The following is a 235,200-nucleotide window of genomic DNA, read 5'->3' on the forward strand; positions in this document are numbered from 1 at the left end:
AAATCCCAGCCAGCACTAAGTTAGTCTACATGGGGTCTCACACCCTGGGCCGCAAATCTGTTGGTTCTTAGATTTGGGATAAAGGACCCCATTGCCACGTCTCAGAAAAAAAATTCACAAGGATTACTATCACTGCAGCCTACAGGATAAATGTGTTTTTAATTAAATACCTTAAACAAATCATACATTTAAGAGCATAGCCGTGACCTTGATACAGTATTGCCTGTGTGTGTGTGTATATACATATATATATACACACATCTTTATTACATATATATTACATGTATACTTATATATAATATACAATTTTACATATGTAGAAATAGAAATGTAATACATGTATATAATAAAGATGGGCTACCAGAAGCTCTGACTTTGAAAAACACAGCTCTGTGGTTTTGTTTTTACTAAAATCTATGTTCCTTTGTAGAGCACCTCCTAATGATGGAATTGAGTGACAAGCTATGTAGATGCACGGTTTTGAATTTTCACGTACTCTTCTCAACTCGCATAGTGCCCGGTGAGCAGACAGCATTCATTCAGCAATTGTTGACCTATATTTCACTCAACAAGAGATACTTTGCCTGTTTTTCTCTTCTCTAATAATTTTCACTTAGAATCTACCTGTAACAGGAAACCAGAATGTAGTGGAATGTACTGTCCCAGCGGGACCACGTGGTTCAGGCTGCAGGTTGCCTGGAGCCGCTGGCAGGTGGGAGCGGCAGCAGCTGGTGGGGCAGATCCGCAGCTCTGCTAGGAGACGAGAGACAATGCTCTCGTGGGAACCCCAGCGCTGCGCGGCAGGTTTGAAATGATGCACAATCCCTGTCTCCCGCCGCTCGCCCCACCCAGCATAGACACGGTGCATGGGGGCACACAAGCACCCTGCCCTGCTGCCGAGAGGGCCCCACACCCAAACATGTACTGAATCAACATCGATAGAAGGGGTCTTCCCTTGAGCTACCCGCTCTACTGGTCACTGGGGACACGGAGACGAAGGAGACCCCATACCTGTGCTCACAGACTTGCAGGCCAGGGCAGGAGTAGGGGAATATAGGCACTGAATGATGACATAGTTGCACAACAAGGGTGCCCAGAGGTGCCGGGTCACCCAGGAATCCATGGAGAGCCATCCCCAGGAGATGCCTCCTCATCCCTGATGGAGGCTCCTCAAGAGGCCTCTCTGGCCAGGGCCTTTGCTTACATGTCTGAGAAACATCATCTCTTCCATCCAGTCCAGAGCTGATGCTTCCTCCTCAGCAACGCTTCCCTCGGGGCACCCGCAAGCTACACCTCTCCCTTTGGTCCTCCCTGCCCCACCATCCTAATAAGGACCTGGGGAGAAGGGATTCGTCATCCTCCCTGCAATCCTCTGACCCAGGAGGTCGACTTGGGAGCCCCCCTACCGGCTACCTCCAGCCCACAGGGCCCAGATGAGGGCGCTGACGCTTAGAGACGCCAAAAGGCTCTCCCGAGATTCAGACGAAACCGGGCCGGCCTGGACCAGATCTCCAGTCTCTCATCCTTCATTCACTCACTCAGCAACCATGTCGGTGCGGGCCAGGGGCCAGGAGCTGTATCAGGCACATTTGGCCCTGGGCCTGCCCCACCCGCCCCGGAACTAAGATTTTAGAGAAGGAAGGTGGAGATGGAGAATCAGACAAACTAGGAAATGAAGTTGGAGGAAGGCAATGGAAGGGGGTGACGGGACAGGCAGCAGGTGGGGGGTCTTTTAGGTGGCAGGCAAGGAGAGGGGTGAGTGAGGAGGCCGTACCCGCTCAGAGGCCAGCCCCGTGGAACGAGTGACAAGCACAGCCAGGGTCCTCACATCCCTCCAGGGCCAGCTCAGTGACCTCGGGTGTTCACAACAAGTGGACTTGAATGATACGTTGTGCTCCAAATACAGTGAAAAACACACAAAGCCAGCGCGGTTCCCACAGCCCACGTTACAACGGATTCTGCTCAGTCACAGCATCGCAGCTCCTCTGGGGTCGTGGTTTATAGAATTAACCCACCTATGTTAACTCAAATAAATCAAATATGGACACTTGACACCTAAAAAGAAGGACATTAAAAAAAAAAAAAGAATCTCCCTTCCTTCCTAGAGTTCTGTTTGAGAGAATGATAATCTTGTTTAGAAAAGATAGTCTCCCAGAGCAGTAAATTTATGGAAAATCTCCATTGAGAAAGAATTTAAATGGAGGCTGTGAGAAATCGTTTTTCAAAAAGAAGAAACACGAGTTTCTCCCTCAGGCCACGGGATGTTTCCGAAGGGACCCTCCAGGGGCCTGGGTCAGAGGCTATTAGGTGAAATGAATCCCCCGGGAGCCGCTGTAATCCCATCAAAGGAAGAGAGTGGGAAGGAATGGGCTGGACTCCCTCCTCCCAGGTCCAGGAAGGAAGTTGTTTGCTCAAAATGCAAACAAGGTTCCACTCCGGGAAGGATTAAGCAAGACTCCATTAACCTAAAGCTCGCTCTCGCCCGCCAGCAGCTGCTCTGTTCCTTCCAGAAAGACTGGCAATGCCTCTGAGAAAATCTCCTTCAGGGACATCCCCAACTTCATGAGTTCTTCCTGATTGCTTTCTTTGAAAAAATGAACTAATTACCACAGGAGAGGACCCGTTGCCTTCCACTCCGCCAGCCCTTAAGAGGGGCCGAGACCCAGGTTTCCCTCGCCTGCGACAATCAATACCACAGAAAACAGGTTACAGAAGTCAGCCAGGAAGCACGTGCTGCCGGCTGCTGGCTGCTCTGCTTCTCTTTTAAGCCCAATAAAACAATTCACTTTTACATCTCAATTTCCACTGCTGAGAGCTTGTTTCTGGAAGCAGTGCCCTGGGAGGCAAGGACTCTGTTAGAGAGAAGTAAATCCACGCAGGGAGGTGGAGGTGGGGTGGGGACGGCCCCAGGCAGGGCCGCGGTCACCCGCGGGGACTCAGGGCTTTGTGGCGAACGCACTGGCCAGGAGGCGGCCATCTAAGAGGGCAGACAGTCAGGCGCAGCTGTGGCTGCCATCCTTCAGGGCAGAGAAGAAAGAAGTCCTTACAAAGATCACTGTCTGAGATGGACGAAGCGAACAATGAAAACGGAGCACACCGCGATGCCAGGCGTTCTGAGCACACGCTGTTTTCAGGTTAATTCTGCGTGAGGTCTATAAAATCCCAACTACTGACTTCGGGGTGGGCCGCCAGCACTTTCTGTCCACAAGTGCCAGTGGGACTTGGCCAGGGTGGGGACGAACCTCGGCTGTGCCGTTTGGGCAGAGTGAAGTCGGTGAGTCCCAGGAGGCCTGAGCTCTGGCGGGCTGGGTGATGGGCAGGCCGTGCCCTGGAAAGAACCTGGCCGCCCACGGTGAAGACAGAGGGGGTTGGCCACAGCCTCCAGAGCGCCCCCAGGAGCTGCAGTAAAAACGAAGCTCAGGAAGATGGAGGGAGAGGCAGACGGGACCGGGAGGGCCACCCTGGCCAGGGCACAGTGGTGGGGACTCAAGGGCAGGGGGCAGGAGGAAGCAGGGCTGAGGTCAGGGGAGGTGGGGCTGGGATTGCTCTGAGAGTGGGCGAGGAGGGGGTCGTGGGGCCTGGGGCAGGGAGGGCAGGGTGAGGGCAGGACAGCAGCAGGTGCCACACGGGAGCCGCAGGTGGACAACGGGAGGCATGAGGCAGCTCTGAGACATTTGCCTTGAAGACGGGGCCGGGAGGAGCTTACAGGTGCTGTGAGGAGCAGTAGACTGGGAGAGGTGGAGGTTTGGGAAAGGGGAGGCAGGTCGGAGACATGCGGGTCTGTCTGGGATATGAAGGGTGGCTTGTCTTTCCAAGACTCCTCCGACCAGACTTTCCAAAGAGCTTTTTACAATTCCCACTTAGAGTTGGGAGTTTTTCCAGAGGAAGGAGAGGTGACAAGCCTCCGCTTTGGTGGGGATTCCAGGAATGTGCAGGAAGCCAGGGTGAAGCTGTGTCCAGCAGCAGAGGCCACAGAGGAAGGCACCGGGCTGCCTGGGAGAGGGAGACAGGACGCCTCACACTTCACCCTCCCCTCTCTTCAGCTGGGAGAAGATGGATCCCCAAACGGGAGAGGGCAGGACACACTGCGTAGAGAGGCAAGAGCTGAGATCCAAGAGGAGCACGTCCTCTGGACCAGGGCGGGTCTGCGGGCCCACAGGGAAGGGACCCTCCAAGCAGAGGGCCCACCAGGGGGGAAGGAGAGAGAACCTGGAAGGAGAGCCCGTGCATAGATGCTAATTCCTGGTAGGACGTTAGAACTGCTCATTCAAGGTGCATCTAAGTAATATTCTCTTGTTAGTTACCAACATTCCAGCTGCTTTTGAGGAGGAATACGTGAGGAATATGTCCCTGTTCAGAGGGGACATAGTTTTAGGGAAAGCAAATCATTTCATTGATGCAACCTTAACTTAATCAACTTACTCTATGCAAGAAGGATCCAGTCAGGAACCCTTGACCTGTCATGGAGGGAGGGAATGAGAGTGCCCAAGAGATGCAAATAAAATGATGAGGGTGTGCAGCAAAGAGGCCTCAGAGGAAGGAGGTGGCATATATCAGGGCTACACCCTGTCGAAGAATTAAGAGCTCAGGTTGTAATGGGTAGCTGGGTGAGGCTGGGGGGAGAATGAGGGATTTCCAACAGAATCTACAAGGACATAATAGGCACAGATTTTTAAAAGGATTTCAGCAAAAATCGACTGTGTGGTGACACCCGTTAATGGTGGGGGACTGTCATCAGCTGGGTGTCCATAGTGACAGGTGACCTTCCGCATCGTGGGGGTGTGACATTAATCTAGCTGCTCAGTGGCTGTTGCCAACATGAGGCCCATTGGTCTTCTTGGGACACAAGTTTGCATTTCCTCCAGGCTACATTCACGAGGTGATGGGGTCCTACTGCAGGGGGCCGTGTTCTCTGGATAGGGATGACAGTGAGGAGGACCACTCCACTGCTGGCCCTCCCTTCCTCCATCCCGAGAGCAGTGGTCCAGGGGGAGGATGCACAGACTGTTTATCTGTCACGCGGAGTGGAAGGGCAGGCAGCACCGGCGCTGCTAGGTTTGGGGTCGCTCAGCATTTCTTGAACAACTGTCTCTTTGATTTCCACATCCCAGCTGCTCCTGTCAGTCACCTGGACAAGAGGGGCCTCAGGGAGACTAGAAATCAGGGGAACCAAGCTCGCCCACGGATATGGCAGACAGATGTGGTCCCAGAGCACTTAGAATAGGTGAGCCCCACTCTCCCTCTTGGCACACGCTCCCTCACCCTCCACTTGAGGTCTGCTCCTTCCAGTCCTGTGGGGGAGAGGCCCCCGGCCTGCACACAGCTGGCCCCCTCCTGCTCAGGCTACTGGCAAAGATGGCTTGAAAATGAACAAAGAATCCAACTTAAAAAAAAATAATACAAGCATCCCCCAAAATGCTAAGTCAGCATTTACCAATGTCTGCTTCATGGTCCGTGTAGGTGTGTCACACACACAGGTTCACACTGAAGACTCTAATGTCAAATAAATTGGAGAAAGGGTCAGTTTAGCTGAATGGGCAGATTTCTTTGCTGTCTGATTTCTTGGAAGCTTTAGTTGGCGAATGCGCCGGTGACTCTGCAGGGGGCATGGGGAAGCAAAGCCCTATTGAAGGAGCATCTCTGAGGACAAGGCATCTCTGAAAACACCGAGGGGACATCCAAGTGAAGGCAGGTGGGCTTCTGCTCCCCCATATGTCTCATATGCTGCAACGGTCCCTCCACCGGGGCAGACCCAGGCCCAGAGGCCGTGAGCCCTGCTGAGAGCCCAGGACCAGGCAGCGCTCGGTCTCCGCCGGTCGGGCACTCCCGGATGAGCGGAGCCCGCTCCGGCCACGCACACGCGGGCTTACGCTGCCATCTAGTGGTGTCGCATTGAAACGACTCCGTTGATGCTACCGCGGAGTCCTGGGCCTCGCGGAGCTGTCTACTGCCCCCATAATGAAGCCCATAGAGACTACCACTTGCTTATGCTCCAGATTTCTAAAGACAAATATAATACCTTAACTCTAATATAAAGCGAAACTAGAAGGACTTTATTTAAAATATAGTGGGTATTTCAACGACTCGCCAGAAGCACAATTTCCAAGTTGCCCGCTAGGAGGCAGTAACACCCCCACTGAGAACGACTCATCTAGAGCAGAGGCCAGGTGGTAAATACTCAGGCTTCGCGGCCACAGGCTGTCTGTCACCACTGCTCAACCCTGCCGGGAACTGGACAGCAGCTGTAGACAGTGCATAAGCGCACGGGCATGGCTGGGCTCCAATGACACTCCGTTCACAAAAGCAGGCACCCGGCTGGATTTGGCCCACAGGACGTGGTCTGTGAGCCCTGGTCTAGAGCAGTCCCTCCAGCTTACAGATATGGAGAGGAGATGGGAGGAGGGGGCGGCAGAGAGTGGCCAAGGCAGGAAATGAGGTCCTGACCAAGTGAGAGCAAGGCCAAATCTCCTGACCACCTGGCACCTTCCCTTGGGTCCTCAGGCTGTCCCTCGGTGGGTCACTCCTCAGCTGAGGGGTGGGGGGGGAGGAAAGTGGTGGGTAATGAGGGGTGGGAGGGTGCAAAGAGAAGATCTACACTCAGCCTTGACACCTCCGGTTCCCTCAGTCCCCCTCCATCTCGCCCCAACACTCATTCATTCATTCATTCATTCAAGCCTTTGTTGAGCAGGGACCCTGCGTCTGCCTCACCCCACAGCCTTCCCACCTGGCGGAGCCAAGCCTCCCAAGGGCACAACCAGTCATCTCAGGAATGAGCACAGCAAGAAAGTAAGCCCTCCCAGCCCCCTAACAGGCCTCGCAGGGCAGCTCTGTGTCTTTCTTGCTTGTCTCTCTGTCTCCCCAGGGCATCGCTGCCTTCTTCTTTATGTCCACAGGACGGTGCAGCCGTGGGCATTCAGCACCATGGCCAGAGAGTGGAGCCTGATGGGGCCAGGCCCCTCCAGTCACACCACCAGGGGCCCCCTGGACCTTCCAGGCCTGGATGCTAGACCAGCACCTCCCAAACTCTCTGCAGTTAAGAACTAGTTTCATTTCTTCTTTCCAGCTCTTCACAGACTGATACTTCTGTAAAATACAATAAATGTGAAAGCCAGAACATGAAAATGAAGACATGTAAATATATTATTCAATTCAACAGACATAGATTTATTCTGTGAAGGGCTATGAAATGTATAAACTCTCCGTCTCTCTTCCTGCCTCATGGTGGATGGGGAACAAACAGCCTGTGGACCTGCAGCTGACGTGAGCTCGTGTCGGCTCTGGCTCTTTGCAAAGCCCCCCTCAGCATTAGCTCCAGCATCAGCCCAGCCAACTCTGGGGGCCACTGGGGTCTCGGTCCTGCCCCACTGGGGTTTGGGAGGCTCCCTGGAACCCAGGGCCCCAAGTCCTGGCCAAAGTGCTGTGGCTGTGGCCGTCCTTGCCATCCCAGTTACTGGCTGCTGCTCCTTCACCAGTGAGGAGCGTCCCCTCAGGAGTGGCCGTGGGGCATCATAGGGCCCCTGGCCCTGGGTCATGGGGACCCTCGCTCCGCTGGAACTCTCAGGAGACCCTGCATATGCATCCCTGGGTGAGCAAGGGCCCACGTTCAGGGCGGGGAAGGCTCCTGCCAGATGGGAGCTCATCGAGGATAAGGACTGAGCCTCTTTGGAGGGGCCAGGAGGCCAGAAGTTCCCAGCTCCCTGGTTCCTCACACCTTCCTAGTTTCTGGGGCCCAGAAAATCTCTGGAACCTGATTCCTGGAAAGAGAAGGCTGCAGGGGACCGGAAACATGGAGATGGGTCCTGCAGAGGCTGGGTCTGGCTGGGGCGAGGGTTTCCAAGGGGTTCCTTAGGGCCAGTGGAGGGGCACCTCCCACCAGCCTCTTGGGTTCGTGGAAATAGCAGACCAGGGTCCACAGGCCTGGGGTCCTTCTCCGCACCCTGGATTTAGACCCTGTCATGAGTCAGGAGGCTGAGGGGCTTCAACTCTGCGTCCCCTCACTGGCAGAGCCCCTCGGAAAGAGACGGCAGCCCCCTGTGGCGGCAGCATTCCTGGAATCCAAGAGCGTGTCTCGGCGGGTCTCTGAGGGGCCCCGGGTGAAGTCAGGCGAGGTTCCTGGGTCAGTGAGGGCGGACAGGGAGCCCTCCAGGGTTCAGGAGTGGGGAGAACAACGTAGAAGAGCAGGGGCAGGCCAGATCCAGGTCCAGGACCCCACGCTCAGCAAAGGGAAGAGCAGGGACCCGGGGTTTCAGAGAGATTAAGTGTCTTAGTCTGCTAGGGCTGCCATAACACAGTACCACAGACTGGGGTCTTAAAGCAACAGAAACTTATTGTCTCACAGTTCTGGAGGCCAGAAGTCCAGAATCAAGGTGATGGAGGGGCCACGTTCCCTCTGAAGGCTCTGGGGGAGGATCCTTCCTCAACTCTTCCAGCTCCTGGTGGCCCCAGGTCTTCCTTGGCTGCGGCCCCATCACTTCAATCTCTGCCTCGTTTCCACATGGCCGTCTTCTCCCTTCGTGTCTCTGTCTTCATACGGAATTCTCTGTGCATGTGTCTCTGTGTCCAAATTCCCCTCTTCTTATAAGGACACCAGTCACATTGGATTAAGGGCCTATCTTACTCCATACGACCTCATTTTAACTCAACTAACTACATCTGCAACGACCCTATTTCCAAATAAGTCACGTTCACAGGTAGCAGGATTAGGACTTCAGCATATCTTTCTGAGGGACACAGCCCAACCTATAGCAATGGGACTCTCACCTGGACTGCCCCGAGCAGAGCTGGGGTTCCATGGCCTCTGGCTCGTCTGCCCAACACCGTGGCCTGAGATGCGCAGCCAACTTGTGCGTCTCTGTTCCTAGATATAAAGGGTCTCTAGAAAAGCCTGCTATTTCTCATTATTATGGGCCAACTTTCAATAAAAAGCAAGTCAACAACATTGTGCTGAAGGCAAGAATCACATTTTGTTCACCTTTGTTTCTCCCCACAGTGCCTCACAGATACTGGGGGCCCCAGAAAAGCCAGTGGGCATGTGGTTCACCCCAAAGGCTCAGTGATTGTTTCTTAGGGAGAGCAATGGAGGGCTACCTGGGGTGGGAGTGATCCGAGGCTCTCCGTGGCTGGGCTTCCAGAAGAGTTTATCTGTTTTACTTATCCTTGTTTTGGCAAATGTTTCATGGCTCAAAGATGGTCCATTCTTCCACTGTGATGGAGCATCTGAAATGCAAAGCCTCTTATCTCCTATCTGTTCTTCATCCTTTGCTGACAAGAGTGGGAAAATTTTCAAGGCTTGTTGGAAGATTCGTGACATTTGCAGGTCTGGGAGGTGAGAATCAGTTGAGTTCCACTTAGGAAATCTAGCTCGTCTGCTGGGGCTGTTCAGAATAGCATTTTTTCACCTTTTAGAAAAGGATTTACAGAATCACCTTAGGACTGTACAAATGATTCCTGGAAAATACTAGAGACGTTTTGAGATTTCTGCGTGTAACATATTCACTGTTAATGTTATTCACAACATCCTTTTCATGGAAACAGATTAACGGGATCATTTGTGAGGTTTTGCCAAAGAAACTCTTCAGAAAACTAGGGAATGAAAAGCAGGTTTGTCATACAAAGATGGGACAACAGCATCTGGCCAGAATCATCCTGGCTTTTTGACCTTGAGTAGCTCAATTTTGACCTTTTGGACCTCAGTTTGCCCACCTGTCAAATGGAGGTAGTCATGGTACAGACTCACAGCTCTTGTGGTGTTTAGATGAGAAATGCAGAAAGATGCTTACAGGCATATGGAACAGTGATCTAAGCCACAGACTGGAGGAACAAAATCCGTGATCACGGCCGCCTTGGTGAGGGAGGAAGGGGAATGGCACCAGGGAGGGGTAGAGAGGGACTTCCATATGTTTAATAATATTTTATTTCTTTTATATGAAAAATATTAGATGGAATATAAACAGACTTTTAAAATAGCTTTATGAGATATCATTCACATTCCATGCTCACCCATTGAAAGTGTATGATTTAATGCTTTTTAGTGTATTCACAGATAAGTACAACTATCACCACAATTTTAGAACATTTTCATCACCTCAAAAAGAAACTCTGGACCCTTTAGGGATCACCCTGATCCTCCTGCTCCCCCTCCAGGCTCTAAGCAACCACTGATCTACTTTCTGTTTTTCCTGGTCTCTATTATGGACATTTCATATCAATGGTCTTATATAATACGTGGGTTTTGTTTCTGGCTTCTTTCACTGAGCATCACGTCTTTAAGGTCCATGCATGTTGTAGCATATGTCAATATTTCATTCTTTTTATGACTGAATAATATTCCAGTGTATGGATATGCCACATTTTGTTTACCCATTCATCATTTGACGGACGTTTGGATGGTTTCCACTTTTTGGCTACTGTGAATAATGCTGCCATGAACATTCATGTACAAGTTTTTATGTGGACATATGTTTTTAATTCTCTCCGGTAGATGCCTAATACTGGAATCACTGGGTCGTATGTAACTGTTTAATTGTTTGAGCAACTGCCAGACTTTTCCAGAGTGGCTGCACCATTTCACATTCCCACTAGCGGTGCAGGAGGGTTCTGATATTTCCACATCCTCAACAACACTTGCTTCCAGCCAGACTAGTGGGTGTGAAGTGGGATCTCATTGTGGTTTTGATTTATATTTCCCTGATGATTAATGACCTGGAGCAAAGAGTTTTACCATTTTAAATTCTGAGTGGTGGGAACATGGGTGTCCCGCACGTTATTCTCTGTATTTTCTGTATGCTTATATGTTGTCTAAAAATGTGTTGCCTACTACTTTGCTTAGCAAAGTGCTTATATACAGTGAGCCCTCAGAAAACGGGAACGATAGGTTACAGATGGCGGAGCTCGGGTCTGAGCAGCCCCCACGCCTGCCCCTGACAGCTCCACCTGCCTCCGCCCAGGGAGGACGGCACAGTTCTGCACTCAGCCTCCAGCCCCAGAGTCCCCTGGGCAGCTGTCCTCCCAGGACACAGGGTCACTCACTCGCAGTCCTCGTAGCAACGTCCCAGAAGTTGACTAGGACATCTTCAAACATGACCAGAGAGGGTTTTACAGTGCCCCGAGAGCTCCTGCCAGCCACATCTCTGCCCTCGCTCCCCGCGGGCCCCACGGCCTGCCCGATGCCATAGGCAGGTGAGGAAAGGGGACCTCTTGGTGGTCGGGCTAGGAATGAAGCCAGAGCGGCCTTCAGCAGTGGGGGGTCAGCATGATGGTCTTTCCATCTTCCTTGATCAGCCCCTCCTTGTGCCCTCAGCAATGCCACGCCACCCAGCCCCTCAGAGCCCGAGCCCCTCCTGGCCCTGTGTCAGATCCTCTGTCCTCACCTCCCTCCTTCCACAGAGACTCATCAGGAGTGAGTCAGCTGGGGGCTCACTGATTCACATGAGGGGCTCCTGTGGTCCTTCATTATCCCATATGATGATAACAATAGTCCTGCCATGACGTGTGTACTGGCCGTGGCCCAGGCCTCCCCATGGACGGTCTCACGTAAGCTCCAACAACGTTCTGAGCAAGCACTACTGTTACCACCCCCTTACAGGTGAGGAAATGGAGCCAGAGTGAGGGAAAACCACTCTGGGGCCTCTGGGGAGGGTGCTGGGGCCAGGATCAGGGGGCAGAGCCAGGGTCACACTCTGGGCCGCGGGCCCCAAGTCCCAGGTGGTTAACACCCCACTCTACTGCTCCCTGTACGTCACTGTCAAAACACTTTAAAAATGTTTCTTGTTCCTCTTATCTTTATTTCATTCTAGGAATATAAGGAACGCCCTTGATGCCACTGCCCAACTTTGGCGTGAGAACCTCAGCAATGCCCATCACCTCCCACCTGAGGCACCTCTGAGGGGATGGAGGTGAGAGGCAGCCGCTGCGCCCGAGACCCCCAAGAGCCTGCCACTTTGGAGCCCTGCTGCTCCATCTCACTCCAAGCAGGACATCCATGCTCACCCCGTGGGGAGATGTGTGGGGCCCTGGGGCTCCATCCATGGGCTTCTGGGAGGCACAGGGAAGGTTTTTACTCAGCCCTTTTCCAACCGTGTAAAGGCGACGTGTTACTCTTGGGGGAGATTGAGTGCACATCAGACCGGTCCGACGGGGAGAGTGTTCACCATCACTTGTCACCACACGTAGGAGGGGCGTGTGGGAGCTGCAGTTCCCTCCTGCCGGGCAGGCTGGACACCAGCTGTCACAGCCATGGACAGAGGTGCTAAATCCCGCCCACCAGCTCTGGCTCATACTTGGGTTGAACAGCATCAAAACATTGTTGTGTGGGTAAAATTGGGCAAATTGCGAACACTCTGAAGTGTGATTGGCAACTCTCCAGCCAACAGAAAGTCTTGGGCAAGGAAGCAGACTGTTCCTGGGAGTAGGTGTCCCCGGTGATACGGAGTGCATTTATCAATGGGCTTTTCCCAAGTCTCTGGTCTGCACGTTCCTGAGATGAGTTGCAGGAGCCACCATGAATGCTCTCATTCATAATTGTAGGCCAACAAGCTCTTGCCTGCAGAAAATTCCTCCCCCAGCCATCACCCTTGGCATTGTGGTCTCTTAAAAATTGTGGCTGTCTTTTCTCCTGTTTAGCTGATGGTGAGAAAGATAAGTCTCCTTTGAAAATTCCTGTTAGTTTCCCCTTCTTCACAGATTGAGTCCCAGGCAAGGACAAGCCCCATCCTTTGCCCTGCTCACGTGCTCGCAGCTCAGACACGTGATCTCTGAAAGGCCTTATCAGTCTTCTGCCTACTAGGGCAGACACTGCCCCCTGATCCTGCCCTGGGCTGGGTCCTCGGGGAGGGGTGAGAGTACAGCGGTGCATTCTAAGTGACGCAGGGCAGTGAGTGCCAACTCACAGGTGCAGGGTGTGTGCTGCTGACCCTCCGTCTACACGGGGCTTTCCTCTTCCTTCAGTGCTAGAATCTATCCTCACCTGGAGGAGACGTGCTCCCGAATCAGTCCATTTGGTGTCAGCGTGCCTGACCAGGCTAAACCAAATACTTTTACTCCCCCAAAGACCAGCAGTAAGATGATTATTAGGAACAAAGAATCTGCAGAATTGCCTTTTTTGGACCCTCGAGAAAGACCCAAATTGACCTAATCATCCATGTTTAGATCCGGAAGTGAGCCGAGGGATCGTGGTATGCCTCCCATCACATGAATGAGAAAACTGAGGCCCAAAGAGGAACGGTCACAGCTCAGGGTCCCACGGATGGTTAGTGGGAAGGCCAAGGCTGGAACCCAGTTCCCTCTCCTGGGCCTATCCACTTCTCCATGCTGCGGCCACACACAGGAAGGAGCAGTGACCTGGGTTGGCTCCCTGCCTGGTCCTCCCAGCTCGCTCAAGAGCCACCAGCCAATTCCCTGCTTTCCTTCACCCACACTACCTGGAGCTTCTCAGAAAACAGAGCTACCTTTGAGTCTTCCTTCTGCTCAAGTTCACCATGCCCTCCTTAAGTGAATGGGTCCCAAGAGCCTGTTGTAGTCACCTCGGGCTGCTATACCAAAATACCACAGGCTGGGAGGCTCAAATAGCAGACATTTATTTCTCACAGTTTGGGAGGCTGAGAAGTCCAAGATCAAGGTGCCTGCAGATTCGGTTCCTGGTGAGGTCCCGCTTCCTGGTTTGCAGACGGCCACCATCTCACAAGACCTCACATGGCCTTTCCTCAGTGAGCACTCATAGAGAGAGAGAGAGAGAGCTCTGATGTCTCATCATCTCTCATAAGGGCTGAAGGGGAAGAAGACTATCCTCTACCCACTCTGGGTCCTTTCTGGCTGGGCTACAAATTAAATTGACATGAGACTGAATAGCAGGAGAAAATCAAACAAAGCTTTATAACATGTATATGCGGGAGAAACGAGGGAAACCAAGATTCCTGACAAATGGCAGAGGTTTTCACCTTAAATAGCATATTCAGATAGACAAAGGAGGATGTTGGGGTAGTGGTTTGGGATTTCAGAGTGGAAGAAGACAATTCATGTGGAGATGGAAATGCAAATGTTTGTCAGACAACTCTTTACAGGGCCACCTATAGTGAATGTGGCTGGAGAGACAGAATTTTTGATAAGATGGGCTTGTTGGTGCCTTTCTTCTCACACCTATTTTACATTGTACTACAACTATCATATGGTAGTGACTCCTTCCTGGAATAGGCCTTCTATGTTAAATTCTTTAGGCAGTTTTGGAGGGGAAGGTCAAATGTCCTTCACAGAAAATAATCAAGGTAAACAGACATACTTTGAGGTGGCCAATTTTGATCTCCCACAGGGCACTAATCCCCTCAGGAGGGTTCCACCCACATGATCTCATTTAAATCTAATCACCTCCCAAAGGCCCCACTTCCAAATTCTATCACACTGGGGATTAGGCCTTCAACAGGAATTTTGGAGGGTCACAAACATTCAGCCCACCACAGAACCTTACCCAAAGAACGCAGGAAACTTCCAGGGTCGTCATGGAAGACACTACTTGCCACTAGGGTTGTAGCAAATAAATGTAGGAGGCCACTACAGCTGCAAATGCTACCAATAAACATCTGTAGCAGCTACAGCCAACATTTGTCTGACAATGACCAGTTTGAATGATCATTTCACCCTGGCGACACCTCTCGATGGTGGGGGTGGATTTTGTCTTATTGTTCTCCCAGTTTTACCATTGGAATCAAACTCAGCAAGCTTTGCAAGTCAAATTTTACCTTTTCTCTGTGATTCTGGCTACTACACCTAGACCCGAGGACCCCATTTCCTGTTCTCTGCCTTTTTAAAAAGAATACTGTTGGTTGTTGTTTCTGAATATAAAAGTAACACATTATAAGAAATAGGGGAGAGTGCAAGGAAAAATAAAACCCAGTACACCTCCCCATCCGCAGATATGCGTGCTAACAGTATAACTCCTGCCTTTTCACACAACTTTATATTGTACATATTTTCTTCCCAACTATCATTTTCAGTTGCCTCATTATGTGGATATAATCGCATTCTCCACATCTCCATTCCCCATAACTGTCATTCTCTGTAGAAATGGAGTAAGATGCAGTGGTCCGTTTCTGAGGTTTTATTAAGATGCAGATTCTCAGTTACATCTTGGAGACTGTCTTGGGATCTTAACCTTCTTTTTAAAAATATTATTCCAATAGAGTTCTGTGTTCTGGCATAACCAACACTGATTGAGAAACCTATCTCTAGTTGGAGACTATTTCTAGTCACTCTGGAAGACTGTATACCTATTTCACCATGTGGCCGTTACTCAAAACAGGATTAGGAATTGCCTTGGAAGCCCAAGGTGACATTCTCAATGGAGAAAATCTTCTTACTCTGCAGGTGGATTTATTTGGTTTTTGGAACCAGTCAATTCAGAGCAAAGATGGTGAATAAAAACAGTGACTGGGTTGTGAAATACTGCCTTGGGCAAAGCGCTCAAGTAAGGTCACTGCTTTGTTGTGTGGCTTGCAAACCAATTCAAAAAGCAGTTCTCAAAGAGAGGTTCAGACAGTCTTTCCTTCCCTCTTTACACCATGATGTCCTAGTCATCCTTTAAGACTCCATAAACACATCCCCTTCTCTACGAAGTCCTCACTGACTCATTCAGACAGGCAATTACTCCCTCCTCTGGGCCCTGCAGTATGTCATTCTTATTCTATGACCGTCCTTATCATCTTAGGTCTGCTTGTTCTGGTACTCAGCATAGTGCCCAGCCCAAGAAGGACACTCACCGTTTGTTTAAGCTTACAGAAATAAAAAGATGATAAGGACAGTCATAGAATAAGAATGCATGAGGCAAGGAAGCTTGGATGGGTGGTTTCTAAGTTCACATAAAGTTAGAATCAGCAAATTAGAAGTGGGGACAAGGCCTTCGACAGAGGAGTGTCTGAAGAGCAGTGAGAAATAAAACTGAGAGGAAAAACAAACAGCAGGTGAAGTACTGTAGACTGAGTGTTTGTCTCCCCCCAGAATTCACATGTTAAATCCTAACCCCCAATGGGATGGTATTTGGAGGTGGAGCCATGGGGAGGTGACTAGCTGTAAAGGTGGAGCCATCAAGAATGGGATTAGTGTCCTTATAAAAGAGACCCCAGAGAACTCGCTTGCCGCTTCCATCATGTGAGGACACACAAAGAAGATGGGCATTTATGAACCAGGAATGAGGCCCTCACCAGACACCAAATCTGCTGATGCCTTGATCTTGGACTTCCCAGCCTCCAGTTCTGTGAGAAATAAACGACTACTGTTTATAAGCCTCCTAATCTATGATGTTCTGTTATAGCAGCCTGGATGGACTGAGACAGGAAGAGAGCATTTACCTGGAAAGGAAAACCCAGAAACTGAAAAAATACAGAAACCTGAGACCATTTTGTGTAGAGGCAAATAGTCCAACTGGCACAATAGGCATTCCAGATGCCACCATCCTCAGCAGAGGGTAGACCTGAATGTTGCTAATGACATAAATAGTCATACCTGGATCGAGATGAAGGTGCAATTGAAACTCAACCCAGAGTTTTTTTTAAAGTCTTCTGCAGTTTGTGGAGTCAATAAAATTAGTCTCCCTCCTTTGTTATCTTCATTTCCCACATTTAAACATAGAAATAAAGAAAATCATGGATTACTTCAGCCTAAAACTAAACTCACAGAAGCCGGAGCCTTTGGAGAATATTCTAGAAACAGATTTCCTTCAAGACCAAATGGAAGTCTTGTGCTACAGGGTCTTTGGGTGACCCTCCCATCTGGAGTGTCTGCTACAACACAACCTGGCTTGTGATTTTAAAACCTAAAATCAGGTTTTACATTTTGTGCACAGCCTGCTTCTATACCACTTAACACACTTCCCATTAATTCAGGGCAAGTTCTCTAAGGTAAAGGAAATATGATTGCAAATATTTTACAAAAATGTGAATTTTTGTAAAAATATAATGGAGCCCTCAAAAAAATAAAAAGTTAATTCTAATTGATGGAGCAGGGTCTTGGGATGATAAACACACAGCGATGGTGGTACCATGCCATGGAGGTAAGCCCACCAGATGGCAGTGTGGGCCTCTGCAGACAATGCAGACCAGACCCACTGGCAATGTTGCTACTTGAAACTTCCTTGTTGAGGACTCGTGAGATGATGAGTTGATTTTCTGTAAATCAGTGAGCAACTATCCAGATACTTTATAATGGCGATATGAATTCCAAATCATCAAACTAACTTGAGTTCTTGGCTAGTCTCTGTGGATCACCTTTTGGAGAAGGAGCCTTTGCCCAAGTCTAGAAAGCACTGGGGAAATGGGTAGTAACAAGCTAAATAGAAGGTTGTCTTAAAGATCCAGAACCCTTCCAACTCTTGGCAATCAATCCTACATTGAAATCTAACCAATGGAAAAGCCAAAATCAGGTGCTTGGCACTTATTTAATAAATTTTATTTGGCTTACTTATTCCCAAATGGCAGAGTTTTGGTGGAGAATATCTACAGCAGCAGTTCTCAAAGAGAGGTCCCAGACTCCTGGGGGTTCCTGAGAATCCTTCAGGAGGTCTGCAAGGTCAAGACTATTTTCATTCCAATACTAAGATATTATTTGCCTTTTTTACTGGATTGATACTTGAACTGATGGTGGGAGAGCAATGGTGGGTAAAATTGCCTGCACCTTAACACAGAGGAAGGCATAGGCATCAAACTGTGTTAGACATCATTGTGTTCTTCACCACCACACACTTGCAGTGGGGAAAAGAAAAGCCAGTTTTAGTTAGCAACTCCTTTGATCAAAATAAAAAAGTGTACACAGCATGTTTGCTGCGTACTGAAGTACCATGATTGTCTCCAGGAAAAGCGCTGGTGTGAGTGGTTGAATTGTGAGCTAAACTAACTGCCTTTTTCGTGGAACTCCATTTTTATTTGAAAGAATGTCTGACAAACTATGGTTATTCAGTGCTGAGTACTTGGCAACATTTTCTCAAAAATGAATAAAGTGAGTCTGTCACTTCAAGGAAAACAACTGACAGTATTTGTTGCCAATGATTAAATGTGAGCTTTCAAGTGAAAGTTAGAATTCTGGAAAACTTGTATCTGCCATTCTGAGTTTACCAGCTTCCCAATATTTAAAGATTTTTCTGATGAGATTGGTGGCAATATTAACAAATGTGAATTTTCAATGTTTGTAATGAATGTGTCAACATTTGGAAGATCTGCATAAGTCAGTGAACTGGTATTTCTTAAGTGACCAATACTTGATGCTACAAAATCAAGCACAGGTAAAAGATCTATTCATGGTGCAAAAGAGACCAATACAATGTTTAAATGTAACAGAGAAGGAAAAATTCACTCATATAGTTTCAGATTCCACATTGCAACTGACCTTTAAGCAATGACCCCTTGTCAAGTTTTGGTGTAGTACCAAAGAAGAACACCCACGGTTATCAAAAAGGGCCATTGAAACACTCCTCGCTGTTCTAACTACAGCCCTACGTGAGGCTAGATTTCTTCAACCAAAGCAACTTATCATGACAGATGGAAGACAGAAGCACTCATGAGAAACCAGCTGTCTTCTGTTAAGCCAGATATTGAAGAGATTCACAAAAATATAAAAGAATGCCACTCTTCTCACCAAATTATTTTGTTTTAAAAAATATGTGTTTTTTATTAAAATATGTTATTTGTATTAGCATGTAATGGGTCTATTATTTTTATTTTTTAATAAATAAAAAAGAATTATTGTGAATACTTATCCATTTTAATTTCTACTATGGTAGATATCAGTAGAGTCTGCCCAAATAAACAAAAGCTCTTTAGGATCCTCAATCACCTTTAAGAGTGCTAAGGGGTCTTGAGACCTGCTGATCTATAGCCATGGAGCATCTTAAATGCCATCAATCTCTACAACCCTCTGAAAAAGTGATGCATCCTCTATCCTGCTATCCAAATTCTCTACAAGTTTTTATTTGATTGAGCAAGTCCATGATGGCCAAATTTTCGTGGAGGTGGCAAGTTAGACAATTTACATTAGGCAACACTGGACGTGGCAATTTTCCAGTCGGTTTGGCGTTAGTTGAGTTGGGTCAGAGCATAGCTATGAAAACCTTCCAAAGGAGCTGTGTTTACAGCAGGGTGTCAGACATCTGTGGGTTGGGATGCTCAGTAAAAATCCATAGAATTCCCAGATGGATGACCCTGGAGTTGCCTCAGCGGTATGCCACCGGCTCTTTGTCACTTATGTATTAATGAAAAATGAAGGAGGAGTCTGGAAGACAGAAGTTTTTTGTTCAAAGATGCCGCATTCTGAAACATGAAATGAATTTTTCACATCCTGTTGAGTATACCTGATTGTGATCATCATCCATTCATTGGCTTTTGTTAGGCAAATGCCGAAGAGAATGTTTCAACAATGCTATACGGCAAAGCAAGATCCCCGTATTATATACTTCGTGGAATAAAATCCTTCACAAAAATATAATTTTTTTTTTTTTCGAGTTTTACATTGGCCCAGCGTTTTATTTTTTTGGATCATTCGCATACATCAAAACAATCAATCAGTAACCTCCCAGATGATTCTATCATACAGGCAAGGTCGTGAGGCCCAGGGTGAGGGGTTGAATCTGCCCAAAGGAATCCCCTCATGAACATGGCCCCCAGAGCAGGCAGCCTCATCTTGATTTCCTAGTTTGAGGCCAGACTCATTAGAGGGAGCCTGCACCCAGATGCGCCAGCTGGAATGAACGCGTCCATCTCACCACTGCATCCCCTGCACCTGGCAGCTCCTGGCGTACAGTCAGACAGGAACAGGGACCCTATCAGGCCTTTGCTTCATCTTCAGTGTTCTCCCGCTGTAAGGAGGGTGGATGACTTAGCTGTGGAACAGCTTCCGATCATGAGCCTGAGCCTGTTCAGTTTCCGTCTCTGAGGGTGGACTCACAAGGGCCATTTTTCTGATGGGCACAGATTCCTGTGCTCTTCTCTGGCAATTCAGCTGGCACCACCCTACCAGAGCGACAGCAAGACCAAGTCTCTCCGCTCCTCATGGACAGCTCCCCCACCAGCTACATCCCACCTGTTTGCCTCCCTAGCAAGACAATGGACTCCTGGTTCGAGGAGGTGACCACACTCTTGGGATTTTTCCTTTTAAACTTGACTGCTCAGCATGCCCTCAGTGTGGCCCCGAGAAAATCACAATGAGAGGGACTCCAAGCACTATCTCCAGCTCAAGCTCAATCTGGGCTGTTCCGTGTGAAATATCAAGGTTGGAGTGGAAGAAAGACTGGGTTTCTTGGTCGCCGCAGCATGAGCACCTGAGGGTAGCTGGGTGATGCACCCTGGGAGAGAGAAGGCAAGTGTGGGCTCCTTGGGGGAGGGGATACATTCCTGGGGCTCAATCCCGGAGCAGGGCAGGCCCCAGGAGAATGGAGGCTTCACAGAGCCACCCCAGTCCTGGGGGCCACCCCCAAGGCCATCTGAAGTGGTCTCTGGGAAGGTCAGGCTGCATGGTTAGGCCGAGGCACATGAGCAGCTCCCATGCTGCCCCTGCGGGGAGAACGGCTCTCAGAGTTGTCAGTAACTCTGCTGCTGGTCAGGAGGTGCTGGGACCTGAGCGTAATGTGAGAGACAACAGTGTGGATCTTCAGAAATGCAGCCCGAGTGTCTACCCTGTGCCAGGTGCTCAGTGAGATTGTCACCTGCTGTGCCAAGTCAGAACACTCTTCCTGCCACGTGGTTCTCAGCGTCCGACTGTGTCACATGAACACAGTGAGTGCACAGTAGGTGTTTCCTGACCTCGTGAAAATGCGAGCCAACCACATATTCAAGAAACAAGCATGATCAGGACAAGACTCTCCTGAGTGAGTCAGGGGCGGACCTGACGAGAATGGCAGGCCAAGTGTTTTGGATTCACTGATGTCAGGGTCTGTGTGCCAGCAAGAGACCCCCGTCCCCACCAGAAATCATCATGGACTGGCAGCCTGTACGCCCGGCGGGTGCTCAGGGAACAGAAGACCGAGACCTAGGCTCCTGGGAACGGCTATCCACTGAGGGAGATAATGGTGGCCACCGTGTGATGAGAGTCCCTCCACCTTCTCAGGCCACACCTGCCACTCGGGCTCTGCACTGGCCTCCTCTACAGACCCCAATACATGCAGAAGGACAGAGCCTGAGTGTAAGAAGTCAGGACAGCCAGAGGACACGTCGGAGTGGCCCATGGTCACTGCATTCGGGGTGTCCTCACACAGTCACTGAAGTGACAGGAGCCCGGATCCTGCAAACAGACTTTTCGCAGGGAAAAAAAGGATAAATTATAGCAACGAAGCTAATGGTGTAAACAGTTTCTGTGTCTGTGGGCCTGCCGAGGTCACAGGGAACCAACAGAGCCAGCGGCAGAGGGAAGGCCCGATGGAAACAGCCCCTGAAACACCAAAGTGCCTCGAAACACTCTGCAGTGGGTTTTTTTTTTTTTTTAATTGATGTTTTAATGGTTTCTAACATTGTGAAATTTTGGGTTGTACATTTTTGTTTGTCCATCACCATATATATGACTCCCTTCACCCCTTGTGCCCACCCCCCACCCCCACTGCCCCTGGTAACCACAGTCCAGTTTTCTCTGTCCATGTGTTGGTTTATATTCCACATATGAGTGAAATCATACAGTGTTTGTCTTTCTCTTTCTGGCTTATTTCACGTAACATAATATGCTCCAGGCCCATCCATGTTGTTGCAAATGGGACGATTTTGTCTTTTTTTATGGCTGAGTAGTACTCCATTGTATATATATACCACATTTTCTTAATCCAATCATCAGTCGAGGGACACTTAGGTTGCTTCCACTTCTTGGCTATGGTGAATAATGCTGCAATGAACATAGGGGTGCATAAGCCTCTTTGGATTGTTGATTTCAGGTGCGTTGGATAGATTCCCAGTAGTGGGATGGCTGGATCATAGGGCATCTCTATTTTTAATTCTTTGAGGAATCTCCATACCGTTTTCCATAGAGGCTGCACCAATTTGCATTCCCACCAGCTGTGTATGAGGGTTCCTGTTTCTCCACATCCTCTCCAACATTTGTTGTTTTTTGTCTTGGTGATTATAGCCATTCTAACGGGTGTGAGGTGGTATCTTAGTGTTGTTTTGATTTGCATTTCCCTGATGATTAGTGATGTTGAGCATCTTTTTCATGTGCCTATTGGCCATCTGTATATCTTCCTTGGAGAAGTGTCTCTTCATTTCCTCTGCCCATTTTTGATCGGGTTGTTTGTTTTTTTGTTGTTCAGTTGTGTGAGTTCTTTATATATTATGGAGATCAACCCCTTGTCAGATGTATGTTTTGCAAATATTCTCTCCCAGCTGGTTGGTTGTCTGTTCATCTTGATTCTGGTTTCATTTGTCTTTAATCTGATAAAGTCCCACTTGTTTATTTTTTCTTTAGTTTCCCTAGTCTGGGTAGGCATGTCATCCAAAAAGATTCCTTTAAAACCCATGTCAAATAGTGTGTTGCCTATATTTTCTTCTATGAGTTTTATAGTTTCAGGTCTCACCTTCAGGTCTTTGATCCATTTTGAGTTAATTTTTGTGAATGGCGATAGCACATGGTCCACTTTCATTCTTTTGCATGTGGCTGTCCAGTTTTCCCAACACCATTTATTGAAGAGACTTTCCTTTCTCCATTGCATGTTCTTAGCACCTTTGTCGAAAATTAGCTGTCCGTATATGTGTGGTTTTATTTCTGGGCTTTCAATTCTGTTCCATTGATCTGTGTGTCTGTTTTTGTACCAGTACCATGCTGTTTTGATTACTATTGCTTTGTAGTATGTTTTGAAGTCAGGGATTGTGATGCCTCCTGCTTTGTTCTTTTTTTTTAGGATTTCTTTAGCTATTCGGGGTCTTTTGTTGCCCCATATAAATTTTAGTATTCTTTTTTCTATTTCTGTGAAGAATGTCATTGGGATTCTGATTGGGATTGCATTGAATCTGTAGATTGCTTTAGGTAATATAGACATTTTAACTATGTTTATTCTTCCAATCTACGTGCATGGGATATCTTTCCATTTCTTTATGTCATCATGGATTTCTTTCAATAATGTCTTGTAGTTCTCTTTGTATAGGTCCTTTACCTCCTTGGTAAGATTTATTCCTAGGTATTTTATGCTTTTTGATGTAATTGTAAATGGTATTATCTTTTTGAGCTCTCTTTCTGTTAGTTCATTATTAGCATATAGAAATGCAACTGATTTTTGTAGATTGATTTTGTACCCTGCAACTTTGCTGTAGTTGTTGATTGTTTCTAATAGTTTTCCAACAGATTCTTTAGGGTTTTCTATATATACAATCATGTCATCTGCAAATAGTGAGAGTTTCACTTCTTCGTTACCTATTTGGATTCCTTTTATTCCTTTTTCTTGCCTAATTGCTCTGGCCAAAACCTCCAGTACTATGTTGAACAGGAGTGGTGAGAGTGGGCAGCCCTGCCTCGTTCCTGTTCTCAGAGGAATGGCTTTCAGTCTTTCCCCGTTGAGTATGATGTTGGCTGTGGGTTTGTTATATATGGCCTTTATTATGTTGAGGTACTTTCCTTCTATTCCCATTTTATTGAGAGTTTTTATCATAAATGGATGTTGTATCTTGTCAAATGCCTTCTCTGTGTCTATTGAGATGATCATGTGGTTTTTATTCTTTGTTTTGTTGATGTGATGTATCACGTTGATTGATTTGCAGATGTTGAACCATCCCTGCGTCCCTGGTATAAATCCCACTTGATCATGGTGTATGATCTTTTTAATGTATTGTTGTATTCGGTTTGCCAATATTTTGTTGAGGATTTTTGCATCAATGTTCATCAGCGATATTGGCCTGTAATTTTCTTTCTTTGTATTGTCTTTGTCTGGTTTTGGTATCAGGGTGATGTTGGTCTCGTAGAATGATTTAGGAAGTGTTCCGTCTTCCTCTATTTTTTGGAATAGTTTGAGAAGGATGGGTATTAAATCTTCTTTGAATGTTTGGTAAAATTCACTGGAGAAGCCATCTGGTCCTGGACTTTTATTTTTTGGGAGGTTTTTGATTACTATTTCAATCTCTTTACTTGTTATTGGTCTATTCAGATTCTCCATTTCTTCTTGGTTCAATTTTGGGAGGTTGTATAAGTCTAAGAATTTATCCATTTCTTCTAGATTGTCCAACTTGTTGGCATATAATTTCTCATAGTATTCTCTTATAATCCTCTGTATTTCCATGGTATCTGTTGTAATTTCTCCTATTTCATTTCTAATTTTATTTACTTGAGCCTTTTCTCTTTTTTTTCTTAGTAAGCCTGGCTAAGGGTTTGTCGATTTTGTTTATCTTCTCGAAGAACCAACTCTTTGTTTCATTAATCCTTTCTACTGTTTTTTTGGTCTCAATTTCATTTATTTCTGCTCTGATTTTTATTATTTCTCTCCTTCTGCTGGCTTTGGGCTTTGTTTGTTCTTCTTTTTCTAGTTCTGTTAGGTGTAATTTAAGGTTGCCTATTAGGGCTTTTTCTTGTTTGTTAAGGTGGGCTTGTATCGCTATGAGTTTCCCTCTCAGGACCGCTTTTGCTGCATCCCATATGGTTTGATATGGCATATTATCATTTTCGTTTGTTTCCAGATAGCTTTTGATTTCTCCTTTAATTTCATCAATGATCCATTGGTTGTTCACTAGCATGTTGTTTAATCTCCACATTTTTGTCACTTTCCCAGTTTTTTTTTCATGGTTCATTTCCAGTTTCATAGCCTTATGGTCTGAAAAGATGTTTGTTATGATTTCAATCTTCTTAAATTTATTGAAGCTTGCTTTGTTTCCCAACATATGGTCTATCCTAGAGAATGTTCCATGCGCGCTTGAGAAGAATGTGTAGTCAGCTGTTTTTGGATGGAGTGCTCTGTATATGTCTACTAGGTCCATCTCGTCCAGTTTTTCATTTAAGTCTACTATTTCTTTATTGACTTTTTGTCTGGATGAGCTATCCATTGCTGTAAGTGGGGTGTTAAGATCCCCTACTATTATTGTGTTGTTGTTGATGTCTCCTTTTAGGTTTGTTAATAGTTGCTTTATGTACATTGGTGCTCCTATGTTGGGTGCATATATATTTATAAATGATATGTCTTCTTGATGGAGTGTCCCTTTTATCATTATATATTTCCCTTCTTTGTCTTTCTTAACCTGTTTTATCTTGAAGTCTACTTTGTCTGATATGAGTATGGCAACACCTGCTTTCTTTTGTTTGCCATTAGCTTGGAGTGTTGTCTTCCATCCTTTCACTCTGAGCCTGTGCTTGTCTTTAGTGCTAAGATGTGTTTCCTGAAGGCAGCATATTGTTGGGTCTTGCTTTTTAATCCATCCTGCCACTCTGTATCTTTTGATTGGAGAGTTCAATCCATTTACATTTAGGGTAATTATTGATATATGAGGGCTTAATGTTGCTGTTTTGTCACTTATTTTCTGGTTCTTTTGCATTTCCTTTGTTTCTTGTCCCATTTGTTTTGGACTGCCAATTCAGTTTGGTTGTTCTGTCTTATGACTCTTCTAGTTTTCTCTTTGTTTATCATATGTGGTTTTGTTTTGATTATTTGTTTAGTGGTTACCTTGAGGTTTGGGCAAAAAATCTTGTGTATGAGATAGTCCATTATCTGATGGCCTCCTATCTCCCTATACTAAGTCAATTCAGTCACTTTCCTCTTCCGCTTCTAAGTTGTTCTTGTTATACCTTATTCTATCTTGTGTTGTGGCTGTGTGTTTACAGTGATGAGGTTAAATTTATTTTTGGTGAATTTCTTCCTTTGATCTTTGAATTTAGTATTTAATTGGTAACTAACCTATTCTGGTAAAGATCTACTATTTTTCTGAGTTTGTCTACCTACTTTTCTCCTTGCTCCAAGCTTTGTGTTCCCTTTCTCTTCTTTTTTTCAGGCTTGAGGGCCTTCTTGAGTATTTCTTGTAGTGGGGGTCTTGTGGCCATGAACTCTCTTAGCTTTTGTTTATCTGGGAGAGTTACTGTTTCTCCATCATATTTGAAGGATATTTTTGCTGGATAGAGTGTTCTTGGCTGAAAGTTTTTGTCTTTCAGTATTTTGAATATATCATTCCAGTCTCTTCTAGCCTGTAAAGTTTCTGTTGAGAAATCCGCTGAGAGCCTGATGGGAGTTCCTTTGTACGTTATTTTTTGTTTTTGTCTAGCTGCCCTTAATATTGTTTCTTTGTCGTTGACCCTGGCTAGCCTTACCACTAGGTGTCGTGGTGAAGGCCTTTGTCTGTTAATATATATAGGTGTCCTGTTGGCTTCGCTTACTGGTATTTCCTGCTCCTTCCCCAGATTTGGGAAATTCTCAGCTATTATTTCCTTGAATAGGCTCTCTGTTCCTCTTTCCCTCTCCTCTCCCTCAGGAATACCTATAATTCTTATGTTACATTTTCTAATAGAGTCAGATATTTCTTGGAGTCTTTCTTCATTTCTTTTTAGTCTTAGTTCTCTCTCCTCTTCCATCTGGAGTATATCTGTATTCCTATCCTCTAAAGTACTAATTCTTTCCTCCATATTGTCAGCTCTGTTCTTTAAAGATTCCAGATTCTCCTTTATCTCCTCCATTGTGTTCTTCATCTCCATCAGCACTGATTGGTTTTTCTTTATGATTTCAATCTCTTTTGTGAAGAAACTCCTAATCTCATTGAATTGTTTGTCTGTGTTGTCTCATATTTCGTTGAGTGTTTTTATGATAGCTATTTTGAAATCTCTGTCATTTAGTTTATGGATTTCTGTGTCTTTGGGGTTGATTTCTGGGTGCTTGTCATTTTGTTTCCGGTCTGGTGATTTCATATATTTTTGCACTGTGGTTCCTGTGTTGGTTTTTTTTTTCCTCATCCTGGAAATCTCTGGTTGCAATTTCCACCTGCCGCCACTGTCTGGTGGTAAAGGGCTGTGTAGTCTAAGCCCCCTGCGCTCTGCCCCGGTTTTTCTGCTGCCATCCGCAGTTTTGTTTTGTTTTTTTTTTCCCGCTGCAATCCACGGGTCCAGTCGTTTGATCAGGTCTGCCGTGGATCGCTTGGTCTGGTCTGTCGCAGATCACTTGGTCTGGTCTGCCGCGGATCGCTAGGTCTAGTCTGGTCGGTTGAGCTCTCCCCACTTCCTCTGGGGGCCCGGCATGTTCGCTCTCAGATGTGCAGCAGTATGGATCCCTCCGCTCTAGCTTTTCACTGTCTGGGATTCCGTTGTTGGTCTGTGACTGTTCCTTTTGTTGTATCTTGTTGGGGGAAGAGTTCACGGGAAAGCTCACTCCGCCATGTTGCTGACGTCACCTCTCTGGACCACCTGTCCATCGAAGGCCTGTGTTTTATGGACTTTTTGACTTCCGCTAATGGCTGAGGGCAATTTTTAGAGGACAGCAGTGTGAATCCATGGCCACAGGAGGCAGGTGAAATCCTCCAGCGTGGCAGCTTCTCCAAGAGGCCAAGGGCACCAAAAATATAATTTTTATAGGAATATTTCCTGGAAAACACTTAGTATATGCATCCTGCATATTTGGAACTTTGATTTGTTCATATTTGGTGTTTACATAAATGTTTCTTTAAAAAATAAAGCCTATCAGCAAGGGTCTAACTGCTGTGAAGGAAGAAGCTCTCGCGGGCGCGAGCTTCTGAGGCGTTCGTGCCAAGCGGGCGGGTGGTTAGTGCTTAGACCCCTGCTGCAGCGGCAGGTCCTTCCACGTGCTTTTGGTGGCAACATGGAGCTGGAGGAGTTGGGGATCCGAGAGGAATGTGGCGTGTTCGGGTGCATCGTCTCAGGAGAGTGGCCCACACAGCTAGATGTGCTGCATGTGATCACTCTGGGACTCGTGGGGCTACAGCACCGGGGTCAGGAGAGTGCTGGTATTGCGACCAGTGATGGGAATTCAGTACCAACATTCAAAACACACAAGGGAATGGGTCTTGTAAATCACGTCTTTACTGAAGACAATTTGAAGAAATTATATATTTCAAATCTTGGAATTGGACACACGAGGTATGCCACTACAGGAAACTGTGAATTAGAAAATTGTCAGCCCTTTGTTGTTGAAACACTTCATGGGAAAATAGCTGTGGCACATAATGGCAAGTTGATAAATGCTGCTCAATTAAGGAAAACCTTCTGCGTCATGGTATTGGTCTGTCAACAAGTTCCGATAGTGAAATGATTACCCAGTTATTGGCATATACCCCTCCTCAGGAACAAGATGACACCCCAGACTGGGTAGCAAGGATTAAAAACTTAATGAAGGAAGCACCTACAGCATACTCCCTGCTTATAATGCACAGAGATGTTATTTATGCAGTACGAGATCCTTATGGAAATCGTCCTCTATGCATTGGTCGTCTTATTCCTATATCTGATATAAATGATAAAGAGAAAAAGTCTTCAGAAACTGAAGGATGGGTGGTGTCTTCAGAATCTTGTAGCTTTTTATCTATTGGTGCAAGATATTACCGTGAAGTCTTGCCTGGAGAAATTGTGGAAATATCCAAACATAAGGTCCAAACTCTTGATATTATACCAAGGGCTGAAGGAAACCCAATGGCTTTTTGTATTTTTGAATATGTTTATTTTGCAAGACCAGATAGTATATTTGAAAACCAAATGGTTTACACAGTAAGATACCGTTGTGGTCAGCAGCTGGCAATTGAAACACCTGTGGATGCAGATTTGGTTAGCACTGTTCCAGAATCTGCTACACCCGCTGCTCTTGGTCACGCAGGAAAGTGTGGACTTCCCTATATGGAGGTGCTGTGTAAAAACCGGTATGTAGGAAGAACCTTCATTCAGCCAAACATGAGGTTAAGACAACTTGGTGTTGCAAAAAAATTTGGAGTATTGTCAGACAACTTCAAAGGCAAAAGAATGATTCGATTGTGAGAGGCAATACTATCTCACCCATAATCAAATTGCTCAAAGAATCTGGTGCAAAAGAGGTACACATTCGAGTAGCTTCACCACCAATTAGATATCCATGCTTCATGGGAATAAACATACCAACAAAAGAAGAGCTTATTGCCAATAAACCAGAATTTGAGCATCTTGCAGAATATCTAGGAGCAAACAGCGTTGTATATCTGTCAGTAGAAGGACTGATTTCATCTGTACGAGAAGGGATAAAACTTAAAAAACAGAAAGAGAAAAAGCAAGATATTATCATTCAAGAAAATGGGAATGGTCATTGTACAAAGCAAGATATTATCATTCAAGAAAACGGGAATGGTCTGGGATGTTTTGAAAAGAATGGTCATTGTACAAAGCAGGATGTTATAATTCAAAAAATGGGAATGGTCTGGGATGTTTTGAAAAGAACGATCATTGTACAGCTTGTCTCACTGGAAAATATCCTGTGGAATTGGAATGGTAGCTAGTAGGGGTAGATTCGATGTTTCAAGATACAAAGTTGGTGAAGTTGTAGTGGGTACACCTTATCTATTTACTGTTACGCAGTCGATACAATGTAAAATGCCACATGCTTATGTTTACCTTATATTAAGTTTTAAGATTTTTTTCTGGAAAGGGTACCAAAGTGCTATGCTTTCTTTAATAATCCTAGATAAATATTTTGGTGTTATCTGGGAACTTGGATGATCCTTTCAGTTTTATTTAGTAGTTTAGTACTTTGAGGCTACCAGTTATGAGATTGTATACATTTAATTTCAGATCATCAACAGTAATGTAAAGAATATGTAAATTTCTGTTTTAGAGGGAATTGCTAGGTATTTAGGGAAAATTCTTCTTAGAGAATTTTGTGGAATGTTTCTTGAGAGTTATTGGAATTCAGTTATGGAATATTTTCATAATTGAACCTTGCTAATTGCATATGATACAATATTGGTATTCTTTTTTTTACACCAGCATCAACTAGTGTACCTTGTCAGGGTGGCATTTGCCAGGTCCATGCTTTAAAGAGTGTGCAAGAGGTTAGACTGAGATGGTGTGATGGAAATAGGACAAGTGAGTTAAATATAACATTTAATGCAAACCTTGAATCCACTATACCCCAAAGTTGTCGAGCCTCTAGAGTTCTGATTGTAGTTATGACCTTGGTTTCCCTGTCTAACTTTAGACAAATCTTTAAAAAGAAAAAAAGAAAACCTTTTTGTGCCTCACTTTTCCCCACCTGTGCAATGGGGTACTTATATTACTAAATTAAATAAGTAATAGGAATGTGGATGTGTCATACTTTTGGTGGTGGAAGCCATCATTTCACCCCTCAATTTTAAGATAGTGCATGATTATTAGCTGTTGAAATGTTGGCTGTTAGTCTGCAATTAAGATTTCATTATATGAAGGGAGACATACAGTTTAGCATTGCTTTGCCACCTGACTTTGAGATGCCCTAAGAATGATTGTAAAAACATGTCTGTGGAAAAAATTTTCCTACATTTGACTAGAAAGTATGATCCATACTACTTAGTGCCCTTATAGTACAAGCCCAGCAAGTAACCCAGTACATTTGAAGTAAAAAAATAAATTTTTAGATTCTAACAAAACTTCTACCCTTAATTTGATTATATGCTTTTTTAATGAACTGCTTGATCACTTGCAAGCGTATATACATATATGTGTACACACACATAAATATTGCAATTAAACGATCAAGTAGAGACACGGTAGGGGCCAATTTTGTTTAAGGGTCAAGGAGATCACTCTTTTGTACTTTGTTTTATTGGGATCTAATGAATTCGATTTTTTTGAATTTTTTTCTTGTAACATCTGAGATTTAAAATTTTAAGATGACTTGCCCCCAACCTCTGTTTATGTAAGATTTTTAAAATGTTAAGTGTTTTTGTGTTATTGTTACCATAATTTGATGTATATAGTATCCAAATCCATTTAGAAACTCAATATTTATTAATAACTGAAATCTTTTATCTTCATTTGGTATATAGTCTTGTGTGTTACATTACGGCAGGCCAAGATAAAATCTTGAGACAGCTCTTTCAGCGCACGTGCAGCAGGCAGCAGCAGGTCAGATAACCCTGTGGCAGTGACACAAGCAAACTGGCGTTTGAATAAAGCCATTTGAAAAAAAATAAATAAATAAAGCCTATGAAATTAAGAAACAAAAAGAACTAAATCTTCTTTTACCCTATTATTTATTTTGTTTTTCAAATGAGGAAGCAGATACAAGAAAGCCACGCTTACCTCACTGTCTTTGAGCTTCCCCTTCCTCCGTGTGAGTGGTGGGTTGAATTAGATCCTCTCTGAGGCCCACTGCAGTCCTTGCTTGAGGTCACAGCATTCAGAGTGGAGCTAAGGTCATGTCTTTCTCATGTCTTCCCAATTAGTTCAGGTTCTCCTTTGGGATGCTTCCACAGCACCCAGGAGTTCTGCTGCAAAAGCACCTCATCATGGTAGACTCAATATCTGTCTGTCCAGCTACACCATAAATTCCATGTCTATTGTGTGCATTGCTGGGTTCCCAGCTCCTGCCTTGTGTCTTAAATAGACTAGATGCTCCGTAAACATTTGTTCACTGAGTATTTGCTAAAACCTAAGTCTCTTAACACATAAGCATCTGCTCTCTGCACTACCCCGCCTGGCTTCAATAGAATACTTAATCCCCACTTACGATTGTGACGGAATTGTCCAGAAGAGGTTAGGCTATCTTGAGTACATAAAGATAACATGCAGTGTGTAGTGTCTGGTGAAAATGCTTAAATTTTTAATCAAAAGGTGAATGATTACTCTATGAAATACTTCGAGAATCCAGCAAACTCAGTTAGCCCCAAATGCTGCATGCCTGGGGAACGCACGATGGAGGCCAAGGTCTAATGCTTGGATGCCCACTTGAGACATTTTACAGCCCTTTTACATATGCACACGGTGTCACCGGGAGATTAAGGGCCCAGCCACGTGCTTCTCGGGAGACACGGGCAGAAGGTCCGTGCGGGAGTCTCTGCTCAGCCTCTCCCTGGCTGTGGTATGGTGGACACACCACTTCACCAGTCCAAGCCTCAGTCACTCATCTATAAACTGAGGTTAATTAGAAACCAACACATGCTTTTGACGTGAGGATTCAACGAAATCTCGCCTGTACAGCATTTAGGGGACGCACACCCTGAGAGACAGCGACGTTTATTGTGGTCACCACCGCCGGTAAAGGTGTGAGGAGCAGAACTCACCCGCCCTGTATTCTGGAAGACCCTCCATGCACCCCACCATTGCTAGGCACTGAATTAGAAAAGCAGAAACTCCCCTTCTGGAAGAGTGATTTACAAGTTGAACATTTGGTTGAAGTGGTGTGCTTCAACATAAGCAGACGAGTAGGGCAGTCCACAAAGGGTTAAGGTTAAAAATTAAAAATCTACTCTTCTTGGTAAGGAGTGGGAGGTGGGAGGTAGGAGGGGTATTCATTTTTTTAAGTAGTTTGTTTAAAACTAATAATCATAAAATACAATATACTTCCATCTAAATTTCTCTTTTTTACTAAACATGTAAACGTGTTGAAAATGAAACTTTCGTGGTCTGAAGCCTGTCGCAAATACAAGTTCATTTTTTTGTAACTAGGACGATATCTGAAGTTCTGATGCTGTAACTATGTCTCAGAGTCTTCGGTGGCCTGAGAAGACAGCGCAGGAGGAGCACGAGGAGCAGGGACAGACACTGCGGCGCCTTCAGTGCAGGCCTGCTCAGGGAGTTGAATGTTCCACAAACCTCTCACGCAGCTCAGCTCCTCCTTGAGCGCAGCTCTAATAAACCAGTGACCCTGGTCCCGGTGAGTAACCCGGGCCTCACTTCTATTTTAAGAAGCACAAAGTCCTCTGGTCAAGGGATCCTTTGCCTCCTCTGGGTGTGGGAGGGTCGGGTCGGGGAGACCCCACCCTCTCCAGCTCAGGTTAGCACCCAAGCCCGGCTAAGGATTTATTTGAAGCAAATGGGGTGCCTTTGCCTGAGCAAGACGCTCCTTTTTGGTCTTCATGAACGAGATCCACTGGACCCCCAAATGCAGTGAGATGTGGCCCTAAACCCTACGGGATATGCCAGGAAGGCCACACTTCCTGTCCAGGACAGAGCTCAAGGAGCAGGGACCTTTGGTCCTTTGTCCCTGTGCCCCACCCCAGCCTTTACCGTCAGCCTGATGCAAACAAGTGTTTGTGGAACTGAATCAAATACAGGTAAAAAGAACAAGGTCCTGGAGACCCACTTATAGTTCTGCTTTACCACTCGCCAGCTTTGGAGGCTTGGGCAAGTTTATTACCCTCCCTGGGTTTAAGGTTTTTGTTTGTTGCTTGCTCCTTTACAAAACAAAAGAATGAATGTGGCCTGCACTAGCTAAGGGGGCGATGTTGGTCTCAGTTTTACAGATTTTACTACAGTTTGTACATACTCACAGTTCCGAGAGGGAGGGGGATGACCATCAGTTATCAAGGGCCAGGAGTCCTTTACACACCTTATCACGGTTCATTCTCACAACCCTGAGAACCAAACCTTCTATTGTTATCCCATTTCACAGACGATTAGAATGAGGCTTACTGAGATTCAGATTAAGTAAACTTCTCCATCCGGGACAGCCTGATTCTATAGAACCTCCCTGCTCAATTGTACAGATTGTCATTTCTATTACTGATTATTTACTTTTTAGTCATGAGGAAACAGAAGCTCAGAGAGGGGGGGTGACTTTGCTGGCTTCTCACAGCAGGCTATAAGATGCTACAGCCGTCTACAAATGGAGCCTCCAACTGGGTCCCCATGTTCTCAGTGGTGGCAGTGTTTGGGGGTGAGGACAGGTAAGGAGGACTAGAGAGCAGACCACACCCCTAGGTGTTACGGAGGCATCAGCCCTCCATGCCCCTAGCTGAAGGACTTATCTGCCTGGGGACTCTGGAGGCTCTGGGTGCCGGGGTCAGGAGAGCCCAAGAGGGGCTCAGGGACCAAGGAGCCCGGCTTCTCTCCGAGACAGAATTTCAGAATCAGAAAGGCTCCTGACTCTGAGCCATCCTGTCCCCCACACGCCGTGCCTGCATCCTTGTCCGGGGTGTAGAAAGACATTGGATTAGGCAACTAAGAACCTGGCTTCAAGTCTGCACTCAGTGGCTGGTTTCAGTGAAACAGAAAGATGGGTGCCGGGCAGGTGCTGGGCAGGTGGAGGGAGAGCCTGCTCCAGAACTTTGCTGGGCGCCTGCCTGCACTTTGCAGAGTCTGCAGGTTCCCAGGGCTTCCAAGAGGCCGAGCAGCCTCAGAAGGCAGGAGGATGCTGATACATCTGCCTGTATGGCCACGTGTCACATACAGGGATACCAATACTGTATGGTCACGTGGGGCCGGCTGCAGGGTTGCTATTTAGACCCTGAGAAGGGTCATATCCAAGGAGACAACTTCTTCTGCCCTGCCTAATCCACAGGGTTTGGTGAGATGATCAAATAAAATTATAATGATGCTAGCAAAGCTCACCTGGCGGTTACCCCTGTGTCCCACTGTGCTTTGCAAACATCAGCTCAATGAGGCAAGCCCAATCCCTTTGACATTAGTATAAAGTATTAATTTCTCTAAAATTATCATCATAGACCCTGTGTTCTTATAAAACTGAAAGCACGATATTTTGTATGATTTATTTATTTTGCAAATATGGATGAACCTTGTCACCCAGGGACCACATGGGTTAATTAGGGAGTCATATCATGACCCCTGACACATTCTAACCCCACAGACTAATCTAGACCTTCAGAAGAGTGTTTCAGGTGGTTCCAGTACAACAAATGTAATGCACATTCATTAAGTAGTTTAGGAGAGCAAACTGCTATTCAATGGCGGTTTTTTCTTTGGAAAAACAAATCAGTTACCCTCATTGAACCACAACATTCACTAACAGGCCCATCTCACAGGCCAGGGCAGGGAGGCTGAGCTGGGCTCCTCAGCGCTGTCTCCGTCTGTGAGCAGTTGGCAAGTTTTTTGCTTCCTTAACAAGATTTCCTCTGCATACACACAAGTGCTTTCATTACCTTCCACTTGCAGATGTAATAAGGGAGCCATTCTCTTCATCTCCTGAATTGTGAAGAGTAGTTCCATTTACCTGATTCCTCTGTTTTAAATGGTTCCTTAAAGGCCATCTGTGGTATAAGGTTTAACATAGTTTGTCCCTTAAATAATCCAAGCTCTGCTCAGATGCTGAGATGATTGTATGTGGTCCTTGCATCTACAGCATCCTCTGCACTGACACGGGATGCCAGCGTCTGCCTGTTTAGCCATCATTTGTGTGGATTTGTTACCTGTGTCTGTTTCCTCTTCATTACTTGTCTACATTATCAAAACCTGATATAAAGTTCAAACCTTCAAAGAACATAAACATTTTTAGCTTCAAAGAATTTAGGAAACTTTCATTGTTGATAACTAGATTTTTAATACGTTCGAAGTTTCACAGTAAGTTAATTTGTTAGAGTAACCTTGACGTAGTAGGACTTTGGGGTGGGAGCTTGTAGAGAACTTTCCTTTCAAAGAATGAGCACAATTTTGTGACTAAATACCTGTTTTACATGGTATTTAGTGGCTACTTTTTAAAGTCTGTCTTGATTGCTCAACAGCTCTGTGGGGGCAGACCCCTGGGTTTGCACGGTGATAACTACATCGCAGGGATTCAAGATATGCTTCTTAAAGGAAAAATATTATTTCTAAGATAGATTGTTAAAAAATAATAAGGTCATTAATCCCTGAAAGCTTCATAAAGGATATATATCTTTCTGTCCAAAGACCTGCTGCTTTGTAAATTACACTAAAAGAATTCTGCTCCATTGGGCTTTGGTTCCATCAAGATGTGAAAAGTGATTATTTCAGAATCCTGTCAAAGTTCAACCTGTCTGACTTGTGGGATATTCAAGCCCAAAAGATCCTGAAAGTGATTTTCTGGGGGAATATCCTACTGGTAAAGTAGGTCTAATCCATTCTGGTGCCTTTTTAAATTCTCCTGGTTGCCCATTGTCTTCTCATGAGACCATGAACCAGTTTCACCCCCCTGTTCTTAGAGGACAACCCCACACCATGCTCTTCATCTGCCCTGGCCATGACTCTGGGAATCCTGCAAGCCACGGTGCTCACCCCATTTCTTTCTCAGCCTCTGGCTGGGCAGGATTCTGTCGATGGGTGATACACCCGTGTCTACACCATAGTGACAGAGCAGAAGGTTGGTTGGTGGGGTGGTTGTTAGAACTTGTTGCAATGTTACATTTCCATTTTGACTGAATTCACCACAATCCTTTTAAACCAAAAATACATTTAGCCTCCTTAGCATGTAGGCTGCAGGGCTATAATTTTTATCTTTCCTCGATATTCTCACTTCCTAATCTCTTACACACAAAACCTCACCTTAGAACCTCAAAAATGGGTTTGAGGGTCACATATCAGCACTTCTACCCCCCATTGGGTTTGAGCTATATCAGCAGCTAGGAGTCCAGAGGACCAGATCATTCACCCCAAAGTCTCACCTTCTGCCCCAACACCTGGTCCTGGAAAGATGAGTTCTGAATCCCTCTGTACCTGGAAGTCTTTGTTCACAGAGTGGAATAAAGATACCTGGTTCTTCCTGAGGAGAACGAGATCATAGGTGCTAAAGTGCTTTGAGCTTCTCAAAGGAAAGGTGTGCAACACAAACCTTTATTATTTCAGATGGTGAGACGGGGTCGGCAGGGTCCACGGGCTCATAATCACTCTACCGCTTTGAACGCTACATGGACTAGAGAGCTTTCCTTTCATCTTCCCCACCGTCGGGGGAGGAACCCTTGCCAAGGGCACATCATTTATGAAGAACGTAGGGTCATGAGATAGAAAAACTATCACAAAATGACAGTCCACCAGGACTGCCCTTTACCACCCTGCTTGTCAGACAAGCTGCCCAGTTACTGCTTGGGGAGCTGATGTACAATAGAGCAGACCTACTGACACAAGAGCGTGATACAGGACTCAGAATAAAATTCCATCCCTTGGAGCATGTTCCGTCAGCTTCCTCTGTTCCTGCTTCCGCTGGCGTCTGGACCTCTGGTAGAAAATGATGATGACCACAGTGACTATATTTAGAAGAATGATGAGCAGCAGGAGCCAAAAGGAGTATCCATAACTGTGCGATGTTCCTTTGTAAGCGGTTCTTGGATACAGTGGGTAAAGCACCTGGGCCAACTCTTCCGAGAGATGGTTGGATTGTATGTTCCCCACAAACAGCATCATGCTCACGAAAGTTAACAATGCTGAAAAGAAAATTAAGTTTAAAAATGATATGGTGATACGTTGCTAATGTCACTCTTTTTCTTTATCAAATATGTCCTCTATGGGCATTGACTGAATATCTACACTGGAGTTTACACTCTTTTAGGCATTAAGGAGAATGTAAAAGAAAGGTAAGACACAAGTAGGTGCCAGACACGAAACCTCAGACAGGGCAGGGCGGTGAATGACCAGGAGCAAACACTCTGGCCCAAATCCTTTCAGAAGTTGCTGTGCAACTGAAATATCATGTAGCCACTTCCTAGAGCAATGCATGTAGTAGGTGAGTGACTGAATGAATGATTGAACAGGAGAGTCAGTAGGGAAACTGTCTAGAGAGGACTGAAGGGATGAAAAAGACCAGAGAGGCTGAGGAAGAACAACAGCGCTTCAAACAGAAGAGGCAGCCTAAACAAAGACACATGATGGCCCATGAGCTTAGAGCTTCCAGGACTGTGAGAGAGAAGCCCAGCTGAGGCAGAGTGGTGCTGAGGGTCCCAAGCACTAGATACATGATGAGACCACCCTGGAGAGCCTCGAATGCCAGCTCAGGAGCTGGAATTTCATTCTACACACAATGGAGTATAGTGTTTAACCAGGAAGGATCTCCTTACTAAACACATTTTAGAAGAAAATTTTAAAATTTTTTTATCTTCCCTTTTTTTATTCTTCACAATGTCCTCCACTAGAGAACATTCCTAGGTATTGACTTTGGAAAGCCACCTGGGCCTAGTTAAACAACATACTTCTGGAATCAGAGAGAGCAGGGTTCCAGGGCTCCAGCCGTGTGGCCTCAGGTGACTCTCTGAACCTCATTCCTCCTCTTCCAAAGGGGTCAAGCTGGAGACAGGAAGGAGGTTGGTGGTTGCTTAGGGCTGGGAGTGGGGAGGGGCTGATAGCCAGAGGGCAAGGAGTTCCTATTTCAGGTGATGAAAATATTCCAGAACTGACTGTAGTGATGGTTGCACATATTTGTGAACATACTAAAAACCCTGGAATTGTACGCTTTAAATGCGTGAATTGTATGGTATGTAAATCACATCTCAATGAAGCTGTTTAAAAGGGAGGGGGAGGAGGACAAGGATCAGATGCTCCTGGACTCTTGATGTGGCAGGCGAGCCCACTAGCAAAGTCAGGGCCTGACCCTGCCGTCCGGGAATCCCCGGGACGGAAGTCCTTCGGGACACACGCGGGGTGACTCTTCGTCTGCTGGCATTTACCCAGCACTAGGCGGACATTTTGGTGACACACACGTCCTGGCTGTGACCCACACACAGGGAGCTTTTCCAAAAGGCCCCAATCAGAGGGCGTTTGTGTGAGGAGATGCTCTGTCCTTGACAGACGTTCATCCTCAACGTAATGGCTTTATTTCTCAATAATTTGTGCATATAAAAGCCCTTCCTCTGATGCTCTATGCCTCTCACACCCCTTAATTATCCTTCAGTATGCTCTTGTGAAGTTTCTTATAAAACTTCAGTCATAAAGGGGCAGGATGAAGACAGGGTTAAACTCTTTTTTCTGAAGTGGCACGCCCATGGCTTTCACTCGAATTGGGAGGGCCCCCGCGCAGACACAAATGCTGACCTAAGCCCCTTTCGGAAGGGGTTGCCTCTCACTGCCTGCTTCTCTGGCTTTCTGGGACAGAAGGGCTCACCGGGGGCTGGTGGAAGCCCCATGGCAGGAGGAGGAGCTCCCGAAGGCTCAGGACGCTGGCTTCCCGTCCTGGCCTGTCGCTATCAAACTGTGACTGTGACCTGCTGCGTCACTTTCTGCTCCCTGGGTTCCTTAGCCGAGGAACAAGCGTGTTGGAGCAGACAGTCTGCAAAGTTCTTTCCGGCTCCACCGTTGTCTCATCTACAATCATCTCCCCATGGTCACGGTCAGGCCTCTCCAGGCTGGTGTGGTACAAAGGGCAGGCTGGGTCCGAGGGCGCAGGAGCCGGGAGGTGACGCTGCTTTCTCCTCAAGGCAGAATTGCTCCTGTTCCTTCAGAAACAAGCTGGGAAACCCACTTCCTCTTCTCCCCTGCCGCCAAGGAGAGTGTGTTCAATCCCAGCCTGGAGAGGGGTCTGTGGTACTTGTCTCTGGCTTCAGGACCCGGGGAAGTCAGCCTGACCCCTGCTCTCCTGCCACGGCAACCCAAGGCAAGGATATGTCAATAGCATCTTTGTGCACAAAACCTTCCTGCAGGCCAAGGCTCTCACTAACTGAGTTTTCACTAAGTTCTCCAACCCTTGAGGCACCCATGAAGAAAATCAAGTGTCCCCAGAGGCAAACTCAGGGCAGAAGGCTGGTTTATCAGAGCATTGCGACCAAGAGGCGGTGAGGGCATTCAGAGGAGGCCACATGCAAAGCCAAACACTGAGCAAAGATCTTCCTCAGCCTATCAGAATCCAGATCTCTCTGTACACATCAATGTCTCAGATTGTTTTTCCACCCGCCTCACCACCTCTCTCTGGGTTAGAACTCGCCCCAAGCCAGGAAAGGAATGTGGCGTCAACTCTCCTTGTCAAACAGTTCTTTGTTGTTAGAAGTAGGTGGGGATTGGGGGGAACGCTGCCGGCCCTTCTTTCATGTTTTCCTCCACAAACATGCATCGGGCCTCCGCCCTGTGCAAAGTCAGCTTATACTCGATGGTGGAGGAAGAGAGACTGGGAGCTTCAGCCTTGCTGAAAACCGGGATGAAGGGATGGGCTTTGAACCCTGAAGGCTGTACACACAGCAATGTGGACAATTTTGTTCTGGACCCCACCTCTGGCCCTCCTCTCTGGTACCAGTGCCTGATTTTCCTCTCAGAACTCCCTCCCTCAGCTCCAAGGTGGGCAGGTGTCCTCAGCCAACAGGTGGGTCAATCAGTGAATTCAACGTTGCTGGCTGTGCGGATTGCTCCAGGGATGGGGAACGGCAATTCCAGTGAGATTCAGATTTAGGGAAAAAAGAAGACTTTTCTCCTGGGGTTGCTGCTATTGGCCATGAGCCAAGAATGGCTGGCCGTCATCTTGCCTTTAAGAGAACCAGCTGGCTGCTTAGTGATAGAGGGAACGCTGGGGGACATCTAGAGACGGAGCACCAGAGGGAAACAGAGTTCTGATGGCAGGGCTGAGACCCTGGATCCAGCTGTACCTGAGGCCACTGCTTCCCTTAGCTTCGTAATTATATGACCAAAATTAAAATAATCTATTTTTCACCCTGGCAATGAGTGCCAGTGAGTCTCACCTTTGGTTTGGTTGACTGAGGTGATGACAATCATAGAAACAGGCTGGGGGAAGGAACTCTGACATTCAGGTGAGGGCATCTGAGTTTGCAACCAAGTCCCTTAGCCTTCTGACAACTCAGCTCCACTGGGAGAAGGGAAGCAGGAATAGTCATCCCACAGGACTGTCTGCCTGGCCGGCAGGGGGCCTCCGTTAAATTGGAGGATTTGTTTGTTTTTCACCGCCAGGTAATAAAAGCAGAGAGAGAAAGGACAAGGCTAGTTGTGTGTGAATGTGGCCGAACCAGCCTGACCCCAGATCCTCAGAGCTGAGGTGTGAGTATGCAATGTGGCCATGCATGCAACTTTTCCTAGGACAGTCCCAGTTTCCACTTGTTGTCCTGGCTTAACGATTATGAATTGCACTTTTAGAAGCACCTCTGTTTGATTACTGAGTTGCATGGCTCACTCCCTCGTATCAGTGCTGTGCTGGGACTGGCTCACACATCTCCTCAACTATTAGCATGAAAACAGCCACAGTGGAAGTGTCTGCACCACTCGCATCAGCCAGTGCTACAGTCAGGGCTCCCCTCCCCCAAGAGCCTGTTGTTCGCGTTCTCCAGCACACCACTGCTGATAGTCGCGGCATAGGGACCCGGGGGCCTCCTCCAGCCGTCCGCACCAGCTAGCGTAAGGATGGCCTCTCCCAGAAGTTCAGGAGGAAGCTGCCCAGAGTCTCTCCTCCGAGGCTTCCTGATATCCAGAGTACCTTTCCTGTGCTTGAAAGTTTCTGGAGTGTGTTAAAACACAGTGCCTGGAACTCACGTGAAGCCACCTCCAGAGCTGTCCATTTGCAGGATGGGATTCAGGTCCTTTCTTGAGATGGGGTTTTCATGAAGGAGAGAGGGAAAGTGCAGGAGAAACCTGGGTGCCGAACAGGGGCTAAGAGGCACCCCACTTCAGCACGCCTCTGGGGCCCCATCAAAACCCACTGAGAGTCAACACCACTGTGACTCAAAGCTGTGATCCACTTCCCATCTGGGCTCCATCCCCACCCCAACACCTCGCCCAATAAACAAATGAAATAGCCTAGCTACACCACACAGCAACAGCGCGGGCCCACGGGTCACCCACAAGAAGGGCGTTGGCCCCAGATTCTCCTAAATGACATTCTTTGTGACTCTCTGTGGCACAGTGATAGAAAAGTGTCATGTTTGGTTTCAGCCCAAGTTGAATGTTGTTGAATGGAGGCAAGAAGGACAGTAAATAAGTGTGTGCACACGTGTGTATGTGTGTGCATGTGTGTGTGTACTTCTATACATCGCATGCAGCCTAACTTGGAGTTAAGCACAAGGCAGGAGCCCGGAAAATGTTCTGTTGATTGATGTGCGTTTGGTTTAACTCCCTACGGGAGATACTCAAAAGCAGAGACTGGTGTATGTCATATATTTTAACACTTTATGCTCCCCTCCTCACCTCACTCCTTGCCTCTCTCCAGTGCAGTTAAAACAGGATTTTATTTCCAAAGATGCTTAATAAGTGCTGTACATTTACAAAAATAAATCCCAGCCCCCAGCACACCACTAGGCACATGGTAGGTCCTCCTAATTTCCCAGGCTTGATTCTGGCTATGTGTGTTCGTGTGAGAGAGACAAGCAGAGAGAGAGACAAAGAGAACGTGCCTCTCGGCAGAGCGCAGTGATACTCACCACTGAGTCCGCTCCAGGTGTACACCCCCACTGGTCCCAAGAACGTCTGGTAGGGGTTGCTGATGCTGTTGTAGAGGGTAAACACACAGCTCAGCAGCGAAGTGAGCAAACTGAGAACCAGGAACAGCATAACCGCCAAATGCAGAGATTTTTGGGAAGAATTATTCAGTTGCCCTATAACTAAAACAGTGTTTGGTAAGTACATAGAACAAAACGCAAATACCAACTCTAGACCAGAGGGCTACTCCACACACATCCCTGCCTTCCTTCACATCCTACCCGCTTCGGTATTTGGGTTAGAAGTTGTCAGGAGGCATCTCACAGGCATGCAAGAACAGGAGGGAGCAGGAGCTCAGGACCCACATTCCCTACTCAGGCCGGCTGTTGAGTCTGAGGTTAAGTGAGTGTAACTGCATACCGCAGGTCACTGGATGTCTATCCCAGTGTTAAAGTCCGCTAGGAAAGAGCGTGCCCTCCTTAATGGGCTGCTGTAGGGCTGGACAACCTTCCCTGAGTACGTTCTGGCCTCAGATGCTTGCCAGTGGGCATTATCACAATTTCATTGGAGGCAGTGTCCCCTTTGGTCTGAGCACCAACTCTGCTTCCGCTTCGAGACACTTACAGGGTGGGGCACCCTGAAAACCTGTGACAATGAGGATCCGGTAAAGGTCAAGATCTCTGAGATGAGCCAGAGAGCAAGGGCTGGCCATTACAGAGGAGACCAGGAGGGGAGGGGCTAGCCGAGGTGACCAGGGAGGTGGGAGCCCAAGGCTGGCCCTGGGGGTAGGAAAATGACTTCTGTGCGTGCAAATCCAGGCATCTGTCCCAATTCCTGACTTCATTTTCCTGGAGCCAGAGAAGACCCCAATGCCCAAGTGGCTCGAATGCTGGAGGTGGCTCTTGGGTGAACCATCAGATTTCTTTGCAAGCTAAATTTCTCTGCATTCGAAGAGCATTTTAAAAAATTTACATGTTTCTTAAGTGCAGAGACGCTCCAGACATGGATATGCACTCCTGTAAAATGAAACACAGATGCCCTGGGCCATTAGCCATCAGTTCCTGCTTTGCCATCCTGTTTCCAACCACCACCAGCCATCCTCCCATGCACTGGTTTCCTCTACCCACTCCTTTGTTTACATCACAAAATGAACAGACACCAGAGGCCCGCTGTCCCCACACTTAACGTGTAACCCCAGCCATGCATCTATAAAACATCTCCAAGGCCTGCCAGTGTGTGTTAGGACCTTAGGAAATTGCCACCACATTAAATAAAGTGTTTACCGAGATGTTCTGTGCAAGGCACAACGATTTAAGGAAAAATTAATTCGGGAAAAAGATTTCAGGTCCATAGTAATATACGAACGAGGTCGTTGGGAATTGCAAGGTATGAGAACCACGATGGGGGTGGGTAAGAAAAAGTAAAAGGTTTCCTCTTTCCATTCCTGTTTCTCAGGCCCCAGGGAGAGAGAGGGGAGCCACTCACAACCTGACACTGGAGCAGCTTTAAGGAACAGAAACCAGAAAACCCCTGGAAGATTTCTGGCCAAGCCTCCTCCTGAACTGTGTCCTGGCAGCGAGGAGCCCTCTCTTCGCAAGGCAGCCCCTTGCATCCCTGTGGTGCCTTAATTCTTGCAAGGTCCTTCACTGTGTTGGCTCAAATCTGCGTCTCCACGACTTGGCCCAGGGGCCTCATGCTCCCTTCAGAGCAACACAGAGTCCTCTTGCTGTCTCCTCCCTGACAGCTTTCCCAAACATTTGAAGGGGATAAAACCCCAACATGATGAACCGCCACATCTCCTGAAAGTTCCTTGTAAGGTGCGGTTCCGAAGCTCCTGCCAGCCTGGTCCTCGCACCGCACACACTACCCCGACCCCAGAACCAGCCCAGCACTCCCGAAAAGATCTGAGACCACCTCTCCGGGGTCTATCCTCTCTCCATGTTTGAAGATCTAAATTCTATTAGTTCAGCTTCTTTTTTTTCTTAATCAGCAGTTCTCCACGAGGGGGACAAATTTCCTGTCACTGGACAGAACGCACATGGAAGAGATTTGGCCAGCAAGTCTGCCATCAGGCATCCCTAGATATCGGATCTTACGGTAAAGACCCTCGTGCATGAGACTCCGTCCTGATGGCCATGAGCTAGCAGGGTCCCTAGCTAGAGCAGGGGGTGTGGGGAGCGGCCCAGGGGCGAGGAGAGGCCCCTGGAATGGCAGCCAGAGGCGGCAGAAGGGGGAGTGAGGCCAGGAGCTCAGGGCTGAGGGGAGAGAGGAGTTGAGAGCACGCGGAAGAGAAAGGAGGAGGAAAGAAAACGTGTGGGAGAGAGGAACCTCAAGTCAGCATGGCCACACGTCCCTTGAAACCCGTGGGAAACCAGAGGGGCCGGGAGAGGGGCAGCAGCAGCTCAGGACAGGGAGACGATGACTTCACCGCCTCCGGCTGACACGGGCTGGGAGCAAAGTCCAACGCGCGTCTTCCAGTCTGCTCTTACCTAGCGGTGACTGGGCTGTTACACAACTTCTGTTAATGACGCGTAGACGCTGAATTCTCAGCACAGCCCTCCCTGTTGTGCACCCCAGGTAGGAACTCTAACAGGGCATTGGTTAAACTGAAAACGGAGTCCTGCCTGCCACCCCTTGTTGGTGGGGATGGGTGGGGTCCTATGAGCCGCCTGGCCTGCCCTCTGGGGGGCCGCCTGGCTGTGACTGTTCCAAAGGACCTGACCTCAGGCTGAGCCTCTTGCTTCTTTGTCTGGCTCACCACCGTGGAGATGCAGTGGTTGGGGGATTGTTTTGCTATCATTTAACACGCACCTCTTTTGAAACTAGTGGAGGAGAAAGAGTAGGAAAAACAACAAGTAAGACACACCTGTTCAGAGGTGCGGGTCAGATGCCGCACACGTTTCCAAACTTAGTCACCACTAGAAGAACTGCTTCCTGTTCCACCTCCCCCAGCCCCTCCCTGGGCACGAAAGAGAAACACAGGGTTGAATCAGAAGAGTGCGGGGACTGAATGAACTCTCTCCTCAGCCAGTAAGAAATAATTTGGCTGCTTAACTAGAAAATAGAGATTCAATGTGGGAAAAATGTGTGTCCAAGACGCCTGAAGAGCCCCGGAGAATGTTTCCCCTTTATACACTTATTAAAAGCTGTAAATGGATGTTCATTCACAAGTAGTGAACATGCTACTTTTTCAGAGTAAATTAGAAAGTGGTGATCGGGTTTAGCTTTGTTTCTGACTGTTGATAAGCTCTATTAGGGCCGGCCCCATGGCTTAGCGGTTAAGTGCGCGCACTCCGCTGCTGGCGGCCCGGGTTCAGATCCAGGGCGCGCACCGACGCACCGCTTCTCCAGCCATGCTGAGGCTGTGTCCCACATACAGCAACTAGGAGGATGTGCAGCTATGACATACAACTATCTACTGGGGCTTTGGGGGGGAGGAATAAATAAATAAAATCTTTAAAAAAAAAATATCTATTAGATGTATTTTTCAAAAGGCAGTCAATTTGGAGCCTACTGACTCATACTTTCTATGTATTAATGGGATGATTTATCTGAATTTTAACTGCTCTATTTTAAAATTATATTTCAGCATTCTGAATTCCCTGCCACACAGGCATGACAGCCGTTATCTCCCCTCCACCTCCTGGTTCAGCACTCAGACAATGAAAGCTGGAAATTCAGTGAAAGTTAGCAAGAATGAAATAACAGTAAACGTCCATGGCATCTGACAGCTGCTCTCTGCCTACAAAATTAGCAAATACATTCCGTTCTCTTTTCTTCCTTTTAGCAGCCAAGCGTTGGAATCAGGAAAGCCACCTCACAATTGGAACTAATTGTCAGATTCTGGGGGCCCCAGAAAAGAGGGCATCACTTCCGCAGCTGGGAGGCAAAATGTACTGGGGACACTGGGCAGTGTGCAGAAATGGGGTCATGTGGACATCTGGGCTCCCCACACAGAGATTTAACCCTTCAGGCACCACCTGCCATCTGTCCCTTCTAGCTCTGCTTTTCATAAGTCCTTGGGAATTGAGAGAGAGCCAGTGGCTTTGTGTGTGTATGAGGAGGGGTGAGCAGGAACTGCCTCCACCCTCTCCTCAAACACCTGGTCCCCAGGGAGCCTGACCTGGTGGACCTCAATCCTCAATCTGTGAACCACAGTAGATCCCTGGAAGAGCCCATTAAATCCATAGATCCCAGAGCGTGCCCTGGGAGCTCTCCCAGAATGTCCCAGCTGGTGTCCCCAGCCTCTGGGAAATTTATCCGTGTTATCTGGGGAGAAGAGTGTTAGGGGGAAATGCCTTTTCTGCCCCCTTATGTTCCACCTCCCGGTGTGGTCATGTCTCTGGGGGCAAATGACAATTCACTCCTCCCCAGGAAAATTATCTGACATGTAGTGGGTGGGGGAGGGTGGCTAAGAGAGGTAAGGAAGGGGTTTCTTGTAAATTCTGGAGAAATAAACCTCATTTGTCCTTCTCCTTGCAATTAAGTGATTTTTGCAGCAGATTTTCTTTCCTGATTATTTTTAGCTTGGGCTAATAGTACAATTTTGAGTTCCCTGAGAACAAACGGGGGTAGGTGGAGAAAAGACACTTGGGAGCAGTGAGGGGGAGACAGATTGGGGTGAAACTCCCCCTTGTTCTCCTCGAGACCTGCACACACCTTTGCCCTGCAATTGGTGCAGGGTGTTGGATTTAACTGACGGAGGTCTTTCTCTAGGAAGACTGGATGGTGAGGCCACCAAGACCAGGAGCTCTGTGCAGGTCCTCTCAGTATCCCAGCCCCTCACTCACATAGCAGCTGCTTAGGGGAGTTTTTCTGAACTGAAGTTAAATATCCAGAACTTTTGGAGTAGCTAAGGCAACATGCTCACTTGTGGACACAGAGGACCTGTCACTTGTCATCTGGATGTTGGACAGACTGGATGCCTCTAGATGAGGCTAGTAGATCTCCTGGTCAGCCTGAGCTGCCCAAGTCATCTAGTTACACACTGGAGAGTCTCCTTACCAGGTGTGACTGATTCTTTTCCCCACTAATTGACCTAGTGTTGGCTGAATTATTTTGGCACGTTGAAATCAGCCATTGTCACTTCATACCGCTCTTTCATTTCAAAATCTACAGCCAAAATCAACACAATGTGATAAATGCTATGCAGAAATAATAGCAGAGCTGTGCAATATTCAGTGTGACCTCATCCCAGCCAAGAGGCTGACACGGTTAACTTCTCAAGCGGAAAAGTCATCCCGTCACTGCTGGGCAGGAAAGTGGCATTTATACAGACTTTATTGTACTGCCAATGATTGGTTTCTGGTTTGAAATGAGCCCCGTGTGGTCATGAGAACCCGTAGGAGAGCAGCCACGACTCATTGTAATGCTGCGGTTCTGTTCTGCGGGGAAAGCATCCTTGGATCTGCAGCAGCTGAACGCCATGTAGATGTTCCAGCTACGTGACTTTTCCCCATCTAGGAGAACTGTTTACATGTGTTCCAAGTTCAACGGTTGCTAAAATCATCAGCAATGAAGACTCCCTAGGCCCTAAGGGGTCCTTAGCAGATGTCAACCAGGGCAACTGTGTACACCGGCTCTGATTGAGAGGTGCTTTGTCTTCTACAGCGCCCGGAGGCTGGGCAGTGGCTTGAGGAAGTTGGAATGTGGCTCTCCGGTAACAAAGAATTGAAGAGAGCCAGGGAAAGCAAATGCAAACATTCCCCTCCCTGTGCTCCCACATTGCTGCGGTGCCCACTTGGCCCTGCTGCTGTCAGGGCTGTCCTTAATATGGCTGTCCCTGCCGTCTCAACACACTGTGCTTACACTGTTCACACAGGGCTCTGACCTACCCTTGCCTCCTCTGAGCTCCCCTGGATGTAGGTAGTCAGGGCTCTCATTGAAGCCATTTGTCTCAAATTGGAACCAACTGGTTTCAAACACACACCGTACGAACATCAAAAAGTTCACAGGCTGTTATCTCATATTTAAAAACTTTTAAATGTGTCTGAATATTCAGGAACTAGTACAGTTTTCGGTTTTGAAAACGCCATTCACATAACTGAAAGTGTGACTGAATCTTTGAAAGTCTTAGTTTCCAGCTGCTGCAAAGCGAATATTCCTCATCTTCCTGAGAAGCTGAGGCTGGTACCGGAGGAGGTGTGTAACACTGCCGAAACACCGAGGGCAAGTTGCTTTTGCTAACTTCTCAAAGACAAATTTATAAGTTGGAAATATAACCATGTTGCTCTGGATTTAAAGAAATCATTTCATTAATAAAGTCACAAACTAGAACTGGAACTTAGAGCTAATGTCTAAGGTTCAAACTCCTACCATTACACATTGCACAAGGACTAAATACTACATTTGTATAAGGTAGAAAATGATGCATATTTATAAGTCAAGAGGTAATGACTACATAATACCTGATAATGCCTATATAATACCTGTATGCAACACTGTTCAAAACGAAGTCCATTTCAGGTGCTAAATAATTTACCAATGTTGCTTTTGAATTTAGAAAACATAATGGTATATATTCAAACTTCAGAAGTCAAATAAATAGCTAAATTCAACTTATCACTTTTCAATGAATTTTTATTTTCAATCCATTGAGAGTAGGGAAGTATTATGTAAGAAATCAGGAAAAAAACTAGGAATTCCTATAAAATATACAATTAATAGAATTAATGGAAATTTAATACTATGTCCAACGGCAATGAGATGTTTTGGAGGTAAGAATGCGAATTCCAATGAGTTAAAGAAATGAACTTGAGATATAGAAGAAGAAATTGACTGTATTTTGCACTTCATTTTTTTCTTGCATAGTTGACACTGATGAAGTTCTGGACAGAGGCTGTTGCTCCAACTAAAAATCCACAGTCAATACAGTTAAAAATGCTGTTCCTACTGGCTGTTGGATACCATACTGCTGCTATACATTTTTACTTAATTATTTCTTGTCAGTAAACTTGGTAGTACCATTTAAACACAGCCTCTGCTAGAATGATTCAGACTGTTGGGCTAATAGACACAACTAGAACTGAGGAACACAAGCTAAAACAATGGTGTGGTAAATTTTCAAAATTAAAAATATATGTTCATATCTACAGTCCCACTTAAAGCTAACAAAGAAATTATTTTTGAATGGTTATTTGACGTGTCAAATATAGAATGACATGAATCTTACCCAGTTAGTTCAATCTCATTATACTTAATGAAATAGGTTTGTCATTTACCTCCAAATTCTTTGCTTGGTTCTGCAAGTCCTTGATCCAGTTCTTGAAAACTGTTACCACGAAAGAGTCCGTAGGTAATAACGAGACTACCATTTGAAGAAGGCTCACTGATGGCAATGGTACTGCTCATCCATTCTCGAGTCCCAAGAACAGAGCAAATTACGATGAGAGATCCCAAGCTTGTGATAAAGCCAGATAAGAACATCAATATTTTCTTTATTGTAGGCATTTTCTCAGGAAAATAAAGGTCCTAAGGTAAAAAAACAAAGATCTTTTTATAATATTTTTGGACCTTATCATCAGGAGTCCAGTATTTAGAAATGGAGTCCAATACTTTGTAGGGAAATATAAAACCTCTCTCTTCTTAGGAAGGGTATGCTAATGAACATTGGACTATGAACATGGTCATAAAGATTTACAGTAGCTGAACTTTGGTCTGGAGTAAGAGGTTGCTATGGTTACAGCCAACCAGCAGGAACAAGGGGTAGGCATGGTCTTCCCAAGGACTTCCTCAATCACACAATTAGTTTATAACTCTGTCAAGTGCCTTGGAAGCAAGTTGAGCCTACCGTGTCAGGACAGGACTAGAATTCCTAAATAATGAGGGAGCAGAGGATCTCTGCCCCCAAAATGTTGCTGATTCTGACAGCCAACACTGTAGAGTCCCAACTGGTTCAGGAATTGCTTTACAGTTAATGACTTGACCCTAACTTCTGTTCCAAAAGGAAACCCTAAGGTGATTAAGCCTTTGCTAAAGGTACTGTGGAGTAGAAAGAGACAAGATTACACCTCCTTATTTTTAGACCTTATTAGAGAGGTGTGCCTTTCAAATGGGATCATATTTGCACATTATTTAAATGATAACTTGAAACATTTCATCTTTATTTCTCTTCAGTTCTCTGATGGAAGTGGTTCTGAACATTCTTGCATTAGGTCTTTATGCCTCCTCTCCATCCTTTCCGTGAGGTGGCTAATAGCTTATAAATGATCATTCCTGGCCCTCAGAGAAGCTCCCTCACTTGGCAAGCAGATCATTCCTCGAGGTAATAAGTAGATGTTCAAAACATGTTTTGCACTCTTCTTTTTATTGTATTCTTTGTCTGATTGTAAAGTGATATTGTATATGCACATTCACATCCTATACTTTTCTGGGGTAGCACCTAACTCATTTCTGGAAGGAGATGATTGTCTTTCCCACTAGAGTGACTGCACTTTTGCTCATCACTGGATCCTAGGGTCTGTCAAAGAGTCTGGCACAGAGCAGACGCTCAGCGTATATTGTTGAATGAGTTGTGGAGACGTATGCACAAATAATCCACTATTGTGGACATTCACGTTGTTTCAATCTTTAAATCATGATTGAAAAAGAACAATGCATGAACATCCTTCTACACAAACTTTGTCAGTATTTCTGAGTATTTCCTTGCTTGGATTTCTGGAAGTGAGTCAAAGCATGTGAACTTTTACTGAAGCTGGCGCTATGCTTTGCTGAGTTAATCGTTAGAAAAAGTTCTCCAATTTGACCACCTACCCTTCACAGAGTGAATGTGCGTGCTACTATATCTTCACAACATTGTTTGTTCTTAGGAAAACCAATTTTTTTTTTCTATTTAAGTCTACTTATTTTGACTACATTTTTAAGGGGTGGGAGAGTATTTCTGTAGTTATTTCCTTTTAACCCGTTTTCCAGTGTGAAAATAATTTTATATTGTGATACAAACATTATGTATGCTCATTAGAAAAAATATCAAATGGAACTAATAAAAATAAAGAAGAAAGTAAATACAATAAAAAATTCACCCTAGAAGAAATGATTTTGTTAAACTTGGGCAAAGACTTTTATACCCATATCTTTATGCCTGTACCCACATTTATATTAAAATTGAGTTCTACTCCACTTCTACTTTATAACCTGCTGTTAAAAATCTCAACAATTTCTCATGGAACTTCTTTCTGTCAATAAATCAGGTTTACCATCTTACAAGGTAACCATAATTGACTTATACATAACCTTTTTGGTGGACATTTTAGTTGTTTCCAGCTCTTTAATGCTGTACCCATGATGTGATGATGCTCCTAATTTTGTTAATCTTTCCAGATGTTTTTTAGGGGGATAAATTCTTACAAATAGAACTGTTGAGTCAAAAAATATGTGTGTGCCCACAGAAAGTTTGGGCCAATTTAAACACCTACCAACAGCACTCGTGTTCAAGTCTCATCTTCCTGCAGGCTCATCACCACATAATACTGTTAATACTGTTAATCTTTCACAGGCTTAGAGAGAAGAAATAGCTTGTTGGTATTTTTTTGTTTGAATCAGTGAAGGTTAACACATATTAATATATTTATTATCCATTGGTATTTTAATTTTCACAAGGTTTCTGTTCACAGTGTTGGTTCAATTATTATACAGAGATGCTCTTTTATATACGATTTTATGTACAATAAGGATATTAGCCTTCGTCAATTCCACACGTTGTATATATATCTATATATACATTCATTTTGTTGTTTGCATTTTACTTATACTTCCAGGTTTTTTTAAATATATTTGTAGTTTTTTCACTGACTCAAGTTAAAAATGTCTATATAGTCAAATATTTCAGTCTTATACTTTATGTTTTCTGGATTTGGTATCCCAACTCTAAAGTCATTGAGGATTTTTAGATATAAAAAGCAACTCAAGCTTGCTAAAAACAGAAAAGTGATACATTTTATAAGGAGACAGGGTTATCTCACAGTTTCTAAGGTGAGGATGATAATGAGAACTCCAGGTTACTAAAACTGGTAAATTCTATTTTGTTCTCTGCTCCTTTCCACATATCTGTTTCATTCTTCTGGGTTTATTTTTTAAATATTAAATTTTGTTTTTATAATTATTCTATTGCTGTCCTCACATTTATTTCGCTTTTCTTTTTCTAGTTTTCCGAGATAAATATTTCATTTCCTTAATTGTTTTGTTTTTGAATTAATAATGAAAGTATTTAAAACTATGAATTTCCCTCTACTATACCTTTGGCCAGGTCTCATAGGTTTTACACACAGTCTTTCGTACACTGTCATTTAATATCATGAATTGCAATTTTACTTCTTCCTTGTTGAGGGGTAAGTTTGTAAAATAATTATATGATAGTGTTGTTTCTATTTTTGTTGTTTATTTCTAATTTTCTACAATTTTTGTCAAAGAATGTGGTCTTACAGTCTTTGGATTTTATTGATATTTTCTTCATAGTCAATTTATATTCCATTTTTATAAATATTTGCAACATTTTATGTCACTCAAAGTTATTCCATTTTATGGACTTACCACCATTCATTTAACTATGTTCTATTTTGGATATTACTAATTTTTTTGCTCATATAAACTTGCCTGAATACAGATTGTTAATTATAGCCTTAGGATAAATTCCTACAGAAGAACTGCTGGTTCAGGCAGACATTTTTAGATTTTTGATACCAAATGCAAATTGGCCTTCAAATTGGCCTCTAATTCATAATCCCACCAGCAATGTGTGAGAAAGCTCTCTCTTCTGAAGTGGTGGAAAATGCTGGCCATTAAGTTTTTAAATTGTGACCATTTTTAGAGAGAACATTGCATTATATTACAATTCTATGATCTGCTTTAATGTCATTATAGTTTTGCCTTTTCTAGAATTTCATAGAAATGGTGTATTACAATATGTAGTCTTCTGTATCTGGCTTGTTTTGAGATTCATCTGGATACATCAAAATTTGTTTATCCATTCAGCAATTGACGGACATTTGGGTAGATTCAAGTTATTGGCTATTATGTCAATTTCTGAAAAAACAATGATAAGGAGAAAATCTTTAGAGCAACTAGAGAAGAAGATACATTATCTAAACTACTGATATAAGTAACAAAGCATGAACCTCAAAAAGATTTTGCTGTGTGGAAGAAACTAGAAATAAAAGAGTACATAGTATGATTCCATCTATATGAAGATCTAGATCAGGTGAACCTGTCTATGTAATAGACATCAGAGCAGTGGCTGCCTTTGGTGGGACTGGGGGATTTTATGGGAAGGGGCATGAGGGAGCTTTCTGGGGTGATAGAAATGTTCAATAATATCTTGATAGGGATATATGTATTTCCCTAGGTTATGTCTTTGTATTTATTCATTAAACTGTACACTTAGTATAATACATGTGTATTATTCATCAACGAAAAGTAATCAGAGAGAAAAAAAAAAGTCAAAACGCTTCAAGGACCTGGAGGAGGGCACAACTGTCTGTTCTGGGATAGGAGAGGAATCTTCCGGCAAAGGGTCTGTCCTCTCAATTTCACCGGCTACTAATTTAATACTTGGGCATAAGCTGGGAAAAGAGGAAGGAGAAGAATAGTTAGGTAATGTAAAAATAGAAAGTTCTGGACCCATTAGAGTTATTCATTCTGGCACATTCTAGAAGTCAGAATAGCCATCCTGAGTTTCCTCTTTGTGGGGACAGGTTCTAAAGACAGTCTTCACTTGCTTGCCCAGCCCTGCAGTCAACCTATCACCAAGCCCTTCTGATTTTATTTCCTAAAGTTGAGTAATTTTATGTTAATGTTTCTGTACAATGTTTGAATTCATTCAATGTTTGAACGATGTTTTTCATCTATTTTTTTTTTGCTTATCCTCCTAGGCAGCATTTGTGGCCTGAGTGTTTTAATTTCAATTGACATCTATTGAGCCCTTAAAGCATGATGAGTGTTATCTGGGTTTCCTTGGAGAAATCCAAAGGCCTGTCCTTGAGTAAAACGGAAGACAAGACACATAACTACAGTTAATATTAACAGTCCCAGGAAACATGCTTCCAGCTCTGCTTTAAAGGAAAGGAGCTGCATGGCCTGATGAAGAGGAGGAAGTGGGAGACAAGCAGGAGGATGGCCAGACCTAAGGTAGGGTGAAATAGAAACTGTATAAGAGGAAGCGTGGACTTAACAAGGGCTGTGTCCTGGGGTCCTAAAAGATGAGGGTGGGTAGACGTTCAGGACAGCTAGAGGCTGGGGTGGGGTGGGGGGGAGGTTGTCCTTGAAGCCTAGGATGAGAATAGGGGAACTGACTCTGACTTCGGTAGGGGCCTTGAGCCTAAGAGACGCAGAACGAAGATGGATAAGAAGGATCCAAAGACTTCTGTATGGGAATCAACACAACCCTGGCATCAATGCCTCTGACAACATGCTTTTGTGTGACAATGATGAATGTCTTTAGGTTTTAGAAGAAGTTGAGGGATATTACTTAGCTCCTGGAAGAATCGTTGGGGTCCAACAGAGAGGATATTATGGAGAGAGAAGAGCCATCTGCCCCTCATCATGTTACCAGGGCTGTTGACTTTCCAACAGCAGATGTCTGACAAAGGCAACTTGTTTCTCTCTTCTTACATCACAGTCTCTGCCTCCAGAGCTCTGCAGTGTTAACAAGCAAAACTGTGCTCATCAGAGCTTTGAAATGGTCGCCTACGTGTACACAAGCCTGGCTCTGTAGGCCATCACAGCAGGACAACTGACAGCTGGGTGATGTCACTGGGCTGCCTGTCCCCAGCCAACCTGGGCTGTTCCTTGAGAGCATGCTCAGCAGGGGGCCACCATTCCTGCTGGGCTCCAGGGCAACAAGGCTGCCCAGCACTGCTGCTGGGCCCCTCCTCCTCTGATCTGCCAGCCCACCTGCTTTTCCTGAACGCCTCCTGGCTCTCGGGGTTGTGTTAAGAGCTCGTGGTGGGGAGGTGATGGAGACAAGCGCAGCATGGACTGTCTTGGAGCCCGCAACCCTGAGGGCGGGGGCAGGGGAGGGCAGAATGGCTGACAGCAAACAAGCGAATACACCTTGTGAGAGAGTAGCAGAGAGGGGTGGTATGAGGCGATTTTCCAAAGGCAGTAAGAAGGTGCAGGCCTGATGCGAAGGGGGAGGACCCCCGGTGGGGAAGAGCTGGGTTCTGACACTGAGAGAAGGAGCTGAGGGCTGGAGCACAGCGAACGGGGCAAGGGACTCAGGGGCAGCTGAGACAGCAGGCAGAACCTCCCAAGAGTTTGGGTTTTATGCTGAATTGAGTCTCTTAAGCAGGGGACTGGCGTGACCTGGTTTCATTTGCAAGGGTCCCCCTGGATGGTGTGTGAAGTATGGGTTGTCTGGGAAAGAGTGAGTCTGAAGTTGGGGCACCATTGCAGTCACCGGAGAGATGAAGTCAGTGGAGAGGAGAGAAGGGGATACATTCGGGAGGCATTTTTGGAGCTAGACAGGAAGTGGACAAGGAGATGGATTAGAGGCGGGAGTAGAGGTAGAGATAGGGATGCCTCATGAGAAACTGTCTAAAGACAAGAGTTTGATCTAAGATGATGGAGACATCCAGAAGGAGCAGAGCTTGGAGGAGAGGTGTGGAGGAGCTGTGGTTTTTTTGTTTCCTGCATATGGATCGTGTTTAAAGCCCTAGGGCTGGACAGGATCCCCTAGGGACAGCGTGGGCAGGGCAGGGAGGGAAAGTTGAGCTCAGTTCTGCACTGGTTTCACTGCTCTTTACACCCTGTAGATGGGAAGTTGCACTCTGGATAGTTCTGTCAACCTATTGGTCTCAGCCAGTAGGTGCCCATTGGTTGGTCTCAGCCAGTAGGTGTCCATCGCTCTTCTGTCTTTGGGGTCTACAGCTCTGTCTGGAACAGGTCCTGAGTGCCCTAAGAGTTGTCTGCTGGTTGTGGAAGCAAGGAGGTGTAACATACCCTACCTGCTGCCATCTCACCATTGTCCATTCACTCACACCCCGTATGAGTCAGGTCCCACAGCAGGGATGCAATATCCCTCAGGCGGGCCAGGCCTTGGACCAACCCAGAAAGCACAGCAAAATGGTTCAGAACCAAGATGATGCAACATGTATCCTTTCTGCTCCTCTGATGGAATTTCCTTCATTCTGAAACCTCCCTGAATAGCTCACAGGAGATCACCTGGAAGGCAGGCCCCGAGAACAGCAGGTCCAGACCCTTCTTAGCGGGGGCTCTTCCTCCTGTGTGCAGTGTGTTTAACTTTTCGGATGTTGCCTTAACGACAAATTAAGCCCTTTTCCACCTCCACCAAGTGGCACCCTTATTCCCTTTACAGAGTAGGACACAGGCTCAGGAGATTCCACGCCTCTCCCTCCTCTGAACCAGAAGTGGTACGGGGGGTCCTGCGCGCCCCAGTACCAACTGCATGACGCAAAGCTCGTCCCCAGCCAGGCCAGTGCCTGGTGCCCAGGGCCAAGGCGGGGTAGGAACGGCCTTTCCTGCTTGTAAGGGTGCCTGTCACACCTTGACACCCTCCATGCGCGCCTGGGTCTGCGCAGTGGGTGCCCGGCCAGGGTTTCCCCGGAAGGGGCACCTGCCTGGGTAATCGGACGTCCAGGGTGGCTGGGTGCTCCCAGGGCTTCAGGCCACCCCTGCTGGGCGGGGCCGCAGCCCCAAGTGGGGCGGGTGCCCGGGGTGCGCTCCCCGAGTCGGACACCAGGCGTCGCCCCCGCTCCTCGCAGCGCCGGGCCCCCGCCCCCGCCGCGGAGCCGGAGCCTGAGCGCGAGCGGAGGAGGCGGCGGGACCCGGCCCGACAAATTTCCTGCTCGGCTGCGGGCAGCTGGCGGCGCCGGTGGGGGAGGCAGGAGGTGGCGCAAGCGGCGCCTGGACCCCGCGGCCTCCGCGCGTCCCCACGACCCTCCTTCCCGCCCGGCAGGGACAGCGAGGCGCCCCGGAGGGCGGCAGGCGGGCGTCCGGGAGATGCGGAGCCGCTGCGGAGGCGGGATCGGCGCCACCGGACCGGCCCCCCCGAGGTGAGCGGCTCGCGCGGGGTGCGGGCGGCTGCCGTGCGCCCCTCAGGTGGCCGTGCGCTGCGGGCGGCAGGAACAGGCCGGGGACGCCGCCTCGGCCGCCGCCGCGGGAGGGAGGGGCCGCGCCAGGGTGCCGGGTCAGCGAGCTGGGTCTCTGCCGGTCCGCGGCGCGCCCCGTGCCAGCGACTGGGGACCGTGCGACCCCAGGCATCAGCCCCCCGGAGCCCCAGCCCAACTTGGCGACCACATCGGCAGCTCTCGCGCTCCCTCTCGGTAAACGGACCAGCAGAGCGTGTGTGTCTGCTGGTGGCGACAGGGATGAGGTGTGTGAAAGCGGGCGAGACCGAGAGGAGGTGCCAATGGGTGTGTTGGGGGCTACGCGCACGCAGGGGTTGAAGCAGCATCCTTTTGAGAAAGTGACTCCGAGTTGCTCCAACTCCGGGAGGAGTGGGGCCGCCGCTCCGATGCTGCCCCGCGGGCCCGACGCCCTTGCCTTCCCAGGGAGGGGAGCCGAGAATGCTGCAGCTAGGGGGCTCAGAGATGCGGCGGCGGAGACCCGGGAAAGTGGGCAGGCCCTTGCTGACCGACGCCGGACTGCAGTGTCGGTGTGGGGTGGCCTGTCAGAGCTCCTGGGCCAGAGGTCAGCGCAGTGCCAAGCCTGCGGCTCCCTGGACCGTCTAGGGAAGGCCCCACAGCCCGTAAGATAGAGAGGCCGACCCAAGCCCTGAGTGCCTTGCTGGACTTGACCTAAATTCCTTCCTGGCATGGCAAGCCTTTCTAGAAAGGTTAAACAATTAGACTTGCAGAATTCTGATACGGATTGGTCTTGGATTAGGACCACTGGATCAGAGTTTCAGTCCAGGAAACTCAAGGCCAGAGGAATGTGGCTCTGTGCTTGTAGTTTAGAGCAGAAGCTGGTTGAGTCAAATGAAAACCGTAAAGGATGGTCACGTGTTTTAGAAGTCGCTGTGTGCACGTCCAGTCAGCTCTTGACCCCAGGTATCCCTTGACCCAGGGTGCCTGGAGGTCTTTGTGTCCCAAAGGTCGGTGAACTTCTGCTTCTGCAAAGTAAAGACCCATGCCTATTTCAGCTGTGTCTGGGCGGGGGGCTTGGGGGTGTCTTTCCAAAACCAGTGGTCTAAGCCAAAGGAGGACATGAAATGGTGGGGTGTGGATGGCCAAGGCTGGCTCCTGACCACCACGCTCACTTGCTTCCTGGGATGGGGCAGAGCTCTGTGTGTGAATAGGGTTGGGGTCTGGGCTCCTGCGCACAAGCTCTAGGCCTTCTGGGAGCAAAAGGCCAGGTGGTGACATGGAACAGGCCCGGGAGGTGGGGGCTGTGCTCTCAGTCAGAGGGGCCTGTACCTGGAGCAGCACCAGCCCTTCCCAGAAGTGGTGCTGCCTCTGACAGTGACTTCGGGCAGAAGTTTTTCTTCATTAGTGTTAGCGATGCCTGTGAATCAGCAACCCCCCACACCCCCCAAAAAAACCCAGACTTTCCGTGTGTCGACATGAGCTGGGAGCTAGATTTATGTCTGAGAAGGCGAGGTTGTTGGGTGCATTCGAATAGTTTTAGATTTAAAAACAAACCCCCTCGTCCCCCCAGCCAAATCAGTTGTGGGAAGGATGAGGGAATTACTGTGGCTGTGATGCTTCCTGGGACCTGGTGGAGGCATAGAGTGAGTGTGAAGCAGTGCGGTCAGGTCAGGTGCACAGAGACCACCTCTCCCTTCTGTGGAGGGACGCCTGGCCGAGGGAGATGTGCTCGCCAGGTCAGTTCCTCCACCAAAGCCTGCGGGAGGTCCCAGAGCTCCGTGTTGTAATGAGTGACCCTCTTCCCTCCAGGGATATGTGTATACAAATCATCAACCCCCGAGAGGGGCTGCAGCGGCCGTGGGGGTGAGGGTGGGGGATGCATCAGAGGGCATATTGAAGGTGGATGCGTGGGGAATCCACAGCCGTTGACAGTTGGTTAATAATGAAGCTGAAATAGGAATTTCAATTGGTCAAAATATACCTCTCCTCCAAACTATGCCTCCATTGGTCCACTTGGCTCTATCTCCATCGCCATCATCCCAATCCAAGTTACACCCTTTTGTCAAAATCCCCTCCCTCCAGATCAGAGGCACATTCCTAGCCCAGACCACTCCTCTGCAATTCTCAGGCTCAATTGCCCACTTGACATTTCTCTGGGATGTCCCCCAACTCAACATGCCCCAAATGAAACTTGTGATCCTCCCCACCCAGCCCAGCACTTTCCCAGTGTTTTCTTTGTCCAGCAAATCACGCCAGCCTCCACCCTGCTGTGGAAAGATATACTGAACTGCAGTTTCCCTGAGGTCGTTATTGTATCCTTAGCACCCAGCCAAGTACCTGACAGTAGGCTCTTGATGACTATCTTTGGATGGATGAACAAGTGACGAAGTGAAACATTTTAGCAGCGCCTCTGCTGGAGTAGATGAGTTTGTGTGTTCTTGCTGGATGTTAGTTGTGGTTGGTAGGCAACCACACATTTTTGTTGATGTAGATTGAACTGGATCAGGGAGAGATGAGAGAGGTCCATCTAGGGATTACATTGCCAGTTCTTCTGGAAGTGCTGAACATATTTGCCAAAATGACATTCTGAACAGAGAGACCCCAGATGACCCCCAGGGAGGCAACACCATGGAAGCTACCCTCCCTTCGTTTACTTGGTGTGTCTTTTTCATTTGCAATGTTTGAGTTACACTTACAGAGGTTCTGCTGTCAAAACAGGAACAAATGTATCCATGAGGATAAAGACAGACCTTCTTAATATGTGATTATCACTAGAAAAAAACTGTGTGTTCCAAGGTCATCTCTAATCCTTCTTTTGGTGTGCTATCTCATAGTAAACCAGTGGCTCCATACTCTGTGAAGGCACCCTCGTGCTTTCCAGATCCTTGGATGTGGAGCCTGCTCAGCCACCTGCTCTGAATCTCCTTCCCCTTTATCTCCATTTTAGGGACTCCTACCCATACCTCAGAGCCCACTTCAAATGTCTCAGTCTCTACAAAGCCTTCCTGACCCTTGTACCTGAGAAAAACCTCTCTTCCTTTTAGCTCGTAGAAGGTTACCCGTGCCTGTCCTAGAGCCCTTATCGGACTCTATTTTGATTCTAGTTGACTTGTTTATCTCCCCTACCAGGTCGTTAGTGCTTTCAGGGTGGAAGGTGTCTCTCTGGGAGCTTGGACTTTGGGTTCAGGTATGAATTCAAATCCCGGTTCTGGAGTGACCTTGGCTCAGTTATTCAAAATTCATGACTCAGTGTTCTCTTCTCTAGAATGGGAGTGATGACCTCTACTTCACACGGCTGTTTGGAGGGTGACAGATGATACATACAGAGTACAGGCGCATGGCTGGCACTCAGTAAATTGTGGTTATTATTCCCCGGAAACACCTGAGGCTGTGTTGCATCCATTAAGAACCAGCGAAGTTTGAATGAGGAAATGAACGAAGTCAGGGTCCATATTAATAGATAGATACCTTTTGTGTGTTATCCAAAGTGCTAGGTCAAATCAAAATGGTGTGACATGCTAGATAACTTTATTTTTTGCATGATAATTTGAACGAATATGTAAACTTTGCATGATTCAGTACTTTGATCTCATAGCTTTACCTGTGCTCCATGAACAAACCCATTCTTGAACACACGCCATTGACTCTTCAGTGTTAGAGTGGTCTTTGAGGCAGAAATGCAATTTTTATGCACGTTAACCTGGGCTCATGGATTGAATTAAACCAGGCTGTGTGTGAGACAACACACAAATGAGCCAAACCCAGCGCCAAGAAGTAGTGTGGTCTAGAACCAGGGTCAAGAGAATAGCTTCCAGGCTAGGACATAAAAGCTGTGAGGCTGAGGACTGCCACCAGAACTCTCAGAACTTCACTTTTCTTACCTCCAAAGAGAAAAGTGTGGCACCAGGACATCTGAGAACCCCTCCTAGCTCCAGTGTGCTGACTGATGGCCCCCCCGGCACGCTGGTCCAGGCAGTGCTGGTGACGCAGTGCACGGCTGAATCCATGGCTGGGCTGCCTCCCGTTCTCGGCTCAGCCCGTGGGCCACATCTGTCTCTGCTCTGGGTACCAGATCTATCTGGAGTAAGATTAGGCCACGGGTACATTTAGCATGCTGTTAATTTTAGATACTGACTCCAGACATACTAAAAGTTTTTTTTGGAGAGTTAACTTCTCATTGTGTGTCACTTGCATTTTTCCCCCAAAGCAGAGTGCTGAATGATATTCCAGATGGTTGGGGTTATAGATCAACCACATCGGAGGTAAAGGGGTTTCGTTGAGTTTTACTAATCCTCGAGCAGACACAGGTGCACGGTGGGGTTGGAGGGGGGCTTCTGCCGGATGTGGGCTGGGCGATCCCTAGTTTGGGGATTACCAAACTAGCTTCCTTTTCTTCTCTCGGTCTGGCTGCTGTTCCCTAAATCTCATTCGTCAAGGTCTGCCCCATCCAGGTGTTCTACTCATAGAGTTTTGATGTGGTTCACAGCCTCTTTGAACTCACACAACACCCGGCTCAGAGCCAGAAATGTGGGCCCCATGCCTTTCTTTCAACTACACAAATACTTCAAAGGAGTTGATTAAGCTTATGAAATAAAAAATTTTAACAGTATGTTTCAGAAAAACAAATAAACATATCCTTTTATATTGATTCCCAGTGAAATAGGAACCAAACAAATATTTTTAAAGGATGTGTATTTTAAAAAAAGTTTCAAATACAATCAAGAACATCCAATTAATATAGCCAGTTAATGTATATTGTATGAGATAACCAAAAGGGTGAAGAAGTCTTCTTTCTCCCTGAAACAAATATAAACTCCGTCAGGGGGTAGGGAAAAGTTCAAAGAAAAAGATCATCCTTGGTTGCGTGCTAAAAACCTAAAGTGTTTTGGGCAGGTGTTTTGATGTTCGTGTTTATTGGGTGAAGAATGAAGAATTGATAGGAAAACTTGTCTGGACCCCAGGCCTGGGTTCTGGCCACAGTAAAGTTGATCTGGCAGAAGGGCTCTTGCTGGAATGAGTGGTCGGCATTCAGTCCTGCTCCCCAGGCAGGTGCGTGGCTGCATCATCCTCCACGTGGATGGAGGGATGCTCGAGCGATGCCTAGAGCTCACAGGGCATCCAGTGCTTGTAAGTGAAGTGGAGGAGTGGAAGGAGGGAAGTGATGGACCTCAGTATGACCCGTCCAGGGAGAGTGGAAGAGGCCGCGTACAGAGGGCTCTCCCAGTGATGACCCCACTCTGTCTAAATACCAACAGCGAATCTAACCCACGGGGCTTTGTTTTTCAATAGGAGGTGCCCCACCCTGGGTCTCAGAGCACAGACTTTGGAGCAGAGGGACAGGGCTCAGATTGGGGCTGGTGACATTGAGGCTGTGGGCAAGGGACTGGCTCTCTCCCAGTGTGATCCCTACTCTTTCTAATGGGGACAATGACACTTCCCAAACAGGACTGTCGTGTGGATGGATAGAGGTGACGAGTCGAGTGCCCAGGCTAGTGCTCACCGAGGGTCACTGGTGTCGCTATCGCACCTGGGAACCTCGGGGTGGCTGGACTTGAATCAAAGGTTTGAGGTGGTCTGAGCTCTGGGTCTCCTCTGCCACACTTGCTCTGTCCTCCGGGCACGTCACTTATAATTTCCGTTCTATAAATGCAGACATAATTTTTGGGTATTAATGTCCTTCAATCTATTTGGTCGTTTCCAGCTGAATATTAGTCACCGATTTTTGTGCTAGGGAGCAAATTAGTTCCATTTTACTTCTCAACTGAGAGTTTTGAATGTCCTATGGCATAGCCACTTGATTACGTGTGTTATTCTAAGTGACCTTTATACTAAGACTTTTCATTTTGTCTCTCACTCCAAAGGACTTTGCGTTTTTCAGGCAGTGTCATTGTAGTAGGCCTTTCTCGGGCCTGTTCTGCTGGCTTTCGGCAGCCTTGGCCCTGAGTCCTTTGCCGAGATGTACCAGTGCTGTGGGAGTGTGGGGGCGCACCCTCTGGAGCAGAGCCGGCCAAGTGGAAGCCCCTGTCCCGGCAGGTTCCTCGTTAAACCCCGGGAGCTCTGGGCTTCCTTTCTTCTCCGGTTCACAAGGCCGCCCTCAAAGGTGGACGCCCACTTGCATGATTTGATGTCGTGGCCCTGGGGCCTCCCCCCACCTCACTCACCAGTCTGTTTGTCTGGATTCTTGTCAGCTTTTATTTTGTTGTTTGAAATATGGCATAGGTGGAAATCCATCTCTGAGAAGGGCTGTATCTTCAGTGGGAGCTCACGTTTGAGTCTGGTGTTGAATCACTTCCTGTTGGGGGTCTTGGGGTGCAGGAGGCAGAGGAGGAGAAGGGCTCAGAAGGGACTTTGAGGACACTCGTGGTCAGTTTTTCTCACGTCACAACTTTTCACAGGACTGGCCTGCTCTTAGCCGTTCTATACCAGTCCACTCATTACAAAACACACTTGCAGGGAAAGGCTGGGCTGTTTGTGAGGAGAGATCGGATGGGTCATGGAGACAAAGGAAATCCTCCTTACGGAATGTTCCGGCCCATTTTCCAGATGCCAGAAAGACCTGCTAGTGAATTAAGCTAAGAGACTGGTATTCAGCACAGAATTCTTCCTACAGGTGTGCACATTTCTTTCCAGATCTTTCCTGTGTTCAGTACACTTTCCCGTTGCTCTACATATGGAAGAGAAAGTAAGAGAGAGAGAAATAGAGACAGAAAGAGAGAGAGACTCTCAGATGCTAAGCTGTTATCTTCAATGGTTGTCATCTGAGGAGGCTCCCAATTCCCTTTCAGCCGGAACAGGAGCCCTGGGGCCTAGGCACCTGTGGGCAAGAGTTCAGGACCAGGGCGTGGCCTGGGACAATTTCAGAGAGCAAAGGGGTGGCATGTGCTCACTTACGTCAGGGCATGGAGCTAACATTCCGACCCAGACACTCTGGATCTCTGAAGACGAAGCTCTCTCACAGTTTCAGGGGGGTAAAAATCAGTGTGCATTAACAAAAAGCTGGAATATTTGTGTCCTTTTATTACATTCAAAGATTTACAGTAACTCAATCTGGGCTGACAAAATGTTGACTTAGGGCACTTGCCTTAATGACTGGCAGACATGTAAAGGCTCTTCTAAAAGAATAAAATATTTTAGCTTCTTAAATATGTAAAAATAAACCCCTCTACAGTCTTAGTTGCACTATGATGTTTGCTAATCAAAAAGAAACTTTTCGTTTGCACGATGTTTGAGATGTTTGAGATGACATTATTTCAAGTCATCTCAAGTCATTACATTGTTACCAGTAAAATTATTCCTTGTAATTAATACTTTTTTTCTGCATATGGTTTTTCTAGCTCTGAAAGTGGCCTGCAGCTGAACATTTAAGTACTGGACATAAAAATACTTTGAAACAGTAACCTCGTCCTTAATTTTGAAGTGTGGTTGACTCAGCATTCTTTCTTCTTCAGCTTGTGCCAGTGCTTTATTAAGAGCATCAGTAATTCAATAAATTACTTTTTGCCAATGTTGCGAACATCAGCTAAAGTTCAGTCATCTATTGGAGATGTTATCAGTCTGCCCATTTAAATTCCTTTGAGCAAGGTCCTGATTTTGGCTTAATGTAATATAGAAATGCAAGAGCCAGAAATTTAATAATTTTCACTGCGTTGTGCCAAGCGAGGCCTATTCTTAGCTAGCCAACAATATTCTTTCAAAGGATATTTCTTGGTTTTCATCAAATGTGGGTAGGACTTAAAAGAGTCTGTAAGATCCTTTAGAAGGGACAAATGGAAATGTTAAACATTTATTGAGTACTTACGGTATACTTGCACCCTGCTCAGCTCTGGAGTTACAAAAAGTCACAACACCTGTCCTATGTGTGTTCCATGTCCACGGGAGGGCAGAACTCGTCATTTCAAGGCCGGGTTAAATGTAACATCAGATGCAGAAGTGGGACAGAGCTGCCAGGATGGGCTTGTGAAGGGGGACCCTGGAAGGGCTTCCCCAAATAAAGCTGGCTTGGTTTTCGAGGATGTTTTCTTGGCAGCCAACAGGGCTAGAATATTCCAGACAGAGGGGCTTCCATGTGCTTGCCCAGCAGTGAAAAGTAGCATCACCTGTCTGGACAATAGCAGGTGCCTGAGTGGAGCTGGAACCCAGGGATGGAGAGGATGGGACAAGAGAGATGGAAAAGCTTGGGATTCTCCATACGCTTGTAAGGGTCTGGATTCTGTCTGATGGACCACCGGTTCTTCACTTGTTGGAGATCCCAGCCCCTTTTGAGATTCTAAGGAAGACTATGGATTCAGTCTGTAGAAAAATGCATGTGTGCACAGTTTTTTTTTAACAGTTTCAAGAGAATCTTGCCTGACCAAGGCCCCGCGGTTTTCAGCTCGAGAGACTGCAGGCATCAGGACCAGACACAGGATGAAGGGGTGGTGATGAGCCCAGACTGTTGGTTGAGTTTGAGATGCCTTCAGGGGAGCCAAGCAAACTTGTGGAATACAGGCTGTTGATTCTATAGGAGGGTGTGTCCCATGAGGCATGAAGAGAGTTTTTCATCATGAAACTGGTAGTCACACTGTTGGTGCCTCACCGTGCTAACTTTTTATCTTTCTTTTTATTAAGAATTTGGTTACAACGTACCTTGTTGGGGATTAGACAATATTCTTAATAAAATAACATGCAATAAATGTTAGCCATTTAATGATGCCTACAGTGATCAGAGAAGCTGGCTAGTAGGAATTGTGATGTCCCGTACTCTCATCTACAAAGCTAGTGGGAATGGTCTCGTGAAGCTTCACGTGGTCACCGTTGGCCTCTGACAGGTACAAACTGGGAGTCACCCTGCTCTCTCTCTCTGGCACCCATGACTCTTGCCTTGAAGAGCTTGGAGCACCACATTTTAAGTTTCCTTTTAAAATGGAGAAAATCCATATGGAAGCAATGACAGTTGCTGAAGGGGTGGAAAATAGTTGTCTGGGGAAGAGGCTGAAAGAGCCTCTTCTTGGTTGCTTATGCAAACCAAGTCTGAAGGATGGCTTAATTGTGGTTGGGCAGCCATGGTCAGGTCAGCATCCTGCCAGTTGTCCTCTTGGCAGAACAGGAGGAAAGATGCACAGTTACAGCAGGAGCGAAGGGGGGGTGCTGCCCCCGAGGAAGAGCCTCTGACTGGGTTGAGTGCCTTTGCCGATTTCTCAGGGAGCATGAAAGAGAGCCTTTCCTTGAGACTTCAGTGAACTGGTCCAACTGGGAAACGCATCTTTCATTCTAGGGGGAGGGGAGTTGTACTGGGGCCTCCTTGGGCTGTAAAATATCCTCGAAAGTCACAGTGATCAGAAGCAATGGCAAAGCCCCTAATTCCTTCGTTTTACAAATGGAGCCTGACCCAGGTCAGTGGCAGCAGAACAGTGACCAGGACTGACACGAGACAGCTCAATTCAGCTGTATTTTTGTGCTCAGGAAACTGAATTCACTGTATACCAAAGGGTCACCGCTTAAATTTATTATCATCAGATAAAAAAAGAAAACGCTTTTACTCATTTCTGATTGGTTTCTCAGTCACCTTCCTTGTATGTTTTAAGGTAACTAGAAATATGTTTTCTGTACGTGTCTTTCAGTTTACCAAAAACCAAAGCCAAATTCTACCTTTTCCCTTTATATGTTATGTCTCTGAGAACAATTTGATCTCCCTCCTCAGAATCAAGCATTTGATAGGTGACGAGCCTGAGACTTGCCCCTGGTCACACTGCCTGCTCCAGGGACAAATGTCCTGACCCAAATTGAGCATCTTTTTCCTGCTCTCACTGCCCCTCATCTTCCCTCTGGTATCTAACACGATGTTCATGTTTGGGGCCTCAGGAAATGGAGGCCCCTCATCTGCTTCCAAGACGTGAAAGCCTGGCTGATCTGTCTGCTCAGATGAAAGTGCCTTCCGACCCGGAGCAGGGCCTGAAAGTGAGAAGTTATCACCTCACTGCGGTGCATCCATCTTGTCTGCTTGGCCTGAGTCACGTGAGCCTATTCGTTTGGGCGTGGTTTCTGCCTGGCAAATTGCTTCCAAGAGGTATTTGAGAAGGCAGTCACATGTCTGTATGTCTGAGTGCAGCATGCTTTTGTTTAGCAAATGATTTGTTATTTGTTCTATTAAAATGCACACCCTGAATGGATGGGCAGTGCCGGGCAAAAATCAATGACGTCAATCCTGGTTGTTTTACTTTGCAATGGATTTTTTTTTTTTCGGTATAGAAGCGATTTTTAAGTATTTTAAAGAGATTACACTTTCTTTAGTGGCTTGGCATCTTGGAAATTGGAGCAGCCAAGCTCGGCGTGCTGTGTCCATTTTTAGCCCCGGCAGGCAGGGAGCATGGCCATGCTTCCCAGGGTGACTACTCTGAGCTGATGCTTAGAACGATGTTTGGTAGGAATTGCTTGACTGTGTGAATGTGATGGGCTTAATTGATGATAAGAACATGCACTGAAACATGTGAAGTGACTGGTATCTGGTAACCTGGGGCTCCACCCTGTCACCAAATGATACAAGATATTTATTAAGTCTCCATGAGAAGGGGCCCCCTGGGGCCCCACTGGAAAGGGGAGCCCCTGGAGCCTGCGGGGCCTGCCTTCTGCTCCTTGCGGCCTCTACTTTGAGTCTGGTCAAGGGTCCACTGTGCTTCCCACTCCCAGTCAGGGTACATGTCCCCAGAGAGATGGTGGGTGTGCAACTGCCCGTGGGGCCACCGCACTCTCCTCTGGTCACTGGTGCTGGTAGGTGGGGGGCCCGGAGATGGGCAGAGGGCAGCAAGCTCGACTGACTTAGCTCGAGCCCTCCAGGGTACCATCTGTGGGAATTTCTGCTCCAGAGTCTACACATGAGTCTAGAGCTAACCTCTTCTTCCACCGACTTCCCTGGTCTTCCCATGGGGCCTCAGTGCACAGGAAGGTGTCATGTTACCGTATATACTGGGAGGGGTGGAGCTCCATGTTATCAGGGATCAGGGATCAATGGAAACAGGATTCAATTTCTCCCAAGTTGATAAGGGGCCTCATTGATTTACGTAACTGAAGAGTGAAGAACAACTGGGTCCGGTGGTTCGACGTTGCCATCAAGGCCCTCCCTTCCTTTCTCCTTATCCCCGACAGTCTCTTCCCCACAGTGCCTCCAGCAGCCTCTCCTCCTGCCCTCCATGCAGAATAGAGCCTTTTCCAACCTAGACCCAGGAATGCATCTCCTTGGTGCTGATGAGCCAGACATGGGTGAGCTGCCTTCCCTTAGGAGACGCGGGGGCCACTCCTCCCAGAGAGGAGAATGGTTCTGAGAACCATCTGGGTCCAACAGGCCCAGCGTGGTTGCAGTTGCCCTCAGACCTGGCTGGGGCCGAGCCTGGGGTGCAGGTCTCAGAAAAAGATGATATGAACACCCGCAGTGTACACAGCAGGGGCATCCTTCCTTCCGTCTGTGCAGGTGCGGGACTGGGACAGACAGGATGAGCATCCTTGACCCCTTTTCTGTGACCTAATATCATTTTAAAAATTCAGACCTGATTGCCACCGAGTCCATGGACACACAAAGCCCATAGCAGAGCAGTCAGCTTTCTCTTTGCAAGGTCTTATTTTCAGGGGGGTTATGGCAGTAAATAAAATGACAGCTATGACACTAGTAACCGCTGGTGTTGTTGAGTGCTTGCTCTGTACCAGGTCTAGCCTGTGAACTCGCTTATGCGTACAGCGACAGCGTGAGGCGAGAATAGCCATAGGCTCATGCTGGAGAGGAGGAAACCGAGGCCTAGAGAGTGCAGTGCAGGGCTGGGATTTGGACCTAGATTGGGACCAGTAGTCCCCAAGGTGGAGGAAAGATGCCTGTGGGGCCAGGGGACAGAGGCCATGGGGCCCGCAGGGGAAGGGAAGAGGCCTGTCCACTGGACCAGGTTCCCTTGGGTGGAGGACGCCTGGGCTGCAGGGCAGGATCTCAGATTCAGAGACACTTGGGCCCCATCTCGGGGTCTGGGGTGTGGGTGATGGAGAGTTCTGAGGGGGGAAGTGCTGACCTGGAGGTCTGATAGGGGGTGGGGGGCAGGGCCTGGACCAGGAGAGGCTCTCAGTGCTCTCCTCCAGCGGGGCCCATACATCACTGTCACCGGGAGATGTTCCACCACACCCCTGTATGCAGCGAGCTTGGGGAGCTGCATTTTACAAAGCTTCCCAGGGAATTCCAACCTGTGGCCCAGGTGGAGAACTGGGGAACGTCTGGGGCTTTTGCAGGAGCCCAGGAATGAGGTCAGAACTTTCCACTGTGGGGAAGGGTTGGGGGGTGGCCCAGGAGGAATGGGCGGGCACCGTGGCTGACTAGGCAAGCAGAGAAGAGGCATCGATGCTGCACGGGGCAGACAACGGTGCTAGGCGGTACTGAGGGCTCTCGGGACCCAAATGGGGCCATCGGGAGGGAACCAGTCATGAGCCTTACCAGAGGGAGACTTCTGTCCTTGGCGAGTCTCCTTCCTGTGTGCTCTGCTGCCCTTTCAATTCCTGCTCCGGCCTTTTCTGTCCTAATGGAAAGCAGTCGGATAGACTGATCCATGACAAGGTGTTAGTGATTTAATGAGGGCCAGTTTCAAGGACTGCTTTTTAAAAGTTGACAGCTTGGGAAAGACGAGGCCTAAACCAAATAAACAAATAGCTGATGGCGGGATTTCTGGCAGCCGTGATGACGGAGATTACTCCCAGCAGCCCTGGGAGGAGGCACTCAGTCATTTACATCCATCCATTCATTCATTCAACAAGTATTCATGGGAGACCTACTGTGTGCTGAGGCTCCAATGGTGAATAAAATCCCTGGGTCCTGCCCTTTCATCCTTTTCCTTGGGCCTGGGCTTCCATGTCTGTCTGTCTGCTCCTGGGATACGCCTAAGAGGCCCGCCATGCTGAGCTCAGCCTGGCTCTATGTGGAGTGTGGTGAGGGGGTCTGGGGCATACCTCACGGGCTTCCCTGAGGTCCTCGTGTCATCCACATGGGACTGAGAGGGTCTTTGGTGCCCTCTTCCCTCCCTGTGGATCTGGAGCAGTGTGTATCATTAGGGTCCCTATTTCCACTTAGGTGTTTATGCCCCTCAGAACTACAGACTCCACACGTGATGAAACATGAGTGGGGCGGCACTTTTGCCAGACTTTCTCTTAAGGAGTTCCATCCATCTTATAGTAAATATGTATTCCACGACTCCATTCCTGACCTTAACACAGAAAGGAGATTGGACTCTAAGGCCCGGTGGGTGGGCAGCAGGGTCACCCACAGCGGCTCTGGTGGGACTTATCCCCTCCTGGCTCCCCTCCCTGCTCCCCTCCTGCCCCCGCTGCTCTCTCTTGTGTTTCCCATTCTCAGCTTCACCGCTAGGGCTTCTTTATCCAGAACTCCAAACCCCGCTGAGCTCACCCTCCTGCAGGCCCTTTACCTCCACTGGGGCCACTGAGGTTGGCGGAGTAAGGGCCCCTGCCCCAGACACCGGCCCCAGTGGCAGTGGCTGTGGCTCTGTCAGCAGCTGTGGCCGCCTCATGCCTCTGGCGGCCTTCCCACCCTGCCCTCCTGCCCAGGCCAGAGGCCTTGGGAGCTGGCACCTCACCCGTCAGAGTGGCTGGCATGCCATTCTTTCGAAATGAGTAATAGCAAAGCTGGTCCAAGAAATGTCCAGTGTTTTCTCCCTGTTGTTGCCCAGTCTCAAAGAGATGATCTGAATGCCTTATCATGGGAGGTGGGCCAGGGGGACGGCCTTCCTGGAATGGGGCACTGCCTCAGGGGCCTGCCAGGGAGATCCTGACTTAGGCCCAAGGAACCACAGGTATTGGGCTGAGTGCTACAAGTTTGGGAGGAGCTGAGCAACGGAATGATTTGTCTGTTGGCTCCTGATTTGAAAATCGTTTTGAATTAGCTTTAAGGGCTCCATGGAGAGTTTCTGCTTTGAGAAAAGTTCTCTCAAGATACCCTGGTGTTGGCGTCACATTCTTTCTTTAATGTAATGTCTAAACCAGGTGTATGTTACTTTTGGGTAACTCTGGCAGGATCTGGATGAATCTGGAATTTGGGGTTAACCTTCAGAAGGGGCACCCCCTCCTTTGCACTCATTTCCCACCACCTGATTTTCGGTTCCGTGGGAGCTGAGCCCCTTGAACGAGCCGTGCAGATCCGAGTGAAACTTGTGTGGATGCTGGGCTGTCTCGTCTGGTTGGAGGGGATGATTTCCCCGCAGAAGCCTTAAGCTGGAAAATGTCCATGATGAGTACAAGGTGCATTTGGGTGGAGGTTTAAATACTGTGTCAAGATGCATAAAAAATGAAATGAACCACGGTGTGAGGCAGACGACGTCTCTGGGAAACTGGGTGTCTGAACAAATTACAGGAAGATGTGAGAACAAAGTCTTAAGCGTTTTTATCGAGAGTTTGTGCTCTAAATGGGGAAGAGTTATCGGGTCACAGGCATGACTTTTTTCATCAGGAAGGGCAAGAGAAAGTGAGCGAGATGTTTTTGAGACATGAGATCAGGCAGGTGTGTGATCGCCAGTAGGCTTTCACCATCAGCCTACAGTTGGTAGGTGCCCCTCTGCACACCTTCCTTCCCTGTACTCAGGAATATTTGATGACCAAGCATTAAAAACTACAAGATTCACCAGGATAACCTGGGAAAAGGTTCAGTAGGGTCCCAGTGTGTTATAGAACATGGAAAAATTGGCACAGACCCACATAACTTGGTGCTTTCACCCATCTCTCCTAAAAACTCTCAATAATATATGATTTTAAAGTCTATTTTAAATAAATATATAAATGCTTAGTTATGGAGCATTTATACAACTGTAGCTGAGCTTGCTAGAAAGTAGCCGTTGTAATGAGTAAGCAAAGCAGGAAAACCTCGGACATCAGTGCCATCTCTATTCTAAGCAGAGGCATTCAGAGGCGCCCCTGGGATACTTGGAAATGCACATTCCCAGGCACTGAAGAAGCTGTTCCTATGAACTCTGCTAATGCAGTCTTGAGCATGGGCCTCAATTTTCTCAGCTCTAGAACAGAATTGGCAATTTTGTCCCATCTCACCTGTCTGAAGCCAGCATACCTGAAGGCTTGGCTGGAGCTGGAAGACCTGCTTCCATGGCTGCCAAGCTGATGTTGGCTGCGGGCAGGAGGCCTCAGTTTCTTGCCACGTGGACCCATCCACAGGACTACTGGAACGTCCTCGTAACCTGGCAGCTGGCTTCCCCCAAGAGCGTGATCTCAGAGAAAGCAGGTCAGAGCTGTAACATCTTTTAGGACCTAGCCCCGAAAGTCACACTGTTATGTCTGTGATATCCTATTGATCACACAGGTTAGCCCTATCCATGCGGAGAAGAATGACTAGCCCTTTCCAAAGAGTAGTTGTCAGTGAGAAATCTTCATTCTTTTATTATCCAGGTGTATTAGTGGTAGCTTTTAGCTGTACACCACTGAATCTGACTCTGGTTAACTTAGTGAGAAAAGGAACTTGACAGAAGGTTATTGGATAGTGCTGAGAATCAATGGAAAGCCTGGTGAACCAGGTTCAGAAAAGGGGCAGGAGAAAAGGCTGGCAGCCTGAACTACAGTCAAGGCCAGGCCACAGAAGCTTTTGGTAAGGTTGTGGCCTGTGGCTCATGGCTGCTGATGTTGCTGGGCACTACTGCCACTGCACCCTTGAAACTGTGGCCTCTTTGAATAGTTCTCAGGCATCCCTGGATCTACCACTCACCCTGAAGAGTCGCAGTCTTGGGTAGCATTGACTGTTGGAGCCTATGTCACCTCCCTGCCAGCTCTGACTGCAGGTGCATGGGGGGGGGTCCCGTAGGGGGCATCCTGCACTGGAAGGTGGAGCCCTCTGAACCTCCGGGGTTCATGTGAGGGGGATGCCAAAAAGTAGGAAGAGAGTTTAGCTGCTGAGGGCAGCCCCCAGACAGCAGACCTTCACTGTACCTGGTTTGCGCTGAGCTCAAGGGTTATTTTTGTCTCCAAGTATGGCTGGTATTACAATACGAATATATTCCTGAAAAGTTATGTTAATTTGAATCGTGGTTTATATACACTGGCTAAGCTTAATACCTTTTAGAAGTCTGCAGATAATCCTTTTGGAAAACAGCTAATCCTTTTAGAGAACAAATAATCTCTTCTTAACCATTTCCTTTTGAGATCGAGACTCTATGTGTTGCATTTTCTCAAGGCAGCGTATCCAGTGTTTAGGTTTCCTTTTGCTCATAGTGAGGAAGTGTTACAGCTTTATAGATAACTGTGTGAAAAAAAACACCGAGGTTTTTTTTTTCATTTTTCTTTCTCCGTTGTAACTGATTGTCTTCTGGAAGGAAGTGTGGGCTATTAAAATTTTTAAAGCGCTTGTATTTATTTTATCTTACCTGCAAGGCTGTTTTGAGAGCGTATTTAAGCACTAAGAATGGGAGCATTTGAATGAGTGAAGAAACAGGCAGTTTTGGTTGTTATACCTGGTAAGTCACATTTGGAAAATTCACCTTTAATATTAATTTTTTTCTTCTGTGAGAGGCTTTCACATTACAGGAGAAATATTTTGTTCAGTTTCCTAGAGTTGCTTTCCCGTTTCCTGGATAAGAGAGTGCAGGGAGCTGAGGCTACAAGCTGGGCAGGTGCCTGGTCAGGATGGGCATGGTGAGCAAAATAAGAGACTTCGACTCTGCTCCACGTGGTCCGGTGACAGGTTCTCTGTGTCCGGAACAGTCCTGGTGGCCAGGGGAGCAGGAGAATCAGCAGAGGAGGAAGTAGAACAGGCAAGGAGACCAGTCAGGAGGCTGCTGTCATAATCCAGTAAAGAGACTGAGAGAGAGAGAGAGAGAGAGGGAAACAGACAGAGAGACAGCGACAGAGACAGAGACTGAGAGCTTAATGACAGCTGCTGTTCAGGTGCCTCCAAGGCTCAGGTGTGTTCATGCCTCTTGTCTCTTTTTACCCACAGTGTAACTGTAACAGGCCGCTGCACTGGAGTGGCCTCCGCCGTGGGCTAGGTTCTCACACACCTTTAGGGAGGTGGCGTTTTGGAGACCTGGAGTGTATTCATATCTCATGAAGTCTAATTCGGCTACGTTTTTCTCCAGCGTTGGAACCCATAGGCATCGTTGGTTGACACTAGATGAAGTGCTGGCTTGCATTTTCAGGCACCGTGTTACTCAAAACACATTCCTTTAAATACTAGAATCATACTCATTGTGGCAAGATGCCTCCCTCTGAGAAGACACAGGAGAAGATAGTGGATTCACTTAGTGTGGCTGAATTTTAGGTTTACTGTGTGTAAGATGTCAGCCCATTCTGTGGTTGGCAAAACTGAGGATCAGAGAAGTCAAATGAGATGTGCAGGGCCGTGTGTCTGGAAGGCGGCAGAGCTGGGATCAAGCCCAGGTCTGTTTGCTTCCCAAAGAAGGGCGTTCTGCCGGACCTGAACGCCAGATTGCCCCGAGGAGGAAGAAGCAGGTTGGAGGGGCTGCCACCTGGGAATCTAGGCAGCTTGTTTGTGCCTCCGCTGTAATTCCAGACCATGATTCTGAGATGGTCACGTCTCTGAATAAAATATGTGGCTAAAGAAAATATAGTAAGTAACATTTTCGTGTGCATTATTTTAGTCATTTATATCAGAACATAGGTGATTCTGAGTCCACGGTGGGGCATAAAGTAAATCATGAATCACTTTCCTGAGTTGATTTTACTTTTTAGAGAGAATAATAATTCCTGTTTACCTGGTGCATTTTAATGCATTTATTATTACTGTTATTATTATTATATAACTATTATTATTTAAAGCTCTATGGTTTATTCCTTTTAAAAGGCTTTTTCAATATTTTATATTGTTTTTAGGTATAAAACACAGAAATTCCATCATGTTTTGGCTAAGAAGTTGACGCACTCTACAAAAACTATTAGAATATTCCTAGATACAGTAACCCTGCATTGCTTTTTTCTCAAGATTCCTCAATTGCATTAGTGGGTACCCTTCAGATTTATAGTTAAAGCAAAACTTCAACGAAGCTTAATTTGGGGAAGTCACACACCTTCCGACATCCACGTTTGCTGGTTTTCACTTATTTGTCCAACCTATCTCACGAAGCATCTGAACAAACTTTAAAATTCTTTTAATTTAACAAAGAAACCATCCTCTGAGCTGCTCCTCATTTGTTTATCCAGTTGTCTTCTGTGCACGTGCTTCCTGGCCTGCTCCCTCCTTCAGTAAATTGTGTTTGTTATTGACAGGTCTGTGTTTGTTTCCTTAGAGCCTGGAATATCTGAGCAGGAAGGAAATGGGAGAAAACTTAATGCAGATATGGCAGTTCTTTACTCTTGTTCAATGCACACACAATCATTGGTTTGCACTGATTCTACCCATCCTTCTTTTGGAAGTTTCCCAGTGTTGATCCATGTCCTTTGTTTCCGTGTCTTGAGTGGTTTTTCTCTGTGCACCTAGAACCGTTTCTTCTGGGCATGTGACAGATTTGCTGTGCTGGGTGAGGCTAGCCTGCTTGTCTGATCCTGACTCCATCTGCAGGGCTGACTGAGTAAGTAGTACAAACTAGTAAAAATCCTGTTCCCGGTGCAGACTCAGAAGTGCGTCCTGGAAATGTGTCTCTACTTCAAAATAGCATTTTGGAAAGCACAGTACTTGGTAGATTGGGCTGCATCTAATGATGTCACATTAGAAAAAAAATCATAGCATTTGTTTTCAGATTGTCCTTCTTGCAGCTCAACTTTTGTAGCTGAACAGAACACTGAGAGCTGTGTCAGAGGTCAAGGTCACCGTAAATTGGCTTTCACACTGGAAAAGGAAAATGAGCTGTACAGCCTCGCAAAGCGACACATCTGTTAAATACAGAGATTGTTGTGAATAGATTTATGCCTTCAATTTGTTTGCAGTTGTCAAAACCTCATTAATTGTAAGCCCAAATGACACTGCTTGCTGTTTCAAATCACTTTTAAATTATACATATTCTGCTTAATCTTAAAAGCAAAATTAAACCTTGGATTGGTATCCATTTCAAGTTACAACATTAAGCCGTTGTGTTTGGGGGGAAGGCATTTAATATGCATTGTAAAATGAAATTAGCAGGTACTTTGCATTCATGGTGGCCTATGGAATTGGGTTCTGTCAACTGTGATTTTTCAGGTTAATTTCTTCTATGATGTATGCTGTGTAAATAATAAAGTTATAAATCCCTTTATGTGTTTAAATTATAAATCCTGATAGTAATGCAATAAAGTATTTTAAGTCAATTCCTCAGAGTATGAGTTGCGTGGCAGATAGGTAAAATTGATTTTTTTTTAGAAATCAGCAAAGATAAGATATTTTATTTGCTTAACAAATACAGGAGTTTGTCAAGTCCCTCCCTGGGTCAGGTGCTAGGGAGACAAATGTCTGGAAACCATGGTCACTGCCCTCTAGAATCGGCTCATCTAAATGACCTTTCCAAAGGCTTCCCTGGACACGTGTCCCCTAAGGCTGTCTGCCAGCTGTGGTCAGAGGATTTGAGAGCTGTAGCCAGTAGCTGGCGTCCCTGAGAAGGTGCAAGGAATGTCAACATTGCACCCTGTTTTGGCCACAGGGACTCTTTTCTCCATAACTTTCCTGAATGTGTTGGTCTGGACTCTGAGATTCATAACCAGGGGTCTCTTGAGAGTTGGCGGATAGAATACAGAGAGTCTGTAAATTTAGATGGGGAAAAGGTTGACACTTATTTCCAAATAATTGGCTTCTGTTGTAATCCTATTATCCCTCATACTTTAAAAAAAAAATTTATGGTGGGAACAATATTTTAAAAATTTTTGAGAATTTATTTTTTAATTTACACACAGTAAAGTCACTCTTTTTGGTGCACAGCTCCACAAGTTTCGACAAATACATACAGTTGTGTAACCAACACCACAATCGAGACGCACAAGTTTTTTTACCTCTCCAAAGAAAAATTCTCTCGTATTGCATCTTTAGAATCAGATCCTCCAACCCCACACCTAACTCCTGGCAACCTCTGATCTGTTCTCCATCCCTGTAATTTTGCCTCTTCTAGAATGTCATATAAATGGAATCATGCAATATGTAGCCTTCTGATTCTGGCTTCTTTCACTTAGCATTGGAATTTAAGAATCATTCTTGTTGTGGCATGTGTCACTAGTTCATTCCATTTTATTGTGGAGTTGTGTTCCATTGTGTGGATGTCTCACTAGGTGTTTAACCATTCCCCAGTTGGGGGGCATTGGGTTGTTTCCAGTTTGGGACACTTGTGAATAAAATGGCTATAACATGTGCATACAGGTTTCTGTGTGAATCTAGGTTTTCATTTCACTTGGATAAGTAAGCAGGATGGGATTGCTGGATTGCATATTATGTATGTTTAACTTTATAAGAAACTTCAAAACTCTTTCCGTCGTGAGTGTACCATTTGCTTTCCCACCAATAGTGTATGAGCATTACAGTTGCTTTGCATCCTTGCCAACATTTGATAGTGTCAGTTTTTTTCCTTTTTTAATTTTTGCTCTTCTTATGGGTGAGTAGTGGTATCTCATTGTAGTTTTAATTTGTGTTTCCTTAATGACTAATGGTGTTGAGCATTTTTCCCTGTGCTTATTTGCCAACTGTACATCTTCTTTGGTAGTGTCTGTTCAAATCTTTTGTCCATTTTAAAAATTGAGGTTTTAGTCCTATATATTTTATTTTGTGCAGTTAAAAGCATTATTCTGAGAATAAGCTTCACTAGCTGGCCGAAGGCATCCGTGTTACCGGAAAGGTTCAGACCCCTTGGGAGACACACTAGGCTTTAAAATGTCTTTATTCTTTACATTTTTGCACTTTCCTGTGGCACATCTATTTTGCTGAAAGACTGCCACACACCCTTTGCAAGGCAGTAGCTTGCCTGTGATAGAACATACCCCTGCCCGCTCATTCCTTCTTTCTGTTCTGTGTACAGAAAACGGGATTTCAGAACATCCCCTTCAAGTGCGGGCGGGATCCCTAGGCCTCCTTCCTTTTCAGTGAGCAGTAAGGCATTTCTTTTACTTTTATTTATGAAAGTCTTTGGCCCTCTTTGATTCTTTATCCAAATGGAAGGAATCCTAAGTTGTGGGAAAAATGTGAACCAGCATAATCCCAGAGAATGGTCCTATTCCACCTTAGAATTTGGAGCTCTCCTTAATGCAGGATAAAAGTATGCGTGTGTGTTTTATCCTGTTTGTGGTTATCTCCACAACACTGTGGATTGACATATTTTTCTCCCTTGATCTCTGTTTTTTCATCACAGCTCCCCAATGGAACTCATCTCCTCGCAAAAATGCTTTTTATCTAGTTGAGATATTTTAAAAAAGTCTCTTGTAGGCTCTTTTAAGTGGGCAGCTAAATGTTGACTTGGTCATAACTGAATCTTGAGTCAGATTTCAATGCAGTCTTCAATGGCTAACATTTTTAGGAACCATATGCTTATTTATGATCAATACATCACTTTTGTTTTGTAGTTCTTCTATAAAGGAATATAAGGAAGATATAAGGCACAGAAATGTTGTGCTATAGTATTTTATTTTAATTCAACAAAAGGTCTTAGGATTCTCCTCTTCCCCATCAGCAAGAAAAAAAATTGAAAAAGCAAAGTAAATGCCATGTGTATATTGAAAATTAATGTTTGGCACACACACAAAAAATTATGCCGCAGTGGAGAACTCTGCCATGTGTTAATTATTGCTTTAGAATGAGCTTTAGTGATAAATAGATGCCCTCGGTTTTATATTTGGCACACTTAGCATATGCAAATGTATGTTAAGTGCTCATGGTTTGGGGAAGAAGAGATGTAAAAAAGGATTCTTACCTTCCAGTGGTGTTCAGTCCCCCTGGGAGAATGAAGATGTCCAGGGATGAAAAACAAGAACACTTACGAAGAAGCGCCACGTGGAGCCCATTTCAGGTCTTGTGACTTTCATGCAGGCATATCCTTGCAGCTTCAGTGTTCTGGTGTCACTTCTACCCTGCTTTTCTTGTAGGCTATAAGGAAAGGAGAGTGGGAAAAGGGCGCTTTTGCTCATTTGCACACGTGTGTCTCCATGGCCACACTCCTGCTCAGCTGAACCAGTTTCCTGTTGCTGCTGTGACAAATGACCACACAATACCCCTTTCTTGTCCCACAGTTTCTGGGGGTCAGAAGTCTGGGCACAGAATGGCTCAGCGGGTTCTCTGCTTAGAGTCTCATGGGATGAAATCAGTGTATCGGCAGGGCTGTGCTCCCTGCTGGAGGCTCTGGGATGAATCCCCTTCCAAGGTCGCTCAGGTGAGGACCCTGTTTCCATGCCAGCTGTCGGCTGGGGGTGGTCCTCAGGGTCTAGGCTGCCCCCGTTCCTTGGCTCCTGGCCCGCTTCTTCCGTGTTCAGGGCCAGCAGTGGTGGGGGGAGTCCCTCTCACGCTTCACATATCTCTGCCCTCTCCTTCTGCCACGTCTCTCTCACTCTTCTGTGATTACCTGAGCCCACCCCGATAATCCAGGGTAACCTCCCTATTTTAAGTCAGCTGATTAGTAACCTTAATTCCATCTGCAGACTCCCTTCACAGCAGCACCTAGCTTAGTGTTGGTGGAGGAAGCTGAGGGGTGGGAATCTTGGGGGATATTTTTAGAATTGTGCCTACCACACCCTACACACACACATTAACAGCAAAATAATAAAATTCAAGGTGTTCCTGAGTGCCTGTTTGCAGCAAAGGGATTTGTTTCCATTTCCCAGACAATATGTGCTGGGATGATTCTGTGATATTTACACATTTGGTGTTTATGCCTCACGGACTCCATTATACATATCTTTAGGAATACTCTTTACATAAATTAAGATGATTTGTCTCTTTCCTGAAAACATAGCAACATGCCACACATTCTGGATGAAAATGAGAAATTGTTTACAGCATGGGCCAAATTAAACTCTGGGAGAATAGTGGTGTATGATAGATGAAAACGTGCTCAAATGTATGGCGTATTTTAAGTTTCCTAGGAATTTTCTTGCAAGCATAATCACAAATTAATATCAAAAAGCTATTTAATTATAATATAATATCAAGAATGTATCTAAGGTTACCTGGCATTTAATGGAGAAAGTAATCCTAAACATGCATCATTATTTTCCTCCATGGGGTTGCCCAGGGCGACCTCAATCACCTAGAAAGACGGATCTACCCCATGTGGCAGAGCAGAGGGGCTTGGGGTTAGGTTTGGATCCCATTTTATCTCTCCAGTCCCCTATCCCTCTAGGCTGGGCCATTTTTGGCAAGTCCTGTGGTCTCAAGCCTCAATGTTCCTATCATGGGAATGATCATCTTGACTGCAGGATTTAATAAAGTAATGTCTAAGAAAACAATTTTTCACTTAGGAAGAGCTAGACTCCTGCTTGTTAAACAACATACAGACACACACATACACACACACCACACACACGCACACACAGAAGGAGAGAGAGAAAACCCTAGTGATGGTAACTCATTCAGCTTTCTCGCACTTGGTCTGAAACATTCTGGGACCATTACAGAGTAGATGAGGTTTCTGAGATGAAAGTTCTTTGCAGGGATAATCTTGGAATCAAAAGCAAAAGAAAAAGGTTCAACTTCCTTTTCTTCTTCGCACCATACATGGGCTCGTCGAGGGTGCCGAGCGCTGGCCACGCCTGCAGACCCCCTGTCAGCTCACTGGTGCTCACTTTATTGCTTCACCGTTGAGAGCCGGAGTGTGGATGTTGTAGTTAAGACGATGTTCCTGTCCTTTAACGTGTTAGAATATTTATTTGATTTGGAGAGAGAGTTGCACACATTTGCCTTTTGGGACATGTCTTTGAAATCCACCCTTCAGGAAACAAGATGCTATCTGCAAATTGAGCTTGGCTTCATCTCCAAACTGGAAAACCTAATTTACTTCGTGGCTGGCTTGGCGGTGGTTTAAATTTCCCTGAATGGTGCATTCTGCCCCAAGGATAAGCACAACTTTAGGAAATGATGGGCTCCCTGGACGCTGGACCTTTGTCACCTCCCTGGCTCAGACCTGGTTTAGGAAACTCGGGGGCCGATGTGGCCCAGCTTGAACGAGACCTCCTCGGTCCCGTGTTCCCTTTCATGGTGAAGGAAGAGAAACTCATCCCCACCCCACTGGCCCAGTGCTCTGCTGAGGGTTTGGAGCACTGGGGAGCAGGGGCCTGCCTTTTCCCGCTCTGCATCTCGGATGCCTGATGGGTCTGCCACAGGAGGGGCTCAGCACACGTGTGCGGGAACTGCTGGCCTAGCTGTAGGGTGGTGGCCCGTCCATGAGACACATCCTCTGGAGTTGGGTGTCCTTGAGGCTCCACATCCTGGAGGCAGCACTGGCTGGGAGCCCTCCTCCTTTAGACCTGGAAGGAGAAGACTGCTCTGTCCTTCTGCGGCAGCACTGAGCATGGGACCCCACTTCCAGCACCCGTCCTGAACGGGAATTTCCGGCCCATCCTGCACTGGCCCCACTCTGCCCTCCCCATCGCCACCGCTGCCTCTACATACCTCTGTGGCATTTGCCAACCCTCTAATTAGTGGGTGTGCCCATCTGTGTCTGCCCTCCTCTCCTCCCGTTTCCATGGAGAGGCTGGCAGCGAGGACACATGACTGCCAGTGCCGTCCTCCCCCCCTCCCGCCAGCAGCCCCTCTGGGTGCTGTCGGGTGTGGGGTTCCTCCCTGCTCCTCCCCTTCCCAGGTGGCTGAGGTTTCCTGCTCCCATGGTGCAAAGGTGGTCCTGCTCACAGGCGGCTTGCAGCTTGGCGATGAGGAAGGCAGAGCTTTTGTAACAAACGTCAACCCAGCGGGCATCTCAGGCTCTGGGCTAGTGAGGTATATGAGATCATCTCAGGCCAGCCCACTTCCCAGGCTCGAGTCCCTGTCCCAGGGGGCACCCCTGGCCTTCCCCCTTGTCCTTCCTCCTGGCATGTCCGGACGCAGCCGGCCGCTCTGTGGGCAGCTATTTGTGACACAGGCCCTTCTGGCCTGAGCTGGCATCTGGGCCCTGCAGCTCCATTCACTGCTCCCAGTTCTGCCCCAGGGGAGCCCCCGTTCTCTAGGCAGGACCCTGTCTCCACCACGGGCATTTTATAGAGCACTCTGGCCTGGAGATGCTTCCAGCCCCCTAGCTGGAGGCACCAGGGGGCTGCAGTTGGCCACAGCTAGGCCAAGAGTTCCCACAGGGTCTGCTAAGAACCCAGACAGTAACAGGGACCTCCCCTACGGTCCTCGCTGAGGTAGAAGGTCCTGGAAGGAGCTCCTGGTGTCTGTCATTTAGACTAAGCCCCAAACCGCAAGATTCCTTACTTCGGCCATGAGGCAAATAAATATAGAGTTTTCCATGTCTAACTTCAAGACCTTCTTCCCTCTGCCCCGTCCCAGTCACCTTCCCCCTTGAGGTGCAGGTGGCAGTGGCCTGAGTCTTGGGTTTGCAGCCTCTGGGACAGACTCACCTGGCATGAGTGCATGGGGGACACGCTGTTCCCGCAGCTCCCCAGGCGGCAGCCCAACCCTTCACGTCTCGTTGAACACAAGACACCTTTTATTTCGTACTTAAATTTGAAAATTACTGTCTATTTATAAGGTCTCCTAGGGGTTGATGTCATCTTTTAAATGGTGAGAGAACTGTTTTCTATCTTATACCTAAAAAGATAAAAATTAGGAACCTCACTGATCATGGCATGGTAGAGCAATCCTATGGTGAAGTTTGTATCAAGACTGTTTCATAAATGGGTGTGGCTTTGGGGTTTATCTTTTAAATAAAAACGTAATTTGAAACTCAACATTATTTGATGTTTATAGTATTTAATTAATAATGGCTTGTTTATGTGTGTATATATATGTGTGTGTGTATATATGTCTGGATTTGCCTGGATCTGTAATCCTCCTGAGGAGTTGATTCTGAAACCCAGGCTGGTGGGTGTTGTAACCCCCGGAACTGCTTATCCCAGCTCACTGAATGCTTAGAACTGTTCCCCCGGCTGATTTTCTAGCTGTCAATTAGGTGAGAAGTTCTAATTCCAATTCAGCTGAAAGATGACCAAGTGTTTGTTGTTGTCATCCTTTAAAAGACATAAGTAATGATTCTTGGTACAATGGAGGCAACATGTCTAAGAATTTTTGGGGGTATTGAGATCTGAGATTCATCATCCCTATGTTTGTATACTTCTCCCTCCCGTAGGCAATTACATTCTCCTGCAGACATAACTGCCATTTTTATTCCTGAAAATGCTTGGAAAACAAACAAAATGCAAAAGCAAAGGTGCTGATTCTAGTGACCTGACTGCAGAATGTTTCTTAATGGATTAAGCTTTTAAATATGTGACTTAAGTTATATTTACTCACATGACGATGCCTTTTTTAAAATCTGCATTTTTCTCCACCTCAGGAAGAAATAAAAGGCACCTCCTCATGAATCGTTTGATTAGAATTCCTCTCCAGCACCCTGTACAGTTCACTCACATCGGAATTGTTGAAAATCAGGTGATTCACAACTTCACACTTGTCCCAATTAAACTGTGAGTGTAATTTATAATTAGAATCCTGGACATTCAGAGCTGAAATGAGGTTCTAGCAATTGCCCAAACCAGGGATGGCTTTTTGCGGATGAGGAAACACAGGCCCCAGGGTCGTTGCTCATCCGGGTAGAATCAATATCAGTAGGGAAGGAAGGGGGAGTTCCTTGCCTAAGCTTTTTTTAATAAGGTACTTGTAGGTTTGTGTGTGTGTGTGTGTGCACACCGTGGCTCTTACCCAGACGTATTAATAAAGATGTACGAATAATATTCAAGTAGATAATACTATCTCATACTTTCTTTTAAGAAAAGCTTTCATTTCCCTCTATTTCAGAATAGCAGCCTCGCAGGCTGTGTTGCTGGTTTACAAGTCAGGAGACCCGTACTCTCGCTGTGTCCTGCCATGACTGGTTGTGTGCAATGTTGCTTCCGTGTTGGGGACCCAATTTCTTCACTGTGAAGGGAATTGATGAAAAAAAAATCTCTAAATGAGATAATAGTTGTGAACCAGCCAGCATAGCAGCCCCTTAATTAGGGGGTGTGTACCATCAAGCTGGAATACCTTTAGTTCTAATCACGGAGCACTGCTCAGTCATGACTGTAATTGTTGGTTAAATAGACATGTTTTTGAAAGTAAGTTTATATTTTCTTTAACACAAAATACTTTTAGAATTGATATTACTTTTTATTGTATATATTTAGAGTGCACAACATGATGTGATACACATGTACATTATGAAATAATTACCATAATCAAACTAATTAACACCTCTATCACCTCACATAGTTACCTTTTGTGTGTATGTGGTGAGAACATTTAAAATCTGCTCTCTTAGCAACTTTCAAGCGTACAATACGGTATTATTAACTATAATCGCCATGCTGTACATCGCATCTCCAGAACTTATTCATCTTATGACTGGAAGTTTGTACCCTTTGACCAACATCTCCTCATTTCCCCCACCCCCCAGCACCTGGCAACCTCCATTCTACTCTCCACTTTGTGAGTTCGACATTTTTAGATTCCACATAGAAATGAAATCATATAGTATTTGTTTTTCTGTGTCTGGCTTATTTCACTTAGCACAGTGTCCTCCAGTTTCATCCATGTTGTTGCAAATAGAGGATTTCCTTCTTTTTTAAGGCAGAATAATATTCCATGATGTGTATATGTACATGTATATGTGTGTGTGTGTGTGTGTGTATATATATATCTCTAATCTTCTTTATCTGTTCATCCATTGACAGACATTTAGGTTGTTTCCATATTTTGGCTGTTGTGAGTAATGCTACAGCAAACATAGGGGTGCAGATATCTCTCTGAGATACTGATTTCATTTCCTTTGGATATATACCCAGAAGTAGGATTACTGGATTGACTTTTGTTTTTTATAGTTTTAAGATATATTTCACACAATATTACTTCTTAGTATTCTTTTTTGGTACTGTTGAGAGTGTATAAGATGATAAAATTAGTGTCATTGCTACTGGAACTATTTGGAATTGGTAAAATAGAAACTGAGCCAGTCACCTTTATTGAAGGCAATATCTCCATCCTCAGGCCCAAAATCTCTTCGCTCCGACCCTGCCTGGACCTGAAAATCCCAGGGTGCTCTCCGTTGGAGTGAACTAGAATGCTGTGTTATTACATCTTCCAGGAAGAACTCCAGGAACCCAACATGTAAAAGTCAGCTACTACGGAGAAATGTTTCCCTCCCTTTGAACAAAATTTTATGAATGCCTTTCCTAACAAAGGCTGTGAACTAATCCCCATCATTCATTGTATTTAAATAGCATAACATTCCAGTGACATGCCTTTCTAGATGTTTCAGCAAGTGAAATCATTTGTTTGTGGTTCACGTTATAGCTTTTTCAGTAAAATATGACTTGAGAGCTTTTTCCTCTTACTAACAAAAGAGAATCATTCCATCAATTAAAGAATTTTTCTTGGGATCCTTTTTTTATTCCTTCATCATTCTTTATTTTTAGAAACTTCCTGTTCTCCTATAGCAAATATCCAGTACATGTTAAGTTTTGTCTTTGGAAGATGAGTGCAGAGTCTCACATTTTAGACCTTATTATTCCAGAACAAACAAGCCAGAGGCCCAAACACAGGGTGCTTTGTTATCATTAGCAAATGTGGCACACATTTTTGAAGGGCCCATGGGGTGCAGGTCCCTATAGCTCTGTGCGTGGGGGTGGGGGGATACATGGAGAGAGAAAGCATGGCCTGGACCTCACTGGGATCCACTGCAGCGGGGGTGGCAGTTCAGATACATAAAAAGTGCAAGAGCCACTCAGGGAGATGTATTCCACACAGCCGGGGGGCCGAGGCTGCTGGGGAGGGCTTCCAAGGCAAGTGAGCCCCAAGCTGAGCCTAGTGGGGGCAGGGCCCAGACAGAAGAGATGGCCCCCAAAGGAGAGGCAAGTGGAAGCAGTTCTGGTCTATCCTATATATCCATCCCTAGAACATCTTTCTGAAAACCCCACCCTGACTTTGGTGCTTCCTTGATTAAACGTCTCGGAAGCTCCTTGGCATCTTCTTGCAGGAACCCCATCTGCTTAATCTAGAGAATAAAGCCCTTACCAGAACCCTGCCGATGCTTCCCATCCCGCTGTCACCCAGGTGCGCTCTGGCTCACGCCCCTCCTGATGAACTGCACCTGCTCACTGTGCTATTCCTGTAGTCTGGGGGGCCCCCACTCCATGCACCCCTCATCCAAGTCTTTTCTCAAGTATTGCCTCCTGCCTTCCTCCAAGAATCTCTCAGGGATTTCTTCCCTCTCTCACAGGGGCAGAGCCCTCCTGCTTCCTGTGCACCTAGGACGTTCCTTCCTTCACTGGGTGTTACTGCAGCTCCAGCTGTGGGCCAGGTGTGGTTCTCGGCGCCAGGCATGTTGCCGTGCCCCGCATGGACATCTAGGGTTGGGAGACAGAATAAACAAGTGCACAGGCCTCTTGTCTGTCGTGGCACCTGTGCCACAGTGTGTGATCCCCAATTCACTTTTTCGTGTCCCCCAGAGGCTATGAGCTTCTCCCCTGCGCCCTTGGTGCCTGGCAGCCCCTGGCACTCGGAAGGGCCCAGCACGTGCTTGGGGAATGGACAAACGAGGGGCTTCCCACACGGGCCCGAGCAGAGCAGAACATGGAGCCAGGAGGAGGCACTGAGCTGGCAGAGCCTGGGCTCTGTCCCAAGGCTCTCTCGGAACGGAGAGCAACGTGCTAGCGAAGCACAGGTGGGGCCGAGGGGAACGAGCAGGGAGGCAGTGCTCATGGAAGGAGGAGCCCCGCGGAGTCTGAGAGGTCAAGGTCAGCGCCACTGAAAAGGCAGGGCTTGCACTAGGCTGCAGAGGGCGCTCTCCAAATGCTAAAATCAAGAACTACAGATTAAACTTTCCTTCCAGCTACAACCCTCTGCCTCCTTCTTCCCTGTCCCAGGATTCCTGGACAGCCGCCACTTAGCAGTCCTGGGAACAGCACATTTACTGAGTGTCCATTCTGTTCTGTGCAGTGGCACAGCAGACCCAGGAGGGGTCACAAAGCCACATGCCAGGCAGGTGTGGTCCATGGACCAGGAGAGCCAGGCCTGCCTGAGCTGGGAGGAGCAGCACCTGCCCCGGCCACAGGGGGCGCCCCTGCTCAGGGTCAGCCCACGTGGAAGCACAGAGGGCAGCCCCAGAGGCACATCTTCTGATTTTTCAAGAGAAGTTGGGCATCTAGATCTCATTGTGAAATGCTACAATTTGAAAATGTGGACAACTGAATAAAATATTGTTTTTATATGCCACATATTTGTGGCGTATCACATCAGGTGAGCTCACAGGATATGTTTCCTGTCTGCATTTGGTCTCTGGACAGTTAGCTCTGCATCCCGATTGATGCATTCTTGGCTCATTTCTTTACTTTCAGATATCCACTCCCCTGCCCTCTCCACAATACGACTCCCCCTCCTCCATCTCGCTAAAACTACGTGAGCCAAGTCCCCATGGGAACACTTGAAGGCTCTGCCTTTGTGTCTAGGCTCCCTTGGTTCTCGGACAGAGGCCCTGTAGCCCTTACCTAGAGCCAGGTGAGTTGCAGAGTGGGGAACAGGTAAGGCTGTGGGTGCAGCCTGGCCCTCCCTCTAGGCCGAGTACAGAGCCCCGACGAGAATGTGGACACAGAGTGATCTCATCAGCACAGCCTAGACTGTGTCGCCAGTGCAGAAAAAGGCAAAGAAAACGGGCAAAATGTTGACGCTTATCCGCGAAGCTGAGTGTCTTCTTATAATATCTCACAGGGAAAAAATAGGTCAGCACCGCCCCAGATGCAGGCCAGTTCTCCTGCAGTCCACTCAGCAGCGTGTGGAAGTGCCGCTTGACGTGCCAGAAAGCCTGAGGTCACCGTGTCAGAAGCAATGAGAATGAGTGGAAGTGAAAAGAGAGCCTTAAGTTCCAGGAAGATATTTTAAGCAAAGGGGACGGAGGATCTTGCCCCATCTGCTAGCGGTCAGAGGCTGTACAAATCGTTAGGAGTGGAAGACTGTTGAGGAAATGAGTCGTCAGGGGTTTGGGTGCTATGTATCTGCCTGTCTAAAATGAAACTTTGCAAAATGACATTTTTCTTTAAATTGTACAACGTCGTTGATTTAAAGAAGCAAATCAACTCACAAACTTATGCCTTTAATAGGTCAGTTTGATCAAATTCAATTTGATCCTTTGTCTTTAGTGCTAAAAACCAAATCATACAAAATGTCCATCAACGGATGAATGGGTGAACAAGATGTGGTTTACACATAAAATGGAGTGTTATTCCACCTTAAAAAGGAATGCGGTTCTGACACATGCTACAACACGGATGAACCTGGAGGACATTTGTGCTGAGTGAGATAAGCCAGTCACAAATTCACAGAGATAGAAAGTAGAATGGAGGCCACCAGGGGTGGGGGGAGGGGAGGCCACCAGAGGTGGGGGGAGGGGGGAATGGAGAGTTGTTTAATGGGGACAGAGTTTCAGTTTGGGAAGATGAAAAAGTTCTGGAAATGATGGCAGTGATGGCTGCACGATGTGAATGTACTTAATGCCGCTGACCTGTACACAAAAAGGGTTGAAATGGTAAATTTTGTGTTAAGTATATTTTACCACAATTTAAAAAAATCCTACAAAAACAGGAACCTGAGGGCTGCATCTGAGATCACATCTTGAACTCAGAACTAATTTTTATCACACGGGCCAGGATTCCTGAGCGACTTTCATATTTTTATCTCTTCGGCCTAACAGAAACCCCGACAATTTCTTCGTGATTTTATCCTTCTGTTGTTAACTCTGCCAGGCATCACCACATCCTGTCCTAATAAAAACAACAAGATTCTTTAAACCTGAGAGAGGTCATCTAAGGAAACCATCCCTATACATCTAGTTCAGAGCAAAATGTGCTCGTGTCTATGTCAACTGTTTATAAATTTATGTTTTTCTGAATACTGCAGTGGTATGTGTTCATCAGTAAAAATCTGGACTTATAAAGATGATTTAAATTTTTTCCCTTGACGGTTTGTGAGGAACCCCCACCCTTGCCTGACTGCCAGTCTCTGCTCCCCTGTAACCTCTGTATTGAGGAATAATACACGCTAGTCCTTTCTTAGCGGCTCTCTCCCACTAGTCTGAAGGGCCTTGGGGATTCCTCAGGGGTTCTGTTGATTCCTGAAGTTCCCTATCAGGTCTCCCACATGGCAGGGGGGTGGGAGCAGCCTCCTGCCCACCTCAGAATCCCTGATTGGAGGAAGCACAGTGAAGGCCCCCTACACGAGGCAGCGCTGGGCTCACATGAGGACCCACCCGCCAAGGCCCCAAGCCCCAAAGTCTTGCTGCCTGGAATGCTCTGGGGGCCTCTCAGGCGGAGAGGTGTCCCTGATTTCATTTTCTCTGGCAAAGGGAACTGGAGGACTTGGTGCCACTTTATTCTGCAGTTGGTCAGCACTTCCCACACGGATTTTCTCTGTCCTCCCTTGACTCTGTGCTCCCCCGCCCTCACATCCACCAGTCCCAGAACGGAGCTGGGGAGGCCTGCTGCTCAGCAGCTAGGTAGGCAGGCTGGCAGTGACCATGCCCAGAGCTGGGCCTACCTGCTGGGGTGGGCAGTGTTGACTGGAGGGTGTCTGTGGGGGTGGATCGCTGACCTGGCTGCAGACTTCGGGGAAGGAGGAGGACGTGGTTACCATCGTTACTGGGCTGAGGAATCTAATAAGAAGCAATGGGACTGTCCCAGGAAATTGGGGAACTCAGCACTGTGGAAACTAAGAGCAGGTGAAGGTGTTCCCATTGGGGAAATATGTCAGCCAGTGGCCAGGGTGGAGGGCAGCAGCAAATCAGGGCCGTGCCGCCAGAAGGGCTGAGGTCCAGGGTAAGTTACTGCACAGAGGGCCCAATGAGGATCCAGGGACCAGACTAGGATATTAAAACAGGACTGGCGATTAAGAGTAAGACTATAGCTATGATGTCATAATGACACATGACGGTCAGGGCCAGATGAGCAGCTCTGGGAGGTATGCAGTAAGTATTGCTTGGATGAGTGGGTGGATGGATGGATGGATGGATGGGTGGACAGGTGAATAAATCAGTAGGTGGTTGATCTACCCATGGATGAATAGGTTGATGAAGCTAGAAAAGTGGGCAAAGATCAGACCATGAAGGCCTTATAAGGAATTTGAGCATAGTGTGGAAATCCATTTAAAGAGTTTAGGCAGGAGAGTGACAAATGGATTTGTGTGTATGAAAGATCCCTCTGACTCCCTGTAGATAACAGGCCGATAGAGATACAAGACTGGAAGCAAGAGACTAGTTGGGAGGCTGTTGCAGTGATATTAGTGCCCTGAAATTAGGTGGGTGGCAACAGGAGGGAGAAAGTGGGCCAGTTCCAGATGTTTTCAGATAGCACAATTCTCAGGAAACAGTGGCTTTGGTAGATGTTTGGGGTAAGAGAGGAAGACACCAGGACACCCCCAGTTGATTAGGCAGGTGGGAGGTTGGCAGCGCCTTCCATCTGGGTAAGGGAAAGGAGGAAGGTCAAGTGTGGGAAGAGGGAGGGATTACTGTGGCTGTCACAGTACTTGTGGCGCTTGGTGGCATTGACCTGCCTGCACACCTATCTCCTCTGCTGGCCCTGAGGGCAGGCCGCGCGGCTGCCTCACTCCTTCCCCACATCCCCAGAACTTAGCTCAGTGCTGTGTGTGGTTGGTGTTTGAAGCTGTTGGACTAACGAGTGAATTTGGAGCTGGGATTAGACCATCTCTAAAAGCCTTCCCCTCTCAACTGTGCCACTTCTGCGACATGTATGCAGGGCAGAGTGGGGTCACTTGAGGAACTGGCAGGTCAACGTGGAGAAGCTTCCAGAATGAACTAGCAGTGGGGGAAAGATGTCCATGTCTGGCCTTATGCCTCAAGCCCAAGGCAACGTGCCAGCCAGACTTTCGGCTCCTTGCCCGGGGGCACCTGTGTTTCGCTGTCTGCTCCTGGCTCTAGTTTGAGGAGGCCCCTTTCTCATGACAAATGCCGCAGACACTGAATACCGGCCTCACAGCAAAGGCAGCTCATGTGGACGGAGTATGTGTTGCCTTCCTCCACAGGAACAGGGTTTGGCAATAAACCAGACTCACTGTTACGACACATCCTCGGGGAAGTAGGTCATGTGTCCCCAGGACAGTCACAGAAGCCAATGAGAATGAGATGTTTGGGCTGAGTGGGGGCTTTCTTTTTCTCAAAGCTCCCAAGGGCGGGGACCAGAGCCATTTGCTTTCCTGTCAGTTATGCATTTCCTTCCCCAAGATTCGTCACCCCTCCCTCCTCACCTGCTTGCTCTGAGGTAAAGGGACACAGAAGTGCAATCTCCGTTTTATCCACAATCTTTGCTGACGCCTGCGAGGCACCTGCCATTGTTGGGTCCTCCATGTAGTTGAAGAGGAAGAGAAGGTGGTAGGTCACCTCTGCGGGCCCGTGCCTGTGACGTAGCGTGCCTCTGTGGAACGTCCGTGCGGAGCTCCACAGGCTTCTGAGAGAGGCCTCCGTGTGCGGTGAGGCTTTACCTTGAGGTGAGAGTGGCCCAAGATGGACAGGGGTGGATCTGGGAGGTGTCTGGAGAAGCAACCTCAGATGCTGAGGGTCAGTTAGCGGCCGAAGGAGAAACGCCTCGTGTGGTGAAGTCTGACAGAGGCTGGGAGAGGGGTGCAGGAGGAATGGCTTCCTTCTTCTGGTCTTCCCTTCAGAGCCAGAAAGGCGATGGGGCTCCTTCCACGACCTGCATGTGAAGGGATGTCAAGCTCATAATTCACCTGTGACAGGAGAAAGAGGGACCTTCTCATTTCTTACCATTATTCCAGAAATATGTATGTTTCTCTCAACTTCTGAGACCGTCAGAGACAACTGACCTTCAAAATGAGGTAGTCCAGCTGCTCTTGTGGGCTTCTGTTGTCAGAGTGCAGTTAGAAAGATTCCGCCGGGCCGGCCCGGTGGCATAGCAGTCAAGTTCGCGCTTTGATGGCCAAGGGTTCGCCGTTTCAGATTCTGGGCGCAGACCTGCTTACCTATCAAGCCATGCTGAGGCAGCGTTCCACAGAGAGCAACTAGAAGGACAGCTATGACATACGACTATCTACTAGGGCTTTGGGGAGGAAAAAAAAGGAGGAAAAGGAGGAAGATTGGCGAAAGATCTTAGCTCAGGGCCAATCTTCCTCAAAAAAAAAAAAAGAAAAAAGAAAGAAAGATTCCACCAGCTCAGCGCATTCTGAGCAAACCCACAACGTAAAACTTTATTTCTTGCACTTTCCTTATCTTGCTTCAAAGGAATTTCAATTTTCTTGATATATTGGCCCAAAGATGTGGTAACACTGTGCTCTACTTTGGGAAAATTGTCCCTGGGACAAGTTACAGTGGTGTAAATGAAATGATAATTCTTCTAAATGATTCCTTATTTCTCTTAAAGGATAAAACATAAAATGCATTGAAATCCTCAAGTGATTGAAAATAAACATATGTATTTATTTAATTGAATTATTGAGTTAAATAATTTATTTAATTGATTGGAGATTCTACAACAGGGCCTAAGCACAAAGAGAAAACGCGTCAAAGTACATGGAGGGTGAACAGCATTCGTACGCACACTTTTTGACTGATATTGATCACCTTCTAAGTGGATATTCTGCTCAAGGCCCTGGGAGGAAAGAGATGGAAAGTCAGACTCTGCCCTCATTTGAGGGCCGATAAGTAAGGATGTATGCACAAGGATGCTTATAGCAGCAAAAAGTAAGATAAAGTAAGAAGTGGAAAGGCCCATCAATAGGGAAAGGTTGACTAAAGATTGGTTCTGCTTCTGCATCTTGGAACAATATGCAGCCCTTCAGAGGTGCACATGAGACCTCTGAGGGCTGACAGGGTGGGATTTCTGCGATACATTGATAAGTGAGAAGAACAAGATGCGTGAGGGCATCGTCATCTCCCCAGAGCCTGCACCTGTGAGCGCTTGTCTGTCTGTAACGGCATGCACAGGGAGAGGTGTGCACGACACACTGCCGGTTAGCTCTTCGATTACTTACAGTGGGAGTGGGAGTGAAAAAGGGGAGAGGCAGGAGGAAAGAAAACAAGGATGGCAGAAAGCCATATGTTCTAAATGATCACATATACTGTGACTTAGGTAAAAATCGCATTTGCATAGAGAATAATTTATGCCGTGGGACGGCCACTGAAATGTTAGTATTCCGGTTTCCTTTCTTTTTATACTGTTTTGCAGCGTTTGGTTGTTTTTACAATGAGCATTTTACAGTGATCACATTTATTTATGTGATCAGAAAAAAATAGCTATATTTTAATTTTGAAAAATTAAATAAATGCAAATTTTTGAACAAAATAATTAGAAGTTCTCAAAGGTATCTGCTTTTAAAGCAAGCCAGACTCATCTACATTTAAAAGCTCCTCTGCCAGGAAGCCTTCCCCTGAATTGCGTCTTCAGTTCTTAGGACTGAAGACTGTTGAGGAATTGGCAGACCCTGAGGTGATTCTCCCTCAAGCTTTATATTAGAAATCTGTTTCTCATTTTAAATCTTTCAAATCAGTCCTATGGGTTTAAATTTTATTTATTTATTTATCTATGCTTACAACCTCTAATGCCTCTGGCGTTTTACCTTGCCTTTGGACAAATTTTCACTGAGTTTAAGAGCATACTTTTTCTGTGCCTGGCCATCATGCCATATTATAAAGGAGATCTCCTTTCACTGGACCGCCCATACCCACCCACAGGACCCGTGGGATACAAGAACACAACTTCTTATGTTCTTCTATAGCAAGGATCTGTGCTGGACCACATGTACACAAGAAAAGCCACTGACTTTTAAAATTTAGTATACAAACTAAAAGGATATTATCCCCGAACCAGGATTGGCAAAAATATGGTTGGCAGTGGATCACCAAAGTTTAGTGTCCCTGGAGAGTGAGGATAGGGATGGGGGAGGCTCATTACGTAAGTGGGGACCACATGATGAAGGACTTCCCATGACATGCCCAAGAGTTTGGGTTTTTTCCTGGGAGAGCATGGAAAGCCCAAGGGAAAAGCAGATTGAGGAGGGTGAGCCTAGACCCAGGAGATCAATGCAGAGCCCTGAGTCTGGGGACATGCACGCTCCATAAAAAATAGACTTTATTTTTTAGAGCAGTTTTAGGTTCACAGCAAAACTGAGCAGAAGTTAAAGACCTTTCCTATATATCCCTTGCCCTCCCCACACATACAGCCTCCCATACTATCTACATCCCCCATGAGTGGTACATTTGTTGCAATTGATGACCCTACATTGACACATCATTATCACCCAGAGTCCATAGTTTACATCAGGGTTTGCTCTTGATGTTGCACATTCTATGGGTTTTGACAAATCTGTAGTGACATGTATGCACCATTATAGTATCCTACAGAATAGTGTCACTGCCATAAAAAATCCTTTGTGCTCCACAGATTTGTTCCTCCCTCCCTCCCTCCCTCCTAACCCCTGGCAAGCACTAATCTTTTTTATTGTCTCCATAGTTTTGCCTTTTCCAGAATGTTATATAGTTGGAGTTATGTAGTATGTAGCCTTTTCAGATTGGCTTCTTTCACTTAGTAATATGCGTTTAAGTTTCCTCTATGTCCTTTCATGGCTTGATAGCTCATTTCTTTTTAGTGCTGAATAGTATTTCATTTTCTAGATGTTCCAGTTTATTTATCCATTCATCTACTGAAGGACATCTTGGTTGCTTCCAAGTTTTGACAGTTATGAATAAAGCAGCTATAAACATCTGTGTGCAGAGTTTTGTGTGGACATAAGTTTTCAACTCATTTGGGTGAATATCAAGAAGCTTGATTACTGGATCATATGGTAAGAGTATGTTTAGTTTTGTAGGAAAATGCCAAACTGTCTTCCAAAGTGGCTGTACCATTTTGCATTCCCACCAGCAGTGAAGGAGAGTTTCTGTTGCTCCACATCTGCATCAGCATTTGGTATTGTCAGTGTTTGGATTTTGGCCATTCTCATAGGTGTGCAGAGGTATCTCATTGTTGCTTTAATTTATACTTCCCTGATGACATATATGTGGAGCACATTTTCATGTGTTTATTTGTCATCTGTATATCTTCTTCAGTGAGATATCTCTTCAGGTCTGTTCATATTCCATTTTTTAATCAGGTTGTTCATTTTCTTATTGTTGAGTTTTGAGAGTTCTTTGTATATCATTGATAACAGTCCTTTATCAGATATGTCTTTTGCAAGTACTTTCTCTCCCAGTCTGTGGCTTGTCCTCTCATTCTCTTGACATTGTCTTTCACAGAGCAGGAGTTTTTAATTTTAATAAAGTTCAGCTTAGCAATTCTTTCTTTCATGGGTCACAGGTTTGGTGTTGTATCTAAAAAGGCATCACCATATGCAAGGTCATCTAGGTTTTCTCCTATGTTATCTTCTAGTAGATTTATCGTTTTGAATTTTACATTTAGGTCTGTGATCCATTTTGAGTTAATTTTTGTGGAGGGTGCAAGATTTGTGTCTACAGTCATTGTTTTGTAAGTGGATGTCTAGTTGTTCAAGCATCATCTGTTGAAAAGACTATCTTTTCTCCATTTATGGCTTTTGCTCCTTTGTCAAAGATGAGTTGACTGTATTTATGTGTGTCTATTTCTGGGCTCTCCGTTCTGTGCCATTGATCTTTTTGTCTTTTCTTTTGCCAATACCACACTGTCTTGATTACTATAACTGTATAGTAAGTCTTGAAGCCGAGTAGTGTCAGTCCTCCAAGTTTGTTGTTCTCCTTCAGTATTGTGTTGGCTATTCTGAGTCTTTTGACTCTCTATATAAACTGTAGCATCAGTTTGTCAATATCCACAAAATAACTTTCTGAGATTTTGATTGGGATTGCATTGAATCTATAGATCAAGTTGGGAAGAACTAACATCTTGACAACATTGAGTCTTCCTATCCATGAATATGGACTATCTCTCCATTTATTCAGTTCTTTGATTTCATTCATCAGAGTTTGTAGTTTTCCTCATATAGATCTTGCACATATTTTGTTAGATTTATACCTAAGTATTTCATTTTGGGGGATGCTAATGTAAATGGTATTGTGTTTTTAATTTCAAATTCCACTTATTCATTGCTGGTATATAGAAAAGCAATTGACATTTTTTATATTAACCTTGTATCTTGCAGCCTTGCTGTAATTGCTTATTAGTTCCAGGAGTTTTTTGGTCAGTTCTTTCAGATTTTCTACATAGACAATCATGTCATCTGTGAACAAAAACCGTTTTATTTCTTACTTCCCATGCTTACTTTGTTCCTGATCTTGGTGGGGAAGCTTCTAGTTCCTCATCATTAAGTATGGTTTTAGCTGTAGGGGTTTTTTTGCAGATGTGTTTTATCAAGTTAAGGAAGTTCCCGTCTATTATTAGTTTGCTGAGAGTTTTTTTTAATATCATGAGTGAGTATTGGATTTTGTCCAATGCTTTTTATATGTCTATTGATATGATCATGTGATTTTCTTCTTTAATCTGTTGATGTGATGGATTACATTAATTGATTTTCAAATGTTGAACCAGCCTTACATACCTGGGATAAATTCTACTTGGTCATGGTGTATACTTCTTTTTGTATATTGTTGGATTCAATTTGCTAATATTCTGCTGAGGACTTTTGTTTCTAGGTCCATGAGGGATATTGGTCTGTAGTTGTCTTTTCTTGCAATGTCTTTGTCTGATTTTGGTATTAGGGTAATATGCTGACCTCATGGAATGAATTACGAAGTGTTTTCTCTCCTTCTACCTTTTGCAAGAGATTGTAGAGGGTTGGTGTAATTTCTCCCTTCAATGTTTGATTCACCAGTGACCCATCTGTGCCTGGTGCTTTCTGTTTTGTAAGGTTATTAATTATTGACTCAATTTCTTTAATAGATATAGTCCTACTCAACTTGCCTGTTCCTCTATTTATCCAGGTTAACTACAGGTTGGGACTTGAGGGGAGTGGAGAAAGGCAGTGCGTGGATGTCCTGAAAGTCTGCTCAGTTCGTGCCTTCACTCACTCATTCACTCATTTATTTGCATATTCATTCATTCACTCATTCATTCAATAGCCACCTACTGAACCAGTCTACCAGGAGTAAACCCTGCCTCAAGATGACAGCATATGCATTTCTTATGCCTTCCTGTGCTTTTCCTTGGATTACTTACTTTTTTTTTGTTTTTAAAGTGTAACTGCACATTTCCAATTAATTAGACTCCATTAGTTTATATTTTGTAATAATCAATGAAATAAGCTTTATGGAAGGCCAACTTCCTGAATTTGCAAAGGAAGTGATTACTAAGCAAATTAGAACATAAGTCCATTGCTGGGAAGGTATTTGTGTTTAAACCACAAACTTTTCAAATGGCCTTAAGCACTTTCTCCAGAGTGGTATAGGGCGTGGCTATCCACTCAGACCCACACGGTTGTGACCCTGGCTCAGCCACTTGACAGCTGGGAGACTCAGGATGGTCTCCTTATCTCTTTAATCCTCCTTTCTCTCAATTGTAAAATGCAAATAATAATAATAATACCAACCTTGCAGGCTGCTTGTGAGGATGAATGAGATGCTGTTATAAAGCTTCTAGCATCAGGCTTGGCAGGCCACCAATAGGAGCCCTTGTCCTTGTTAATTCATTCGGGGGCCATGTAGTGAGAGTCTCTCAGTGCTGCAGGGATGCAGACACGAAAGTTAGTGCCTGTTCTCACAGGGAGCGCACCCTGCTTGGGAAGCTGGGACGGGGGAAGATGATTACTATAGAAGATGGAAAGGGAGCAGAGATCAGGGGAAGGGAGTGAATAGCAGAAGCCTGTCGGGAAGCAGGCAGGTGCAGGCTTGGTGGCCTGCCGGCACCTGGGTCAGATGGTGGCACCTGAAGTGGACTTGGAAGGGCGAGGCGGGCTGGACGTGAAGAGTGGACTTTCTCCCCCACGGTCTGCGGCACCTACACCATGCTCTGCATGGAGCAGACACGTAGGAAGCCAGCGCTGAAGTGGGTTCCAGCAAGAGAGAGAACAGTTCAAGGAAAAGCCCATCCAGGAAAGCCTCCTCTTTTGGCTGAGAGCCAAGGCTTCTTATCTGCTCCTTTAAAAGGTCCTTTATCAACTTCTCCTGTGCTTGGGCCCTTGGATAACTTCTTTGCCTTTCACACTTAGGCCTCATGGGATTCTTTCTTGCTCTTCTGCCTCCAGCTCCTTTGAGGTCTGGTCCCACCCCACACTTCACCTGGTCCCCTCTGACCCTGAACTCCTGGGGTCACACGTACACACACACATCTTTTCATAAACATAGCTTTGTGGCCCCTGGAGCTTGGAGCGGGTCCAAGTCATCTTTGGACCCCTAACTCAATCAATGTATAAATTTGCCCTCTCCCAAACCTTGCGTGAATTGATGAGCATTTAGCTTCCTTAGCCCCCAAATGTGAGACTTTTTCTTATGCAGAAACAAGTGGTTCCCACTTGCCCCTCATCTTTGCTGTTAGCACGCATTCAGATGATGCCAATGAATTGGCTTCTCCAGGCAGAGCTGAGGGTTTCAGAGGGAGCTCGCTCTCCCCCACGTGCCCAGCATGTCTGTGGCCTTCTCCGGGGCATGTAAGCACTTTCTTCAGCTCACACAAATGAACACGATTGGACATTCAGCGAAGTCTCCCAGCTGCAGTCTAATTCTTTCAGATCCTTTTCCGTGACAGTCTCCCCTTTTTGGAGCCGGGTTGGCGGGAGGTGAGATGAGAACAGTGTTGGCTTGTTGGGGAGCTGTTTGTAACGCACCCGGCATGGAGAATTGAAAATACTTCCTTAGAGGCTTCTCTCTGGGGCCGGGTTGGGTGGGGGAGGAGTGGGGCTTGGTAAAGGCCAGTAGCGCCTCGGCATCTCTCTCCAGGGAGGTGCCTCTCTTTCTGCCCAGGACTAGGTACTGTGCAACAAGAGAGATCAGATTGGGGGGTGATCAGAGGGGGTGGGGTGGGGCTCTCCCGGGAGGCTAGGGGGTGGCCTGGAACTTGAGACAAATTGAGGCCAGCACGCACAGAGTACAGGCCTCTCGACTAAGGCTGCGCCCCTTGCTCAGCTCTGGGATGCCTGTGCCCTCCAGTGCTCCAGGCCCTGGGAGAGCAAGCGCGGCCCCTGGGAGGCTGGCCTTTACAGCTCTCTGACTCCCTCTCCGCCCAGCATCTGTCCCTTCCAGCTCTCACTGCGCTTGGTAGTCATGTATATCTATTTGTGTGTTAATGTAATTATTCCTGACTGTGAGCAACAGTGAGCAGGGCCTGGACTGTCTTGCTCACACTCTGACCCCAGGCACAGCAGGTCCAGGCACACTGTGGGTACTTGGCAGGTACCTGTGGAATGAATGAATGAATGAATGAGTGAGTGAGCGAGGGAAAGAAGGCATGACGTGTGACTTGTACGATGCCTGGCATACAATAATCACTCAGGAGATGCTCGTTCTGGGGGGGCGGGAGAGACTTTCAATTTTCCTTCATGTATTACCGGGTTGTTTTAATTTCATTGAACAATAAGCATTTATTCTTTTTTTTTTTTAGTTTCTAGGTAACGGGAGGGAAACGCAGTAAATGCTCAGTCCTTCCTCCTTGCCAGGGCCTAGGGGTTAAGGGAGGTCTGACCACCCAGGGCACGTGGCTCCGACCGCTAATGGGGAAGGCAGCCCCCAGGAACAGCTCCCTGCACCTGCAGGAAGGCTGACACCTATGGAGTGTGGGCACCATGCCAGGTCACACATGTCCTCTCTTGTAACTGTCAGGGCACCACGAGACAGGTGAGGGAGCCCAGGCCCAAAGGTGAGGTAGCTTGTTCCCGGGGGCTCAGCTTGCTGGACAGTGAGCCCAGGGCCACTGCTGCGTCCACGGCCTGCAACTGCTCTGCTCCCCTGGGCACAGACCCACTCCCGGTGAAACAGAGGGCCCCTTTACCTGGAGGGGAGGGGCCGACGGAGGGGGCCCTGATGCTCGGGGTCTGCAGGGCTGGGGACTGGCGAGCCTGCAGGCGGGTCTGCACCAGCACTTCCACTTTCCCGTGTCGTCTGAGTACTGCTGGTTAGTTCACTGTCAAAACTAGACCCGTGCATTTTTAATCTGCTGCAGTCAAATTACAACTTTCAGTGTTCACAGGGCACAGGCCCTGTTCAAGGCACAGCCTTGGGTGCCGTGGGGCGGACAGAGCAGGCTCCTTCTCTGGGACCCCTACCTACTCCGGTGCCCAGTAGCGTACGGAGCTGTGCTCAGAGTGAGGCTCCTCACATTTGTAAGGGGAGAAGGAACGAAGCCCTGTCCCCGAGAAGCCCTCTGATTGCTCACATCACTGTCGCTTAGAGACTAATGTTGGTTATTAAGAAGGTTGATTTTTTTTTTCCTGCAGTCTGATCTCTGGAGTCAAGCCTCTGTGAGAGTCTGTGCTGGACCACTTCATAGATTCAGGCAGAGCAAGTGCTCTTGGCAAGTGTTTCCTTTACCTGGCTGCTGAGAACGGGGGTCCCACAGGTTAAGTCCCACAGGTTAAGACTTATCTTCATGGCCCACACAAGGACATCAAAGCTTTACCCTAGAGAGTCACCAAACACCCTCCCATCCTTCCATCCATCCCTCCATTAATATGTGCCAGGCCACTGCCCAAGCTTTCTCTGGGATCTCAAGTATTTACCACTGGGAAAAGATAAGATGTATTTGTGAAAAAGCAGTAATTCATTTCAGTTTAAGGTCAGCTCAGGGTAAACATGGGGATGAGTCAGAGATGGTTTGGAAAAGTAGTTTGCCAGCCTGCTGACCTGAGATGTCAGTGGGGAGCCATAGAATGTTTTAGAGCAAGGTCATGGCACGATCAGCTCTGCATCTTAAAAGATAGCAATTGGCCAAGAGGAGATGAGGCTTGGAGATTATTTGGGACGCTACTACAGGAGTCCATTCATCACACAAACAAACATTTATTAAACATGAATTATGTACTAGGGCTTGTGGTGAGTGCTAGAAGGATGAATTGAAAATGGTGATGCCTTTGACTGAATCCAGACAAAAGTAGCAGGAGCGGAACTGAGAGCAGAAGCGGTCAAGGAAAAGGCATTCTCATTGGCCGCTCGGTCGGTGGGCTGCAGCTGAGGATGCAGTGTGCGGACTGGGAGGACGACAGCCTAAGGTAGTAGTTCTCAGCCCGGGGGCTGGGGGTGGTTTGCCTCAGGACATTTGCAAAACCTGAAGACAAGTTTGATTGTCATGGCTGGGGTGGGGGATGTTCCTGGCATTTAGTGGGTTGGGTCCAAGGATGCTGCTGAGCATTCTACGGTGCACAGGATGGATCCCGCATGACAAAGGATTTTCTGGTCCAAAATGTCAGTAGTGTCGAAGCAGAGAAACCCTGGCTAAGGCAGCGCCTAGGTGGGGAGGAAGGGGTCTTGCCATCCACAGAACCAGGGCCTGGGAGAGGAGCTGGGTTGGGGTCTTTGGATATATCCCGTTGGGGGGCCTTCAGACTCCTATGTGGAAGTGGAAATCTGTGTCTAGAGACCTCGACTGTGGGGTCACGGGCTGAGAAACATTGGCTGAGGCCGGAGGAAGGATGTGCATCTGATGAAGGGAGTCTGTGGAGGACAGCCATTGAGATGGCAGCTAGGCCCACGGAGGCATGTGAAAATGCAGGTAACCCACAATACTCCAGGGTCTTTCTCCTGTCTAACAGGGGCTGGGGTGAGCAGACACTACCAAAGGCCTGTGGTGTGGGCCCATTCTCCACACTGCGCACGCACACTGGCCGGCAGAGATGTCTGGAATGCTCTCCCAGCACTCTTGCATTAATTAACTCCCACTTCTCCTTCAGCTCTCAGCCAATGCTGCTTCCTATAGGAAGCCCTCCCTGACTGCTAGTCTGGGTCAGATTGCATCTTCTCAGAGAACCGTGTTCATTAATGTGAACATGTGCTTGACGTCTGTCTCCCCTACCACCTGTGAGCTGCGTGAGAGCCAGAGGGGCTTCTGCGTTGGCCCGTCATGGTATCTTGAGAGCCCAGCACGTGGCACGTGCTCATGAAATGTTTTATGAATGAGTGTACTTTGTCCTTGATAACTAAGGGTCCTCTTTTCACCGCTTGTGTGACAAAACCGAATTGACAAATCCAAAGTGGACGAGGACAGCGTTTCCATCCTGGAGAGGTGCAGTCTGGAATGAGCGCAGCTGAGTCTCCTCCTGCCTCACCTGGGGGGCAGCGTGTGTGTGCAGGTGCGGAAGCCGCTGGGCTGGGGGTGGTCTCCAGCAGTCTGAGGCTGCCGGCCCCGTGCTGAGCATGGCTCAGGTTCGCCTCTGGGAAAGCCCAGGGCCTGGGCGCCGGGACCTCTGCGCAGAGGAAGAAGGGAGGGTCTGCTTGGGCCGAGGCAGCATCTCCAGCACCAGCACTGTCTCGAGAGCTGCCTGGCCTCTCTTCTCTCTCTTGGAGGAGAAACCAGGCTCCATGCCTTTGATCTCTCTTACTTTTCATCCTTTGGTAAAAGTGTTCAGTTTTACTTTCTTAAAGCAAAAGCATCAGAGTTGGCGCTGGCCCCTAGGTTTTAACATCTTCCTCATAGTGTTGTCCAGCCTCTGTCCTGCCCAGACCACTCCTTGCGAAGCTGATTGTATCTGAAGTGGAACTCAGTGTAATTGCAGGCCATTGCCCACTCCCAGCTGGCACAGTATCCTTTTCCTTTATTAAATTTAAACTGTTAGGAGTATATTTTTATAGATGATGCTTCTAGCCATCTCTGAGAATTAATGAAGTTCTTAATCCCGTGTTTTTTAGCCTTTGGCTAACTGTGGACAATTCTCAGTTTTAAGGGAAAGATTTACTTCTTTTTCAATAAACTTAAGTGCCTCAGCCATTCCTTTCATATTCCAAGACGCTCGCATTACATGGCAATTAATCTTTCTTGCTAAGATACAGGTTGGTAACATTCAGAAATGTTACTTTGGGGAATGCAAACTCTGATCAGGTAGTGATTTAAAAAAAAAAGCTCTCTGCACCAGTGATGCTGTGGAGAGTTTCATTTTCAATAAGCACTCACGGTCAGTTGTATAATTTTCAGAACACAGGCCCATCAGCAATCTCCTAGATGTTGGCATTTTGCTGGAAGGTTGGAGAGTCCCCTGGATCGCATGGGGAAACCACAGTCTGGGCGAATGACAGGGGCCAGCCCAGCCAGTCGTTCATGTATTCTCCCACTGAAATGCCATGAACGCATTTAGGCTTTAAACGTCTCTTTTCCCAATTTCTCAGAACCCTTTGAAGGTCCTGCACTCGACTTGTGAAATTCGGTGCAAGCTGGATTTCCTTAATAAGTGTGTCGCTACTACAATAAGCGGGTTTTACGTCTTAAGAAGCTTCTTTAACTTGAACTTCCATAATGATATTTTTATCATCATCGAATGGCAGGAAATAGATGCTGGCTGCTTTAATTGTATCATTCTAAATGTCACGAGAATGGCAAGGATCTTTAGAAGACAAAAGAAGTGCTTCAATTAGAAATTCCCATGGTAACTAAGAGAGCGCCCTCTTTTTTCCTGTTCTGTGGCTATTTTAAGTACTTAAATTGATGTACATCCCTATGGAAATGTGAAAGAAGCGTGGAAGGGGTACGTCCACTCTGCTGGGAGTTTGGGGGTTTTTCTGTTGTAAACTATGTTTTTTCAATTCCTTCCCGGGTTTTACAGTAGAAGGTCAGAGCTGGCTCCTAATCAGAAGTGTTTACATTTCCCTAAATTAGGGAGAAGTCTGGATTTCCCTTTCTATTCCTTTTGCAGTTTATATTAAAACAGAAATACATACACAATTTCATTTTGTATTCCTCTTACAGTTTATATTAAAGCATGAATATAAATGTATTTTAATGGCTAGACATTAGGGGATCAAACTAGGTTAATTTGAGCTAAGCGAAGCGACCCCTCCTGGGATGCAGTGAGGGTCGGAGCCCAGAAACCCTATCTCTGCCCAGCACCCACTGCCGAGCATTCAGACCTTGGCTGGCTCAGGATCCGGCCATCTCTCACCTTGTCCCGTATAGGACAGGGGACGCTGAATTCACGGCAAGGGGCCACACCCCTGGACGCTGTGGTCTCCCTCTTTCTGCACTGGCCCCTGTGCCTTCACTGCCCTCCTCCCAGCCTTAGAGCCGAGGTTCCTGGCCCCAAGAGCCTCTGCAGAGTCACTGGTCCCAGGGTGGTCTGCAGGCGCCCCTGGCTGAGTGCAGTGCCGACGACTCCCATGCTCACAGGGCAGTGAGCATGGCAAGAGCAGGCCCACTGCATCTTCACTCTACATCCAACAACCCTACGAAGCGGGCAGGCATTTTATCCTCATTTTAACAGGAGGAGTGGAAGCTTGGGAGGCCAGACGCTGAGTCCTGGGTCAGTGGGTTTGCTGCCTCTGGGCGGCGTCCGCTCCCCTCAGCAGGTGTGTTGAGCCCTCTGGACACTCATGTTCTGGTAGGAATTGCTGGAAAGTTACCCATCATTTATGTTTAAAGTGGGTCAGGAGACTGAAGGAGAGAGAGGAGTATGGGAGGTTTCTCAGTGTAATATACTGACAGATATTACAGCCAGAATACATACAGGGGGAAACTTTTTGGAGAAAGCAGTGGTCATGGTCATGGTGAAAAGTCAGTATTTATTAAGCACTGAGTATGCGTTATCCATGCCAGACACCGTAGAAGGGGCGTTATGGATGCTACCTTGCACATCCCACACCACCACCCGTGGAATGAGGGGTTCACCGGCCTGCAGGATTTTCAGTGTAAAACTGGGAAAGTCTGGGGCAAAGCGGGACAAGTCAGTCACCACCCCCCCACACTACCCTGGATAGAGGTGGACTTCCCTCAGGTTGTAAATGCAAATCCCGCGGCTCAGAAAGGTGAGGTAACCTGCCCAGGCTCCTCTGCCAGCAGGAACCCCAATTCTCGTCAGACCCCAAACCCCGTGCTTTGACCACAGCACCCCGATCACGGCTGTAAGAGGCAGTCCCCCACAACTGAAGGCTCAGGGTCCTTCGTCTGACCCACACCTGAAAAAGATTTACATGCAAATCGGAGATTCCCAGTTCCTGTTGAAAAAAAATATGGTAAAAATCAGAAAATTATTTTCAAATAAAGTTCATGCCTAAAGGTAAATAAGCTTGTTCTACAAGAAATCAGGCTTTGGATGGCAAACAAAGGAACACTCCAGGGTAAAGGCAGGCCAGAAGTACCGTTCCCTTTGGTCGTTCACTGTCTCCATGCTCACGGTCATCCGTCCCCTATCGTGTGAGGAGCAGGTGATGAGGGAACATTTCTCAGTTGACCATAATTGTAAATTGATTTTTTTAGACAAATTAGTTAATTTGTTGCTTATTTTTACAGGGTAAAAAGCAATACCAGCAATGATCCAAAATAGTAGATCAAGTTGAAACATCCATACAGAAAAGTGTACACGGTTCATAAGTGCAGGGAACCTTGGATTTTCAGGAAGTGAGCGAGCTGTGTGACCAGCGTCCAGATGAAGGAATCCACGTGACCAGCCCCACTCCAGCATCCTGGTGCCCTCTCCCAGTCCTTCACCCCGCCCTGCCAGGGGAAACCACCCTCCCCACTTCTAACGTCAGACAGTTGCTTTATCTGCTTTTAAACTTTATATAAATGGAATCATAGAGTGTGTAAAGTCTTTTTCTAATGTTTCTTGAACACTGACGATGTGCAAGGCACTGTGTAGATTTTCAGTGAGTCTCATGACTTGGCTTTGAATGCATCCCAGTTTGCTCTTATGGATGCACGTGTGTCCCCATGTAGGTCACAGAGGTCTTGGCAGTCAGACCTCAAAGGCCATACTCGCCAATGGCACCGTGAGTTGTGTATATAGGAAGACATCGTTGCTGGATAAATCCAACATTTAAAATTCGGCATAACTGTGAATTCAGCAGAGTAGTTTGGTGTCTGTGTTGTTGGGAGGTTTTCTGAATGCTGAAATCATCTGCACTGTGGGCTCCAGTAAACAAGTTGGGACAATGAAGAGAGGAAGCCACTGTTAGGTTTGGGGGCTGAGGAGGAGGTGGCATTCAGAAGTCGTCCTACATGGCAGCCACCAGAGGAGACCTGATGTCCAGTGAAGGCACAGCTGTCTCAACAGACAGTCCCCTTCCTGCCCCAGGGTCTGCTCAACAAAACACTTGCCCATCCCAGCCATCCGTGGGTCCCGCCTCTAACATCCTGGGAGCTGCTGGTCAGTGTCCAGGGCGGGAAGCTTCCAGCGTTTCTGTCCTGCAGGCCGGCATTACCACTGTTGTGTCTTGGTAATCTGTGTACTTTACCTCCAAGAAGCGTTTGGGGCAGCTTAGGGAAGGGAGGCTGCATTGTGTCAGAACAGGTCATAATTTAGGTGGATTGGAGTTTGGAGGCTGACTTCACCGCATGCTGGCCCAATGACCGAGCTCCTGACTTCTTCCTCTTTAACTCCAGTTTCTACTCTGTGGAGTTGGAATAATAATAACTGAGTGGTTGCAAGCATTCAATTAAAAATATTTTGTGGCAGCGCCTTGCACAAGTAGGCACTCGATAAATGCCAGCTCCCTTTCCCTGGAGATAAGATGTGATTTCAAATGTGCCTGAAATTCGGTCCTAAGCTTCCTGGCTGACAAGGCAAAAATGAAAACACAATGCCTTATATTGTTCTAGTCTGATTACAAGAATGTTCCCAGTTTTTCAGGAAATATAAACACTTTCCTGGTGCTAGATTCTAAGACAACTTTACTTTGAAAGCCTGAGTAATTCAGTTGGTAGGGTTTGCTACAATGATTTTTTTCCTCCAGAAGATGGAGAAATCATCTTTCTATCTCCATAGCATGTATTAATCCTTTAATTAAAAAATACTAACCTGAGGATGTAGTACTAAATTAAGTATGGAAACCTAATGCCTTGGTGTTAGGATCCACTATGTTCTGTTTCTTCATTTCTTTCACCACCTTTTTTAGTGGACATCTTATAATAATAACATAAAGGAAAAGGGCACAAAGTCTGGAGTAACAGGAGGGAATTCTTTGTTCACTCAGTGCTCCACGCTGCTGCTGTGTGTAGGGGACATACAGAAGCTCTCGCACCTTTGCAGGTCGCTGTGAGGATGAAGGAGATACATACATAAAAGTGCTGCGTGCGTTCTTGACATCAGCATCTATAAAGGAAAGGATCAGACCGGGAGCCTTTTCTGCCATGAAGTTATACTCCGGTTAGTCAAGAACTGAGTGGGCTGTTGACACACATCATCAGTGCTTTGTGAAAGTGCGCTGGTTCACGAGTGTGAGGCTTTATTCCAAGGGTTCATGGACATCGGGATCTAGGGTCAGGAGCCTTGCAGGGATGCCTGTGATAGGGAGGCATGGATGTCTCCTTCTCTCCTCCTGCCTGGAAACTCCAAAATTTGGATTCGTTTGCAGCTTCAAGCTGAATGTTGAAAACATTTCAGTTGAGTTATTTGTTTTTTTGTAGAGGAACTTAAACACACACACACACACACACATATAAATAAAGAATAGTGTGCTGAGGCCAGCCTGGTGGTGTAGTGGTTAAGTTCATGTGCTCCACTTCAGCTGCCCAAGGTTCCTGGGTTCAGATCCCAGGTGAGGACCTACACACCGCTCATCAAGCCATGCTATGGTGGTGTCCCATATACAGAATAGAGGAAGATTGGCACGGATGTTAGCTCAGGGACAATCTTCCTCAAGCAAAAAGAGGAGGATTGGCAACAGATGTTAGCTTACAGCCAATCTTCCTCACCAAAAAATAAAAAAGATTAGCATGTAGCCAAAATGTTTCCTGGCCCTCCACTGGCCTGGGAGTCCACCTCACACACATGCAGACTCTGGACTGGGAGAGGCAGAGGTGAGGGAGCTGAGAAAGGGAGGGGGCCACTTCACAAAGAGGTTCTTGGGGAACCTGTCACCCAAGGGCCTTCAGGAACTGAACTGCTACATGGCACCAAGAGCACCCTGGATCCCAGAGCTCACCAGTGCAATGGAAGGGCAGTAAGGGGCGCTATCAGCATAACCACAGCTTTGCAGATGAAAGGTCTGTGTTTGCAAAATTAGTGGGAATCTGAGCTCCACTCCTGGAAGGCCCTTCTCCTGCTCTCTAGACCAGATGTCTGTCCTTTGTGGCGGCTAATCTCTCCTCCCTCGTTGCCTGTCCCCAGAGAGAGGACCTTCCCCTCTCCACTGTTGATAACTCATCTGTTGTACTTTTGTGTGTAGCCCAAAGCACCTAAGGAAATGCCTCCAACATAGTAGGCATTTGATAAATATCTGCTGGTCAACCGATTACATGCTACAGCCACAGATGGAGCGATGCCTGTGAGCCTCCTACAAAGCTCTATTTATTATTCTAAACTCTGAAGCTTGACTATTCTTTCATTAATCCTACTAATGGACACTAATTACAGCTGCATTCATGAATGAGCTAGCCTGATATTTTTCCCTTGTTGAAGATTTTAGGTGGATGATATTTCTATTCATGTCATAGGAATCTTTTACTGGAGAAAGACCATTTCATTTTAATTATGACTGTTTCGAATGATTAGTCATTTTTAAAATAAATCATCCCCCAGGTGAAATTTATCTGGGGCTAGTGGTTGAGTAGATAGGCTTCTATGTCATTAAAATTAATTGACGTAGCAAAATCAGCTGGAGTCATTATCCTGTCCCATATCTGTGACAGAACCATGGAGGGCTTCCTGTCTGACACAAGCAACAAAGATCTCTGTGTCCTTTGTCACATGCAGAGGGCCTGCCCGAAAGTCACACTGAATGAAATATTACGAAGAGTCTTAATATGACACAAGTTGTGAGTTTCATTCACCGTGTGTACACCCCATGCTGACGTGGTACTCGCTGAGATGGGCGCGTTTACACAAATGGTCATTCCAGATGCTCACACCCCACAGAAGTCCACCTACAGAAGGACCCTGTGGGCACAGGGAGTCCAGCCCAGGATGAGGGATCAGGGAACTGTCAGGACAGTCTTACAGTGATAGACTTGGGTTGAGGACGAGGTGTGACGTGAAATTTAGGGATGTCACGCATGTTCTCAGAGCTTCTGTTTCTTCCTCTGTAAGGCAGGGAGGGTTTGGCGAGATGATGCCTGTCTGGTGTTTGACACACGGGGCTGCCATGGGTACGAGAGCCTGTGCATGGTAGCCCTGGCCTCGCTGTTGTCATGGTTACGATGCACTTCAGTTCTCTGATAGAAGGAGTGCCTGGGTGAGGAGGTCAAGCCCACAACCAGTCCTGCGCTGAGAGCTTCTACCTCACAAGGTGCTTCTTGGGGGATCTCAAGAGCACGTGATTTCCAGTTTAGTTTAAAGGGAAGCAGGTTTGTTAGAAACTTGGCGGCTCTTGAATGAGACTCTTAACTCTCCACTGGCCAAATATACGGGCCAGGAGGGTGGGTGGCTTGTGCAGGCCAGTAGGGGACACCTGCTGGGATGGCCAGGGGACCGTGAGAGGTTTCCGTTTCTCTGAGGCCTCCTGTCAAATTCAGGCATGGCCTTGAACACCGTGCAGTTTTCCCCACATTCAACTTCCAGAGCTTTTACTGTTTCAGAAAACTTTCTTTGAATTTGCTCCTGAATCTTGGATCTGAGTTTGAGGTTGGGGGGAAGATGGTATTTCGGTGTCCTCAGCCTTGACACGTCAGATAAACTGTTGGCTTTTTAAGGAAATGGTGCTTCTTGACCACAGGGGCAATATAGGGGAGGGAGTGTCACTGCGAGTGTCCTTCCTCTGGTCGGCTGGGTCACGACCACTTCCTCTGCCGTAGCCTGGGGACTGCTCCTCCGCACGCAGCTTGTCTCCCAGGAAGTGACTCCTGGTCTGGGCACCAAAGCATGGGGATGTTCCTAACGTGGGGGGCATTATTGTACAGTGGCCCAGAGCAGGGACCTAGTGGAATTTGGTTTCAGGCTTGACCTCTTATTGACCATGTGACCTCGAGGGACTTGCTTCAAGGTCATTGTGAGGATTAGATGGGCCCCTATATGGACAGTGTCCAGCACTGTGCCTGACAGATCATCAGTGCCACCCTGATCCCTGTGCACGTGGTCCCCCCACCACCACCCCCAGGGGGCAAGCAGTGGCCTTTCTGCCTCTAGCAGAGCTGCCCCTTGCATTCTCACCCCCTTGCCCTCTCCGCTTCACAGTTTACAACTCAGTCACCCAAGACTGTGTCATTAGATCATCATCTGAAGCTGTCAGTGACCTCATGTGTGGAGGCCACTGAAGTACAGAGAGGATTCGAGGCCTGCCCAAGGTCACCAGCTAGAAAGGTCACCCAGGTTCCACTGTGCAGTGGGCAGGTCTGGCTTAGGAAGCATACACACAGTGTCTTCCTCCCTCCCTCAGACGTGGATTACAGGACAGACCACCAGCCGTGTGTGAGGCGGTGAGGGCCCCGGGGTGCATGCAGTACGTGCAGACACACGCCAGCCCCCTCTGCCTCCAGCCTCTGACACCTCCTCATTCACCCGAATGCCTGGGACTAGACAGATTGTCAGAGCAGCTCAAATCTGGACATTTTAAGGTGATTCCTTAAGTTGTAAAGAAAACAACAATTTTCGCTGAGACTGATGGGTGCACTGCCTCCCGGTAGAGGAGGAAGCGTGACCTTTATAGGTGGACAACAGAATGCCGGGCAGACATCGCGCTTGCGTTGCAGTGTATTGTTCCGGAGTGGAGCGCTGCATACTTGTGCTATAATGCCGTTTCTGTTTTCAGATGAATGCTGCAGTGTTCTTATGTGTGGAGGAGGGATTCATTACAAGTTCACAGAACTTTCTCAGTGGGCAGGGGGAGAAAAAGGTGCTCGTCCTCAGCAGCGCATATCAAGCCCAGAGACGTTTTTGTTAATAGCTCAGTGATGCGTGAATTCCCCAAAAGCTCACCTTTCCTTATGAACTTTATGTTCAATAGAGACATTTAGCTTTTCCTCCTTAAGATGATACACCTCTACCAGCATATCAGGATATTCTCCACCACCTCTCTTGTTTTAAAGCTAGCCTCTTCTCTGTGCATTTTACATGGATTCTTAGTAATGAACTAGTTTAGATGGGTCAGATCAGCCAGTTAGGTGGGATGAAGTCATTAAACCAAAATATTTGAGGGTTTTTTGGACAAAATAACTGGTTGATTAGCAGATCTTTCAGTTATCTGGTTTCCTAGTTTTCAAAGTCTTTCTTAGAAATAGCTAACAAACTTCTCTGCTCCGGGTACCACTTTCCTGAAAGCGGATTGTGCCATTTTCAGAACGGTTTTTCTCCTTTTCTTATGATGCTAATGTATTTTCCTAGGCTGTCAGTGACGTCCTCCTCTGTGTGTCTGTGGGGGATATTCATACAAGTCACTTCTTGCCGACTCTGAGACTAGGACTCACGTTGAGCAATGACAAACCTACTACCCAGCCCCCACGTCAGGCCAGAGGTCACCCTTGGTTTTTTCCTTCCCCTTCCTTCCTTTTCACAGACCTTCCCCAGGGCCAGTGTGCTCAGCTGCCTTGATCTTTAAATAGCCGCCTACCCTCAACTCTGTCCCTACTGCCACTGCCCTCAGGCGCACCTCCCCATCCCTCCCCTGGACCGACAAAATGGCCTCTTTATTGCTCATGGATCCACTACCCACGCTCAGTCAGTCCACTCCCAGTCTTCCTCCTCTCTGCAGCCACCGTGGTGACCTTCTTTGCAGAGAGCAGAAAGGGATGTCCAGGCCTGCAGACTTCTGAGCTCAGAACTGGGTCCTTTATGTGGATTATCTCATTTATTAACCCAGCAAGGCAAGGATTATTATCCCTATTTCACAGGTGAGGAAACTAAGGGTCTAAAAGGTTAAGTGACTTGTTCCAAGGTCAAAGCTAGGATTCAAATTATTTGGCATTTCTAGAATGTTCCATGCACACCCAGCTTCCTCACCTTTGTTCATGTCGTCTGTCTGGGAATCTGGTTCTTGAGAAAGATGCCCTGACTCTGGCCAAGCCCGGGTTAGGTGTTGCTGATTCCATCTTTCATAGCCCCTGGGCTCACCGCCGTCATAGTGCTCAGCCCTAGGTTTCAACGATCTGTTTAAAAGCCTGACTTTTGGACTTCCTTTAGGGTAGAAACCTAGAGCTTCTGTCCACGTATTTATTGTTACTCTCTAAATCCTCAGCACGTGGCACAGCACTAGCCCACAGTAGATGCTGAATGAATGGTAACCACTGGTGTAGCGCATTTATTCATTCATCCACTAGTGTTTTCTGAGTTGTCGGTCTGTGCACAGAACTGTTTGTATAATAAAGTTCAAGTTACAGATGACAGGATTTCTATTCAGAAAGCACTGAACTAGCCACCGACTGTATCTTAGGGTGAGTGTCTGCGCTTTGCTTTTGTCATCTGTAAAATGTGGGTTGTGCCTGTCCACGTCGTAGGGCAGCTGAGATGGAGGCAGACATGGTCTAATCTTAACCCATCATCCTGCTCTATTATGTTGTTCTGAAGGTGCAGTTGGAGAAAGAAGACACAGACAGGTGGAAGGAGCGGCTGGGGACAGCTTTCTGTCTCGGGAGCGCCAGGAGGGATAAAGTCAGAGGAGCCTGGAGGGCTCGGACAAGATGTCAGGCTAGATCGGGACTTGAGTAGCACCTGGCGGATGTGGGTGAGATGTGAGGCTTTCTGGGTCAGGCAGCAGCGTGAGGAAGGTGATGAAGTGGGGAAGACTGAGGTGTGTCTGGAGGAAGATAAAATACCGTGTCGTGTGGGCGAGGGACCTCCAGCAAATTCCTGCCCTGACACCATTGAGAAGAAGCATGCTGTGGCTTTCGGGGAGTGCTGCTGAAAGTGGAATTTGGCATCAGAGTAGGAAGGGGACCCCCAGAGTCGGAGGGTGTCCGTGAACCGTGTGTTGGTCACTTGCGGCCTCTCCTTGTCCTGAGGCTCTTCCCTGGGAACTTGCAAGCTCTGTAAAGCAATCTGGAGAGTTGTTTACCAGGCATTCTGCTCTTCTTATCCAGGCCAGTCTGATCAGCAAAAGCTCTATTTCCTTTATTCTCTAACAGTAGTTATTACTATGTAATGATAAAATTGCATTTGTAAATGCTAGTGAAGTGGCACATCTTACTTGTCGCTTTGCCATTTGTACAGGATTGGTGGTAACCAGCATTTTAATTAACGGCAACAATTGATATATTTAAATTAAGAAGCACGTTATAAGTTTCCTTCCATTCTGGGTCCACGGGAATAATGATCCTCCTGATTTGATGCCATGGCTCATCCGTTACTCTGCTCTGGGGAACATCGCTTTGCCCTGAGCCTCAGCAGCTCGCTGCCATTTACAGTTGAGTATGACGGTGATCACTAACAAGCCCTTCACACACACGGTGAGCAGCCTGGTCACAGGCCTGGAGCCACCTGGTGCAAGGCGGGAACATTTCAAATTTGCACTCTAGAAAATAACACCTACAGACACTGGTTTACTGTCTGAATATTAGAGATAAACCATTTTCTCTGAGGTTCACTGAACGTTAATTAGACCAAGAAAAACATCTTTTGAATCAAATTTAGAGTGTTCAGTTACCATTAGCATCAGGCACCCAGCAAGCCCGTCCTGAGTACCTTTCATAGTCTGAGCCCAATGGGAGGAGTAAAATAGGCCCTGCTCTCAAGGAATGCTTCCCTGCCGGCCCCATCCACCCTGCCTGAGCTAGGAGAACACAGTGTCAGGTAAAGTGTGATCAACGCTCTGGCACAGGCAAGCAAGAAGGCAGCGGGCATGCAGATGAGGAGGTTCTCGGGTGAGGACTCACTCCCACCCTGAGTTGGTTCTCTGCCCCACCTTCTCCCCTGCCTCACCCAATTGGTGGAGACATCTAGGTGTGTTCAGGGGTTGTCACTAGGACCCCTTCGTACTCTACTGGTGCCATGTTATACCTGACCCCTAGCGCCAACCTCGAGGGTAAGTCGATTTTAGGGAATCATCTGGAATGTGAGAAGGTCCTCAGGCTTGGTTAGGCAGCAGCAGGTTTGGCATCACAGTGTTCTTTGGCACTCCGGAGCACCAGGAGATTCATTTATCTGTTCAGCAAGGGGCTGTGGACACCTCCCCTGGGCCAGACTCTACTCTAACACATGGGATATTTCTCTCCAATTTTAGTAGGAAAAACATGGCCTGGGGGCTGGCCCCGTGGCTTAGCGGTTGAGTGTGCGCACTCCGATGCTGGCGGCCCGGGGTTCGGATCCCGGGCGTGCACCAACACACCGCTTCTCTCTGGCCATGCTGAGGCCGTGTCCCACATACAGCAACTAGAGGGATGTGCAACTATGACATACAACTATCTACTGGGGCTTTGGGGGAAAAATAAATAAAATTATAAAAAAAAAACAAAAAAAACATGGCCTGTGTATACATTATAAAATTATATCTGCAAGCCAGTGAGTCTACAAAAACAGACTGAGAAACCAGCTGTGGTCAGCTGGTCCCCAGTTGTTCCATTAATGGTTAATTTGTATTCCCGTCCTTTTATGCCACGTAGTACCTACCAGCAAACAAACAGTAGTGGAGAAAAAGCAGTGATCAATTTTAACTACTGACTTTATTTTTCTGCAAACTGGAGAACGATGCTGTTGTGTGGTGTTTTTAGGTGGCAAGTCCTAACCCAGCAGGAGGAGCCTAGGTTTCCCCGAGAGAGGTGCCCATTCTCTACACAGGACCCTGGGGCCCACGGGGGTGGGAAAGGGAATTGGCCAGTGCGGTCTTGGGACATGGGTGAGCGTGACTCGGTTTACTCCAGTCAGATGGGCTGGGATGAGGGGGACAAAAGCCAGCACCCAGGAAGTGAGAGGTCTGTGGGGCCAGAGTTCAAGGTGGGACCCTGTTTTGTAAGAAGAGTGTGACAAAGTGAAGCAGGCTCGGTCACAGGTGTGTAACTAAAAGCAAGCGTGAGGAGGGGCAGGCTCATAGATGACTCCATTATGAAGAAGTGGACCTCCAAGGAGGCGGGATAACTGGAGAAACATCACCTGCTGACAAGCCACAGGGCTCCTGGGTTTTCTTGATCTACAATAAGTTTTCATTCTACACTATTACAGACCAGGTAGAACCATCATTTATATAGCAGGGATTACCTATTTTTGACAGTTCTGGTACATTTCCAACAATAGCCACATTTTCCCCTCATGGAAGTTTTTGAGGGAAAATGTGAAATCTGCACCCCCCCCCAACATTAGCAGAGTCAGGGGCCCTGGGCATTTTCCAAGGCAGAGACAAGGCAGACAGGAAGCTGGATCCCCCATGTCAGGACTGGATTTTGAACTTGGGTGGGAGTGAGTGTACGGGGGAGCCAAGGGCCCAGAGGCTGCAATTTGCTGGGACTCGGCCCACTTTAGTCCTTTGGGTTCCTCCTGGGTGGGCTGGGTGGGGTGGGGCGTGGGGAGCATGTACCTTACATGTGGGAACAGGTGCACTTCAGGAGTCCTGTCTCTGTCCTCTGAATCTCCTCACCTGTCTCTTGATGCTCAGAGTCTCCTTGCAGGGCTCCAAGTCCTGGCTCTGCACGATTAGAGAGAACGAGAGTCACTGAGGTAACACGTGGACACGTGCACACACGAGGACAGTCAAGCCTGCCATGGAATGCTGGCTAGATGGGTGATGAGTGAGAAGGAAGGAAGGGAGGGATCCGAGGGCGAGCTGTGGATCCCGTAGACGTGCATTCCTCTTGCCTTCAGGGCCTGATAACCTCCAGCAGAAGCTGAGCTGAGTGTGCTATGGGCACCAGGCTCATAGCCCTGGGTGAGCCACCCAGCTATAGGTTGACCTGGGGACATGCACAAACCCCATAGCCCGGGTGAACCCCACAGCCCAGGAAAACCCCACAACCCAGGTGAACCCCACGGCACAGGTAAACTCCACAGCCCAGGTGAACCCCACAGCCCAGGCAGACTCCACGGCCCAGGAAAACCCCACAGTGCAGGAAAACCCCACAGCCCAGGTGAACCTCACAGACCAGGTAAACACAGGCCAGGTAGAGGGCCCTTTGTCTTCTAAGTACTTAGGGCAGCCAGTTCCATTCCCTGGGAACTCCAGCCTGGAGTTTTATTTGTGCCCTGGAGACCCACTGCACTGCCTGGCAGAGGCATGCCTCTGGCAAGTTACTTTTTCTCTCTCAGTCTTCCCATCTGCAAAGCTGGTCTAAAACAGACTCTTCATTGGAGCACTGGGAGGATTCCATGATCCCTGTAAGTGCTTAGCGGGATGTCTGGCTAAGAAAGCACTTGGCAGGGTACCTGTCCTCAGGGCAGATGCTTTCTCCAAGGATCTTTTCTTGTGTGGCTGTTCACACCATCCCTGCCTCAAGCACTAGAGCCTCCCCAAAGAAGCCACTCCTGAGGTGAAGACTTTTTAAAAGGTGACAGTCACTAACTGTCACTATCTGAGAAATGCCAAGATGTGGGCATGGGAATGAATAACACCCTAGTTGGGCACAGGAGGACGAGGCCAGGGACCCCCTCACCTTGCACCTTGCTCATGCTGGGTTTGTGCTGGCATCGTGCCTGTTCTAAACCTGGGCAGATGGCCTGCGGGAGGAGAGTGCAGGGGAGGCCACCCTCCCCTCTGGGGCTGGGAGAGCACCCCTGCACCTCGGAAGGGAGCACAGAGAATCAAAATCCTGTGTTCCTAAATTCCATGGTGATGGTGGTGGCATAGACAGAAGTGGAAGTATGGAAGCCAACAGCCATTTGTACTTGCAAAAATGGAGTCATGTGCTTTGCTAATCTACGTAGTTTCCTAGTCCAAAGAGGGGATCCTCAACCACAGGTAATTAGAGAGGTGCTGTTACGTGTCCTTTGGGGGCTGGGGAATGTGCTCCAGAAAACACTCTCGAGAAGCAGGCAGGGGTGCACATGGATCTTTGCTGAGCAGCTGCCCATGAGTAATTCTTAAAAGTTGCCAAATGTTTGGAAAGCCAGCTTGGCGCTCATAGATTGACAAAATGAGTGGTTGAGAAAATGGTCTTTTTTCCAGCCTTAGCAATATTGATTTAAGGATCCCTCTCCTCCCCACCATTTGTAGGTGGCTTGCTGTGGCTTGGGCAGAATAAGAGTCTACCAAACTCCTCATCATTTAGGGAGGTTTCCCTCCCCCAGTGAGTTCAGTGGCTCCTTCCAGCCTTTCTTCCATGCATTAGAAAATACGGAAATTAGCTTTGCTGATGCCTAGAAGGTAAACAAGGAAACTGTGAGACTTAGCAGAGGATTAGATCAGTGAGAATCTGAAGCCCAGATGATTCAGAAGCGTTTTGCACTCTCCCTGATCCCTTGAATTACCTCCTGAAAGCAGAGTGACCTTGTTCCCTGACAAAGTGCTGAGGCAGCCCGTGGACCATTGCCGAGGTTTCATCCACTGCATTTAGTGAATGAGATGGGGTGTCTGTTGTTTTCTCGTGTGTGGTGTTTTTCCTGCTCTTTGGACAATCCATCTAAGTTAATCATCCTAGTCATCATACTTGAGTGTTGCCATGACTGAGAGTGAATGACACGTCTTGCTATTCCAAGTGCTCTGACCAATTGATCAGGACAACTCAGTGTCTTTTGGGGAGCGTGGGAACCCAAGAGAATGCAGCCAGGATAGAGGAGCTTCGCTCTGGGGTCAGATCACTCCTGGGAAGATAGCTTCAAGGCCAGAATCCAGAGTCCATGGTGTTTAATTGCATGATTTGGATTTTTGTTTGTGTGCCCTTGCTTTATAAAATTTTAACCTGTCATAAAAAGTTCACACTTTAGATATACTATATGTGTATATACATATGTAAACATTTTAAAGTAAAATGTAAATGTGCAAAATTTTTTAAATGCTGCTTCCCATTTAAAAAAGATAGCTTGTAGATACACCGTCAGCAACATCCATTCCACCCACTCGAATGTTTATGATGCTTCAGGCCAAGGGTGCATGTAAGAGACATTTTATTTTTGTCTGAGTTTGGAAAGATTGCCTAGTTCTGTCCATCTCAGAACTTGACAAGTCAGAAATAATTATAATTTTTTCTTTAAATAGAACAGTTCCAATGGGTTGATTCTGAGTGCTGTAGTTTTAGTTTCTTCTTTGCAAGTTTGGATGCACAATAACGTCTCTGGGTCTTCCATATCTTGTGAGGATCGGGACCAAACCCTGCAGCCCGGCCACCACTTCCTGCTGGCCTGCAGCCCGCCTGACCTTGCCCGCCTCTCCTCCCACCCCAGGGTGGATTTCCCCTGTTCCATGTCCTCACACCGCCTCTTTCCCAGGGTTGGTCGAGCTGGGTGTCCTTCCCATCTCTGCTCCCTGGAAGCAGAGTGGCTGCGCCTGTGTGGTCTGGGGACAGCCTGCCACACCTCCACGGTCAGGCTGCTCCAGGCCTCTGTGAGCCAAGCCACTCCTGCAGACCTGCTTCTCCCCACAGGAGGCATGTGGCCAGCTTGGGCTTTTCCAGATCTTTCTGGCACATAGACCACAGTGCAGCTCTTTCTAGAGTTAGAAGGGATTTTTTGGAATTCTCTTGTATCCATGTCACCCTGAACAGAATGTGCTTCGTGAGCCCTCCTGCTGGCAGGCAGTGCCCCAGACACCAGGAATGTAAAGAAAAGGAAGGCAGTCTCTGAAGTAATTACAGCTTCCCTGGGGGGGATGGAGACACAGAAAGAAGAAACCGAGCAAACAAAAGTCAACTACAGCATGGGCTGGCTTCCCCTGTGCACCCGCCAAGCATGGTCTCAGCAACGCTGAGCTAGCATCCCTGCTGTCCTGCTCCCTTGCTCTGAGAGACGCTGGTCAAGGAGCTCACCAAGCCTGTCTTCTCATCCTTAAAATAGGACTCCTCTGGCCCCTAGGATTGGCTGTGGGCTGTGGGAAAGATACTGTAAGTGGCCACCGAGGCACTTGACAGGCCCAATACATCTAGTAGCTTCTCTCCTTCCTTTTTCTGGGGGACGATGCCATTGCAGATAAGACCAGGAACCTCTCCAGTTGTGTCACTGTGCTGTGCAATCTCCTCGGTGACAAACCCCCTCCTGAGAGGAATGGATCGTCCCTGGGAACCAACCTCCCTCATCCCCATTTTGGTAATGTGCTTATTTCACCTTTTTGAAGGTTTTGCTCAGTATTGCAGTACCCATCTCCATCAGGGACTTTATCACGCGATAAAGGTAGACTTTAGAGGATCTTCTGGTTGCTCTAATTCTGTCCTTAGAGAAACTGATAGTTGTAGTTTCATGCTAACATGTGTGAGCTCCAAACCAATACAATATGTGGTCTATTTGTAGAGCCCGCTGTTCCATGCATTCTTGCTTTGTTTAAAAAAAATGAGTTCAAAGTTTAATTCAAAATTATTATCTGTGTTTGATTAGGGTTTGGTCAGTTATGCTTATTCATGTATTTAACCAGCCGTTGACAGAGTGCCCACCGGCTTCTACTCCCGACTGGCTTTTTTCCTGGTGGTTTTTAGTTTGGTTTGACTCAAGCCTGCAGCCCTGCTTCTGCATAGGATGTGCTTCTGCATATCAGTGGGTTTTATTTTATGTTAAAAAGACTCAACATTACATTGGAAGGTAGCTTTGAGCGTTTCTATTAATCCTTCTGAAATATTGGAGGTGCCTTCTACTCCTGGCTTCTCCCCATGCTTGGTCCCAGGCAAACACCACAAGTCATTCTTTCCAGCATTTTCCCAAGTTCTTCTGGGATTGGAAGGCGTGGACTCTTGTAATAAGTTATTCCTACAAAAAAAGTAGTTCTCCATACCTCTGATGATCACCTCTTGCCCAACACTCAATGTCCCCCTCAATTTCCTGCCATTTGCTTTGAGTTATACTGGGCTCCTCTGCACTGTGGGACTCTGACTGTGTGTGTTACTCAGATTGATCCTCAGTTACTTTTTTGTAGATTCTTTGGAATTTTCTGTGTAGATAATCATATCTTATGAGAATAAAGTCTTATTTTTTCCTTTCCAATTTTTTTGTCTTTCATTTCTTTTTGTTGCCTTATTGCATTGAGTAGGACCTCCAGTACAGTGTTAAATATGAGTGGTGAGAGTGGACATCCTTGCCTTCTTCCTAGTTTTGGAGGGGGAAGCATTCAGTCTTCCACCATTAAGAATAATGTTAGCTGTAGATTTGCCTAAGTAGATTTAAAATTCTTAAATATTAGAAGAACTATTTCTCCTACTTTTTTGGCTTCAAACTTACTTCACAAGTGAGCTTTTTAATTAGTGCAACAACTTTTTATAATTGTGTGCTGTAGACTATTGTCTTTGGTTTAGAATATCTCGCCTGGCCACAACTAAGAAAAGAAGTAATCTATTTTGGTGCAAAATACCATGTACTGCATTAGCTATTTAACAATAGTGATGATCAGAACATGATTCCACCCTCTAGCAGTGCAGATGTGCGATGACAACTGAGCATGGTCTCCAGCCGCAGGTAGATGCAGGCTAACAGCTCTAGTGTGAGGCTGCCTTACTGGCCACTCACACGAGAACAAGACGGTCATGTCTGCTAACTAAGCAATGGGTAGACAAGAAGTGGCATATCCATATAATGGAGCAGTATTTGTCCATAAAAAGGAATGACATATTGGCAATGCTACAACATGGATGAACCTCAAAAACATTATACTAAGTGAAAGCAGCTAGTTGCAAAAGGTCACATATTGTAGGATCCCATTTATGTGAAATGTCCAGAACAGGCAAATTCATAGACAGAAAGTAGATTACTGGTTGCCAGGGGCCAAGGGGTGGGGAGAGGAGGGACTGCAGAGCTAATGAGAATGGGCATGGAGTTTCTTTTGGGATGATGAAAATGTTCTAAAATTAGATTATGGTGATGGTTGCAAAACTCTGTGATTCTGCTAAAAAACCATGGAATTGTACATTTTAAACAGGTGGACTTTGGTATGTAAATTGTATCTCAATAAAGCTGTTAAAGACAAAAAGAACGTGAGAACTAAATTGATGGGGAATGAGCAAGCTGGATAATGATTAAGCTGGAAAACTGGGGTCGCGGGTCACCCAAGCAGTTTTAAGAGGCTGTCTCTGGGAATGATGGGCTGAGGGGACCACTTCACGGGGAGGGGGCTTTGTAGGTACAGAAGGAGCAACTGACTGATGGAACACCTTGGGGGCTAGACACCAAGCACTGCAGATCTAGGTCAGCCCCACCATCAACTGACAGCCAGAGATTACAGGAGAGTTTGGGGCAGGACACATTTGAAAGCTGATGATTGCAACAAAAAGAAGTTATTGTCATCTAGATAAAAAGGCCTCAAGAAGACCCCGAACAATGAAGCCAAAATGGGCACATTCCATTAGTACTGTAGAGAAAGAAGTGGCAACTAACACCTGTTAAGCAGAAAACTAAATCTTTCTTTTTTTTCTTTCTTTTTCAGACTATAGCCTTCGTTTTCCCTTGGTGAGTACAAAACTTTTTAAAAATTATTTTTGCTGTGTAGTTACCTAGCTAGAAAAAAATGTGTGGGACTTAATTATTAGAGAAACACTGTCTTCTAGAGAAAGAAGGCCATGTGGTTAGCGTGTTATATTTGAATTTTATGCCTTAACTTGCTTGAACAGGCTCGTATCACACTTTTTGTTACATCATTTTTTCTTTCTTTTGCATCTAAAATCTGGCTAAGCTGTTCAGTATCCTGAAATGTATTGTTGAGAACACAATTTCCACATTCTTTCCTTTCTCCGACTTGTCCTTCCTTTGAAGGGGCCTTGCCGTAACTCAGTGGCACACACGCGACAACTGTTAGGGAGCACAGTGGCACATAGCTGCATTGATGCTAATTGCTTCTTAAATTGATCTGCTGTGGGGAAAACTGCTGAAAAGGAGCTTTTCTGGATTGCGCTTTTGGTAAAAAAAAGTGTCGTCATCACATAATTTTTTGCCTTTGGAGGTCCAGGCAACATTCCATGGTCTTGATGTTCTAGTGCTTAGAGAAAGAAACACCATCTCCTTTTTGTGTTCTACTTAATCAACTTAATGGTGTTAAGTTCCCTAAAGAAGTTGAGAGAAGGAAATCTAAGAGCTTTTGGGGTGGCTGCAGCATGTGGGTAGGTAGCGCATGGTCTGCTGTGGTGTCCATGCTTACCTCTAGTGCGTGTTCTAGGAAGTGGGCATCGAGGAAGCTGTATTTCTTAAATGCATTACCTTGTTTGAAATACTTTGACTCTGCTATGAATTATTTTAAAGTCAGTGGGTCAGTTATTTTGCCCTGGCTGGCCCACTCTTTTAGGGGGTGTTCCCTTTGTGGCACTATTGCATCTGGGCATAAATGCTTATGGTTGTTCCTGGTGTGATCAAATGCGTTTTGGGTGCATGGACTGTTTCTCCCTATCCGAGTAATGCCAAATATAGTCAACGATTGATTTATCAGGATGGAGAATAGAAAAGCTTCCATTTGCTACCTACTAAACCAATTTTGTTGTCCATGTTCTCCATCGCACCATCATTGGATATGGTCAACTCTGAATGGCATGATCTGCTTGGGCAAATGTCAATGGTGTGATCAAGGAGAAGGGTCATTATTAGAATAATATGAATGGGATAGAGACTTAATTACAGGAAGTCTGCAACTCCTTATTGCCTCAGAATCCTAAGTAAGAAGTATTGACTCGTTCATATCAGTCTGAATGGATATTAAACATGGTGTTCATCAAAGCAGTGGAGGCCATGTGGAAGGAGATAGTTGAGGGTCAAGCCCACAGGCTCATATCCTTCCAAAATACAAAGTGCAGATTATGATTTGTTAAAAGTGTCTGAGCTTTCCCTTCCTTGGCTCTCTGATCAGCACCGGCCCCTCCGCACTCAGTCTTGCCATCCACCCACTCTAGGATTTCCTGGCCTCTTGGCAAGTTGATCTGCTGCATGATATGTGTGGGTCGGCAGCTCTCTCAGCTGAGTGACCCTATGACATGTGGTTCCAGGGCTCCCCACCTCCCCAGCGTTGTCTCAAAACCAGCAACAGATTCAGAAGTTCGTACCCTGTCCAAAGGGAACTGAGCATTTGTCCAGGAGTCGACTTCTGACTTCCGTGTCCACCAGGGGCACTTGGTAGCCAAAGCAGCTTTAGGCAGCATCTTCCTCCACCTAGTTCCATCCTTTGCTTCCATTTCAACAGGAAAACAAAGTTCTCCTTTAGGAAGCTGTATGTTCTTAGACTAAAAGTGCTTCTGATTTCAGGAATCCTCTTCGGTGTGAGGAAATGATGTCCGAAGTGTGAACCTCCCCATGGTGGCTACCTTATCAGCTGCCTTTGTTGGGTGTCTGCCCCTTGGGCATCAGGGTAGAACATCAGATTGGTCTTTTAGCCCGTGGCATTTTCATTGCTAAACATTTGAGACTTGTCCCAGAACTTCAGGATTTCAACTAATAGAAACGAATTTATTTCTAATTTGTAAGATTGGAAACTTGCTTTTGAGTCATTTAGAACTAAATAAGTAGCTCACTCTGGACAGGGCAGGAGAGAGTAAACTTCTCCAGGTTGGAGACTGTCCCGAGCCACTGTCCACACACGGTGGGCTGGCTGCAGAGCAGGAGCCCAGTCAATATCTGCTGAGTGAACACAGGAACCTGAGAGCCTCCTTTCCTCTCATCTCTCAGTCACTTCCTAGGATTATTGTGACGTTTAAGAGAGATAACCCAAAGTAAGCATTTAATAAAATTGTCATTACTAACATCATCAAAATTATGGCAACTGTTTCCGACTTTTAAAGGAGGCATTTAACTGGGTAGTGACGTATATGCTGATACTATAATGGATATCAAAAGGAATTCCCTTTTCTAGCAATAATCCCTGATTTATCATTAAAAAAACCAACACTATATTAATATTTGACTTTAAAAAAAAAAGAGTCAAATTTTTCCCCTGTTTAACTGGATTAAGAGGAGTCTTTTTAGCACAGCCACGCAGTCTCATATTTTTCTTTTTTTAGTATTTACAAACAGACTTGGGAAGTAATACTATAGTTCATATCGATCATCCAACATGACCGAAGTTCCCTCAGCTGGAGAGTGCTTGCAACTCTGTGGCTCTCAGTTGCATAGTATTTAAATAATGCAATGGAATTTCAGAATTAAGAATTTATGGGAGGCACATAATTAAGGTTTAAATATTTTCTCCAGGCTCTTTGAGGTCTTATACTGTTATACCAAAGGGTATCCACCAGTAAGTAAAATTAAAAGATATTGTAACTTGACTATTTCACTTTGCTTCATGGAAATACCAAAGGAATAAAAGAAAACTAAATTAAGTGCTAATATTAAGTAACAGTGAATTTAATTTTAAAACTAACTTAGAATATTCATTCACTAGCTTTGTCATCTGTAACCATCTAGGCTTCCTCTTCTGTCAGTTTCAATATGTGTGGTTTTTCTCTTCCAAGTCATTTTTCTTCCTTGGTGTTGATTTGAATGGCCACCATCGCAGAAAAAAAAACAATCTGAGAGTTTTTTAAAATAAACTGCAGGGGTCTCATCTATGTTCTGCTAGGGCAGGATGAACCACACTGAACATGCTTTCTGCCCACCTCAGCTGGAGTTACTTTCTGCTGGTGGAACAACGCCCTGTGCCCTGGGCTGGTTTTACGAATTTGCAGAACAAAATGAGAAGCCTGATGCATGATGTGCATAGCACAGAAGATTTGAAACTTTCTAAGATATTTGATTCCTGTTTCCTTCCTTTGCCCTGTTCTTGGGTTTTTATTAGCATCAATGGATTCCACTGGTTTCCTATCTCAGCAAAATGCATTTCTCCCAACAGTGACGAAGTTATTCTCCCATAGGCTGAAATTAGAAGCTGACAGTAAGTTGGAAGAATGCCTCTGGACCTGATGGTGACAAACAGATTAATCCCTCATTTATTTCCATTTTCATTTCCCCCCCAGGAAAGTTTCAACATTCTTCCAAGAAGTACCTCCTAAAAGAGGCTACTAGGTAATCGTTTGTCATAGAGCAAAGGCATGGATATTGAGCTGTCACAGTTTCCACATAGAGGAAATAGGAACACAGCTTTCCTATATAAACTCATTTCTCATCCTAGAGCTCCCAGCAGACCCAGTTCAGAGCTGGAATTCTTCTAGAAATCCTTTTTCAGCTGACAGGGAAACATGGATTCTCTCAGGCCGGGATGGCTCCCCAGCGGAATCCCGGTAGGAAAAGAGGTAAAGGGCAGATGAAACGGGAGCCTTTCTTGTTGTTCGGAATTATGTCGTGGTTGCTTGTCATGTAATTCCCAAGGTATTTAAAAATTAGGTTAAAGAATATTATCAGGAAGCATTCATTAAAAGAAACTTTGGCAAGCACCTCGGTTAACTTTGTCCAGCCCTGTGCAGGAAATCTGGGATTTATGCTTCAGGAAACCATTTTAATGCACCACAGCTCAGCCAAGTAGTGCATGGGGATGGGAGAGAGGAACCGTCTGCTTTGGGCCTGGTGGGTTGTCAGATTGCCAGGAATCCAAGTGGGGCTCACCTTTGAGGAAAACAACCCCCAGCTATTGTTGGGACCCTCCGATGGCTGGATGACACATCAAAATCTCACCCATTTTAAGTTGGACATTTCCTCTTTTTATAACCAAGCCCACCCTCTTAATTGTCCTTAACAACTGGACTTGTGAAGTGGCGTTTCAGTTAAAAATGACAGAGTGAGAGGTGGGAGGTACATGGGCAGCAGGACACTGTGCTGGTCTTCAAGGAGCTTGTGTTCAGGTTCCCGGGGCGGGGCCGACCTTCTGTGTGCAAGGCCTTCCTGTCCGTGTGGTTCGCCTTATGGAAACAGATGGTGTCATCAGCTGCAGATCCATGCCCACTGCCTGAGGAGGGGCGTCATTCACAATGGGGAGAGAAGACAAGAAATTTATAAAACCTTCTGCGTGTGTGACTTAGAGAGAGACTTCTCAGGTCCACTGGGCCACAGAATCAGGAGTGAGTTCTGGTGACAAGTAGAAGGAACATGGACTAATCCCCATTTGATATGGGAACTCACCCCCAACAGGAGTCCCGTCCACTGGGGGACGTCCCCATATGAATTGGGACATTGATCAACAGGAAATTTGATGCATTCTGTTCATAAATTGCCAATTTGAAATGACTTTAAAACTGCTTATTACAATGCAGAGTTTGGTATAAAGTATTTAAAATGTTGGAAAAGGAAAGATCCCTGTGGAATTGCTGAACAAAAATGCGTCACATAATGGATTCTCTGAGTAGCTTTTCTCCTTGTTTTGAATAGAAATGAGCACAAGCGAAAACAAAGCTTGGATTTGTGTTATTTTGTGATGGGGGCTGGTTGAATTCTAACAGCTTTTAAAAAATATGTTGATGGTATTTAACTCATTTCAAGCAACTCTATCAAGATTGATCTGCTATCAGAAATGGTGCAGATTTTGTGTTCAGGTGCTATATTTTAAGATATTTTTAAAGCTACCATGTTACCATGTCGCTGCTGAGAAATTAATTTTTTTAAAACGTCATGTTGGTGGAAATTATTATTTGCAAAAACAGGACTTGATCTGTTTCCTGTTTGCCAGCTAATTTAAATGCCTTATGCTGAAAATGTAAATTGCATTCGTGGTAACGCATATGCATGTAGAGCACTTTACAGTTTACAAAGCATGCTCAAATTCATTGTCTCATTTGGGCCTCAGAGATACCTGGAGGCAGTCCAGGTGTGCAATCTCACCTCCACCTTAAAGATGAGAAAACAGCGACCCAGGCAGGCTTGCAGAGTGATTTGCTAGGACAGTGGGAAGGGGCGCTCAGATTCCCTGCACATTTCATCCCAAGGTTCATCTCAAACCTAGAAGCCAGCCGGCTGTCATTACCACCACCAAAGGCGAGGTGCAGACCTGCCAAAAAGAAAATAAAATTTTCCATTGTGAAAAATAGTGTTTAGAGTTATGCAAGGAATAGAGCACATTCATAAATTAGAACATACCCCGTGGATTCTGCGAACAGTTTGCCGGTAGATAATTATATTTTGGAACAATTTTATGATCACTTGAGTTGATCTTGGCCAGGGTTCCAACTGTTTCCGCATGTTATCTGCTGACCAAATCCAGTTTTCTAATCTCTTTTCACACACTTGCCAGGCTTCCTTTCAGCGCAGCCAATCATTGCTCCATTCACTCGCCCAGCGTTTATCAGGTATCTCCTGCAGGCTCATGATTGTGCAAGGTCTGAAAGAATGAAGCGGTATATCTTAGTTCTGATTTCAGGAAATATTGCCCGTAGGGCCGATATTTGAGTCCTTTCTTTAGCAAGTATAATTGTGTGCTTTGCGCAGGAGCCGAGAAAAGGATTGGACAGAAATAGAGTTTAGTTCTAGAAAGCTGAATGACTTAGACGTGTCCCTTCATGCCCTGAGTCAGACCTTCTTTGTCTAAAAAGTAAAAACCGGGTGAGATTTTTTTAAAGGTCTCCTTAAGATGTAAAGTTCTATGATCTGGGGGATGCTTCTCTGGATTTTGAGTTAACAATAGAAATCCCCCTAAAGAGGCCACTGCCGTGTATCAGGCATGTCTGGGGCCCCTTGCGTTCATTGCCTTCCCTTCTGGGATGAAGTTTGTGCATCATGATGTAAATGTTTTATAGTCTCTTCTTTGAAAAGAAAGCGACTGTCTTTGGCCCTTTCTCGTCCTTTCTCTCTTATTTGTATTTGCTCTCCCACTACCTTCCAAAGGAAGCAGGAACATATAAAGGAGGGTTTTATTAATGGAAAAAAAAAGTTTTGAAAAGCACTTTCCATGGTGTTGCTTACATGTAGGAAGTAAAAGCTGGGAATCCATAGACTTTGATTTTAAAACCTAAGCAGACACATTAGTTAATAAAACAAAGGTACTTTCCCCATTGTTCTGAGATCCATTCTGGCAAATGGCTCTGGGAGCCGTGTGATGGTTTATTTAACCTGAAGAGGTGACTCACTGGGAAGGTGGATCACTTCATCTCGGCAAAAAACCATGGAAACCCCCAATGCCGCTCTGCTCCCCTCTTATGTGAGTTCTCAGCAAAAGACAGACTGGAAAGTGTATGTCGCTGAGATGAAGTTAGAGATCTCGAATGCACACAATTTGAGCAAGATTCAATTCAGAGGCATCACTATTTCCAAGACCTATTTTTGGCTTCCTTCCAATGTGAAGCCAACACCGACATTCTGTTATGCTGTTTCCCGTTGTGGGTGGATTTATTTAATTTTTAATGAGTGATTCACTACCCATAGCTGTATGTTTTCCTCCTGTTGAGCTAAAGATTAAGTCATGTTTCCTTTAAAAACTTATTTTTGATGTACTCTGAGTAACGTGGTACTCAGAGTGTTTGAGACGAGAGGACAGGGTAATATCATGAAGAGAAGGCTCTTAGCCTCCTCCAGGTTCTTATGAAACGGCAGTGATGACGTCATCCACCACTGTGGTGTTCTCCCTTAGAGGAGACTGTGCTTCAGTACAATCCAAAAACATTTCTTTCTATAAAAATGTTTTTGGAAGTTGTGTAATTTTCTTAAACATTTTTTTTTTCATGTTGCAACACATCCGTTCCACTTGAGAAGCCACGTGGTAGGTTTCCCTAACAGAGAGCCTAGTGATGTAGTCAGTTTCCACTCAGTGTTTGTCATGCTTCCTCTGTCTACTCCAGGTGGCGTCTGTCCACCCAGCTGGGATCTGGTAACCCCTTCTGGTCCGTAGCCTTAACTGAAAATATCAGTAGGGGTCATCCTGGCTACCAGAGCAGTTTAGCTCCGGTCTCAGGCTCACTCCTTGCCACGTGGCATCCGTCCACTCATCGGCACCTCAGTGCTGCTCCTTGAGGTGAACAAGGAGTGCAGGCCTTCCGTCTGCACAGTGACGCACTCCCGCCTGGCTGAGTGCAGAGCAGTGAGCCTGCGGGACACGCAATCGAAGCTCTTGCCTTACACCCAGCCCCGAGGGCGCCCAGCTTCGGATTTCCACACTGCTGCCTAAGAAGCTGGGTATGCACCAGGATGGCAAGCCCAGAGACCAAAGAAGTCTAGAGGCAGCGGAGACAGTACAAACCAGAGAAGAACAACAAAGGAAGACTGAGTGGGGCTGGCGGACTGCTCAATGGAATCAGTCTGCTGGAAGCTACATGACCAGGAAAGGAGCCGAGGACCAGTTGGTCTGGGGGCCAGGAGGCCCGACATCTATCTAAATGGCTGTGTGGCCTTAATCAAGTCACTCACCTCCTAAGGGCACCCGTCTCCTTAGCCTCCCACTTCTGCAAGGCTCTAGAATTCTGTCCTTCCAAGATGGGACCCTGGAAGAAATAGAGAAATTTTAGTACAGAATTAATAGCACAGCAGGTTGTCTATGTTCGAGATGAGGACACTAGAAAGTGCAAGGGGCGGCGGATGGGGGTCTTGCTTTTCTTTCAGGATGATTTGCGTTTAACTGACTTCCTAGGCCTGGGCTCAGGGCTTCCTCCAGCTGTTTCCCTGGAGAGGAGACACCCTTTGTCAGGGCAGCTGCTCACCAGGCTCCCAGGCCTCCTGAAGCTCAGGAAATACCCGGCTGCTCTGAAGGCCGGACTGCACGCCTGGAGCAGCAGCCTCTACGGCTCTGTATGTTGACGCGCCACCATCAGAAATCCGGTTACCAAGTCAGAAATCCTAGTACTGCACCCGAAATCCAAATACTGGGTCAGAAATCCCAGTACCTCCTCTAGACACTCAGGTACTATGTCACAAATCCAAACACCTGGTGAGAAACCCGGGGACCATTTGTAATAGTGGTGCAAATGGGAGTCTTTACTTTTCACCGGAACGTGTTGACCCTTTCTGAAATTCATTTTAAAGGTGAAAAAATTTAACTTTTATTTCAGCTAGGCTATAACACGTTTTATAAAAACGTGTCTGTTGTATATACTGCAGTGTCCCCGGGGAATTTGAAAAAACTTGAAATTGCCCCTTGTCATAGAACCAAGTGGGCCTGACAGAGGGTAAGTGGATGACTGAGGGTTCACTGAGATTTCTAATCCAGATTCCGTGAAAGACAGAACCAGTATGAGTGGGGTCTCAGCAATCCTGGTAATGCTACTTTAAGTTTCTTAAATCCACAGGAAATCCAGTAAAGGGTTTCCTTCAAGGATGTGGTTAAAAGAGAATTAAATACTAATCCTGGAAAATGAAAAGTCAAATTCAAAGAATGGCCTGATGATATAGAGCTATCAGTTCAGTTGTAGAAAATGCATATTTTTTGAACTCTTATTTTCTTCTTTATCCATGATTTATATAATGTGTGACACATAACTTGAAACTAATGCTTGGTTGGATCCTTGCAGAGGGACAGAGAACAATTGGTTTGGCTCCCGTGCCTGACATGCCTGATTGTGACGTGAGGGGGTGTCAGCTTCTGGAGGACAGCGAACGTCCTGATTGTCTTTGAATCCCCAGTGGTCGCCCAGCACCCAGCAGATCTCAGGAACTCCATGTGTGGTTGATGGATGAGTGAGTGAATGGACGGACAGGCATGGAGAGTGGGGGAGAGTAGGCAGTTAGCAGAAAGAAAACGCCGTCTTTGCATTCTCCACAGCGCCTGGGGCAGCACTTAGCAGGAACAGAGCCAGCTACATCAAATGCTGGGTTGCTTGTTCAAAGAGCAGGAAAAAAGCTTTTTCCTTTCTTCTGTGGCCTCTCTCCAGACCTATCATGGTGTTTTTTTACGTTCCACTTAATATCATGCTCTCTGGGGTACGGGGATGCTCTCAAACAGTGCTGACCCCCATAGCTGCTGGGGACTATGCCCTGCAACTTGGTTGGTGTGGTGTGTGTATCAGGGGCCAGGAAGTGGACAGTCAAGAACCCATCCTGGGGAAGTGGCAGACGGCAGACCAGGTGTAAGTCAAGGCTCCCAGCCCCTGGTGCAATGGGCCCTTGTCCCATCAGACTGCACTTACAAAGCAGAAAATCAGAGATAACATTATTACAGATTTCTGGACAGCGGCTGCAGAACATTAAGCCGCATGTGCTGAGCCCCTCCTGAGTGCGGGTCCCTGGGCGACTGCTCTGGTCTCACACTCCTGAAGCCGGCCCCAGCATGAGAGTTGATGGTCGGAATGGTCACCCGTGGTTGTGCAATAAGGGATTTCTTTTCCACAGAAACATGATCTTTTTCCAGCTAGAGCTTTAATTCTCTCTGATTCCATCATTAATTTCTGGAAAGGTTTTCCTTCCCTGCCCACTCTGTCTAGTGCTGCCCGCCCTCCCTATCTGAGTCCCAGTTGCAGGTTACCTCCTACCACCCTGTTTCATGTTCTGTGTATTGTCATTAAAACACTTACTACTGTCTGGAACGGTTGTATTTATTCACTTCTCCCTGACCAGAATGTAGATGCCGTGCAGACAGGCATCTTGTGCCTCTCTCCCCACACACGAGTGCTGGCATGACGAACGAATGAATAGGATTTAATACTCATTACACTACTTCACATCCTTTTTGGAGCAAGATGGATATAAATAAATAAAGTCAATTAAGACACCCCCAAGTATCTCAGTAAATCTCCGGTGATTCTCTCTGTCCAACATCGGATGGTTTCAGTGATTTCTTTCGTGGATGAGGCCAAGTTTGGGTGTTTTATTCTGTGGCCATACAGGCAGAGGTCAAATGGGCATATTGGTACATCTGACTCACTGTCTGCCTGAACGTGTGGGAGAGCTGCATTCCAGGTCTGCACTGGCCCCCAAACCGGGCCAGAATGACATGTTTCAGCCCAGTTTGGGTTTTTGATAGCAGTTCTCTTCCCAGCCCCCCAGCCCCAGGATTTCTAACTGCTAAGGGATGGCCCACCAATCAAAGCCACCTACTAGCCTTGAAATTCCATATCTTGAAAAGAGATCTTTTAAATCAATTCAAGATGTAGTGTAAGGTGAGGACCTGTTACCAACTGTAGGTTTACACACCAAGAAGAATGACTCTGACCTCAGCACCAATCCCGTGGCATCATATTCCATCAGAGCAGAACAACGGCACCTGATAGGAGATCCTGCCACGAGACAGGATGGTCCCAGTATTCAATCTCCAGCTGCACCGATCTGAGATCTTTCCTCTCAGAGAGGAGAATCCAAAGTATGTCTCCCAGGTTATGGTGTTCTGGCTTCTGAGGATGAGGGGATTATGAAGGGCACCAAGTCTACCTATGAGATAGACCAGTCAACCTGGCTAATGGTAGCTCAAGCATCCACTGGGCCACGCGACCTGGTTTTCTTGTTTTTCCTCCATCCATTTCCCTGGATAGCAGGGTGTGCCTTGCTTCTTATTAAACTTGTGTGAAGCCCAGGCACCTAGGAGGAAGTGTGGAATATTCCCACTGGAATAGCCTCTGCAGGTGGGAGCTTTTGAGATGTGACAGAGCCAAGTTAAAGCGTCCAAGTTGCGGGGCTAATAAGAGTCTTGTGAGTTGTAGAGGTCATGGTCTCTCACTCTTGTAGGAAGAACAGCAAAGTGGTGAGACTCAGCTTCTGAATGTGATGCTTTCTACGACAATAGGCTGCAAAAACACCAGAAGCTTCTCTGCTTGAAATTCAGGGGGCTTTGACCAAACTCAGGGATAACGAAAACCACAGTGTTAATTCTGAACACCACACGGGGCCACTTCAGGCTGGCGTGATTTATTTTGCATGCTCAGGTCTTTTTCACCTAGCTTCCTTGTATTTTCTTCAGTCACTCAAGTCACCTATTTCCCCAGGACGTGGAGGGTAAGACAGCGATGCCAACAAGTCAATGTAAGAAGGTGCTGTAGGAGCTCCCGGGCACTGAGAGCTCTCGGGTCCAGGTGCATGCCCAGCCCTTGCCAGCCTTTCTCACTGGTTCCTGGAGGCGCCCTGAGATCTGGCTACCACTTCCCGGTGTTCAGTCCTGTGCTGTGCCCCACCTCGCACAGCTCATTTACATGTAATGTGCTGGACTTGAACCTCGGTCACTCTTCTTGGTGTATAAAATCTACAGTTGATAACAGGTCCTCATTTTGGGCTACATCTTTAACTGATTGATTTAAAATATCCCTTTTCAAGACATGGAATTTCAATGCTAGTAGATGGCTTTGATTGGTGAGCATATCTCCTAGCTCTTGGGAATCCATCTGAACTGCACAGAGCCATTTTTCTCCCTTCTGAAGGGGATGAGGTTAGTCTGTGGTGGTCCGCCTCCAGGAAGACAGGGTGCAGAGGGGGGACTTACCAAAATGTGCATGTGGCCACCAGCAGACCAAGTTCAAACACCAGTTTTGCCCTTTAGGGCCTGCCTGATAACAAATGAGTCATGTAGCTTCTAGGGCCTCCATTTAAAGGACTTAAATGGATCCTTGATGTCCCTGAATTCTTGGGGTCTGTGGGTCCAGAATAGCACCACAGAATTACCCGGATGGTGCTTAGCTGATGGCCCAGAGCCTACCAGCAGGATTTGAAACTGGACAGTCCCCAAGGCTTTCTGTGGTTTCATAAATAGCTTCATGCAGTAGATTGTTATAAACACCTACGTGAAAACCTTGTTTTCCAGTGATGCTGCACTGTTTGATTAATTCTTCTGAAAGGCATAACAGGATGACTAAAGTAAGCATTGCTGGAGTTGTGGTGAATTTGCTGAGCGTCAAAGGAAAATTGTCAGGTCAGGAACCCAATCACTCTTACGTGCCTCATTTAGCATTCTGTCCATGTTTACACCCACTCGACACACGCACACACACTGAAAAAACATCCCAGACCACCTTGAACTAAATGGATTTGACCTCTATTTCTAAAATGTGCGCTAGCATGAAATAGGGAGCTTTCTTTGAGAGTACAGCCAGCGATCTACTCCACCTGCTCCTGTCTTAGCTGCCAGCCTTACTTAGTGTTCAAGAGTCTAGTTTCTCAGGGAAAATTTGTGTGATGGACATGCTGTTGCCAGGAACCAGCACAATTCACTTTTCATTTCAGGATGCTGTAAAATCTCATGGATTATCCCCAGTGTGGACATGGAGCAGTGAATGATGTCTAATTATTTGGAAGAGAGAGAGCTCCTCTAAGAAGAACACCCAATGTTGGAAGCTTCCGTTGCTCAGCAACATGTAACTTTACCTACATTTCACCAAAGGCAGTTAAATAGGCTAAAGACACCCATTCATGTGATAGTATATAAAGGGGGCTATCTCAAAACCTGCCCTGCTAAAGTCATTGCTTCCACACGTGAAAATAAACACCCAGAGAGGATTTGGGACTAGGGCTGGCTGCATGTTGCAGCCCAGTGGATGGATAATGAAAGAAGACAGTGGGGTCCTGTGTTTCCTCCATCATACTAGCTTTGGATTAAAGGATACTCAAATTGCTCAGGATTCTAGCCATACAATCTCCGGCTTAAGAGACTCCTTCAGAACGTTTACACCCGAGGCTTCTCCAGTTTTTATAACTGTAGCACCTCAATCTGGAACCCGTGTCAGTGAATTCCCGACCATCCAGTATACCTCCCAGCTTTTAGCTTCCACCGTGGCTCCATCTCATTTCATGTCAGCATCTGAGCTCCTGTAAACTCTTCTTTCCAATGAAGGAAGAGGCAGGGAGATGCGGGGACGGCTTGAACCACACGCATTCAGGCTCTGCACTCACAGAAAAGGGGGCTGACACGTCCTGGCTGTTGGGACTTACTGTAAGTGGTGCAACCCTCATTTCTTTATAAGTGGGTGTTGTAAGAAGTGTGTCTATTCATTGCGGCAGCCTCGGTTTCTCAGGCCCCCACGGCATTCTTTCCTGTGTAGAGAGAGTTTTTTTCCTGTTCCTAAAACAACAAACCTTCTCAGCTTCAAGCCTGGCCAATCTTAATAGTGTTGTGGCAAAAAAAGAAAGAAAAGAAAAATAAAGCAGGGGCCGGCCCGGTGGCGCAGTGGTTAAGTGCACGCGCTTCGCTTCGGCTGCCTGGGGTTTGCAAGTTCGGATCCCGGGCGCACACTGATGCACCGCTTGTCAAGCCGTGCTGTGGTGGCGTCCCATATGAAGCAGAGGAAGATGGGCACGGATGTTAGCCCAGGGCCCATCTTCCTCAGCAAAAAGAGGAGGATTGGCATTGGATGTTAGCTCAGGGCTGATCTTCCTCATAAAAAAAAAAAGAAAGAAAGAAAGAAAAAAAAACAAAGCAAACAGCAAACAAACAAATACAGAAGCAGAAAAAAAGACTAGAGTGCACAGATAACGTGATAACGCACAGATAACGTGACTCAGACTCAGGTTAACGTCCTGAATTTGGGCCAAACTTAGATTTAACATTTTCCTTGAAGTTTGGCTTTAGTAAATTACCTGCCTTTTCCAAATAGCAGTCTCTGAAGTCCAATCCAGAATATTTCTCCCGTTTTGATTAACATTACCGTGTCAGGCAGGCAAGCCAGCTCTCAAGGCCATTTTCAGTAAGAGCTAAGGAGAGCCAACTGCTGGCCCTGAGTGTCCAGATAAACTCGTGTTTGCTCAGAAGGTAAAGTAATGAAGTCTGTGTGCTCCGAAGGGAGGCTCCTACCTGCCATTTTGAGGCAATCTGCCATGTTCCTCCCCTCCTGCGGGGCTGTTAAGGGGTGGACCCTGCCCCCACAACCTGGATTCAAGGGCTAGAACCTCAGAGTACCAGCATCCTTGAGTTCAAGGTGAGTTCAGCCCTTGAATAGTCAGTCCATCCCTTAGGAAACCAGGGCTTGAAAACTGGAAAGTCGAATCAGTAATATTCGTTTTTTGATTTAAGCCAGACCTCACAGGTTAGAGACCTCAGGATTTTATAGAAGTACATGTACGTGTATTTGTGTGTGTGTGTGTGTGTGTGTGTGTGTACTAGTTACAAATAAAAAGCAAGATAGGAGACATACAAATAGGAGAACGCAGTTGCTTCAAAAATAGCAGAATATGGCAAAGGTTGGATTAATGTGAACTCCCAAAAATTAAAAACTTATATTTCCTCATTTTTAGTCACATTACTGTTGCTTTTTGAAAAGCATTTCTCAAGTCATAGGAAATAGTAAGAAATCTCTCCTTAGATTAATGAAGGGGAATACATGAAATTTTAAGACGTTCCTTCTCCTGGGTTTAAATCTCGCTGCACACATTTATACTGGCGTGCGTGGCCACCTACAGCTGTCCCCGATCATCGCCACCGAGAGATGAAGCTCAGAGTTCTGTTAACTAAGTTTTACATAGCCAGGTGTTTGTTTTCCGAAAAACTCGTGCCATGTGAAACAAATGATTTGATTTAAGTGTGTGGTGTGACTGCAATGGGAAGTAGTCGAACACACAGCAGCAATACTGCAGGATCACCATGGCAACCGGTGGAAATAATGGCCCCCTTCGGGAATAGAAGAGATCTCCAATCCCGTTGCAGGCGAGTAGCATTGGCCGTCTGCAGTAGAGATGGTTTTCAGTGATTGTTTCAGAAATTCCTTATCAACAGAAAATGAATGAGAAGCGGCATTCTCAGAAAATAAATGGATTTACAGACAACTAATGTGATAATCTAAGTCACCAAGGAAGGCAAGGCGGCGATTTGAGAAGCCAACGATGAAATACCAAGGGCATTCGGTGCACGCTGCTATTCCAGTAGCTACTCAGAGCCTGGTCACTGTTCCTGCCACACAGAACGCATCTCTAGGACTCTTGTTGACCTGTGCTGCCATGCTTTATAGCCTTTCGATTTGTGTCTGGATTTTTTCTTTATTGGAGGCAGAAATAATTGGAAATTAAATGAAATAGAGTATATAAGTATCTCACGTAGTCCTTGGCACATAGAAAGTACTCTGTAAATAGCACCTCAGATTCTCAGGACAAAATGAAAGTGTGCGGGCTGGTCAAAGGAATTGTAATGGTATTAACAAAAGCAAGAGATTGCAGCGGACCCTTCTCCAGATGTCGCCTGCTGCCTTGGTGCACTTATGTCAGTGTTCCTTCTGAAGGACATGAAACTGTTAGAACTGTCTGCGCACGTTTGTGATGCCTGCACTGATAACCACGTCCACAGGGAAGGGCACTTTCTTTATGAAGCTGCCACATTCTTCGTGATAGGGTTTGACCCTTCGAATGTGAAATAGAGAAGCTCTGTAAAAGGTCTCCACTTTGTCGCAAGAGGAGGAGAACTTGGTAAGAACAGGCACCAGCCGGAGATTCAGTTTTGCAAATAACAGACCAGAGAGTAAAACTCGAGGGTACGTTTCTCTTTTTATTTTAGGAAGTGCTGTAGAAGAAAACAGAGATATTGTTGATGTGAGGAGTTCTCTCCTCAAAGCAGCATTGTGCCTGAGGTAGAATTGTCATTTCTTTTTCAGCTTAGTGGGAAACTCTAGAATATAAGAATTTAAACCTTAAACCCTGTTTGGGGAAAGGCACTAATGATTCATGTGATGAGAAGCCTCTTTACGTTTTCTTCAATTTCGGTTGCATTTCAATTTAGCTTTGCCTTGAAAGAATCCTTTTGAAAGTATAACATTGGCAGTAACTTTTATTTGAAAACTAAATCTGAGGTGTGGGGGAATCGTGATGGAGCTCATACCTTGTCCATCCTTCCTCCCTGGTGGCTGTGAATCCGACTTGGCCTGGGAGCTGGTGCTTTCCCTGTCTCTTCCTTTCCAAGCGCAGTGCACTGAACGCTTCTGATTACCCAGCTGGGACTGCCGACTGCAGTAGCCAGCAATGAGGTTACATCGCTTCCAGCAGCCAGACTGGATCTTTCTCTGCCTTTCTTACTGATTTATTTGAAACTTAACAACAACAACAAAAAAAAGTCACTACCTGGCTACAAATTATAAATTTATTTTTAAGTATTTATTTCAACTAGAGATGAGTGACTCTCCTATCACTTTTTCCCTACTGGATTTTTGGCTCTGGTTTCTGATGACACAGTTTGAGTACCAGCAGCCGCTAGCCTCAGAAGGAGAATTACAAAGAGAATACCCACCTAAATAATGTATTGCCCTTCACGTCGGTAGCCTGCTTGGAAATGTTCAAATTATCAGCCAACGAGACTCCAGTGCTGTGGACATGGGTTTGAACGAGTTGATCACCTAGGGGCTGCTCAGAAAGCGGTGCTCTGTAAGTATCCGTGGATGCAGAATACAGACGTGACAAGGGATTTCCGGAACGTTCCTTCTGTCGCTGGTTTAGGTTGTGAGAAAAATGCATATTCCAACAGCTTTTAAAATGTAGTGTCTAATGTTGCTACTCGCTGGTAATTTAGGAATGTCACAGCAGTTCTATTCTTGCAAGTTTGTGTGTGAGCTTACTCTACCGGGTTGTAAAATATAACGTCCACGGAGGTGGTGGCTTAGCAGTCTTGTACAAATGCTTCATGCCCGTTTCCTGTCTTCTGAGTTCATTAAATTGCTTTTTAACCTGTAAGTACTTTCTCTCTCACTTAAAATGTAATAACTAAACGTTCTTTAGGCAGAGAGAACATGCTTAAAATTTTGGACCTGCACCTTTCAACTAACGTGAAACATAGAAAGGCATTTTAGGAAATATTGGACATGAGAGCTGACTGACCAATTATTTGAAATATCGCACCATAAAATTGAAGGAAGAGATTTTCTCTAGCTGCATTTCTTTTCTTTCTTTCTTTTTTAAGCATACTGCTTATGGTTGAAGGCTGTATCATATTGAATAGCATATGTTCTCACAAAAACTGCATGTTGATAAATGCTCAAACTACGTTTCAATTTCTCATGTTGCTCTGTGGGTAAACTCAGATACAACTCCCGTATGAATTATTTTGGGTACGTATGGTGAGAACAGCCTTCCTGCTGAGAAAAAAGACTAGGTTGCGTTCTATGAGGCGGTTCATTTAAATCAGTGTATCCCGGAATGTCGGTCTTTCCCTGCAAAGTAGAGACGGCCCCCACAAACTCTTGAACTCGACTGGAATGATGGCCGGCCGGTCATCCCACGTTCCCGTGAGGATCCCACCAGCACTCCCTCGTGTCACTGCCCCCAGATGCTCAGCTGTGTTGGGATCCCTCATGCTGCCGGAGGTGACGGTGCCTGGTGACAGGAATGCTGTGCCGGGGCCCTCATTCCCTTCACTCGGAGCCCAGTGGGAAGGGGATCCTTGTACATTTGGGCCTCCACATACAGCATCACGAATGGCATCTACTGTTCACTTTAAATATTTGCTTCGTTGTGTTTGCACTGAGAGAACATTCGACTATCTCACATTAGAAAGGCTGGAGTAAAAAACTTAATCGTATTTTCCCATAATGTGAAAGGGCTTCCATTACCTTCTAGTCGACTCATGTGCCATCCGGGTGTTCTTTGTGAAGAGAAATCTGATTGTGTGTGTGTGTGTGTGTGTGTGTGTGTACAGAATACAGAACAAAGTGAGGGACTACCATTATGAAAATTGGAAGTTCCTAATGAGCATTTGGTTTTGAATTTGTCTTCTTTCACATTGAGTGTGTGGTTGTTGGTGTGCTGGGGAAAGACTCAAGTAAGGAAAACCTGGGCTTTTTTGCACAGTATTTTATCCCAGTCATGCACAGTGTGAATTCTGGGCATTTTGTAAGATTTTACTCCCTTTTGATATGACTTAAATCCTCCCCTTCTCAGTATCGCTTCTTCTTTGGGGGCTGTGAGGTGGCCTGGGGGTGGCTCCCACTTCTGTACCCGGCAGGCTCCAAATCTGCAGCTGGCATGCTGGCTCGGGGCCCCCTCTCCTGAGGAAACACTTTCATAACAGAAGGAAACTCAGGACTGTGCCTTCCGTTTCCTGCCCCTGGGGACCTTGGAGGGGGCTGAAAGGCACTGGAGAGTTAATGTATGGGAAAGTTCTTCGAATGAGGAGCGCGCGAGAGGCTGTGAAAACCAGCCCCTTGTTAGTGGGGCAGACATGAGGCAGCTCGATGTTCATCTGTAATAAGGGATCAGTATTTGAAAACAGATGATCAAGGATCTCAGTTTTGAAGAGGTATGGTCTCACCTGGTTTCTCCTTTCCTGCCCCGTAAATAAACTCCCCTATCCCTTCTTCCAAAAGCAGCAGGGTGATTGCAGCCTCCCCTCTTGTCTGATATTTGCAGGCTGGAAGAGGTGGCCGCTGCCTCAGGAGTCCAGTCCCGGGCTGTGCTCCTGGGCCGCCACACTCCGGCCATCTCCCCCTCCAAATTCCAGAGCAGATGTGTCTGCTGAGGGGAGAGCTGAGCCGTAACAAGAGTGTGAAGGTTCGGCTCCCAGGATTGCTCTCCTGTTTGTTTATTTGCGCTGCGACCTCACAACCTCACGGTGCGGCAGGGAAGCTGGGAGAGAGAGCCCATCCTGGGAACTGAGTGATGACGGTGTTTTCAGGAAGTTTGTATGACGGTGGCTACCTGCGGGAGAGCTCCGAGGGGAAGGGCATAGGTAAGAGGATGCTATTCAGGAGAAGGTTGGGAGTGGGGATCACCCTAATTGCAGGGGCCCCGCGATCAGACTCTGGTGCTGAGGAGGGAGTCCCTATAGGAACCCAGCAGTGCAGGGAGGTGAGATCTGCTTTTGCTCATCTTCGTCTTCCCAGCTCCTGGCACCCTGCGTGGCACGTAGTGGGTGTTCAAGCCGTCGTTTCTGAATAAATGAAAATGAACTAGTGAAAGACGAGACATCGTCTTTGCAGTATTTGGGGATGATAACGTCTCACGGATGATGTGTTTTGTCTCTCCACGTACACGCAGGCACAGCTACGTAGTTTGGAGTATTGAAAAGTGGCGTGGGCTTTGAGCTAGACACTGGGTTCAAATGCTAGCCTGTCACTTCCTCACTATGAGATATCAGGAGATGACTTAACCTCTGTAAGGTAGTACCTCCCTCTTGGGTGACCAAGGGACCGAGATGAAGTGATTCTTGTAAAACACTCAGCGTACCGTACGCCTGCCCGTGAGCAGGCCCCATACGGCACCACTGTTATTCTTGTTTTTGTTGTTTCTGCCTTCGTGTTCTCCTAATTACCCTGCATAGCAGTCATTTGTATTTCTTTGGGAAACAAATTTAAAAAGTCAGCCATGCTCTGGGAAAACAAACTTTCAAAAATATTTTCTAATGCATTAAAAAATATTAGCACTGTTGATTTTAAAAGCATGCTGTATGGTTTGCATTTTAAAACTGTACTCTGTTACATTCATCCCGATAATGACGTAAAGAAAGAAAAAAGAAAGCAGCATAATAATGTCAGTAAGCAGTTTTTAAGTGTAAAACAATCTCGAATAGCTGGAAAATTAAAAGTCCATTTTACTCCATCCATTTGTGGTGGTTCACGCACGGACATAAGGTGCTGGAATTCTGCCAGTGTTTTAAAATTAGAGCTAAAGAAATGAGACCCAGCTTAATTAGTATAAATGTTGCCGTGTAACTTCTGATAATGAGTGTAATTTGCTGTGCATGTTCACCATGTAATTTAGCACAATGGGACCCACAGAATCTAGGACTAGTGTTTAATCAAGAGAAATGATTAATGCAGAAGGGGATGACGTTTAGAGATTGGAAGCCTGTATAGAGGCCCCGTGTGCCTGCTGAGACATTCTCCCTGTGGCGCCATTTCCAACGCTCCACCCACCCCAACCCCAGAGCATCTTTTGGGGCCACTAGAGGAAGCTGTGTCGTCTACTGAGCTGTATGACTCCGACAAGTTACTGAATGTTTCTGTGCCTCAGTTTCCTCATCTGTAAAAAAGGATAATAATGGTCCCAATCTCTTATTGTTGTTGGGATTAAATGAGTTAATGAGGGAAAGCCCTTAGTACTTAGCACTGAGTACATATGGCACTCAACCAGTGTTCTTACTCTCATTTCTATAAATGTGATTATCCATGAGGGTCTTGGATGCCAGGCTGGGGAGCGTGCCTTTTATCCCAAAGCACAGTATGTGGTAGTCCTGGGATGATTTGTCTTTACAAGGTAAAATTCACATAACACAAAACTAACCATTTAAAAGAGTGCAGTTCAATACGCCAAGAGTTCTTGATTAGTAAATGAAGAGAGTATCTGTTTAAAAATGCAATTTCAGACCATTTAAAACTGTTTAACAAATTAACTGTATCTTTTTTTAAAGTAAAAATAAATATATACACAAAAATAAATAAATAAATAAAAGAGTGCATTCAGTGGCATTTAGGGCATTCACAATATTGTGAAGCTACCATCTCTACCTAGTTCCAAGACATTTTCATCACCCCAAAAGGAACCCCCTGTACCCATTAAGCAGTCAATCCCCTCCCCTAAGCCCCTGGCAACCGCTAATCTGCTTTCTGTCTCTATAGGTTTATGTATGCTGGATATTTCATATAAATGAAATTATACAATATATGATCTTTCTGTCTGGCTTCTTTCACTTAGCAGTATGTTTTGAGGGTGATCTGTGCTGTAACATGTATCAATACTTCATTCCTTTTCATGGCTGAATAATATCCCATTATATGGATAGACCACATTTTGTTTATCTGTTCATCAGTTGATGGACATGTAGGTTGTTTCTGCCTTTTGGCTATTCTGAGTAGTGCTGTTATGAATATTTGTGTACAATGTTTTGTTTGAACACCTATTTTCAATTCTTTTGGGTATATATCCAGGAGTGGAATTACTGGCTGATATAGTAATTTTACGTTTAAGTTTTTGAGGAACTGCCAAACTTCTCCACAGTGACTGTGTCATTTTACATTCCCACCAGCAGTGTATGAGGGTTCCAATTCTTCCACATCCTCACCACCACTTATTATTTTCTACTTTTTAAAAAAATTACAGCTGTCTTAGTGGGCATGAAGTGGTACGTTACTGTGGGTTTGGTTTGCATTTCGCTAATGTTAGTGATGCTGAGCATCTTTTCATGTGCTTGTTGACCATTTGTATGTCTTCTTTGGAGAAATGTCCCTTCCAGTCATTTGTCCATTTTTTAACTGAGTTATTTGTCTTTCTGTGGTTGAGTTGTAAGAGTTGTTTACATATTCTGGATGCTAGATCCTTATCAGAGATGTGATTTGCAAATACTTTTTCCCATTCTGTAAATTGTCTTTTCCCTTTCTTGATACTGTCCTTTGATGCACCGAAATCCTGTGATGGTTTTAGGCGGAAACTGAGCACAGCAGTAAAAACCTTTGCATCATAAAGGGAGAAAGCCCTTCTCTTCTTCATTCTCTTCCCGTCTCTCTCTACTCAAGGAGAGAGGTCAGTTTGGATCTAGTGTGTCTCTAACATCTCCCTCACACTCGCTAATCTACCTTTCTAACAAGAAGAGGGCAGGCTTTGGCCCAAGAGTCCTCTGCAGAGCCAGTCTCCAGCAAGAATTTTGTGACCTGTCTTCCCCATCTTCACTGAGTTGGATTGTTAAGGTCATCTCTGTGTATGGCTAGCCATGCTGATTTTCCCATTTACATTAATGAAAAAGAGTTTCCTTTTAAATATACGTATTTGATATTTTTAGAAAATGAGCGAATGATGTGACAAATCTTGGGAAGGTGGTAAGAGCATAGTGGGGTGTGACAACATGCTGGAGGCCCTGGGCGTTCCTGAGCAGGAGACACGTGAGGGGAGCGAGAGGACCGTCAGTCTGATGGGGAGTAGAGTGGATGGAAGGTGCTGGGCAGGCCAGCCATGAGAGAGCAATCGGGCTGCCGTTACTGACTCCTCCGTGTGTTGCAAGACTTGTACCAGGCACTGCTCCTCGTTATTTCTCATTTAATCCTCACAACTGCCCAGAGAGGTGAGGAAGGTCTCGACCTTCAGGGTGCACAGACAGAGCAAGTGAAAGGTGTGAAAGTTGACTGAGAGGAGAGTGGGGCAGGTTGGTGACTGATGGATGTGAGAGATGAAAAGGATGGAAGCTCTGGAAGGAACTGGAAGGTTCCCACAGACAATGAAGGGAGGATGGGAACCAGAGGCATTTTAGAAACCTCCTCACAACTTTCTTAGCTCAGCATCTGTATTCGTTTCCTGGGGCTACTGTAGGAAATTAACACAAACTGGGTGGCTCAAAACAACAGAAATTTATTCTCTCCCAGCTCTGGAGGCCAGAAGTCCGAAGTCAAGGTGTTGGCAGGGCCACACTCCCTTTGAAGGCTCTAAAGCGGGATCCTTCCTGTCTCTTCCAGCTTTTATGGCTCCTGGCAATCCTTGGCATTCCTTGGCTTGTGGCCACATCGCTCCAGTCTCTACCCCCGTCTTCACACGGTGTTTTAGAAAAACCGCAGTCTTTCCTTCCTCCTATATGTCTCATTTACTTTTACACAGAACACTTCACTTCTGACTCTTCTGGTCACCAAGTATGTGGGGGGTTTCCCCCACCAAGCAATTCTCTGTGACACCAGCTGGGGGGCCTGCAATTTAACTCAATTCTAACACTGTCTATGTGGAAATAGCATCAGATCCCACAGGTTAAGGGCTCAGTCCCATAAGACTGCCTGCCCTCCCACTTCAGAAGCCAGGTCATCACCTGTGCTTCTGGCCAATCGGCTATAAACCTGAGGTTCCCACCTTGGGTTTGATTAATTTGCTAGAGCATCTCACACAACTCAGGAAACACTTACTTATGTTTACCAGTTTATTAAAGGATATGATAAAGGATACAGATGAACATCCAGATGAAGAGAGGCATAGGGTGAGGTCTAGGAGGGTCCTGAGTACAGGAGCTTCTGCTCCCGTGGAATTGGGGTGCATCACCCTCCTGGTATGTGGATGTGTTCACCAGCCTGGAAGCTCTCCGAACCCCCTACTATTGTGATTTTTATGGGAGCTTCATTATGTACGCATGATCGACCATTAACTCCATTTTCAGCCATTTTCCCTTCTCAAGAGAATTGGGGTGGGACTGAAAATTCCAAGCTTCTAATCATGGCCTGGTCTTTCTAGTGCCCAGCCCCCATCCAGGAGTCCACCCAGAGTCACCTCATTAGAACAAGAGACGCTCCTATCACCCAGGACATTACAAGGGTTTCAGGAGCTCTGGGCCAGGAACTGGGGTCAAAGACCAACTATTGGAACAAAAGATGTTCCTAGTGCTCTTATCACTTAGGAAATTCCAAGGGTTTTAGGAGCCCTGTGCCAGAGAGTAAGACGATCTCTGGCACAGAGATGAAGATCAAATATATATTTCTTATTATAAATCCCAGTATCACACATGGCCACCTTCTGTGTGTGTGTGTCTCTCTGTGTCCTCTCCTCTTCTTACAAGGACACCAGTCATTGAATTTAGGCCCACCCTAATCCATTATGATCTCATCTTAACTAATTACATCTGCCAAGACTCTATTTCCAAATAGGAAATAGGTCACATTCTGAGTTTCCAAGGGGGTGTAAATTTAGGGGGAAAACAATTCAACCCAGTCTGTTGCAGGTTGGCTGTGTGTCCTTTTCCACTGAAGGTCTTGGGGGTGATAATGATACTATTGGGTTTCCTAAGACCAAACCTTGTCCCTTCACCTTCTCCCTCTCAAGTTCTGACCTCAGCTGGAGTTGGTGCCCCCAGGGTCCCTGGGCACCACTTCACAGACCAAGGAGAAAAGGATTTTCACAGGCAAGGTTAAATCAGAGCACAAGAATTTTACACATAATCAACTTCTAGATGCTTCTCAGGTCCCTAACTAACTTTGACGTGAAAATCACTGCTTAATTTAAGTCTGTTTCCTCCCGTCTGAGCCAAATAGAAATCAGGAGGTTTATAGTCTTTCAAGTGTGCTAAAATGTTTTGCATAGTTTCTAGATACAAAAGAGCAGAGGAATATTTATGCTGTGTCAACATAGGGGTACATCTTTATTGAAAACTTCAATGATGGAGTTGGAAGATACTCGATGCAGGAAGACACCTCCTGTCATTTTTTTTCGTTTTTGTGACTTTGCCAGACCTGGGAACAGCGGAAAGGAGATTAGTAAACACTTGCATGGATAAAAGAATGGAGAAAGCCTAGACCAGGACAATGGAAGGGGCCTTCCTGAGCCCCTGAGACTGTGTCAAGTCCCACGAAAGACTCTTACACCAGAAAAAAGCATTTCTGTGACGGCTGTGCCCTAGACGGTTCTCCTCTCCACTCCTTCCCTCCTCTTCCTCCTCCTCTGTTTCAAATGTCAAGGATGCTCTTTGCTCAACAGAGACTCCAAAGCTTGATACAGACACGTCCAGTTTCACTGTTCTTAAAGAGGCCGACCTTGATTTGACCCAAACATTTCTAAACACGATTGAATAAACTCAAATAAATTCTCATGGCCTGTTTCCTCTTTTCCTATTACCTGAGTTTCTAGCTGAACGTGACATTCATTTCCTTTGAGGTTTCTCTTCTTCCTTTTATTTGGTAACAGAACAGGAATTCTCTCTCTGAGGACATAAAATTCTGTGATTCTGTATTAATAAATATTTGAGGAGAGGCAGCTGGTGTTTATAGAATCGTGGGTTGGGGAAAAATAAAGCTCAACTCAGGCTTTTTTTGGGAAAACGTTTTGGCCATTTCATTCACTTGTTGAACAAATATTTATTAAGTATCCATTTTCTGAGGCAGGAGCGTTTCCCAGGTATCACAGAATCAAAATGAAGTTCTGAGTAGAGGTGTTTGGAATCCAAAACCCACAAAATGCTGACATCTGGTAGTGCCAAAACAATTCATGGATTTTTTTTTGGCGGGGGGGTGGTTAAAGTAAATATTTTCAATGACTTTTGGAATTTACAGAATGTGTGTCCATTTGTCCTGAAAGGAAATGTGTTTGGGTTTAGATAGAGTCCCATGCTTCCCCAGGCTTGTCCTGATAAAATCTTAAAGTGTTTCAGAATAATTCCCAGGTCTGGTGAGCTCACTAGGATTGTGGAGCTCACTGGTTTTCTAAAATCTGATTGTTTTCAGACTGTCTAGGTTTGAATTCAGGCTCTGACATTTTACTGGCTGTGTGGCCTTGGGCAGGTTACTTAACCTCTCTGATCCACAGAGTCATCTGCCATAAGGCAGGCATGATGACAGCCTATACTGTCTCAGCTGCCGTGGCATGGGGGTCAAGTATGTTTATGCGTAAAGTGTGTGGCCCGATGTCCAAGGCAAGAGCCAGTGCCCCGTGAATGTTACTGTCATGATCACCATCACCATTGCTACCTGTCACCCATCTGCACAACTTGCCCTGCTTCTAGAAATGGTTGTCTCTGAAATAAAAGCACTTGTTCTCCCTCAGGTACCCAGTTGCTACAGAGGTGAACTTTCTGCATCCCAGTGCTGACCGAGGGCGGGACCTCGGAGCTGGCCGTCCTGGGTCAAGCTGGCTTGCCCTGGGGGTGTGGGCAGTTCCCCCAGGGAAGCAGGCTTCCCGCGCACCCCAGGGGACAGCACAGCAGGCTCGGTGCCAGGTGTGCCTCCAGGGTTCCCTGGCCCGTGCTCGTGTCCCTGGGAAAATGGCACAGTGGGGACAATGCCCCGAGGCCGGTCTCTCGGAAGCCCTACTGCGTGTCCGCCTTCACCCGCCTCCCTCTCTCAGTGCCTTGGTGGACCCAGTGTGTTCACCTCTTTACCACCTCAGTTTCCCCCTGGAGCTTCTGGAAGGTGGGGATAGAGTAGCTGGGATGCAGGGCTCTCTCTGTGCCTGAAATAGCCTCATGTCAGGAGGCAGAAATTCTCAGCAAAAGTTTCGGAAGCCGTGGGATAATTTTACAGATGTTAAAGCCTCTTAAGAAGACCTCTTTAAAGCTGTTAAACCCAGTCCTACTGTCTGTAAATCAAGATGATCAATGTCTTTTTTCCCCAGGAGGCTGGGGGATTCTGGAATGGGAGGGCTAGCAGGATGCAGGCTTCCCTCCTGTGGTCTCAGAATGGGAAGGAGCCCACCCGTCTGGTCTTTCTCAGCTCATGCAGCCTGAGGTCACATCCTCACAGGACTTTCTGTCCTGACGCCTGCCACTGGAGGCCAAGAGTAAAAGGGGTCTGAAGAGACAGGGAGCAGGAGGAGATGCAGAAGCAGAAGCTAGAAGATTCTGGCTCTTTCTCAGAAACAGCTAAGCCAGGTAAATGCTTCCAAAGGCATAGGGCCACCAGGCTGCATTCTCATCCTTCCACAGTCCTTGCTCCTTAAGTCACTCATGTATCCAGCCAACAAGTCAGTCCACAAACAGTGTGTGAGTTGGATGCACAGTGCTAAGCCCCAGAGGGGACCGAGAGAGGGGGAGGTGAATCTCTGGTCTGGGACACTTCATGAGCCTTCTCAGTCTGGGCTGGCTTAGGAAGTCGGTGTTGGGGGTCTAGCGACAGAGCCCCTCTCCTGTGGTGTTCTCCCATCGCAGGCCAGCAGAAGCCCCGTCCTCACAGCATGCAGGAGGCAGTGTCCGGGCAGGGTCTTGGGCGAGCAGCGGAGAGCATGGCCCGCAGCCACGGCTCCCAAATGCTGTTGGGTGTATGTACGAACCCGAGACTTCTCACTCTCCCAGAACTGCCTGCTGGTTGTGGGGTTTATGTCTCTGGGGCTAGAAACTGAGGGCTCTCTGAGGGTTCTTTCCCCCCTCAGAACACCAGTGTATAATGAGAGAAGTCAAATTGATTCTGTGGCTTCTTGTTTGTTTGCCTTTGAGCAGAACATATTTTAAAGTGTTCACATTCCAGAAAGGGTGTGAAGGGCTTTCTTCTTATCTTACGGACTTTCCCCAGAGGCTTGGTGAGGCCACCACTTTGCTCATTTTACAGACTCAGAGAGGGAAAGAGTTGACCTAAGGCCACACAGTTAGTGGACCAGAGCTCTTTCCAATGTCCATGCTGCCGGGAGAGCAGCTGTGGTTTGAAAAGAATTCAGTTATTTGGGATTTTAAAACTTGGGATTCTCTAATTCCTTAATTGTTTCAATGCCATTAATTAGATTGAGAGGGATTTGTTTATAACATTTCTGTTTGGTCAGGTCTTATACTAAAACAAGCAAGTCCCTCTTGTTTGAGCATGGTGACCTCACCTTCCTCCCTCTTTCCTGGGCACATGGACACACAGTGGCTCCTCCAAGCCCTGACGCTTTTGAGAGAGCAAGAGGACACTATTGATGATTAGGCTAGGCAATAGCATGAGCTGAGACAGTCCAGAGCAAGCAGGGCACATGCTCACTCTGTTCATAGTACATGCCACAGGAATGAGAGTCATTTGTGCATCCGCTCCTTCATTCAATTGACAAACCCTCTGGGCAGCCCCAAGGTGCCAGGCCCTCTGCTGGCCATGAACCAGGGCCCCCCGTCCCAGCCCGGACAACCCAGTGGGTTTGTAGCGCGTCTGCACATCCAACCTTGCTCATTCGTGGCCTCGTTTGATCCTCACACAGGAGATTACTCCCCATTTTACAGGTGAGGCGCCTTGCCCCAGCTCTCACCGAGAGAAGGTGGCAGCCAGGCAGCTCCCAAGGCAGGTTCCCGCTGCACGCCCAGCCCTGGAGGCAGGAGAGAGCAGAGGACAGGTTGGCCTGGAGCACTGACACTTCTTCTTTGAAGGAATAGAAAGCTGCCCCCTCCCTGGGGCACAGGTACCATCACCACGCCCGGGCAGGGCCACATGCCCACCCCGTCCAGGTCCTGGCCTCTGCTCCTCGTACAGCCCCTCTCCCTTCCTCCCTGCCCTCCTGGACTCTTTTTCTCTCTCCTCCTCCTTTCTCCCCAAACACAAACATCAAGACCTAGCGGTTGTCATCAGTTGGCTTATTAAATAACTGATAGCCGGTCCATTAAGCAGACGGCAGGCGAAAGGCAGCGTGTCCCGGACGTCTTCCGTTTTAATTAATTGCCACCTCTGCCCTTGTTACCTCACTGTATTTGTACATACTTTGAGTTATAGTTTCCAGTATAATTAATTTTAATACGTGTGGGACAATCGCCGCTGTGGGAAGAAAGCCGGTTTCCTGAACGTGGCATGCCGTTTGACTTGCAGTTTCTCTCTCTCATTTCAGGCGAGGAGAGTCTGTTCAAGTGTTAAATTTCTTGCCTGAGGTAGAGATAAGGAATCCACAGATTAGAAAATAAAATTCCAGGCTGGGAATGGGCGTGAGGGTGCCTGTTCAGGAGAATTCAAGCGCATCTTATAATGCCAGTTACTAGTCACTTGGACATAATGAATGGAGAGAGACATTATTAAAGAACATGTTTGTTCTGGCACTGGTGGGGGCGTTCTTTGGGGGAAGTGCAGGTACCAGAAACCATGTTTCTGGAATGATCCTGGACAGATGCTGGGTGGGTGAGAGCCTGACTCTGCAGGAGGTGGGAGTTAGGAACCCTCTGGTTTCGCGTCTGGGAACCCCGGGCAGGTGCAAGTGGACGTTTCTATGGCTTCCCCGACTGCGCCACCTGCTGGTGGTCTCTGGCATCGTACCCGTGTTTCTAGCGATGGCGCATGCGTGGAGAGAGTGGTCCGCCCCGCCCCGCCTTGCCTACATCCCTGATGCTTTCAAATTCAGGGGAAAGTTGAGCCCCTAAAACAAAATGTGAAAGTATAATAGCTTCATCACTTGAAATCCCCTTCTTGGACATTCTTGTCACTCTGGGCTTCCTCTTTCTAACACCTCGCTTATTGTTATATGTCTCTGCCTCCACTGGGCTGTGAGCGTCCTGGGGACACTTCTGCACCCCCGGAGGGTACCACTGTTGGTGCGCAGCCCAAGGAGGAGCTCAGCAACTGTGGGCGCCTCGAACATGCCAGTGCAGAGGTGGCACCCTGAACACCTGGGATGTAGCTGTCACTGCCCTCCTCCCACCAGCTCAGAGCAGAACTTGGGCCAGAGAGTCCACCTGTATCCTCATGGATCCTAACAGGCAGGCACTGTGCCCCAGATCACAGAGGAGGAAAGAGTCTCCAAAAAGCAAGTGACTTCCCCAGTGTGACAGGCAGAGGAGCTTGGGTGTGAACCCAGCTCCACCTGTCTCTCATGTCGGGGCTCTTTTCAGTGTGCTGGCTGCTCCCGGAGCCTCTCAGTGAGTTTCAAGGGCTATTCTGGGACAGCAAAATGCCCGAGGATAGCTCTGCGGTCATGGTCGCTCAGGAGCCCAGCAGCTTCCTGCCCTATAAACCCAACTTCTCCTTGCCCTCTGCCTGCGAGAGCAGACGCGGCATTTCCAGGATCCCAAACAGTTATAATATCCACTGATACCTTCTACCCTGGCTTTGCTGAAAAACCCCCAGGCAAAGCTCCTCACCAAGGCAGGACCAGTGAGAGACCCCGTCCTCGGGCAGGAGCCTCACAGTCAGCTTTCTCCCGACAGCTGTGCCGGTGACCATCTGGGTTTCAGCTCAATTCAGGATTCATCATGGTGCACCTGCTACATGCTAGGCAAGGGAGAGGCATCATTTCCTTTCCATGGGAGCTTCCCAAAGGCAGGAGTGGGGTCTCAGGCCCTGAGATGTCTCCAGCACCCAGTGCATCTATGTTGAATGCAAGGAGTCAGGCAAACTTACAAATGGTTTGGCACCAGCCACTCCCCACACCCCCTCCTTGATCCCACTGAAGTTCTTTTCAGGGGAGGGCTGGTCTTCCCAGTCAGAGTAGAAATCCGTTGAAGGCAGCCTCTCTGTCTAATCTTGTCGACTAAACAAGGCCTCTTTCCATGCTCTTGCATCCAGAAGACACTCAGTAAATATTTGTTGAATGAATAAACAAACAAATCTCCATTACTGGCTCCTGGTCGTGCTAAAATCAGTGATTCTTTTAAAAATTCATGAGTGCCATAGTGTTTTCCAGTGTGAGAGCAAACCATTTTATGAAATTGGCATGAATTTTCTATTAAAGAGAAGAGTATCTATTTATTAATATTCCCAAGGGGTAGCTTTTTTGGTTTACTGCTGTGCTGCTGTTATAATTTTCCATAATTATATGGTGTAGATTGTAGTTTACCGACAGAGCATCAATAAAGAAAAATGTACCCCTGGAACTATATTACTTAAAGTGTTTAGCTTTACCAAATAGAAACTGATCAGTTAGCTGGGTAGAAGGGGGCAAAGCATATTCTCCCTCAAAACCGTGAGCAGAGGAAACATGAATTGCCCCGCAGATCTGAATTTGTGCAGACAAACAAATAGCAGCTAGGACCTCTCTTAGGAAGCGTGTTGGGAGAGTCCTGTTTCTGAGTGCTGCTGGGGGCTGGCGGTGGAAGGGATTCTGAGAGAAGACAACATTAAGGGATAGAGCCTGTAGAGAAAAGCAGGGCTATAACAAACAGGACCCCCAGTAGACAGAGAAGGTGTGTGGAGGGAGGTCCCAGAGGGCAGGGCCCTGTTCATTTTGTTCACCGTTGTTCAGGAGGTGCCAGTAAATAGTTGAATGAATGAATGAATGAAGGAGTAAATGAATGAATGAAGCTACCATGGACTTACCTAGATGACACCCAATGTGACCCTGCCTCAGCCATTCTCTAGCTGTGTGACTTGGGCCAAATCACCTTTACCCTGTGGGTTGTGGTCACTTCAGTTCTGGGAGGATCCTCATTCCTCCTCGGCAGATTGGCTGAGCATGGGATGAGGAGCCATGAAATCACCCAGCACATAGTGTGCTTGGCACCCAACAGGCCCTGCCGCATCCGTTTGCAGCGTTATCCCAGAAGCTTTCAGGCTGGACGGTGATAGGTGCCCGTGCGCCTCACAGACTGGCTGGGGGACCAGGAGCCGCATGGCCCTGGTCAGGCAGGAAATGGGCCAGGCCTTCAGGAGGGACCCTGGCCCGCGTGCCCCCGCCAGGCACAGATAAGATTGTGTATGCACCTCATCGTTGGGGTGTCCAGAGAGGTTCTGAAGCAGCTTCTTTGAGTTATGAAATACAGAGTTCTTTTCTTAGTTGCAATTTGGGGTCAGGTTTTCTTCCAAATAACCAGAGGTGCAGTTATAAATAATTCATGTGCATTGTTTGGCCCAATTCACATTTTTCAGAAGACGGGGGCAATGCTTTGAAGTCTTTCCTTCTTGAGGGACATCGACCCACCCTGTTGGGCTGGGCCAAGCTTCTGCCCTAATTAGATATTTACACAAGAGACCTGAGCGAGGAGGGTGGATTTATTTTTAATAAAAGAAGATTAAAACCTGTGTATCTGCAGCATATTAAGGAAGACCAGACCAAATTAAATCCTCCCACAACTGCGGATAGTAGTGGCCTGAAAAAGAAGTGTTTCACTTGGACTTACTAAAACTTCTTGCTTTGAGTCAGGAGGAAAAATCAGGCTCCCCCCCCCCCATTTCAGATTCGTTTGTTGGCGCTGTGAGTGAGGGTGCTGACGATGGAGAACCATTTGACATCCAGACGTGGGGGCTAGGTGTCCCTTTGGGGAGTGGCAGCCACAGGCTGTGTGAGGAAGAAGGCAGGAGGGGATGACCCAGCCGGAAATGGGGCAGAGTGGGGGCACGTGGCACTCTGCAAGTCCAGGGTCATGTTGGGGGACCCACCCACGCAGCCACGCAGGAATGCAGGCCAGACCTGGTTTTCCCAAGAGAAGCCAGATCTCCAGCCTTTAGGCAGACTCTTCCTCTTTTTAAATATTCAAACTAATTTAAAACTGTTCCAAGTATAAGCATACACCTACTCCTTGAATCCAGCAATTCCACTTAAGATGTTAACCCCAAATCAATGGAAAATGTTTGTCCATAAAAAGACTTGTACCCAAGTATTCATTCAGCTTTGTTTATAACAGCACAAAAAAACCCAGAAAGGGAAACAACCTAAATGTGTATCAAGAGGAGAATGGGTAAGCAAACCGTGGGAGTCGTACAATGGAAAACTCTTCAGCAGTAAAAAGTATGGGCCTCTGACGCCCACAGCAACGTGGCTGAGCCTCAAAAACCTGTTGAATTCAAGAAACTAGACACAAAAGATTATATGCTGTATAGTTCCATTTATAGGAAGTTCAAGAACAGGCAAAGCTAATCACCTCTGGAGAGAGAAATCCGAACAGTGCGTACTTTTGGGGTGGGGGGAAGAGCAGAATGAAAAAGGACTAGAAAGAAGTTTCTAGAGAAATAGCACATGCTCTTCATCTTGATTGGGGTGTGGATTGCATGGGGGTACACATTTGTCAAAACTTGTCAAACCAGAGGCTCAAGTTCTGAGCATTTAACTGTAGGTAATTATACCTTTAAAAAAACAAAGAAACTTTCAAAACACCGCACAGGTGAGACCCAGACTGTCCGTGGGTCGCTTGGTCAGCAGGCTCTGAATTGCTGCTTCTGTGCTACAGTGAACATGTACCATAGATCAGCCCCAAGGTGGAGAAGCACCTCCCTCACAAGCAGGCGTCATGTGATGTGGTGGGGGCAGGTGGACAGGCAGGAAGGTCCCCATCCCGTCAAATTGCCGCCCACTCAGTGGCCCCTGCAATGGCACCGTTTTGAATTTATTGCTGTGACTTTGTCTTTTTTTCAAATGCAGCTTAGAGGAACGTGCTCACCTTGTTCAGAGCAAAGTGACAGTGGCACATCAGCCTTCCTGCCTTCCTGATGGGGAGACCAGTTGCTGCAGAGAGGCCTGTGCTGGCCAGGGTCTGGCGGAACAGGGACAGAGAGGGCATCATGCCCCCCTCTGCCCTGGACCAAACACTCAGGCATGTTGTGAGGTCCTCCTGTTCCTCCTTTACTCTGCAAGGGTTTAGGAAGTGTGGGCAGAGGATGATGTGCATCCAAGAAAATGGAAGGCAGACATGTTTATGCACATGCGTTGAGCACCTACTGTATGCTCATCAGACTACACAGCTGAGGGGGCTCAGATGCAGGGGGAGACAGACAAGTCAGTCAGCCAGGCTGCATGGAGGTGAGGAGGTGGCCTGGAAACAGAGCATGCAGGTCGCCTGGGAGCACAGATTTCTGGAGAGTTTGGCCGGGGTCAGAGAGGTGAAGGATGGAGAGGAGTTCGCCGGCAGGGAAAGTGGGGAGGGGTGTTCTAAACTTTAAGAGCTGGGGAACTGTGGAATATGGAGGGTAAGAGGCTTGGCATATTTGCTGGGTGGGGAGCACCAGGCACATTGTGGGGCTCTGGACATGAAGTGTAGACCACGGCCACCACCCCAGCTGGCCCCCCGAGGAATCTGGGCTCAGCCGTGAGGACAGCAGAAACCACTGAAGAGGAAGATGTGGGGAGATTCTACCTTATGAAAATCACTCTTTGCCCTCCACACTTACCCCTCAGATTGAGAGTGGGTTCTGGAAATCTCCAGAGAGCGAATGGCTGACGGGAGTGTATTCTGGAGGTGATAGGAGCTTTAGGAAACGTGAGAGTGACTTCTTAGATGCATCGTGTCCCATCTGAAAACCTGAATCACAGTCTCCTTGACTCCTGCTGGACACGAAGCTCCGTTCCAGCTCACCCAACGCTGCTTCCTGAAGCTCCTGGTTGCGCACGTGTCTTCCAGGGGGACTTTCAAGCAGCAAATAGATCGATCAGTCTGCACGGCCGTTTCCAGCTCTAAGTCAAACACGTTACCGTCATCTTTCAGCTTCGTATCGTCCTTCCTCTTGAATTTCCCGTCTCATGGTTCAGTCTTGCATGGTAGAGCTCGTTGACACAGCCAAAATCTATACTTGTGTGGCCTTGGCTGTGCACATGTTTCTTCTGTTCCTGGAAGTCGAGCAGGATGGGGGCAAAGTTGGTGAGCCCCTTGCTGACAGCCACCCCGCCCCCTTGGTGGACTGGCTCCAAGAGAGGGAAAGAGAGCAGGGGAGCTTGCCTTACCACAGCCATCTTCTGATCTATGATTGGGACCCTCGTTCTTCTTAGGTTGAGTTTCAAGCTGCCCCAAGCATTTGCCCCTCCAGAGAAGATGGAAGTTGGAAAACAAGACAGCTGGAACATAGGGGCCTCCCAGCCTGGGGAGGTGTGCTGCAACCTGAGCTCTCCCCTCCTGCAGTCCACCCATATCCTCATATTGTGTCACACTCTCTCTCTCACATACACATTCTTTTAGTGGATTTCTAGAGAAATGACTTATTTCATGTACACGCCACACCAGGGAGATACCACATTAAATCAGAGACCCTCACAGGTGCTGAGCCCAGGGTGTGTTTCATCTCAGGTTGGGGGTTTCCCCTGGTCCCTGGGCCCCACCCCCCAGGCAGGTTTGAGCAGCAGTTCAAGTGGGACCTTCGGAATCTGGGAGGTCTCGCTTCAGATCCCAGCCCAGCCACCTGCTGCATGAGCTGGCCTGTTGCTTGGCCTCTCTGAGCCTCAGTGTCCCCAGCTGAGAGAGTGGAGATGGCAATACCTGCCTCAGCTCTGCTGTGAGCACAGAACAAGAAAGCACACGTGGTGTGTGTGGCTGGCACCCAGCACTCAGAAGGCCTCCACGACTGTGCTCTTCCTGTGGCATTCCCACCTCCCTCTCACCCCAGGCTTGTCCTCAGTCTCCAATAGGCCTAAAGCTCCAGAGAGCGAGCGGTCAGGACCGGACATGGCACCAGGTTCTTCTCGTCTCTCTAAAATACCCAATGGCCGGGGTCTTCTATGAGATTTGCCTTGAGTAGCCAGAGCTGGCACAAAGAGTAGAGTATTAACCCAGAACATGGGTTTGCCATTCTGTTGCCCTTTGATGGTGTGTTCAGCTTAAGCCTGGTCTTCTCATTCATTCATTCATTCATTCATCTAATCATTTGTTCACCAAACATCCCTGAGCATCCACCTTGTGCTCTGGGGTTGTCCCCAGGGCCCCTCTTGGGCAGAGCTCTCAAACCAAAGCCAGGTTGGTGAATCAAGGTGGAGGTGGGAGAGGGTGCCAGGCCAGGGTCCTGTGGGTAGTGCAGGGTGCAAAGCACCCACTGTGCCTCCCCAGGACCCCTGCCCCTCTGCATATGGGCTGTGAGGACAGACAGTCAGGATGGGCAGTCTGGCTTCTCCCAAGCCCGGAGCGACGGTCTTTGTGCAGGGACCATTGTTACATTCTCAAGAAACACCGAGAGTCTCTCTTAGGAGGATCGAGATTCTTCCCTTGGACTCCCCAAGGCTTTGCTGGGTAGTGGAGGAGGCTGTGTGTGTGTGCGCGCACGTAGGTTCTGCAAGGGGCTACTGTGGGATTGGGAGGCAGAGAAATTGTGCTCAAAGCAGGGATAATTGGTAATTGACAGCGGGTCTTCTTCCTCAAGTATCAGAATTTAAGCAGCATGATGCCGTACGTTTAGATATAGTGAGGCACACAACTGTGCATCAGAAAATTCCCACCTTTGTTCTTGGTTCCGGTGCTGCATCATGCACTAACACAAATCCATTTTTACTTGATTTTGATTTTGCTGATTGACCTCTTGACCCCAGGTTCAGATATCTGATCAGGTCGCAAATATAAACAGTTTTTTCCACTGAATTTCTGCTGTTTGGTTGCCAACAACAGAAACTACTTAAGGACATTTCAACATCATAAAAAAAAACTGCCTGGTCTCATGAAGACTCAGTATTTGGGTTTTCCAGCATGGATAACCAGATAAATCTGGATCCATCCTCTCCTTGGTTTGTATTTTTGAAGAAAAACACTTGGTTTTGGAATAACAAAGTGGCCAGTAGTTTCTGCTGATCCGCAGGCCAGTTGGCCAGCCCCACTGGGAAGCCCTGGCCCTGCCGTCCTCCCCGTGACTGCCAGTTGGTGCCTTTTCCTTCCAGTTTCACACGAGTCGAATAGTCGAGAGCACCCTGGGCAAGCTCACAGCAGCTGCGGTTTGTACTCCATCCTGAGGGGCCCTGGAAACCCCAGCGTGGGCCCCACCAGGAGTGATGGGATGTACTGGGAGCCGTGTGATTTGATAGGAGTGGCGGAACCGTGTCTCACGCCTGCAAGGGGAGTGTCTTTTTTTCACCTGGAGCTGTAGTAAACTCAACGAGAGAACATTTATGCACATCAGTGTAGTTCCTGCCACGTCTCGAGTTGCAGAGGGCGTCCATTCCCCATGTGCTATGCCGGCCACGAGGAGACTGTGACCTCCTTGGGCAGGGATTGGGTCCCTGACCTGCGGCATGAGCAAACCCCCTTGTGTTTGACAGATGCTCACCGAATGGAGGCAGGCTGAATTTAATGGGAGCTGAAGTACGGTGATCGGCTGGTGCCTTGTTCTGCAGAACATGCTGTCTCAGAACAGCTTCCACACCCACTCTCCTCCGGCCACCTGCCCCCTTTCTCAGAGAGGGGTGCACAGGAACACAGGCTCTTTCCAGAATTAGCACAATTGGAGCACTCGAAAGAAGGTACAGCCGCTGCCATCAGCCTCCCAAAAGATATGATGCCCTCTGGCGCCAAGTATGTTGTCATTAATGCTCCATCGCCTACTCCTGTCAGGACCCACGGCCACAGAGACCTCTTCTTGTTGCATCGTACCCTACAGACTTACCACAACCTGTTACAGGAACTACAGCGCCTGCTACAAAGGAGAAGAGAAAGGCATCTTTGAAATGCTCTTGAGGGGAAACAAAGAAAGGAAAGAAAGAACATTGGAGTTCCAAGTTTCTTACTGGGTCTTTTACCACTTGCTTCCCATGAGGTTGCTTTCAGGTGAAGGCTCAGCATCTTTATTTGACTTTTATGTCGATTCTACATTTCCTTTCTAAGAACTTTGATGATTTCCAGTCTAATCGGCCACAATTTTCAGGAAGGATTCTAAAATATGCAGTTAGTTATTGATCATTGATAGAGCATATGCCCAGGTGACTGGCGCGTTTGCTGAGATAGATTAACCCAAGATTGCAGCAAGAATATCTAAGCATGTAGATAGAGGCCACTGGTCTATCCTCCCACCTCAGCATCTGCCCGGGAGGCGGGGATGGAAGAGCCGGTTTATTTATGGATCCTGTTTGAAGGACGTTGCAAATTGATTTACAGACACAGCCCAGATAAAGTCAAATGAAAGCCACAAGTAGAGGAAGTGGCCTTTACCTGATTACCACCTTGAAGGTGTTCTGAATATTCTGGAGCCCTGAAGAACTGTAACATGCCTCTCTTAAAGCACGGCTGTCTTAAAGACACCTCCTCCGTCAGCAGCACCTGTGCTCCCCAGGGGCATCCAGTGCACCTGCTCTCTGCAGGTGTGCTTCTCCGGAAGGACCTGAGATGAGGCCCGAATGAGAAAATAAGGCAGGCGGGGCTGCCCTAGGCTTTATGAAAGTGGTCATCGTGCCTCCAACAACCTCCCTGCACTGGCAAGTGGAACCCCAAGACCCTGATTGGCATTCTTTGGGCTTTTAGTGAAATGCAGGTCCAGAAAAGGAGGCCCCTGGCAGTTTGAGAATGGACAGGCCCTGCAGAAGAAGGTACCTGAGGCCTGTCCTTCCCCGCCCCAGGCTGTCTTCCCCCGCAGAGGCCCCGGCTTCCATGGGGTCTTCTCCTGGCAATACCCCTACAATTTTGCTAGGTGCTGCTGCGGACTCTGCCCTCCCCCTGCATGGCCCTTCCAGGAAATGCCAGGCCTTGAGATGACCTGACTCCCAGGGAGCACACATTCAAGTTCAGAAGGAGGAGCAGACGGGAAGCCACGTGGAGCAGAGACCCCCAGCTGTAGGAGCCAGGCGCGACCTCCAGGGCCGGGGCCTGCATGGAGAAAGCAGGACTTCCCAGGGTGGTGGCAGGTGCAGGGCCTTGGAGGTGGACGTGACGCCGATAGTGGAGGAGGGCGTGGATGGTGTCCACCCAGGAGATCCGTGTGAGCAGAGCCCGGAGATGACGGTGGAGATGGAAAGAAACCACCATCGCTCCAGAGTTACCCTTCAAACTGTAGGACTTTTAGCAGGCTATAGCATCTGATTGTCTTCGTTAATATTGAAATACAATATGATGAGAATGAAAAATAATCCAAATGCCCTTCCCAGGAAGTAAAGGTCATCATTTGGATTTGCTACAAATAAATTGATACTGCCCTGCCTTAGGGCCGTGGCAATTTCTGATTGAAAAGTAACAAGAACTGGGAAAGTATTGAGGGTGGGGTCCTTGGTGTCTATTAATTGTTGTTTACTTACGTCTATAGAGGTTAACTTGCTGTCTCCTGGGCATTTTTTTTCTAGAACACAAATAGTCTATTCTGTAATAAAAATTTGGTTTTGGTAAGATCCAAAGACTATTCCAACGGAACTCTCTTGTCACTGCTTAGGTGGTAAATTTTAATAAATGAAGGATTCAGTGATGTATCTTATGTGAAATGACAACCAACTACTACAAGTGTAGGAAAAATTAACTACTGGTAATTCTTGAAGCTCATGAAAAATTGTTTTCCATCGTTTACAGTACTTGAGATTAGGCAACAAGACTTTCATCCAACATCTTTGGTTTTACGTGACCCCGGTTCAGGATGAAGTTACACTTAAAAGTTTGCGGGGATTTCTTCCTTTGTTCTTTCAAGACAAGAAGGATAGTTTTCTTCAATAGGGAAGAATTTATCCAAGAAAAGTCTAGCTGTAGTTGTTCTGTCTGATTTGGCCCCAACTGTGGAAACAAGGTGAGTTTCGTGTTCTTTCAGTGGGTGACTGGTCAGTGGGTTTCATTGGTGATTAACAGAGTTCAGGTATGGCTTTGGGGTGGGTGAAAATGTACTTTTGAGAAGCTTCCTTGTATCTTTAGCTATCTGTGGTTCTGTCGTCTTTATTGCAGTGAAGAAAGCCTTAATTCTTACAGAATAAGCTCTTCACTTTTTATTCATCTTCAAGAGGGCAGGATGCATAATTGGAATTATGCAAATTAGTTCGTGGTCCATAGGAAATTGAAATTATCCCTTAACAGCCTTACTGACGGGGGAGTATTCTTATGGGGTCTTCCTGGCAGCCTGGGCGGAGTGCAGCCAGGTCCTCAGGAGGTTCCCTCGCTTGTGCCAATCAGGCCCCGAGCATCTGGCTCTGCTCAATCCGAGCAGGCAGGAAACCCAGTGTGGACCAGTCCATCAGAGGTCGGGATACACTGGGGCTTTCGAATTTTCTTGTAATTTTTTTTTTTTTAATTCTTTGATGAAATAAGTTTCAGCGTATAATCCACAAGTGTGCACACAGGTCTTTAGCAATGTATATATAATAAAGCACTGAAATGATTTATAGAGGACCTTTTCCTCTTAGACATAATGGGTTTCCTCACTTCTTTGAAGACCAATTACCGCTCTCTGTTGCCATGTCAGCATCAGGGAACAGGGTCCGCAGAACTCCCCAGTGAGCACCTAGGCTTGGGATTCTCTGTCCTTTCCTTTGACAGACAGATGGGGCTCCTCCTTTGCTCAGGGAAACGCCATCTCCAGATTCTGAGCCTCTAACGAAAGAGGTAAGTTCAGCACGTTGCTGGCTGAGGATGGAATAACAATAGGTTTTATTGTCCCACTTTATAGAAGAGTAAACTGAGACATCATATCCACAGTCACTTGCTTTTTTTTTTTTTTCCAATGTAATAACTTGAGTTTCCAAGAGACTAGTCAAATTTTGACAGAGGTTGGACTTCCAGGCCTCGTATCTCATGTCTCGTATTTTATGCTCTCTTTCTTCCAAAATTTAGCCATTCGTTCAGCAAATCATTCTTGTTCTTGAATGGAAAGGCTAAATCATGGAAAGCTGAAATTCTGGGAGTAAACTGATGGGTCTGGAGCAGACTCGGGAGCGGAAGGCAGACCTGCTGCCCTGTTTCCGCACATGCCCTGCAGACCTGCAGCTCCTCCCCCACCCCCGGGCGTCTTTGTACAATCCACGCCCACTTAGATACAGCTCCCGAGCGCCTTGTCTTGGTCGAGCCCCTAAAACCTCCTGGACTCAAGAGAAGAATGATGTGACACAAGGACAGGAGAGAAAGTAAAATTAAATGTCAGGTAGCCACTGCCCATCATGGAGGACAAATTGCCTACTTGTTGGGAAAACCAATTGAGTGGATAAAGATCTGTGTCCAATCACAATGTCCAATTCTATCGACCTGATCGAGCAGAAAGGATTCCTTGTTGAGACTTTAATTTTACTTGAAGCAATCCTCAAACCAAGCCTGATGTTTGAAACAAAACTCCCAGCTCTGCTGGGAAAACTCCCAGATTCCCGGGGAGCCACTTCTCTTTGTGAGGCCCATGGGCCTTAGAAGCTTAAAACGGAGCTCAGGTAGTGGAGAGCAGGTTCGCCCTCGTTGCATCTAAAAACAGGCCGCCCTTTTATCTTCTAAAAATATCACCATGTTACTTAACCGGCAAAATACATTTTCAGATGCTGTTTCATGAGCTGATTTTGTTTGTTTATTTCCCTCAATTAAAAGGCAGAGTAATGAGTTCTGCTGAAGAGCCATTTGTCCTAATGAGTTGAGAATTAATGGCCTTGGATTTTTAAGAATACTGTGGTATCCACTATTCCGCGGCCGTCTAACATCGCCAGGGTGGGCTGTGAGGGCTACTTCCTCACGTCCTGGCTGCAGCCTGGCCTCCCCGAGCTGTGTCCTCACTCAGGATGGGCTGTGGCCTCTCTGAGCATTAGTTCTCTCAGGCGGCATGTCTTGGGGATTTGTGGAGATGTGGGAAAGGGCCCAGGAGGTCTTTGATGAACTCAGAGGGGAGGGCCCAGTAGTTCCACTTCCAGAGCTGCCTTCTCATACTCCCCATGTTGACAAAAACCAAGATCAAGAACCAGAAGATTCCCTCTTTGTCTCCTCTTCTTTCTCTACTTGGTCCACGGCCTCCTTGGAGCCGGCACTCCATCCGCCCCAGGGCTGACCCACCTGGCAGTTACCTGAGGAGGAGCAGCTCACCTGTGTGAGGGCTCACGGCAAGGTTGCAAAGCCGGAGGGAGCATCCAGGGAGGGCCGCCTACTTGAAAACAATATTTATTCAGACGCTCTTCTTTGAAGACCCATTGAGACTTTTTATGATATAAAATATTTGTCTCAGGGCCGGCCCGGTGGCGCAGCAGTTAAGTGCGCGCGCTCTGCTTTGGCGGCCCAGGTTCGGATCCTGAGCGTGCACTGATGCACCGCTTGTCAAGCCATGCTGTGGCGGCGTCCCATATAAAGTAGAGGAAGATGGGCACGGATATTAGCCCAGGGCCAATCTTCCTCAGCGGAAAAAAAAAATGTTTGTCTCACAGCTTTGTTGTGCCCAGTTATTTACGTGTAATGCAATCAGCTCCAACTATTTCCATCTCCTCGTGTGTCTTTTAAGAAAAACTGTCACTTGGTACTTGTACAGTGAGGGAGAAAGTACAAAACAAAAAATGTAGTTCTCTGGAACGTCGTTTCATTTATCGTACATAGTTTCCTAACTAAGGAGGGAACTAGATCTGAGGGTTTTCTAAATTCTCGCCATATTGATGTTTTTGCCCTGATTTCGGTGGGATTGGTCCCCAGTGGTCCCAAGGCCTGGGGCTGAGCTAACTGACATTCAATGAGAGACACACAGTGAGTGAGGGCGTGGAAGACGCTGGCCTCTCGACAGGCGTCTGTATTCGGGGGGCAGACGTGGCCACCGCTAAGCGCTTGGGAGCGCCTCAGCTCTTAGCAGAGCCCCCGACCAGCTGCTGCTTGTGGAGCCACAGAGCTTCACGCCAACATGCAAGTCCCGGCCTGTCTACTCTGAAGAAAGTGCCGCCCCAGGCCTCCTCTGCCGGTGCGGGTCTGAGGGCGGCGCTGTCTGCAGAGTCCTGGATGTCCATTCAGGCTTTCCCGCCAGGACCTGCTGCGGGGATTCTGGGGGCGCGACCCCTCTCAGCTCCCACCCAGCCTCCTGAGTCTCCCCATCCGCAGGGTGTTCTGTGGATTCCCCAGGGACCCAGACATCTCTGGACACAGCTGGCCTATGTGTATGGGGGCAAAGGGGACATGTGTGTATGGGGAAGGAGGCAAAATGTCCTCTCCCTGGCTTCCTTCCGCCTGTCTCCCGGTGCTTTCACGGGTGCAACCAACCAGAGAGTGCTCAGAATTCAGTTTTCTGAAGCCCAAGCATTCTTCTCTGTATCTCGGGGAACCCCGACTGGATTCCGTGTGTGTGGAGGGCGTGTGTGCGCAATGGGCAGCTGTGTGGCCTGACAGACCTGCACTCACACCCCTACCCCGCAGAGCCCAGGATGTGCCTCAGGCTGCAGAAGGAGCATCGCTCATGCTCCCCCCAGCATCCTCTGCCCTGACAGCCGGGCATCTCACCGTCTCTGACCTCCCTGTCCTCGTCTGTCAAGGGAGAGGTGGCACTCGCCTCTCTGGGTGGCTGTCAGAGGAGGGTCAGATTAGGAGACCCTGGAGGACATCATAGGCAGCACAGGCTCCTGCCTGGCGACAGTCAACCAGGCCCAGGACACCGCCCAGCCTCTCCTTGTCATTTCTCTCTGCCTGCTTTTTTCTCTTTTTCTCTCCTAACACATTGACTTCTTTTCTAGTCTCCTTTTAATGATGTTTCAATGTTTACATTTAGACGTGCACAATTACGTTTGTTCAATAGCAATTAAGTTCCAACCTTCACCAGCTCAGATAAGAAGCATGCCCCCTTGCATCTTTTCCTTTTTAACAAGCAAAGCCTTCTCCAAAAAGGCAGGATCGCCGGGGAAACATCTGGAACATGCTGAGTCTGCACATTTTACTGCTTCGGGGGTTTTTATTATTATTTAAATCTCTCATCCATGTAAGTGTATTCACACCTGAAGCCCCAAAAAGGTCTCGATTGGTTTCTCCTTTACCATGAAAACACGTCTTTGTTCTTTGAGTTTTTGTTCTTCTCCAATGCATAAAAAATAGTAATTTTGCCATATGGGTAATATTGTCCCGATTTTATAGAAAACAGGCACAGTCGTGTTAAGTACCAGATACTTGGGTCGTCGAGGCCCCCTGAGACCCCTAGTGGTCCCTGCTTCCTCAGGGATTTACCAGGAGGCGATAGGAAGGAGGCTGAGGGGCTTAGCTCAGTGCCTGCAGGCAGAAAGGGCTGGACCTGACTTATTAGGGATGGTTTCGGAAAACTGGTCCTGTCCTTCCCAGTCCGTTTCCTGGGCGAGCGGACTGATGGAGCTCGGCCGTCTGTCTGTGCCCGTGGAGGCTGTTGTCTTCTGAGCTCCGTCCGTTCTAGGCGGCCTGCGGTGGAGGGATGCCCGGTGCCCCAAATTTGCCCCTCGCCCACCTGCACCCCAGGGGTGTCAAGGGGGGACCCTGGCCTGTGGGTGAAAAGCAGAACTTGCCAGTTTTCTGGAACCATTTAGGTCCCATCTGTGATCATCCCCGTTGAGATGACTGGCTGCCTGCTCTCAGGATTTGTCACTAGGCAAAAGGGTTTGGCGCGACCTCCTGGCCTTCCCTTTGCTTCCTGGCCCAGGAACATGGGGCAGCGTGTGTGCGTAACCATGGTGGGCCTGCAGAGTGGGCAGTGGGGCCGTCGGGAAAGGTGTTGTGGCACTCTCTCCACGTCCGCACGTGCGTTATCTCTGGGTGCACAGATATATAGACCCTGGCCTCGAAGAGTCTATAAAGCAGTTTGGGATCACCTGAAAGGGGCGATGGTTGGTCTTTCTCTTTTTGCTTGCCCTCCCCTGAAAAGGCCTGGCTAAGCAGGAACAGAGAGAGAGCCCCTAGTCTGGACCAGAGATGCCACCCCTGTCGGTTAGGCAGACCTGGCTGAGACAACGACGGCCGGGGAACGAGGACAGGAGGCTGCCCAGGGGCCTGTACTTTCAGCAGAAGCAAAGAGGCCGAAGGGCACAGCGCAGAGGAACACGTGGACCCTGAGCGCCTCCCTTCTCCCCAAGTGGAGCGAGTCGGGGCAGACAGAGGCCTTGGGGTGGTTCCGACTTTGGTAGGGGCCTGGGAGCTTCCCTCCGCTCCAGAGACCAAAGGCAGTGAGCTCAGGACGTTGATGACACGGGCCCTTGGATTCCTGGGAACACCGAGCTTCACCAGCCTCTCACAGACATCATCCTCAGAACCTTCCAGAAAGGAGGGGTAGACATTCTTAGCCCCCTTTTCAGGCTCAGAAGAAAGTGAGGAGCTGTCCCACTGCAGGTAAATAAGAGATCTGCGTCACCCTGTGCCTGCCTCCTGGCCGGGTCTCTTCTGTGAAGTCACGCGGCCTCTCTTCTGGACACACAGGCAGCCGCTCAGAGATTGCAGCCCAGGCTGTGAGCGGCCCACCGTCTTCTTTCTCCAGCTCCCTCTGTCACTGTGACCAGCATTCCCAGGAAGATTGGGGGAGCAGGGTACGCAACATGCTTGGCCCTGCCTCTGCCCCATGTGGACAGGTTTCAGAGGGCCGCCGGCCACTGCCCAGCTGGAGGAGGCACACCACAGAGCCCAGCAGAAGGGCCTCCCGTTCTGCCCCTGGGGCGCCAGCTCACAGCACGGCTGAGGGACCCGCTGGAACATGGGAACCAGAAAGTCAGGGTTCCCGGCTGTCAGCTCCTGCACCTTCATGCACAGAGCAGCAAACCCGGGCCAGGAGAGGGGAGATCTGTTCCGGGAAGAAGCCCTCACCCCTGGGAGGCCTGGAGATCCTCTGTCATCTGGCCTGGCCCCTCTGCCACTGCTCACACCCATCCTGCTGCACCCCAGACCCTGGCCGCCCACATGCCGAGCATTGTCCCCAGCACATTTCCCCCTCCTGCCTCTGGTGCTCCTCCTGGAACGCCCTTCCTGCTCTCCATTTCTCCTCCTCGGGTCACGTACCCCCCACCCGGAGGGCTTCCCCTGCTGCCCTGGTCACAGTTCCCCCCCTGGCATTAGCTTCCACTTTCCTTCCCCTACATGCCCTGTCCTGGTGTTATTTACCTACAAGGCTGTCCGCCCTCTTGATGGCAAATTCTGTGGAAGCAGAAATAAGACCTGGGCTGTGTTCCTTCTTGTCTTGGGCTCCTCGCTCTGAGCCTGGCGGGGTGGCTGTGTGGCGGCTGATTTGAATCATCACGAGATGCCCCATGCTGAAGCCTCCTGGTGACTTGGTGCCTGAGCTGGAGGGAGAGCAGCCCCAATGCCGGATCCCAGGGACTCCTCGGGACCAACTTCAGCTACTAGTTCTTGGGGACTCAGTGGGAGAATCGTGCCATTCTCCAAGCTGCTGCCTTTCTCTAGCACCTGGACGGGGCCGTGGGACCATCACTATCCACTAACATTGACTGAGCGTCTGCTGTGAGCCAGGCCCAGTGTGGGCTCCGCACGAAAGATGAGAAGCGTCTCTGGGCCCACGGGGCCTCTGGAAACAGACCTCATGACTGACCCTCTCAACGTGGGTGCTGACCACGCCAGGGCACTGTCCCAGACCATGGTCACTGCAGATGAGATGGACGCCGATGGACTCCTGAGTCTCGATGCCCAGAGGCACTGGGCGCACTTCCCTCTGGGGGGACCACTTAAGGCCCATGGTCTGCTTTCTTAATAATGCCAGATTCAACAGAAGCTTTAGTCTGTGTCTGAATAGAGAAGAATGTGTTGAATCACACGTATGTTCCAGCAGAATAACAAACTCTTAAAGCAGACGAGGACGACAGAGAGATGATGTATGTCTGGGTTGGAGCTGAGTTTGGACTCTCAGCATTGGTCTAAGGCCCCTGCAAGGCCGCGGCTGGGTGCACGCACCTGGGCACAATCAGGATTGAGGCTTCCAGGGCTCCTGGCGTTCTGGTGCCCAGCTGCATTCATTCGTGGCTCCTGAGCATCCACCCTGCAACAGTCGGATCTGTCCAAGGTGCTTCTGAAAGTTGTTTGCAGAGAAATTGTTCTTCTGTGAGCTGAGAGGGCACTTTTCTCCCCCTACACCAACCATCGGAGGAGGACATGACCTCCACAGAAGACAGACAGAGCAGACATGGGCACAGACATTCTCAGCGAGGGCCGAGGAGTGAGGGTCCAGACTCTGGGGCCATGGGCTCACTCGTGGAAACAGCAGATGCTCACCCTTGGGCTTCACCACAGCTCTGGCTGCTTCCAGAGGAAGTGATGGGGGAGCATGTCCTCTCAGCAAATACCAGCAGTTGCTCTGCTGAGTTAAAGTTTACCTGCCACTTGGTTGGGGTCCTGGCTGACAGTGGGGCCAAGTACTTCTAATAACCAGCCCAGTCTGACGAGTAACAGTTAACAGGAGTCACTCACATTTATTATCTCATTGGATCCTCTTGTTTTACTAATCAGGAAACGAGGTCAGAGAGGTGAAGTGTTCTGGCAAAGGCCCTCATCTGAGTGGAGGGGAGGAGAGAAGGAGAGAGAGGGAATGAGAGAGACAGAGACACTGAACCCAGCTGGGTCTTGAGTCTCAGTAGCCTGAGCTCTTTGGAAACCAGCTTAGGTTGACGAGACGGAGAGAAATCTGCTGTGATAGTCCATGAAAACTTATTTGACTTATTTCCTTCAAGAACATTCTTTTACCATCTCCCTTGTGCCGGTTAGAGACATGCATGAGAGCTGCTCCGCGGCCTCAGGAAGCCCCAGGGCATGAATAATTCTGCCCAGTGTAGTTAGCTTTAAAGCGGTGCTGCTGGAAAGCTTTGTTGGATGTCTTAAACACCGCCATCGTCAGCACTGCCAGGAGAGACTCTTGGTCTTCTGAGGCCTGTGCAGGTTCCGGGGCTTCCTAAAGGCGCCAGGTTCTCTGCACGCTCCAGGCCTCCCTCAGCTCATGCCGCCCCTCTGTTTTCACTCCCCCACCCTGGACTGCTTGACTCCTCATCTGAGAAGACACCCTTTCTCCCCAGGCCACCCTTCAGACCCCTTTGCATGGGGGTAGGTGTCCCGCTGGGTGCTTCCATCTCACCGTGTACATCCTTGTCCTGGCACATCTCAATTGCATTGTAGTTATTTAATTGTTTGATCTCTCTGGCCTAAATGCAAGCTCTAGGGGAACAAGGCAGTGTTTGTCTTGTTCAGTTGTCTCTCCAGACTTTGGAAAATGGTCAACTCTCATAAATATCACTGAATAAGTGAATGAATGAATGAATAAACAAATAATCAAACCAACAGATACTTGTAAGTCTACAGAGTTTCACTCAACTAGCAAATAAACTCATTTCTTTGAAATCAAAAGTGTACTATAAACCTAGCCACTAAAGTTTAGTCCACCCCTCATCATCTTTGGACACCTCCACATCTGATCCAAGGTGGGTGGCTGAAGCGTGGCCCAGGGCTCACCCAGAGGGGAGCCGCCCAGCCCACGGAGTTGGCCAACTTCTCCTCTATTGTCCACACTTCTGAGCAGAGGGTGGGCCTCCTCCACTGGGCACCTTCTTCTTAGTGAGAGTTGACAGGGAACTGTGCATTTCCAACATGACTGCTATCCTCTCACCCCACTACTGCCGAGTCCCACAGGCAGATGGATAGGGCCTTGTCGTGTGCTTCCTGCCATTTCCCTGCTCAAAGTGCTTTGGGCAGTGGTTCTGCCTCCCACATTGACCTTCCTGCTGGGCCTCTCCGGTGGTCCTCTGATAAAATGCATCTCTTTTGAGTGATGGATGACCAGGCCTTTAGGGAACATGGAGTACCTGTGGGAGTGATTCTATCCCACCGATGGGGGGCGTGCCAGACAGATCTGAGCGTGGCAGCGTTCATTACCTGGTTCAGCTATGAACCTTCAGGACAAAAAAAGGTGGAAGAGACTGGATAGGGTGAGCCCCAAGATGTGTTTTGGTGAGAGTAAGAAGAATAAGAGCTCATCCTATGACACTGGTCTTGGAGATGGAACTCTTGGGGAGCCCAGGCTCAGTGCCACCCCCTGCCCCTTCTGTCTACTTTCTCTCGGGGGAAACACATTTCCCTCTTTCACTGGGACCCATTTTTTGCTTTTTGTCTCTGTTTCTTGTCCAGGGTCACATTTCTTCTGTATTTTTCATCTCATAGTAATGAATAATGAAAATTTTAGTCATGAAATGATGTTTGCATTAAAGGAGTCCAAGAAGGGCTTGGTGGCCTGCCACTCGGTTCTCCCAGCTTCTGCCCTGGTTTTGTCTCAGGGTGTGAGACCCGCAGGCAGGGACCACCTTGTCTAGCAGAGGAGATGACCAGCCACCCTCTTCTCTCTTCCCCACTCTTCCCTGACGCAGTGTAGGCAGTCCTGCCCTTTCAAGGACAACAGCTGGTTAGGAAAGGCAAAGTGCACTTGGACAAAAGTGAGTTGGGAGATGACTCCTCTGGCCTCACAATGTGGTGGGAAAAGCATTTGAGGCTGGGGTCCCTGCTGGCCACTTGTTACACCCACCAGTTGAGAGGTGGCCCATGACATGGCCCATGAGGTGCCACTGGTCATCAGGGTCAGTGGGAAACATGAGCGATTACAGGGTAGGCGTTTTTGAAATATTTACGGGAAATAGAGGTGGAAGAGATTTGCTATAGAACTGGTAGAGAACAGCCTGAACTCTTACTACACTTGCTTGGGCATTTACTGTACAGTGTAAATCTACAACTTGTTATATCAATTATTTTTTAGTAACACTTTTTGAATTTGCATTAAACCCATTTGTCAGGAATAAACTTTAAAAAGGTATATCAAGCACTGAGTTTCTGTTTTCAAGAAAGTTGATTGTTAAGCTGTAATTTGCACAAAATATTCGTCAATAGTTATTACCCATCTCCGGGGCTATAATGGTGCCACTGACCACATAGAAGCCAGGAGAAAAAAGCTGCTAGGAGCACTTCAGCATCTATTTAGTGGCTGCTTTAAGAAGTCTGTGCCTGAGGATGATGAATGGAACATGCATTACATACTGCTCTGCGGAGCATGACTTTTCGTTTAAAGCAAATGACTATTCTTCTTAGTTAATTTTCCTCATTTTCAATTCCGAGTTTCGTTGTGCACTTCCAGAAGGTGGAGTGATAGCTGTTAATGCTCCCAATAGCAGACGAACTTCACAAACCATCAGATGATGCCAGTTTTAGATCAGTGTCATTTTCAAACAGTGATTTTTCAAACAGAAAATCAGTTCATTCCAGTAGTGGTTCCACTGATTTTTACTCATTCCATGGAGTCCGGGTACAACTTGGAAGTTCCTTCTGTCCAAGGTGAGCACCTGGTGTGATCGCTGATGTCACTGGAAATGCAGTGAAAGAATTCAACATCGGTGATGCAATTATTTGTTTTGTGGGATAATCTAAATATATAAATCTTGGTGGAGCTCAGTGTTTGTGGTGAATGTATCACATTTGGAATTGGTTGTGGTGGACCAATAATTTATAACTGTGTCCAAACCTACTCTATATCTTATCAGTTAAAATAGAAGCTGTTGATGTCAAGTTTTACAAATACACAGAGTAACTGAACTACAAACCTATGGTAATGAAGCAGATGTTGAATTTTTAGAAATGCTTCAGCTTGGTAGCATGCATTCTCACTTCCCTGCTCATCATCAAATTTCAGAAATGTTTGGGCCTTCAAAGAATTACTTTAAATCAACCTAAGTGTCCTACAAAGACGGTGAGCTTTTCTGTAAACAAGGCCCTAAATGTTGGTTGCATTTGGTTCTAAATTAGTTGGAAATATTTAATAGAAGTATTCAACAAATAGAGCACCAGGAAACACAACCACAAAACAAGACACAACAAAAAACTCTTAGCTGTTGAAACTTTTATATAATTACAATTGCTGAAAACATAGGTTATGAACAAGAAGATGTTAAAATTTATGCCTACAAAAGCAAGAAAGGAATAAAGCAAATTAAATGATGCGAGTTCACAAGATGCTAATTTGAAAAAAATTGCAGCAATTTTATGAAAAAATTTAAATATTAAGGCTATAGAAAAATATATTAAAAGTGAAACATATTAAGAAGAGACAAGGCTAAGAAATTGATTAGAGTGGGTGAACATGTACTGAGAAGAAGCATTCTGTTCATGTTCTCATTTTATTTTCATATACTCAATGTGAAAAGTTTTTTTTAAAAAGGTACTGTTGTAATGTGCATGGATATGTTAATTTTGTTTTCTAGAAAGTCTTTTTTTAATTTTTAAAAATAATTTTTAATAGAACTACTTAATGGATTCCCATTGTAATAAAACCAAAATCCTGGTTAATCACTAAATATTTTAGAAAAGCCTACAGCTTTGATTGTTTCAACCCGTCACTCTCTAAAGAGTCCTAGTTTGGATGAGAAATTCCATGGTGCCCATTCCAGGTGCCTCTTTAAGTGCAGTAGCTTCACATCCCGAGCATGACTCCTCCCAGATCTCTGTCTCTGCTCCTTTGTGAAAGAGCTGCGTCTGTTTTATGATTGACAGTAGAAGAACCAGGTGTTTTAACCACACGATGGGTTCCAGCCGCAGAGAGAAAACACTAGCCTCTTGGAGCTGCAGGAGGCAGTCTGGGTCAGTCCACTCAGGACACCAGGGCCAGCTGGAAAGGGCACTTTGCAGTCCCTTGGGGCAGGAGGGGTCAGCCAGGCAGCCCCTCCTCAAAGACACTGGCTCAGGGAGGGCTCCATGCCCTCCAGACCCCAAAGGCCCAATCATCTGGAGTGGCCAGGTGAGGGGGTGTGGACATGAGACATCCCCTGCCCTCAAGAGGCTCTCGGTCTTGTTCGGTGACCCGGCACCCAATGACCTTAAACCACACCAGGCAGTGTGACCCCAGGGAGAAAGAGTGTCTCAGACTTGCGGGAGCACAGAAGCTGGTGGGACCAAGTAAAAGGAAAGCAGAGATTGGGGATTCATCACCCAGTGAGGGGAGGCCTGTGAGCGAGGGCTAGGGAAGTGGACTGGGGTCGGGAGAATCCCTCTCCTGCCTTTGGTTCTCCACCTCCACCTGCCTCCTGTCCCCGGCCACCACTTCCCAGCCTCCCACCCGGCTCCCTTCCTGTCCCTAAGTGTGGTGGCCTCCTTCAGCTCAGCACCTCTACCTCACCTCTCCCCTCTCCATACAGCCCCCAGGGTGAATTCACCCACACACTGACCGTTCAGCCCACCCCTCCCTGCCAGCCAAGCCCCAGGCCCTAAACACAACTCCTGTTGGCAGTCTCCACTAGAATGTTCCACAGCCCCCTGAAATTCAACTTGTCATCACACTGCAAGGACAACAGGACATTTCTCATAAGATTTCAATGAAGGTTGGTGAGGTAATTGATCTCAGAACCTCAGCTAGCTTGTTACACTTCATAGGAGCTCGATAAATGGTGGCTTATATTATTGTTTTATGCTCCAAACTAAGATCGTCTTTATCCCCAAATTTGGGCCCCCATTCTCCCTATCTCAGCTAATGAATGATGTCCTGTCCCACCCATCTCCCCAGATGGAAATCCCAGTACCTTTGACACCCCACTCGTCACCATATCCAACTGATTACCATTCCTGTGGATTCTGCCTTTGAAATCTCTCTTACATCCCTCCCTCCTTTCCATTCCCATTGTCCTGACTTAGTTCAGTCCTTCTTATTCTATTGTTTAGACCAGCAAGTCTCAAATTTTAATGTGCATACGAACCACCTAGGGATCCTCTGGCAATGTGGGTCTGAGGCAGGGCCTGAGAGTCTGCATTAAGCTCCTACATGATGCCCACGCTCCTGCACCACTCGGGGGCAGCAGAGGCTTACACTCTGTCTCATATGGCTCACGACTGGTTTCCAGTGCTCCCTCTCACAGCTTTAATGGCAGCTCATTGCTCAGAGCCAAGGTTTTCAACTTCAGTCTCTAAAAACCCATCACTCCCCCTATATTCGGATTTCATACATCAGGAGTTGGACCCAGGAATTGGCATCATTCTTTTTTTTTGATTGCTTCTTTTTATTACTCTTTCTCCCCAGTAATTACATTAGTCCTATTGTTGTGCCTCAGGCACTGAACTAGGGTACTAATGAGAATATCTCAATATTTGTAGGTCAAATGACATTTTCATTCTTCTTCTCTGTGAGATGGGATTAGCAGATTGTCTAATTTTATTATTTTAAAGCTTTCTATTATGTTGTCATATTATTTTTTTCAATTATTTTATTGAGGTCGTAATGGTTTATAACATTGTGTAATTTCAGGTACACATTATTATTTATCAGTTTTCCTATACACTGTATCGTGCTCATCACCAATAGTCTAATTTTTATTCGTCACCATACGTATGTGCCCCTTTACCCCTTTCACCCACTCCCCAACTCCCTTCCCTTCTGGTAACCACTAATCTGTTCTCTTTATCCCTGTGTTTATCTTCCACATATGAGTGAAATCATGCGGTATTTGTCTTTCTCTGTCTGGCTTATTTTGCTTAACATAATACCCTCCAGGTCCATCCATGTTGTTGCAAATGGGACGATTTTGTCCTTTTTTATGGCTGAGTAGTATTCCATTGTATATATATATACCACATCTTTATCCATTCATCAGCTGATGCGCACTTGGGTTGCTTCCATGTCTTGGCTGTTGTAAATAATGCTGCAGTGAACTTAGGGGTGGTTAAATCTGTTTGAATTGTTGATTTAATGTTCTTTGGACAAATACTCAGTAGTGGGATAGCTGGATGGTATGGTGTTTCTATTTTTAATTTTTTGAGAAATCTTCGTACTTTTTTCCATAGTGGCTGCACCACTTTGCATTCCCACCAGCAGTATATGAGGTTTCCCTTTTTTGTGTGTGTGAGGAAGATTAGCCCTAAGCTAACATCTGTTGCCAATACTCCTCCTTTTCCTTGAGGAAGACTGGCCCTGAGCTAACATCTGTGCCCATCTTCCTCTACTTTATATGGGACACCGCCACAGCATGGCTTGACAAGCAGTACTTCAGTCCACGCCCAGGATCCAAATCTGTGAACCCTGGGCCACCGAAGCAGAGCACTTGAACTTAACCAGTATGCCACCAGGCTGGCCTTGAGTGTTCCCTTTTCTCCACATCCTCTCTAACGTTTGTTATTTTTTGTCTTGGTAATTATAGCCATTCTGACAGGTGTAAGGTGATATTTTGTTGTAGTTTTGATCTGAATTTCCCTAATAATTAGTGATGTTGAACATCTTTTCACGTGCCTGTTGGCCATCTGTATGTCTTCTTTGGAAAAATGTCTGTTCATATCCTCTGCCCATCTTTTGATTGGGTTGTTTGTTTTTTTGTTGTTGAGTTATATGAGTTCTTTATATATTTTGGAAATTAACCCCTTGTCAGATGTATGATTTTCAAATATTTTCTCCCAGTTGTGGGTTGTCTTTTCATTTTGTTCATGGTTTCCTTTGCCTTGAAGAAGCTCTTTAGTCTGATGAAGTCCCATCTGTTTGTTTTTTCTTTTGTTTCCCATGCCTGAGTAGACATGGTATTCGAAAAGATGCTGCTAAGACCGATGTCGAAGACTGTACTGCCTATATTTTCTTCTAGGAGTTTCATGGTTTCAGGTCTTACCTTCAAGTCTTTAATCCATTTGGAGTTAATTTTTGTGTATGGTGTAAGATAATGGTCTACTTTCATTCTTTCGCATGTGGCTGTCCAGTTTTCCCAACACCATTTATTGAAGAGACTTTCCTTTCCCCCATTGTATGTTCTTGGCTCCTTTGTCAAAGATTAGCTGTCCATAGATGTGTGGTTTTATTTCTGGGCTTTCGATTCTATTCCATTGACCTGTGTGTCTGTTTTGTGCCAGTACCATGCTTTGTAGTATATTTGGAAGTGAGGGATTGTGATGCCTCGAGCTTTGTTCTTTTTTTCTCAGGATTGCTTTAGCTATTCAAGGTCTTTTGGTGTTCTAGATAAATTTTGAGATTCTTTGTTCTATTTCCATGAAGAATGTCATTGGGATTCTGATTAGGATCTCATTGAATCTGTAGATTGCTTTGAGTAATATGGACATTTTATTGTTTATTCTTCCAATCCATGAGCATGGAATATATTTCCATTTCTTTATGTCATCTTCACTTTCTTTCAATAATGTCTTATAGTTTTCAGTGTATAGGTCTTTCAACTCCTTGCTTAAATTTATTCCTAGATATTACATTCTTTTTGTTGTGATTGTAAATGGGATTGTATTCTTGACTTCTCTTTCTGCTAGTTTGCTATTAGAGTATAGAAATGCAACTGATTTTTGTAAGCTGATTTTGTACCCTGAAACTTTGCTGTAGTTGTTGATTATTTCTAATAGTTTTCTGATGGATTCTTCAAGGTTTTCTATATATAGGATCACGTCATCCTCAAACAGTGAGAGTTTCAGTTCTTCCTTTCTGATTTGGATACTTTTTATTTCTTTTTCTTGCCTAATTGCTCTGGCCAAAACTTCCAGTACTATGTTGAATAAGAGTGGTGAGAGTGGGCACCCTTGTCTTGTTCCTGTTCTCAGAGGGATGGCTTTCAGTTTTTCAGCATTGGGTATGATGTTGGCTGTGGGTTTGTCATATATGGCCTTTATTATGTTGAGGTACTTTCCTTCTGTGCCCATTTTATTGAGAGTTTTTATCATAAATGGGTGTTGGATCTTGTCAAATGCTTTCTCTGCATCTATTGAGATGATCATGTGATTTTTATTCCACATTTTGTTAATGTGGTGTATCACGTTGATTTGCGGATGTTGAACCATCCCTGTGTCCCTGGTGTAAATCCCACTTGATTGTGGTGTATGATTCTTTTAATGTATTGCTGTGTTCTGTTTGCCAATATTTTGTTGAGGATTTTTGCATCTATGTTCATCAGGGATATTGGTCTGTAATTTTCCTTCTTTGTGTTGTCCTTGTCTGCTTTTGGTATCAGGGTGATGTTAGCCTCATAGAATGAGTTAGGAAGCATTCTGTCTTCTTCAATTTTTTGGAATAGTTTGAGAAGGATTAGTATTAAATCTTCTTTGAATGTTTGTTAGAATTCTCCAGAGAAGCCCTCTGGTCCTGGGTTTTGTTTTTTGGGAGGTTTTTGATTACTGTTTCAATCTCTTTACTTGTGATTGGTCTATTCAGATTCTATATTTCTTCTTGATTCAGCTTTGGGAGGTTGTATAAGTCTAAGCATTTATCCACTTCTTCTATCCTATTTGTTGGCATATAGTTTTTCATCGTATTCTCTTACTATCCTTTGTGTTTCTGTGGTATCTGTTGTAATTTCTCCTCTTTCACTTCTAATTTTATTTATTTGAGCCTCCTCTCTTTTTTTCTTCGTGAGTCTGGCTAAGGGTTTGTCAATTTTGTTTATCTTTTCAAAGAACCAGCTCTTAGTTTCATTGATTCTTTCTACTGTTTTTTTTTTTTTTTTTTGGTCTTTATTTCATTTATTTCTGCTCTAATTTTTATTATTTCCCTCCTTCTGCTGACTTTGGGCTTTGGTCTTTTTCTAGTTCTATTAGGTGTAGTTTAAGGTAGCTTATTTGAGATTTTTCTTGTTTGTTGAAGTGGGCCTGTATTGCTATGAATTTCCCTCTTAGAATTGCTTTTGCTACATCCCATAAGAGTTGGTATGCTGTATTTTCATTTTGTTTTGTCTCCAGGTATGTTTTGATTTCTCTTTTGATTTCTTCATTGATCCAATGGTTGTTCAATAGCATATTGATTAGTCTCCACATATTTGTGTCTTTCCCAGCTTTTTTCTTGTAGTTTATTTCTAGTTTAATAGCATTGTGGTCAGAAAAGATGCTTGATATGATTTCAATCTTCTTAAATTTATTGACGCTTGCCTTGTTTCCCAACATATAGTCTATCTTTGAGAATGTTCCGTGTGCACTTGAGAAGAATGTGTGTTCTGTTGTTTTGGGATGGAATGTTCTATATATGTATATATTAAGTCCGACTGATCTAGTTTTTCATTTAAGTCCACTATTTCCTTGTTGATTTTCTGTCTGGATGATCTGTCCATTGACGTAAGTGGGGCGTCGAGGTCCCCTACTATTATTGTGTTGCTGTTAATCTCTCTCTTTAGGTCTGTTAATAGTTGCTTTATATACTTTGGTGCTCCTTTGTTCAGTGCATATATATTCATAAGTGTTATGTCCTCTTGGTAGAATGTCCCTTTTATCATTATATACTGCTCCTCTTTGTCTCTCATTGCCATTTTCATCTTGAAGTCTGCTTTGTCTGATATAAGTATGATAACAGCTGCTTTCTTTTGCTTGCCATTTGCTTAGAGTATTGTCTTCCACCTCTTCACTCTGAGCCTGTGTTTGTCTTTAGAGCTGACATGTGTTTCCTGGAGGCAGCATATTGTTGGGTCTTGTTTTTTAATCCATCCAGCCGCTCTGTGTCTTGATTGGAGAATTCAATCCATTTACATTTAGAGTGATTATTGATATCTGAGGGCTTAATACTGCCATTTTGTCACTAGTTTTCTGGTTGTTCTAAATTTCCATTGTTTCTCTGCCCTTGTATTTCCAACTGCCGTTTCAGTTTGGTGGTTTTATGTGATGGTTTTCTCAGTTTTCTCTTTATTTATGATTTGTGTCTCTGCTCTGATTTTTTGTTTAGTGGTTACCATGAGGTTTGTATAAAAGATCTCATAGATGAGATAGTCCATTTTCTGGTAGCCTCTTATCTCCCTTAGCCTAAGCAGGTTCCATCCCTTTCCTCTTCCCCTTCTAAGTTATTGTTGTCACAACTTATTCTGTTTTTTATTGTGAGTTTGTGACTAAATTGAAGTATTTATCATTATTTTTGATGCTTTCCTTCCCTTTATCTTTTATGTTATAATTAAATGTTTGCTAATCTGTTCTGATGGAGAGCTGCAATTTTCTGATTTTTGTCTGTCTATTCATCTCCTTGCTAAAGGCTTTGTAAACCTTTGCCTTTTTGTTTCAGGTATGAGGGCATCCTTGATCATTTCTTGTAAGGGAGGTCTGGTGGCAATGAACTCCCTCAGCTTTTGTTTATCTGAGAAAGCTTTTATTTCTCCATTATATCTGAAGGATAGTTTCACTGGATAGCGTATTCTTGGCTGAAAGTTTTCATCTTTTAGTGTTTTGAATATATCATTCCAAGCTCTCCTAGCCTGTAAGGTTTCTGCTGAGAAATCCACTGAAAGCCTGATAGAGGTTCCTTTATAGATGATTCTCTTCTGCCTTACTGCTCTTAATATTTTTTCTTTGTCATTCACTTTTGCCAATTTTACTGTTATATGCCTTGGAGAAGGTCTTTTAGCATTGATGTAATTAGGAGTGCTATTGGCTTCATTTACTTGTAAGTCCAGTTCCTTCCTCAGGTTTGGGAATTCTCAGCTATTATTTCTTTGAACAAGCTCTCTGCTCCTTTTTCCCACTCTTCTCCCTCTGGAAAACCTATAGTCCTTATGTTGCATATCCTAATTGAGTCAGATATTTCTCAGAGAATTTCTTCATTTTGTTTTAAGTCTTAGTTCTCTCTCCTCCTCCACCTGAGGTATTTCTATATTTCTGTCCTTTAAATCTTTAATTCTACCCTCCATAATGTCAGCTCTATTTTTTAAGAATTCTAGCTTATTATTATCTCATTCATTTTGTTCTTCATCTCCAGAATTCCTGTCTGTTTTTTTTTTTAAGAGTTTCAATCTCTGTTGAAGTATTCCTTCTGCTCATTAATTTTATTCCTGAGTTCATTGAACTGTCTTTCTGAGGTTTCTTGTAACTCATTGAGTTTCTTTATGACAACTACTTTGAATTCTCTGTCATTTAGATTGTAAATTTCTGTGACTTCAGGATCAGTTTCTGGATACTTGTCATTCTCCTTCTGCTCTGAAGTGTTACTGTCATTTTTCGTGGTGTTTGGTGAACTGATCTTTTGCTGAGGCATTTGTAGTAGTATCAGGTCGCAGATTCCACCTGCCACCTCTCGGGAGCAGGGGAGGGTGGGCAGGAGCTGTGTTTTCTGAACCTGCCGTGTCTGCTGGAAGTTGTGCCGATAGGGCTCATTTGTGTTTGCCCGCTGGCTGCAGCCACTTGGTGGGTCACACACACATGCACAGGTGCTCTGGTCTGGAACCGCTGCCTTGGCTGGGGACCAGCTGAGCTGGTGCTCTAGGTGAGAGGGGAGGGGCGCTTTCTTTCGCATGTGCAGGCCTGCTCTGCGCTCACGGGCTGTTCACCTGGGCTGCTGTGCTTGGTGGGAGCACCCACGTGGTGGTTGATCTGTGCCACTCAATGTGGAGCATTCCCATGGGCTGGGTTGCAAGTCTGAAAGTGAAAGCATTTGCTTGTAGGCCTGCGTGCCGCACCCCCCCCCCCCCGCCTCCTCTTACAGTCACACACCAGCTGCTGCATGAGGACCCATGGCCTGGATCTCTGCCACTGTGGAGGGAGAGGGGATGTGCTCACCTCCTTCCATTGCTTCCCTGGGAGCCAGTCCCCCCACCTTCAGATGTATGGCTGCATGGGTCTCTTAGATGTTCTACTGTGCTTTGTAGGAAATCCTCTATTAGTTAATGAATGTCCATTTGGTTGTAACCTAGAGGGGAGAGACTAAGGGAACAACTCACCCTGCCATGATGCTGATGTCACTCCAGCATCATTTTTTAATGCTCCCAAGTGGTCCTAATAATGTAGGCCATTGATGGAAAATGAGACTTTAAGACCACACCAAACTTTTTAACGTGGCATTTGAGGGCCTTCTCAGTTCAGCCCCAGTCTTTCCATCTTTGCTCATTTCTGCTTCCTTCACATACCAGAGGTCCAGCAGACCAAACTGCCCACTGTCTGGAAAATAGGTCATGCCTGTGCCTCCTTCAGGCCTCCATCCCTCTGCCCTTCTGTTCTGGACGCCTGCTCAGCACCTCGTCTTTGGGAAGCCTTGGTGACCTCCCCGGGTGAATCATTGTTGCTCACCTTCCTTCCCTGGCTCTGTGGCCACACATCTCCAGAGCTCAAGAGCCAGGGTCTTTAGGTGGCCGTTTGCCCACTTGTCTTTCCAGCTCAGTGGAGGGGCTTTAGGGCGGGGGACTGCATTCATCTTTGCATCTCCAGGATCTGGTGGGCTGCCTGCCCCAGTGTAGTTGCTCAATGAAGAGGATTAAAAAGGATCAAATGGAATAAAAGTCTTCTAATGAAATTGATAGCTGACTGACTTTTGGTGTGAGTAAAAACAAAGGCTGCTTTGTTGGAAATAAACCATCTTGATAATCCCAGTTCTGGAGATCACACATGTTTTATGGCCCACAGTACTTAGCATTTGGTAAGCACACAACAAATGCTGATTAAATGCAAATCGTTAAAATTCAAGATGGATTTAATTACTATTTCAAGCATTGTATCTGTGCTTATCAGATAGCTTGTGCAAGTCCTTTGAGGGTGAATGGCCAGGGGCTGGCGCATTGTCATTGGCTTTGCAATGTAAGTGCTGCAATAAAGGAGACTCAAGATGGTGGGATGGGTTTGAATTCTGAAAAGTGTAGTGCCCTCTGCTGGTCATACCGGGTAGATCACCTGCTGCTCCTGGAGGCACTTACAGGCCTGATGGTGTCTGAGGCTTGATGAGATGATCTTTGTCTGGCTCAAGGGCGTCAGTCTCCTCTTAGTTCATTGAGCATTTGGAGAGGAGGATTTTTGAATTAATGCATGTGATGAGAAAAAATATTTAAACTAGGAATTCTGAACCTCTGGAGTTGTATTAAACCAATTAATACTTCCTAGTCAATTACTCTGCCATTTACTCTAATATATTAAAAGCTTTGTAGCAGTCTTCCATAACAGAGTTGTTTTGTTTTGTTTTGTTTTTGCTGAGGAAGGCCTGCCCTGAGCTAACATCCGCTGCCAATCTTCCTCCTTTTTTTGCTTGAGGAAGATTAGCCCTGTGCTAACATCTATTTTGTATGTGGGTCACCGCCACAGCATGGCTGACGAGTGGTGTAAGTCCACGCCCAGGATCTGAACCCACGAACCGGGCCACCAAAGTGGAGCATGCTGAACTTAACCACTACGGCGGGGGCTGGCCCCCAGAATTTTTTTAATGCAGTGTATGCAGAGCTGCTTGTCAGGGGTTGAGAGCTTTTGTCTCCAGTGGTCCTGGGTTCGAATTGCAGCCCCTCCATTTTCTCTGAACTGCCTTTGAACCAGTTCTTTATCCTCATGGATCCTCAGTTTCTCAGTCCTTGAGAGATTATTGTGAGGATAATGCCCACATCAAGGGCCTAGCACATAGTAGGGGCTCATGGAACAAGAGCTATTTCTTGTGTGTGGCTCACTTTATAAATCTAAAATGTATATTTTAGAAATAGAAAGACGAAAGAAGTGGAAGCATTAATTGTGGTTATCGGAGTTGTTCTGGGCTAATTATTATAATGTGCTCCTAATGGTTTCATTTTAATTGTGGTAATGGCTGAAAAATGATTAGGATTTTTTGCTCTCATTCAGTGTCTTCTCTAATTACAAGGAACCAGTGTTTCTTGGCCTCAGTCCATTCATATCCATGAGGGAGGTTTTTTGCAGGAAAGTGCTCTCTGTGAGGATGGGGCATCCTAGGCTGACCATGGACAGGGTTCAGTGGATGGGAAATGGAGGGGTCATGCAGGAGAGAGGGACCCCACACCTTGACTGCATGTCTGTACCATCACCACCTGATCTGCACTCGGCAGGTGCCACTGCCCACGCCTACCTTCAGTAAGTCCTCTAAGAGGGCACCACCAAGCGGTCACTGTGACATTTCCTGAGAATCTAAGGTGTTTTGGCAAAACAGAGTCCCAGGTGGGGATCTGAGGTCTCCTGGGTGAAAGAGTCTTCTGTGTTGAGCTGCATCACAATTTGGGTTTGCCCAGCACATCCACCCAACCGCCCGATAAATACTTACCTCCATTCCCGAGGTGCCCAAGCAGCTCTCTCAGAGACGAGCTGACCGGGGCCTCCTCCTCGAGGAGGGAGCTTCCCTCTGCTTCACCTGAGGGTTCAGACAAGAGCAGAATCAGATGCAGGGCCATCAGCCTGGAGCTGTGAAGGTCAAACGAGATGATCCGTGAAGGCAACAGGCAAGGTGTTGGCTCAGAGCAGCATTGACATTAGATTTGCTCTTCTCAGCCCTGTTGTCACTGTTAACATGTCAGGGGTCAAAGGATTGAGCTGGGCTTTAAAACAATTAATTGGGCTCCAGAGCGTGGGAAACATAGAGGGCCTGGGGCTGGAGACAGTTGGGGACCTCTTCCCATAGCCCAGGTGGGAGGCAGTCAAGGCCTGCACTTGGAATAAAGGCTGGGGGTGTGGGTTGTGGTTGTGGCCAGGGAGACGGCAGAGGTGGACCCTGTGCAGAGGGGGTGGATGCTGCTTCCAGTCCCCTAGCACTGTGACCACAGGCTAATTAACCTGACTCCTTTCTGAGCTTGCAATTCTTCCCGAAGGTACTGATAATTCTCCGGGCTGTCGTGATGCAAAATAGAAACACACCCAGTCACCATAGGCACCATGGACTGTTCTACCAGTTATTATGAGGTGGCAATCCTGAAGTACTGGCGAACAGGCCTCTGTGAGGGTCTGTGCAGCTGCCTCTCAGAGTCCTAGATCTTGCGGTGTTTTCAGAGTTTATCCTCCCCAGGCACCTCCAAGTTCTTGTTCACTTCCCCTCTCCCCACCAAAACAGACAAAAAGGGAAATTAACCTGAATAGTGGGAGCCTGTATAACCTGAGGCTGGTTGGTGGAGTTACTCACCTGGCTTTGTTCTAAGGTGAAATTATTTTCCACGTGCAGGTACAAATTGTGCCAGCTGTGGTGCAAAGGCCCCCCTCCCTAACTCAGACCGACCCGACAACGCTCCCAGAGCCCCCACCGTCACCCCCATCCCCACCCACCCTGTGACTTCTGTGGGGTCCCCCGCCTCGGTGGAGGGCCAGCCCAGGCGTGTGGGGGGCGAGTCCCCTCAGCCTGTCCCTGCCTCTTCCAGGTTCGCCATGGCGCCCTTCTGTCCGCTCCTGCTGGCGAGTTTTAGCTTGCCGCTCGCCAAGGCTCTCAAGGACAACGGGACCACGCCAGCCGAGAGCAACTGGACCTCCACGACCCCAGGTAAGGCTGCTGCCTCTCCTCCCCTGCCCTCACTGCCCCCCACCCTCCTGCCCCTTCTAACAAGTTCTCAGAACCGTCCAGGGTGAAAAAGCAGCTGAGGAGGGAGAAGGACGATGTGGTTGGCTTGCTTAGTGTGCTTTTAATATTTCACACCTAGAAAAACAGGCTGGCTAGAGAAGCCCGTTGTTGTGTGTTTGACCAGAGCAAAACTGAGCATTCTGGAGGCAGCAGAGATAGCCCCTGTGCTGAGAGGTGGTGTCAGCTTCAGTGGGAGGTGGGAGAGCAGAGGGTTAACCATCCGGACCCCATTGTGCAGACTCTATTCACACCAACCCTGAACAAAGTCATGAGTCAATTGGGGACACTGAAACACTGACGTGACAGTTAATGAGATTAAGAAATTATTGTTAATATTTTTAGGTGAGATATTGGTATAGTAGTTAGGTTTATTTAAAAAACTAAGAGTCCTTACCTTTTAGAGATGCATGTTGAAGTATTTACACATGAAACAATATGATGTCTGGGAGTGACTTGGAAAAGAGTAGGTGGCGGGACAGGAGGTGGGGGGCTCTAGATGAGCACAGTCGGCCTTGTCCTGGTACGAAAGTGAGGTGGCAGATACATGGGGTTCATTATTCTGTTCTCTCACCTTTTACGTTTGAAAGTTAGACAGGCAAACAGGATAAAGAATCCATTGATACATGTGACAACATGGATGGACCTCCAAAACATGCCAAGTGAAAGAAGCTAGACACAAAAGACCACCTGTCATATGGTTCCATTTATATGAAATTCCCGGAATAGGCAAATCGACGAGGGGAAGAAGTATATTAGCGGTTGACTGGGGCTGGGGGTGGGCAGGAAGGGACCACAGATAGGCTGGAGGGATCTTACTGGGTTGATGGAAATGTTCTGAAATTGGATTGTGGTAATGGTTGCACAACTCTGTGAATTTACTAAAAATCATTGAATTGCATGCTTGAAATGGGTGTGTTTTATACTATGCAAATTTTACTCCAATAAAAGAAATACTATGCCAAGTTGAAGGAAAGAGGAGGAAGAGAGGGAGGCGAAGAGACGAGAGCACCAGTGCTCTTGATTGGCACCACCTGTCTTCAATTCTAGCTCCACCAGTTAATGCTGAGTGACCTTGAGTAAGTTACTGAACCCCTTTGTGCCTCAATGTCCCCATTTGTATATGGAGGTGATAATAGTACCTACTTTTTGGCAGTGCTGTGAGGATTAAAGGAGATAATCACGCTGGGGCGTAGAAGGCTCATCAGTGTTGGTCGTTACTGTTGTTAGCAGGAGAGTGTGTCACCAGCCAATCTCTTACTGCACAGAGAGTTGGCTCTTCAGTCCCCATTGGTATCTCCTTCATGGACAGGTGCCCAACACAGAGAGAGGCCCAACCAGGTGAGTTCAGGGTCCCCGAGGAGCTGATATATGTTTCCTGGGCAACCTCGATGCCTCCCTGGTAGACTTCCAGCCTGTCTGTGGCTGCCGGCTCTTTTTCTTGGCAGGGTTAACAGGAGCCTGCAACCAGCAAGGGCCAGTCCCCTCACTCTGCACTGGAGCCTGTTGCCAGTCCCCACACACCTGCTCCATCCCCTTCCCCTCCATCGCCTAAGACACCCAAACGTAAAACCCAGGAACTTCTCTGATCACTTGGTATATTGGTCAGGGTTCTCCAGAGAAACAGAATCAATGAGATATATACTTATATTTATATCTGTATTTATATTTATATTTATTAAGAGGAATTGGCTCACACAATTGTGTAGGCTGGCAAGTCCAAAATCTGCTGGGCCAGTGTCGCAGTTTGAGTGGGAAGGCTGGCAGGCTACTGTAGAACCAGGAAGAACAGTGTCCCAGTTGGAAGGCAATCAAGCACGAAGAATTCCCACTTACAGGAGGCTCAGCCTTTTTGTTGTATTCAGGCCATCAGCTGATTGGATGAGGCCCACCCACAGTGGGAGAGCAATCTGCTTTTCTCAGACCATTGATTTAAATGTTGAATCTCAGGGCCAGCCCCGTGGCTTAGCGGTTAAGTGCGCACACTCCGCTACTGGCAGCCCGGGTTTGGATCCTGGGCACGCACTGATGCACCGCTTCTCTGGCCATGCTGAGGCCGCATCCCAGGTACAGCAACTAGAAGGATGTGCGACTATGACATACAACTATCTACTGGGGCGTTGGGGAAAAAGAAAGGAGGAGGATTGGCAATAGATATTAGCTCAGGGCCGGTCTTCCTCAGCAAAAAGAGGAGGATTAGCATGGATGTTAGCTCGGGGCTGATCTTCCTCACAAAAAAAAAGAAAAAAAAATGTCGAATCTCATCCAAAAAGCACTCTCATAGAAACATCCAGAATAATGTTTGATCAAATATCTGGGCACCCCGTGGCCCAGTCAAGTTGACACATAAGATTAAGCATCACACTTGGTCATCATAAGACTTCGGGAAAACAAAAATTATCAACTTCCCTCCAGGAAAAAAGTTGACGAGGTGATTAGAGTTGGTACTGTTTGGGCCAGGGTCAGCGGTTCAATGCCCACCCAGCTCAAGGACTTCACACGATTTCCTAACCCTGGACAGCGTCCTACAGATGCACACTTGGCCCCACGAGGAGGGAGAAGTGAGGCTCTGTCGCTGACGCAAGCCCTCCAGCTAGGGGAGGAGTTCCAGGTGCCTGCCCATCTTTTGCAATGAGCAACATCTCCTCGCATTGAAACCTGGAGAAATCCAGAAACCACAACAAAAGAAAGACAGGAGCCCCTAGCAAACAGAAACCGCATTGTCATGCTGCCTCCTTCCCAGCTGGTCCTCTGGGGTGTCGGGTCATTGCAGTGTAGTGCGACCTGGGAGCCTCCAGACCTGCCCTGAGGACAGTGCGTCCCTGTGCCGGGCAGAGAGGAGCTGGCCTCTGCTGGCCCGATGCCCAACACCTGCAAGAACACTTAGCAAAAAAATTCAACCGGGCAGAGCATCGTTTGCCCCAAAGTAGGGAAGAGACACCGGAGCTATGTGGATGCTCCGCAGACGGCACGGTGGGCACCATCGGGGTGGCTCGCTCTCCACCCCTCGGCCTCTGCAGTTGCCTTGAATATAAAATGATTGGTTAATAACATTGCTGTGGGTGTCAGGTGCTCCTTTCAGAAAGAGGGGCTGTTGTGAGGTCTCGAGCCCACCAGAACGAATGTGAAATTCACACCTCTTTGTGGCTTCTGGGGGTGGCCTTCACCGGCTTGGCAGCAGCGGCTGGTCACACGTCAGAGAGGGAAATACAGGCCGGCTCCACTTCAAGGCCTCAGTTAGGGCTCCTTAGGCCTAGAATTCTGGAGGGGAACCTAACCCTGTGTAAAGTGCCCTTTGAAATTTCGTCTGTTCCCTAAAAGGAGGGTGAAGTATCATTTGTGATAACAGCACCTTGCCGCAGTATGCCAAAATAACTGGAAATCGTTTCATTTGCTCATTGAACAAAGTGTATTAAAGAATCATCAATAGGCATTCTTTTAGACAAGGAGTTGAAGGTAAATATTGACAAATTGTATAACAAAATGTTATTGTCCGTGTTATACGAAGAATCCTGAAAATTAATTAGAAAAAGACCACACAGTAGGAAAATAGTAAAGAATATGACCAGGCAAAATACAAATATCTAATTAATTATGTTCCGTTAATCATGAAAAGATGCTTCACTCTCTAGAAATTAGGGAAATGCAAGTTGAAATGGTATTATTTTACTTATCAGACCGACAAACATTACAAGGATTGCTGCTATCCAGGAGAAATAGGCTCTGTTGCACCCTCGAGGTGAGAGTGGAAGCTGCGAACTTGGAGGTGGTGTTTTGGCAGTTTCCACGGCAGTTTCGTATGTGTGCACACTGATGCAGAAGGTCCACTTCCAAGAGCTGTCCTACAGCAACACCTGCGAGATAAACTGAGAGAGGGAGAGACACACAAAATGCGAAATCGTAGGCAATAGCAAAAACGTTGCAAACAACCTAAATGTCCATCCAAATCTTGGTTTATCCAAAAAGTGAAAGTCCAAGCAGCCGTTAAACAAAATGAAGAGGCTCCCGTGTGCTGCTGGGGAAACTCTCCAAAATGGGCGACCGGAGGAGAAAGGCAAGTCACGGAGCTGCCCAGATAGCGTATTTCATGTGTTTTTGTTTGTTTGTTTTTTTCAGATTTAACGTTGCTATATTGTTGGGTGCCTTAAAATTGATGGTGTGTCACAATTACAATTAGCATCGCTCTTTTCTTTGTTAGTGGTTCATAACATAACAGCACATCTCACTGTGATGGGCACATCACTCCATGGAGGCTGAGATGCGGTGAGAGAGTAGTGGAATTCCAGTTATTTACCCAGCCTGTCGATTTATGAATGTAAGTGTGTAGAAAAACGCCAGGGAAGACCATTCCCATGTTTAACCCTGCATACTCTGGGAAAGAGAACGAGATGGCTCGTGCACCTGGACTCTTTATTTTGTGTTTGGTTGAACAGGTTGCAGCAGGCCTGGATCCCTGTATTGCTTGAATAGACTAGAACCCAGCACAATGTATGAGGTAGAGGGGAGGTAGAGGGCAGGAGCACACAGAGATAGGCCCCCTGGTCCAGTGCCCTCTGCCCGTGAGCAGCAGGGTCCTCCAGGGACCACAGGGAGCTCCCCCAGGACACAGCTGCTCTCTCTGCATCCCCCATCTTCTTTCCTTCTCTCCACTCCCACCCCTGCCCCAAGGGCAGAGCGTGTCCCTGTTGGATGGACATTGTCTAGTGCCCTTACTACAAAGGGGGAACCCCAGAGAGGGTCACTCAGCAGGGCCTCATGTGGAGCTCTCCAGGGCGAAGGCAGGAACCAAGGGGCCTTCCCCACCCGCCGGCTGCCCCTACCAGCTTCGCAGGGCCTTCCAGCACCGCAGGCATCTGCCCAGATTTAGGTGTGCAGATGCCTGGCTTAAGGTCAGAACTCACACTCAAGCCTATGAGTTTCCATTTCCGGGACCAGATTCTATATGAGCAAACGTGCACACCCATACATACTTCTTAGGTGTGCGTGTGCACACAGTTTGCACAAATATCCATACACATTTGACTTGGAGCGTCAGCTGGGTAGAATTGGGGGAGAAGGCTGCTCAAAGTTGACGGTCTGGGTACTTACCACTGGGAGAGGCTCCCTCTGCCCTGCCCAGTCTGAGCCACATGCACATGCTATGGAAATAGAAAGTGACCCCACAATTTCTTCTTAGTTGTCACCCTGACCCTTGTCCAGAACACATCAGTGCCCAGGGCACACAGCCCAGCCTGCAGGGGTTCTTTCTGGCCCATAGCGTTTTTCAAAATTGTATTTAGGTTGAATTACTTACCAGTATTTAAAAATCAGATAGTTTTTACATAAAAATACAAATTTCTTCTTCTGGAGAATTGGAAGAACTAGGCACTCTGGACCCACCCTCTGCTTGGCCCCAACGGGCTGGGGCCAAGAAGAGGCACCCTGTAGACAGGGCGTGGACTCCCCACTTCCTCAGGCCCCCACGAGGCCTGCCAGCTCCCAGCTGTTCCCAGCTGACCTCTGCCCTCCAGAAGAGAGGCAGCTGCTGACAAATGGCAGAAACACCCAGCAGGGGAGCCCATTTGCCCCTGTGATCTGTCACTTCTGCCCATGTGCACACCCCTCTCTCTGGTCCTTGGGTCATTCAGCCCCGATCCTCCAGGGTGTGCTATGGAATTGTCCACGTTGTAACTGCAGCCTTTACTCCAGGCAGCGTGAGCATGGAGGCTGGACCCTGAAGCCCTCTGACAAGGCCCCCAGGGATGGGCTGTCTGTGGTCCAGGTCCCCCACCAAAGCTCCAGCCAGGTCCACCCAGCCCTTGGACCCGTGACCTGGCCAGTCTGTCACTGCCAAGGTAGAAGCTGAGCCAGGCAGCCTGACCTCTGTGCAAATGCAGAAGTGGGGAGCTCCACAGGGCGACGCCCCGGGAGAGGAGAAGGGCACCCACCCACGGTCTGTGGCTGCACTTGGCCAGGCAGGGATGGAGCCGGTCCCCGGGGCTGTGGAGCACCCAGGCCCTCTCTAGGGCTGGGCCCAGCTCTGCCCCTTGGTGTCAGGCATCTCCCCCATCAGCCTGGGCTTGAGTTTGCTCCAAGGGCCTGGCTGAGTGGGGAGGGGTGCTCCGTGGAGCTGCAGGTGTGGAAGCCTCAGGCCGGGTCGGCTCCTGGGAGAGCTCTGCAGCAGGTGGGGCCCAAACGGAAGGACTGGGGCAGATGCTCTTAGCGGTTCAGCCTGGTGCCACCCTGGCCTTGCCCTGCACTTTGGCCTGTGAGCATCACTAGCCAGATGGGGGAGGCATTGGTGCAGCCTGGAACGAAGGTCTTTCGTAGGTTCACTAGGTTACCATGGCAGGGCCACCTCCTCATCACAGACCAACTGTCCATCAGTGCACTTCTACATCTAGTAGTCACTCGAGTGACTCAAATCATTTATTAGAAATACATGCATTGAGCCCTTACTGGGTGCCAGAGTCAACGTGAGGCCAGGGAGGTAGACGAATGACCTGCTCCCAGGGAGCTTACAACCTAGGGGATGAGATGCAGGTTACGACCTTGAGAATACACGGGTGGGGGAGGTGTGCGAGGGAGACTGCAGGGCTGCGGAGCCCCCACTGGGCTCAGGGGCCCAGCTTGGTGTTTTTGTGAACTCAAAGCAATGGAAGCCAAGTTGTTGCCTTCAAGGGGCTTCCACTGAACCCGAGCGAAGGCAGTCGCTCATGGGGCCTGTTCACTTCAGGGGAGTGGGTCTGTGCTTCGCATACAGAGCCCCTCTGGGATCCACATAAGGGGAGCCGAGTGGTCTTCCTGGAGGAAGGGGCCTTTGAGGTGCTCCTTGGGGAGTGGGGACATTTTGGTGAGGAGGGGGCAGCATGGCAGTCTGGAGAGGCAGGAGCTAAGTCAGAATGTGGGGGGAGGGAGTGGGGTGTGAGAGTGGCAGCCAGGGCACCAGAGCCCCTCAGAATTTGGGCTTACGGGGCAGGTCCTCGGCAGCTGCAAGGGAGCTGCACTGGATCCAGGAATGTGGGACCCTGTGGGTGAGGAAGGTCAACCTGGAGGGTGAAGACAGATGGAGGAAGAGCGAGGGTGGCGCCTGGTGACCAGCCTTCCTCTGGGCAGGCGGCGTCAGGAGCTTGCGGGTCTGGGAGGCCGGGTCGTGGTGTGGCCACAGGCCTCTCCCCAGCCGGAGGCCCTGGGAGCTCCCCGCTGTCCTGGACAGAGCAGTGGGGTGTCTGCATCTTCACCCTCCTCCACCTCCCCATTAGGGGGAGAGGCAGGCACCCTGGGAACCAGGGAAACAGGCCACACAAGTGTCTGGGGGGCTCCCTGTGGTGCCTTCACTGCCCCTCGCCAGGGGACCTTGGACAAGTCAGGTCCCTGGCTCCTCAGCCCGGTTTCCTTCTCGGTGTCAACACTGCTCGTTTGTTAAGTGGCGGGGCCCTTGTCGGTACAATGGACCAGGACAGTGGACTGCTTTACACACTGTAAACTGGGGTGCTAGTGCCCAGGAAGAAAGGCTGATGAAGGAGGGGCTTTATAAACTGTAAAGTTCAGTTCTGGTGTCAGGGGAGAAGGAACGGACTACTTTGCAACTGTAAAGTGTGGCTTTGGCATGGGGGAAGAAGGACTGATGGAGGGAAGACTACTTTGTAAACTGTAAAGTGAGCTGTTGGTGTCCAGGAAGAAGGGCTAATGGGATAGAGGGGGGGACTAATTTGAAAACTGTAAAGTGGGGTTCTAATGTCCAAGAAGAAGGGCTGATGGGATGAAAGGGGAACTCATTTGCAAACTGTAAAGCACAGACTGGTGTTGGGAATCTTTCCTTGCCCAGAACCCACTTTCCCCGCCCGCCATCAAGTCCTTGCCTCGTGCCTCGTGTCCTGACGGGGATCCGGTTCTGCCCCCCAGGCCCTCCGGACCCGCGGGCGGCCCAGCCCCAGCTGGCCTGGCTGCTGCTGCCTCTGCTGCTCTCCCTGCTGTTTCTGCTCCTAGCCGCCTACTTCTTCAGGTAGGAGTGTCCGCCCGCTGACTTGCCCCAACCAGCTCGAATGAGGAAATGAGCACCCACGAGGCTGTGACTTCAGGGTGTGGGCTGGGGCGGCAGAGGACGGGCGGGCGGGCGGCAGGGCTGAGGGAGGCAGGCGGCCGGCACGGCTCAGCCATGAGCAACAGGGGTAGCTTCTCCCGGCTCACCTGGTGGGTATCACTGTTCAGGGGCTCTGGGCTCTTGGAAACCTTCCTGTGCTGAAGCCTAACAAGTCCGTGTCTCTAAGGTTCAGGAAGCAGAGGAAAGCAGTGGTCAGCGCCAACGACAAGAAGATGCCCAACGGGATCCTGGAAGAACAAGGTACAGAAGCCTCGGGGCCGGGGGCTGGGAGGCTGTGCTCTTTCCTAACTCACACCGAGCTGTCCTCCTCTAACGTTTCAGTGTTCAGCTCGTTCAGCATTGGGGCTTCCATCTTGCTTTACCTGGTGCGATGCTGTCATTTATAACTGGAGAATGTCACCATTTCAAAACTTTTCTCATTTGCTCTCTGGTGTGAAACAGATGCTGAGACCTTTCAGTTTGTGGCTTTTTTGGAGACACTGTTCATATCCTGTCGTTTTTACAGGGTTTTCACATAACATTTTTTAGTACGTCTTTAAAATCACTCGAAGGTGAGACAGTCTGGTTCATAACCTCGGTGCTCTAAAGGGCCCCCCGAAATCTGCAGTGTTTTAGGATCGAGCTGAGAGGAGAACTGGTCTACTCACATATTCAATATTTAGGGAGGATCTGAGTCAGTTGGGGGCATTTTAGGTTCTAAGTTCAGTTATGCTGCTTATAAAGGCACTGGTTTTCTCTCCACGTGTCGAGATGGCTGAGAAAGGTGTGTGAGGCAGAGGCTTTTAAACATATTGGTTCACACCAGTGACTACAGCTTCCTCTAGTTGGCTTGCTACCTGGTCGTGCCGTGGTTTGGGGGAATAAAGGTGCTGTCAGATTTCAAACAGAATTGCAAAACCGACCCTGAACAAATAAAATGAGTATCAGCAGCACAGGACTGAGGCTGTCGAGCCGCAGGACAACCGTTTTGCAGAGCTTAGGGGACTGGCGACCCTTGTTGGATGATCATGTGGCCTCCAGTGCCACCTTCCTGCCCTCCCCCGCCCTGCCCTGCACGTTTCAACAGCCTGAATGGGAGGGAAGAGGGTGTGGCCGGTGAGGCCCAGCCACGCTCATTCTGATGCGTCTGTCTCTTGAAGGAGTGAGCCCCTGGGCTTCAGAACAGCTCTGCAGGTGGGGACAGGCCCTTTTGCCAGTGTGACAGCAAAGTTATCATGTTGACCTTTTCAAGAATATCGGCTCATTCCCCGGGAAGAGAAGCACATGCCAGTGATTTCTTTTTTTGTCTCGCTCTGAATTTGTGGAAGCAGTTTGTCCCAGAACTTGCTTGTAGCCCGCCCTTCTCATGTTCAATGCCTCCCTGGCCCCCCACCCCCCCACCAAAAAAAACAAGGATAGTTTTACTTATTTCTCTTGGAGCTTATGGGGTTTGAGTAACCAGGACTATTTGTTACAAAGAAGACAAGACTGAGGGAGACTCATATCCTGACCGATTCCCGGTGTTCTCAACTTGCACCCAGAAGTGTATAATTACTCTTCTCTCTTTCCAAAGCTGGAGTGTGAAGCTGCCTAAATCCCTTATGGAAGGAGGAGGGGCTGGAGGGAAGGGAAGGAAAGGTGGGTGGGTGGGTGAGTGAGCTGGGAAGATGAGGCATCTATGTTTGGCGAGAGCAGGTAACACCGCCAGAGCGACGCCCATCGCTTACCATGACATGAGTGTGTTTTGGGAAACCGACCTTGGCATTTGGTTGCTCAGGGCCCCACTTGGCCCCGGGCTACATGATCTGAGAGGAATGTCGTCCCCTCCAGCTGTGTCCTTTCTCCAGAAATGTTGTCAATCAGTCCGGTTATATGAATCACCTATCCTGGAATATGGCTAAATGGCCCCCGTGTTTCTTTTGATCCTACAGAGCAGCAAAGAGTGCTGCTTCTCAGCAGGTCCCCCTCCGGGCCCAAGAAGTACTTTCCCATCCCCGTGGGGCACCTGGAGGAGGAGATCCGTGTCCGTTCAGCAGATGACTGCAAGAGGTTCCGCGAAGAGTTCAATGTGAGTGTGGGGAGGTCCCTTTGGTCTTCTTGTCATGTGGTAGAGAACTGGGAAACATAATGTTATATTTTGGGATAAGTATCCCAAAGATTTAGAACTCTTGCATCAATTAGGGCACTGTGCCAAAAATGGAGGTCCAAGGAAACCTGGTTTCCACTGCAATGCCCCTTCACTAACACTCATTCCTCATTTATAAGGTGAGATGGTTGAGTTAGACGTTCATGAAGCCTCATTCCAGCTCAAACACTGAGTGCCGTGCTCTAAAATCAAGGGTGACAGAAACGCCATTGTCTCAGTAACATGGAGGACCAGGGCCTGAGCAGACCACAGTATGACAATTTCTTCTTGAAAGCAATGGAACCCCAAACCATCCTTTTATAGGCGTCTGAGAGCTGGAGCATCTAACTGGAGTGGGAAATATCCCTCTTCTGAGCCACCATCACAACATCAGTTAAACGGTTGTGGGGACTTCCTTGAGGGACACCAGCTCTGCCTCCAACAGCCCTTTGGTGTCTGCTGGGTCACTGTAAGCACGGGTCTCAGCTGGTGTTCATCCTGCTCCTCCTCTTTGGGATGAATTACCTCCATGAACTTAGCAATGGCAACAGCTAAGACAGATTTAACCAGCTGGTACAGTCCCCATAGTAGCAAACCAGTTCTCTTAACTCGAAACAAAAGATGCAAATGTACATTAATGACATCACCCCGTGTGTTAATTTTTCATTTAATGTCTTGTGAATTGTGAATCTGATAGATAGATAGATAGATAGATAGATAGATAGATAGATAGATAGATAGACAGACGGACAGACAGACGGACAGACAGATGTATGGATGGATAGGAAGACAAACGGATAGACAGACACTGGGAAGTGTGGTCTTGGATTTTGCTGTTCAGTGTTTATCCCTGATCGTGTTTTGGGTTTTGTTTTACGCATCTTCCTCATTTCGTACACGGCCGTGTGCTGAGTGTTGAGCTGGGAAGAGGGGTTTCCAGCAGGAGAGCTGACTGGTCCTGCCCTGCCTGTTGCTCCCGGGCCCTGGCCCGTCAGTCAACCTCCTGGAAGCTGACTTCAACCTTCTGTCCAGGGGGCTGGGGAGTGGGCCTGTCTTCATGACCTCACAGCTCAAAAGTGAGGCTCAGACAATGGACTTTGTAAACAGCAAAGTGTTGTGCAATTGTTATATCTAAATATGGCGTGTATCCTGCTGCAGACACGTGACTTTTCGCACAGAAACAACCTATAAGGGCACAGAAGGTGATGGCGCTTTTTTTTGCTTAGCACAAGTCTCATCTGCCTTTACCTAGCTTCCTTTTTAATTGTTTCCAAATGTGTCCCCTTTTTTGAGAAATTAGGTCATATTGAAAGACAGCTCCAAGCAGTATTATTTTGTAATCTCTCAGCCTGATAAGAGAAGCTAATTCTCCATTTTCAAACTAACAATTCAAGTTTGCAGTGACAAGACTTTATCCCCTTCCTCTTGTCCTGTTTCCCTTTGCACTTGTGTTTCTCTGTGTGGAGACAGTGGCCTTGCTGACAGAGAGCTCTGAGTCAGAACTGCTGGCTCTGCCACCGTCTCAAAAGAGAGGGCAGCTCCCATGGAGCAGGGCCGGGAATAGGGTCAGGCAGATGAGGCACTGGCTCCAGGCGCAAAATTTAAGGGGACCCCAAAACACTCAGTCGTCAGGGTAACTAATATTTTAAGGCAACATTTAAAAATATCAAAATTGGGGCCAGCCCCGTGGCTTAGCCGTTAAGTGCTCGTGCTCCGCTGCTGGCAGCCCGGGTTGGGATCCCGGGCGCGCACTGATGCACCACTTGTCAGGCCATGCTGTGGCGGCATCCCACATAAAGTGGAGGAAGATGGGCATGGATGTTAGGGCTGATCTTCCTCACAAAAAAAAAAAAGTTTTTAAAAATATCAAAATTAATGCGAGCAATCCATGCTGAACAAAATACCACAATGGTAAGTAAAGACAGGGTCGCTCTGACTGCTTTTTCCTGTGGCCCCAGGCTCCAGCATGTCTTGTCACCACTGTTCTTGATCCTGCTGTTATCGAAAAGTTTGAGATTTTGGTCATTGTGGATTTTTTGCATTAATTCTGATTTTTTAAATGTTGCATTTGAGTATTATTTTATTCCTGAGTTTTGGGGGTACCTCTTTCAATTTCGCACCCAGCGCAAGAGCCTCACTCTCCTCACCCCTGCCCCGCCTTCCCAGCTGCCCGCTGGAGTCCCTCGGCTCTGTGAAGGGCCGGTAGGGTGTAGGGAGAGCAGTGGGCTCTAATCAAGGAGAATTGTGCCTGGTCCTAGCTCCAGGGCACCCTGGGCAAGCTGCTGGTTACTCTCTGGACCCCAGTTTGTTTCTCTCTCAAGTGAGGGGCAGCTGTGTCCTAAGTCACCCCCTTGGGGCATCCCTCTTTCTAAGAGCCTCGGAGCTGCCAGGACCAGCCCACTGTTGGCCCCGCAGATGGACACACTTGAGATGGGCCCTCACTCCTCTTTTTTCTCTTTTCTCGCCCACCACCCTGAGCTCCTCTCCCAGAACTGTGAAAGGGAGACAGATGAGTCTCAAAGCAGTCAATCCAAGTGAGTTTGGACGTTTGTGTATTGCCGATCAAAGCTGAGGTGAACTTGACGAGATAAAGAAGGTTTGGGGCCGGGGTCAGTTCCGTGGGATGATCGAGGCGTGAATGCTGGAGGCAGCCTGCTGGAGCACCTGTCCCAGGTCCACCCTGCCAGCCTGGAGGGCTCAGGCAACTTACCTCTGCCTCAGTTTCCTCATCTGTGAAGTAAGGGCTCTCCCCGCCCCCACAGATTGTCAAGACATGTGCAGGGGTAAGGTCGGCGCCCAGCTTCACCCAGTGTCTGCCCGAGAGGTGTCTGGAGCTGCTGTCCTTTAGCAGGGCGTCTGTGAGTGTCTGTTCTCAAAGTCTCCACCTCGCAGTGGTAGAACACTGTCTTAGAAAAGTCTGTCCCCAGGCCCCTGATTCGGTCCCTGCAAATGAGTGCCATTTGGGCAAAGAAGAATCCCCTCTCCAGCGGGATCTTCCCAGCCTCTGTCCCAGCAGGTTACCTCAAGCCCAGGGCCTGGGCCCAACCCAGTCATAAATGTCACAGAAAGGCACAGAGGAGGTGTCACCAGGAGAGGTCACAATGGACAAACCAGCACAATACACAAACCAGAACCATCCCCTGGAGCTTGCTGAAACTGCCCACACCTGGCTCCTTGTCTGTTTTTTGAATTTTGCTGCCACCTGCCCAGCACTGTGAAGAGGGGAAGGGAAGGAGCAAGGCTCAGGTGTGGGTTCATTGAAATGAAATCTCACCGCAGACAAACAAACAAACCTTCTTCAGCCAATTTACGTAATCAGGCAACCAATCACAGGGTATTTATCCACCAATTACTAAGTGCACGGCTACGTGGCACTGCAGGGGTGACCCAGCTAGGCAGTCCCCTCCCCAGATGCTCTCCCATCAACCCTGTGCCTTCTGAGCAGCTCAGCAGTGTGAGTCCCCGGGTAGACTGACGGTGGGAGAGAGTGCTGGGCTGACCCCATGCAGGCGGTTATTCTGTGTGCTTGCATACGGGATCTGTGTCGGAGGCACAGAGTATTTTGCGGCTCTCATTCCTGAGTGACCCTCTACGCAGCCCACAGAGCCGAGTGGCTCTGGCATCTCCATATTCCAGATCTCGAGAAGCTGCCAGGGCCATGCGGGGATGTCCATCCTCGGCACTCAGACCCCTCCAGCCACTCAACCCACCACACTGCTGCACCTCACCTTCCGAGGAAGAGGGAGGTTTTTTTCTTTTTAATTTACTATTTTTAATAGACTTTATTTTTTAGAGCAGTTTTAGGTTTACAGGAAAATTACACAGAAAGTACAGAGTTTTCATGGACTCCCATCTCTCCCTGCACACGTTTCCTGGATTATTAGCATCTTGCATTCGTGTGCTGCATTTGTTACAATTGATGAACCAACATTGACAAGTTATTATTAACTCAAGTCCGGAGTTAGGGTTCCAGTGTTGTACATTCTGTGGGTTTGGGGTTTTAAAAAATGCATGAGGTCATGTATCCACCACTACTGTATCATGCCTCATTTTTATTTTCAGGACTGAAGTCAAAAAACCTTTGAGTGTGGAAAAAGAGAAGGCTTTAGAATGTTACCACCAATTTCATGTTTAGGTTAGCTCAAGGAGATCAGTGTTAAGACAGCTCTCATGGAGAATCAAGAACTCCAGGCTGAGAAGGTTCTGGTCTGGCAGAGAACTGCCCGTCAGCCTTGCCAGGGCACTCACCAGGCTCGCCTCCACACTAGCTGTGGCAGAGCCTTTGCCTGTGCTCGTTGGGTTTGGTGGCCCCAAAGCAGAGGAAAGAAGGCACCCATTGGCCGGAGCTGAGTCTGTGATGGAGAAGCCCGCCGACGCAGGAAGGGAGGCTCTGGGCCCCCGTGGGCGGCAGGTCTGATGGGCCTGACTCATGGCGTGAGCAAGCCCAGGGCCTGGGCTTTGACTTGAGGCTGTGGTGTGAGGCCTACCCGTCTCCTGGGCACTTAGAGGGTACACACAGAAGTCCTTGTCTTTCCCCACACTTGAAGAAGCGAGTGCCCTTCTCATGGTCCAGGTGCCAGCTCCAGCCAGACTATGAGCCCCCACCCAGTGTTTGCCGCTTGCTAGACAGGTGACTGTGGGTAAATCTGCAATTGCCTGGGGGTTCAATTTCGTCATCTATAAAACAGGAGTGATCCTAGTGTCACCTAATAACAAGTGAGCTGTGAAGGCTGGGGCAGGTGACCCAGCTCCTCCCACAGTGCCTGGCACATCATAAACACTGATAAATACTAACACTAGTTACTCGAATTCCAGTGGCTCCTGGTCCAGCCAGTGGTCAGGCTGAATGTTAAAGGATGTGATCTGGGGTTCAAAAGGCTCTTTCCCACTCTGTGCAGCGGGGAGCTCACCTGAGCACAGGGGGCTCCCAGCAGCGAGCAAACACAGGAGGACAGCTGGAGCCAACAAGAATCGAAGGGCTCCAAGTGGTGGAAGGAACCAGAAGTCAGGATACCTGAGCTCACGCCCACTGCAACGAGCATCAGTTATAGGGTCCTGGTCTCACTCCTCAATTTCCTCATCCCAGACAAAGCAGGCAGTCCTTTCGGTGCTTCTCAAACTCAGTGTGCATGCAGGTCCCCCGGGATCCCGGTAAATGCTGTGCTGATCTGGGGCGGGGCTGAGGGTCTGCATTTTCAACAAGCCCCCAGCTGTGCCTGTCCTGCTGGTCAACAGAGCGCACTTGGAGTCTTCAGCAAGGGGAGGACTATATGAAGGTCCTTTCCCCCTGTCCCCCATCATTCTGCTCGTCCTTCAGCCCAGTGCAAAGTCACAGTACCCCTTTCCAACCCCTCCTACACGTGTCCTTGCTTCTCCATCTCCCGTCAGAGTTCTGTCGTATTTGTGAGTGCCGGGGCTCTGGACCACGACCCCTGGGCCCCTGGGATTTGGTGGCAATGCACCGACCAGTCCCTTCCTTCATGCAGCCTTGGGTCCAGTTATGGAGTCATCATTTTGTCCACACCTTAGTTGACCCCATTAGATAGGGCGCCCTGAGGGAAGGTGGCCCTGTTTCTCCTTCACGTCTCTGCCCAGTGCTTGGCACAGCATCTCAAGCAGAGACGGTGATGGACAGGAGGTAGTTTGCTCAGAGACGTGTTTTCTTAGTTCCTGCACTCAGTGGGGAAGCTGACACAAACACAGTGTTTGGATTTATCACGTTGAGTACTAATTCTGCATTTTCTTTCAGTCATTGCCATCTGGACACATACAAGGAACTTTTGAACAGGCCAACAAAGAAGAAAACAGAGAAAAAAACAGATATCCCAACATCCTTCCCAGTAAGATTTTCCTTTTTTTCCTGATCAGTGGTGTTTTGACTAAACTCGGCATTCCCTTGCAGCTCCCGGTAACAGTGCCTGTCCGGGCAGCATGACGTTCCCGTGCCCAGAGATTGGGGCCCCTGTGTTAGCACAGAGGCTCAGCAGGTGCCCCTGGGAGTCTAGGCACCTGTTTCCAACGCACGTCTTGGGCAGCCTGTGTTGTCGTGGGTCTGGCTGCTAAGCCTGTGTTCACTGTGGGACCTGGGCTGCCCAGGCACTTGGGGTGCTACCTGCACCGGCTGGCAGGGCACCTCCTATTGGTTCCAAACCTGAGCCCCAATCTAGGGCTGCTGGTGGCCTTGGCATCTCCCCCGCTCAGACTCAGTGCTCTTGGCCACAAGCAGCAAGGCCCCTGGACCAAGGACAGAAGTGACAGAATAAGAAACCTCTAGGGCTTTGGCAACTTTGTGGGAAGGCTTAGAATCAACCGGATTTTAACCCCAACAGCTAGAGGTGGCCATGGGCTGGGGAGTGTGGGTGCCAGGGAGTTGGCAGGACCAGGGATGTGGCAGGGCCAGGGAGGTGGCCAGGCCCGGGACCAGACAGATCTGTCCTGGGGCGTTGCTGGATGGGCCGTGTCCTGGGGGCAGCTTTCACAGCCTGTCTCTGTGCCAAGACAAACCCACCGAGTTCCAAGCTGCCCTTGTAAACGCTGGCCCAAGAGGGCTGTGACATCCTTCGTCCAGCCTGGACCCCTCCTGTCGGCTTTGCCCGTCAGGCTGACAGAATGGCAGCCTGGAAGGGATCCACTAAGTTCAGGTCTGAATCCTAAACCTGAGGCCTCCGCCTTCCAGGGACCTCTCCTTCTCGGGGGACAGGTCCTCCTGTGCAACGGGCTTCAGCAGGTAGGCTCTCGTGCATTGTTAGGATTAGAATCGAGTCCATCTGCTCATAGGTAAGAGAAAACCACCTGACTGGTTTTCTGGTCTCTGGATTTTCAGCATTCGATAGAAATAATCCTTTCCCATTTTGCATGCATAGGATTTATACGTGGTTTTGCAGAGCCCACTGTGAGCCTCTGATCCAACTAAAACTAGAGAAATTAAGCACATACGTTTCATCCAGCACATATTTGTAGAGGCACGAAGGGAGGGCCAGGGACACGGGTCAGAGGCTACTGCGGTCATGCAGCTGAGCGTGAGGGTGGCTTGGACCAGCGTTAGATTCTGGACACACTGTGAAGGTTAAGTCAGGGGGATTTGCTGCTGATCGGCTGTGGGTTATCAGAGAAGTGGGGGAGGCAAGGTACATGGCTCGAGCAGCTCAAAGGAAAGAAAAACCGTGGCGGGAGGTTTGGGATCTTTGGAATAATTTGTGTCAAATGAAAATCGGGATTTTGGAAATTAGTATCTATTATTAGTTTAATTAATTAGCTTAATTATTAGTTTAATTTATGCATTGATCTGCTGAACGTACGCGTTGAGGACCTACTCAGCGCCAAGCACTGTCCTGGGTTCCTGATCTATGTTTCTCTCTTAATCACTAAACCTGTTACCTTTAAAGGTAACATTTACATTGTCAATTAAGAGCATTTTCGGTGGGACCTCAGTGAGAGTGGAATTAATGGCTAGGTGTGGGAATTACCTGCACCCCCCTATCCTCCCAGATTGATGGCCCAGGTGGGGCACCGCCTCCCTCGAGGGTCACCACCCTGGAACAGCAGGGCCTGCCTCCAGCACATCTTCTCCCAGCTGTGTTCTCTGGCTTGTGCTACAGAATTTCTGTAGCATACTTTCTGCCAAGTATGAACGTCTCCAGGATACGGAACAGGACTTTCCAACCTCCCCCATAAATTCTCCCCGCCCCCACCCCAGGGTGAGCCTGGCCCAGGAACACGGCTCCAGAGGAAAAGGAGGGTGCCAGCGGTCATCAGGGACGGGGCCCTCTGCCGGACCGTGACGCATTTCACACTGGTGGGACATTGGGTTAATGGAATGGCAGCATGGAGACACTCAGGATGTGCCCTGGGGATGGCCAGCTGGGTGGCATCTGGCATTTGGCATCAGCAAGACACAGGCTGAGACAGAGGCATGTCTGATTAAATCAAGCAGCTGGCCGGAGACGCCCGGGCCCGACTGTGGGCCCAGGACGGGAGTGGGCTGGATCACGGGACATTGTGCAGGGGGCTCTGGGGCCTGCTCCCCCTACTCCAGGGCTGAGGGAGCCTGCTCTTACTCAGGGTGGGGTTAGGGTCAGCAGCAGCAGCAGCCCATCTGCCCATCTTCCCGCTGCCTCTGCCCATCTTCCCCAGCCGAGGCTGGCTGTAAATTTACCAGGTTGATGAGATGCCCCTGGGCCGGGAGCCCAGTCATGGATGTGGCTCTAGGGAGCCCTGAGGACAGAAGTCAAGATGCCTGGTGTGTCCAAGAGGCTGGACTATGGAAAGGCTCCATGGCTGGTGGTGAGAAACCGTCCTCTTTTCTGGAAAAACACCAACAGCTGATAATTTTGGAAATAATGTTTTGAAAGTGAAGTGTGACTTTTTAAAATAAAAAGACAGGAAGCTCTTAGAATCTGCAAGATTCTAAATCTAACCAGAAGCCTATTTTTTACCCTCTGCTTTCCATAGCTGTCCTCAAAGTGTAAATTGTTCCAAATTATTTTCAACTCGTTTTATGAGTGCTCAGCCAGAGCTATTTCTGCCTCAGGGTTGTCAGCCCTGGGCAGGAGGGTCTCACGGCCAAGTTCGCGCAGGCTGTAAGTTTGGGGTTTGACACTCTCACCGCCCCACGTGGGCCGTGACTGTCCCTGCGAGCTGCACTGGCCCGTCCTCTGCTAGCAGCACGATAGATCCGGCCCAGTGGTATGATGCCCAGACAACAGGTGTCTGAGGTCACCAGCTGCCTTCCGGGTGGATGGGACACAGCCGATATCCAGGGTCTTTGCCCCGGATCCACACCCTCCTCAGTTAGGTTCAGTCCTGTGGGGACTAGGATGGGACAATGAAGTGACAGGGACATAAAATTATTCAATAATTAATGCAATAAACACATATGAGATACCCACCATGTCCCAAGCTCTGTGCCCAGTGCAGCATAAATAACCTCTGGAAGCAGCGCTGTCCCCGGGCCCTGGGCCGAGTCGGGCCATCCTCCGTGTTTCTACTCCTCGGGGAGGCCGACACTCGTACACCAGCGTGGAGACCGGGGCCAGGCCACAGCACTCTCAGGGGCCCATGAAACCATCTACTTTCTTTTAAAATCAGAAAAAAATATATGCCTAATCTTGCCTGGATTACATTCATCTTTATACTAACTACTAACACAGTCCTAAAATAAAATACTTAACACTTTTTTATGGAAAAAGGGGTCCATGAAGGCAGAAGTGACAAGGACCCACAAAAGTCATAATAGGGCCCTGGCTGAAACCTCCCCAACATGTGGGTGCATGCACACACACCCACACACATACACACACCATACACACACACAGAGAAGATTCACACAACACACTCACACACCACACACACTCACACATACTGTAAACACACACACGTACACCCCACACACACCATACACACACACACAGAGAAAATTCACACAACAAACTCACACACACTCACACATACTATAAACACACATACATACACCACACCCCTCACACACACCACACACACACACAGAAAATTCACACAACAAACACACACACACTCACACAGACTATAAACACACACACACACCCCATACACTCACACACACAGAGAAATTCACACAACACACTCACACACCACACACACTCACACATACTGTAAACACACATTCATACACCACACCCCCAAACACACCATACACATACACACAGAGAAAATTCACACAACAAACTCACACACACACATACTGTAAACACACACGCATACACCACACCCTCACACACACCATACACACACACACAGAAAATTCACACAACAAACTCACACACACACTCACACATACTATAAACACACACACACATACACCACACTATGCACACACACACCATATTCACACACTCACACACCACACACACACACTATAAACACACAAACACATATACCACACCCCAGAAACACACACACACCATACACTCACGCAGAGAAAATTCACACAACACACTCACACACACATACTATAAACACACACACGCACACCACACACACACCCCATATTCACACACTCACACCACACACACACATACTATAAACATACACACATACACCATACTACACACACACACACACCCATACACTCACACACACACAGAAAATTCACACAACACACTCACCACACACACTCAAACATACTATAAATACACACACACACCACACTACACACACACACACACACACACCCCATATTCACACACTCACACAACCACACACACAGCACCTCCTGGTCAGTCCTTCCACTCTGGAAAACTGCTTGTACCACAGGCCGGAATCTTCCGGGCAGGTGGCCCATCGTGGGGAGTCCAGGCCTGTGTGAGTCCTGCTTACCGTCCAGCTCTAGGGCGGACCTGAAGGATGAGGATGGGGTCCCAGACCCCGGACCGAAATGTGCATCTGTCCCCAGGTCTAAGGGTCCTCTCCCTGGACAGCCCGGGAGAGTGGACCCCAGCTCTTCTGTCCTGAAGTTCCCCTAAGTGCCCCTTCACTTGTCAATATTGGGGCCCAATTGGGGGTTCAGAGAACATGGTCACCACAGTGTAGGGTCCTGGCACATCCTGCTGCCCTCTTTCTAGTGATGATTCAGCAGGCCCCACTCCTGGACACTGAAATTCTCACCTCTCTCATCCTCCTGAAGGTTTTATGGGGCCCCTGGGCCCCGTGCTCGATGCCAAAATACAGAGTACCATAAAACAGATGTGTTCCCGCCCTCTGACACCAGGGGCCTCGTGGGAATGTTTAAAGGAACATCTCTCTGCCCACGTGATGGCCGTGGAAGACCTGGTTGTGTCCTTTGTAGCATTTAGGACTGTAGAAGAGAGGAATGTCTGGAAGATGGGATTCCCTTCTCTAATATCATGGGTTTGTTTGGTTTTTGCAGATGATCATTCCAGGGTGATTTTGAGCCAAGGGGACGGAACCTCCTGTTCAGACTATATTAATGCTTCATACATAGATGTAAGTCTGCCATCCTCCTGTCCCCTACCTAGCGAGGAGCACACGCCTGGACCACTTGGGGGTTGAGTGTGAATCATGACCGGTGGGCACTCTCTTCTTTGGGCCAGGAATGTCAGTTGTCACCACCTCCCTGGGCAGTTTGGCTACAAGCATGGAGAGCATGAAAGCATCCAGGCCTTTTGAATTAGCATCTGCATCTGGGGATTCATTTTCAAAAACCAGGGCTGAGCACCAAGGATGCTCATTACAGCATTATTTGTACTACTGACAAAATAGAACAGGAGGGACCAGTTAAATGAATTGTGGTAAAACCGTTTGCAAGGGATTATTAATTCATTTTAATTGAACCTGAAAAGATCATTTAGGGGCCGGCCTGGTTGTGTAGCAGTTAAGTTCATGCCCCCCACTTCGGTGGCCAGGGGTATGCAGGTTCACATGCCGGGTACGGACCTACACACCACTTGTCAAGCCATGTTGTGGCAGAGTCCCATATAAAGTAGAGGAAGATGGGCACAGATGTTAGCCCGGGACCAATCTTCCTCAGCCAAAAGAAGAGGATTGGCAATGGATGTTAGCTCATGGCTAATCTTCCTCACACACACACAAAAGATCATTTAATATAAAATTATCATAAAAATATGAATTAAAAGAATTTGTACATATTAACTGATTAAAAATATATGTCTGTGTGTGTGCTCGTGTGTGTGTCTGGGAAGGTATTCACAGAAAAAAAGACTAAAGAGGAGTATACAAAAATAGCATTTGTTATTTCTGAAATTACTAGTGAGTTGTCTTACTTTTTTCTGTGTTTTCCAGATTCTCCATGATGAATATGTATTACATTTTTAACAACACCAAAAAAAAAATCCTTTCAGCAAAGGTGATTCTGAAAAATTATGTCTGATTTTATTTTTATAGGGTTACAAAGAGAAGAATAAATTCATAGCAGCTCAAGGTAAGCTTGTTACTAAGTTACTTTCAGAACATGGTTTTGGTAAAATGACATGATGGCTGTTGTTTCCTTATCTGATACCCACGATGCCGAGGATTTAGGTATGCTTTTGTCTGTGTGTCCTGCTACATTCGCATAGCCTGCTCACGGTCCATCAGACTTCCCTGAAGCGCACGGAATGCAGAGATGTCGTGACTCGCACAGGGCCTCGTGAGAGGGGGCTCCGTTGACCCGGGGTGTCGTGCCTCCTGGAGCTGGTTAGGAATGCAGGGGCTCAGGCCCCACCCCAGACCTGTCGTATCAGAATTCGCATTTTAGCAAGCACTCCCAGGTCATTTTGCACGTCAGAGTCTGGGAAGCAGTATAGTGTGAGATGATGAAGCTTCAAAAGAGCAGAAGAGCTGGAACCCCTGCGAGCATGTGTCCCCCACTGTGGTCCCGGCAGACAGACATGGAGCATGTGGGGCGTCTCTCATATGCAAGTGTGGGTGTAACAGACATGTTAGATGTGCGTGCACACAATGTATACATGCAGACAGACAACAGTCACATATGTATTTCCACACCTGCATGATTCACACTCAGGGCACCCAGTGGTCCAGGGATTGCCATTTCAGCGTGTTGATACTTGCATTAGATAACCTTGAATCTCTCTCAGCTGCTGAGCTCCTCGTGGCTCCCGAGTTGTTGGTTTTTTTTAGGATCAGGGCAGGGGCGCCGGTAGTGAGTAGCCTTTCAGATCAAGGCCGTAACCATGAGGATCCTCTAGCCATGAAAGCACGCCCTTAGCATGTAATCCCCTTGTATTTTTGAGTACCTTCAATCCAGCATATCGTCCATCACCCAGAAGTTGTCATCCCCAGGACCTGGTGCCGGGGCACTCAGGCGTCGGTGGAGCTAAAACTAGGTTTCCCAGACTTCCTCACTCTTAGGCAAGTCTCTAGAGCAATGGGTCCCAAAATTCAGTGTACATCAAAGTCAGCTGGGAGCTTGTTAAAAGTGCAGATTCCCTGAGAGATAGGGAGATGCACATACAGGTACACCCAGTACATCAGGAATTAACTGTAAATATCAGAAAACCTGGCAAACATTAGCTGACACAAATAGAAGCGTCTTTTTCTCTCTCGTAAGCAGACATCCAGAGGAAGGCAGCCCAGGGCTGGGGCAGCAGCTCAAGGGAGAGGGACCTCTTTATTTTCCTGCTCCACCCTACTTAGCCTGTTGCTGTCATCCTCAGGGTCACAAAATGGCTGCTGCACCTCCAGGCACTGTGTCTGTATTCAGGCAGGAAGGAGGGCAAAGGGCAAAGGACTTTCTTCCAGGGCCACTTTATCTTTATTCAGATCCCCTCCCCAGGGACTTCAGCCCACATCTCACTGGACAGCACCGAATTCTCACTATCTACAACGGTGGCTGAGAGACGAGACGTTTACAGAGGGAAGGGGGTTAGACATGGAGGGTGAGGCAGTCAGCCTGCAGTCAGCATCTGTCTGTCTGTCTGTCTCTCTCACACATGTCCATTCGGATTCAGCAGTTCTGGCGTGGGGTGGTATTCTGAGGTTTTAACAAGCCCCAGAGTGCCCACAGACCACTCTGACACACAGCTCTAGACCCAGCTCCCCTCTGAAGAGCCCTGTATAGCCTGTGAATGTAATCACCCGACTGGGTCCAGTTCTTTATCTGCAGAGGATTTCCCAGCTGCAGCGGGGTAGCCGGGTGTGGCAGGAGGGGATGGGGAGGCTGGCGACCTACTGGTCCCCCCTAGCCCTCCTGATTCTGGAATTCTGTGTGGGGTGAATGAGACCAGCCAGCCCTTGGGTGTCTCAGAGAGGTTGGGGGGCAGCCGTCCCGCCGCCCGAAGGCCAGAGTGACAGGGGCTGGAACCCGCAGTGACTTTCTCGTGTCTGACTTTGGGACCGTCCTCTGCTTACAGGCCCGAAACAGGAAACAGTTAATGACTTCTGGAGAATGATCTGGGAGCAGAAGTCGGCGACCATCGTCATGTTGACAAACCTGAAAGAAAGGAAAGAGGTGAGCCCGGCCCTGACTCACCGGGGCCTTTCCTGTCGGCCGCTGTTGCTTAGCTGGGGGCGTGCTTACCACTTCCTTTTCCTCTTTCTGTCCCTTCTTGTCTCTGCAGAAGGAGAAACAAGCCCTCAGGAGCTCACAGCATTTTTATCGTGAAATAAATGCTCTGTGTTACAAGTGTCTCACTGTTCCAGACCGTGACATAAAAATGATGCAGGAGCCTTCTCTTTCCAGCCAGGGACCATCCCCAGCCCGCCTGGCAGCTCCACCTCCATGGTGGGAGCTGCGGATTTCAGAATTTAGATTTTTAGTATATGTTGGGCCTATGACATGGGGGGCCTCACACTATAAGTAAAAATGATTTCTTGCTTACTATCCAGACTCAAGAAAAACAGTTGAAAAACAAGGTGTGTTGAAAGAATGTTGCTTTGTCATCCCACTTTAGTTAATTAGCTGTTTCTGATTCAGAAAGAAATGTTTGCACATTATAAGAACTTGAAACCTCTATAAAGAAGCAAGTTAAGCGGATTCATTTTCTAAATGTGACCGATACTCATTAGCATCTGCTCTCCCGGACGGGCACTGCCCCGGGGGGGGGTGTATGCGGTAAACCAGCAGGCAGACCCCCCTTCCTGAGATTTGTAGTGCACCGTGAGGGGCAGGCACTGCACAGAAAGCAGATGAATGTGGACTGTGTCAGGAGGAGACGTAAAACAATGGAGAGTAACGGGGCCAGTGGTGGTCGGGGAGGGGTGAGCCACCCAGAGGGTGCGGGGCTAAGGCCTGGTGTGTGCCTGGCGCAGGGCTCAGCTCCGGGTGCAGAGATGCAGAGGCATTTCCGTGCCTTCAGGTCATTCACTTTTTAGCTGAAGGGACACAGAGCCCTAAGGAATAAACCAGAACACAGCGTGATTACGGTTCCAGAAGGCGTGGAGGAGGGAGCCCAGGGGTGGGAGCAGTCCCCTTGGAGGGGGTCAGGGGCAGGAATACTCATTTAGGGGGTGATGGTGGTGTTGGGTCTTAAAGACCAGAAGGAATTTCACCAAACGCAGCCAGAGAGAACATCAGGGCAGCGCGATGTGTCTGTGAGGCCATGAGTAATCTGGGGCCCCGACCCAGGATGCCCGCACCAGGGACAGAACTACTAGAAGTGCATCATCGAGAGGAGATGTGGGGCTCCAATGCTGGCTGAGGTGGGGGCAGGGGCAGTCGGGGACCCTCGAAGGGTTTTCTAGCAGTAAGCAGGGGCCTGTGTTTTAGGAAGTGAGCTCACTCTCTAGAATGAAAGAATTGGGAGCTGGAGGGAGACTTGCTGGAGGTGGGGAGACTGTTCTTCCGTGTTCTAGCACGAGGGCCAGAGCAAAGCAGGTGGCAAGCAGGCCTAGAAGAAGGCCCAGCCTGGTGGGAGATGTCTGTCCTGCTGGTCCCTCCCCCGGGCCCACCAGTGCCTGGCACCAGGCCAGGCAGCAGAGGTGCTGGTCTTGGCCTCTGTCCCTCGTTGTCACTCACTGGCGTGGGACACACTGGCCTGTCCCAGGGGAAGCCCAGGCGGCTTGGCTAGGGTTCCAGGGAGGGGCTGCCCTTTGAGGGCAGGGGAAGTAACAGGCCGTGGGAGCTCAGCAGGGTTGCGAAGTGGGAGGCCGGGACCACAGGCAGTCAGGGCAGGCCATGAAGGGCCCTCGTCCCCCGGTGCCACCTTCACTAATTTGTTCCACGCTGAAAAGCACAGGAAAAGGCCTCCAACCACCGTTTCCGATCGGGGATGGGAGGGAGGTTTTTGTTTTGTTTTCCAGGGAGTGGGGACAGGGCTGGGGGAAGGCCACCCTTCTCTGTGTGACCCTGCCCTGGCCATCCTCTCTCACTGGAAAGAGTGACAGCAGGGGGCAGGGGATTCCGGGCAGGGACACTTAACCCTTCCTTTGCTGGAGGGGCTGCGGAGGATGCCCCCCCGCACGAAGCAGATACTGCAGCAGGACCCAGCGCCAGAAGGGCAGACAGATGCCTCACCGGTGGCCGAGGGTCCCCTGGGACTGGCAGCCCCCTGGGACTGGCCCCCAGGGGATCTTGTTGACAAACATGAGACCAGGGCAGAAGTCGCAGCAGTGGGCCCAGAACGCCCCCATCTTCCCCTTCAGTCAGCCTGTTGCCACGTTATGTGACATTTTCTTTCTGATCTGTCTCCGAAGCCTCCTACGGGATTTTTCCATTTCTGTGACTCAGAGCTGGCCTGATTCTGGATCTGGATTTTTCACCATTTCAGATGAAATCATTTCTCAATAGAGTTCCCTTTTTCTTAATTGCTTGCACTTCTGTTGTGGTCGCCCTGGCTTCAACATCCTGCCAAAGGTTGTGAAATGCAGCTGCTCCGGCATCTCATGATCTGACATGGAGGGAGGGGACAGCGTCTGCTGTGTGGACGAGGAGGCCGAGGGCATGAAGACGTCCACGAACACCGGGCCCTGTGGGGGCCTCAGAAACAGCCCTCGGCCCTGAGGGAGGGTCTTTCAAGGCGGGAGTCTCGGGAGGGTCTTTCAAGGAGGGAATCTCGGGGGGGTCTCAAGGGTCCTCAGGAGGCCAAGACTGGCCCAAACCAGGATCTTTAGGGGTTTGCTTCTCCCCCGGGTGCTTCAGAGACACTCAGAGCCCGGTTATAGGAGGGGAAGTTGTCCTGGGGGTGTCGTAACACAAATGCTGGGCTCTGGTAAATACCAAGCTGCCTTTTGTTTTGTGATTATTAATCCTGTGACTAACCCATTAGCTCTGCCACTCAGGGCAGTTTCCCGGATGAACTGTCAGACGTCTGGAGGGCTTGCTGACTCCCAGGGACTCTCCTGGGGCACCTGGAGCTGGTCTTCTCCCCCCTCAGTGGTCCGGGTGCATTCACGTACTCCGTGCTCAGGGGTAGGGGCAGGGGACGTGGGAGGATTGACTCTGGGTTAGGTGGGGCAGTGCCCAGTCCCCACCGTGTGTTGGGGCCATTGGGAGGGAGGTAAAGGATCTGCCCCTTGGTAACAGTGCGCCCGACCTCTGCAGCTTCCTGCATCAGCATCGTCCTTGTGGGGGAAAAGGAGGAGCGTTAAGTTGACACAGGTTCATTACTCTCCGACAGTGGACTGGAGTGATGCAAAATAAGTTTGTCCTTAGTGAGCTGGGCAGGAAAACCAGCCAGCTGAATCCAATGGGAAGGGTTTGGGGACACACAGTCCTGGGGGGGGGGGGCTTTGGTGAGCCCCGCCCCAGCCCGAGGGCCACTTTAATCAGGTTCCCGGCTCTCAAGGGAGCCGGCTCAGCAACACGGTTCAATAAATATGTGGGGTTAGTGAATGATGAATGACTGAGACACCGTTGCTGTTGAAATCAGAGATGGTCCTAGCTACAGTCTCAGGGCTGCCCTTAACCAGTTGTGTGGCCTCAGTCTCCCCATTTGTAAGATGGAAAACACACTCACCCGCCTCCGAGAACTGTTTGACTCGAACCTGGTGTGTGTGAGGCCTTGTCGATGGCGGGGATGGGGTGATGAGTCGATGAAAGGCACCCCAGACCTATTGTTTCTGTTCAATTATTCCGTGCAGGAGAAGTGCTACCAGTACTGGCCGGACCAGGGCTGCTGGACCTACGGGAACATCCGAGTGTGTGTGGAGGACTGCGTGGTTCTGGTGGACTACACCATCCGGAAGTTCTGCATACAGTCGGTAAGCGCTTTAAGTTATTGACTTTCTGGAAAGGCAGTTCTTGGAGAGCAAATACACGTCTACATTTATAATGTGAGGAGCTCTGCCCCCCAGCACTGCAGCAGCTCCCTCTGAGTGGGAGCTGAGGCTGCAGGGCGTGCCATACGGGGGCAGGAGCAGCATTAGTGGGCCGAGGATGTGAGTCTACAGAGGCGGACCAGACACAGGTGCACGTGAGTCTCTGGACAGTGCTGGACGCTCGTGGCTCCCCGTGACCTTTCTGGGGGGAGGAATTTGAGTCAGTAGGAGGGGCATGGGGGTTAGGGGTCCCCACTCAGTAGCACAGCATTATTTCACACACTGGGATGGTGATGTGGGATTTATTTTAACAGTTTCAAAGTTATATCTGTAGCCTCCTCATTATTTTTCACACTTATTTCCCGCTAGTTCCCCCCTCCAAAAGGATTTCAAGCAGTCTTCAATAAATAAAGATGCCGGTATACAAGGCAGAGGAAATAGAGATTTAAGAGATAAAAAAAAAAAATGGAAAAAACAGAATTTCATGTTATCAGGAATCAAAGGTAGAGTGATGGGCGTCATTAGATCACAGAATATGAGTCTGAGGTTCCCAGAAGCCACAGCAAAAAAGAGAAGAGGATGAACTTGATCAGTCTCACTCTCCCCTGCTTGCCTCCCTCCCAGACACACACACACACACCCTTCCAAATACACTGTATAACCTTCCATGGTCTGGGGTGGAGAACTAAACTCACGGGCTCTGGGTTATGAAAGTTGACAGAGGCTTTGACGGAAGGTCTGGGGTGGGGTAGGGGTCTCCTACATGTAGGCCAACCACATCATCTTTTCCCCTGAGATTAAGACACTTTTGGGAGTGAAAGGGTATGCTGTTGGTAATTAGGCAGGACCACAGGCATGAAGTGGGACGGTCGAGGCAAACTGGGACGTGGCCACCTTGCTTACCAGTGGGGTCCGCGAGCCCTAGGGCCGGCTTTAAGGATCTGCCTGGCTGCCCGGAACCTGCCTGGCCTGGTCCTGGGACAGGCGCCAGTGAGCCCTGCTCTGCTGTCCGTGCACGCAGCCGTGGTGCTGTGTCCGGCCCAGGGCATCCTGCCATCAGGACAGGCCCCTCCCCGCACGCATACCCACGACTGCCCACAGCCTGGATGGCGGAGGGGGACCCTGAGCAACCATCCTCAGGACGCGATGTGGCAGGAGGAGTGTCCCACCTCACTCACGTCTCCCCATGTCCCCGAAGCAGCTCCCAGACGGCTGCAAAGCCCCGCGGCTCGTCTCCCAGCTGCACTTCACCAGCTGGCCCGACTTCGGAGTGCCTTTCACCCCCATCGGGATGCTGAAGTTCCTGAAAAAAGTGAAGACACTCAACCCTGCGCACGCCGGGCCCGTGGTGGTCCACTGTAGGTACGTCTGGGCTGGGGCCGCAGGGCGGGGCCCTCCAGGGAGGACTCGGCCCGTCATGGGAAAACGACCCGTGGACCGATATGTCGGGGTGTGCAGAGGGGCAGACACGGGTGATGTGGCAGCACCCCCGCCCACTGTGCACACCAGCCTGTAGTTACTAGGTGGCAGCTCAGAGAATCCCTCAGGGTGAGAGCTGGAGGGACATGCAGCCCATTCTGTGGGAGCAGAGCCCTTTCTTCAATGGCATCTGAGGGGAACCCTAATATCTAAAGAGGCCGAGAGGCCCAGGTGGATGGTGGGGGTGGGGCTCTGGGCAGGTCCACCTGGCCTCCCCTCCACCGCCCCCGGGGACCTCCAGGTCACTTCTGGGAACAGAGATAGACACCATGCTTCCACAGGGAGCCCCTCAAGTCTTTATACAAGAGGGGCTGGGGGCCCGCCCTGGGCACAGTGAATAGAGCAGCCTTAGCAGAGCCATCCCGAGCTGGGTGACCTGGGGACCCGGGTCTGCGTCCAGGCTGCCCCCTGCTGGCCACCACTTCATCTCTCCCAGCCCGGGTTTCCTCGTCGGTAATGGGAAGGACAGCCTCGGGGGGCCTGGGGACCCGCACCTGGGGGTGGGCTTTCCTCCGTACGAGGAACTGCAGCGATGGAAGCGGCTGCCGCTGTGACTGTTCCTTAGGCTGTGGAACAGCAGGTTCTGAAAACAGTCGCTTTTTCCAGAACGTGTCTCCCCCTGCCTTTGCACGCCCTGGTGTCCTCTGGTTGTTTTCACTTTGAGATTTCTTTGCTCCCGGCTCTCTGAGCCATAGAGAAGGGCAGGCACAGTAACCACCTCTGTGGCTCGTGTCTAAATGCCCAGTTTGGCTTCTGCAGAAAATCGTGTATGTGCAAAGGCCTTGGACTTCGGGTTGGTTGACTGGCTTGTGCATGTTTTGTTTTTTAAGACAAAGACACAGAGACGAGGGGGCTTCCCTTGCCGAACTCCCCCTCCTCCTGTAGATGCACAGTCAGAACCCGAAGACGCTGGCTGGGGCCTTTCTCCACCCCCAGCCCAGATACTTTTCCTGAGTGGCTTCTGCTGTGTCCCTCACTGCTGAGGCAGGGAGGTTTGGGGGTCAAAGGGGAGGCCCCTGGCATCCTGCCCATGGATGGGATCCTGGCTTTGCCCCTTGGGAGCTGAGGGACTTTGGACAACTATGCATGAAGTGAGGTGACAGGGTCTGTAAGATTGCAGTTCCCGGGCCCTGTGGTCTCCCCCCAGCACTGCAGTGGAGCGGGTGGGGCGAGGTCCAGCCGTTTGTCCCCAGCCAAGTCTTGCTGGCGGCTCGTGTTCTTGCTCAGACTGCGTGAAAGCCAGAGTGTCCATGTTGCTTCTGCTGAACACCTGTGTGGCAGACTTGGAGCACCTGTATCACTGGGCAGGTGTCTTTTGTCCCTGGCAGTGCCAAGGTACTCAGAACGAAGCTGTCTGTACAGCTGGGAACTCAGTGTCTGATCAAAGTGACACCCCAGTGAGCAGGCCCTCCCTCATGAGGCGGGAGCTACTCTAGGTGGGAGGGCCCGGCGGGCCCAAGTCCCTGCACAGGCATTTCCGTGAGAGCCCTCAGAGACCCCTTGGCTGTAGCCAAGACGGTGGGGACGTTCCTCAGTAGTGTGTCAGGGCAGAAGGTCGGAATTGTCCTCAGCTGGAGGAGTCGCTGGCAGGGGAGCTGCGTGTTCAGTTACTTTCGGCTTCACAAGTCCCTTACAGCCCTGCCTCGGGCCCCTGCCGTGGGCAGCCGGCTCAGCTCTGGATGGCAGGATCAGAGGCGGCCTCTGTGCAGGCCGGGGGCTGCGGGGAGCGGGTTCAGTTCTGTTCTGACCTCTCCACATCTGCGGTGCATGTGAAATCTTGAATGGCCACTGTCGCTCCTCCTGCCCACCCGCTCCTGACCATGGTGACCAGGGCAGCGCGTTGGCCATTGATCCTTTTTCATCCTTGGCCCCCTCCATGGCCGTGAATCTCAGCCTCTGCTGTTGAACACTCCGGCTGTTGTTGCTATGCCTTTTAACAGAGTTTCTATAGTTCTTAGAGGAACAATTTGAAATCATTTTACTAAGATTGTAGCGCCCTCTGGTGGCCTCATCCTAGATTTGTTCTTTATTAACCAAGGAAAGTTTGCAGTTAAGTGATGAGGTTAAGTCTCCCAATTAAGGGCCGGCGTGCCCTTCTGTCCTGGTGTCCCGGCATGTTCTGAGGCCCTGTCGTTTACTTTGGAGGGAAAGTGACTCATGACAGGGCATCTTTTTCTTTCCCCACAGCGCGGGCGTGGGCCGGACGGGCACCTTCATAGTGATCGATGCCATGATGGACATGATGCACGCCGAGCAGAAGGTGGACGTCTTCGAGTTTGTGTCAAGGATCCGCAATCAGCGCCCTCAGATGGTTCAAACGGATGTGAGTACCGCTTCCCCTGGCCCAGCCTCTCGTCCCGGTCTGAGCTTCCCAAAGCAAACCCAGACGCCTCCGCCACCCCAGGACACATGCGACCCTCCCCCAGGTGCTTGCAGGGGAGAGCGTCCTCAGTAATGCCAGCTGTTAGGTTATCCTGACTCTAGGCCACAAGTGGTCGTTATAATGGCCATTCATCTGGCTTTTCCCCAAACCTCCCTCTCTCGGCTCCACTGGTCCCCCGCAGATGCAGTACACCTTCATTTACCAAGCCTTACTGGAGTACTACCTCTACGGGGACACCGAGCTGGACGTGTCCTCCCTGGAGAAGCACCTGCAGACGCTGCACGGCACGGCCACCCACTTCGACAAGATCGGGCTGGAGGAGGAGTTCAGGGTAAGTGCCGACTGGCTCTAACGGGAGACAGGCGACCCTTGAAAGGAAGCTGCTTTCAGTCGCTCCCCTCTTGATTGGCCCCGGCAGAAGCAGGGGAGCTCTCCCAGCCTGTGACTTTGGAGGGAAGAGCGATTGGGGGCTTTCAGAGCTTAGCAGCAGCCCCTGCAGAAAAATGTGCTGTGCATGCATTTTTATTTCCCAAGATTCGGGAGATGTCTGGAGGTGGAGACAGATGCCTCCTTGTAACAGGTGCCCTGACAGCTGCACTGTTAGGAGGGTGAGCAATTTGCTCTGGAGGGTCAGCGTTTTCACTGCGTGACTGCATCCTTCTTGACTGCAGAAACTGACAAACGTCCGGATCATGAAGGAGAACATGAGGACAGGCAACTTGCCAGCCAACATGAAGAAGGCCAGAGTCATCCAGATCATCCCGTGTAAGGCACCGGGTCGCAGAGTTGAACCCCCGAGGCAGGGCAGGATCAGGGCTGGTGCCCTGTGGCTTAGTCGCTGAGAGTTCATTAACCACCCATCACTGTAAACCGGGCATCAAGGGCAGGGCACCTTCTGGGCCCAGACTGGGGGCTCCTGGGGGCTCTGTCCGGTGTTGGGAAGACAACGCCCGCCTGTGAAGCAACAACTGACCCAGACAGTCCTGTGTGTGTCAGGCGGGCAGTTTGTGACATGGGCTTAGAGGGGGAGAGGGAGGACTTCCTGGAAGCGGAGAGAGTGGCATCAGGCATGACTTGGGGCCGCCTGATTCCACCTCTCATTCAATCCTCCCCCAAGCCTGAGCGAGACATGGCATCCTCTTTACACAGAAGAGGAGTCAGCCCAGGGCATGCAGTAGGGCCTGAAACGAACTCAGCTGAGATCTTCCAGGAAAGGGCCCTGGGACAAGCAAGAAACAGGCAGGGGTGGAGTCGGGACACTGGCCTGCCCCAGATCTTGGGTGAGGGAGGGCTGGCCAGCCTGGCAGGGCCATGGAGGAGTGGAGCGGAACGTCCGAGGAACACGGAAGGAAGGAGGAGGGCACCTGCCTTGAGGAGAGGAGGGAGTGCCTCATTCCAGATTCCTGGGTGGACTCTCAGCTCATGACAGGAGCACGATCCTAAATAGACTTGCATTAGGGGTCACGCTGCGCACAGGCTGAGCGAAGCCTTCCTCCGCTTCAGACCCAGGTTTTTTTGTGGCTGTGATGTCCTGGGCCGGCTACTCCAGGTTGCCAGCCCTGCCACACTCCTTTTACTCCTTAAGTGCAGTATTTTTAATGCTTATATTTTGGTATGAATTACCCCAGTTCATGACAAATGAAAACGATAACTGGAGTGTTTTCAGAGTCTTTCTAACAAAACACAACTGCCCTGGAAGCCTTGAATTAACCTATCTTATAAAGTAAACCGTCGAAAGAGTTGACTTTACTTAGTGATTTTATTAGGTTTTATCTTTTGGGAGCTTGTAGCGACAGATTCAGGTTTGCGAGGCGGGATAGTTTGCACTGACTAAAGGAACGTGCTGCTTCACAGATGACTTCAACCGCGTGATCCTCTCCATGAAAAGGGGTCAAGAGTACACAGACTACATCAACGCCTCCTTCATAGATGTGAGTATGGACCCCGCTGCGCTTTGCGAGGACGTGTGTCCTTCATCTGTGTCACACAGACTCTAATGATTAACTCGTTTTCACAATCGGAAAGGATTGACACGCCTCCAGAAATCCAAACTATTTCATTACCAGAATTACGTGCTTAAAAAGAAATGAGTAATGAACTTTGGAAATAGAGGATATAGACCCGTTGCTAAGTAATTTGCTGTTTTTTCCATTCTGCTTTTAATATATAGTGGTTTTTCTTTTACGTCTCTGTTATGCACCGGTTATATCTTGGTGCTTTCTCTGATGTGATTTCTGTAACACGTATTGCGAGGACGGTGCGATTCTGTGTTCAGGGCACGCAGTCACGGGCTGTCTCGGTGCACGGCGGAGTTAGCTGAAGGATAGGTCGGAAAGAGCATGCAGCCGAGTCTGTGTTAGAATTCTGTTTGCAGATGAGGAAACTGTGCCAGAGGTCACTTGGGCCCAAGTGGAGGAACTGGGATTTGAACCCACTTCCTCTAACTCCAGCCCAGGGCTCTCTGCAGCACCAGGGAGCTAACTTAGCTGAAACACATAGGAACAAGTTAGAATCAAAGCCACCAGGAGCTTTCTCAGGTGGCCACAGGATACCCATTCAGAGATGGCTCAGGTGCCAAAGGTGAGATCAAGTGAGCATATTGACCTGTTTCCTGAGTGTGTGCGCGTGTGCATGTGCCAGCTGGGGCTTGGCTCGGGCCATGGAAGCCTGGAGAACATCTTCCCTCATCTGCCTCAGGCTGTGCTAAACTCACGTGTCCTGTAGTGGAACCGGGATGGAAGAAGTCAGGCTTTAATCTCTGCTCCCCATTTGAAGGGCTACCGACAGAAGGACTATTTCATCGCCACCCAGGGGCCCCTGGCGCACACGGTGGAGGACTTCTGGAGGATGGTGTGGGAGTGGAAGTGCCACACGATCGTGATGCTGACGGAGGTCCAGGAGAGAGAGCAGGTCAGGGGCGCCGCCCAGCCCGGGGCCCTCCGGGGCCATGTGCGCACACTGACGTCCACCAACATGACATGACTGTACCCCTTCCTGCTGTCCTTGGTGAGGCCAGGCCGTACTACTGAGGAGGGAGAGAGGCTGGAAATGACAAAGGTTCCATTTCACCCATCCTTTCTTTTCTTGGTTAACCGTTACCACCCATTGGCTTTTGTGCTTAACCTTCATTTTATTTAACCTGCCTGGAGATTCAGCCATTTTGTATTTGCCACATATACAAATTTGATCACAACCTGCTGAAGAAAAAGCCATTTATTCACTTTTTTCAAGACATAAAGACATAGGCATTGATATGTGTACCTAGTTGATATTGTCCTGGTTGAATTGAGTGAGTTTAAGGTTTCCCTTTTTCCAGAGATCCATCCATGTCCTTCTTGTATTTATTTAATAACATAATAAGCCCTCGTGAACCCACCATCCAACTGAAAAACCAACCTTTTACCAAAAATGTACGTCTATCTAGGTGTTCCCGTAAGATGTAAGCACTACCCTCAGTTGGTGTTTTGATTTCTTTGCATTTTTTTAAAACAGCTTTATTGAGATATAATTCACATACCATACAATTCATCTTATTAAAGGGTACAATTCAGTGGTTCTTGGTATATTCATAGAATTGTGCAACATCACCACTAATTTTAGATCATTTTCATCACCCCAAAAAGAAACCCCATACCCATGAATAATCATCCCCCTTTTCTCCTTCCCCCTAGCCCCTGCAACCACTAGTCTACTTTCTGACTCTATAGATTAGCCTTTTCTGGACATTTCATATAAATGGAAGAACAACATGTCTTTTGTGGTTGAGTTCTTTCACTTAACGTAATGTTGTCAAAGTTCAACCATATTGTAGCAGGAATAAGTTCTTCATTCTTTTCTATTGACAAATGATATTTCATAGTAGGGATAGACCACGTTTTCTGTATCCATTCATCAGTTGATGGACATTTGATTTGTTTCTACTCTGAGCTATTATGAATAATGTTATGAATATTCGTGTTCAAGTTTTTGCACAGATGTATGTTTTCATTTTTCTTGGGTAGATACCTCGGGGTAGAATTGCTGGGCCATATCATAACTCTACACTGCAAACTCATATCGTTTAACATTTTGAGGAACTGCCAGACTGCTTTCCAAAGCAGCTGGCTCATTTTACATTCTCACCAGCAATGGACAAGGGTTCCAATGTCTCCACATCCTTGCCAACATTTATTAGTGTCTTTTTGATTAAAGCCATCCTAGTGGATGTGTTCTTTGCTTTTTTAAAAATCTTTTTCTATCATATAATCTATGCCTAAAGAAACTCATGTTCAGTTTTGCTTGCTTTTGAACTTCTTATAAAGGGTACCATTACAATATGTATTCTTCTGGGACTTGCTTTTTCCACTCAAAATTATGCTTTTGATATTTTTCTATGTTGATGCCTATAGCTGTGGTTCATTCATCATTATTTCATTATGTTCCACTACACGCACTATACGTCCTGCATCCGTTTACTTATCCCTTCTCCTGTCATGGGCATTTGGGTTGATTCCATTCTGTTGTTTTACAAGCAGTGCTGACGGTACATTCTTGTACCTGTCTCATGCTGCACAAGGAATAGTATGAAGAGACAAAATGCCACATTGGAGAGTGTGTGAAAGTCTGAATTTGCAAGATAGCTCCTAATTGCTTCCCAGAGTGGGTGTGGTTTCCAAAGTGGACACTGGCAATGTAGGAGAGATCGTTCATCGACATACCTAGTATGTCAGGCGTCCTCATCTCTGTTGACTGAATAGATATTAACATCATCTCTTTGTGGCTTTGATTTGCATCTCTCTGACTCCTATGAGGTTGAGCATCACTTCATATATTCATGTTTCCTCTGTGCAAAGTGCTGTTCTTGCCTCTCACTATTTTTCTAGTGGGGTTTTTTTTGCCCTTTTCTTATTGATTTATAGGGCTTTTTTACATATTCTTGATACTAATCCTCTGTTGGTTTTATATATTACAAATATTTTGCCACAGTTGATGGCCTGTCTTCACTCTCTTAATGATGTTTTTTGATGAAGTGAAGTTAATTTTATTGTAATCTGTCATTGCAATATTTTGTGTCATGGTTGGTTAGCTCTTTTGGGGTTTTGTTTACTAAATCCTTCTGTCCTTTCTTCTAAGGCTTTCACAGTTTTGTTTTTTACGTTAAGTCTTAACCTGTCCGAGTTTATTTTTATTAAGGTTCAAGAGGCTACCACATATGGTAGTGCAGGTTGTACACTGCCCAACTCCAGGAGGGGCTGGGGCATTCATATTAACCCTGGTAGAGTGTGAGGTAGGGGTCCAGTTTCGTTTTTCCCACATGGAAAACCAGTTTTTCCAGCTCTGTTTCTGGACTCTCTGTTCTGTTCCCTTGGTCAACAGGCATTAATAGACATTTATATTCATATTAATATGCTGTTTTCTTGGTAAGACAAAATACATTAAATAGTTTGAGAGCAATTCTGCATCATATTATCAAAACTGCTGGCAAAAAATTATTTATTACGAGACTGAAAATTTTATTTTATCCCCCAAGGATAAATGCTACCAGTACTGGCCAACGGAGGGCTCGGTGACTCACGGAGAAATAACGATCGAGATCAAGAGCGATACCCTTTCAGAAGCCATCAGCGTGCGAGACTTCCTGGTCACTTTCAGTCAGGTATCGTTGTCTTTCAACTGTTGTCGACAGAACGCACTGCAGCCATCACTTGGGGTCTGCTTGTCATTGTACCAGGATTTCCTGCTCCTTCAGCCTTTTCCGGAGCGCACATTAGTATCAGTGGTCAGCGTGGTGAACAGGGAGCCGCATTATCAAGTGGCAGATCTCCTATAAAATTCAGACCTCTACGGTCACCTGCCTCCTTGCTGGAGCCCGAGGATGGTGGGGCAGAGTGGCTAGCTCCAGAGATGTCCCACTGCCACGCACTCCCCACTCAGGGGAAATGATGACGGCCGGGGGCAGGAGGAATAAAAAGAATGGATAAAGTCACTGGGGCCTCTCCGGGGCCTTTTCAGAGCCTCCAACCAACCCCCATCCCCACTGGGTCCTAGGTTCTGCTCTTTGGCAAAGAATGGGAACTCTGTGGGTCAACCATGGGTAAGGTGACTCACCTATGGGACTTGGTTTTGGGCTCAAGATGGTCAGCACAGCAGAAAACCCGCTGACCCAAAGACTTGTTCTCCTCCATGCCAGTCCCGGAACATCCAGGGCCTCCAGACTCAGAAATGGCTCATCTCAAGGCTTGAGGGGACATGTGGGGTCCCAGCTTCTTAAGAAAGAGGTGGTCCCGTTCTCTCAGGCAAAGCTGCCAAAAATCACGTAAAGGGGTCTGGCAGGCCCTGTTGGGGGCTCCAGGGGACGGCCTCTAGATATCTTGCTCCCCACTCAGAGGGACACACTGCTAGCCTTCTGCTTTAGGGTGACCACAGCCTACAAACAACCTGACCAGGACCCTCAGGCCGGCCAGATGGGGACTCTGCCGGCCACCGAAAGCCTGGGGGGGCTCCAAGCCTTGGCTGGAGTCCCTGGGAGGGTGGCTGGGCCTGAGGCCTGTTCCTGGTGGTGGGGTGAGGGGGTGACCAGGCAATGCTGAGACGCCCTCCGCCTCCCAGCAGCCCCTGGCCCGGCAGGAGGAGCAGACCCGAGTGGTGCGACAGTTCCACTTCCACGGCTGGCCCGAGATCGGGATTCCGGCCGAGGGCAAGGGCATGATCGACCTCATCGCGGCCGTGCAGAAGCAGCAGCAGCAGACAGGCAACCACCCCATCACCGTGCACTGCAGGTGAGCCGCCCGGTCGGGCGCCCCCTCCTGGTGGGCAGACGCAGACCCCACACGCAGTTCACCGGTCCCGGTAGCTTCGTTTCCCTGGACTGAATGTTTTACCTTTTCTTACACACATAACTTTAGATAAATGCATAAATGTCATCTTATCATACATGCAGAGTGCATTTTTGGAGGAGGAGTTAGGAAATGATTCAAACACACATTTCTTTGTGCTTTTTAAGTCATCCAAAAAAAGCCCACTCCTGCACTTCAAGTTGCTTGTCTTCGTTTTGAAAGACTGTTCTGGCTCTGGCAGAAGTGCCCACCCCTCCCCGTCCTCTCCTTGGGTGTGGGGAAAGGAGTGGGTGCCGCTGAACGTCAGCCTGGCAGGAGGGTTTTCTTGAGTTGCTTGAGAATGTCCAGGCCAGGCTCGCTAACGGCCAGCCCACAGCCCCGTGCCGTCCAGAAGCCTCTCAGCCTGGCTCCCAAGTCAGGCCCCAGGGTGGAGGGACATGCCCGGGGCACATCTGGAGACAGCTGGGTACCCCAACAAGGACTTTGATGGGCAGTGTTACTAGGGTAGAGGGTGAATCTGGCCAAATCTAAAGACACACCAGCTCATCTTCCTTCTGTGCCCACGTAGTTCTGGCTATGCCAGGCCCCTGCTGGCCAGGCCCCCTGGCTGGCAAAGCTCTTCCTCACGGGAGTTCGGGGTGTTTTTATTCTTGGAGGGTGCTAATTTGCTTCAAAAGCTGCACTCCTGTTTCTTTTTCACACGTGTGGCTCCCATTTTTGTGACTGTCATTTGCCCACCTCACCCACCCCTTGTAGCCAACAGAGCCAGCTTAACGTGGCAGGTTGGGACTCCTGCCTTGCTTGGGACCCGCCTGGGCGCACTTCCAGCCTGGCCAGCAGGTGGAGCACACGCCTTGGGTTTTCAGTCCCTGGTTCCTTTGTAGACGTCGTTTAGAATAAACTGGAAATGAGTTCCTTGTGTTCTGCCCTCACAAACCCACACTGAGTTTAGCATGTGTTGGGCACCAAGGATGCCAAGGTGAATGAGACCCCCACAAGGGCTTCCCACCTGTGGGAAGACAGACGTAGGGACAGGTCATTGCAGCCCATGCGAGGGATTCTGGGGCCCAGAGGGCAGCCGTGCATCTCCAGAGGGCTGTCTGGAAGAGACCTGCCAAGCTCGCCTCTGTTAGGCCTGCTCCCTTGGGCTCTCCTAAGAGGGTCTGCTCTTGTGGGGTTTATCCAATTTATCAAGCAAATGACCTTCTTAAATGAAGAAGACTCAGATCTTCATTGCTAGGAAGTGTCCATTATCTGACCATTCCTGGCAGTGAACGTCTTCTGTCTAAACATCTCAGGAGGCCGACCCTGGCACAGCAAGGAGAGTCCAGGCCAGGATTACCTCTCTCTAGACCTGAGCCGGGATAGTCTGCATTTCTAACAAGCTGCCAGGTGATGCGGATGCTGCTGGTCCAGGGACCACACTCTGAGAACCACCGGTCTATGCGGGAAGAAGGGAAATGGTTACAGCAGTTTAAAAACTTGTAACTGTTCCTGATCCACTCGTGAGATATCTGTCTACTGTAATTAGGCAAGTGTTGTAGGAATTTTATGTTTGCTGAGTCTTGGTCAAAAGCTAAGCTACATATAATGATCATTAAAAATCCAGACTCCGATCATTTTCAGTGATGGCTGCTTCAGGAGTGATGTGTTGGGATTGGGGTAGGCTGTCTGTTTCACATCCCCACGGGCGAGTTTGGTTATCCACATTAAGCACTTTTTCTCCACAGTGCTGGAGCTGGGCGAACAGGTACATTCATAGCACTCAGCAACATTCTGGAACGAGTAAAAGCTGAGGGACTTTTAGACGTATTCCAAGCTGTGAAGAGTTTACGACTTCAGAGGCCACATATGGTGCAAACCCTGGTAAGAAACTGAGTGATAAGGATGTTTCCAGAAGAGTCGAGAATTGTCTCATTGAATTTGATGTATGTTTCATTAAAGGAGCTCAAATATATGGGAAGGGAAGAAGGTAAAATTCCCAAGGAAAAGAGCTAACTGGAACTTTTCACAGTAAAGCTTTACAGACCCCTTCCTTCCTTGAGTCTGGCTGGGCAGGACACAGGAGAAGGGGCTCACCTTGGACAGAGGCACTGATGACACCAACTGCTCTGTCAAAGTGAACTCTTCTACCAGATTCTGATATACATGTAAAAAACATGCTGTGTTGGGGCCAGCCTGGTGGCGAGGTAGTTAAATTTGTGCGCTCTGCCTTGGCGGCCCGGGATTCGCAGGTTCAGATCCCCGGCACAGACCTATGCACTGCTTGTCAAGCCATGATGCGGCAGCGTCCCACATATAAAGTAGAGGAACATGGGCACGGATGTTAGCCCAGGGCCAATCTTCCTCAGCAAAGAGAGGAAGATTGGTAAGAAATGTTAGCTCAGAGTTAATCTTCCTCACCAAAAAAAATGTGCTATCACCAGGTTCAAAAGCAGCACTGATGTTTACAATCCTGGAGCTTGTAATTTCCTACCTTACACTATTCCATCCTTGACTGGGTCTCAGTCAACCACAAGATACTGTCCAGGGGGCTTAAGGAATCCACGTAACGTACAGTTGGCCCAGACATTCTCTTTCATTCCGTGGTGAAAACGCACACTTTCTGGTTTTCGGAAGAGAAGCCTCCTCACCATACTTGGTAATTGTTCTACACCAGCAAGTGCAATTCTAAAGGCTGTTATAACTCGTCATTTTCCCCAAGGTTTCCTATTTTAGGACTTGCCCTCCTGGCCTGCTCATTCTCCATGCTAACTCGATCCTGACTCAAGCAGGCGTAGAAGGTGAAAGGAGGGCCCTTCATGACCTTCCTGTCGTTGGGGAAGCAGGATGGCTAGACAGAATTGCCTGAGCAGAGCGGGGTTCACCCTCCATTCCCAGGCTGGGCAAGAGTGAGGTTCTCACCTGACCACACGCTCCACTGGCCTGGAGAGCGCTCACATTCCTCCAGTTGCGAAAGCTGCCCCTCAGACCAATTAAGCAGAATCTCTGGGGGTGGGACCCAGGCATCAGCATACGTAAAGCCCCCCAGGTAGTCCCAAAGTGAATATGGATTTGAGAGCCGCCAGGCTGGAAGGAAACTGGGTGGTTGGTGGCTCCCCCAGACCCCTCTCCCCACCGGCCCCTCTGTGGGCTGTGATTGTGATGGAAACCAGGAGAGCTGAAAGCAGTGGGAACTCTCCTTAGAGCCTGGGCCCCAGTGCAGACAGTCTTGCTAGGGCTTGGGGAAGATGCTAGAGAAGTCCATTGATGCCTCCTAAAGGCTATGCCTGCATCATGATAGCTGATACCTCCTAGGGGTGTCTCGCACTAGAATGACTTTGAGTGTGGAAAAAAACAGAGGCAGACTACTCCACAGGAGATTTTCTAGATCAAAATAATAATCATTAATAAAAACAGGAACTCCCTCAAAAAGAAATTCTGTTTTTAATTATGAGCCAGACTCTTTCAGTTTCTTTCCTGATGGTTTTTGAGTTCACTACAGGCTTCCCCCAGGCAGAGGGAATGGCTTTAGTCCTGCCTGGCCAGAGGTTAAGTATAAAAGATAAGCCGTGGGTCCCTGTGATGCTCAGGCTTCGGGCCGTCGTCCCACTTCACAGCTGGACCCGCTCGTGGTTCTGTGAACTTGGACAAGCTCCTTCCACTTTCTGGACTTCAATTCCTATCTGTGGAAAACGGGGTTACAGCACCTGCCTTTAGAGTTGGTGTGCAAATTTGCTTTGAGTACCTCAGAGACCCCATGAGTGCCTGGCCTCCAGACTCCCAGCAACTGTAGCAAAGAGCATCTCTTGTCTGACTCAGCATATAGACACTTCCTTGGTGTTCTAAGGACTCCTGCCTCTCATAAATTCTCCTGATCTGGCCAATATATTCTGTCTTCAAGGGCATCTAGCATCCAAGGCCCTCCCATCTCGGCTCTACGCTTTCTGACTGCAGTGTCTCTCTGCACCCCCTCACTGGGAAGCTGCCTGGGTGTCTTCAATTCAAAAATAGTTGTTTTCCAGTTTAAATATGAAAAGTAAAGACCTTTTACTCAAACTGTTCTAGAAATAGCTAAGCTGAAACTAAACATTATTTTCTAGATAGGAAAACAGCTTTATTTGGAAGTGTTCATGTGCCTGAAAGCTGAATTATGTAACAGAAGCTGCTATGTAGAAGAATATACAGTATTTTAATAACCAGTCAGACTCTTTTATGTCTTTTTTTAATGTTTCTCCCAGTTAAGTGAAACAGATTTTTTTAAACATCATTTTAATATATTCTTGGTTTTCTTTTTCAGGAACAGTATGAATTCTGCTACAAAGTGGTACAAGATTTTATTGATATATTTTCTGATTATGCTAATTTCAAATGAAAATTTCTGCCTTAAAATATTTTTTAATTTAATGGTCAGTATATTTTGTAAAAATCATGTTAATTTATTTCATAGTTGACATTAATATCCTTCCTAATTTCTTTGTACATATTTTGTTATGCTTTAAAGACCACCTGCTATAAAGTTATTAAATCTTAAATACCCCCTTTAAAAACTGGAATCATGTATTAAAGTCAAATACTATCCCATAAAATATATATTTCCGCTAATATTGCTACATATTTTAATTTTCATTGGATTCATATCATTTAATTTCACACATTCAGCACCTCTAAATGTTATAAATCTTAATATGCCACGTGTGCTTATGCAAAATTCTAAACAAAGTTCATTGTCAAGAAAGCAGTCGAAGACTCAGAAATCAGTTGAAAATTCACTTTTCTAACACTGATTTTACAGCCCTGAGCGGCAGCATTTTTGCAGGCAAACTGTTCATGAAGATGCAATGTAAACAGGGAACTTTGTAAAGTCCTCAGTCTCAACTCCTGTGGTTTATCTTTACATTTTGAAGATCAAGGACTTTACAACCTGAATCCGGGTCTAAAACACATGAGAGTAGTGGGTGACTATATGGTGATACTTCAACATGCATTTATTCAAGGCTGTGTCTGTGCCATCTTGGCTGATGAGATGTCAGTGCTGGTGGCCCAGTTCGCCCATGGCCTTGAGTATAGCAAAACCAGCTGTCGGAGCTGTGCTCCCACAACACCACTTCCTGTCCATCTGTCCATCTGTTTGACTCAGATAAGCCTCTGAGAATCAAACCAACTGTATTTCTCACTCTCCCCTTTCATTCTGTCACAGCTGCCCTTGCTGGGCTTGGGCTTTGCCTAGAGGCTCGACACAAAACCACTTCCCATTCCAAACATTCAGATAAAGCCAAACGTCTGACCGGCACAGAAGCAAGAAGCACACGCTTGGGTAGAAACAGTGGGGCAGCCACAAGCAATTCCGCTTTAAACTTTCTGAGAAGCATTTTGGTATTTAAAAATTTCTTGTAAAAGCTAAGATTGTTTGTAAGAAAAGAAATCTTAAAATCTAGATTTATACAGGTTTTTTTAAAGTCCCACCCCTCAATATTTAATAGAAGAAAAAGAAAGAGAAATCCTTAATCTATAGGCTAACTTATTTTTGAATGGACATCCTACTGAGACCTTTGACACTGGATAATAATAATCCCACTGCCAGACAGGATTGGCTTATGGGGCAAGAAAAAGGGGAAGGATGAGTGTAGAAAAGTTTAATTTAGTAACAGTGATCTTTCTATGGCCATTAGGTACCTAGCAGATGAGCACAATGTAGAAAAGAAGACATCTGGTCTACTTACAGAAAGCATTTAATATATGCATTTTTGGTACATTTTTTGCTTTTTAAGAGAGATATAAAGGCCTTATTTGACATTTCCACTGATAACCAATTGCACCCTCCTATTGCACTGTTTATCTGGTGTTTGTATCTAGTGTGCACAAAGGCAACCCCAGGGTAGGCTACATTCTAACAATAGGCTCACAGGTCATCAAGCTTCTGTCGCTCCTCTGAGCCCCACCCAAGGGCAAGACGAGGTCCCCAGCTGGAAGGACCAAAGCACAACTTTGTGACCGCTGCCATCCCGCCAGCTGCATCCCTGGGCTGCACACTCATGCTGATGCGCCCCTCTCTCCTTCTTGGTACAATGAATACGCATTTGGGTCAAAGAGGAAAATGCAGGGAGTTTTGCAACATGCACCGGTTGGTCCCATTTGTTTTCATTGTTAAAATCCCAAGCCCAAAGCCTTTCTTTGACCAAAGGAGAAGAGACAACTGAGCTTTCGTTCTGCACCAATCCAGAAACAGAGCCGGCTGGTTGTGATGAAGGCAGCTAGTCATTTATTTGAGGGCTCAAAGTTAAAGCCGGGGTCATGGATTTGGGTCCAAATTTAGGAGACCTTACTCAGAATCCTTCATGTCCTTTAGTGGTCTAACGGGCATCTCTTGTCTCCAGATTAAGGTAGACCTTCTCGGGGAGGCCCTTGGGAAAGGGCCCCATTTGTGTGTCCTTCTGCCCCCTTGGCCTTCTCCCGGTGTCCTCTGCAGGTGTCCTGGCACCTGGTTCGGCCCCTCCAGTTTGGGAAACAGAGCAGAAGCCACTGTCCCTCCCTCCCTAGTTGGGGACAGCACTTGCCTTTCCAGGGCGCCTGGAAATTGCAGCCTCATGGCCTCTGCCAAGGCCCCCCAGTTCAGACAGTACCCTTGGGCACTCGGGGCCTCACTATCCTGTCTGTGCAACCCAGAAAGTTGATCTGTTCTTCCCCTTCGGTCAAAGAAAGTCCATTGTACATATCAAAACAGTGCCACATGGACAAGGTCATTTTTCCTTCCACGTTTTTCCATGTTGCATGCAGCTGCATTCAAATGCCAAATAGTGATTAGAAGACAACCATTCTGATCTACGTGCTTTATCGGTCACCGTGTGACTCTCTTTACTGTTTCTCTCCATGTGCTATACGAATGAAGAATGCATACCAGTGTTTTAAAAGGTATTTTTATGTGTTTTTAAAAACTTTTTAAAATGAGCCTGACACCTCTGTTTCAGCATTTGGAGACATGCCCATGTTATTTTTTTAAATGTATGATTACTGATACTTTTGTTTAACTAAGTTGTGTTTAATTTATGTGCAATCTTTATAATATATGTATGTATTCCAGTTTCAACTATCATTTTCTTTTATTACATTTATAATTTGATCTTGCTCTGATTATAATGCCAGTGAATGTTGCTGAATTCTTTGTATATGCAAATTGCAAGATCTAAAACATTCTGATGCAAGGATAAATCTTACTTTGACTTCCAGCCTGCGTCTGTTTCTTCAATGAAATCTCTTAATTTCATTCCTGTGCCTTAAGTCTTTTTAGACAAGACATTCATTAGGAAGTAAACATTGATTTATATAGACAATTAATTTTAGGGCTTTTAAAATTTAGCTCAGACCTGGTGTAGAAACAGCCCCTATGGCACGAGTGGACGTGGTGGCCAGGGGGCTGGCCCCAGCTCTCAGCTGGTCTTCAGAAGGCGTGAGTCAGCATGAAGCACGGAGTAATAACTCACCCTTCAGGGAGCCCCAGTTCCTAGTTGAGTCCAAACAGGGCTCTGAGCCATGAGCAGTGGTTTCTCGGACTCTCCAGGGAAGCTGACAGCATGCTTGATGTCCACGGCCAGGTGGAATCAGAAAGTCCTTCTAACGTTGCTTTTCCTCCTAAAATCTAAAACCGTCTTAGGCCTCCTTTTGCACATCTTTCTGTCTCTGGTTTTCCCCAACTCTCTTTCCACGCCTTCCATCTTCACCTCCCTTCCCTGCCCCACACACCAGCTTCCTCTTTCAGATATTCTGGGCCTCATATGGAATTTAAACATATGCTTTTTATCATTTGTTGTATTTATTTAATAAATTTTATGAGCCTGATTATATTTGTTAAAATGGATGATTTGAAATCCTTTATTCCCCTCCCCCCCCCAAAAAAAAAAAAACAAATCACCTGCTGTGAAATGCTGTTTGCTCTTGTGCGCCCTTTAGTTATTGGGTTTTCCTTACGGTCTGTCTGTCTGCATGTCCCTGATCAGCTCTAGGTGTGGTGCGGGCCCTCCCTTGGGCTGCATAGAACTGGAGAAGTGAAAGTGCAGACACACCCTGAGGCGGCGGACAGGGGAGGAGGGATGGGAGAAAGGAGGTTTGGAGGAGGGACCGCGAGGGCACAAGCAGACATCATCAGTGAATCAGGGACCATCTGACTCGACCAACCTGACTGAGTCCCCAGCCTCAGAGAAGGAACAAACACTGGGCCTGCCTCAGAGGAACCCCATCAAATGGAAACACACAAACAGGACACCGCGTGCTAACAGACCTCTGGGTAGACAGGCATGTTAGCCGATGGCCGAGGGAGGTTAGGCCTCCCTGGGATTGAATGGCACAGATTAGGGACGTGCCTCTTAGCAGGCTCCATGGTATTTCCAACCATCAGAGGACTCATGGGCAAGTCTTCTACCAGAGGAAGCGGGCCTTCCGCCCAAACCCAGGCTCCATACTTGAGGAGAGCCAGGCAGCCAACAGGGCATCCGGCCAACTCTGCCACCTCCGGCCAGAGCAGGGTCCCCTGTTATGGGCTGAATTGCTTCCCCCCCAAATTAATATGTTAAGTCCTAATCCCCAGTTCCTCAGAATGTGACCTTATATGGAAATTGGTGAATTTAGCTAAGATGAGGTCATAATGAAGTATGGTGGCCCATTGGGTGGCCCCACTCTACTTCAGTAGGACTGTGTCTTTATAAGAGGGAATTTGGACAGAGAGAGGGAATGTGCACAGAGACAACACCACGGGAAAAGAAGGCAGACATTGGAGTGATGCCTCTGCAGACCAAGAACACCTGAGCCTGCCAGGAGCTAGGAGAGAGGCACAGAGCAGCTTCTCTTGTGTAGCCTTCAGAAGGGAGCAACCCTGCCTACACCCTAAGGGGAATTTCTGGCCTCTAGAACTGCGAGACAATAAGAGTCTGTTGTTTAAGCCACCCAGTTTGTGGCCCTTTGTTAGGGCAGCCCTAGGAAACCAACACCCCCTCACACTGCTCTCTACGGCCAGAGGTATCTCAGTTTGAGTTTATCTGAAAGAAAACCCTGACACAGGGCACGTGGTTTAATTGGGAGGAGACCACAGGAGGCAGGCGTGGCGGAGCAGGGAGATGAGGCAGGGTGGAGGAAGAGCCACTGGGAGGGGCAGCACAGAGACCATCTCTGGGGACTTGATTCTGCCATGACGCCCGAGGGGCCTCTCCGAATCGTCCACCTAAAGGGCAGGACGCTGGAGTGCTGACCCACCACTTTCCGCTCCCAGGTTGGAGGTTGTATTTAGGGGTGCCAGCCCCTGGTCACGAAGGGTGGTGTACCCCAGCAATACAGGGAGCCAGATTTGTTGTCAAAGGTCAAACCAGACAGAAATATACAAAGAGTACATATGAACTCGGCCCTTCACCTGACTCCTCCCCCATCTCAATTCATTGATAACTTCGGCGAACGTCCTTCCAGACAGCTGTTTGCAGGTTTAAACTTGTGCAGTTACATCAACACATGGACAATTTGTTTTCTTGTTTGTTTTTAAGAACAACAGGATCAAACTCCCAGTATATCATCAAATTCAGGATGATAAGGTTGTCAAATCCACTTTCTGTTCTGCTAAGAAAGCGCGTACACTGCCGATTATTCCTGGTAGGACACCATCAATTTTGAGATCCATCCTGATGTTAGAGAGGTTAATATGTGAAAACTTTGCATCTTAGAACTGATGAAATATGCTACCTATGGGCAGTGGTGTGAATTGCCCTTTTGTTCAACATTCTGCCTTAGAAGCTGGCCGTGTCAGCCCACACGCAGCTTCCTCATTCTGTTTAAAGACTCCTCAGTATTCCCAGGTATAAACCTAACAAACCCTGATGGTCATTCCTCCATGATGGACATTAGCTTGTTTCCATTGGCTTGCAAGGTTATACTGCAATCTTATGATGAATACACTTGCGCATATGTGTATTTGTTCTCATGTGCAAAGTACTTCTACAGGAGAGCTGTCTAGAAGGGGAGTTTCTGGGTCAAAGGGCACACACATTTTAAATTTAAGTAGGAACTGCCAAATTGCCGTTCAAAGGATCCCCCAACTCATTTGCCCAACTCCAGTGCAGATGGTGCCCGCTTCCCCACACCCCACTAACCCTGGGTATTAGCAAGCCTTTTAGTTTTTGCAAACTGATAGAGAAAAAAATCATACCTCGTTTCAATTTGCATTTCCCTAACTTCTAGTGGGTTGAACATCTTTTCACGTTTATTATTTGTATTTCGTCTGTGAATGACCAATTCATTTTTTGTCCATTTCCCTAATTGTGTCATTTGACTTTTCCTCATTGGTTTATTGTAATTCTTTTTAAGACATGGATACAACCCTCTGTAATCATATTATAACTATTTCCCGTCAATTCCTTATAAAAGACTGTTATTGATGGCTATTTAATGTTCCTTGTCCAGGAAGCTTTAGGACTTGCCCGCCTGTAGATGGTGTTGCTGAACACAGGCCGACTTAGCCTGACAGCTGGGCACTCTGTGGCACATGGCAATACCCAACAAACATAGCAGATCAAACCTTCATTCCTTTGAAATCATGTAGACACCAGGAGGGGCTTCATGTGAACAAGTCATGGGCACTTGTAGTTCCTTCAGGGAGAGCAATATTGATGAAATCCCAATTTATAGACTACTGAATGCTCAGGTGCCAACATGGCACTTGGTGCTGGAGGCACCAGGAGGTGGGAGATGCAACTAAATCCTGGAGATGCCTCGGGGGCCCGGGCAGTCTGCGTGGCACCAAAATCAGGGTCCCTCGAGCTGTGGCTGGAGTACCAGACTCATGTCTGGGATGATGATGCCAGCAGCAGGCCTAGAGGAATTTTCTAGAAAGCCCAGCAAATGGTAGGATCCTAGACATAGTATCTTAGATCATTTTGAGTTAAGCAGCTAGAATTTACTTTACGGAGTTGACATTGGTGGTGTAGTTTCTCCATTACGCCCTGGAATGCCTCAACCAAGCGTGCCTGTCCGTTGAGGCCTAAATTCCTGTCTTGACTATTTAGGACTGAGGGTGGCCTTCCCTTCCTTCCTTCCCTCCTCAGCCCTCCAGGTATTGATGAACTTATAACAAAACTCCAAAACCTTTCTCTGCCCCTGACAGAAAACTTCTTCCCCAGGACCAACCAACTCACCACGGGCTCCTGCCCCGGGACTCACCTGCAAGTTCTCTCTCAGGATCTAGGTCACATTAGGACAACCAGATAAAACACCGAGAAACATGTATTTTCATTTGCTAAATCTGGTGTCCCTGGGTCAAATCCCTGTCCCTGGACCCACTACTTCTGTCCAGACGAACCGGACATGGCCAGGGTTTTGGGGCGTCCCCTTCTACAAATATGACAGCCGTTCCCGCAGGACTAACACGGTCACAATGGCTTATTGGCCAGGAGAGAAAGTAACTGTCCATCCATGTCAGTTGTCAAAATGGAGACAGAGGCTTAAGATCCAGCTCCTCTGAGTCTGTCCATCTGCCGCTCCTCCCTCTTGGTTTGTTTGTTTTCTTTACTGCTACACCTTTTAATAAATACCATGGGTTTTAAGATCACTTCATCTCGCAGCCACCTGGTTGGGTAACTCTTGTACCTGGTCATTGGAATACGGTGACTGGTGAATACGTGGTCTGCCCGCATGGATGGACAAAGTTTGGTCCTAGCAGAGGAGGCAGACACATAATTAGTGGTCTAGTTTCCACTGTGGTACATTCCACAAAGAAGTACAGGATGACTCCAGAGCATGCAACAGGGGACCCAACCCAGCCCAGGAAATGGGGACAGGGTGAACCAGGCTTCCCTGAGGGAGCCTCACTGGAGCTGAACTCAGGCCTAGAGGGAAGCATCTTGTGAAGCAGGAGGTGCAGAAAGTCCAAGGCAGAGAAGAGCAGGGTGCATGTGTGGGTGTGTATGTGTAAGTGTGTGTATGTAGGGTCATGCTTGCCTGGCACTGGCCTGCATGCCCTATTACAACCATGTGTCCTTCGGGCCGCCATCTGGGCAGGACACCAACTTCCTGGGATTTGTAATGATCCAGCGCCTGGCCAACCTGGATCTTAACTTATCTCAAAGAACAGCAAGTCTTGAAGGAACATAGGGCCCTTCCATGTGAGCTACTGTTCCTGGGAACACTGGTCATACCAAGGACAGTCCCTCATGGCAAGCAGGTCATCTTTGTTCCCCCGCCTACATAAGCAACCCGCTCTCTGCCCACGGTAGCAAGTGCACAACTCCGCCCAGCCAGCCGCCCCTGGACACTCCCTGTACATAAGACCCAGTGAACCCATATATCTTGTATGCCATCTCCGAGTCTTTGCTTCGGTCTATCCGCTACCTATCCCACGCTGCTTGCACAACTGGGCGTGCAGCCAGACAGTATATGAATGTGTGTATGAGTGTATGTATGAGTATACGAATGTGTGTGTATGTGTGTATATGTGTGCATGTGTGTGTGTGTGTGTATGAGTATGTATGTGTGTATGTGAGGGTGCATGAGTGTGTGTGTGCACGAACATATGTTTACACATATGTGTGGGAGGGCGGTCTTGCCTAAGGAAGGCAAGAGTTGGCTGGTACAGAATTAGAGCAAAGAAAGCCACGGAGACTGGCAGCCAGGTCACGCAGAAGCTTGGAGGCAAAAGAGTACAAACAGCTTCCGTTTATGGAGAACGTTCCATCAGAGGGATGTTACTCACTTGGAATCTGAGGCTCAGAGAAGTTACCAAACCACACAGCCAGTAGGTATTTATT

General features: G+C 47.6%; 2 protein-coding genes and 1 pseudogene across 8 annotated transcripts; 2 read left to right on the forward strand and 1 right to left on the reverse strand.

The window, feature by feature from the left end:
* Positions 1-27,703: 27,703 nt before the first annotated feature.
* On the forward strand, positions 27,704-29,861 carry LOC147916928 (amidophosphoribosyltransferase pseudogene; annotated as a pseudogene).
* Positions 29,862-34,614: 4,753 nt separating this feature from the next.
* On the reverse strand, positions 34,615-49,548 carry CLRN3 (clarin 3). The gene is made up of 3 exons (XM_004438871.3): positions 49,320-49,548; positions 42,102-42,281; positions 34,615-37,184 (listed from the first exon to the last, which is right to left on the reverse strand). The coding sequence occupies exons 1-3, from the start codon at positions 49,546-49,548 to the stop codon at positions 36,904-36,906; spliced, it is 690 nt and encodes a 229-aa protein (XP_004438928.1). The 3' UTR covers positions 34,615-36,903.
* A 7,359-nt stretch (positions 49,549-56,907) lies between these two features.
* Positions 56,908-229,650, forward strand: PTPRE (protein tyrosine phosphatase receptor type E). Of its 7 annotated transcripts, none has more exons than XM_087432857.1 (21): positions 56,908-57,104; positions 121,616-121,638; positions 183,679-183,797; positions 191,757-191,856; positions 192,122-192,195; positions 193,866-194,002; positions 199,809-199,899; positions 204,963-205,039; positions 205,958-205,994; positions 207,925-208,022; positions 211,592-211,711; positions 212,967-213,130; positions 215,435-215,570; positions 215,812-215,961; positions 216,302-216,395; positions 217,485-217,561; positions 218,406-218,540; positions 221,140-221,265; positions 222,219-222,388; positions 224,176-224,311; positions 226,725-229,650. In XM_087432857.1, the coding sequence occupies exons 3-21, from the start codon at positions 183,686-183,688 to the stop codon at positions 226,797-226,799; spliced, it is 2,109 nt and encodes a 702-aa protein (XP_087288983.1). In that variant the 5' UTR covers positions 56,908-57,104; positions 121,616-121,638; positions 183,679-183,685; the 3' UTR covers positions 226,800-229,650. The 7 variants fall into 7 exon arrangements, with proteins under 7 accessions (XP_087288983.1, XP_004438925.2, XP_087288979.1 ...); XM_004438868.3 differs by having other exon boundaries at positions 56,909-57,104; positions 222,222-222,388; XM_087432853.1 differs by lacking the exon at positions 56,908-57,104 and adding an exon at positions 91,430-91,719.
* Positions 229,651-235,200: the final 5,550 nt, after the last annotated feature.

Source organism: Ceratotherium simum, chromosome 6, assembly GCF_057802395.1.
Source record: "Ceratotherium simum simum isolate JZ-2026a chromosome 6, ASM5780239v1, whole genome shotgun sequence".
Lineage (NCBI taxonomy): Eukaryota > Metazoa > Chordata > Mammalia > Perissodactyla > Rhinocerotidae > Ceratotherium > Ceratotherium simum.

Bases quoted from the DNA above. Each gene is read 5' to 3' on its own strand.
- CLRN3 (XM_004438871.3), bottom strand. From the start codon at position 49,548: ATGCCTACAATAAAGAAAATATTGATGTTCTTATCTGGCTTTATCACA. The intron at 42,282-49,319 runs GTAAATGACAAA...ACACTGTTTTAG, and splicing joins ACCAAGCAAAGAATTTGGAG to TTATAGGGCAACTGAATAAT. The intron at 37,185-42,101 runs GTGAGTATCACT...TTTTCTTTTCAG, and splicing joins CACCTGGAGCGGACTCAGTG to CATTGTTAACTTTCGTGAGC.
- PTPRE (XM_087432857.1), top strand. From the start codon at position 183,686: ATGGCGCCCTTCTGTCCGCTCCTGCTGGCGAGTTTTAGCTTGCCGCTC. The intron at 191,857-192,121 runs GTAGGAGTGTCC...CGTGTCTCTAAG, and splicing joins CTAGCCGCCTACTTCTTCAG to GTTCAGGAAGCAGAGGAAAG. The intron at 192,196-193,865 runs GTACAGAAGCCT...TTGATCCTACAG, and splicing joins CGGGATCCTGGAAGAACAAG to AGCAGCAAAGAGTGCTGCTT.